General features: G+C 43.0%; 6 protein-coding genes and 1 long non-coding RNA gene across 14 annotated transcripts; 5 read left to right on the plus strand and 2 right to left on the minus strand.

The window, feature by feature from the left end:
- Positions 1-5,388: 5,388 nt before the first annotated feature.
- LOC116373791 (uncharacterized) lies at positions 5,389-6,324 on the plus strand. Its single transcript, XM_031822109.1, has one exon. The coding sequence runs from the start codon at positions 5,551-5,553 to the stop codon at positions 6,223-6,225; it is 675 nt and encodes a 224-aa protein (XP_031677969.1). The 5' UTR covers positions 5,389-5,550; the 3' UTR covers positions 6,226-6,324.
- Positions 6,325-40,783: 34,459 nt separating this feature from the next.
- On the minus strand, positions 40,784-49,611 carry LOC109889746 (uncharacterized). The gene is made up of 5 exons (XR_002255323.2): positions 49,489-49,611; positions 42,606-42,685; positions 42,305-42,510; positions 42,106-42,200; positions 40,784-42,014 (listed from the first exon to the last, which is right to left on the minus strand). It is a non-coding gene; the product is annotated as an uncharacterized LOC109889746 (long non-coding RNA).
- On the plus strand, positions 48,295-81,453 carry LOC109889744 (palmitoyltransferase ZDHHC16A). Of its 5 annotated transcripts, none has more exons than XM_031823309.1 (11): positions 48,333-48,481; positions 70,671-70,920; positions 71,008-71,202; positions 77,898-77,986; positions 78,167-78,195; positions 78,410-78,552; positions 78,720-78,797; positions 79,024-79,103; positions 79,315-79,438; positions 79,527-79,597; positions 79,756-81,453. In XM_031823309.1, the coding sequence occupies exons 1-11, from the start codon at positions 48,348-48,350 to the stop codon at positions 79,856-79,858; spliced, it is 1,296 nt and encodes a 431-aa protein (XP_031679169.1). In that variant the 5' UTR covers positions 48,333-48,347; the 3' UTR covers positions 79,859-81,453. The 5 variants fall into 5 exon arrangements, with proteins under 5 accessions (XP_031679172.1, XP_031679169.1, XP_031679170.1 ...); XM_031823311.1 differs by lacking the exon at positions 48,333-48,481 and adding an exon at positions 49,583-49,842; XM_031823312.1 differs by lacking the exon at positions 71,008-71,202 and having other exon boundaries at positions 48,295-48,481.
- A 3,392-nt stretch (positions 81,454-84,845) lies between these two features.
- On the plus strand, positions 84,846-107,519 carry LOC109888933 (ubiquitin domain-containing protein 1-like). Of its 2 annotated transcripts, XM_031822110.1 has the most exons (5): positions 85,101-85,211; positions 89,188-89,328; positions 90,028-90,255; positions 104,406-104,591; positions 105,542-107,518. In XM_031822110.1, the coding sequence occupies exons 2-5, from the start codon at positions 89,274-89,276 to the stop codon at positions 105,763-105,765; spliced, it is 693 nt and encodes a 230-aa protein (XP_031677970.1). In that variant the 5' UTR covers positions 85,101-85,211; positions 89,188-89,273; the 3' UTR covers positions 105,766-107,518. The 2 variants fall into 2 exon arrangements, with proteins under 2 accessions (XP_020335671.1, XP_031677970.1); XM_020480082.2 differs by lacking the exon at positions 89,188-89,328 and having other exon boundaries at positions 84,846-85,211; positions 105,542-107,519.
- A 13,364-nt stretch (positions 107,520-120,883) lies between these two features.
- Positions 120,884-145,968, plus strand: rrp12 (ribosomal RNA processing 12 homolog). 2 transcript variants are annotated; one of them, XM_020481409.2, is made up of 34 exons: positions 120,884-121,114; positions 123,237-123,466; positions 125,118-125,201; positions 125,450-125,526; positions 126,415-126,520; positions 126,599-126,715; positions 126,799-126,937; positions 127,200-127,327; positions 127,404-127,502; positions 127,632-127,723; positions 129,614-129,725; positions 129,801-129,901; positions 130,234-130,348; positions 130,460-130,602; positions 130,745-130,866; positions 130,940-131,004; positions 133,193-133,355; positions 133,548-133,702; positions 133,967-134,034; positions 134,196-134,289; positions 134,480-134,638; positions 134,741-134,821; positions 134,897-135,002; positions 135,108-135,215; positions 135,535-135,692; positions 135,811-135,902; positions 138,680-138,835; positions 138,936-139,108; positions 139,474-139,584; positions 139,930-139,979; positions 144,795-144,873; positions 144,977-145,044; positions 145,162-145,244; positions 145,340-145,968. In XM_020481409.2, exons 1-34 carry the CDS (start codon positions 120,976-120,978, stop codon positions 145,440-145,442), a joined length of 3,876 nt encoding a protein of 1,291 aa, XP_020336998.1. In that variant the 5' UTR covers positions 120,884-120,975; the 3' UTR covers positions 145,443-145,968. The 2 variants fall into 2 exon arrangements, with proteins under 2 accessions (XP_020336998.1, XP_031679174.1); XM_031823314.1 differs by having other exon boundaries at positions 120,885-121,114; positions 126,415-126,715.
- Positions 145,969-148,363: 2,395 nt separating this feature from the next.
- On the minus strand, positions 148,364-200,856 carry LOC109889748 (anthrax toxin receptor 1). 2 transcript variants are annotated; one of them, XM_020481410.2, is made up of 18 exons: positions 200,448-200,856; positions 197,084-197,155; positions 196,872-196,943; positions 196,609-196,690; positions 196,475-196,505; positions 196,260-196,333; positions 195,006-195,074; positions 194,785-194,865; positions 194,506-194,566; positions 182,709-182,807; positions 181,647-181,716; positions 170,367-170,445; positions 169,245-169,340; positions 169,053-169,091; positions 168,742-168,840; positions 168,374-168,541; positions 162,003-162,083; positions 148,364-149,215 (listed from the first exon to the last, which is right to left on the minus strand). In XM_020481410.2, exons 1-18 carry the CDS (start codon positions 200,603-200,605, stop codon positions 148,958-148,960), a joined length of 1,689 nt encoding a protein of 562 aa, XP_020336999.2. In that variant the 5' UTR covers positions 200,606-200,856; the 3' UTR covers positions 148,364-148,957. The 2 variants fall into 2 exon arrangements, with proteins under 2 accessions (XP_020336999.2, XP_020337001.1); XM_020481412.2 differs by lacking the exon at positions 148,364-149,215 and adding an exon at positions 155,679-159,061.
- Positions 200,857-202,746: 1,890 nt separating this feature from the next.
- LOC109888934 (PR domain zinc finger protein 8-like) lies at positions 202,747-207,517 on the plus strand. The gene is made up of 4 exons (XM_020480083.2): positions 202,747-203,085; positions 204,263-204,485; positions 204,891-205,122; positions 205,429-207,517. The coding sequence occupies exons 2-4, from the start codon at positions 204,270-204,272 to the stop codon at positions 206,544-206,546; spliced, it is 1,566 nt and encodes a 521-aa protein (XP_020335672.1). The 5' UTR covers positions 202,747-203,085; positions 204,263-204,269; the 3' UTR covers positions 206,547-207,517.
- The last annotated feature ends 12,815 nt before the right edge of the window (positions 207,518-220,332 follow it).

A 220,332-nucleotide genomic window follows, 5' to 3' on the forward strand; every position in this document is an offset into this window, starting at 1 on the left:
ACCAAGTGGTGATACAGCCTGATAGGATGCTCTCGATTGTGCATCTGTAAAAGTTTGTGAGTGTTTTAGGTTCCAAGCCAAATTTCTTCAGCCTCCTGAGGTTGAAGAGGCGCTGTTTGCGCCTTCTTCACCACACTGTCTGTGTGGGTGGACCATTTCAGTTTGTCAGTGATGTGTACGCTGAGGAACTTGAAGCTTTCCACCTTCTCCACTGCGGTCCCATCGATGTGGATAGGGGGTTGCTCCCTTTGCTATTTTCTGAAGTCCACAATCATCTCCTTTGTTTTGTTGACATTGAGTGAGAGTTTATTTCCCTGGCACCACACTCCCAGAGCCCTCATCTCCTCCCTGTATGCTGACTCATCATTATTGGTAATCAAGCCTACTACTGTTGTGTCGTCTGCAAACTTGATGATTGAGTTGGAGGCGTGCTTGGCCACGCAGTCATGGGTGAACAGGGAGTACAGGAGGGGGCTGAGCACACACCCTTGTGGGGCCCCAGTGTTGAGGATCGGTGAATTGGAGGTGTTGTTTCCTACCTTCACCACCCGGGGGCGGTCCATCAGGAAGTGCAGAACCCAGTTGCACAGGGCGGGGTTCAGCATTCTTACATAGGTATTCTTGTCCAAATGGGATAGGGCAGTGTGCAGTGTAATGGCGATTGCTTCATCTATGGATCTATTGGGGCGGTAGGCAAATTTAAGTGGGTCTAGGGTAGAGGTGATAGAAGTGAGTGCTACGATAGTCTATCGTGACTAATGATAGTCATTTCGTTCAGTTTCCTTTGCTTTCTTGGGTACAGGAACAATGGTGGCCATCTTGAAGCATATGGGGACAGCAGACTGGGATAGGAAGAGGTTGAATATGTCTGTAAACATAGCTAGCTTGTCTGAGGACGCAGCTAGGGATGCCACCTGGGATTTCCTTTTGGGACTACAGAGAGTCAGGACACCTGTTTTAACATCCCATCTAAAAGACACCACCCTACGCTGGCCAATATGCCCTTTACTGCCCTGTGGCATTATGATTTCCTTAGACCAGAGGGAAGCGTGGCCCGTACTTGCTCTCCAACACCCCTTCCAACAGCATTTGGTCTCCCAGCCAAGGACTGACCAGGACTGACCCTGCAGCTTCACAGGCATGCCAGCAGTGGGATGCAGTGTGGTATGATGCCGGCAACTTGCAAGCAACACATCTGACCTCTCACTGCAATCAATGCTTGTCACAAGCAAAATTAAATATCAAATTTGTCACAGTAGTATGTTTGGGCAGGGTTGCAAAAGTCTGCCTAGTGTGCAATTGAGTACCACAGTATGAGTCATAATGTTTCCAATCGTTTTCCAGCATAATTTGTTTTCCACATGGGGATTTTAGAACTACTTCATGTAAGATCATTGTTTCGTGTAGGCTTACCCTGGTGTGACGTTTCGATAATCGCGTAAATCTCTCTCGGACAAGGTCACTTTTATCAATATATTCGCCTGTAATCCCCCCCCAATATGAAATGCTAATTAGCCACAAAGTGGCTATCATACAGAACTACACATCCTGTCGCAAGCTTTGACGTCATCGCTCAAGGCGCAGGATACCTTCATGCCATCCTCTTTGTTATATGTGCCCCACTTTACAGACAACACCCCATCTAACGACTGTGATCCGAGGACCCTCTTTTAGCAGCGACCGAGTAACGCACTTGGCCCTGACCACTGCTCCATAATTGCTGCCCGTCAACCTCCCTCTCCTCATGGCGTGCTAGTTGGGGTTGGAGCACTGTCCAACTGTTGCCTGCCATATCGCTTCCTGCTGCTCCACCGACAGCTCCATGCCAGCCAGGATCCCTGCAAGCCCCAGGTGCCCTTGTTTTTTAAATAATGTCCAGTACAGACAGGGATGACAGGGAGGGTAGCGATTGTTCTGGCTCAAGTTCAAAGAGACATGCCATTCCACTGAATCTGCCCTGGAGACGGTTCCTTAGCCGCTGAAAATGTTCCTCTGTGAGCTCTTGGGACAGAGGGTTGTCTTCTCCCGGGTTCAGGTCCTCCACAGACTGCACGTGGTTGGCCACGGCTGGCTTCCTCCATTCGCATTCCACATTGGTATGGCTGATACCAATACCAGTTTTAGTTTTAGTTTTAGGTATGGCCGATACCAGTTTTAGCATTGGAATGTGATACAAAACGAGGCAACGGTGTGCTTTAGGACCATGCGGATGCCTCAGAGCGGATGGCTAGGCTGTTTGGAATGTTTATCCGACCGGATAAAAAAAATAATAATAATGAAAAAAAAGTTACAACCAAAGTTGCGCCCCTGGAAATAGACACCAAAGTCGACAAACTGTACAAACAATTATCTAGGCCAATTTGTTGATCTACTGCTCTGCTAACGCTATGAACTATGCCTATGTAACGTGTCTGTAACCAGCTTCTGACAGACATTCACTATGGTGCATCAAGTTTGTTGGAACCTCTCCAGCGCGCTGACAATAAACAATGATTAATTTAAGATTGACTTGTAGTGTCCCTGTGTAAGAATTTCCACAACAATTTGGCGTCAATGAACAGGATCATTGATTCTGCCTGCGGAGCTTTCAAGTGAGCGTCTGCAAGGAAAACCGGTGGTGCATTTTATTAAGCGTGAGGGAAATTCCCGTCTGACTAAAAGACGACGAGACTCGCCCAGACCAGACCCTTTCTGTTATCTGCCCAGGAGACACATCATCTGCGAACAATTGAGGGATGGCAACTGATTTCAGAAAGTCAATTTAAATGAATCGGTATTAAAAATAATAAAAAATAAGATAAAAACTAAAATCAAGGTGAGTAACGTACACAAAGGTAATCATAGTATTATAGAGAGAAGGTTATTCACTAGTTTTATGAAGACTTAAGCGAGGACGTAACGGTACCATGGGAAGCCTCGCTGACAGCTGTCTGTAGGCATTTATTTAAAAAAACATAATCGTGGCCTGCAGCCACAACAAATAACACAAGGTGTTTTTGAATACAGCAAGATACATATGGTGCCTAGCAAATAATGACAATAATCTTTGAAGATGCACATGGGGTAATGAGGGAGATTACTGAGTGTGTTTGGGAATAGCACTAAGTGCATGTGGATGTGAAAGCTGCGTGATTGTGAGATATGATTGAAATTTGGATCATAAATGGATTGAAATTATTACTATTGAGATTGGAATTTGGAAGATAAGATCAAAATTTGAATAGTAGGCTGATTGGATAATACGATTGAGTGAAATGTGGATATTAAGCTGATTGAAATGTGGAAAACAAGATTGAAATATGGATAATAAGAGGATTGAAATTGAGGTATAAAGTATTGAGTGAACGAGAGCTGTCAGGGGACTAGGTCACGTGTGATAGAGGTGAATGAATGCCCCAACCAGTTCTGTGAGCCGAGTTTTTTTGTCTGTAACGTTGTCTAGGGTTCTGTTCAACACCGCCGATGGATCTACAGGTAGAGGATAACATGTCTCCAGTCTTTGATAAATTCACTCCCATTAATAGAAGTATAACCTATGATGATAGTATTACCATACTAATTGGATTGTACAACCCAGAATGGGTTTGAAATGATGAAGTGTCTGGTTTTATGTGTTGATTTCCCTTACTTCAATTTGATATAGAAGTTAAACAATGCTTACCTTACAATTTCACCATTATTATCACTCAAGTGATAAAAGGATGGAATGTAAAGGACATTTTACTTTGTGCATCTCGTCTTGTGTGTCATAAACAAACCTTGGTTCCTGCCTGTGTCTGGTAAAAACAGGGGGGGGGGCATCATGACCTCCTCCTTTAGACTATTTAGCAGAATGTCCAGAATATGTTCTTTAAATTAAGATAGGAGACAGTGCCAGACACATGCCGGAAACAACGCTATGAACTATGCCTATGTAATGTGTCTGTAAACAGTATATAAGGGGACTAAATGGGACTTCCTGGTTAGCGCTCCTGACAGACGTTCACTATGGTGCATAAAGTTTGTTGGAACCTCTCCAGTGAGCTGAAAATTAACAATGATTCTTTTAAGATTTTCTTCGAGTGTCCTTGTGTAAGAATTTCCACAACAAGAGTAAATTGAGGTGAACAGACCGATTAAACTTGCCACACCCTGATCTGTTTCACATGTCTTTGTGATTGTATCCACCCACCTCCAGGTGTCTCCTGTTTTCCTCATTAGTCCCTGGTGTATTTATCCCTGTGTTTCCTGTCTCTCTGTCCCAGTTTGTCAAGTTGACCAATGTTTTGCCTAGCTCCTATTTTTCCCCAGTCGCTGGTTTTCCTAGCCCTACTGGTTTTGATCCTTGCCTGTCCTGACGCCGAATCCGCCTGCCTGACCACTCTGCCTGTTCTGACCTAGAGCCTGCCTGTCCCCTTGTACTGTTTGTAGTCGGACCTGTTCACTGAAACCCTGCCTGTCCTGACCTCGAACCTCCTACCCCTGGTACTGTTTGGACTCTGACCTGGTTTATGAACTCGCCTGTCCCCGACCTGCTTTCTGCCTATCACTTTTTGTACAATAAATATCGGTGCTCAACCATCTGCCTCCTGTGTCCGCATTTGGGTCTCGCCTTGTGCCCTTTTATAAAACTCACCTTGTCCGAGAGATAATCACACGGTTGACAAAATATCATGCCAAGGTAAGCCTACACAAGACATATACTTCATTTGAAGTGTTTGTAAAGTTCACTATGTGAAAAAATGAATGGTGGAAAGACGATTGGAACCGTTTCTGAGTTTGACCGCTAGATTTTATGGGTATTATGACACGTCCACGGTGGGGCTCTATGCAAACACACATTTTACAAGGCCTATGGGACTCACTACTGTTTGAGGTCCAAGTAGTATAGGAGGAACAGCAAGGGAACTCAAAGGTGCCACTGTCAATGGTAGGCTGTCCTAAAATGCAATTTGGTGTTTAGATTTTTATGACCTGACGACGACACCGTATTACTTACCCATTGAGCATAGCATAGTTCATTGATATTCACCATCTTATCAGGATCTATGTACATAACTGTTACCTGCAGCTTAGATACTGTAACAAAGAGTCAGGTGACCGGCTTTTGTGCCACAAATTATGTCTGAATGTAGGGGAGGTATGGCAGGCCCTTTCTATACTTAATTGAAGTGCATTTCATTTTCTGACAAGAGAACACCAAACAACACTGGCTTTGCGAGTTTCACTTCATATTCCTTCAGGTGAGCAACACGTTGTTGATTTCCTTATGATATTGTGCAAGTTGCAGAGTCTTTTCACAACTTTTTAGATTTAATGACAGTCAGCCTATCTGTTTCTTTTTTCAGAGTTTAGTTAAGTGTTTATTGGAAATGGGAGCTAGCTACAGTGTTGACTTGTGAAAGTTCTTTTCATATACCTTTTAATGTGAGTACTTTTCACCTCTTTGTTTTGTATTTGCTGTTAATTTCAGCAGAGTGATATCCCTGTATGAACAAAGACAACCCCAACCTGCCTCTGAGGTCAGGGGACCTTCTACCATTCTCTCCACACCCACCTGTCTCTTAGAACATGAACTCTCACTACTTTTACACATACACATCACCTCGACCTGCATCTACACACCACTTTTACAGATCGATGTGTCCCACCATCATCACCCCACCTATGCAGTGGCCCAACAACTACAGTCTCTACCCTCCATGTATCCCCACCAAGTATCAATTCCCCTTAAACTTGGTCTCCAGGAGCACTAGGGGATTCCAGGGATCTGATCCCAGCGCGTTCCACCACTATCATCAAACTTCTCCCCTGCCCTGGTGTAACTATAGACTTATGTCTAACCCTTACTGGCACTACCACCAGCGCCTGTATGCCAATCTTTCTGCTCCAGTGGCTCCTGTGGCCCCTACTCCAACCAGGCTCCAGAGGTTCCAGAACCAGGGAGGCACCTGGCCCGAGGGCTTCACCCTGAGAGGAGAGCTTCGCTGGGGCAGGCTGGAGAGGGTGTATGGCCCCCGCAGGGAGCTGCCTGAGTTTGTGAGGGAGGACCTGCGGAGAGTGTACGGTACCTATCCCCGGACGGATGTTAGTATCACCTACCAGGGAGGGGAGTACGTGGTGCGAGGGGACACCCATGTCGGGGAACAGGAGTACAGAGTGGAGAGGAGAATAGTGAGGCAGCAGGAGAGCCCTGAGGGGGAAAGCATGAGTGAGGTAGTAGAGAAGAGGAGAAAGATGAGATAATTGTAATGGAGGTATGGCTAATAAATGCCAACTTTGTTGACATATGAAAATGTATTTACATAAATGTGGTGATTTTTCCCATAAGCATTGAACAAAAGTATAACTGTTATATAGTAGTCGCTGTATATTAGTAAATGTTAATAGTAGAAATGCTATTGATAAATATTCTACATAAAATGTTATTTTGTCACATGCTGAATTACAACAGGTTTAGTAGACCTTACTATAAAATGCTTACTTACAAGCCCTTAACCAACAATGCAGTTTTAAGAAAATACAACAACAGCAAAAAATAAGAGATAAGAAACAAATAATTAAAGCGCAAACTCCAGATAAGTAGCATTTGACTGCTTTTGTATTAAACGTATTTGTTAATATTCTCCATCTCATTATATGGCGCTACCTCAGGCAACTACAATGCTGGAGTCATTCTGGTCTAGTGTTTTCATTAGGTGGTGTGCTACCGTGTACTACTATGATTTTCAGTATCAAGGATCCTGTAACATTAGCATTAACAAGTTTGCTTCAGGAAAGTGCTTTCCCAGTCTTGTTATAAACTCCTGTCATTTGCCTCTCATCTCTTACTGAAAAACCCATGTTAAGCAGTTACAACTTCTCTCATAACATGCTGATGTTCTATCCATTGTCTATCATATTAGTCATTTCTCACCTCTTATACTATAACCCCGTGTCGTATTGTATTAAACCCGGTCCAATCTCTTGTATCTCATCACTATTGTCACAGTAGACTTTGTCCATCAGCATAGAAATATAATTACTAGAATGGACATTCTCATTCAAGTCAACTGGTAACTCTGACGAGTATGACTAGTCATTCTGTTTCTGTCTGTCCAACCAGTCATTGACGTTTATGGACCCTGCTCTTCTCTCTGTCCTCTCCATGACTCCAGGTTCTATGGAACAGGCGTTTGGGTCTGAGTCACCACTCGCAGTATAGAGTGATAAGACATAGCTGTGGCCAGGGTGTGTGGGTTGGGTATGCTGCACTCGATTGCTTCACTTTAGAATGTTCCTTGTACTGCACAATTTCCAGTAATATATATGTGCTTGAGCACACATCCCGTTTCTCTATAAATAAGTGTCACATATGATTTTACAAAACATGGATGTCTGACTGTTATTTATAATCCTCACCACTTTGTAAATAAACATGAATGATGATGCGATTGTAAATATTAACGAGATATAAAGTGTATTTTCTGAATAGGAAAAGTTTATTCATTTACATGATATGTACACATACAAAACACATACCCCAATTACTGACTTTAACAGTTTATTACAACACACAATGCTGAATTGTAACATGCTGAATAAATGTAATCTGCAGAAGGACACAATGATTTTTATTTGAAACCTGCAAGTTTGCCGTAGAAATCCAGATAACCCGTATTCCTCATATGAAAGTATAGGTGATGTCTTATTATGCTGATAAGCAGTGCCTTGCCAGAAGAACTGAGCCCATAGATGACATCTCCAGTAGCCACCATCTATGGAATTCAGTTCTCAGGGCACAACACCTCTCACACCTCTCATTCTCCTCCCATACTCCCGTCTCTTCTCTCTCCATTTAGGCTTTAGCACCGTTCCAATCCATTAAAATTGCTTCTGTAACACCTGGCTCAAAAAAGTATTTGTTTTCTTTCAAAGAAATTAGGTGCTCTTGTTCAATTGGTTCCATCAGGCAATTTCAATCAAGCATACCGTAAGTATTTTAAAGACTGCTAACACTATCAAAAAATATTTTGACCCAGGTATTGAACAATAGTGTAGTGAAAATTGTATCAATACCATAGTTTCCTAGTCTCAGTAGCATAGACGCTTCTGTGTCTACCTCTCTACCATGTTGACACGTCTTTTAAAACCTAAGTAAACAGAACTGCCAAGGCTCCTATTCAGATTGACACAGAGTCTGATAAATGCCAGGGGAACGACAAGCAGTAGACCAGTAGAGACATTGCTCAACCTCTTATCACCCCCAGCTTTGCCCTGTGGTGACCTTCCCTATTTCTAGAAAAAGTCACTAAGATGGCGACGAGAAGATGGTGATAGTAGATACGAGCACCTCTTCCTCCTAAGAGTACAACGCTATATGGTTGAGCATGTTCCATCTTCATTCAAGACTGAACCATGGGCCTGTTGATTAGAGGGGTATGAAGTTCATGATTCGAGATCTGTGCCCAAGGGTTACGCCTACGCTTAACCTTGCTAAAGAATGTTTAAAGGATCCATCTGCAGCACACAAGATTCCTGGAAGTGTTTCACAACTTCTCTGATGGCAGTTGGCGGGGAGGAAAGGAAATATTTTGTGGTGGGGTGATGCAGGGCCTGATTCAGATCGCACTGAGAGATACTGTACAGCACTGGTCAGTCACACACACACACACACACACACACACACACACACACGGCACTGGTCAAGCCGAGAGATGACTCGTCACATACAACAGTTTCACACAAACCAGGGGAGTATTCAGGAATGTGAAACGTTCAGATAATGAAAGGCAATCATATCTGTTGCATAGTATTTCTTTAAATCCTCAATAATAGAAACACATGGTTTGCCACTGATTGTAATCTGAGCAATTAAAATTGCAGGAATTATAATTATATTCAAATAACTAGAGTCAATATTGACAGTGTGAGTACGGTTGGAGGTGCCTTCAGCGTTCTCTCCTGGTGGTTTACAGTGTATTCCTGAGTGGACACACAAACACACACACACACACAGAACATTGTGAGGAAGAACACAACTCAACCAGCTAGCACATTTGGTTCCTTGGAAGTTGTGGGAACATATGTTTTTGGTATCACATTGGCTGTGGGAAAAAAAGTTTAAGTTGAGGTTTTTGAATAACTTCCTTAAAACTTGTGTGTGTTTCAATAAGACGTTTAATAACACTGCCAGCTCGTTTTGGATCTCCACGCACAGATAGGACACATAGAAATTCATTTCCTTAGGCATTAATCGAGAAAACACATTTATTTTTTCATTATGACACAGCAGCAGTGAGATTAAAATCTATGATCATCTGTCCTCTCCATGGAATGAGTTCACTTGGCCACCAGGATGGCGCGATCATACCATGTTTTTTGTTACGCATACAAAGCTGTTCATTTTAGTCTATTTAAACAGACCCTATTTCAAAGGAAACAAGCACTCATTAAAAACAGGTGTGGCTACCACAACAGAACACACTTAACAAGATGGAGGGAGAGAGAGAGAGTTTTGTTAATGCTGAGAACGAAATGTATACGTTTTTAAATAACATTCTTAGAATGTTCTCTGAACGTTACTAAAGTTTTATAGTGGTTTTCTTAACTTTCTCGGGACAATTTGAGAACATTACTTTCGCGTAGCACCCCGTATTATCGGCATATTCAACAGTGTTTAAGAAATATATTACCTTCAACAGTGTTATCTTGTGATCAAGCCATCAATGTTTTGTGATTATTGGTGTTGGAGAAATGTTAGCAAACGGTTTAGCTATTAGCATGTTTGACATTTCAGTGGAAATGCTACTACTATCAGCTTTTTGATAAGCAGTTTAGCAAATAAAATACGTCCTGTATTATCGGCATATGGTCCCCAGTTGTTGACACCTTACTATTTTCTTCAATTACAACATAAATCTGTTTAATTTTGTTTAAAAAAGAGACACCAACCTCGTATCCGAACTGTTTACTGGTTGACTAGTTGGCTAGCCTTCCGGTAAAAAAAAAAACTTGCCTGTCAACTTTTCCTAGCGTAGCTCAGTGCACCCTCCTGTAGACTCTTAAAAATTCAGTGTTGTTACCAAATAATGTCTTATTATTTGTTTTACTGATTAAACTTATGTTTTGAGAAAGTAGATACGTTTAATACTAACATTTAAATGAGTATGAATAATTTAGGTCAAAAGTTGGATATTAAATTATGTGTGTGGGGTCTGTCGCGCAGTCACATTTTTAAATATGTGCATATGTATAACTTTTTTGAAACTCTTAAAACCTAACTTACATAAACTGCAATGAAAATTGGTGGTCAGCTAGCTAGAAGTGTGTCTTTAGTCGCAAAACATACCGTTATTTTCCAGGCCATTTAAATGTTGAGCTCGAGGTGATTTAATCATCCAATCGCTAGTGAGTGTCCTATGGTGGGGGAAAATGAGCTAAATACAACCATTACAAAAAACCTGTAGGAATTGTTATGCTAAAATACCATTACGCTAAAGTACCAACAGTAAAACTTTTTTTGATGTTCTCTAAACTATTTTATAACATTCCCAATGTCAAACGAGTTGGGAGAACATTCTTAGAACATTACCAAAATTGAAATTAAATGTAACCATCTTTAAACTTTTAGGAAACTTTCTGTTAAACTAATAAAATACCAAGAAAAAACAGTTTTGTGCCTAGAATGTTCCAAAACCGAGCAACTATCCTGCACCATTCTCAGAAAGGTAGTATACAAAATAACCTCTGGACAACCATGCTCTCCCCAAGCTCTAAGAATGATATGGTTCTCAGAATGTTATGTGCTAGCTGGGTAATATATGCTCAGGAAACTCCAATCTTCCTGCCAGTCAGTTGAACTGAGCAACAACCGGTTGAACTGCCTGGTATTTACTGGAATAAAGAAATAGTCGAAATACAGAGGAACTGGCTAGAGAGTCCCAGTGTAGTGGAGATGGTTCAGTGAACCATGCTCACGTTATGATTAACCTTGTCTAAGGCCTTGACACTTGTGTTAGCTCCCAAAGCTAATGCCTAGGCTTTAGCTCATTGGGCTAACACAGTTAAACACATTCGGTCACGTACTAGGGACTTTTGTTATTAAAAAAGTAAATGTAAAGATAGGAATCACACACATATGGGGTAGACTAAAGCAGAGACAGATTTGGCTACCAGGCAAAGTCCAACACAGTCTCTAATCTCTGATCAACCTCTAGCATCTGTAACCCAGACAGACTAGCTAGCGCATAATGTTCTGAGAACCTTATGTTTGTTAAAAGCTTGGTGAGAGCGTGGTTGTCCTAGGGTAATTTTGTGTACAACCTTCCCACAACTTTCTAGGAAGGGTGCAGAATATCCAGTTAGCACATAACGTTCTGAGAACCATATGTTTCTTGGGTGGGAATTTCAGTTTCCTCATGGTTCTATTTAAAGTAATGTTATCGAATTGTTCCAAGAACGTTATGAAACATCGTTCTTCCGTGGGAATGTCAGTACTTCAGCATAACATTTTCTGCAGGTTTCTTCCTGGTTCTATTTAAAGTCATGTTCTCAGAATGTTCAGAGAATGATAACAAAAAAACAGAAGTTCTATTTTCACATACACCGGATAGGTGCAGTTTTACAGGGTCAACCATAGTAGTACGGCACCCCTGGAGAAAATTAGGGTTAAGGGTCTTGCTCAAGGGCACATTGACCGATTTTTCACCTTTAAACCAGAAACCTTTTGTTTAGTGACCCAACACTCTAACTGCTAGGCTACCTCACAACCAACAACATTCTTCTGTGGAAATTTCAGTACTTCAGCAAAAACATTAAGGGCACCTTCCTAATATTGCGTTGAAACAGCGCCACATTATCTCTTATTCCAATACAGAAATTATACTCACACAGATGAAGACATTTGTAACTCAAATACTTACATCAGACTAAACACTGTCCCATTGATTAGGTACATCTCAGAAATTCTGCGTTGTGGCTTTCCTAGAAGTAATGTTCTTGCTAATAGTGAAATTAAACTCACAATAGTGATATGGCCCTCACCCAACAAATAGTGGTATAGCTCCCATTTTGGCATCTGATATGTCCAGTTAAAACACCATTGAGGATATTCTGTTTCGGTCTGAAATCATACTGGAGCTGAGCCCATCATCCGCATTTCTCTCTCCACCAGCCTCCACCGACATCTACCTTGTACTGTCCAGACAGATCCTCACTGTCTTCCCTATCCCAGGCACACCACTCACTGCCTGACATTCAGAGTTGAGACTCGCTTAAATACACTCCCCTCCACAGCCGCCCGCTCTCTCTCCCCTCCTTCTGCTTTTCTCTCTTTCTCTGAATGATAAGCCAGGCAGTCACTTCCAGTAAGGAGGAAATAGTGGGAGTGAGGCTCTCACCCACACACAGTGATTAAACAGAGCTGCTTCTGAGGAACTCCATTAGACCAGCCCCCCTCCCCCAACACACTTCTCTTCAGAAAGACTGGGGAGAGGCAAGGGGGTGGCTTAATAGTCTACAGTGGTTTCCTCTGTTTGTCTCCTCTTTTCTCTCACCTTTATCTCTCACTTCTTTCCCTTTACTGATCTTTGACCAGGTTAAGAAATGCATGCTGCATGCCTATGAGGGACTGTGTAGTCAACTCTTCTGTCATAATAAAGGAGGGGAGACAAGGATAGGAGAGGAGGAACCAGTGTTAGAGTATTGATGATCAGCCTTGGAATGGTGAAGAGAACAGGAATTCCCCCTCAGCCCCAGAACAGCTGCTGAGAGTAGGTGATGAGGCACAGGGAAACACTTCTTGCTCTGGTATCTGTGTGTGGGTGCATTTGAGTGAAAATTAGGTGATGTTTTGAAGTGCACTTTTTTAAAAACCTTTTTTTAATGAACAACAGTCATGCTTCAAAAGTAGGTGGCATACAACAAGGTTCCTTATTAGACCGAAAAGGTATTCGACGGGAGTGCACATTTTAATTATTGCTCTAGCACTATAAACCTGATTCAAATCATCAAAGCCTCATGATGAGTTGATCATTTGAATCAGCTGTGTAGTGCTAGGGCAAAAGCAAAAATGTGCAGCCCTTTGGGTCCCCAGGACCAGGTTTGAGAACCAGTGATCTAGAGCCTGAAGCCTATAAAAGAACATTGTCTCCACTATGTGCATGTCGAAACCCATGATGTCATGGATGAAACAGGGCACTCGAGGGCTAGTGTGTACAAGTGTCAACGAGTGGAACAGATCAGTCATATAGAGATGAATGTGACAGACAGTATATAGATGAATGTGTACACAAACTATCGGTAAGTGAAACATGACACGTATGATAACCGGAACACCCACATTAATCCTTCTTCCTCATCATGTTATATTGACAGATACTCAGGTGTAAGCAGCTAGGTGGTTCTGCCTTGTTTGTTATTCTTCCTAGGAAATCCCCCTTTCTCTCCCACTGGTTTTACTGTATCTCCCTCCCTTCTCTACATCTCTTTTACAGTATTTCCGTGATGAAGCTGAAAAGGGGATTCCACTCTAGCTATACCGGTATGTCAGCATGCTTGACTTCTCTTACTCTACATAATCTACCCTGGTTGGTCCCCACTCATAGGGTTACTGTAATAACCCAGTTAGCACATTTGGTTCCTTGGTTGTGGGAATGTACATTTTTTGGTTTCCCATTAGTTCTGGGAACGAAGCCTGAATGGTAAAACGGAACGTTTTTTAAACATTCTGAGAATGGAAGTGAAATTTCACCTGTTCTGGGAATGTAACTGTTTTGGTTGTTGGATGTTCTCTGGACATTTTACTATGGTTCACAGAAAGTTTTCCTGGAAGGATTTATTAACGGAAATTCTAAGTTATTTGGAGGTTTTTGAACAACTTCCTTAGGGACAACTGATTGCCTACCTCAACAACAGCCCCTTCACATTACACTCCATGCAGTTTTGCTTCAGAGCGAAACACTCCACAGAAACGGCCAACTGCGTTCTTCTGGAAAATGTGAAGTCCAAGATGGACAAAGGGGGCGTTGTTGGGGCTGTGTTTCTGGACCTAAGGAAGGCTTTTGATACTGTTAACCATGAGATTCTCATCACAAAATTGTCCAAGATCAACTTTTCCCCTGATGCCTTGAGATGGATGAAATCATACCTTGAAGGCAGTACTCAGTGTGTCAGAGTGAGCAATGAGCTGTCGCCCACTCTTAGCTATGATGTGGGCGTGCCCCAAGGGTCAATACTGGGGCCCCTCCTGTTCAGCCTGTACATTAATGATCTGCCTTCTGTCTGTGCTGGGTCTGAAGTTCAAATGTATGCAGATGATACAGTTATATATGTGCATGGAAAGAGCAAACATCAAGCTGCACAAGAACTCACTACTGTAATGGTCCAGGTTACAATGTGGCTCAGTGACTCGTGTTCTTCACAAAGAGGGCAACAGATGCTACTGAGCCAGATGTCTATGTGTCAGGGGAGAAGCTCCAGGTGGTATCTGATTTTAAGTACCATGGCATCATACTTGATTCCAACCTCTCCTTTAAAAAGCATGTGAAAGGGGTATTTCAAATAACCAAATTCAACCAAATTTATACAAAATTGTTTGACTACAGAGGTAGCAAAACTTTACTTCAAATCTATGATACTCCCCCACTTAACATACTGCTTGACTAGTTGGGCTCAAGCTTGCTGTACAACATTAAGACCTATTCAGTCTGTCTACAAACAGGCTCTCAAAGTGCTTGATAGGAAGCCCAATAGCCATCATCACTGTTACATCCTCAGAAAGCATGAGCTTCTGAGTTGGGAAAATCTTGTGCAATACACCGACGCATGTCTTGTATTCAAGGTCCTAAATGGCCTGGCTCCCCCTCCACTTTTTGTTAAACAGAAAACCCAAACATATGGCAGCAGATCCACAAGGTCTGCCATGAGAGGTGACTGCATAGTTCCCTTAAGGAAAAGCACCTTTAGTAAATCCGTTTTCTCTGTGAGAGCTTCCCATGTCTGGAATACACTGCCATCAGACACACATAACTGTACCACATATCACACTTTCACAAAATGCTTGAAGACATGGCTAAAGGTCAATCAGATTTGTGAACATGGTCCCTAGCTATGTATTGCCGCTTTCCATGTCTGTATCTTGTGAGGTGTGGAAACACTTTGTTGCTTTTATCAATTTTGTCTTGCTGCTTTTTGTTCTATGTTGCTCTGTCTGTATGCTACATCTTGCTTGTCCTACAGTGCCTTGCGAAAGTATTCGGCCCCCTTGAAATTTGCGACCTTTTGCCACATTTCAGGCTTCAAACATAAAGATATAAAACTGTATTTTTTTGTGAAGAATCAACAACAAGTGGGACACAATCATGAAGTGGAACGACATTTATTGGATATTTCAAACTTTTTTAACAAATCAAAAACTGAAAAATTGGGCGTGCAAAATTATTCAGCCCCCTTAAGTTAATACTTTGTAGCGTCACCTTTTGCTGTGATTACAGCTGTAAGTCGCTTGGGGTATGTCTCTATCAGTTTTGCACATCGAGAGACTGACATTTTTCCCCATTCCTCCTTACAAAACAGCTCGAGCTCAGTGAGGTTGGATGGAGAGCATTTGTGAACAGCAGTTTTCAGTTCTTTCCACAGATTCTCGATTGGATTCAGGTCTGGACTTTGACTTGGCCATTCTAACACCTGGATATGTTTATTTTTGAACCATTCCATTGTAGATTTTGCTTTATGTTTTGGATCATTGTCTTGTTGGAAGACAAATCTCTGTCCCAGTCTCAGGTCTTTTGCAGACTCCATCAGGTTTTCTTCCAGAATGGTCCTGTATTTGGCTCCATCCATCCTCCCATCAATTTTAACCATCTTCCCTGTCCCTGCTGAAGAAAAGCAGACCCAAACCATGATGCTGCCACCACCATGTTTGACAGTGGGGATGGTGTGGTCAGGGTGTTGAGCTGTGTTGCTTTTACGCCAAACATAACGTTTTGCATTGTTGCCAAAAAAGTTCAATTTTGGTTTCATCTAACCAGAGCACCTTCTTCCACATGTTTGGTGTGTCTCCCAGGTGGCTTGTGGCAAACTTTAAACAACACTTTTTATGGATATCTTTAAGAAATGGCTTTCTTCTTGCCACTCTTCCATAAAGGCCAGATTTGTGCAATATACGACTGATTGTTGTCCTATGGACAGAGTCTCCCACCTCAGCTGTAGATCTCTGCAGTTCATCCAGGGTGATCATGGGCCTCTTGGCTGCATCTCTGATCAGTATTCTCCTTGTATGAGCTGAAAGTTTAGAGGGACGGCCAGGTCTTGGTAGATTTGCAGTGGTCTGATACTCCTTCCATTTCAATATTATCGCTTGCACAGTGCTCCTTGGGATGTTTAAAACTTGGGAAATCTTTTTGTATCCAAATCCGGCTTTAAACTTCTTCACAACAGTATCTCGGACCTGCCTGGTGTGTTCCTTGTTCTTCATGATGCTCTCTGCGCTTTTAACGGACCTCTGAGACTATCACAGTGCAGGTGCATTTATACGGAGACTTGATTACACACAGGTGGATTGTATTTATCATCATTAGTCATTTAGGTCAACATTGGATCATTCAGAGATCCTCACTGAACTTCTGGAGAGAGTTTGCTGCACTAAAGGGGCTGAATAATTTTGCACGCCCAATTTTTCAGTTTTTGTTTTGTTAAAGTTTGAAATATCCAATAAATGTCGTTCCACTTCATGATTGTGTCCCACTTGTTGTTGATTCTTCACAAAAAAATACAGTTTTATATCTTATATATGTTTGAAGCCTGAAATGTGGCAAAAGGTCGCAAAGTTCAAGGGGGCCGAATACTTTCGCAAGGCACTGTATGTTGCTCTGTCTGTATGCTATGTCTTGCTTGTCCTATGTTGCTATTGTCTATATTGTAATTGTTTTTAATAACCTGCCCAGGGACTGCGGTTGAAAATCAGCCAGCTGGCTAAAACCGTCACTTTTACTGAAACGTTGATTAATGTGCACTGTCCCTGTAAAAATATAATAAACTCAAACTCAGACACATCTACATTTACTGGCGACCCTGGGTTTATAAAATTGGATATCAACTTCAGCATGCGTTTGTGGCACAGTCGATGCCTGTAGCAAGAAGATTGAGGGTTCACCAACCGCCACAGACGAGCTCACTCTCACTGCCTGTTTCATTACTTCATGATCAGCTAGGGGAAATCATATTTTCAACATTTTGATGACATATTTATAATTATATTAAAATACTGTATATGCAACTCTAGTCTAGTGGTTAGGATTTGGCACTCCCAATGCCGCGGCCCGGGTTTGATTCCTTGTCAGGGAACTGCTCTTAGGGCTCTGAGTGGCGCAGCGGTCTAAGGCACAGTATTTCAGTGCAAGAGGTGTCCCTACAGTCCTTGGTTTAAATCTAAGCTGAATCACATCCGGTCGTGATTGGGTGACGCACAATTGGCCCAGCGTCATCTGGGTTTGTCTGGGGTAGGCCGTCATTGTAAATACGATGTGGTGTTGAAGTCGTCATGTTTTGTTTATTGGTTGTGTGGTGTAAAATTCAAATAATAATAAAAAACATTTTTCACCAACAGGTTTTGGCACCACACAACCAATAAACAAAACATACCGACTTCAACACCACAATAAATAGAATACAGTGCCTTGCAAAAGTGGATTTCATCCCACTTGGTGGTTTTTTGATTTTGTTGCATTACAACCTGTAATTTAAATTGATTTTTATTTGGATTTCATGTAATGGACATACACAAAATAGTCCAACTTAGTGAAACTGAAATGGAAAAAATAACTTGTTTAAAGAATAAATACCCCCCCCCCCCCACCCCCCCGGAAAAGCAGCCAACAAGTGCTCAGCATATGTGGGAACTCCAACACTGTTGGAAAAGCATTCCAGGTAAAGCTGGTTGAGAGAATGCCAAGAGTGTGCAAAGCTGTCATCAAGGCAAAGGGTGGTTACTTTGAAGAATCTCAAATATAAAGTATATTTTGATTTGTTTAACACTTTTTTTTGTCACTACTTGATTCCGTGTGATATTTCATCGTTTTATGTCTTCACTATGATTCTACTTCCGGCGCCGACAGAGATGGCCACCTCGCTTCGCGTTCCTAGGAAACTATGCAGTATTTTTTTTTAAGTGTTATTTATTACATTGGTACCCCAGGTAATGTTAGGTTTTATTACATACAGTCGGGAGGAACTACTGGATATAAGAGCAACGTCAACTCACCATCATTACGACCAGGAATACGACTTTCCCGAAGCGGATCCTGTGTTTTGACCACCACCCGGGACAATGGATTGGATCCCAGCCGACGAATCAATACAACGACGCCGTAAAAGGGGCAGACGAAGCGGTCTTCTGGTCAGGCTCCAGAGACGGGCACATCGCGCATCACTCCCTAGCATACTACTTGCCAATGTCCAGTCTCTTGACAACAAGGTTGATGAAGTCCGAGCAAGGGTAGCAAACCAGAGAGACATAAGAGACTGTAACTTTCTTTGCTTCATGGAAACATGGCTCACTCACACTCACACACACTCACACAGCCAGCTGGTTTCTTCACGCATCGCGCCGACAGAAACAAGCATCTTTCTGGTAAGAAGAGGGGCGGGGGGGTATGCCTTAGGATTAACGAGACATGGTGTGATCATAACAACATACAGGAACTCAAGTCCTTCTGTTCACCTGACTTAGAATTCCTCACAATCAAATGTCGACCGCATTATCTACCAAGAGAATTCTCTTCGATTATAATCACATCCAGACACATCGATGGCCCTCAACAAACTTTATTTGACTCTATGTAAACTGGAAACCACATATCCTGAGGCTGCATTCATTGTAGCTGGGGATTTTAACAAGGCTAATCTGAAAACAAGACTCCCTAAATTCTATCAGCATATCAATTGTGCTACCAGGGCTGGTGAAACCCTGGATCATTGTTATTATAACTTCCGCGACGCATATAAGGCCCTCACCCGCCCTCCTTTCGGAAAAGCTGACCACGACTCCATTTTGTTGCTTCCAGCCTATAGACAGAAACTAAAACAGGAAGCTCCCGCTCTCAGGTCTGTTCAACGCTGGTCCGACCAATCTGATTCCATGCTTCAAGATTGCTTCGATCACGTGGATTGGGATATGTTCCGCATTGCGTCAAACAACAACATTGACGAATACGCTGATTCGGTGAGCGAGTTCATTAGCAAGTGCATTGGCGATGTCGTATCCACAGCAACTATTAAAACATTCCCCAACCAGAAACTGTGGATTGATGGAAACATTTGCGCAACACTGAAAACGCGAACCACTGCTTTTAACCAGGGCAAGGTGACCAGGAAATATGACCGAATACAAACAGTGTAGCTATTCCCTACGCAAGGCAATCAAACAAGCTAAGCATCAGTATAGACAAAGTAGAGTCGCAATTCAATGGCTCAGACAAAAGAGGTATGTGGCAGGGTCTACAGTCAATCACGGATTACAAAAAGAAAACCAGCCCCGTCGCGGACAAGGATGTCTTGCTCCCAAACAGACTAATCAACTTCTTTGCTCGCTTTGAGAAATACAGTGTTACTGACACGGCCCGCTACCAAAACCTGCGGACTCTCCTTCATTGAAGTGACGTGAGTAAAACATTTAAACGTGTTAACCCTCGCAAGGCTGCAGGCGGCATCCAGACGGCATCCAGACGGCATCCCCAGCCGCGTCCTCAGAGCATGCACAGACCAGCTGGCTGGTGTGTTTACGGACATATTCAATCAATCCTTATCCCAGTCTGCTATTTCCACATGCTTCAAGAGGGCCACCATTGTTCCTGTTCCCAAGAAAGCTAAGGTAACTGAGATAAACAAGTGCTTTGAGAGACTAGTCAAGGACCATATCACCTCCACCCTACCTGACACCCTAGACCCACTCCAATTCGCTTACCGCCCAATATTTCCACAGATGACGCAATCGCAACCACACTGCACACTGCCCTAACCCATCTGGACAAGAGGAATACCTATGTGAGAATGCTGTTCATCGACTACAGCTCAGCATTTAACACCATAGTACCCTCCAAACTCGTCATCAAGCTCGAGACCCTGGGTTTCGACCCCGGTGCAACTGAGTACTGGACTTACTGACGGGCCGCCCCCAGGTGGTGAGGGTAGGTAACAACATCTCCACCCCGCTGATCCTCAACCCTGGGGCCCCACAAGGGTGCGTTCTGAGCCCTCTCCTGTATTCCCTGTACCCCCATGACTGTGTGGCCATGCATGCCTCCAACTCAATCATCAAGTTTGCAGACGACACTAACAACAATGACGTGGCGGCCTACAGGGAGGAGGTGAGGGACCTCGGAGTGTGGTGTCAGGAAAATAACTTCACACTCAACGTCAACAAAACAAAGGAGATGATCATGGACTTCAGGAAACAGCAGAGGGAGCACCCCCCTATCCACATCGACAGGACAGTGGTGGAGAGGGTAGAAAGTTTTAAGTTCCTCGGCGTACACATCACGGACAAACTGAATTGGTTCACCCACACAGACAGCGTGTGAGTAGGTGGACACACCTACTCATTCCAGGGTTTTTCTTTATTTCAACTATTTTCTACATGAAATCAAAATCAAATCAAATGTTATTTGTCACATACACATGGTTAGCAAATGTTAATGCGAGTGTAGCAAAATGCTTGTGCTTCGAGTTCCGACAATGCAGTAATCTCCAACTAGTAATCTAACCTAACAATTTCACAACAGCTACCTTATACACACACACGTGTAAAGGGATGAAGAATATGTACATAAAGATATGCGAATGTGTGATGGTACAGAACGGCATAGGCAAGATGCAGTAGATGCTATCGAGTACAGTATATACATATGAGATGAGTAATGTAGGGTATGTAAACATTATATTAAGTGGCATTGTTTAAAGTGGCTAGTGATACATTTTTTACATGTATGGCAGCAGCCACTCAATGTTAGTGGTGGCTGTTTAACAGTCTGATGGCCTTGAGATAGAAGCTGTTTTTCAGTCTCCCGGTCCCCGCTTTGATGCACCTGTACTGACCTCGCCTTCTGGATGATAGCGGGGTGAACAGGCAGTGGCTCGGGTGGTTGTTGTCCTTGATGATCTTTATGGCCTTCCTGTGACATCGGGTGGTGTAGGTGTCGTGGAGGGCAGGTAGTTTGCCCCCGGTGATGCGTTGTGCATACCTCACTACCCTCTGGAGAGCCTTACGGTTGTGGGCGGAGCAGTTGCCATACCACGCGGTGATACAGCCCGACAGGATGCTCTCGATTGTGCATCTGTAAAAGTTTGTGAGTGCTTTTGGTGACAAGCCTAATTTCTTCAGCCTCCTGAGGTTGAAGGTGTATGTAAACTTCCGACTTCAACTGTATATGTGTAAATTAGTTGTGCATTTAGTCCTTATATTACTGTATGATGCAGCAAATGTAGGAACCACAATGGAAATAAGTCCCTGACTTTATTGCGCAATCCTGGTCACTTTTTAAAATAATTTGTGTCTATACAGTACCAGTCAAAAGTTTGGGCACACCTACTCATTCCAGGGTTTTTCTTTACTGTGCCACCAGAGATTCTGGGTTAGAGCCCAGGCTCTGTCGCAGCCGGCTGCGACCGGGAGGTCCATGGGGCGACGTACAATCGGCCCAGCGCCGTCCGGGTTAGGGAGGGTTTGGCCGGCAGGGATATCCTTGTCTCATCGTGCACTAGCAACTCCTGCGGCGGGCGCAGTGCACGCTGACCAGGTCACAGTGTTTCCTCCGACACATTGGTACGGATGGCTTCCGGACGCATGGCTCTCGACCTTTGCCTCTCCCGTGTCCATACGGGAGTTTCAGCGATGAGACAAGATTGTAACTACAACCACTTGGGGTAAGGGGTAAAAAGGGGTAAAAAAAGTGAAATGTCAGAATAATAGTAGAGAGAATGATTCATTTCAGCTTTGATTACTTTCATCACATTCCCAGCGGGTCAGAAGTTCACATACACTAAATTAGTATTTGGTAGCTTTGCATTTAAATTGTTTAACTAGGGTAAAACGTTTTGGGTAGCCTTCCACAAGCTTCCCACAATAAGTTGGGTGAATTTTGGCCCATTCCGCCTGACAGAGCTGGTGTAACTGAGTCAGGTTTGTAGGCCTCCTTGCTCGCACACGGTTTTTCAGTACTGCCCACAAATTGTCTATGGATTGAGGTCAGGGCTATGTGATGGCCAATCCAATACCGTGACCTTGTTGTCCTTAAGCCATTTTGCCACAACTTTAGAAGTATGCTTGGGGTCATTGTGGGACATTTCTCCAAAAAGTACGATCTTTGTCCCCATGTGCAGTTGCAAACCATAGTCTGGCTTTTTTATTGCGTTTTGGAGCAGTGGCTTCTTCCTTGCTGAGTGGCCTTTGAGGTTAAGTTGATATAGGACTAATTTTACTGTGGATATAGATATTTTTGTAACTGTTTCCTCCAGCATCTTCACAAGGTCCTTTTATGTTGTTCGGGGATTGATTTGCCCAATTCCCACCAAAGTACGTTCATCTCTAGGAGACAGAACGTGTCTCCTTCCTGAGCGGTATGACGGCTACGTGGTCCCATGGTGTTTATGCTTGCATACTATTGTTTGTACAGATGAACGTGGTACCATCAGGCATTTGGAAATTGCTCCCAAGGATGAACCAGACTTCTTGTGGAGCTCTACAATAATTTTTCTTGGCTGATTTATTTTGATTTTCCCATGATGTCAAGCAAATGAATGCACTGAATTTGAAGGTAGGCCTTGAAATACATCCACAGGTACACCTCCAATTGACTTAAATGATGTCAATTAGCCTATCAGAAGCTTCTAAAGCCATGACATAATTTTCTGGAATTTTCCAAGTTGTTTAAAGGCACAGTCAACTTACTGTATGTTAACTTCTGACCCACTGGAATTGTGATACAGTGAATTATAATTGAAGTAATCTGTCTAAACAATTATTGGAAAAATGACTTGTGTTATGCACAAAGTAGATGTCCTAACCGACTTGCCAAAACTATAGTTTGTTCACATGAAATTTGTGGAGTGGTTGAAAAACGAGTGTTAATGGCTCCAACCTAAGTGTATGTTAACTTCCGACTTCAAATGTATAGCTTACCTCTTTCAGGTAATCATTTCAGATGATTCAATGCAGCTATTAGTCTCATATTTAGCTAATGGATGATGTGCTACGCAAAAGCTTTTAACTTAAAGTATATTGCGCAATATGCACTTGCTCCGCTGGCCTCTCACCTTAAAAACACTCCTTAGCTCTTGAAGACCCACCAAAAACTAGACTGGAATAAGTTGCTGGATTTTTTTTAAAGGGGGGGGGGGGGGGGGGGGGTCTTGTATGCTGTTAACTTTGTAGGCTGCATGTCCGGCACCAGCATCACATGTTCTCTCCCAGGTTTGTGGTTTGAAAGAGGTGTGGAATTCTAGTCCATATAATACAGTATAACACAATACAATAATAGAGTCCACACTCAAAAAGATTAGCTTACTGGTGCTTGTGTCATTTACTTACCCAAGAGAGCATAGATACATCTATGGGCGTTTATGTTTTTCTGTCATGCGTAATGTACCTGTATAAAATATGTTTTTACTGTATTTGGCTATGGCTATGTATTGGATAATGGCACAATCCTTTGGGAATTTTAGGGCTTGGGCTCATAAAATGTATCTAATGTCAGGCTTATCAAGCTCAGGTAGCATCAGACTTTAGTTTTCATGCCGATCAAAGCTCTAATTAAATCCAGACACATTTATACGCTTCATATACTTCAGAATGATACTTCCGGTTTGGGCGGGAAATACCAGGTTACCCTGGGAGAAAAGTGATTATTCTCGGGATGGGACATTTGTAAAATATAGGGAAAATATTAAACCCTAGTCTGTAGGTTATTCTTCAGATGTTTAGGGCTGCTGGTGAACCATGATGTGCATTCAAATCCGACCTAGCAGATCTGAAGTTAATTGGTTTTACATCGCCTTTTCAACTCTAGGCCTACAGTATATAGTTTTGTCACTAAAAATAGTGCTTAGGCACTGCGAATATGTCCATGGTATTGGCACGTGGGGTCTAGCCAACAGCTTGCAGATACAGTGCAGGTATAGCCTACTAAATCAAGAGACTGATAAGAACAAATTCTTATTTACAATGACGGCCTAACGGGGAACAACGCTCTAACCAATGCTCTAACCACTAGGCTACCTGCCACCCCTAAGGTAACGTCATTGTCAGCAAGGCTAATAGAACTAACACATAATTATACAATGAATGGGTCTAATCCTGAATGCTAAAACCACATTCCAGCCGGTGTCTATTTCACAAGTTATCACCGTCTAAATCTATGACGTTAAAGTGTCTATTTATTCTGTTCCATCTGACCCTCGCAATCCACTGTCTCATCAGCCCAGCCAAGCATTTTATAACTTGATCTCCACTATAAAAAGCATCTAGACATTATCTCACATTTCTTTTAGACTAAGATTTTGTTTTTGACAGTGGAGATTTGTATTAATATGGTTTCAATATTGAAATTTGATCTCCAGCTGTCCCGTAGTAATGAACGTGTCGGGAGTCAGGACGAGACAGACAGGCAGACAGGCAGGCAGGCACCATTTCTCAGTCAGTCTAAATCATGAATAAGCATGAAATGTCAATTGAAAAAAGGTAAAAGCAAAACGAAGTGCAGCTAGTTTGAAGTCTTTCCAGCTTCAGTTTGAAGTGATTTTGTTAGCTGTGTTGTTGTCTAGCTCCTCTGAAAAACAGTGTCCTGACAAGTGAGCACATTTTCTATGCCAGGTGTAATCGCGCCTCATTAGCTCATTGTTATGGATGTATCCAAACAAATGTCACTTGAAAACAGCATAAACAAATGGGGCTAATTTGCTGTTATTCTGGCTGCAGAATATTTGACTTGACTGTACATTAGCCGTAATTTGCTAGCTAGCATGCAAGGGATAAGAACGTTGCCAGGCAGTATGGCAATAGAACATTTAGAACAAATGACTGGGTTGTGTCCATACATACAGAACAAAAAGACTGAACGACTGGGTCGCATCTCTAGCAACCGAACCGATAGATTGAATGCTTGGGTAGCAACCCTAGATTTGTGTCGGGACTATATCTTGTGGAAGGATGAAATGGTATGAATAAATTAATAAAAATAACGTTTTAAATGAAAATATGTCAATCATTATTTGAGGATGTTGTTAACCCGTTGTATAAATGTGATAATATCCTCAAAGCTGGTGTTTGGAGGATATATTGATACAGTTTGCCGGCCCTTGACTTCGTCTCGGGCCTAACAACACCTGTGCCAATATATCCTCCAAACACTGGCCTCTAGGGCATTATCAATTAAGTAAACCTGCTACAATCATGCAGTGACTTTACAGTATACATTCAGTAAGCAGTTACATCGGCGGGCCCTGGTGGCAAAAAAATTGTAAAACCAAAAGCTTACCTTGACTTGGAAGATTTCCAGTGTTGTGTTGGATAGTCAGAGCCAGCTAGCTAACATAGCATCCCTCTGTTTGAGCAGAGTGTTTCAGTAGGCTAAACCAGCTAACTGCATTTTCTAGCAAAGTAAGTGAAACTGAAAAACTATTTCTCTCTTGCCTCTTAATTCGTTCAACCATTGTTTTTATCTCTTTGAGTCAACTACTCACCAGCTAGCTAGCTGCAGCTTATGCTTTGAGTTCTAGATACATTCTCTGATCCTTTGATTTGGTGGACAACACGTCAGTTCATGCTGCAAGAGCTCTGATAGGTTGGAGGACATCCTCTGGAAGTTGTCATAATTATTGTGTAAGTCTATGTAAGGGGGTGAGAACCATGAGCCTCCTAGGTTTTGTATTGAAGTCAATGTACACCATGGTGCTACCCTACAGAGTGCTGTTGAGGCTGCTGTAGATCTTCTTTGCAAAACAGTGTTTTAATCAATTATTTTGTGACATGTGGTTATATTTGGAATATTGTTTTATCTTAAAAGGATAACTTTAATGTTTTACAATTAAAGAAAAATTGAAATTCACTGAGGAGAATGGTTCACCCCTTCCTGCTCTGAGGAGCATCCGCTGCAGTGCATTCAGTATCAGAATTTAAAATACAGCCAGACTGGCCTGCTACTGTGCCTTTTCATTTGAAAACAATAATGTAATTATTCATTGTACTGTGGCGTTGTAGGCTAGTATAGGTAGGGTAATTGTATTGTCCCTAAACAAAATCAATAGTGGAGCTGTTTGAGCTGTGTGTTTCATGTCTTCACTGATTGATGTGCAATGACGCACATGGCCTCTCTGCTGCCTATCAGCTATTCCTATTTGTTCTTGTCGATTCATATTGAAAATTGATTCAGGTTTGAATGTTTTTATGTGTGGTATATTGCTAGTTAGCCTATTGCAGATCTGACTATTGTCACTATAGAGAGCATGATCGACTGTAGACTGGTAGACTATATTGACCTGTGGTATACTCAAAGTTAGCGTGTGGAAAAGTGTTCAGTGGCTTGCGAAGGTATTCACACCCCTTGGCATTTTTCCTGTTTTGTTGCCTTACAACCTGGAACTAAAATAGATTTTTTTGGGGGGGGTTTGTATCATTTCATTTACACCCTCATGCCTACCACTTTGAAGATGAAAAATACTTTAATTATGAAACAAACAAGAAATAAGACTGAACTTGAGCATGCATAACTATTCACCCCCCCCCCCAAAGTCAATACTTTGTAGAGCCACCTTTTGCAGCAATTACAGCTACAGGTCTCTTGGGGTATGTCTCTATAAGCTTGGCACATCTAGCCACTGGGATTTTTGCCCATTCTTCAAGGCAAAACTGCTCCAGCTCATTCAAGTTGGATGGGTTCCGCTGGAGTACAGCAATCTTTAATAAGTCATAACACATATTCTTAATTGGATTGAGGTCTGGGCTTTGACTAGGCCATTCCAAGACATTTGAATGTTTCCCCTTAAACCACTCGAGTATTGCTTTAGCAGTATGCTTAGGGTCATTGTTCTGCTGGAAGGTGAACCTCCGTCCCAGTCTCAAATCTCTGGAAGACTGAAACAGGTTTCCCTCAAGACTTTCCCTGTATTTAGCTCCATCTATCATTCCTTAAATTCTGACCAGTTTCTCAGTCCCTGCCGATGAAAAACATCCCCACAGCATGATGCTGCCACCACCATGCTTCACTGTGGGGATGGTGATCTAGGAGTGATGAGAGGTGTTGGGTTTGCGTCAGACATAGCGTTTTCCTTGATGCCCAAAAAGCTCAGTTTTAGTCTCATCTGACCCGAGTACCTTCTTCCATATGTTTGTGGAGTCTCCCACATGCCTTTTGGCAAACACCAAACATGTTTGCTTATTTTTTTCTGGCCCCTCTTCCATACAGCCCAGCTCTTTGGAGTGTACGGCTTAAAGTGGTCCTATGGACAGATACTCCAATCTCTGCTGTGGAGCTTTGCAGCTCCTTCAGGGTTATCTTTGGTCTTTTTGATTAATGCCCTCCTTGCCTGGTCTGTGAGTTTTGGTGGGTGGCCCTCTCTTGGCAGGTTTGTTGTGGTGCCATATTCTTTCAATTTTTTAATAATAGATTTAATGGTGCTCCTTGGGATGTTCAAAGTTTAGAAAAAACATTTTACAACCCAGCTCTGATTTGTATTTCTCCACAACTTTGTCCCTGGCCTGTTTGGAGAGCTCCTTGGTCTTCATGATGCCGCTTGCTTGGTGGTGCCCCTTGCTTAGTGGTGTTGTAGACGCTGGGGTGTTTCAGAACAGGTGTATATATACTGAGATCATGTGACAGATCATGTGACACTTGGATTGCACACGGGTGGACTTTATTTAACTAATTATGTGACTTCTGAAGGTAATTGGTTGCACCAGATCTTATTTAGGGGCTTCATAGCAAAGGAGGTGAATACATATGCACACACCACTTTTACGTTTTGTAATTTTTAAATATTTTTGAAGCAAGTTCTTTTTTTCATTTCACTTTACCAATTTGGACTATTTTGTTTATGTCCATTTGATGAAATCCAAATAAAAATAAATTTAAATTACAGGTTGTAATGCAACAAAAATAGGAAAAACGTCAAGGGGGTGAATACTTTTGCAAGGCATTGAAGTGCATAAGGGAAGTACCAAAACACCTCGATATAGGGGAGGTGAATGCAAGCAGAGGAGGATATTTGGCTAGGATGGAAGAAATTATATATTAAAACCTACAAAAGAGAGACTGTAAACCAGGGAAAAAATGCACAATTTTGGAGGGGATAACCCTCCCCTATCATCCCCTGCCCCATAGGTAAATTGCAATTTATCCTTTAAAACTTTCACTAAATGTTGCAATAACACTGCCAGCTTATATTAACTGCGTTGAACTCTAAGCACAGATAGAAACACACTTGCCTAGGCACTAATCATGCAAAGACATTTTTTTGTGTGTAATGGTATCAGGGAGATTTGAACCTATGAACTTCTGTTTTTAGCAATGGAATTAGTCCACTGTGCCACCAGGAAGGAGCTAGCATGCCATGTGTTTTAAATCCTACAAAGCTGTTCCTTTTAGTCTATTCAAACAGATCAGGTGTGGCCAATTAGTGGGCGCGGGTTCACAACGTTGGTCTGCAGGGGGACTGGAGTCTGACGACAAAGAAGAATTCATAAGACTGGATGCTGCATTCTATTCAAAATAGCCTCTCCCAATGACGGCCAACCCTGGAGGTCTGTCTGGGGATGTTGTGACTTAAACAAGACAAAGAATACAAACAAACATATGCCAAAGAAAAATAAACTAGTCCGCCCACCAAGGCAACCATAAATCTTTTGCCTGTGTAGCAGCTCAGATGCTAGGGCGGACTCGACCAAGTAACCGTACCCTACCTGCCTAACGTAAGAGACACAAACTAAAGCTACAGTATGAGCAGCGAAAGGCTTATTGGCTTTACAGTTGGTGAGCCATACTCTTTCCAGACCTACACAACCATCAAAAGGCATCAATGCTGAGTCTCTGACAGCATTGAACACCTCTCCCAAACCACATCACAAAAGTTTCACAGAATTCGACCAACAGAGCCAACGGCTCACCATTCCCTGTCCTCCAGGGCGGAACCAAAACTCTCCCCTGAAAGGTTCTGCTCAGGTATTTATGACATTGCTCCCCTCTTATTTCATACCAGACACTGTTTTCTTGTTTTGTGATCATGTGATCAAACAAAGCTTCAGACGCCACTGATGACGTTCTTCTGATAAAGTGATACACGCATCGGCACACTGCTTCGAGATTTCGATACACTCATTGTAAAGAATGTGGATTTTGTATCATTTATAGCCACTTTTATTAATTGCACTGCACAAGTGTCCAAGAGGTCTAAGAAGCTGGACATCATTGTATCTTAAGCTGAAAAAGTTTTTGGGGCTTCAAGGACTGTCACCAGAAAACATATCTCCCTCACAAGATCCTTCTGAGCCTGTGTAGGGACCTGATTAGAAAATGCAGGTTGATTTAGTTTACTTGAACCTTCTTTTTGATCATCTGTATGAATATTCTTTACCCCACGTTATTTATTTTGGGGGATCTTTATTATCCCCTCGCACAGTAGGTGGCAGAATGCACATCCAATTGTTGCAAACGCCATTGTACCAGAGAAGAAGAAGAGAAATTAAGTAGCTGCGGCCAACACACCTGAACACACTTAACAAGATAGAGGATAGAGAGCGTTTTAGATGTAGCTGAGAACAGAATGTATGTTTTTCAATAACATTCTTAGAACGTTCATTGAACGTTACTAAGGTTCTCTTATGGTTGTTATGTAAAAGTTGTAAACGTTCTGGGAACATTACTTTAAAAAGAACCATGAGGAAACCTGCAGGAAATGTTGTATTGACATTCAAACACTGAAGAGCGTTGTTTCTTAACGTTCTTGGGAACAATTTTAGAACATTCCTTTAAGTACAACAATGAGGAAACCTGGTGGAAATGTTATGCTGTATCTAAATTCCCACAGGAGAACATTGTTTCTTAATGTTCTATGAACTATCTGAGAACATGTCTTCTAATGTCAAACCAGTTGGAGAACGTTCTTAGAACATTACCAAAAATATAATTAATTGTAACAATGTTTTAACTTTTAGGAAACGTTCCGTTAAAATAATGAAATACCAAGATTTGTATTTTTATTTTGTCAATTTTGTTAAAACTGCCGAGAATGTTCCAAAGCCAAAAAACTATCCTGCCCCATTCCCAGAACGTTGTGGGAAGGTTGTATGCAAAATAACCAGAGGACAGAACATTATGTGCTAGATGGGAAGTGAAATTAATTAATATATTAGGGTAAAGCGTGTCAATCTTGACACTTATACAGTGCCTAGCGAAAGTCTACACACCCTTTGCACAGCCTTCACATTTTGCTGCCTTAAAATTTGAAAAGGTGAATTTACTCAGCAGGACCCAGACATTAGAAGGAGACACAGAGACCACATAGAGCCTCACTGTAGAATAGATGGGCTACACTACAGTGACTCCAGACTCCACTTTCAGACCCCGTCCTTGGGCAGGTGGGATAAGTTGCAATTGACATTTTGCGGCGGACTTCAGAAACAAGCCTGGCTTTCATGGTGCCGTTTGAACACTGGGGGAATCTCCTGCAAAGGTCACTGAGCCCATTTCCCTTCCTTCCTCCCCCCCACCCATCAATCCCCCCTGTAAAGACCTTTATTGCTTTACCTCCTCTCCGCTTTTCTCCTGCACTTCAGTTACTGGCACCAGTCCTGTTCTAATGGTCTATATAGGAAGTGAAAGAGGGGAGACATGAAATGGCATCTTATTTTAAGTCGTATATTGCACCTACTTCAACTACCACTTTTATGTCCACATGATCCAACATGAATACAAACAGCTTTTCTTTTTAGTTTCACAAACATACACTTAACAAATGGAAACTGAGTTGAAAACACTTTCACATGTTCACATTGAGTGCTGCACAGACACTTGTACAGTATGTACTGTACGTGTAAAGATGTCCTGTTAAAAACAGGCAAAATTGATTTGAGACAAACCATTTGAAATACTTGTGGTATACACTTGCTTGTTATAGGCCTAGTTTGCAAGTTACAATGGTTCCATATTGATGGATTATCACATATCATTTTGCTAATCTCCGCAATCTTCTTTATCATCAGACTTCTGCTTCTTTTCCCCCCATCAGTGCAGCCTATCCTGGTCCTCTCTTTCCTCTGGTAGCAACTGGTGAAGCTTCTCAAACTCCTCCTTAATCTGTTTTATTTTCTTAATCAAGCGCACCTCATGTATTTGACATACAGTACAAGGTTTTACCACAAAGGTAGTAAGCCAGACTGTCATACCTGCTTGCTCGACTATGTAGCCTACAGTATGTCTTAAATCTTTTATATGTCCTGAATATCTCTTCATTATCTGTCAAACAACCATTCATACTGTCATTTTAATTATGTGCAAGTGTAATGGGGGTCAGTGTAGAGCTGGGCCATACGGACAAAAATCGGTGTTGCTCAGAAATTGCCTGAATTGATGCGATAAGGATACGTTTCTGACATGCACCACATTTCTTTATTTATTATCCTTTAAAAAGATGCACCATGCAGATATCGATCCACCATTGCCTGGTTCCAAAAATTCTAATAGTTTGCCTAATTTCAGTTTATGTGACAAATCAAGAAAGTATAGTATAGAGAATCAGTGAACTATCTAAACCACTTGCACATTTCTTTAGTGCCAGTAGGCCCAGCAGTCCAGCACCGTAGCCCAGATCTAGACCACTCTTCCCCCCCGAACGTCTCCCACTCTGTCTCTAGCAGCTCCATGAGGTCATAGGTACACTCAGAGCTCAGGGATGATAACGAGTTTCCCACTAGTAATTACAAGTTGGAGCGCTGTTCAAGTCAATGTTTCCCAGTTGTATGTCGTAAATTCCCACTTCCCACTTGGTTATGAACACAACATAATTTTAGCAACCTCCATGCAGCCACGTGTTAATGACATATTAGGGCACATCAAATCCATAATGCATTGTGGGTAAATGGTGAGTGACTGATTGATCGACAAATAATAATGAGTAGGTATTTATGATGCAAGGTGATTTTTAGATCAGTCAGTCAAGCAGTCATCTGCACTGTCAGCTGCAATGCCAAACAAGTCTGTTAACTACACGCGTCAGAGTCATGCGGACTGGAAGGAAAGGTTATATGAACATGCGTGCTGCCCAAATGGATGACGTATGTCGAGCAGCTGAGAGTAGAGTGTGGGAGGAAGTGAGCTTGTTCGTGGAGGCCCAAGGCAGAGGAAGGAAAGACCATGGAAGCACTGTTTGAGTCAGATGGTGAATAGAAGAAAAATAAACTGTAGCATTAAAAAATGGAGCAAAACGGGCTAAAGTTGTTAAGAAATATGTAGAGTGTGTATTATGGATGTGTGTTTGGGAGATCTATTTGCGGTCAAGGAGATGGTGGAGGATGCCCTGGGAAAAGTGGAGTTAATCAAAGTGGACACACACACACACACACACACACACACACACACACACACACACACACACACACACACACACACACACACACACACACACACACACACACACACACACACACACACACACACTGCTGAATGTATATATATATTTTCTCTTGCTTTGTTTGCTCTTTTCAGTAATATGTCTATCCCTGATAAGCTACCTGGGAAAGGGCTGAAAATAGCCCATGTTAATGTATGTAGACTTAGAAATAATGTTCATGAAATCAATAACTTACTAACATCAGATAACATTAATATATTAGCCATTTCTGAGACTCACTTAGATAATTAACTTGATGATACAGCAGTAGCAATACAAGGATATAACATCTATAGAAGAGACAGAAAAGCTTATGGGGGAGGTGTTGCTGTATATATTCAGAGCCAAATCCCTGTAATGCTTAGAGAAGATCTCATGTCAAGTGTTATTGAAATGTTGTGGTTGCAGGTTTACTTGGCACATCTAAGGCCTTTTAATTTGGGGTGCTGCTATGGGCAACACCAAGTGCTAACAGTCAGTATCTAAATAATATGTGTGAACTGCTTCATAGTGTACAGTACCTTAAAAAAGTATTAAAGAATTTGTGTTTTTCCTATTTTGTTGCTTTACAACCTGTAATTTAAATAGATTTTTATTTGGATTTCATGTAATGGGCATACACAAAATAGTCAAATTTAGTGAAGTGAAATTGAAAAAATGACATGTTTCCACAAATAAAAAAAACATGGAAAAGTGTTGCGTGCATATATATTTAAGCCTCATGATGAGTTGATCATTTGAATTAGCTGTGTAGTGCCAGGGCAAAAACAAAAATGTGCACCCCTTTGGGTCTCCAGGGGCAGGTTCGAGAACCAGTGATCTAGACCAATTTAGACAAGCCTGAAGCCTAAAAAAGAACATTGTCTCCACTATGTGCATGTCGAAACCCATGATGTCATGGATGAAACAGGGCACTCGAGGGGTAGTGTGTACAAGTGTCAACGAGTGGAACAGATCAGTCATATAGAGATGAATGTGACAGACAGTATATAGATGAATGTGTACACAAACTATCGGTAAGTGAAACATGACACGTATGATAACCGGAACACCCACATTAATCCTTCTTCCTCATCATGTTATATTGACAGATACTCAGGTGTAAGCAGCTAGGTGGTTCTGCCTTGTTTGTTATTCTTCCTAGGAAATCCCCCTTTCTCTCCCACTGGTTTTACTGTATCTCCCTCCCTTCTCTACGTCTCTTATACAGTATTTCCGTGATGAAGCTGAAAAGGGGATTCCACTCTAGCTATACCGGTATGTCAGCATGCTTGACTTCTCTTACTCTACATAATCTACCCTGGTTGGTCCCCACTCATAGGGTTACTGTAATAACCCAGTTAGCACATTTGGTTCCTTGGATGTTGTGGGAACGTACATTTTTTGGTTTTGTAAGGTACTGGGTGTCGTGATGGTGAAGTCAGGCGCAGGAAAACAGAGAGTTCAATATAGTGCTCTTTTAATGCACACACGGTGAACCACGGCCACCCCACTAAACACTGGGTGCTCAAACAAAATGCCCCAGACACGGGGGACGAAAACAGTCCAGCACTATACACGAACATACACCAACACGTTCGTCTGTATCAAACACCAGGGTTACAATAATCTATCCCGCACAAAGAAACGGGCGGGCCGGCTGACTAATAAAGGCCAACTAATTACAACAAACTCAAAACAGGTGTAATCAATAAACACATAAGGAGGGGGAGAAAAGAATCAGTGGCAGATAGTAGGCCGGCGACGATGACCGCCGAGCTCCACCCGAACGGGAAGGGGCGCCACCTTCGGTCGGAGTCGTGACAGGTTTCCCATTAGTTCTGGGAATGAAGCCAGAATTTTCCTGAATGGTAAAACGGAATGTTTTTTAAACATTCTCAGAATGGAAGTGAAAATTTTGCATGTTCTGGGAATGTAACTGTTTTGGTTGTCGGGGTGTTCTCTGAACGTTTTACTATGGTTCACAGAAAGTTTTCCTGGAAGGATTTATTAATGGAAATTCTAAGTTATTTGGAGGTTTTTGAAAAACTTCCTTCGGGACAGATCTAAATTTACTGGCGCCCCTTTTTTATACAATTCGATATTGACTTTGCTACTTCAGCATGCGTTTGTGGCACAGCAAGAAGATTGAGGGTTCACCAACCGCCACAGACGAGCTCACTCTCACTGCCTGTTTCATTACTTCATGATCAGCTAGAGGAAATCATATTTTCAACATTTTGATGCCATATTTATAATTAGATTAAATATATGCAACACTAGTCTAGTGGTTAGGATTCGGCACTCCCACCACCACGGCCCAGGTTCGAACTGCTCTTAGGGCTCCTGAGTGGCGCAACGGTCTAAGGCACTGTATTTCAGTGCAAGAGGTGCTACAGTCCTTGGTTTGAATCTAAGCTGAATCACATCCGGCCGTGATTGGGTGGCACACAATTGGCCCAGCGTCATCTGGGCTTGGCCGGGGTAGGCCGTCATTGTAAATACGATGTGGTGTTGAAGTCGTCATGTTTTGTTTATTGGTTGTGTGGTGTCAAATTTAAATAATAATACATATAAAAAACATTTTTCACCAACAGGTTTTTGCACCAAACAACCAATAAACAAAACATGACGACTTCAACAGCACAATAAATAGAATACAGTGCCTTGCAAAAGTATTCATCCCACTTGGCGTTTTTCCTATTTTGTTGTATTACAACCTGTAATTTAATCGATTTTTATTTGGATTTCATGTAATGGATATACACAAAATAGTCCAACTTAGTGAAGTGAAATTGAAAAAATTACTTGAATATGTATTCACCCCCTTTGCTATGAAGCCCGTAAATAAGATCTGAATAGTTATACATGTTCAAGTTCTGTTTTTTGGTCTTATTTCTTGTTTATTTCACAATAGAAAATATTTTGTATCTTCAAAGTGGTAGGCATGTTGTGTAAATCAGATGACACAAACCACCCCAAAATCTTAAAATTAATTCCAGGTTGCAAATTTGAATTTTGTAAAGTTAGTGTGGGAGAAATGGAAAAATTCTTGTTATCGATCAATAATGACAAACCTCCTGGGATTGACCACATAGATGGAAAGCTTCTGAGGACGGTAGCTGACTCTATAGCCACTCCTTTCTATCAAATGTTTAATCTGAACCCAGAGGAAAGTCTTTGTCCTCAGGCCTGGAGGGAAGCCAAAATAATTCCGCTACCCACGAGTGGTAAAGCGGGCATTACTGGTTCTAATAGCAGACCTATAAGCTTGCTGCCAGCTCTTAGCAAACTGTTGGAAAAATTGTGTTTGACCAAATACAATGCTATATCTCTGTAAACAAATTTACAACAGGCTTTCAGCATGCTTTAGAGAAGAGCACTCAACATGTACTGCACTGACACAAATGATTGGTGATTGATTGAAAGAAATTAATAATAAGCAGATTGTGGGAGCCGTACTGTTAGATGTCAATACAGCCTTTGATATTATTGACCATAACCTGTTGTTGAAATAAAGTACCCTACTGTTCAAAGGTTTTGGGTCACTTAGAAATGTCCTTGTTTATGAAAGAAAAAAAGAAAAAAAAGTCAATTAAAATAACATCAAATTGATCAGAAATACAGTGTAGACATTGTTCATGTTATAAATGACTTTTTATGCAATATTTACATAGGCTACAGAGGCCCATTATCAGCAACCATCACTCCTGTGTTCCATTGGCATGTTGTGCTAGCTATTCCAAGTTTATCATTTAAAAAGGCTAATTGATAATTAAAAACATGTTGCAATTATGTTAGCACAGCTGAAAACTGTTGTGCTGATTAAACTGGCCTTTAGACTAGTTGAGTATCTGGCGCATCAGCATTTGTGGGTTCGATTACAGGAAAAAGGGTTCTCTAATGATCAATTAGCCTTTTAAAGTGATAAACTTGGATTAGCTAACACAACATGCCATTGGAACACAGGAGGGATGGTTGCTGATTATGGGCCTCTGTACGCCTATGTAGATATTACATTACAAATCAGCCAGTTCTAGCTACAATAGTTATTTACAAAATTAACAATGTCTCCACTGTATTTCTGATCAATTCAATGTTATTTTAATGGACATTTTTTTAAATTTTCTTTCAAAAACAAGGACATTTCTAAGTGACCCCAAACTTTTGAAAGGAGTGTATGTGTTATGGATTTTCAACCTCAGCTCTGAATCCACGATATGGCAATCTATCTAATATAACTCAACGGGTTTTCTGTAATGGAAGTTTCTCTAATGTCAAACATAAAGTATGGTGTACCGCAGGGCAGCTCTCTAGGCCCACTACTCTTTTCTATTTTTTACCAATGACCTGCCACTGGCATTAAAACATAGCATGTGTGTCCATCCATTTATGCTGATGATTCACATTAGCAGCCACAGTTAATGAAGTCACTGAATGGGTGGCCAGTAATAAACTGGTCCTGAACATCTCTAAAACTAAGAGCATTGTATTTTCTCGACCTCAGCTGAATCCGGTAATGAATGGTGTGGCTGTTGAACAAGTTGTGGAGACTAAATGACTTGGCGTTACCTTAGATTGTAAACTGTCATGTTCAAAACATATAAACTCAGCAAAAAAAGAAACGTCCATTTTTCAGGACCCTGTCTTTCAAAGATAATTAGTAAAAATCCAAATAACTTCACAGATCTTCATTGCAAAGGGTTTAAACACTGTTTCCCATGCTTGTTCAATGAACCATAAACAATTAATGAACATGCACCTGTGGAACGGTTGTTAACACACTATATATATATATAATACGGTATGCTTTCTGCTGCTTTTGCAACAGCTACTGGGGATATGAATAAAATACCAAATACAAAAAGTTCATCAAATTTCTGCCCTGCTAGAGCTGGCCCGGTCAACTGTAAGTGGAGACGTCTAGGAGCAACAACGGCTCAGCCGTGAAGTGGCAGGCCACACAAGCTCGCAGAACAGAACTGGTGAGTGCATAAGCGCGTAGCGTGTAAAAATTGTCCGTCCTCGGTTGCAACACTCACTACCGAGTTCCAAACTGCCTCTGGAAGCAATGTCAGCACAATAACTGTTTGTCGGGAGCTTCAGGAAATGGGTTTCCATGGCCGAGCAGCAGCATTCAAGCCTAAGATCACCATGCGCAATGCCAAGCTTTGGCTGGAGTGGTGTAAAGCTCGCCGCCATTGGACTCTGTAGCAGTGGAAATGCGTTCTCTGGAGGGATGGTTCACGTTTCATAATCTAGCAGTCTGATGGAAGAATCTGGGTTTGGAGGATGCCAGGAGAACGCTACCTGCCCAAATGTATAGTGTCACTGTAAAGTTTGGTAGAGGAGGAATAATGGTCTGGGGCTGTTTCATGGTTCAGGCTAGGCCCCTTAGTTCCAGTGAAGGGAAATCTTAACTACAGCATATAATGACGTTCTAGCCGATTCTGTGCTTCCAAATTTTAGGCAAATTTGACAAAATCCCATCTAGACATGACCCCAATGCCTGTAGGTATCGGAATAGACATTTGAATCTGACTAAATGAGTACATCGATTATTTTAATATTCTATTTTTTTGGGGGGGGAGGATGCATTTGTTAATGTCTACATTTGTTTTTGCCACATTATTCTATTACAGTGCCTTAATGCATACTTTTAAATTATGTGAAATAAACATACAAATAAAATGAACAAATGTATAAAAATATTTTCTTTAAAGTATGATTTTTAGAGATGATTAATATTGCTGTCCCCACTACAACAACAAAGTTCTTGAATACACAATTTTGTCCTTAGAATTCCATTCATTCCTATGGAGAACTGCTCCTACTGGGTAGTGCCAATATGTCAGAACGGTGGCTTCAAAGTCTCTCAATGGCCAATACATAGCATTAGCAATCCAAGGTTAATATACACCATTGGTAGCTTACCACTGGGAAACTGTAGGCTACCGGTATCACGTCACTGGCAGTAGCTAACGTGGCCAACGTGTTACCTGGCGGTCGAGTTTAGTGGTTAGCAACCTTTTCTGAATAAGGATCACTTTCTGAGTCAAAATGCAAGCCGAGATCTACTGCTCAGAATTTAAGTGTAAGCCTATGCAACATCAACCAATTAAAAACAGTTCTGTAGCAATAAGGTTTGTGCTGTACGCTATAGGCCCATATGCATATTGGAAAAGCTTGACAGCTTGTCATCCTGTCAATGCTGTTCTATAATTTTTTTTTATGTAGGTACATGATTACACTGGTAAGAGATATGTTGTTGTATTACTTGTGAGACACATCTGAGTAAGCATAATATATATACAGAAAGGCAAAAAAGTATTTAGTCAGCCACCAATTGTGCAAGTTCTCCCACTTAAAAAGATGAGAGGCCTGTAATTTTCATCATAGGTACACTTCAACTATGACAGACAAAATGAGAAGAAAGAAATCTTGAAAATCACATTGTAGGATTTTTTATGAATTTATTTGCAAATTATGGTGGAAAATAAGTATTTGGTCACCTACAAACAAGCAAGATTTCAAGTTCTCACAGACCTGTAACTTCTTCTTTAAGCTCCTCTGTCCTCCACTCGTTACCTGTATTAATGGCACCTGTTTGAACTTGTTATCAGTATAAAAGACACCTGTCCACAACCTCACAGTCACACTCCAAACTCCACTATGGCCAAGACCAAAGAGCTGTCAAAGGACACCAGAAACAAAATTGTAGACCTGCACCAGGCTGGGAAGACTGAATCTGCAATCGGTAAGCAGCTTGATTTGAAGAAATCAACTGAGGGAGCAATTATTAGGAAATGGAAGACGTACAAGACCACTGATAATCTCCCTCGATCTGGGGCTCCACGCAAGATCTCACCCCGTGGGGTCAAAATTATCACAAGAACGGTGAGCAAAAATCCCAGAACCACACGGGGGGGACCTAGTGAATGACCTGCAGAGAGCTGGGACCAACGTACCAAAGCCTACCATCAGTAACACACTACGCTGCCAGGGACTCAAATCCTGCAGTGCCAGACGTGTCCCCCTGCTTAAGCCAGTACACGTCCAGGCCCGTCTGAAGTTTGCTAGAGAGCATTTGGATGATCCAGAAGAAGATTGGGAGAACAAACTTGTCGTGTTTGGAGGACAAAGAATGCTGAGTTGCATCCAAAGAACACCATACCTACTGTGAAGCATGGCGGTGGAAACACCATGCTTTGGTGCTGTTTTTCTGCAAAGGGACCAGGACGACTAATCCGTGTAAAGGAAAGAATGAATTGGGCCATGTATCGTGAGATTTTGAGTGAAAACCTCCTTCCATCAGCAAGGGCATTGAAGATGACACGTGGCTGGGTCTTTCAGCATGACAATGATCCCAAACACACCACCCGGGCAATGAAGGAGTGGCTTCATAAGAAGCATTTCAAGGTCCTGGAGTGGCCTAGCCAGTCTCCAGATCTCAACCCCATAGAAAATCTTTAGAGGGAGTTGAAAGTCTGTGTTGCCCAGCAACAGCCCCAAAACATCACTGCTCTGCAGGAGATCTGCGGCCAAAATACCAGCAACAGCGTGTGAAAAACTTGTGAAGACTTACAGAAAATGTTTGACCTCTGTCATTGCCAACAAAGGGTATACAACAAAGTATTGAGATAAACTTTTGTTATTGACCAAATACTTATTTTCCACCATAATTTGCAAATAAATTCATAAAAAATCCTACAATGTGATTTTCTGGATTTTTTCCCCCCTCATTTTGTCCGTCATAGTTGAAGTCTACCTATGATGAAAATTACAGGCCTCTCATCTTTTTAAGTGGGAGAACTTGCGCAATTGGTGGCTGACTAAATACTTTTTTGCCCCACTGTATATATATATATATATATATTTTACTGGACTGATGCCCTGCATCTGATGGTCAGTCTGAGGGGAGGGAGGGAGCAGTGGTGAGGCTGCCTCTCACCCGACTCACCGCCCCTCTGCTGAGAAAAGGGGATACAGTCTTCCAGCGGATGGCGGACTGCATTATTTCTACCTCATTCCCCAATTCATGTTGTCACTCCTATGACCAGGGAAAGTGAAACATTCCTCAATATTAAAAAAAGAGACAAGCTGCTAAAAATAACAAAGCAAGCTTATTGGAACACATTGCTTTAGTCATTCAGTGCAGCTACAGTGCTGGTTGTAGTGTGAGTGAAAGTATGGAGGATGTTCAACACTTTAATCCATAAAATGCACAAAGTGTTGACAGTGCTGAAGAAAAACAGACATGCACTTACTCATAAAAACAGCAGCCCTTTGTTGTACCCTAGTCGTTGAGTCTCTTATGGTTTTATACATTTTTAAATTTCAGTCTCAACTGGCAGCTTTATTAAATAGTACCCGCCAAACACCAGTCTCAATGTCAACAGTGAAGAGGTGACTCCGGGATGCTGGCTTTCAAGGCAGAGTTGCAAAGAAAGCGCCATATCTCAGACTGGCCCTTAAAAGAAAGGATTAAGATGGGCAAAAGAACAGACACTGGACAGAGGAACTCTTCTCATCTAGTGTTGAGGTTGAGAGCTTCAGAGTTTCTAACTAATCTGCTTGACACATTAATATTACTTCCCTTACAGATCACAAAAATCAGCTAATTTCCTCTCCATTCATAATAAAATCCATTTGATTCATACACTGGCTTGTCTGGCTGTCATGTTTATATCTTAACCTGCCCTTCCCTCATCTACACCGAAATAATATAATTTCTGTAGTCCTCTAGTATGATACATTTTTTTTTTACATCTCACATAGCTCACTAGCACACCCTTGTGGTTGAATATATATATGTATTTATTGTAGATCCTAGGACACAACAATAAGTCATGTGGAACTAATAAATACCATCAAGGGATACCTTACAATTAACACCTTGTGAAACAGCTGTGAAAACCAACCTGGCAATATTAAAGATTTTAATACATAAACATTGATATTATTTTGGTACAGTTGTGGCACTAATATTTTTCACAGATTTTTTGTACACTCATGGCAATCAAAAACTAAAATACAGAATTCTGGTGTGTGGAATATAAAGGAGGTGGTTGCTGTGTGGGTGGGAGGTTCTGCCTGTCACTTGTTCACGACAGGCAGCCAGTCTCAGAAGAGGGACTTGAAGAGGGAGACAGCAAAGTCCAGTCACTGCTGCGCTCTCTTTGTTTGGAGTGTTTTTAGTTAGTAATCTGTGTATTGCACATATGTGCCCAGCATGATAGAGCACGAATACTTTCTTAGCAGATAATGACAACAGTAGCTGTAGCAGATGTAATGAAAAGTTGGAGAGTGGTTGGTAATGGAGGAAATCAGGCTGGTACCCTTCTGACTCAGAGAACCAGACTGATCTGAACTCACTGGCTCTGGTGGATGGGATACCTCCTGGGGTGCTCGGACAGTCGATGGTCCTAAAGTCATTTGGAAAGGTAAATTGAAGAGGTACATTCAGCATAACTACAATTTCTTGCTTTCTCAAATGTCAACCAAAGCTTAACATACTTTGTCTAATGGGCTTCACTGAAGTGCAGGACATCAGGGCTTTCGGTGGTCGACCGTCCAACTGGAGAAGGTTGTTAGCTTCCACCAAGGTAACCCTAGGAAGACAAAGAGAAAAATATAATTGATAGGGAAACTAAAATTGGCTTCAGGTTGTTTTGTGTGCAAATGAAAATAATTATCTGAGATGTTTTATATTCACCTTAACGGATGGTGACTCCAGCTAGGAGCGAAAAAGCAGCGAGGTTCCCCCAAGTCTTGCCTTCCTTTCGTCCTTCTTCCAAACCCAAGTAATTTTCCCAGATGTCGAAGTACTTGCCCTTCTTACTTCCCCTTCTTGATTCTCCCCCGGTAGCTCTCCTTCTGTTTCTCCTGCGCCTTGTCGATGTTCATTGATTGACAACAGGACTAAATGCAAATTATATTTCATATTACAAATACATTTCTTACATATCTCTTGGAGAAGGCCAGAAAATAAATTAACAGCAGACAATTATTTTTACCTCGTCAAAAACCTCCACATCCTTCTCAGTCTGTGCAAGAAGGTGGTTCCCGAAGGCATTCTGACGAGGTACACAGTGATCTGAAAGTATGTTACACAAAAACAGCAATAGACAATACTAAGTCAATCACAAATTTGAAAGACTACAGTTTATGCAATAATTGTACAGTTGAAGTCAGAAGTTTACATACACCTTAGCCAAATACATTTAAACTCAGTTTGTCCTGACAGTTCCTGACACTTAATCCTTAAAGATTTCCCTGTTTTAGGTCAGTTGGGAGTCAGTTGGATCAGTTTTAAGAATGTGAAATGGTCAGAATAATCGTAGAGTGATTTATTTCAGCTTTTATATCTTTCATCACATTCCTAGTGGGTCAGAAGTTTACATATACTAATCGAGTGTTCAGTAGCATTGTCGATAAATTGCTTAACTTGGGTCAAACGTGTCGAGTAGCCTTCCACAATAAGTTTGTTGAATTTTGGCCAATTCCTCCTAACAGCTGGTGTAACGAAGTCAGGTTTGAAGTGCACCAGTCCCTTTTGCAGCAAAGAACCCCTACAACATGATGCTGCCACCCCCGTGCTTCACGTTTGGGATGGTGTCTTCGGCTTGCAAGCCTCTGCCCTTTTCCACCAAACATAACGATGGTCATTATGGCCAAACAGTTCCATTTCTGTTTCATCAGACCAGACGACATTTCTCCAAAAGTATGATCTTTGTCACCATGTGCAATTGCAAACCGTAGTCTGGCTTTTCTATGGGGGTTTTGGAGCAGTGGCTTCTTCCTTGCCGAGCGGCCTTTCAGGTTATGTCGATATAGGACTCGTTTTACTGTGGCTATAGATACTTTTGTACCCGGTTCCTCCAGCATCTACACAAGGTCCTTTCCTATTGTTCTGGGATTGATTTTCACACCAAAGTAAGTTAATCTCTAGGAGACAGAACGTGTCTCCTTCCTGAGCGGTATGACGGCTGCGTGGTCCCATGGTGTTTATACACATCGACGTGGTACCTTCAGGCGTTTGGAAATTGCTCCCAAGGATGAACCAGACTTGTGGAGGTCTACAATTGTTTTTCTGAGGTCTTGGCTGATTTCTTTTGATTTTCCCATGATGTCAAGCAAAGAGGCAGTGAGTTTGAAGGTAGGCCTTGAAATACATCCACAGCTACACCTCCAATTGACTCAAATGATGTCAACTAGCCTCTCAGAAGCTTCTAAAGCCATGACATCCTTTTCTGGAATTTTCCAAGCTGTTTAAAGGCACAGTCAACTTAGTGTATGTAAACTCACTGGAATTGTGATAGAGTGAATAAGTGAAATAATCTGTCTGTAAACAATTGTTGGAAAAATGACTTGTGTCATGCACAAAGTAGATGTCCTAACCGACTTGCCAAAACTATAGTTTTTTCACAAGAAATTTGTGGAGTGGTTAAAAAATGAGTTTTAGTGACTCCAATTTAAGTGCATGTAAACTTCTGACTTCAACTGTACATATCTTTAAAAAATATATATTTATTTTATTACTCTCCAACCCTAGCACCCCTCCCCAAATTTGAGCAAACACTTAGGCCGGCCTTTCCGGCTTATGCATAATATATATATTTTATGGACACAGTCTATTTTACCATAGTTTTATTTGGTTCGTTTTTAGCTCGTCCTTCCTCTACCTTCCACAACCTCTCCCATATACAGTTGAAGTCTGAAGTTTGCATTCCTTAAGTGTAAATTATTTAAATTTATATTCAGCTGTGCCTTGCAAGTGCTACACCAACTGATCCAGGGACTAAAATTAACACTTGCCACCCCAAAATCCGGGTAGATTTTGGAATTGGAGGGTAAAATCTCAATTTCACTCGCCACGTTGGCAGGTGATCAGGGTTCCACTGTGCAAGTATTTCACTCGTATTTGTGAATGGCCCCTGTGCTCTACCTCAAAAAGGTACTGGAAAAGGGTAGGGCTACTATACCAGTTGCCCACAAATACAGTGTAACCCTTTGAGGTAAGGCTGCAGCATGGAGATCACTGATCCAGATATGCCGAGACCCTCAAAATGCCTTATATCTGTGGTGGGGCCGGTGTAGATGATCAAGTCCTGTACATATCCTGTCAGACGGTCACATAGAACAAATAAATTGACTTCAAATCTGTGGTGCTTTGATGGGCTGTATTGGCGGAATGCAAGCTTTTCCTTCTAAGCTATGAGAGACGCCTCAATGAACAAGTACTTGTGAGGCACAAACACTTCCAAATTCCCCGGTCAAGCTGCCCAGGACATTCCTAATTTTGTGAAGGGGATAGCGTTGTTCACTAAGTGGAGCGCTCTCAGCAAGACAGGGAATTGGTCCTGGGAGAAAATGGTTGGGGAAAAAAGGGGTCCTCATTAGTGAGACGTTTCTTTTTAAGACCAGACTACCTCTATACTCAATGGCTATCGGTGTCTTTCAAGAGTACATTTTTTTCTGTCAGGACTGACTTCGATTGTAACTATGGTTACTCAGGGTTGGCAACTCAGAACCCCCTTTCCAGAGGTTTATGCATCTATGAACTTTTCCTGTATTTGCACCCCATTTATTAATAAAAAACCCATCATAGTAATATTTCCTATGATATCCCCCCACAATACCTTCCCCCATTTCTACCCCACATGGACTAGAAAACATTCCACAAATTAAAATACACCCCCCCCCCCCCCCCTCCCACAAACCACTAAAAAAGGTTTCATCCAAATCTGGCAACCCTGTTTAGCTTTCGCGCAAAGGTAGGCTTGTATTTGAGGTGATAATCTGTGAGGCGATAACATTTTATTTGCCTTGTCAAAAACGGCATGTGCTCAGGTTATTGTGTACTCTGTAACAAGCACATCAAAGATTTGTTACATGGTGAAAAGTGGCCAGACTAAATTGATCTTATTCGGGCAACAGGTGCAACAATCTTTGACTTTGTTTATTTGTGTGTTTTTAGTGAATGGCATTCTGGGATTAGAGAGTTCTCTTGTCAAACAAACATGGCTGCCATCACAAAGAATTTAGCTGTTAGTTTAGCTGACACATATCTCTTTTCTAAACAATTTTACATTTCTCCCTTTTGCTCACCAGAGATGTGGTACATTGCAAAAAAGTGTGGCCGTTAGATCACTAACTTATGTTTTTTGTCAGCGCAACCTGGTATTTAGATTGGCTGTGGATGTGTTCCGTGTGATACTTGGATGTTGAAGTTTGCGTTGATCTTTTAAAATTAAAGGTGAAATTGTGGAATAAAGTTTAGACATTTTATTTTTCATCAGTACAAAACATTATTTAGATGCTTTTCAGACAACGCTGCAGGGACCTCTCAACAATGATCACAAATAAGTGATCGTACGGGTCAAAAAGGTTAATGACCGGGATACGCCCACACCATTCTGTTGGGGTATGCACAAAGCTTTCCAATACAAAAAAGCTGCTTTTTATCATGCTTAATAAAAAGAAAATTGGGAAGGAAAACTATTTGACTCAATGTAATTCATTTTAAGTGATATTTCATAGAAATCTAGAAACACTGGACAGCTACTTTAAAGGTTGACTTTGGGCAAAAACTCATTGTCTTTAAACTGAAAAATTCATCAATGCACCATCATACTAGGTAATTTAATGCAAAAATATATATTAATAAGATATTTGGCTACAGAAGTGCCATTTCTTACCGCTTTCTACAGCTTCCGTCCAAAAACAAATCCTGAAAAATGATGTCAACACATACTGGAGGAGTTACTGTTTAGCTACATTGGCTAGCTTAGCTAACAAATGTCAGTCGCATGACCAAATGACAACAATAAACCACTAAATGCACAGCCCATTTCTGCTTGAAAATTGAGAAAGAGGAGGAGTTGGACCTTTTTTGTGCCCAAAGTCGACTATGTATGCAAATGTCCTACAATTCCACACATTTTGTCATTGCTTATGACATGTTCATATGCTATATGGGGTACCCCTGACCAAAACCCCCCCAAAAACTATTCTACATGTACATGTCCCACCCATCCCCCCTGGTAATTTTGCCTATGACAAAGAAATGTGTGCTCTAATAATCTATTCCAAGGCTGAACATGAGTTTCAAGTTTGGGGAAGTTTACAAGTTATCCTTCAACTTCTACCGATCTGCGTGCCAGTTATGATTTTCATATGTGTATTTTTCATGGAAGAGTTTCATTTTAATAATGTTTTAGTTTCTCAAAATCATTGTCACGTGGTTAATAATGCTAATTGGAATTAAAATGATCAAATCTAAAAGTTAAAATTCCACTAATGCCAGAGCACCAGCCTCTGTCATATGTACACATTGATTCACAGTTAGCCATTGGCGGCTAAAGAAATGAGCGCATGGAATGAAGAGAGCCTGTGCCAGGTGAATGAAATGTCCTGAGCTATTTTTTTTCTAGCTTTCAAATAGACACATTCTCCTCCTCTCCCCTGCAACTCTTCCCAAGGTCCTTAATGTACAAGAAAGTAGTACACTGCGTTCTGTCAATATACCTGGTAAAATAATGGGTAATAAAATCTGTTTTTTTCCCCCACAAAATCGGCTTTATTTTTCACTCTTAAAATTACAAATTGTTCACAGAGAAACAACATTTGATGTTCTGAGCCCATTTCTTTAGGTCTAGAAGAAAACTAACATTTAAAATTGAGTGAAAGTCCCCTTTTAATTGCGCATCTGGCCCTTTAATTGCGCCACCGAAGAATTTCTGCACAAACTGTCAGAAACGGTTTCAGGGAAGCGCATCTGCGTGCTCGTCGCCCACACCAGGGTCTTGACCTGACAACAGAGTGCCCCATGGTGGCGGTGGGGTTTTGGTATGGGCAGGCATAAACTACGGACAACAAACAATTGCATTTTATCGACGGCAATTTGAATGCACAGAAATACTGTAACGAGATCATGAGGCCTATTTTTTAAGAGATATATATATATATATATATATATACACACACATACACACACACACACACACATACCCGTCTTGTGAAATTCATAGATTATGGCCTAATTCGTTAATTTCAATTGACAGTTTCTTATGAACTATAAATCAGTCAAATCTTTGAAATGGTTGCGTTTATACTTTTGTTCAGTGTAGATACAAATGATATACTTACTCATGACACACTTCTGCCAGGTCAGTCTACTTTTCAATTAACATTAAGTTGAGAAGGTTTTGGGGAAAGTATTTTTTTAAACTCACAAGATGTGGTTACCACATCAACTGGCTACACATGGAGTGATTTACAAAAGTGCCCCCCACACAGACAGACAGGAGCAATATTGCTGGAAATTGGCAGATAGTGTGTTAGGTTTGGATTTTTAAGCCAATAGTGTCTAACCAGGGGTGGGATAATGTCAATGTTGATTAGATATTAGCTGGGCGCTTGCGGTGCCTAATAGGGCCAACTTGTGAGATTTGTTTATGACAGTTTGCGGTGGAACACGTGAAAATTGCATGTACTTTCAGAATTGTTTGGCGAACTACTCATAGGTGAGCTACGCGGTCGACCTGTTGGAAACCCCTGGCCAATGTAGAAGCAAGCATATAACTTCCAGTGTGAACTAAGTGAAAATACAGAAAGCTGACATATAAACGCATTCGTCGCTCTACTCCATCGGCCTGCCTCCTTTTCTATCTGTCTTGACTTGAGCTAGGAAGTGCATTGTAGCCTATCAAATCAATCAACTGGCTCCGGCCCAATGACTGTTTATATATATATATATGAAGGTCCATCCAGAAGCTGTTGCTAGCGAACTTGCAACATTGTATCAACTAGCCTATTCCGGGCCCTCGGTTTCCTGCACCAGTGAGCTCCGGACAAACACAGCTGATTTCGCAAAGGGAAATGTGTTCAGGTATTTTATGACATTACCACTGGATATTAGTATCCTCAGAGCATTACATTTTGCGCTTTCACACCAAGGCCTGGTTATTATCAAGGGGGAGAGTGTTGGAAAGATTTTGCAAATACTATGTGGCACTATCGTCATAAAAAAAAATGAAGGACTTCATTGACTTACTGTGTGAGGCGAAGAAACAATTACTTAGAAGCGCAGCTTATTAGTGGTACGGAGATAAGACAGTCAGAAATCAAACATCCCCAAATGGGCACTTTCCTAAATTTGCACGCAGCAGACCAGTTAATCTACTTCTATAGGTGCTCAGGCGCAAGCGTTCCGTTAACATTAAAATGACAGAAAAGACACTCATTGCTCAGATGAGCGCTCCAACCAAAATGCAATGAAACATTTGTAAATGAAGGTATGAAATAAACCAAAACTTGTTTGTTTTTCACAAGTGTAACAGGTTGTGAACTCTGCAAAAGTTTCCACTGAGAACGGTAAATGACTGTAGGACTAATTAATCTATGCATTAACATAACTGAATGTAACGAAATGACGCGATTAACGGTACATTTACTACTGGTCACAGGTAAATGGGGAATTGATCAAAATAAACAAAATGGCAAACCATTAACACAATAAAACAATGACTGCACAGCATTGTCTAGCTACATGTTAATTTTTTTATAAAAATTCACAAGTCCAGACAGACAAATGTCAAATTCTAGCCACTTCAGCGAGAATTTGAAATGTGTCTAGCTGTGAAGGGCTCATCAGGATGAATCATTAGTACACTGCAAATGGACCGCAATAATCCCAAACATATATACTAAACCTTGATTACGTTGGGATAAAAATCACATGCCTCTATTTATGCGTGTGATTACTTGGTTACAGCTTTCTAAATTAAAATAATTTTGAGGTGATTTCCTGGTGATTTTTGTCTTCTCAAACAACTAAAATGATGTTTAAAAAGTGGGTTAACTGCCTTGTTCAGGGGCAGAACGACAGATTTTTACCTTGTCAGCTCCGGGTTTCGACGAAGCAACTTTTCAGGACGGCTAATCAGGAGGACTGACAATCGAATTTATTCGTCTCGACTGCCGCTGTGCGACATAAGTCATCAATTAGGGCACCATGTCAATATCAATTATTTATATACACACCTTTGGTCCGTATAGCCTCTCCCGGAAGTAAAATTACTCATTTTCAGCACTGAGTCTAACGTAGAGGAGAAGCGTCTGGGCTAAACTCGCGACAGAGAACATTGTCTCCGTTCAATTGTTAGCTTCCGGATGAATTAAACCTTCTTCACCTTGGTATCATGGCCAGAGATAACACATTTCTCACGGGTGACATGCGATCCTAAGAAAGTGAGTATATAAATGGAATGTTTTACTTTGTGCATGGTAGCTAGCAGCATACAGCGCTACTTTCTCTTCAAGCTTGCTGCTGGTAGCTCACGACACTGGTCAAGTGCCTGTGGTCCTTTCAACTGATGTTCTCTGACGGCAGGGCTGAGGAAAAGCTTAAATGTATATGATTCATATTCAATCATATTGTTTGGCTATCTTAAAATAGCATTTTGTCCGTCGTGTCATAACACATTGAAGCTTGATAATTGCTACTGCGCTGGCAGATGGTTTATAACAAATGGGGGGAATGGACAGTGAGTGGCAGAGGTATGTTCATGGAAAGTTGCGGTGAAAATGCGCAACAATGTGCTAGACAGAACGTCTGGATAGGATTCCAACAATGTAGCTAACTCCATTCTTTCAAAGCTGTCATTATGGGCTGTGCCGCTCTCACTATTGTGTTCCACCCAGCTCATATCCCTTGATTGGAATGCAGAAGAGCAAGAGTAGAGTTGCCATAAAATGACGTGTCATAATTATATATATATATATTTATATATAATATATATATATATATATATATATATATATATATATAAAATAAAGCAGTAGTCCTAGCAGTTTGTGGCCCAATCCCAAATCTACAGGGGTCCCCAATTACATTCAGCTGTGGGCCGATTATTATAATTTCTTTCTTGAGCAGATGGTTGGTGTGCCAGAACATAGTTATTTATATTTTGTACACAGCAAATTCACAGTAGGAATTCCAAACAGATAGTATTTGACATAATCAGATGAAAATTGTATAGGTTTGTTTTTATATTTTTTTTTACTAAACTTCGGTGCCAAATAAAACCGCCAGTGTGCTTCCTATTGGGCAATCCTGGTCTAGACCCTACGCGAGGGCTCTCCAACCCTGTTCCTGGAGAGCTACCTTCCTGTAGGTTTTTGCTCCATCCCCAGTTGTAACTAACCTTATTCAGCTCATCAACCAGTTAATTATTAGGGTTGGAGTGAACCTACAGGACGGTAAACTCTCCAGGAACCGGGTTGGCGAGCCCTGCCCAACGTCCTATACACTTGTGGAGATCTGCAATGATTTCACAGGTGTAATCAATTTGGTAATAGTTCCAATTTGCCCTCTAATAGGCTAGGTGGAAGTTTTACCATATTGCTTAGATCAAATTATCTCAGATCTCCGCAAGTGTGTAGGGTCTAGGGGGGTTGATTTGGGATTGGGCCAGTGACTTGAGTAATGTTCCCTCATTGTTTTGGGAACTGAGCAAATTTCAGGTCCGCTGAGTGCAAACTTGAACATTGTGAAAATTCTGTGCAACTTCCGGCCCGGGTTTATTGTATATACTGAGGCTGTACCCGCAGTGGCCGTTTGATCATAATGTAGGCCTATCTGAGTGGCCTACCATTAAAAACAATGGAGAAAATGCATCACAGAACGGCCATTTCCATGTTAAAATTTTATATCATTCAGCCTATAGTAGCAGCCAATGTGTGGTGTAAAATGTAGGCCTACATTCCGTGAGAATTTTTTAAAAAAATGCAGGGCTTCAACATGAACCATTTTATTCCCTTGTCCTTCAGACAAGGTGGTGATTGGAAATGTGTTTGACGCAGGAAACCACTTACGAAAATAAAGTTAATTATTATTTCCATACCATCATTAGAGAATCAGACATTATCCTACCCTCTGCCTATTGGCTACTTAGCTCGTTCAAGCATGTCTCAAAATACAACAATGCCCCTTTTTAAGACCGAAAAAAATATTTACCTGACTCTCTTTTCAAAGGCTAGAAATGCACAGGTTTGTGCTCTTGTAGGAAGCAACCACTCCCCCATTGCTGACTAGAAATGAGCAATAACTGGACTAATAACTCACTTACTAGCAAAGAATATAACAAATGTTCTCTCGCTTTGATCCCAAAAGAAGCGCATCTACTCATGCTGCAAACACAGTCCAGGTCAAAGGAATAATCTAATCCTAAACTGGAATTAGGGGTAGGATGAACGGCCGTCAGACTCAAAACTTCTCTGTCGCAAATCCACCCTATCCCGTTAATCCCAGGGACCCAGGGGGAAATTGGAATAGATCCCAATGCCATAATCGTCCGGAGCCCAGAAAAGTAGGTCTTAAAAAGAAGAACCATTGCTTACACCATGTGGTCTTTGTAGCTCTGTGTATTGTTCAGGCCTGTGTGTGTGTGCGCATGTTTTTTTTTCTGGATCAAAAAGGGGCTTCGGTGGTGGGTGTGGCAGGGGGTTCGGTCGGACGTCAGCCGGGTTTCCACTAGATAACACAGCCACAAAGTAGAAATTGTCTATCTTAACACATTAAAACAAAAATGTGCTTTTTGGTCTTGATTTATGGCTTGGGTAAGGCATAATGTCACCAGTGTGGTTTAAGCTTAGGTTTTGAAATCTGATTTTAAGAAGAGAAATTCTAGAAATAGGTGGAGTTTATGACTTTGTTGGTGTGTTAACTAGTTACGACCATGTGACAGAATTTTAGAGGGCCCTCATCTTGGCAGGGAAGAGATAAATAAAACAAATCTTGCAATTCTATGCATTTTGTCATGGCTAATGCTGTATTCTTTAAACATAACAAAATCAATACTGCTAAATTCATTGTTTTTGGAATTTTCAATTAGAGGTCGAACGATTATGATTTTTCAACGCGGATACCAAAAAAAGCAAATACCGATTAATCGGCCGATTTAAAAAATAAAAAACAATTAAAAAAATTATTATAATAATAATAAAATACATATTTTGTTTTTATTTTGGTAATTTTTTTAAATTGTACATTTTTTATATATATTTTTATTTATTATTTATACAGTGGGGCAAAAAAGTATTTAGTCAGCCACCAATTGTGCAAGTTCTCCCACTTAAAAAGATGAGAGAGGCTTGTAATTGTCATCATAGGTACACTTCAACTATGACAGACAAAATGAGAAAAAAAATCCAGAAAATCACATTGTTGGATTTTTATTGAATTTATTAGCAAATTATGGTGGAAAATAAGTATTTGGTCAATAAAAAAAGTTTATCTCAATACTTTGTTATATACCCTTTGTTGGCAATGACCGAGGTAAACATTTTCTGTAAGTCTTCACAAGGTTTTCACACGCTGTTGCTGGTATTTTGGCCCATTCCTCCATGCAGATCTCCTCTAGAGCAGTGATGTTTTGGGGCTGTTACTGGGCAACACGGACTTTCAACTCCCTCCAAAGATTTTCTATGGGGTTGAGATCTGGAGACTGGCTAGGCCACTCCAGGACCTTGAAATGCTTCTTACGAAGCCACTCCTTCGTTGCCCGGGCGGTGTGTTTGGGATCATTGTCATGCTGAAAGACCCAGCCACGTTTCATCTTCAATGCCCTTGCTGATGGAAAGAGGTATCGTGAGATCTTGAGTGAAAACATGGCCCCATTCATTCTTTCCTTTACACGGATCAGTCGTCCTGGTCCCTTTGCAGAAAAACAGCCCCAAAGCATGATGTTTCCACCCCCATGCTTCACAGTAGGTATGGTGTTCTTTGGATGCAACTCAGCATTCTTTGTCCTCCAAACACGACGAGTTGAGTTTTTACCAAAAAGTTATATTTTGGTTTCATCTGCCATTCTCCCAATCTTCTTCTGGATCATCCAAATGCTCTCTAGCAAACTTCAGACGGGCGTGGACATGTACTGGCTTAAGCAGGCGGACACGTCTGGCACTGCAGGATCTGAGTCCCTGGCGGCGTAGTGTGTTACTGATGGTAGGCTTTGTTACTTTGGTCTTTGGTGAGATCTTGCGTGGAGCCCCAGATCGAGGGAGATTATCAGTGGTCTTGCATGTCTTCCATTTCCTAATAATTGCTCCCACAGTTGATTTCTTCAAACCAAGCTGCTTACCTATTGCAGATTCAGTCTTCCCAGCCTGGTGCAGGTCTACAATTTTGTTTCTGGTGTCCTTTGACAGGTCTTGGCCATAGTGGAGTTTGGAGCGTGACTGTTTGAGGTTGTGGACAGGTGTCTTTTATACTGATAACAAGTTCAAACAGGTGCCATTAATACAGGTAACAAGTGGAGGACAGATGAGCCTCTTAAAAAGAAGTTACAGGTCTGTGAGAGCCAGAAATCTTGCTTGTTTGCAAGAACACATCGACAACAGCCACCCTCGAAGCATCGTTACTCATCGCTCCACAAAATCCTCGGCCCTTGCAGAGCAAGGGGAACAACTACTCCAAGTCTCAGAGCAAGTGACATTTGAAACCTTATTAGCGCGCTCCCCGCAAACTAGCTAACCATTTCACATCGGTTACACCAGCCTAATCTCGTGAGTTGATAGACTAGAAGTCATAAACAGCGAAGAGCTGCTGGCAAAACGCACTAAAGTGCTGTTTGAATGAATGCTTATGAGCCTGCTGCTGCCTACCACCGCTCAGTCAGACTGCTCTGTCAAATATCAAATCATAGACTTAATTATAACATCATAACACACAGAAATACGAGCCTTAGGACATTAATATGGTGAAATCCGGAAACTATCATTACGAAAATAAAACGTTTATTCTTTCAGTGAATTACGGAAGCGTTCCGTATTTTATCTAACGGGTGGCATCCATAAGTCTAAATATTCCTGTTACATTGCACAACCTTCAATGTTATGTCATAATTACGTAAAATTCTGGCAAATTAGTTCGCAAATGAGCCAGGCGACCCAAACTGTTGCATATACCCTGACTCTGCGTGCAGTGAACGCAAGAGAAGTCACACAATTTCCCTAGTTTAATATTGTCTGCTAACATTAATTTCTTTTAGCTAAATATGCAGGTTTAAATATAAATACTTTTGTGTATTGATTTTAAGAAAGGCATTGATGTTTATGGGTATGTACATTTGTGCAACGTTTGTGCTTTTTTCACAAATGCGCTTTTGTTAAATCATCCTCTGTTTGGCGAAGTTGGCTGTCTTTGTTACACGGAATCCAAACCGGCTGCGCGCGTGCATTATCGTGCATAAATGTATTGGGTCCCCCCACACCAAACGCAATCACGACACGCAGGTTAAAATATCAAAACAAACTCTGAACCAATGACATTAATTTGGGGACAGGTCGAAAATCATTAAACATGTATGGCAATTTAACTAGTTAGCTGGCACTTGCTAGCTAATTTGTCCTATTTAGCTAGCTTGCTGTTGCCAGCTAATTTGTTCTCGGATATAAACATTGAGTTGTTATTTTACCTGAAATGCACAAGGTCTTCTACTCCGACAATTAATCCACACATAAAACGGCCAACCACGACTGATTACCACGACGACCGGCAAAACAGTTTGTCTTTCAATCATCCACGTGGGTATAACCAATGAGGAGATGAGAGAGGCAGGACTTGCAGCGCAATCTGCGTCAGAAATAGAAAGGAGTTCTATTTTAGCCCTTGGCATCGCAGATGCTCGTTGGTGCACGCGAGCAGTGTGCATGCAATAACTGAATAACATGGATTTCTAAATATACAACGAGCCAGGTGGCCCAAACTGCTGCATATACCCTGACTCTTTTGCACAGAACGTAAGAGAAGTGACACAATTTCCCTAGTTAAAATAAATTAATGTTAGCAGCCAATATTAACTAAATATGCAGGTTTAAGAAAGGCTTTGATGTTTATGGTTAGGTACACATTGGTGCAACGACAGTGCTTTTTTTCGCGAATGCGCTTGTTAAATCACCCGTTTGGCGAAGTAGGCTATGATTCAATGATAAATTAACAGGCACCGTCTTGATTATATGCAACAAGCTAGATAAACCAGTAATATCATCAATCATGTTTGAGTTTGAGTTTGAGTTTTTATTTTTATTTTTACAGGGACAGTGCACATTAATCAACATTTCAGTAAAAGTGCCGGTTTTAGCCAACCGGCTAATTTTCAACCGCAGTCCCTGGGCAGGTTATTAAAAACAATTACAATATAGACAATAGCAACATAGAACAAGCAAGACATAGCAACATATGACAAGCAAGACATAGCATACAGACAGAGCAACATAGGACAAGCAAGACGTAGCATACAGACAGAGCAGCATAAAACAAAAAGCAGCAAGACAAAATTCATAAAAGCAACAAAGTTTTTCCACACCTCACAAGCTACAGACAACATGGAGAGTGGCTACATGTGTAGTTAACTAGTGATTATGTTAAGATTGATTGTTTTTTTATAAGATGCGTTTAATGCTAGCTAGCACCTTACCTTGGCTCCTTGCTGCACTCTCATAACAGGTAGTCAGCCTGCCACGCAGTCTCCTCGTGGAGTGCAATGTAATCGGCCATGATCGGTGTCCAAAAATGCAGATTACCGATTTGTTATGAAAACTTGAAATCGGCCCTAATTAATCAGCCATTCCGATTAATCGGTCAACCTCTATTTTCAATTCTCCGACTATCCAGCTTTTATTTTGGTGATTGTTACTTTTCAAAGGTTATAAAAAAATATGGGTCCATTATCTTTTCTACATACGGTGCCTTCGGAAAGTATTCCTACACCTTGTCTTATTCCACATTATTTTGTTGTTGCAGCCTGAATTCAAAATGTATACATTTCTCCCTCATTTACACACAATACCTTTATAATGACAAAGTAAAAACATGTTTTTAGAAATCAAATTTTATTTGTCACGTGCCGAATACAACAGGTGAAATGCTTACCTAACAAGCCCTTAACCAACCATTCAGTTTAAAGATAATGGAGAATTAAGAGATAACAAATAATTAAAGAGCAGCAGTAAATAATAATATATTTTTTATTTTTTATTTCACCTTTATTTAACCAGGTAGGCTGGTTGAGAACAAGTTCTCATTTGCAACTGCGACCTGGCCAAGATAAAGCATAGCAGTGTGAACAGACAACAACACAGAGTTACACATGGAGTAAACAATAAACAAGTCAATGACATAGTAGAAAAAAAATAACCTATATACTTTGTGTGCAAAAGGCATGAGGAGGTAGGCAATAAATAGGCCATAGGAGTGAATAATTACAATTTAGCAGATTAACCTCTAGCGTCGAGCAATCCCGTATCCGGGAGTGTAATTATAGCCTCATGCTCATTACCATAACGCAACGTTAACTATTCATGAAAATCGCAAGTTAAATTAAATAAATATATTGGCTCACAAGCTTAGCCTTCTGTTAACAACACTGTCATCTCAGATTTTCAAAATATGCTTTTCAACCATAGCTACACAAGCATTTGTGTAAGAGTATTGATAGCTAGCATACCATTAAGCCTAGCATTCAGCAGGCAACATTTTCACAAATACAAGAAAAGCATTAAAATAAAATCATTTACCTTTGAAGAACGGATGTTTTCAATAAGGAGACTCTCAGTTAGATAGCAAATGTTCAGTTTTTCCAAAAAGATTATTTGTGTAGGAGAAATCGCTCCGTTTTGTTCATCACGTTTGGCTCAGAAAAAAAACAGAAAATTCAGTCATTACAACGCCAAACTTTTTTCCAAATTAACTCCATAATATCGACAGAAACATGGCAAACGTTGTTTAGAATCAATCCTCAAGGTTTTTTTCACATATCTATTAGATGATAAATCATTCGTGGCAGTTTGGTTTCTCCTCTGAACCAAATGGAAAATTGCACGCAGCTGGAGATTACGCAATAATTTCGACGGAGGACACCAAGCGGGCACCTGGTAAATGTAGTCTCTTATGGTCAATCTTCCAATGATATGCCTACAAATACGTCACAATGCTGCAGACACCTTGGGGAAACGACAGAAAGTGTAGGCTCATTCCTGGCGCATTCACAGCCATATAAGGAGACATTGGAACACAGCGCCTTCAGAATCTGGGGCATTTCCTGTTTGAAATTTCATCTTGGTTTCGCCTGTAGCATCAGTTCTGTGGCACTCACAGATAATATCTTTGCAGTTTTGGAAACGTCAGAGTGTTATCTTTCCAAAGCTGTCAATTATATGCATAGTCGAGCATCTTTTCGTGACAAAATATCTTGTTTAAAACGGGAACGTTTTTTTAACAAAAATTTAAAGATAGAGATGGTAGAGCAGAAAAGTAAATAAAATAAAAACAGTATGGGGATGAGGTAGGTAAATTGGGTGGGCTATTTACCGATAGACTATGTACAGCTGCAGCAATCGGTTAGCTGCTCAGATAACAGATGTTTAAAGTTGGTGAGGGAGATAAAAGTCTCCAACTTCAGAGATTTTTGCAATTCGTTCCAGTCACAGGCAGCAGAGAACTGGAAGGTGAAGGCGGCCAAATGAGGTTTTGGCTTTAGGGATGATCAGTGAGATACACCTGCTGGAGCGCGTGCTACGGGTGGGTGTTGCCATCTTGACCAGTGAACTGAGATAAGGTGGAGCTTTACCTAGCATGGACTTGTAGATGACCTGGAGCCAGTGGGTCTGGCGACGAACATGTAGCGAGGGCCAGCCGACTAGAGCATACAGGTTGCAGTGATGGGTGGTATAAGGTGCTTTAGTAACAAAACGGATGGCACTGTGATAAACTGCATCCAGTTTGCTGAGTAGTGTATTGGAAGCTATTTTGTAGATGACATCGCCGAAGTCGAGAATCGGTAGGATAGTCAGTTTTACTAGGGTAAGTTTTGCGGCGTGAGTGAAGGAGGCTTTGTTGTGAAATAGAAAGCCGACTCTAGATTTGATTTTGGATTGGAGATGTTTGATATGAGTCTGGAAGGAGAGTTTGCAGTCTAGCCAGACACCTAGGTACTTATAGATGTCCACATATTCTAGGTCGGAACCATCCACCATCCAGAAAAGCATGCATTTGGTTTTACTAGCGTTTAATAGCAGTTGGAGGCCACGGAAGGAGTGTTGTATGGCATTGAAGCTCGTTTGGAGGTTAGATAGCACAGTGTCCAAGGAAGGGCCAGAAGTATACAGAATGGTGTCGTCTGCGTAGAGGTGGATCAGGGAATCACCCGCAGCAAGAGCAACATCATTGATATATACAGAGAAAAGAGTCGGCCCGAGAATTGAACCCTGTGGTACCCCCATAGAGACTGCCAGAGGACCGGACAACATGCCCTCCGATTTGACACACTGAACTCTGTCTGCAAAGTAGTTGGTGAACCAGGCAAGGCAGAGGTAATATGTACATGTAGGTAGAGTTATTAAAGTGACTATGCATAGATAAGAGTAGCAGCAGCGTAGAAGAGGGGGGCAATGCAAATAGTCTTGATAGCCATTTGATTAATGTTCGGGAATATTATGGCTTGGGGTAGAAGCTGTTCAGAAGCCTCTTGGACCTAGACTTGCCTAGAATGTATTGGAATTAATGGAAATATATGCAAATTAATACCATTTAAATGTAATATTTTTTTTCATTGGATATATTTATCATGTGGAGACAAACATAAACCTTTTACCTTATCATAAGTAGACATAATTGAAAATGATTAAATCCTTCCAATAGAAATAATACTTTAAAAAAATTATTTAGTTACGAATTGAACTTTAATTAAATGAGTTTACTCTTCACGTGGTGATTTCACTGAACAACAAAAGAAAGGTAATATTTGAATGATCCCCAATGATCCATCGCATCTCCCAAAAATGTTTTCAACATAGATCTGTAAAACAATAGTCTATAAACTAAAGCTTTGGTTGTCTTCCTCTCAGGCTTCCAAGTCTTCTCCCTGGACCTCCTCAATGTCCACCTCCTGAACATCAGACTCTGAGGTCTCATCTTCACTGTCACTTTCCAACCTTGTTGAGCATGGCTTGTTGTCAGGCTCAAAAAGCCTCAAACGTGCCAGAATGGCCACCAATTTTTCAGCCTGTGTGTGTGTTCCTAAACAAGGACCAGTTGCACTCTGAGGCTGCTGATGTTGATGGGATTTGTAGGATGATGGAAGCAATACGGGTAAGAGCCTCAGATCTACAAAGACCCTTCCACCAGGTAGCTGATGAGATATGGCAGTCGTGCCAACATATTGCATCTCCATCCCAAAGTCCTTGCTTGGAAGTGTACTTCGCCAGACTGCCAAGAACCTTGCCCTCATCCAGGCCAAGGTGGCGAGACACGGTAGTGATGACACCATAGGCCTTGTTGATCTCTGCACCATGCTCTAACAGCATACTTGGGATCCAACATGTACACTGCGTATGGGCTTCAGGCAGAAATATAGACGTTTTTTGATGTATTGCAGAACTGCAGTTTCCTCAACCGTGAAGTGGGCAGGGCAGTAAGGATTTCTTCTCTTATATCTGCAAGCAGAGTCTGAATATCAGATAGGATGGCATTGTCTCTCTCAATCCGTGCAATGGCTACTGCTATAGGTTTCAGGCTGCTTACCGCTCTCTCCCAAAATACATCATCCAGGAGGATGCTCTTGATGGGGCTGTCCATATCGGCAGACTGTGATATGGCCATTTCATGGAGAGACTCCTTTCCCTCCAGGAGACTGTCAAACATGATGACAACACCACCCCAACGGGTGATGCTGGGCAGCTTCAATGTGGTGCTCTTATTCTTCTCACTTTGCTTGGTGAGGTAGATTGCTGCTATAACTTGATGACCCTTCACATACCTAACCATTTCTTTGGCTCTCTTGTAGTGTATCCATTGTTTTCAGTGACATGATGTCATTGAGGAGCAGATTCAATACATGTGCAGCACAGCCAATGGGTGTGATGTGAGGGTAGGACTCCTCCACTTTAGACCAAGCAGCCTTCACGTGCAGAGTATTGTCTGTCACCAGTGCAAATACTTTCTGTGGTCCAAGGTCATTTATTTATTTATTTATTTTACCTTTATTTAACCAGGTAGGCAAGTTGAGAACAAGTTCTCATTTACAATTGCGACCTGGCCAAGATAAAGCAAAGCAGTTCGACAGATAAAACGACACAGAGTTACACATGGAGTAAAAACAAACATACAGTCAATAATGCAGTATAAACAAGTCTATATACAATGTGAGCAAATGAGGTGAGAAGGGAGGTAAAGGCAAAAAAGGCCATGATGGCAAAGTAAATACAATATAGCAAGTAAAATACTGGAATGGTAGTTTTGCAATGGAAGAATGTGCAAAGTAGAAATAAAAAATAATGGGGTGCAAAGGAGCAAAATTAATTAATTAATTAAAATTAAATACAGTTGGGAAAGAGGTAGTTGTTTGGGCTAAATTATAGGTGGGCTATGTACAGGTGCAGTAATCTGTGAGCTGCTCTGACAGTTGGTGCTTAAAGCTAGTGAGGGAGATAAGTGTTTCCAGTTTCAGAGATTTTTGTAGTTCGTTCCAGTCATTGGCAGCAGAGAACTGGAAGGAGAGGCGGCCAAAGAAAGAATTGGTTTTGGGGGTGACTAGAGAGATATACCTGCTGGAGCGTGTGCTACAGGTGGGAGATGCTATGGTGACCAGCGAGCTGAGATAAGGGGGGACTTTACCTAGTAGGGTCTTGTAGATGACATGGAGCCAGTGGGTTTGGCGACGAGTATGAAGCGAGGGCCAGCCAACGAGAGCGTACAGGTCGCAATGGTGGGTAGTATATGGGGCTTTGGTGATAAAACGGATTGCACTGTGATAGACTGCATCCAATTTGTTGAGTAGGGTATTGGAGGCTATTTTGTAAATGACATCGCCAAAGTCGAGGATTGGTAGGATGGTCAGTTTTACAAGGGTATGTTTGGCAGCATGAGTGAAGGATGCTTTGTTGCGAAATAGGAAGCCAATTCTAGATTTAACTTTGGATTGGAGATGTTTGATATGGGTCTGGAAGGAGAGTTTACAGTCTAACCAGACACCTAAGTATTTGTAGTTGTCCACGTATTCTAAGTCAGAGCCGTCCAGAGTAGTGATGTTGGACAGGCGGGTAGGTGCAGGTAGCGATCGGTTGAAGAGCATGCATTTAGTTTTACTTGTATTTAAGAGCAATTGGAGGCCACGGAAGGAGAGTTGTATGGCATTGAAGCTTGCCTGGAGGGTTGTTAACACAGTGTCCAAAGAAGGGCCGGAAGTATACAGAATGGTGTCGTCTGCGTAGAGGTGGATCAGGGACTCACCAGCAGCAAGAGCGACCTCATTGATGTATACAGAGAAGAGAGTCGGTCCAAGAATTGAACCCTGTGGCACCCCCATAGAGACTTCCAGAGGTCCGGACAGCAGACCCTCCGATTTGACACACTGAACTCTATCAGAGAAGTAGTTGGTGAACCAGGCGAGGCAATCATTTGAGAAACCAAGGCTGTCGAGTCTGCCGATGAGGATATGGTGATTGACAGAGTCGAAAGCCTTGGCCAGATCAATGAATACGGCTGCACAGTAATGTTTCTTATCGATGGCGGTTAAGATATCGTTTAGGACCTTGAGCGTGGCTGAGGTGCACCCATGACCAGCTCTGAAACCGGATTGCATAGCAGAGAAGGTATGGTGAGATTCGAAATGGTCGGTAATCTGTTTGTTGACTTGGCTTTCGAAGACCTTAGAAAGGCACGGTAGGATAGATATAGGTCTGTAGCAGTTTGGGTCAAGAGTGTCCCCCCCTTTGAAGAGGGGGATGACCGCAGCTGCTTTCCAATCTTTGGGAATCTCAGACGACACGAAAGAGAGGTTGAACAGGCTAGTAATAGGGGTGGCAACAATTTCGGCAGATAATTTTAGAAAGAAAGGGTCCAGATTGTCCAGCCCGGCTGATTTGTAGGGGTCCAGATTTTGCAGCTCTTTCAGAACATCAGCTGAATGGATTTGGGAGAAGGAGAAATGGGAAGGCTTGGGCGAGTTGCTGTTGGGGGTGCAGTGCTGTTGTCCGGGGTAGGAGTAGCCAGGTGGAAAGCATGGCCAGCCGTAGAAAAATGCTTATTGAAATTCTCAATTATGGTGGATTTATCAGTGGTGACAGTGTTTCCTATCTTCAGTGCAGTGGGCAGCTGGGAGGAGGTGTTCTTATTCTCCATGGACTTTACAGTGTCCCAGAACTTTTTTGAGTTAGTGTTGCAGGAAGCAAATTTCTGCTTGAAAAAGCTAGCCTTGGCTTTTCTAACTGCCTGTGTATAATGATTTCTAGCTTCCCTGAACAGCTGCATATCACGGGGGCTGTTCGATGCTAATGCAGAACGCCATAGGATGTTTTTGTGTTGGTTAAGGGCAGTCAGGTCTTGGGAGAACCAAGGGCTATATCTGTTCCTGGTTCTAAATTTCTTAAATGGGGCATGTTTATTTAAGATGGTTAGGAAGGCATTTTTAAAAAATGCGGGATGAGATCAATATCCTTCCAGGATACCCCGGCCAGGTCGATTAGAAAGGCCTGCTCGCAGAAGTGTTTCAGGGAGCGTTTTACAGTGATGAGTGGAGGTCGTTTGACCGCTGACCCATTACGGATGCAGGCAATGAGGCAGTGATCGCTGAGATCTTGGTTGAAGACAGCAGAGGTGTATTTAGAGGGGAAGTTGGTTAGGATGATATCTATGAGGGTGCCCGTGTTTAAGGTTTTGGGGAGGTACCTGGTAGGTTCATTGATTATTTGTGTGAGATTGAGGGCATCAAGTTTAGATTGTAGGATGGCTGGGGTGTTAAGCATGTTCCAGTTTAGGTCGCCTAGCAGCACGAACTCTGAAGATAGATGGGGGGCAATCAGTTCACATATGGTGTCCAGAGCACAGCTGGGGGCAGAGGGTGGTCTATAGCAGGCGGCAACGGTGAGAGACTTGTTTTTAGAGAGGTGGATTTTTAAAAGTAGAAGTTCAAATTGTTTGGGTACAGACCTGGATAGTAGGACAGAACTCTGCAGGCTATCTTTGCAGTAGATTGCAACACCGCCCCCTTTGGCAGTTCTATCTTGTCTGAAAATGTTGTAGTTTGGAATTAAAACTTCAGAATTTTTGGTGGTCTTCCTAAGCCAGGATTCAGACACAGCTAGAACATCCGGGTTGGCAGAGTGTGCTAAAGCAGTGAATAGAACAAACTTAGGGAGGAGGCTTCTAATGTTAACATGCATGAAACCAAGGCTATTACGGTTACAGAAGTCGTCAAAAGAGAGCGCCTGGGGAATAGGAGTGGAGCTAGGCACTGCAGGGCCTGGATTCACCTCTACATCGCCAGAGGAACATAGGAGGAGTAGAATAAGGGTACGGCTAAAAGCTATGAGAATTGGTCGTCTAGAACGTCTGGAACATAGAGTAAAAGGAGGTTTCTGGGGGCGATAAAATAGCATCAAGGTATAATGTACAGACAAATGTATGGTAGGATGTGAATACAGTGGAGGTAAACCTAGGTATTGAGTGATGAAGAGAGAGATATTGTCTCTAGAAACATCGTTGAAACCAGGAGATGTCATTGCATGTGTGGGTGGTGGAACTAATAGGTTGGATAAGGTATAGTGAGCAGGACTAGAGGCTCTACAGTGAAATAAGCCAATAAACACTAACCAGAACAGAAATGGACAAGACATATTGACATTAAGGAGAGGCATGCTTAGTCGAGTGATCAAAAGGGTCCGGTGAGTGGAGAGGTTGGTTGGTGATTTAGACAGCTAGCCAGGGCATCGGTAGCAAGCTAGCATAGGATGGAGGTCTGTTGTTAGCCACCTCCTGCGCTCCGTCAGTAGATTAGTGGGGTTCCGTGTGGTAGAGGGGATCAATCCAAATCACACAACAACAACAAAAATAAAAACAATAGATATAGTTATAGAGGCCCAAGAAGAAAACATAATAATAATAATAAAAATAATAAAAAAAATATATAAAAGAAATTGTCCGATTGTCTATTCAGATAGCAGCCGGTAAGACAGCTAACGGTTAGCAGGCCGCAGATGGGCGTTCAGGTAACGTCGAATCTACTGCAAAGATAGCCTGCCGAATAACTCCTTCGGGTAGATAACGTCGGCAGTCCAGTTGTGAAGGCCCGGTGGGGCTCCGCGAAGGCAGCAAAACGGGTCCGGATAGGCGACTGCAGCCCAGGTGCGATTGATGGAACTCAGGAGTGATTGACGGAGCTTGCTAGCTCCGGAACAATTGATGTTTGCTCCGGAATCGACGAAGGCCGATAGTCACACGGATAGCAGCTAGCTAGCTGTGAGATCCGGGCATGAATGTCCAGAGAGCAGTCGAAATCCAGGGACATGGAGAGAAAAATTGGTCCGGTATGCTCCGCTCCGAGCCGCGCTGCGCCGTACAGAACTGGCGATAGACTTTCGAGCCAAAGGATAGCCGATGACCACAAACCGTGGTTAGCTGAACACCAACGACTTGCCAGTAAAGGAGCCAACTAGCTTCTGAACTAGCTTCTGGATTAGCTACTGGCTAGTTTCAGGCCAGCCTCCTGGAGTTTCTGGCTAGCTTCTTGGAGGATTACAGATCTGAGGTAAATAATACTTTTTTATAAATATACATTGGTGAGGCGGGTTGCAGGAGAGTGTTTTGAAGATGAGTTGATGGAAAATAAAAATAAAATGTATGTGAAAAAGTTGTAAATATATATATATATATACAGGACACGACAAGACGAGGACAAAAGACGTCTGAACTGCTATGCCACCTTGGAGAACACATTGACTGCCTTCAGCTCATTTGCAATGTAGAGACTGTCTGTTGACTGGGTGTCTGTTGTCCCTTGTGTCTGTGCTCTTGTAGAATACTGGTTGAGGGGTCAGTAGAAGTACCTCTTTAGTGTCATAAGTTTTCATAACTGTGACTTTAATTGCCTACCGTCTGTAAGCTGTTAGTGTCTTAACGACCGTTCCACAGGTGCATGTTCATTAATTGTTTATGGTTCATTGAACAAGCATGGGAAACAGTGTTTAAACCCTTTACAATGAAGATCTGTGAAGTTATTTGGATTTTTACAAATGATCTTTGAAGGACAGGGTCCTGAAAAAGGGGCCTTACTTTCAGAGGAGTTTAGGTGTTCCTTTTGTCCAGGTGTGAAAGGGCAGTGTGGGGTGCAATAGAGATTGCCTCATTGGGGCGGTATGCAAATTTGAGTGAGTCTAGGGTTTCTGGGATAATGGTGTTTATGTAAGCCATGACCAGCCTTTCAAAGCATTTCATGGCTACAGACATGAGTGCTACGGGACGGTAGACATTTAGGCAGGTTACCTTAGTATTCTTGGGCACAGGGACTATGGTGGTCTACTTGAAACATGTTGGTATTACAGACTCAGACAGGGAGAGGTTTAAAAATGTCAGTGAAGACACTTGCCAGTTGGTCAGCGTGTGCTCTGAGTACACGTCCAGGTAATCTGTCTGGCCCTGCGGCTTTGTGAATGTTGACCTGTTTAAAGGTCTTACTCACATCGGCTGTGGAGAGCATGATGACACAGTCGTCCGGAACAGCTGATGCTCTCATGCATGTTTCAGTGTTACTTGCCTCGAAGCAAGCATAGAAGTTATTTAGCTCGTCTGGTAGGCTCGTGTCACTGCGACGCTCTTGGCTGTGCTTCCCTTTTGTATTCTGTAATAGTTTGCAAGCCCTGCCGCATCCAATGAGCGTCAGAGCCGGTGTTGTACGATTCGATCTTAGTCCTGTATTGACGATTTGCCTGTTTGCTGGTTTGTCAGAGGGCATAGCGGGATTTCTTATAAGCTTCCGGGTTAGAGTGCCGCTCCTTGAAAGCGGCAGCTCTACCCTTTAGCTCAGTGCAAATGCTGCCTGTAATCCATGGCTTCTGGTTGGGGTCTGGTACGTACAGTCACTGTGGGGATGACGTCATCAGTGCACTTATTTAGGAAGCCAGGGACTGTACTACTCAATGTCATCGGAAGAATCCCGGAGCATATTCCAGTCTGTGCTAGTAGAACAGTCCTGTAGTTTAGCTTCTGCTTCATCTGACCACTTTTTAAAAACATTTTCATAGACCGAGTCACTGGTGCTTCCTACTTTAATTTGAGCTTTTAAGCAGGAATCAGGAGGATAGAATTATGGTCTGATTTGCCAAATGGAGGGAGAGCTTTGTAAGGTGTGTCTGTGTGGAGTAAAGGTGGTATCGAGTTTTGTTTTTCCCCCTCTGGTTGCACATTTAACATGCTGATAGAAATTAGGGAAACTTTAATCAGTTTTAACTGCATTAAAGTCCACGGCCACTAGGAGCGCCGCATCTGGATGAGGGTTTTCCTGTTTGCTTATGGCGGTATACTGCTCATTGAGTGTGGTTTTAGTGCCCTCACCGGTCTGTGGTATGTAGACAGCTATGAAAAATACAGATGACAACTTTCTAGGTAGATCGTGTGGTCTACAGCGTATCATGAGATGCAAAACCTCGAGACTTCCGTATATATCGTGCACCAGCTGTTTACAAATATACATAGGCCGCCACTCTGTCTTACCAGAGGCTGCTGTTCTATCCTGCCGAAAGAGTGTATAACCCGCCAGCTGTATGTTAATGTCTACGTTTAGCCACGACTCGGTGAAACATAAGATATTACAGTTTTTAATGTCCCGTTGGTAGGATATACGTGCTAATTTATTGCTTTTATACACGTGTCAGCTTAACTCTTCCATTTCTTTTGATAAAAAAACTACTTGCATATGACCAGCATACCCATAACATGATGCAGCCACCACCATGCTTGAAAATATGTAGTGGTAGGTACTCGGTTGTGTTGGATTTGCCTCAAACATAACACTTTGTATTCAGGACACAAAGTGAATTTATTAGCCAATTTTCTTTAGTGCCTTGCAAACAAGATGCATGTTTTTGATGCATGCTTCCTCTTCACTCTGTAATTTAGGTTAGTATTGTGGAGTAACTACAATGTTGATCCCATCCTCAGTTTTCCTTGTCACAGCCATTAAACTCTAACTGTTTTAAAGTCACCATTGGCCTCATGGTGAATCCCTGAGTGGTTTCCATCCTGTATCTTTGTAGTGACTGGGTGTACTGATACACCTTCCGATGTGTAATTAATAACTTCACCTTGCTCAAAGGGATTTTCAGTGTCCGCCTTTTATTTTATTTTGACCCAATTACCAATAGGTGCGCTTTTCCAGGTATTGGGTAAAATCTCATTTGACCTGAATTCCTCACTCCTCCCTAACTCGTCCACGTATGGAGTCATTCAATTTCCAATAATCCCTCATGTGGAACAATGATCTCTCACGCCGCCTAGAAAATATATTGACTTGAACAGGGAAGAGAGAAAATGCATGTTAAATAATTTCACACCAACCATGATGAGAATGAGATTTGGGCAAGAACCGTCCATCTGTTCTAAGCCAATGTGATGCTAGTCTCCATGCCAGTCTCCTTCTTCCTCGGGTTTCAAAACGAGATGCAGACTGAGCCTTGTACGTAATTAATTGTACTGTATCACCCAGAAAGCCATATGTATTCATGCACTTTAAAATTAGGATTCTGATGACATGGTAAAACAAAATCCCTACTATCAATGTCCTCAGCATGGTTAGCCCAAGCTACCATCTAGTGAGTTCTCCACCTTCCTCTCAGAGGACACTAAAAGATTAGGTTTCCTGGGAGGAAATCCTCCCTCGACTCTATAGATTTGAGCAGTGCACCCTCCCCTCACTTGGCGCTCTCTCCTCTCCTTTCCGAATCCTACTTAAAACAATTGATAAATTATCCAATAGATTTTATAAAACTGCAGAATTTCGCTAACTGCTCCGTGAAGAAACAGCCTCGGGGAAACATTTCAAAGAGAGATAAGGACAGCCAATCTTCTCCTGGAAGAGAAAGTGTGCATTTTGTTAGTATTATGCTCAATCTTAATTATCAACTAGTTTTAATCGCAAACATAACACGTCCTCCCTCCAATCATTAATCGTTTGTTTTAATCCATCCCAATGTTTATGTAGCCTGTACTACCCTTAGACACGGCGACATTTCTTGCCACTGAGTCTAACGATTTACTCCCGTATATGACTGGTCTCTCTTTCCACCATGATTTTCCGTAACCACCACACTACAATGCCCTTCATGTGTTCATGAACAAATAGTTTAATAGGTCATTTTAGGTTTGGCAACCCTAAAGCTGGCGCATGACACAATTGCTTTTTCAAAACAAACAATTACTCACAATATTAACTCCACTCTAATTTCTCGTGACCCCACCCCCTCCTCCCTTTCGTCAATTCTATAAACCATATGTCAGAATAAGTCGGAATAAAGTGTCTCAGGAGATTGCATGGAGTGTTTGGCTGTGTCAATTCTAACTTGTTAACTTTTTTAGAATCCATTCCCCTGGCATTTCGCATCTTTCAACCCCAAAATTGCTTCCCCACCCATCACTATCTGACTATTGTTACTGGTCCTGGTCGATTCTGCCCCTGTTACCCTGCTGAATGTAATACTTTTCCCTGTCGTAAATTTTACCTGTTTCATGCCCCGTTACACTCACTCTTCCAATGACCAACGGCCCCACACCTAAAACAGTGCTCTGACGCTCTGTACCTTGCAATAAAGTCATTGCTCTTGCCTCCCTGTTTCTTTGTCCGTGGCCGTGCAGTTGCCGTATCAAGCGGTGATATAGCCCGATAGGATGCTCTCAATTGTGCATCTGTAAAAGTTTGATGGTTTTCGGTGACCAGCCAAATTTCTTTAGCCTCCTGGGGTTGAAGAGGCACTGTTGCGCCTTCACCACACTGTCTGTGTAGGTGGACCATTTCAGTTTGTCAGTGATGTGTACACCGAGGAAATGAAAACTTTCCACCTTCTCCACTGCTGTCTTGTCGATGTGGATAGGGGAGTGCTTCCTCTGCTGTTTCCTGAAGTCCACGATCATCTCCTTTTTGTTTTGTTGACATTGAGTGAGGTTGTTTTCCTGACACCACACTCTCAGAGCCCTCAACTCCTCCCTGTAGTCTGTCTGGTCGTTGTTGCTAATCAAGCCAACTACTATTGTGTCATCTGCAAACTTGATGATTGAGTTGGAGGTGTGCGTGGCCACACAGTCATGGGTGAACAGGGAGGAGCAGAGTACTCACCCTTATGGGGCCCAAGTGTTGAGGATGAGCGACGTGGTGTCGATTCTTACCTTCATCACCTGGGGGCGGTCCGGACCCAGGGCCTCAAGCTTAATGATGAGCTTGGAGGGTACTATGGTGTTGAATGCTGAGCTGTAGTCAATGAACAGCGTTCTTATATAGGTATTCCTGTTGTCCAGATGGGATAGGGCAGTGTGCGTGTGATGAAGATTCGCATCATCTGTGGACCTATTGGCGCGGTAAGCAAATTGAAGTGGATGTAGGGTGACTCTGCAGTTCGCTTATAAATCGTGGTGAATCCTGCCGACAGCTGTTAGTTTTTCACTCTGTCAGAACCTAACGGACAACTAGTCAAAGCTCAAACCAAGTTTTTTTTTAAACTACTGGATCAAACAGCTGCATAAGACAGACATGTTTACACAAGCACATATATTTATACTCTCCTTCTAGGTTGAGTCTCCTCGCACATTTGGACAGCCAATACATCTCTGTTGCTAGGCAGGACTTTAGTGGCGACTCTTCGTTCTCACTTCATCTGACCTGACCTTGACCCTAATTCCTCACTCCTCCCTAACTCACGGCTGTCTGTGACTGAAACCAGACCATTGCCCTTCTCTTCATAGTATAAATGAGATTTAACAATAACATGTTTTAACAGAATGTAAACTTTCTGCACTCCCCTTTCTCACTCAGTAGATTTCCATCCACTGTTCTAATAGTGTAAGATATTTCAAGTTAGAAGTTTGAATCCAACAAGTGTGTATTATTTACTGTATTTATACATGGGATATAACTTTGCAACAGTAAATGTTCCAAAATCACTGGATGTCTTCAGTTTACAGAGGTGTTTTATTTATTTAAGCATTGTGAAAAATGGTAGAATAATCCCTGGTAAACATTCATCTGTGTGTGTTTCAGGAGAAGAATGCGGCTGTGCCCCACCTTCCTGCTGCAGCGCTGGCTGTGGTTGTGTGTGTGTGCCAGACAGTGGCACTGCAGAAATGGCAACTGCAGACTACCGCTGTGTGTGAGGCAGATATGGGCCTACCTCAGACTGATGGTCGACTCCCTCTATTACAACACCCTCACCAACTCTGACGTCGTCATGGACTCACTGATGGAACCCATCTTATGGATGGTGGACCTACTCACCCGCAGGTTCGGGGCGGTAAGTGTGTGTGTGTGTGTCAGTTGCACAGATGTTCATGCTCATGAAACAATTTCTCACTCATTTACCGCCTCTCTATTTTTCCAGGTGTTTGTATGTCTGTTAGTGATACTGACCACTTCTATCCTGCTGGTAGTCTATGTGGTTATGCTGCCCGTGATCTTCGACACGTACTCTCCATCCTGGATAGCCTGGCACATGAGTTACGGACACTGGAACCTTGTCATGATCGTCTTCCACTATTATAAAGCTACCAATACTGCCCCAGGATACCCCCCTACGGTACACACACACACACACACACACACACATACACACACATACACACACACACTTGCCTTGCGGTAATCCATCGTATCCGATGATGACTTCCACTTCTGATTTAACATTGAATTCTTTGGTGGCTGTAAAGTCCAATCCGAGATCCACAAACTTAATTGCAGGTGGGGCATGTGCAGTCTGTGTTGGGAGGGAGGGGGGCAGTCATGGTTGTCATGTCTCCTGAGCTGATTTTTCCTGTCTCTTTGTGCTCCTCTCCTCCTGCCTCTGTACACCGCTCTGTCAGAGCTACCGCCAGGTGGAACGGTCGGCGGCAGCGTCCACCAGGTCTGTGGGTTTGATGTTGCACTTCTTCCGTGACGCTTTCAGCTGGTCCTCGTAGCGCTTCAGACCGGCAGCCAAGAAGTAGCTGGCCATTCAAGATCTTCCATGGCAAGCGCTCACGAGACATTCTAATGACGTGTCCGAGCCAGCGCAGTTGGTGTTGGGTGGCCGTGGCGTCCCTACTCTTGCATTTGGTCTTAGAAAGTATTTCTGTATGGGGCACACGGTAGCCCCAGTTGATTCCCAGTATGCACTGTAGGCATCCTATGTGGAATTGCTCGTGCTGCTTGTTGTGGCGACTGTAGGTGACCCAGGCTTCACAGCTGTAAAGAACTGTGGTAATGCAGACGGCTTGATAGACGGTGACTTTGGTGTGCAGGTGGAGATCCCAGTTTTGGAAGACACTGCGTCTGAGTTTTCCGACGGCAGTGAAGGCTTGCTTGATCCTTTTTTGAATTTCTGGGTCAATGCTGTAGTCCTCCGAGAGGATGCTGCCCAGGTATTTGAATGACAGGGATATTGCCAGTGATTTGTGTTCAATGGTGAAGAAGCGCATGGTGGATGGATCTCCATTGACAGACCACCTCTGTCTTGTTGACAATACCATCCTGCTGTTGACCTTCACAGCTGTTTTACAAGGATGGACTGAAGGTCTTCTGGAGTGTGAGCCACAAGCACAGTCATCAACATACTGCAGCTCAATAACCTGCCCGGTCAACCTTGGTGGTTGCTTGGAGCCTCCTGATGTTGAATAGGTTTTCACCAGCCTGAAGTCCACCGCAACCCCGCTGCTGTCCTCAAGCTCCTTGTGGAGAAGCTGGGTGACACATATGAGGAAGATGTACAGGTGCCAGCACGCACCCTTGCCTCACACCAATGTGTACTACCAAGGGCACTGACTCCTGCCCTCCTATGGAACTGGCAAAGGATGTTGACTAATTTTAGTATGCCCCGTAGTTGTTCCCGGCTCCGTGTCGAAGGCCTTAGAGGGTGACAAAGGCAATGAAAAGGTCCTGATGGTCATGGCACTTTGCTGGAGTTGCCGTGCCGTGAATATCATGTCAACCGCGCTCCTTTTATTTTGGAAGATGCATTGTGATTCTAGCAGCGTATCCTTGGCCAGGACCTTGCCAGGCAACGGCCAGAAGGGATAACCCCCGGCTGTTGCTGCAGATATTGCCACTGTATTCTCACCTGGAGTTTAGCCAGTATCATACAGTGATCTGTCCAGTATTCTGCACCCCTCATGACACGTATCAGCAGGACGTCATTGGAATCAAGACGTCTTACTATGATGTAGTTGATCAGGTGCCAGTGTTTTGAAGCGTTCAATAGATTTCTATAGTTTTTTTAAATCAAATCAAATCAAATATCAAATCAAATTTTATTTGTCACATACACATGGTTAGAAGATGTTAATGCGAGTGTAGCGAAATGCTTGTGCTTCTAGTTCCGACAATGCAGTAATAACGAACAAGTAATCTAACTAACAATTCCAAAAAACGGGGATAAAGAATATGTACATAAGGATATATGAATGAGTGATGGTACAGAGCAGCATAGGCAAGATACAGTAGATATCGAGTACAGTATATACATATGAGATGAGTATGTAAACAAAGTGGCATAGTTAAAGTGGCTAGTGATACATGTATTACATAAGGATGCAGTCGATGATATAGAGTACAGTATATACGTATGCATATGAGATGAATAATGTAGGGTAAGTAACATTATATAAGGTAGCATTGTTTAAAGTGGCTAGTGATATATTTACATCATTTCCCATTATTAAAGTGGCTGGAGTTGAGTCAGTGTCATTGACAGTGTGTTGGCAGCAGCCACTCAATGTTAGTGGTGGCTGTTTAACAGTCTGATGGCCTTGAGATCGAAGCTGTTTTTCAGTCTCTCGGTCCCAGCTTTGATGCACCTGTACTGACCTCGCCTTCTGGATGACAGCGGAGTGAACAGGCAGTGGCTCGGGTGGTTGACGTCCTTGATGATCTTTATGGCCTTCCTGTAGCATCGGGTGGTGTAGGTGTCCTGGAGGGCAGGTAGTTTGCCCCCGGTGATGCGTTGTGCAGACCTCACTACCCTCTGGAGAGCCTTACAGTTGAGGGCGGTGCAGTTGCCATACCAGGCGGTGATACAGCCCGCCAGGATGCTCTCGATTGTGCATCTGTAGAAGTTTGTGAGTGCTTTTGGTGACAAGCCAAATTTCTTCAGCCTCCTGAGGTTGAAGAGGCGCTGCTGCGCCTTCTTCACGATGCTGTCTGTGTGAGTGGACCAATTCAGTTTGTCTGTGATGTGTATGCCGAGGAACTTAAAACTTGCTACCCTCTCCACTACTGTTCCATCGATGTGGATAGGGGGGTGTTCCCTCTGCTGTTTCCTGAAGTCCACAATCATCTCCTTAGTTTTGTTGACGTTGAGTGTGAGGTTATTTTCCTGACACCACACTCCGAGGGCCCTCACCTCCTCCCTGTAGGCCGTCTCGTCGTTGTTGGTAATCAAGCCTACCACTGTTGTGTCGTCCGCAAACTTGATGATTGAGTTGGAGGCGTGCGTGGCCACGCAGTCGTGGGTGAACAGGGAGTACAGGAGAGGGCTCAGAACGCACCCTTGTGGGGCCCCAGTGTTGAGGATCAGCGGGGAGGAGATGTTGTTGCCTACCCTCACCACCTGGGGGCGGCCCGTCAGGAAGTCCAGTACCCAGTTGCACAGGGCGGGGTCGAGACCCAGGGTCTCGAGCTTGATGACGAGCTTGGAGGGTACTATGGTGTTGATGGAACAGGGTGTTAGTGATGATTAGATCATGCTCTGCACATGGTCAGTAGTCTCATGCCGTTCTCATTGACCTGGCCAACACCATGCGTACTAGAGGTCGACCGATTATGAATTTTCAACGCCGATACCGATTATTGGAGGACCAAAAAAAGCCAATACCGATTAATCGGCCGATTTTAAAATATATATATATATATTTGTAATTTATTTATAATAATGACAATTACAACACTACTGAATGAACACTTATTTTAACTTAATATAATACATAAATAAAATCAATTTAGCCTCAAATAAATAATGAAAAATTTGGTTTAAATAATGTTGGAGAAGAAAGTAAAAGTGCAGTATGTGCCATGTAAAAAAAGCTAAGGTTTAGGGTTTAGGTTCCTCAGAACATGACAACATATGAAATCTGGTGGTTCCTTTTAACATAAGTCTTCAATATTCCCAGGTAAGAAGTTTTCGGTTGTAGTTATTATAGGAATTTTAGGACTATTTCTCTCTACCATTTGTATTTCATATACCGTTGACTATTGGATGTTCTTATAGGCACTTTAGTATTGCCAGTGTAGCTTCCGTCCTTCTCCTCGCCCCTACCTGGGCTCAAACCAGGAACACATCGACAACAGCCACCCTCAAAGCAGCGTTATCCATGCAGAGCAAGGGGAACAACTACTCCAAGTCTCAGAGCGAGTGACGTTTGAAACGCTATTAGTGCACACCCTGCTAAATAGCTAGCCATTTCACATCGGTTACACCAGCCTAATCTCGGGAGTTGATAGGCTAGAAGTTATAAACAGCTCAATGCTTGAAGCATTGCGAAGAGCTGCTGGCAAAACGCACTAAAGTGTGCGTTTGAATGAATGCTTACGAGCCTGCTACCATCACTCAGTCAGACTGCTCTATCAAATCATAGACTTAATTATAACATCATAACACACAGAAATACGAGCCTTTGGTCATTAATATGGTTGAATCCGGAAACTATCATTTCGAAAACAAAACGGTTATTCTTTCGGTGAAATACGGAACCGTTCCGTATTTTATCTAACGGGTGGCATCCATAAGTCTAAATATTCCTGTTACATTGCACAACCTTCCTGTTATATCATAATTACATAAAATTCTGGCAAATTAGTTCGCAACGAGCCAGGCGGCCCAAACTGTTGCATATACCCTGACTCTGCGAGCAATGAACACAAGAGAAGTGACACAATTTCACCTGGTTAATATTGCCTGCTAACCTGGATTTCTTTTAGCTACATATGCAGGTTTAAAAATATATACTTCTGTGTATTGATTTTAAGAAAGGCATTGATGTTTATGGTTAGGTACAGTCGTGCAACGATTGTGCTTTTTTTGCAAATGCGCTTTTGTTAAATCATCCCCTGTTTGGCGAAGTTGGCTGTCTTTGTTAGGAAGAAATAGTCTTCACACAGTTCGCAACGAGCCAGGCTGCCCAAACTGCTGCATATACCCTGACTCTGTTGCAAGAAAAGTGAAACAATTTACCTCGTTAAAAGACATTCTTGTTAGCAGGCAATATTAACTAAATATGCAGGTTTCAAAATATATACTTGTCTATTGATTGTAAGAAAGGCATTGATGTTTATGTTTAGGTACACATTGGAGCAACAACACTCCTTTTTTCGCGAAAGTGCACCGCATCGATTATATGCAACGCAGGACACGCTAGATAAACTAGTAATATCATCAACCATATGTAGTTAACTTGTGATTATGATTGATTGTTTTTTTGTAAGCTAAGTTTAATGCTTGCTAGCAACTTACCTTGGCTTCTTACTGCATTCGCGTAACAGGCAGGATCCTCGTGGAGTGCACTGTAAGGCAGGTGGTTAGAGCGTTAGACTAGTTAACCGTAAGGTTGCAAGATTGAATCCCCGAGCTGACAAGGTAAAAATATGTCATTCTGCCCCTGAACAAGGCAGTTAACCCACCGTTCATTGAAAATAAGAATGTGTTCTTAGATGACTTGCCTAGTTAAATACATCTTTTTATTTTATTAATCGGCCAAATCGGTGTCCAAAAATACCGATTTCCGATTGTTATGGAAACTTGAAACCGGCCCTAGTTTATCAGCCTTTCCGATTAATCGGTTGACCTCTAACACGTACCCAGCACTCCGCTCCATATTCCTGTTCTGTCCTACCCTAGCATTGAAGTCACCCAGCAAAAAAAGCTTGTAATTCCTGGGGATGCGGTAAAGGGCCTCATCTAGTGACTGGTAGAAGCAGTCATTTGCCTCATTTAGATGGTAACGTTGTTGCGTATGCACTGAGAAGAGTGGCATAGCGCATCTTGGCTAGGAGGATATGGAGAGACATGAGTCTTTCACTTATGCCGACAAGTGTTTTTGGTGAGACGGAGTAAGAGGCTGGTCCTAATTGCCAGTCCCACATGTGCTGATGTTGTCCATCCAGAGGGTAACCTTTCCAGAAGAAGGTTTAACTTTCCTCCCTCTTTCAGGGACCCTTCATCCAGGAGCCTGTTATCACTCAGGGCAATAATGTCAATGTTGTAGTGCCTTAGTTCTGCAGAAATCAGTGGTCTATTGTTGTCATAGTCCAAAAGAGTTCTGATGTTCCATGATGCCAGTTTCAGGGGAATTATATTTTTGACCGCTGAGTGGTACTGCCGATAGGTGCGATAGCCTATCCAGGAAGAAGCGAGTGGGCACTTTTTAGGCCACATTTTCTAGGCCTCTCCCCTGTTGGGGTGAGCAGTGTGGCTCCTAAATAGGGCAGCTCAGTCACATGTCCTGTCGAGAGCAGCTGCCACTGAAGTCCCAACTGCTGGCGTCCATAATAGCCCTGTGCCACTTGCGTGCAGGGGTCTGATTAAGGTCTCCCAGTGCATTCACCCCTGTCCCCCGTCATCAAACACCCCAATGCAGCCAGGCTTTAGTCCAGTTTCCGGTTGATGCCTTCACTAAGGTCAGAAGTGGATACCTGTGCAAAGGAGGTTATGTTAGTGTCGCTGAGGGTACGCAATCTCCAACTGCACTACTTCCCTGTGGGAAGGTGTATTCCAGTGACAAGGGAGGAAACTCAGGACAACCAGCATCTTCCACTGCAGGAGGCTGCCTGGTCCCCAGTCTGTCGGTGTCTGCCTACCGCGCGCCACCAGCAGGCTGCTTTTCTCTCCGGGTGTGCTCCCCTGGACTTTGTCGTACCAGACTAACCCACAAGGCAGTGGGGCAGTGGTTGATGGCTGCCAGGGCGTGTCCGCACAGCGGAGGGCCTGTACAGACTCCTTTCTGGGACCCACTGCTGCTCAGAGATCCCTTGCCGGGTTAGCCTTGAGTTTCAAGACAACCAGTTAACGTGTGCTGCCACTAGGAGGTCTGACAGCAGTCTTGGTCATGGAGAGGCTTTGTACCGATAAGGGGGGACTTGTGGTGAATTGGGGAGCTTCATGCACAAGGGCTAGCTGGCGGCAGCAAGCTGTAAGCGAGAGTATGGAGGCACTACTGCACTAGATGCGTCACATGCACCCTGCAGTTTACTGCTGACACACACACACACACAGGCGTAATAGAGATCTCTGTGTTGTGTTTATTCCAGATGAAAAATTCCATTCCATTTGTGTCCATGTGTAAGAAGTGTATCATCCCCAAACCAGCCAGAACTCACCACTGTGCCATCTGCAACACGTAAGGCAAACTTTGGTTACCCTTAACCATAGATCTAGGATCGGATGTCCCTATCATAACCATTAGGGGAATTAAATAGCTGACGTTAATACTAAATCTATCTAGTCGATGAGAACTCATAACCCTGGTATAGTAGCGTTGTAGATGTCTAACTTTAACATGACAGCTTCTACTTCACAGGTGCATTTTGAAAATGGACCATCATTGTCGTATCCTTTTAAATGGAGTTGGAGAGTAGAGATTGGTTGGTAGTGTACTGGTAGTGTCACGTTATCAGGGATGGTTGACACCATTTAGATTGTCTACCATAGCTGCATCTTTTATAAGCAAGTCTGTTAGGCACAAAAATGAAGATTTATTGCACAGTATTTTTGATGATGGGTTTTAGTTTTTTGTTTCCTCCTTAACTCTGGTTTCCCCCAGCGTGGCTGAATAACTGTGTCGGCCATTTTAACCAGCGCTACTTCTTCTGCTTCTGTGTCTCCATGACTCTGGGCTGTGTCTACTGCAGCATCAGTGGCCGGAACCTTTTCCTGGATGCTTATAGTGCTTATAGTGCTATAGAGGTACACACAGACTCTTTGAGGGAGACCTGGGTCTGCTGGGCTTCTATTATTGAGAGGGTCATGGTCTACTTTAACCGTCTCTGTGTTCAATTTTAACTCTTGAAGTGTTTCTTCTGTTTGTCTAACTCTTGGTGGTCTGGGGGTGTGTTTTTGCGTTATCCTGAGAGCGCTTCAAACACATGGACAAATCAGGTGTCCCGGTGACAGGGAAGGGGCAATTCATAGGCATCTTACCGCCTGTGCAGGTAGTACACACACACACACACAAACTGCCCCTCTCACTTCATTGGCCTCTCCTGGTTACTTTCTTGTTCTTTAGTGGTGGTGGTTGAATGACTTTTTAAAGGTGATGTTTTTGATCTTGTATTATGCATACACCTAAAACAGGTGACTTAAGCACAACCCTGGGTCCCGACTAGGATATGTTTTCCTATTTAGGTGTTTGTATGACCTCTGTCTGTTGTCAATCAGAGCACCTACCAGACTCCTCCCTTAACGTTCAGAGACGAGATGTTCCACAAGAGTGTCATTTACATGTGGGTGTTAACCAGGTGAGATGTACTTCACAAGATTACTGTTATTATTACTGTATTTTAGTTTGTTTTTACACAGTGATATTTTTAAAAAAAAGACATGTTTTAATAGTTCCAAGTTAAAAGCACATTATTTCCCAATGGTGTTAGAAGCTCTGCCCCACAGTACTGTGTGTGTGTTGTCATTGGCTGTTTAGCAATAAAAAACAACTGCGACTGGTCATTTTAGCGTGGTGGCTGTATCTCTTGGGGGGCTGACTATCTGGCACGCAGTGCTGATATCCCGAGGAGAGACCAGCATAGAGAGGCACCTCAACAACAAGGAGACCAAACGGATGCGGAAATGTGGCAAGGTGCATGCGCGCGCGCATACACACACACACACCTTGCCTTACAGTTGGCGGACACAAGCTATTCAAACTGTTCTCCTATTCCTCCCAGGTGTACAAGAACTCATTTAACTATGGCAGACTGAACAACTGGAAAGTCTTCTTAGGTGTGGAGAAGAAAAGGTTAGATAGATGCTTCTCCTCTCCAGGCTGTGTGACAATCTATTGATCTGCACATATATTTAACACGCACATTATGTGACTGTTGTGGTCAGAAATAAAACACTATTACTGAGTATTGTATTTAGTTGTGGTAATGTCTGCCTCTCTTCTCTCTCCAGTCATTGGCTGACGCGAGTCATCCTGCCCTCTGGACATGTCCCCATTGGGAACGGCCTGACCTGGGACATCTATCCATTCAGAAAAGACATGATGCCCGTCTGAGCCAAATACAAAATAACTGAATTCTACAAAATGAGGAAACTCCTGATGTCTGTCTGACCACTGACCCCACAGACTCTGTCCACACAGAACTACATCTCCCAGCGGCCCCTGCTCCCTACATATACTGATGTCACATGACCAGGTTTTGGAGACGAGCAGGAAAGTGAATACTGGGAGGACAACAGGGAAGAGATGGGGAACGTTTGCTGCTCCTAAGTGAAACAACCCTACAAAATGTTTCAACCCTGGTCCTGGCACAGGGCTTGTGTAATAAAGGCCAACCACACTCCAGAACTTGTAATGATGTGGGGATGAACTGTTTCATAATGTTTTTAGACTGTACTACAGTGTACCACAGTATGAGTCGTCATATTACCAATAAGACATAGAGGTCAAACGGAAATGATTCCATTTATTTTTTTCCACCATTCACTTTTCCCATAGGTTTTTAAAAAGAAAACACTTAAATTAAAGGGTTGGGTTTAGTTTTGATAACTGTGTAAATCTTTCTAGGAGAAGGTGACTTATCAATATATTTGCCTGTATTTCCCCCCCCCCCCCGCTACTGTGACTATCATAAAGAACTACAAATGCCATGATGATCAGGATGAGGCTTCCGAATCAAGGAAAAGGTAAGAATCTAATGTCAGCTAAATGTAATAAATACATTGGCACCATTTCTTTAGATGGACAATTCTGTCAACTGTGCAAGTTTTCAATTGACAGAATACCTGTTAGCAAAGGTGTTAGCTAGAGATGACATGCAGGGATTTGTAGTCTTTCATGATGTCTACTTTGATGCTAATTACTATTTTGATTTTAAGTCACCTTGTCAGAGATTAACATAGTTATCAAAAGGTCACACCAGGCTAACTACACAAAACACAGCTGTTATTTGAGGTTGTTCTAATAGTGAATGGTGGAAAAATGATTGGAACCATTTCCCGGTTTGACCGCTAGGTTTTATGGGTATTATGACACGTCCACAATAAGACTCTGGTGTACATTAGGCATGTCAAACTCATTCCATGGAGGGACAAGCGTCTGCAGGCTTTTGGGTTTTTCCTTTCAATTAAGCCCTAGACAACCACGTGTGGGGAGTTCCTTACTAATCAATGAACTTAACTCATCAAGTACAAGGGAGGTGCTTGATGAGCGATATGTTTGCGATATTACATTTCCTTAAAACAATAACAAATGTGGATCTCTGCTTTAATCTATTTTTAACATTGTCATAAGGAGCACATTCAAAATCATAAAACCTGTTTTCCCATCTTGACATTAACATTGAGAAAAATCACTGAAAAGGGGTTGACGGTAATGCTTAACGATGTCATAAATCAGCCATAACTCCCCTTGCTACCGGGAGAATGGAATCAAGGGAGAGGCAATTGAAAGCAAGCTTAACAAAACATTCGAACTTGTTTACCAATGAGTAACGGGGTTAACGTGCTATGCTCGGTCTTCTACCCCAAAACACAGTATGTCTGTACAGTAGGACAGTTACATGCAATGTTACATTTGTTGACCCTGGAGTTATGTTATGTTCTGTAATGTTCAGTTGTATGATATTAAAAAAAAGCGGTTGACTCTGACACTTGTGTTTGCGTCTGTTCTTCACACTTAACATGTGGCGACAAGGATGGCTGAATTTCCCCTATCACCACCCCCTCCTATTTTTGCTCTGTCAGGTGAGCCCCCGGCTCCATGGTCTCTTTGGATTCAAACTTCTGAAACATACATTTTTTTAACAGCTGGGCTTACAGGACATGAGTGATGCTAGGCTAAAAGCACTGCTGCTACACTGCCTAGGCGCAGAGGGACTGTGTGTGTTCGGGACACTCTCTTGGAGACACTTCTCCCCCCTCCCCCCCCCAAAGTGCCCTCCTCTGTCGGTTTCTGTTCCGACGTTGCTGCCTGGTGAGTGTGCACACCAGTATGAGGCACATCCACTGGGCAAAGCTAGCTCGTGTAAATTTGGTGCACTGCAGGACGAAATGGTACGTGAGCAACTCCTTGAGCATTAAGACAACGAAGTACGTGAAAGACTGCCAGTGGCAAATCATCAGGTTCGACTAACAAAAGCACTCCAGCTGGCTTTTCAAGTGGATTCTGTGGCAGAATGTGCTGCAAAGCTAGCCTCCTCTCTCTCCAACCACTCACTCACTCTCACTGACACAAACCGCTTTGCTCAGACACAATACACAGAGATGCTCCACCCCAGAGCTCCGGTGCCAGCTAGAGGAAGACCTCATCGTGCCTATCGATGCATCTCCCTGGATCTCAAACCTGATCGGGGGGGGGGGGGGGGGTCTGCGTGCCTGTGTGGACCTTAGAGCAGCAAACAAGGCTATCATCCAAGACAAATAACCTCTGCCCACTGCAGAATAGCTCTGCCCTGTTCTATGGCGCCACTGTATTCAACAAGCTGGACCTCCACGAGGGATACATATTAGCCGCAACCTCACAGCGTTCTTTACCCACTTAGGGGTCTTCCGCTACAAGGACATGGCGGTTAGGATTAAGCCCCGGCCCACAGCTGCTTCCAAAAGATCATGTCGGTCTTTGCGGGGATCCCAGAGGAGGCCATGTACCTCTGACATCATTGTTCACGGGCCCACCACCAGGGTCCATGATGAGTGCCTCAACAGCATGTTCGCTGCACTGGCAAAACACCATGTTTTTTTTCTTTCCGCCACTGCCATTGACTTTGGGATTTCGCCTTTTTTTCGGCAATTCCCCGCTCCAACACTGACGCAATCCACCGGATCCCAGAGCCAAACTCTGCTGCCCAGGTTGTATCCTTACTGGGTATGATGGCATACTATCTCTGTTTTCATACCACAGTACTCATCCACAACCGCTCCACTGCACCACCTGCTAAAGAAAGAGGAGCCCTAGGTCTGGACGCCCGCCTGCTCTGATGCTGTGCGTCTCCTTAAAGGGATACTTCATGATTTTACCAATGAGGCCCCTTATCTACTTCCCCAGTGTCAGATGTCTCTGTGTGCAGTTTGAAGGAAGTTGCTAACTAGCGTTAGTGCAATGACTGGAAGTCTATGGGTATCGGCTAGCATGCTAGTTAGCAGTAGTTAGAGGTCGTTTCGTGAGCCAATGTTAATTTCCTTCCTTCATACTGGACACAACATAATATCCACAAAATGAATGCACCCCACAAACATATTAATGGGACTTGTGAAGCAGGCGTCCCAGTTTAAACTGTGGCATACCTCTTGTTTTTCTTCAGCACGTTACTCTTACGATGTTTAAGCTACACTGAGCAAAAATCAAAATGCCACATTCAACAATTTCAAAGATTTCACATTTCATATAAGGAAATCAGTCAATTGAAATAAATGAATTTAGGCCAGTCATTAATTCATGACTGGGAATACAGATATGCATCTGTTGGTTACAGATACCTTAAAAACAAAGGTATATGCTTGTATAACATGTGAGGATTTATGTCTATGCTCTGTAACCCACTACTATATCACGTAAGATTGAATTGTTTGAACAGCAGTTTGTGTGTGTGTGTGTGTCAAGAACTGAGCAACATGCTGAGACTGCTGCATGTTGCAAAACTGTAGATAACAACCCAGCAGATGCTTTGTCCTCGTGTATGTATGTGACAATATTGAGCACATGGTGTGACTTGCTGTATCTTACAAAGTTGTGGTTAATCAGGTAAAGGGAGGGGTGGTCATCACGAGGTTTAACTGAGATGGAAAAATACTGAACAACACAATAGCAGGAACTGAGCAACTTTTATAACTAGGAGGTAATACCAGAACAGTAAGAATCTATACATCGACGGAGGGAGGACTCCAAGAAGCGCCAAGAGGCGGGGACCAGCCTGAGCGCCTGCGATAGGCTGAGCAAGTCTAAACCACGCTCAGCCTTTACTGTGATAGGCCAACTATGTCTATCACAGTATAAGAACAGCTGTTTACGTACATCCTGTCAGTTCCCTGTTCTGCCCTGTGTGGTATTACAGTGAGCCCGTATATACGAAAGTTGCATTTGCCATTTATTGCTTAGCTAATAAAAGTACATAGAGTACAATCATTGACTCAGTGTTATAACTTGTTCAGATACCAGATTCGAATTGATGCAACCCTAACAGGTTTAGCAAAATATTTTAAAGGATATGTGACGAAAAACATGTAAAATTATATATACAAGGGACACGACAGGACAGAGACGTCTGACTGCTACGCCATCTTGGATTCATATAATGGTTCTTGGGGTGGGATAGACATGGGCTGTGGGGGGTCCGTGGATGGTTTTTGACAATTATTTTGGATTCCTCATGTTTGGTCCAAGTTGGATGTTGGGTACTATTTTTATTGAATATTATCTGAAACCTAGCAATTAAATTGGCCAATTTGGGTGCAATCAATTAGCTTAACTTCTCTGAGATAAAATAACATTTCAACAGAATGCTAATCTTACCTGTTTCTAATGACAGAAACAATTTTATAACAATCTGAGATGGTGACTGTCATGACTTGTTGAAATGACAAGGAACGACTCTGGTGACTTATACAATAGATACTACCAAGAATTGTCCACCCCCAAACAATATAATAATATATGCCATTGAGCAGACACTGTTTCTCCAAGGGCCTGAGTCACGTGTGCATGGGTGGAACCAGCAGGCCAAACAGACAACAGTACAATGGTTTATACCTTGCTTGAACTTCTCCTTAACAGGTGCAATCACATTCCCAACAGGTAAGTATGGTCTGACCAGGGTTTTAAGTCTATAATGGGGTTGCTGTGTTGACTCAAGTTATTCTTGATCTCTTCCACCTCTTCCTCTAAATAGCTGATTGGATTAGCGCTGTTGTGTAAAGGATTAGCTGCCTTACTAGCCAATGTGGATAGGACATGCCCTCATATACCGCTCCTGTTGCTGTTTATAACATATGCTGCCAGATGTTCCATCTGACTATTTATTGATCCTGTGTGGTTCCTTAGTAAAGAACTGGGGAAGTGTCGTGACAGCTAGCGAACCTTGCTCTGACTCCACACAGATACCTGTAGTCATCATCGATAGTCAAAGCATTGAAATCTAGTCCAGGTGGTGGGATTGTACCCTTGACCACTACGACCTTCTTAGACAAATCTAAGTACTTTGTTTTCATTGGCTCCATTCGCTGGTAGAAGTCTCTGAATGGCTGTTTTCTCTGATGTTGAGTCGGCGTCGTGTTTGATTTAAACAACAAGTCTCTAGAACTAAGAGATCAAGTCTCTGGGAGAGAGAAAGAGAAGAACATGGGAGTCGCTAACTCCAGGGATCACCATCTCTACCACCCCTCACAGTCTCCCATCAAGGTGGTGCTGAAAAGTGAGTATGGATGGAGATGGACTGTGGATTGTTGGAGTGTTGGATAACTATATTAGTGAGCCTCAATGTTCTAGCGCTGCAATTGCCAGAAACAGAACAGTGTTAAGTCTGTGTATTTTGTCTTTCCACCATGTCAAGTTGAAGAGGTTAAGTGTAAGATGTGGTCTTTAGATATTAGTAACAACTTGTTGCATCAGGTTGTAAAATCTCTCATAAGCTGTAGTATGACCTGTGTTAATATAACCTACTTCTTTTCAATAATTTATTTAACAGCGAATTGGTAAGGGGACAGGGTAAATTTATGAAAGGATATGAGAAGGAAGTGTGTAATTTAAATAAGGGCACTTAGACAAATTATTATGGGAATATCCTGTAGTATCATGCATCAAATATTTATATAATAGTGAACTCTAACCTGCAGCATACAAAGAATTATGCTTTCCAGTGATGTTTGACTGTTAATGTGTTGTGCACCATTTAAAGCTGGAGACCAGCATTAATCGTCCATTATGGTCGCTGCCAGTATGAGGCAAGCATCAATTGTTTGGATTTACAGTACCAGTCAAAAGTTTGGACACACATCAAGGTTTTTAAAACTTTTTTCTACATTATAGAATAATAGTGAAGACAACAAAACTATGAAATAACACATGGAATCATGTACTAAGCAAAAATGTGTTAAGCAAATCAAAATATTTGTAATATTTTCGATTCTTCAAATTAGCCACCCTTTGCCTTGATGACAGCTTTGCACATTCTTGGCATTCTCTCAACCAGCTTCATGAGGTAGTCAGCTGGAATGCATTTCAATTAACAGGGGGGCCTTGTTAAAAGTTAATTTGTGGAATTTCTTTCCTTTGAGAGAATGTCAAGTGTGTAAAGCTGTAATCAAGGCGATGTTGATTATTTAACACTGTTTTGGTTATTACATGATTCCGCGTGTGTTATTTCATAGTTTTGATGTCTTCACTATTAAAAATATTAACAATAAAGAAAAACCCTTGAATGAGTTGGTTTGTCCAAACTTATGACTGGTACTGTATATAGAGTGCATTCGAAAAGTATTCAGACCCCTTGATTTTTTCCACATTTTGTTACTTTACAGCCTTATTCTAAAATGGTTTCAATTGGCTCTAACCACAACAGAAAGAGGAGTGGGAGGCCCTGGTACACAACTGAGTAAATAGACCAGTACATTAGTGTCTAGTATGAGAAACGGACGCCTCACAAGTCCTCAACTGGCAGCTTCATTAAATAGTACCAGCAAAATATAAGTCTCAACGTCAACAGTGAAGAGGCGACTCTGGGATGCTGGCCTTATAGGCAGAGTTCCTCTGTCCAGTGTCTGTGCTCTTTGCCCATCTTAATCTTTTATTTGTATTGGCCAGTCTGAGATATGGCTTTTTCTTTGCAACTCTGCCCAGAAGGCCAGCGTCCCGGAATCGCCTCTTCACTGTTGACGTTGAAACTGGTGTTTTTTATTCAGACCATTTACTCTGTATTTTGTTGAAGCACCTTTGGTAGTGATTACAGCCTTGACTTTTCTTGTGTATGACGCTACAAGCTTGGCACACCTGTAATTGAGGAGTTTCTCCCATTCTTCTCTGCAGATTCTCTCATGCTCTGTCAGGTTGGATGGGGAGCGTTGCTGCACAGCTATTTTCAGATCTCTCCAGAGATGTTCGATCGGGTTCAAGTTTGGGCTCTGGCTGGGCCACTCAAGGACATTCAGCGACTTGTCCCGAAGCCACGCCTGCCTTGTCTTGGCTGTGTGCTTAGGGTCCTTGTTCTGTTGGAAGGGGAACCTTCTCCCCAGTCTGAGGTCCTGAGCGCTCTGGAGCAGGTTTTCATCAAGGATCTCCCTGTACTTTGCTCCGTTCATCTTTCTCTCGATCCTGACTAGTCTCCCAGTCCCTGCCAATGAAAAACATGCCCACAGCATGATGCTGCCAGCACCATGCTTCACTGTAGGGATGGTGCCAGGTTTCCTCCAGACGTGACGCTTAGCAGGACACAATCTTGGTTTCATCAGACCAGAGCATCTTGTTTCTCATGGTCTGAGAGTCTTTAGGTGTCTTTTTGGTAAACTCCAAGCGGGCTGTCATGTGCCTTTTACTGAGGAGGGGCTTCCGTCTGGCCACTTTACCGTAAAGGCCTGATTGGTGGAGTGCTGCAGAGATGGTTGTCCTTCTGCAAGGTTCTCCCATCTCCACAGAGGAACTCTGGAGCTCTGTCAGAGTGAACATCGGGTTCTTGGTCACCTCCTTGACCAAGGCCCTTCTACCCCAATTGCTCAATGTGGCCGGCTATAGGAAGAGTCTTTGTGTTTCCAAACTTTTTCCATTTAAGAATGATGGAGGCCAGTGTGTTGTTGGGGACCTTCAATGCTGCAGAAAGTTTGGGGTACCCTTCCCCAGATCTGTGCCTCGGCACAATCCTGTCTTGGAGCATTAAGGACAATTCCTTCGACCTTATGGCTTGGTTTTTGCTCTGACATGCACTGTCAACTGTGGGAAGTTATATAGACAGGTGTGTGCCTTTCCAAATCATGTCCAATCAATTGAATTTAAGAGAGGTTGACTCCAATCAAGTTCGGTCAGCCAGCCGAAAATATGGAGCCTAGGGGATGGTAATGTTCTCTAGTTGCTCCGTGATTGGCTCAGTGTTCTGTCACTCATGGAGACACTCTGTCACAGCAAAATCTACGGGGAGAACTCAAAAATTAAAGTGGGTGCTGCCATAGAGTTACATCAGAAGTGCCCAAAGCTAAAGATCATTGGCCACAGATAAAATGTTGTCAAATCACATCATATCTACCTACGGTAGCTTTGATTGAACTTTCATTTCAAAATCTTAGGTAGCAAGCTAGACAAGCAGTCATCATCATGAAACATGGTCACAATCTCCTGACAAATACCTTTCAATCCTTGTCATATGAAGAGAAATTATAGATAAAACATGTTGGTGCTCATCAGCCATTGGACATAAACATTACACAACAAGTTGGAAATCGCAAATTAAACAATGAGTAGTTTGGAAGGAATCAGGGATTAACTGCAAGCGTTGCAAAGCTAATCACTGGATTTGGTGTGTGGTCGAAGTCTGGGTTTAAGGCTCTCCAGTTTGACATTCTGGGGTATTTTGTGTAGATAGATCATTGACAAAGAATCTACATTTCTCATACCTTTTAAGACTTTTTCTGGTATATGTTTTCAAAAACCCATTTTCCGTTTGTTTGACAAGAAATCAAAGCCTTTGCTTATTCCAAATTTTTAGTATGGAAAATGGTTGAGAAATGTATATATGTCTCCAAAATATAGAATTTTAGATTTCATTTGACACCCAATTTGATAATGGGTCCTTTTACATGGAAAGGACTTTAATAGGTTTCAACTATAGTGTTATTCTTATGCCAAGACCAAGGATGAGAGAATGAGTTGGTCAGAATCAACTAGGGCTAAGAATTTATTTTCAAAGGATGATAAATATCAGTCAGTCAATCAATCAACGAACCAAACAATAAATTCATTGGCCAAGACATGTCAATAGATAGATAGACAATCATTGCACCTCTCTCTCTCTCTCTCTCTCTTTTCAGTAGCCTAAACCCACCACAGGAGCAGTGAGGATTAGTACCCATAACAGGCTAACACTTGGCAGCTAACACGCTAGCATTCAACCCTGACAATGACATTGTGCAACACCCTGCAGCTGCTATCATGGGTGCTCACAAATGTCTCACACATGTCTCACACATGTCTCACACATGCTCGTGTGTGTGTGCTTTGTTTGTGTAAGCTTAGATAAATGCACAGTGATTTATTTAATAGGAAGCCACTTGAGTCAGTAAGTTGTCGTCGACTACTGTGTACAGTGGGGGTAAACGAGTATCTATCCAATGGGGTGGTTCTATCTTTGTTGGTTCATGATCTAAGAAATAAGGATTTGTTTAATCAATGAAGGTGTTTTTTTTCAGAATGCAGTTGTTATCTGAAATGTGAGGTCCATTGAGGTCATTGCAGTCACCTGGCAGTCTCCACTCAACACCCATCTCTCAGAGCAATGCATTGTGGGATAGCAGACACTACATCCTGTTATGTGGCACCCGATTACTGCGGTAATCCACTGTTGTCCATTTGTGTGTGTGTATATGTGTGTGACCGTGGGTAATACACTGCACTATAAATAATAACTTTGATTTCTATTGCTCTCTCTCTCGTTCTCTCTCTTTCTCTCTCCCGCTCTCTCTCTCAAAGTGACCTTAATTTCTAGTACAGGAATACAGCACTATGACCAACATCAGGCAGTAGAGTATTACACTGAGTCTCTTTGCAGAAAGATTCTTACAGAGGGGTACACACAAACACACCGCTCCTTGAGATGTGTTTCAGCAGTATCAAGTCATGTGGAGGTCTATGACTATTCACTTATTTACCTTGTCAGATTATACGGTTCTGCTTCGGTTGCTTCTGTTCTCCCTACAGGTTCTCACTCTGTTCATCAATTGATAGCATGAGTCTAAGACCGAAAGACCTGAGAAGAGACTGTGAATGTCCCCACTTCTGCATGTAGAAATGCCCCCTAATAAACCATTATACAATGGCTAGTTCTGACATTTGGAAATGCACCTGTTTTGATATAATGCTATAGACAATGCCATAGACGGAATGATAGCTAGCAAGCTACACTTTGTTATGAGTGCTGTGACATGACATTCAGAGGAATGGCAGTGTACATGCACATCAAAACTCTGAGTAAAATATCCTCACCTTTGGGAAGCAAATGTATGTATTTCTTTCTCTTTATTTCCCTTCAGGACGCAACGAGCCACTGAAGAAGGAGTGTCTTAAATGGAAGAATGAGTACCCTATGACAGAGGGCCAGCTGAGGTGTAAGAGGGATGAGTTTTGGGACACGGCCCCAGCCTTTGACGGCAGGAAGGAGATTTGGGATGCGCTCCGAGCAGCAGCGGTGGCCGTAGAGCTTAACGACCTGGAAATGGCTCAGGCTATAGTGGACGGAGCCTGCATCACACTACCACATGGTGAGATACATGCATGTGCCCACACACACACACACACGCTCACATGTTCCATCCAATTATTAATACACTAGATGACTGACAAGGTGTGCTGTTTTCAAGCCACTGCTCCTCCATCTTGGCACTCCCCCTCCATTGTGAAGAATTGGTTTGAAGCTATAAAAAAGCATGTATTGGGGCCTTCCAGGTGGCGCAGTGGTCTAAGGCCACCAGAGACTCTGGGTTCGAGCCCAGGCTCTGTCGCAGCCGGCCGCCCTAGCATCGTCTGGGTTAGGGAGGGTTTGGCCGGTAGGGATATCTTTGTCTCATCGCGCACTAGCGACTCCTGTGGCGGGCCGGGTGCAGTGCATGCTGACCAGGTCGCTAGGTGTACAGTGTTTCCTCCGACACATTGGTGCGGCTGGCTTCCGGGTTGGATGCACGTTGTGTTAAGAAGCAGTGTGGCTTGGTTGGGTTGTGTTTCGGAGGACGCAGGCCATCAGACTGTTAAACAGCCACCACTAACATTGAGTGGCTGCTGCCAACACACTGACTCAACTCCAGCCACTTTAATAATGGGAATTGATGGGAATTGAAGTAAAATATATCACTAGCCACTTTAAACAATGCTACTTAATATAATGTTTACATACCCTACATTATTTATCTCATATGTATATGTATATACTGTACTCTATATCATCTACTGCATCTTTATGTAATACATGTAATCACTAGCCACTTTAAACTATGCCACTTTGTTTACATACTCATCTCATATGTATATAGTGTACTCGATACCATCTACTGCATCTTGCCGCTCTGTACCATCACTCATTCATATATCTTTATGTACATATTTTTATCCCTTTACACTTGTGTGTATAAGGTAGTAGTTTTGGAATTGTTAGCTAGATTACTCAGTGGTTATTACTGCATTGTCGGAACTAGAAGCACAAGCATTTTGCCACACTCGCATTAACATCTGCTAACCATGTGTATGTGACAAATACATTTGATTTGATTTGATTTGATTTGCATGGCTCTTGACCCTCGTCTTTCCTGAGCCCGTACGAGAGTTGTAGCGATGGGACAAGATAATGACTACTAACAATTGGATACCATGAAATTGGGGAGAAAAAGGGGGTAATTAAAAATAATAATATATGTATTTTTTAAAGCATGTATGGTCATGACCATGCTTAATGACTATCAACAATAATGACCTAAATGACAGAGTGACAAGAACAATATTCATAATAAATATTCCAAAACATGCATCTTGTATGCGACAAGGCACTAAAGTAATACTGCAAAAAAACAAAGGAATACACTTTTTGGCATGAATGCAATACATTACAGTACCTTCAGAAAGTATTGACATCCCTTTACTTTTTCCACATTTTGTCGTCTTACAGCCTGAATTTAAAATGGACTAAATTGAGATTTTGTGTCACTGATCTACCCCACAATACCCCAATGTCAAAGTAGAAATTAGTTTGTGGAACATTTTAGAAATGTATAAAAAATGTAAAGCTGAAATGTCTTCAGTCAGTAAGTATTCAACCCCTTTGTTATGGCAAGCCTAAATAAGTTCAGGTGTAAAAATGTGCTAAACAAATCGCATAATAAATTGCATGGACTCATTCCGTGTTCAGTAATAGTGGTTAACGTGTTTTTTGAACGACTGCCCCACATCTGTATCCTACGCATATCTGTGAGGTCCCTCAATTGAGTAGTGAATTTTAAGACCAGAGCGTTTTATCAATGCCTTGCAAAGAAGGGCACCGATGGGTAGATGTGTAAAAAAATAAAAAATAAGCAGCAGCTGAATATCCCTTTGAGCAAGACAAAGTTATTCATTACACTTTTGGATGTTGTACCACTGCACCCAGTCACTACAAAGATACAGGCGTCCTTTCTAACGTATTTGCCGGAGAGGACGTAAACCGCTCAGGGATTTCACCATGAGATCAATGGGGATTTTAAAACAGTCAAGGTTTAATTGTTGCGATATGACAAAATTGAGGATGGTTCAACAACATTGTAGTTACTCCACAATACTAACCTAAATGACAGAGTGAAAAGAAAGAAGTCTGTACAGAATGGAAATATTCCAAAACATTTATCATGTTTGCAACAAGGCACTTAAGTAATACTGCAAAATAATTGTCAAAGAAACTGACTTTTTGTCCCGAATATAAATCATTATGTTTGGGGCAAATTCAACACAACACACCACTTATTACCACTAATTTTAAGCATGGTGGTGGCTGCATCATGTTATGGGTATGCTTGCCATTGGCAAGGACACTGGAGTTTTTTTGAGCTAAGCACAGGCAAACTCCTAGAGCAAAACCTGGTTCAGTCTGCTTTCCAAAATACACTTTCAGCAGGACAATAACCTACAACACATGGCAAAATCTACACTGGAGTTGCTAACAAAGACGACAGTGAGTGTTCCTGAGTGGCCAAGTTAATGTTTTGAATTAAATCTGTTTGAAAATCTATGGCAAGACTTGAAAATGGCTGTCTAGCCATGATCCCTGACATCTTGACATAGCTTGAAGAATTTCAAAAAGGTTATGGGCAAATATTGTACAGTCCAGGTGTGCAAAGCTCTTATAGGCTTACCCAAGATGACTCACAGCTGTAATCGATGCCAAAGGTGTTTCTTTTATGTATCCTGTTGTGATTCAAAATATTTGAATGTGCAACCAAATCCAGTGATTGTCATGCATTTTGGATAGACAATTGTGTTATTGTTATACTTTACCATTAATATGTCTCCAGAATTGTCCCTTTTTTTGTCAATAGAGATGAATTTGTCTGCATCTTTATGTGCTCTAATAGCATATGCTAATTTCTTTGGGGCTAATTCACCACCTGAGTAAGTGGAAACTCAAAACACATTAGATAGATCACTAACTCTAAAGTTAATAACCACTAATACTAGCCATGTATTAATCTAACAGTAAATGTCATGTCCAGAAAAACTAGCCTACGTCCAATGAGGCAAATGCTCATTTCGCTCACTCCGTATCTCAAAGCTATATCGAATATCTTTGTAAAATAGTTGTTATTCATCTCATAATTGAGAGTTGCAAACTAAAAAGTAGACCTACAGAAAGCTGAGAACATCCTCTCTCCATCTTGGACAACCGGATAGCTGTGTTTCCCCAGAAATTGGATTTTAATATGTTATACAATTAGAACACTTTTCTTTCTCCCGAAGCGTTTTTTTCCCCTGAGAAAGGAGAGATAGAGTGGTTCAATCTACACAGCAGCAGGCCCCAGCTACACACATAAAATGCCTAGTAGTCCACGCTACTGATTGAGACACTTTCGGTCATGTAGTATATGTGGACACCTGCTTGTCGAACATCTCATTCCAAAATCATGGGCATTAATGTGGAGTTCGTCCCCAATTTGCTGCTATAGCAGCCTCCACTCTTCTGGGAAGACTTTCCACTGTTGAAATAACATCTGTGACCAATAAAATTTGATTTGATTTACAGTAGATGTTGAAACATTGCTGCGGGGACTTGTTTCCATTCAGCCACAAGAGCATTAGTGAGGTCGGGTATGAATGAGAGGCGATTAGGCCTGGCTCGCAGTTGGCATTCCAATTCATCCCAAAGGTGTTCAATGGGGTTGAGGACAGGGCTCTGTGCAGACCAGTCAAGTTCTTCCACACCGATCTCAACACACCATTTCTGTATGAACCTCGCTTTGTCATGGTGAAAAAGGAAAGGGCCTTCCCCAAACTGTTGCCACAAAGTTAGAAGCACAGAATCTTCTAGCATGTCATTGTATGCTGTAGCGTTAAGATTTCCCTTCACTGGAACTAAGGGACCTAGCCCGAACCATGAAAAACAGCTCCAGACCATTATTCCCCCTCCACCAAACTTTACAGTGGCACTATGCATTGGGGCAGGTAGCGTGATCTTGGCATCTGCCAAACCAAGATTCGTCCGTCGGACTGCCAGATGGTGAAGCATGATTCATCCCTCCAGAGAACACATTTCCACTGCTCTAGAGTCCAATGGTGGTAAGCTTTACACCACTCCAGCCAAGTTCTGTGAACTTGTGTGGCCTACCACTTCGCGGCTGAGCCGTTGTTGCTCCTAGGCATGTCTACTTCACAATAACAGCACTTACATGTTGACCAGGGCAGCTCTAGCAGGGCAGAAATTTTAGGAACTGACTTGTTGGAAAAGTGGCATACTATAACGCTGCCACATTGAAAGGCACTGAGCTCTTCAGTAAGGCCATTCTACTGCCAATGTTTGTCTATGGAGATTGCGTGGCTGTGTGCTCGATTGCATGGCTGTCTGCTCGACTTGCACTTACTCCATCCATCTATCCTTCTGGGTAAAGACATCAGTGAGGGAACTGTAAAACTCCTCCCTGTTGGCCCTCAGTTTTAATAGTCTCTTGGTCTCGATGCGAAAGACATGATGGCAAGGAATGAGAGTCGTCCTTGACTTGTCCGGTTTCGACTGTGTGTCTTTATCCGTTTCAGTGCAGAAAAGGACCTCTCAACGAATGCTGTTGTGGCTGATATAGTGAGGAACGTTGTCGCCACTGGAGCTACAGTAACTTTGTCGCCTCAGGGAAAGCCGTGTCGGGTCATGCTGAACAAAAAACTGAGAAGCTGTCCAGGTGATTTGTCTTGTACCATTTGTGAGCTGTACAATCCGACTAACAAAATCAAAGTACTTTGAGTACTTTGAGTATTTTCAATGTAAATTGTCTGGTGGCAATTTTATTAATTGTTCAGCAGTCTTATTGTCACGACTCCCGCCGAAGTTGGCTCCCCCTCCTGTTCGGGTGGTGCTCGGCGGTCATCGTCACCGGCCTACTAGCCCCCACCGATCCCTTTTTCTTTTCGGTTAGTTTTGTCCCATTAGTTTCACCTGTTCCTATTTTGTGTGTGCTTGATTTGATGTTTGACGTGTGGAACCTGCCCCTTTGTTGTGTGGGATGATTTTGATGTTCATGTTTGTGTTGTTGGTGTTGTTTGTGCTCTGGACCGTGTTACCCGTTGTTTTGGGTTGGTCAGTGTTTTGCACCCTGCGTGTTTGGGTATTTATTTTTGGTGCCGCATTAAAGTGCATCTTTCCACTGGACCTCTCTGCTTTCTGTGCCTGATTCCTCTCCACACACCTAGTCAGCCGTGACAGAATCCCGCACCCTTCACAATGGAATCAGCAGGAGCAGCCACACCTCCTCTCCCATCGATGGAGGAGAGGGTCTTCCATCACACCACCGTTCTTCACCGGATTGGGTCCGCCATGGATCAGATGATGGAGAGGATGGACCAATGGGAGAGTAGTGGCCTTCCCACCCCACCCCCTCCACCAGCACCACCTACCCCTGATTCAGCATCCGGCTCCGGGGCCCTGCATCTGGCGCTCCCCAGGGAGTATGATGGGACGGCGGCTGGGTGTCAGGGGTTTCTCCTCCAACTGGAATTATACCTAGCTACCGTCCGTCCGACTCCCTCAGGGGAGGAAAGCATGTGCGTCCTCGTCTCCTGTCTGACGGGGCGAGTCCTGGAGTGGGCCAATGCAGTGTGGAATGGCCCAGGCTCGGCGAGGGATCACTACTCCGAGTTCACCCGCCGATTCCAGGCTGTGTTCGATCACCCACCGGAGGGTCGAGCGGCGGGTGAACGGCTGTTCCACCTGCGATAGGAGACGAGGAGCGCACAGGACTTTGCCCTGGAGTTCCGGACCTTGGCCACAGGAGCGGGGTGGAATGACAGGGCTTTGATGGACCACTTCCGTTGTAGCCTCAGGGAGGACGTCCACAGGGAGCTAGCGTGTCGGGACACTACTATCTCATTGGATGAACTGATAGACATGTCCATTTGTCTGGGCAATCTGCTGGCTGCCCGCGGGCGTCCGGAACGGGCCCTGTTGATTCCACCCCCAAGTCCTCCTGCTGCCATCCCCATGTAGTTAGGGGGGGCTGCATCGAGGGGGACCGGAGGAGGAGTTTCCTCCTGCACCAGTTGTGGTCGGCGAGGACACATGGCCGACCGGTGCTGGAGGAGCTCGTCTGGGAGTCAGGAGGGCAGGCGGAGCACTACTCGTTCACCCCAGGTGAGTCCGCACCAGACTCACCCAGAGCATCCTGTTGGCCATATGTTTGTGCTAACCTCTTTCCCTGGGTTTTCTCCCTCTCTACAGAATAAGGCTCTAGTCGATTCAGGCGCAGCTGGGAACTTTATGGATCATGGGCTCGCACTAAGGCTAGAGATTCTCCTGGTGTCGTTAGACCAACCTTTCCCCATGCACTCCTTAGATAGCCGACCATCAAGTTCAGGGCTGGTCAGGGAGGCCACGGTGCCACTGGACATGGTAACGCAGGGGGGTCATAAGGAACAGATTAGTCTATTCCTTGTTGATTCACCTGCATTTCCAGTGGTGCTGGGAATTCCGTGGCTTGCTCATCACAACCCGGCGATTTCATGGAGACAGGGGGCTCTTCGAGGGTGGTCAGAGGAGTGTTCAGGCAGGTGCATAGGAGTTTCCGTAGGTGCGACTACGGTGGAGAGTCCAGACCAGGTTTCCACCGTGCGCACTCCCTCTGAATATGCCGATTTGGCTATCGCCTTCTGTAAGATAAACCTCCTGGAGAACGCTGCACTTCCTAGGAGTCACATGTACCCATTGTCCCAGGAGGAGACAGTGGCTATGGAGACATATGTCACGGAATCTCTGAGGCAGGGGTACATTCGGCCCTCCACGTCACCCGTCTCCTTGAGCTTCTTTTTTGTGAAGAAGAAGGAGGGAGGTCTGCGTCCGTGCATTGATTATAGAGGTCTAAATTCAATCACAGTGGGGTTTAGTTACCTACTACCTCTCATCGCTACGGGCGGTGGAATCATTTCACGGGGCGTGTTTCTTCACAAAACTGGACCTGAGGAGTGCGTATAACCGGATGCGTATCCGGGGAGGAGATGAGTGGAAAAACGCATTTAGTACTACATCTGGCCATTATGAGTACCTCGTCATGCCATATGGGTTGAAGAATGCTCCAGCCGTCTTCCAATCTTTCGTAGACGAAATTCTCCGAGACCTGCACAAGCAGGGAGTGGTAGTGTACATTGATGACATCCTGATCTATTCTGCCACATGCGCCTCGCACGTGTCTCTGGTGCGTAAGGTACTTGGGCGACTGCTGGGCATGACCTGTATATCAAGGCTGAGAAATGTGTGTTCTCCAAACAAGCCGTTTCCTTCCTGGGTTATCGCATTTCCACCTCCGGGGTGGTGATGGAGTGTGACCGGGTTACAGCCGTGCGTAATTGGCCGACTCCGACCACGGTAAAAGAGGTGCAGCGGTTTTTAGGGTTTGCCAATTACTACCAGAGGTTTATCCGGGGTTTTGGTCAGGTGGCTGCTCCCATTACCTCACTGCTGAAGGGAGGACCGGCGCGCTTGCGCTGGTCAGCAGAGGCGGGTAGAGCTTTCAGTCGACTGAAAGACCTGTTCACCAATTCGCCAATGTTGGCGCATCCGGACCCCTCTTTAGCGTTCATAGTGGAGGTGGACGCGTCCGAGGCTGGGGTAGGGGCCGTGCTGTCCCAGCGCTCGGGCGTGCCACCAAAGCTCCGCCCTTGGTCCGGCGTAGCAAAACTATGACGTGGGGAACAGGGAGTTGTTAGCTATAGTCAAGGCTCTGAAGGTGTGGAGACATTGGCTTGAGGGGGCTAAGCACCCTTTTCTCATCTGGACTGACCATCGTAATCTCGAGTATATCCGGGCAGCGAAGAGAATGAAACCGCGTCAGGCTAGATGGGCCATGTACTTCGCCCCGTTCCGCTTCACCATCTCGTACCGGCCAGGCTCCCAGAACACTAAAGCCAACGCGTTGTCCCGCCTATATGATACCGAGGAGCGGTCCATCGAGCCGACCCCCATCATTCCACCTTCATGTCTCATGGCACCGGTGGTATGGGAGATAGAGAGGGCATCACGGTTGGAGCCTGACCCCCCCCCAGTGTCCAGCAGGGGCTCAGTACGTGCTGCGGGGTGTCCGTGACAGGCTGATTCGTTGGGCTCATACTCTACCCTCCTCGGGTCATCCTGGAGGACAGTGCGGAGTCTTAGGGGGAGATACTGGTGGCCCACGTTGGTGAAGGACGCAAAGTTTTATGTCTCCTCCTGCTCCTGCTCGGTGTGCGCTCAGAGCAAGGCTCTTCGACACCTGCCTAGAGGGAAGTTACTACAGCCCCTCCCCGTTCCACAACGGCCGTGGTCACACTTGTCAGTGGACTTCCTCACCGAACTTCTCCTGTCCCAGGGAAGTACCACGATCCTGGTCGAAGTGGATCGGTTTTCTAAGTCCTGCCATCTCACCCGTTGCCCGGTCTCACTACGGCCCTGCAGAATGCGGAGCACTACGACACTACGGGGTGCCTGAGGACATCGTCTCTGATCGGGGTCCCCAGTTCACGTCCAGAGTTTGGAGGGCGTTTATGGAGAGGCTGGGGGTCTCGGTCAGCTTGACCTCGTGTTTCCACCCCGAGAGTAATGGGCAGGTGGAGCGAGTAAACCAGGATGTGGGCAGGTCTCTGCGGTCGTATTGGTGGGACCGGCCAGGGGAGTGGGCGAGGTATGTTCCTTGGGCAGAGCTCGCTCAGAACTCCCTTCGCCACTCTTCGACTAACATTTCTCCCTTCCAGTGGGTGTTGAGCTACCAGCCGGTCCTGGCCCCATGGCATCAGAGCCAGACCGAAGCTCCTGCGGTGGAGGAATGGGTGCAGCGCTCAAAGGACACCAGGAAAGCCGTCCAGGAATCGTTGAGACTGGCTGGGGAACGGCAGAAGTAGAGAGCTGACCAGCACCGCAGTGAGGCCCCCGTGTTCGCACCGGGGGACCCGGGTCTGGCTCTCGACCCGAAACCTGTCCCTCAACTGCCCTGCCGGAAGCGTGTGTGGGGCCAATTAAAGTCACGAGGAGGATAAACGAGGTGTGTTATAGGTTACAACTTCCTACTTATTATCGTATTAACCCCTCGTTTCATGTGTCTCTCCTCAGGCCAGTGGTGGCTGGTCCCCTACAACAAGGTGAGGTGCCTGAGGTCCCTCCCTCCCCTCTGGACATCGAGGGGTCCCCGGGGTACACAGTACGTACCATTCTGGACTCGAGACGCCGGATGAGGGGCCTACAGTACCTTGTGGACTGGGAGGGGTACGGTCCGGAGTAGAGGTGCTGGGTACCGGTGGGGGACATTTTGGACCCTTCATTCCTGAGCGACTTCCATCGCATCCACCCGGATCGCCCGGCGCCTCGCCCTCTGGGTCGCCCTCGAGGCCGGTGGCGGCGCGCTGCAGGTGCCGCACGTCAGGGGGGGTACTGTCATGACTCCCGCTGAAGTTGGCTCCCCCGCCTGTTCAGGTGGTGCTCGACGGTCGTCATCACCGGCCTACTAGCCGCCACCGATCCCTTTATCTTTTCGGTTAGTTTTGTCTCATTAGTTTCACCTGTTCCTATTTTGTGTGTGCTTGATTTGCTTCCCTATTTAATGTGTGGAACCTGCCCCTTTGTTGTGTGGGATTATTTTGATGTTCACGTTTGTGTCGTTGGTGTTGTTTGTGCTCTGGACCGTGTTACCCGTTGTTTTGGGTTGGTCAGTGTTTTGCGCCCTGCGTGTTTGGGCATTTACTTTTGGTGCCGCATTAAAGTGCATCTTTCCCCTGGAACTCTCTGCTCTCTGCGCCTGATTCCTCTCCACACACCTAGTCAGCCGTGACACTTATGGCTTGGGGGTAGAAGCTGTTGAGGAGCCTTTTGGTCATAACCTGGCGCTCCGGTACCACTTGCCTTGCGGTAGCAGAGAAAACAGTCTATGACTTGGGTGACTGGAGTCTCTAACAATTTTATGGACTTTCCTCTGACACTGCCTATTATATAGGTCATGGATGACAGGAAGCTTGGCCCCAGTGATGTACTGGGCCATTCGCACTACCCTCTGTAGTGCCTTACGGTCAGATGCCGAGCAGTTGCTATACCAGGCGGGGATGCAACCGGTCAGGATGCTCTCGATGGTGCAGCTGTAGAACCTTTTGAGGATCTGGGGACCCATGCCAAATCTTTTCAGTCTCCAGAGGGGGGAAAAGGTTTTGTTGTGCCCTCTTCACCACTGTCTTGGTATGTTTGGACCATGATAGTTCGTTGGTGATGTGGTCACCAAGGAACTTGAAACTCTCGACCCGCTCCACTACAGCCACGTAAATGTACCAGCTGCTTTGTCTTGCTCACATTGAGGGAGAGGTTGTTGTCCTGGCACCACAATGCTAGTTTTCTGACCTCCTTATAGGCCGTCCCATCGTTGTCGGTGATCAGGCCTACCGCTGTTTCGTCAGCAAACTTAATGATATTCAAATCAAAACAAATGTATTTATATAGCCCTTCTTACATCAGCTGATGTCACAAAGTGCTGTACAGAAACCCAGCCTAAAACCACAAACAGCAAGCAATGCAGGTGTAGAAGCACGGTGGCTAGGAAAAACTCCCTAGAAAGGCCAAAACCTAGAAAGAAACCTAGAGAGGAACCAGGCTATGAGGGGTGGCCAGTCCTCCTCTGGCTGTGCCGGGTGGAGATTATAACAGAACATGGCCAAGATGTTCAAATGTTCATAAATGACCAGCATGGTCAAATAATAATAATCACAGTAGTTGTCGAGGGTGCAACAAGTCAGCACCTCAGGAGTATATGTCAGTAAAATTATAACATTTTTGCCATGTGTTTTTCTGGATTTTTTTTTTGTTATTCTGTCTCACTATTCAAATAAACCTACCATAAAAATGATAGACTGATCATTTCTTTGTCAGTGGGCAAATGTACAAAATCAGCAGGGGATCAAATACTTTTTTCCCTCCCTGTGTATTATTTAGTAAACTCAGCAAAAAGAGAAACTTGAAATATGAAATATAAACAATTAATGAACATGCACCTGTGGAACGGTCATTAATTGCCTACCATCTGTAAGCTGTTAGTGTCTTTACAACCGTTCCACAGGTGCATGTTCATTAATTGTTTATGGCTCATTGAACAAGCATGGAAAACAGTGTTTTAACCCTTGACAATGAAGATCTGTGAAGTTATTTTGATTTTTACGAATTATCTTTGAAAGACAGGGCCCTGAATGTTTCTTTTTTTGCTGAGTTTATCATGCTTCTTTAAGACCTCTCTAAAATAAATAATTGATTTATTGTGAAGGTGTAGGTTATATTACATGGATTGTTATTAGACTTTTTAAAATGGCTTGTAGCCTATGTGTGGAAGCCAGGAGATGCTAAATGTGTTTATGTTAATTAACGGTAAATTACCATGAGACCGACAGTTATTTGCTTGACAATCACTGGCTGATGAAATTTCGTGACCGCCACAGCCCTAGTCACGCCCAGGTCTTCCACGGGAGGTAAAGCAGTTCCGTCTTGTCGAGGTTGAGCTTGAGGTGGTTTGCCGACATCCAAGCAGAGATGTCTGCCAGGCACGCAGAGATGCGTGTCGCCACCTGCGTGTCAGAAGGGGGAGGGAGAAAAGTAGTTGAGTGCCATCCGCATAGCAATTATAGGAGAGACCACGTGAGGATATGATGTAGCTGAATGACTTGGTGTATAGTGAGAAGAGGGCCTAGAACTGAGCCCTGGGGGACACCAGTAGTGAGAGTATGTGGTGCAGACACCGATCCTCTCCACGTCACCTGGTAGGAGCGGCCTGCCAGGTAGGATGCAATCAAACAGTGTGCAGAGCCTGAGACACCCAGCCCTGAGAGGGTGGACAGAATGATTTGATTGTTCACGGTGTCAATGGTAGTGGATAGATGGAGGAGGATGAGAACAGAGGAGAAAGAGTCGACTTTGGCATTGCGGACAGCCTCCGTAACACAGAGAAGAGCAGCCTTAGTTGAGTGATCCGTCTTTTCAGCCTGACTGGTTAGGGTCAAGAAGATCGTTCCGAGAGAGATGAGAAAGTTGATCAGAGACAGCACGCTCAAGTGTTTTGGAAAGAAAAGAAAGAAGGGATACAGGTCCATAGTTTTTGACGTCAGTATAGTGTTGGTTTCTTGATGAGGGGATGTAGCCAGTGGTCAGGGATGAGTTGATGAGGGAAGTGAGGAATAGGAGAAGGTCTCCAGAGATGGTCTGGAGAAGGGAGGAGGGGATGGGGTCGAGCGGTTAGGTTGTCGGGCGGCCAGACCACTAGTCGCAGGATGTCATCTAGAGAGAGAGGGTAGAAAGAGGTCAAGGCGTAGGGTTTTTCTGTGTGAGTGAGACCAGTGGACTCAATAGGCGGAGCGAATGAGTAGTGGACGTCGTCAACCTTTTTTTACAAAGTAGTTAACAAAGTCGTCCACAGAGATGGAGGGGGAGGATTAAGGAGGGAGAAGGTGGAAAATAGTTTCCTAGGGTTAGAGACAGAAGCTTGAAATTTAGAGTGGTAGAAAGTGGCTTTAGCAGCAGATACAGAGGAAGAGAAGGTAGACAGGAGGGAGTGAAAGGATGACAGGTACTCCAGAAGTTTAGTTCACCGCCATTTTTGCTCAGCTGCGACAGCCCTGTTCTGTAAGCTCTCAATGAGTCACACAGCCATGGAGCAGGAGGGGAGGGCCGAGCTGGCCGGGAGGAAAGGGGACAGTGCAATTCATTGGATGAAAGGGAGGAGAGTAGGGTCGAAGAGGCAGAATCAGGAGACAGAAGGGAGAAGGATTAGGGAGAAGGATTTAGCAGAAGGGAGAGATTATAGGATAGAAGAGGGGAGTAGTGGGAGAGCGAGAGCGAAGATTGTGACGGCGCATGACCCTCAGAGAACATCGCCACATAGGAGAAATTAGTAGACCTGTGCCACCACCGTGATGACCAGATGCTCTCGGACTATGAGAGAAAACATAGTCAGATGAAGAAAGAGCAGCTGGAGTAGCAGTGTTCTTTGGGGAGATCCATTTCTCAGTCAGGGCCAAAAAGTCAAGGGACTGAAGGGTAGCATAGGCTGAGATGAACTCAGCGTTCTTGACCATAGATCGACAGTTCCAACAGGGATGCAAACTAGTCACCTTTCAGTGAAATTCCCCGTTTTGAATCCAAAATAGGTGACCTACATGATTCGTGTAGGGGTATGTCAGGTGTACTCTCTGCCTGAAAGAGATAAATTATGCCAACAAAGGTTATCATGCTCTGCTTGCACATTGTAGAACACAGGCCACAGGCAGAAAGTGTATCATGTGCAGTGTAGCCCAAAGATATAGTGTGTGTGTGAGGGGGGGGATTATATATATTTTTTACTCGGTGAACGTTGTTTTTTCACACATGTAGCCTTGTGCACTCGATGGCCACTATAATATAGCAAAAAAATGATGCCTGTTTGTTTCTTTCTATTTCTACTTTAAGATGTTTTATTCCCAAGTGCAATATTTATATATATAAGTGTTCTATTATAAAGGCTGTCATGGCTAATGGCTAACTGTAATATTAGTGTATTTTCTTCTCTCAAGACTCGAGTGTCATTTGCAGTCTAGGCAACTAATAACATTGGATTGCTTTCTTTACATTTTTTAGATTCACATTAACCACTTTTTATTTTACACACAGAGACTGATCATGTAGATCATATTCTTTGTTGTTTAATTAGTTTAAACCTGCATTTCCCCCTAGCATGGATTTTTTTTGCAAAAAAAGAAAAAGTGTCACATTTTTGGGCCCTCGCCAGTTTGCATCTCTGTTCCAAACGCTGCCAGACTCGTAATTCCACATGGGTTATGTGCGCAGGGTACACTAAATTAAAAGGGTTGCAGCCAGGGGGTGGGGAGTGTCTGTAACGCCTACAGGGAGAGGTGCGAACATGTATAGAAAACACATAGTTGACAAAGCTACAGGAGAGCAAAATGAGATAATCTGTAAATAACAAGGTAATATACTCAAGTGCGAGAGCGGTGTGGATCCTCCCAGATGTGATGTGTGGTTATATAATAGTCATGGCCAGCATGAGAGGATCTCAAGTATTTAGCTACATAGACAGTAAGGAGACAGTGGGGGACGGTATCTCCGGGGGTAGGGTTGGCCACTCCTAGTCTAGAGGTCCCTAGGGGCTGTTGGTTGACTTCAGTCGAGCCTGCTACTGAGTTTTTTTGTTGTGTCTTTATCTGTCATCTTCAGGTACTCTGACAGAGAGTTATGATGAACTGGGGAACCGCTACCAGCTTCCTGCTTACACTCTAACCCCTCCCGCCAATCTCATCACTGAACGCACCAATGACAGCGAAGCTCCCGATCAAAAGGAGCCGAAAAAGCCTCCCGCCTTTTCCAAAGAGGAGTTCCAGCTACGAGTTCGACTCTCGTGCGGTAAGAGACACAATACTAGAGCAGGCGATATGACAAAAATTCACATTGCGATAAATTGCATGACTTGAGGCGAAAACCATAAATAAAACGTTAAGTTTATAACATTAATATCCTCCACAGTTTTTTTCATTTTTATTATCCTTTAAAATACTACTACTATCTTGGTGGTTGTAGCCATTAATACATTTATTTCATTTCAAATGAACAATATCAGCAAAATGCCTGTGATAAGTGGTTGATGTCGATCATTTTCCGTTTATCGTCCCAGCTCTACACCCTACCCTTTTTCCATTGAGTTGCTCCATCTGGGGATTTCTCACTGAGATCTGGAGGGTCATTTCAATACTAATAATTGTGAATGTCATCCCTCAGGCCTAGTTATCATCCTGTTGTTTGACAGCGTGTTAAAGGGAATCTGTTTAAGCAAGGCGAGGCACAGAATCACTCATCTTGATTACATTATAGTGATTTGTGCATGAGTGATTCTGCACAGTATGACTCTCAAACTCTCTAGTCCAGGGTTTACAAAAACTCTGTCCTGGGAACCCTGTGTGCACGTTTTTTCCCCTTCTTCCTAGCACTACTCAGCTGATTCAAATAACCAACTTATCATCAAGCTTTGATCATTTGAATCAGCTGTGTAGTTCTAGGGCAAAAACTAGAACGTGCATCCAAGGGGAGCCCCAAGACCGAGTTTGGGAAACCCTGCTCTAGTCTAGAGTCGATTTTACTTGCTCTGATGTCCCACTATTCCCAACTCCCCTCCTCTCCATTCACTACCCTACAAACAGTGAACTGATTGAGTGCAGTGAGCAACTGGTTTATACAGTGAGGGCAATGTTTCAAACGTTGCAGGTAGAAATATAATGAATAGAGTTGACACCATTCCCCATTCTTGAACAGACCCTTGATTGTAGAAGTCACTTGACCAATGTCTCTGTCCTCCACAGGTAAGGACCTCCGTATAAGCGCCTCCATGTCAGACACCATCTCCCAGCTGAAGACAGTCCTGGAGGGGCAGGAGGACATCGAAGTGGCCCACCAACGCTGGTTCTTTGCCGGTAAACTGCTCACAGACAAGATCCGACTCCAGGACACCAAGATACAGAAAGACTTTGTGGTCCAGGTCATCGTCAACAACTACTTACCAGTTACCAAGCTCATGCCAAACTGAGAAGAAATGGAGAAAGATGGATGGGAGAGCAGGAGGAAAGGATTGAGATGAAAGGGGGATAGAGAGAGGGGTGGCGAAAGACTGGGATGGAGTGCAGTCAGAAAAGGATGGGAGAATGTTGGTCAAGGCCTTATTTCTCTCCTTTGGAAGTTCAAGCACACCAGGGTCATGTTCATTAGTGCACACCGTAGGAAAACGTAACAAAACATTTTGCAACATTTCTCATTGGTCATGTTCAGATGGTCCGAAATGTGGAAAGACTTTCCTTCCATTTCGTGCCTAGTGAATAGGACACTGGACTGTTGGTTACTGCAATGGAATGTTGGTTGCTGCAACAGAATGTTGTAATTAGTTTGTTTGCTTTTGTATTTCTTATCCTCTTTTTGAATTTTCCTAATGAGCCCACATTGTTACTGAGTAAAAATACACAAATTCTGCATAGCTTGGCAAAGCACTGACAAACTGTATAATGAACGGGAAGAGAATCATGGCATATGGAGAAGAGATATTTCTCCCATGAGTCCGTCTGTCTACAAATCATTCCTTGTGAGTTTGTCCTTGTGGAACTTTGAACTGTGGAAAGTGTCCTGCCTGATGGTACAAATATTCTATTGGATCTCTATCTATACTGAAAGCCAATCGATTTGTACCCTATCGATTGTCTAATGTTTACCTAATGGGAGAGAAGAATATTGACAGATTTATGAACGAAAGTGTATGTACTGTTTAAATACTTGTTGGATCATCATATACAAATATTTGAAATTTTACGTGACAAGGTTCATGAAAAGTCAACGATTTGAGGAAAAAGTGAATATACAGGTTTATAAAGGTGAAAATAGCAGATTTGATTTCCATCTACCGTATTTTTCAAACCAATTATGGAGAAAATGCTGGAAAGAGTATGAATATTTGTTAATGAATTTATTAATAAATATTCTAAATGTAAACTGAAGTAGTTTGTCCTAGTTTGTATTGAAAATTCATCCTTAAGTACAGATGCTAAATATTATTAAAAAGTTACATTTTATCTTCACCCGAAGAATATAACTAGAAACAGTCATTTTTCATGACAAATTGTGTGTCTTCCTTTATCTGTTCAAAAGTATTTATGGTAGTTAAAGAGGCCTCTATTGATGTTTTAACAATATGTTGTCGAGGTCACCCCCTGTCCTGGGGAGGGTGACATGTTCGATGCCAATATATAACATAGAGACGAAATCGAGTGGTTTTCTTCCAAAAAGTGGGCCGCAACTGGGTAAGTCGAGTTTTTGCACCTACTGGTGCTCCGAGATACGTACTTGTAATTTGCGCTTTGTTTTACCCAGAGCAGCCACCGTGGACAGATGCCCACCCAGACCCTCCCCTATGGGTTTAGGTTTTGCAGCCGGAGTCCACACCTTTTGGGGGGGGGGGGGGGGGGTACTGTCACGTCCTGACCTTAGTTCCTTTTTTATGTCTCTATTTTAGTTTGGTCAGGGCGTGAGTTGTGGTGGGCATTCTATGTTTGTTCTGTGTGTTATAGTTCTATGTGTTTGGCCTGGTATGGTTCCCAATCAGAGGCAGCTGTCAATCGTTGTCTCTGATTGAGAACCATACTTAGGTAGCCTGTTCCCACCTGGTGTTGGTGGGTAGCTGTTTTCTGTGTCTGTGTCTTCACCATACAGAACTGTTTCGATTTTCATTTCTTTCCAGGACTTTGTTATTTAGTATTTTCTCAAGTTCTGATTTAATAAAGTTAACATGGACATGTACCATGCTGCATTTTGGTGCGATCCTTCCTACTCATCATCAGACCAAAAATAAGTTTGTTACACTACTTGGAACTTGTCTTTAATATAAAGACCCTTGCTCCCTTCGGTCTTAACGTAGACTTTGATCTGAAGCCATTCTTGTGATTTTGCTATTGTAAATGTTTGTAGGCTTTGTTGCAATATTGATGTTATACAGGAAACGGAAACCAGTTGTTACTTACTTTATTAATGTGCTGGTTGACAACATGCCTAGTAAAGTTTGCTTAACTATATATATATATATATATATATATATACACACAGTGGTGGAGAACAAGTATTTGATACACTGCCGATTTTGCAGGTTTTCCTACATACAAAGCATGTCTGTAATTTTTTATCATAGGTACACTTCAACTGTGAGAGACGGAATCTAAAGCAAAAATCCAGAAAATCACATTGTATGATTTTTAAGTAATTTGTTTGCATTTTATTGCATGACATAAGTATTTGATCACCTACCAACCAGTAAGAATTCCGGCTCTCACAGACCTGTTAGTTTTTATTTAAGAAGACCTCCTGTTCTCCACCGTTCTCCACCTGTTTGAACTCGTTACCTGTATAAAAGACACCTGTCCACACACTCAATCTAACAGACTCCAACCTCTCCACAATGGCCAAGACCAGAGAGCTGTGTAAGGACATCAGGGATAACATTGTAGACCTGCACAAGGCTGGGATGGGCTACAGGACAATAGGCAAACAGCTTGGTGAGAAGGCAACAACTGTTGGCACAATTATTAGAAAATGGAAGAAGTTCAAGATGACGGTCAATCAACCTTGGTCTGGGGCTCCATGCAAGATCTCACCTCATGGGGCATCAATGATCATGAGGAAGGTGAGGGATCAGCCCAGAACTACACGGCAGGACCTGGTCAATGACCTGAAGAGAGCTGGGACCATAGTCTCAAAGAAAACAATTAGTAACACACTACGCCGTCATGGATTAAAATCCTGCAGCGGACGCAAGGTCCCCCTGCTCAAGCCAGCGCATGTCCAGGCCCGTCTGAAGTTTGCCAATGACCATCTGGATGATCCAGAGGAGGAATGGTAGAAGGTCATGTGGTCTGATGAGACAAAAATAGAGCTTTTTGGTCTAAACTCCACTCGCTGTGTTTGGAGGAAGAAGAAGGATGAGTACAACCCCAAGAACACTCAGTAAGAGCATTGAAGATGGGTCGTGGCTGGGTCTTCCAGCATGACAATGACTCGAAACACACAGCCAGGGCAACTAAGGAGTGGTTCCGTAAGAAGCATCTCAAGGTCCTGGAGTGGCCTAGCCAGTCTCCAGACCTGAACCCAATAGAAAATCTTTGGAGGGAGCTGAAAGTCCGTATTGCCCAGTGACAGCCCCGAAACCTGAAGGATCTGGAGAAGGTCTGTATGGAGGAGTGGGCCAAAATCCCTGCTGCAGTGTGTGCAAACATGGTGAAGAACTACAGGAAATGTATGATCTCTGTAATTGCAAACAAAGGTTTCTGTACCAAATATTAAGTTCTGCTTTTCTGATGTATCAAATACTTATGTCATGCAATAAAATGCAAATAAATTACTTGTACTTAAATTACAATGTGATTTTCTGGATTTTTGTTTTGGATTCCGTCTCTCACAGTTGAAGTGTACCTATGATAAAAATAACAGACCTCTACATGCTTTGTAAGTAGGAAAACCTGCAAAATCGTCAGTGTATCAAATACTTGTTCTCCCCACTGTATATCTTTGTCTGTCATGACTACAACACAAAGCATATTGAAACATGGTGACAGCGTTACTCAAAAGAACCTGGATCTCATGTAAATGAAGAATACATCCCAGGCGGCAGTTTGAAAAAGTTCTGCGTTTACAGGCTAGACATCGCGCCGAACGTCAACGTTAGCTGGGTATCGTGAGTGACTCTTGTTAGTAATTTGATATGTAGACGGACGAGTCGGTCAAGGATCGATTCAGACAAGGTGGTAAATTGTATGACAAGCTACAGTTTATTCAGAGTGAAGATATCTAGAACAGCGTAATTACGGCTCTCCCGCTGGTTCGTACGGAAGCGCAGACGAAGAAGAGGCCGATACAATCAGTACACCACTTATATATAGAACAGAAAGTAGGTTGATTCTGGAAGATCGGATCTTTGGATTGGTTCAGCTGGGGTGTAGTCTGTAGTCTTCCGCCATTGGCTCAGTAGTCTGTCCGTCATCGTAGAATCCTCTTCGGGCATTCAACGTTCAGAGACAACGGAGATCATGTGTGTGTGCGCTGGTTTTGGCCATTAGTGTAATGCGGGAGCTATCCTGTAGGGGACCCCACAGGCTCAACTCTGAGTGGTAGCCCCCCCTTAACAATAGTTTGGTCACCTACATAAGAATTAGCATTTCTCTACACTCTATGCTAAAAGCTAGCTGGTTATTGAATTCAAGCAGATTTGTGAGTAGCTAACGTTCCATTTTACAAATAAATCGCCATGGAAAATGCACTGAAACCTCCGGGAAAAATAGACTTTGATGATTGTAATTTAGCACTGACCTGGAAAAGATGGAAAGAGGAATTCAATTTGTACATTGCTCTTACAATGAGAGAAAAACCTGAGGACTACAAAGTGAAGCTACTGTATTATCTCATTGGGGGAAAAGGCAGAGGTATTTGTGAGACCCTATGTGTGGGCAGTACAAAAGAGGAAGTAATTGCTGAGAAAGTAATTGCAGCACCTGGATGCATTTTCTGATCTCAAGACAAAAGAGAGATATAATTTTTTCATGCAAAGTCAGGGCCAAGATGAGTGTTTATTTATTTATCTGTTATTTTACAAGGTAAATTGACTGAGAACACATTCTCATTTGCAGCAAAGACCTGGGGAATAGTTACAGGGGAGAGGAGGGGGATTAATGAGCCAATTGTAAACTGGGGATTATTAGGTGACCGTGATGGTTTGAGGGCCAGATTGGGAATTTAGCCAGGACACCAGGGTTAACACCCCTACTCTTACAATAAGTGCCATGGGACCTTTAATGACCTCAGAGAGTCAGGGAACCCGTTTAACTTCCCATCTGAAAGACGGCACCCTACACAGGGCAGTGTGGGGCACTGCCCTGGGGCATTGGGATATTTTTTAGACCAGAGGAAAGAGTGCCTTCTACTGGCCCTCCAACACCACTTCCAGCAGCATCTGGTCTCCCATCCAGGAACTGACCAGGACCAACCCTGCTTAGCTTCAGAAGCAAGCCAGCAGTGGTATACAGGGTGGTATGCTGCTGGCATACCACCCTGCATACCACTTTCGGATGGGACGTTAAATGGGTGTCCTGACTCTCTGAGGTCATTAAAGATCCCATGGCACTTATCGTAAGAGTAGGGGTGTTTATACAAATATCTCACTGAATTGATGACTCTAGTGGCCACCTGCAACTTTGGAGTAATCACAGACTCTCTTATCAGCGACAGGATTGTGTGTGGCACGTGTGACCCACACTTAAGAGAGCTCTTACTCAGAGAGACTGATCTCAGTTTAGAAATGCTTACAGATTGGAAGAGCTGCAGAACTGTCCAGACAGAGAGCTAAAGACATAAATGTGCAGGGCCCTGTAGCAGTGCATGCAGTAACACAGAAAGAAAGACCAGGAGGGAGAGGAGACCCTACAGAGGGACAGAGCATTATACAATGCAGATACTATGGACAGACACATGGGAGAAAAAAGGAAAAATGCCCTGCATATGGACAAAAATGTAAATCCTGTGGAAAAAACAATCACTTCTCTACGGTTTGCAAAAGTGCAGGGACCAGCAAGGGAAACAGAGTCCTGGCAATGGAAAATGCGTCAGCTGACTCAGAGAGCGGTGAGGATGTTCTCTGCATCACACTAGGGCCAAAGTCCGAGAGCATCAACGTTGTGTAGGAGAAAACCACAGACCCCAATGCAGCTCTCTTTGCAACCATGCTGGTCAACAAAACGTCAGTCAGATTTCAGCTAGATTGTGGTGCTAGTTTTAAAGTTATCCCTGCAAACCACATAAAAGCCAGTCACCTAGAGCCCTGCAGTCAGGTATTGGTGATGTATAACAAGAGTACTCTGATGCCACTGGGGAAGTGCACACTTAAAGTGATCAATCCACGCAATAAGAAAACACTTTTTTGGTTACTACATGATTCCATATGTGTTATTTCATATATTTGATGTCTTCAGTATTATTCTACAATGTCGAAAATAGTAAAAATAAAGAAAAACCCTTGAATGAGTAGGTGTGTCCAAACGTTTGACTGATACTGTATATATGTGCGCTTATCTCAGTGAACTAATCCATTGCGGACACCTAGACTAAAAGCCAATTTATGCTTGATCCGAAAATGTGGTCGGAGGCTCCATATGGAGGGTGTGACGCTACAGTGCCTTGCGAAAGTATTCGGCCCCCTTGAACTTTGCGACCTTTTGCCACATTTCAGGCTTCAAACATAAAGATATAAAACTGTATTTTTTTGTGAAGAATCATCAACAAGTGGGACACAATCATGAAGTGGAACGACATTTATTGGATATTTCAAACTTTTTTAACAAATCAAAAACTGAAGAATTGGGCGTGCAAAATTATTCAGCCCCCTTAAGTTAATACTTTGTAGTGCCACCTTTTGCTGCGATTACAGCTGTAAGTCGCTTGGGGTATGTCTCTATCAGTTTTGCACATCGAGAGACTGACATTTTTTCCCATTCCTCCTTGCAAAACAGCTCGAGCTCAGTGAGGTTGGATGGAGAGCATTTGTGAACAGCAGTTTTCAGTACTTTCCACAGATTCTCGATTGGATTCAGGTCTGGACTTTGACTTGGCCATTCTAATATGGATATGTTTATTTTTGAACCATTCCATTGTAGATTTTGCTTTATGTTTTGGATCATTGTCTTGTTGGAAGACAAATCTCCGTCCCAGTCCCAGGTCTTTTGCAGACTCCATCAGGTTTTCTTCCAGAATGGTCCTGTATTTGGCTCCATCCATCTTCCCATCAATTTTAACCATCTTCCCAGTCCCTGCTGAAGAAAAGCAGGCCCAAACCATGATGCTGCCACCACCATGTTTAACAGTGGGGATGGTGTGTTCAGGGTGATGAGCTGTGTTGCTTTTACGCCAAGCATAACGTTTTGCATTGTTGCCAAAAAGTTCAATTTTGGATTCATCTGACCAGAGCACCTTCTTCCACATGTTTGGTGTGTCTCCCAGGTGGCTTGTGGCAAACTTTAAACGACACTTTTAATAGATATCTTTAAGAAATGGCTTTCTTCTTGCCACTCTTCCATAAAGGCCAGATTTGTGCAATATACGACTGATTGTTGTCTTATGGACAGAGTCTCCCACCTCAGCTGTAGATCTCTGCAGTTCATCCAGAGTGATCATGGGCCTCTTGGCTGCATCTCTTATCAGTCTTCTCCTTGTATGAGCTGAAAGTTTAGAGGGACGGCCAGGTCTTGGTAGATTTGCAGTGGTCTGATACTCCTTCCATTTCAATATTATCGCTTGCACAGTGCTCCTTGGGATGTTTAAAGCTTGGGAAATCTTTTTGTATCCAAATCCGGCTTTAAACTTCTTCACAACAATATCTCGGACCTGCCTGGTGTGTTCCTTGTTCTTCATGATGCTCTCTGCGCTTTTAACGGACCTCTAAGACTATCACAGTGCAGGTGCATTTATATGGAGCCTTGATTACACACAGGTGGATTGTATTTATCATCATTAGTCATTTAGGTCAACATTGGATCATTCAGAGATCCTCACTGAACTTCTGGAGAGAGTTTGCTGCACTGAAAGTAAAGGGGCTGAATAATTTTGCACGCCCAATTTTTCAGTTTTTGTTTTGTTAAAAAAGTTTGAAATATCCAATAAATGTCATTCCACTTCATGATTGTGTCCCACTTGTTGTTGATTCTTCACAAAAAAATACAGTTTTATATCTTTATGTTTGAAGCCTGAAATGTGGCAAAAGGTCGCAAAGTTCAAGGGGGCCGAATACTTTCGCAAGGCACTGTATATAAGAGCCTCCAGGGTCATGCAGAGGCCGACTTGAGCTCCATACTGCATCGCAATGCGCATCCCAAATGTTGTAACAATGCAGAGGGCCCTGTATAGCTCAGCATTGACATGACTGGTTGACTGTAGGTGGGGGCGGTAAATCCTATAGAAACACAAACTCACTTCCTTGACAACAGCTCTGCACTGCTCCGCAAAGCGCAAGAAGTATGAATGCCCTGACTTCTGCTGTGGCCGCATCACCATAAATGCTGCATGGCCAATCTTTCCAGCAAAAATCTTTCCAGCTCTTTCCCTTTCGATAACCACTCAGCATGAAAGGGAAAATTCTAATGCTCTGATCAAGTGGAAACGTCATAAAATAGGCCTACCTGATTAATTCTTATCAGTGCTTGACTTGGACTGAAATATGTTCCGATACTCATTTTGGGAGCTGGTACTTTTTATATTTAGGTGCAGGAGCTCCACAATACTTTTTAGCTAATATTCTATAAGAGAAACAGGAGCTCAAGCAGTGAAACATTTGAGGTGCCGGTTCTCAGCTCCAGTGAGCTCCTGCCTAAATCAAGCACGGTTTCTGATCCCTTGTGCAAATAGCCTACAGCTGTTTCTGTCCTGAGCTCACTAGCACAGGAAACTCTGAGGGCCCAGAATATTTTATACAATGTTGCAAGGTTGCTAGCATATTCAGGCCGGACCTAGTTAATAGTTGATACATAGTACTTTTCCTTTAGATTTGGATCGAATTTTGATTAACTACATGTCAATGATTTTAAGATGTGAAGACGTTATAAAAAAAAGTAAAAAACTGTTTCACGTAAATTTGCATATGAAAACCATAACTGTCACTCAAATCGGTAGAAATGGTAAGATAAATGAGCATTCCATATGAGAAAGGTTGTATCCTATTGCCGGGAACTTAAGGAGAGTAATGGCAGAATCTGCGAAAGCAAGCAGGAGAATAATATTTTTGTTTTTTAGGAGGTTACCCATACTGTTACCCATTTTTCTGCCCAATTTCATGATATCCAGTTGGTAGTTACAGTCTGGTCCCATCACTGCAACTCCCGTACGGACTCGAGAGAGGCTAAGGTCGAGAGCCTTGTGTCCTCCGAAACACAACCCTGCCAAGCCGCACTGCTTCTTGACACACTGCTCCTGTAACCCGGAAGCCAGCCACACCAATGTGTTGGAGGAAACACTGTACAACTGGCGACCGAGGTCAGCTTGCAGGTTCTGAGCCCGCCACAAGGATTCACTAGAGCACGATGGGTCAAGGACATCCTGGACGGCTAAACCCTCCCCTAACCCAGACGACGCTGGGCCAATTGTGCGCCACCTCATGGGTCTCCCAGTCATGGCCAGCTGTAATACAGCCTGGGTTCAAACCCGGGTCTGTAGTGACTCCTCAAGCACTGCGATGCAGTGCCGAATACCGCTGAGGCATAGTTGGGTCAGGTTAAGATTTTTTTGTTCTGGTTATCTAGATCTCTGGCACCTTATTGAGGCATTTGTCTTATTAAAACACATTTGGTGTGTCTTTATATGGAAAATTGACATTTAAAAATTTGGACCAATCGATTGAACGAAAGAACATACGACATTTAGTCGACCAAGATTTTTTGGGGTCGGGGCAGGCCTAGTATACAGCAATAGTTGAATTGGATGGCATAGACTAGAATACAGTATATACATATTAAATTAGTATAAAAGTATGTAAACATTATTAAAGAGACAAGCGTTACATTATTAAAGTGACCAGTGTGTCCATGTCTATGTACATAGGGCAGCAGCCTCTAAGGTGCAGGGTTGAGTAACTGGGTGGTAGCCGGTAATGACAGTGACTAAGTTCAAGGCAGGGTACTGGGTTGGAGGCCGGCCAGTGATGGCTATTTAACAATCTGATGGTCTTGAGATAGAAGCTGCTTTTTCAATCGCTCTGTCCCAGCTTTGATGCACCTATACTGACCTCGCCTTCTGGATGATAACGGGGTGAACAGGCAGTGGCTCGGGTGGTTGGTGTCCTTGATGATCTTTTTGGTCTTCCTGTGACATCAGGTGCGTAGGTGTCCTGGAGGGCAGGCAGTGTGCCCCCGGTGATGCGTTGGGCAGACCGCACCACCCTCTGGAGAGCCCTGCGGTTGCGGGCAGTGCAGTTGCCGTACCAGGCGGTGACAAGGCCCAACAGGATGTTCTCAATGGTGCATCTGTAAAAGTTTGAGGGTTTCCCTTTCGATAACCACTCAGCAATTTCTTCAGCCTCCTGAGGCAGAACTAAGAACAGATACAGCCCTTGGTTCACTCCAGACCTGACTGCCCTCAACCAGCACAAAAACATCCTGTGGCGGACTGCAATAGCATCGAAAAGTCCCCGCGATATGCAACTGTTCAGGGAAGTCAGGAACCAATACACGCAGTCAGTCAGGAAAGCTAAGGCCAGCTTCTTCAGGCAGAAGTTTGCATCCTGTAGCTCCAACTCCAAAAAGTTCTGGGACACTGTGAAGTCCATGGAGAACAAGAGCACCTCCTCCCAGCTGCCCACTGCACTGAGGCTAGGTAACACGGTCACCACCAATAAATCCATGATTATCGAAAACTTCAACAAGCATTTCTCAACGGCTGGCCATGCCTTCCGCCTGGCTACTCCAACCTCGGCCAACAGCTCCGCCCCCCCCGCAGCTACTCGCCCAAGCCTCTCCAGGTTCTCCTTTACCCAAATCCAGATAGCAGATGTTCTGAAAGAGCTGCAAAACCTGGACCCGTACAAATCAGCTGGGCTTGACAATCTGGACCCTCTATTCCTGAAACTATCCGCCGCCATTGTCGCAACCCCTATTACCAGCCTGTTCAACCTCTCTTTCATATCGTCTGAGATCCCCAAGGATTGGAAAGCTGCCGCAGTCATCCCCCTCTTCAAAGGGGGAGACACCCTGGACCCAAACTGTTACAGACCTATATCCATCCTGCCCTGCCTATCTAAGGTCTTCGAAAGCCAAGTCAACAAACAGGTCACTGACCATCTCGAATCCCACCGTACCTTCTCCGCTGTGCAATCCGGTTTCCGTGCCGGTCATGGGTACACCTCAGCCACACTCAAGGTACTAAACGATATCATAACCGCCATCGATAAAAGACAGTACTGTGCAGCCGTCTTCATCGACCTATATCCATCCTGCCCTGCCTATCTAAGGTCTTCGAAAGCCAAGTCAACAAACAGGTCACTGACCATCTCGAATCCCACCGTACCTTCTCCGCTGTGCAATCTGGTTTCCGAGCCGGTCATGGGTGCACCTCAGCCACACTCAAGGTACTAAACGACATCATAACCGCCATCGATAAAAGACAGTACTGTGCAGCCGTCTTCATCGACCTCGCCAAGGCTTTCGACTCTGTCAATCACCATATTCTTATCGGCAGACTCAGTAGCCTCGGTTTTTCGGATGACTGCCTTGCCTGGTTCACCAATTACTTTGCAGACAGAGTTCAGTGTGTCAAATCGGAGGGCATGCTGTCCGGTCCTCTGGCAGTCTCTATGGGGGTGCCACAGGGTTCAATTCTCGGGCCGACTCTTTTCTCTGTGTATATCAATGATGTTGCTCTTGCTGCGGGCGATTCCCTGATCCACCTCTACGCAGACGACACCATTCTATATACTTTCGGCCCGTCTTTGGACACTGTGCTATCTAACCTCCAAACAAGCTTCAATGCCATACAACACTCCTTCCGTGGCCTCCAACTGCTCTTAAACGCTAGTAAAACCAAATGCATGCTTTTCAACCGGTCGCTGCCTGCACCTGCATGCCCGACTAGCATCACCACCCTGGATGGTTCCGACCTAGAATATGTGGACGTCTATAAGTACCTAGGTGTCTGGCTAGACTGCAAACTCTCCTTCCAGACTCATATCAAACATCTCCAATCGAAAATCAAATCAAGAGTCGGCTTTCTATTCCGCAACAAAGCCTCCTTCACTCAAGCCGCCAAGCTTACCCTAGTAAAACTGACTATCCTACCGATCCTCGACTTCGGCGATGTCATCTACAAAATGGCTTCCAACACTCTACTCAGCAAACTGGATGCAGTCTATCACAGTGCCATCCGTTTTGTCACTAAAGCACCTTATACTACCCACCACTGCGACTTGTATGCTCTAGTCGGCTGGCCCTCGCTACATATTCGTCGCCAGACCCACTGGCTCCAGGTCATCTACAAGTCTATGCTAGGTAAAGCTCCGCCTTATCTCAGCTCACTGGTCACGATGGCAACACCCATCCGTAGCACGCGCTCCAGCAGGTGTATCTCACTGATCATCCCTAAAGCCAACACCTCATTTGGCCGCCTTTCGTTCCAGTACTCTGCTGCCTGTGACTGGAACGAATTGCAAAAATCGCTGAAGTTGGAGACTTTCATCTCCCTCACCAACTTCAAACATCAGCTATCTGAGCAGCTAACCGATCGCTGCAGCTGTACATAGTCTATTGGTAAATAGCCCACCCTTTTCACCTACCTCATCCCCGTACTGTTTTTATTTATTTACTTTTCTGCTCTTCTGCACACCAATATCTCTACCTGTACATGACCATCTGATCTTTTATCACTCCAGTGTTAATCTGCAAAATTGTAATTATTTGCCTAACTCCTCATGCCTTTTGCACACATTGTATATAGACCCCCCCTTCGTTTTCTACTGTGTTATTGACTTGTTAATTGTTTACTCCATGTGTAACTCTTTGTTGTATGCTCACACTGCTATGCTTTATCTTGGCCAGGTCGCAGTTGCAAATGAGAACTTGTTCTCAACTAGCCTACCTGGTTAAATAAAGGTGAAATAAAAATAAAATAAAAAAATCGACCTTGCCAAGGCTTTCGACTCTGTCAATCACCATATTCTTATCGGCAGACTCAGTAGCCTCGGTTTTTCGGATGACTGCCTTGCCTGGTTCACCAATTACTTTGCAGACAGAGTTCAGTGTGTCAAATCGGAGGGCATGCTGTCCGGTCCTCTGGCAGTCTCTATGGGGGTGCCACAGGGTTAAATTCTCGGGCCGACTCTTTTCTCTGTATATATCAATGATGTTGCTCTTGCTGCGGGCGATTCCCTGATCCACCTCTACGCAGACGACACCATTCTATATACTTCCGGCCCGTCCTTGGACACTGTGCTATCTAACCTCCAAACGAGCTTCAATGCCATACAACACTCCTTCCGTGGCCTCCAACTTCTCTTAAACGCTAGTAAAACCAAATGCATGCTTTTCAACCGATCGCTGCCTGCACCCGCATGCCCGACTAGCATCACCACCCTGGATGGTTCCGACCTTGAATATGTGGACATCTATAAGTACCTAGGTGTCTGGCTAGACTTTAAACTCTCCTTCCAGACTCATATCAAACATCTCCAATCGAAAATCAAATCAAGAGTCGGCTTTCTATTCCGCAACAAAGCCTCCTTCACTCACGCCGCCAAACTTACCCTAGTAAAACTGACTATCCTACCGATCCTCGACTTTGGCGACGTCATCTACAAAATTGCTTCCAACACTCTACTCAGCAAACTGGATGCAGTTTATCACAGTGCCATCCGCTTTGTCACTAAAGCACCTTATACCACCCACCACTGCGACTTGTATGCTCTAGTCGGCTGGCCCTCGCTACATATTCGTCGCCAGACCCACTGGCTCCAGGTCATCTACAAGTCCATGCTAGGTAAAGCTCCGCCTTATCTCAGTTCACTGGTCACGATGGCAACACCCATCCGCTGCACGCGCTCCAGCAGGTGTATCTCACTGATCATCCCTAAAGCCAACACCTCATTTGGCCGCCTTTCGTTCCAGTACTCTGCTGCCTGTGACTGGAACGAATTGCAAAAATCGCTGAAGTTGGAGACTTTTATCTCCCTCACCAACTTCAAACATCTGCTATCTGAGCAGCTAACCGATCGCTGCAGCTGTACATAGTCTATTGGTAAATAGCCCACCCATTTTCACCTACCTCATCCCCATACTGTTTTTATTTATTTACTTTTCTGCTCTTTTGCACACCAATATCTCTACCTGTACATGACCATCTGATCATTTGTCACCCCAGTGTTAATCTGCAAAATTGTAATTATTCGCCTACCTCCTCTCCTTTTTGCACACAATGTATATAGACTCCCCTTTTTTTTCTACTGTGTTATTGACTTGTTAATTGTTTACTCCATGTGTAACTCTGTGTTGTCTGTTCACACTGCTATGCTTTATCTTGGCCAGGTCGCAGTTGCAAATGAGAACTTATTCTCAACTAGCCTACCTGGTTAAATAAAGGTGAAATAAAAAAAATAAAAATAAAAAAAGGCACCTTCTTCACCACACTGTCTGTGTTGGTGGCCCATTTGAGATTTTCAGTGATGTGTACGCTGAGGAACTTTAAGCTTTTCATCTTCTCCACTGCGGCCTGTTGATGTGGATGGGGGCATGCTGTCTCCTGAAGTCCACAATCAGCTCCTTAGTTTTGTTGATGTTGAGGGAGAGGTTATTTTCCTGGCACCACTCCGCCAGGGCCCTCACCTCTTCCCTGTAGGCTGTCTTGTCTGCAAACTTGATGATTGAGTTGGAGGCGTGCGTGGCCACACAGTCATGTGCTGAGCATGCACCCTTATTGGGCTCCTGTGTTGAGGATGAGCTTAGTGGGGGTGTTGTTTCCTATCTTCACCACCTTGGGGCGGCCCCGTCAGGAAGTCCAGGACCCAGTTGCACAGGGCGGGGTTCAGACCCAGGTCCCTGAGCTTAATGATGAGCTTGGAGGGTACTATGGATTTGAAGGCTGAGCTGTAGTCAATGAACAGCATTCTTACATAGGTATTCCTCTTGTTCAGGTGGGATAGGGCAGAGTGTAGTGCGATGGTCATTGCATCGTCGGTGGATCTATTAGGGCGGTATGTAAATTGAAGTGGGTCTAGGGTGTCAGGTAAGTTGGAGGTGATATGATCCTTATCTAGCCTGTGGTGATTAATTGCACTGTCAAGGTGGAAAGGAAGTCCAGGAAAATAGATATTATTGTGGATGAGGCGGAACTGTTCCATGGACTGAAAGACTTCTCGGCTGAGGAGTTGCATGGAGTAACGTCAAAAGCCTTTACCATCCTCTCAGGTCATAGAGCCTGAGAAGGGAGATTTGAAGATGTTTTTTATTGTTTTATTTTGGGTGGATTAAGGTAGTTTTTCCTGTCACGTATGGGTTTTTATTTATACGTAGTCTTTTCAACCCCGTCCAGTTGGTGGCAGTAATAAACCTTTTGGGGTTGTAGTCTGACATAAAAACCCCAGAAGAAGAAGAAGACTTGGGCGATCGCATCCCCACTACGTCATCAGGAGAGCGACAGAGCCACTTGCGACAAATGCTTTGCTGAGCCAGAGTGGTTTCTATTATTAGAAAATATGGTGAAATCTGGAAAATTAAAATCTGGGGCCGCATCGAAACTGAAGCGATGGAAAAAGGGACACAGCAGCGACTCGAACCCCCAGACGAGCCGATTCAGACAGGCTGCCAAAAGCCGTTTCTTCAGCCGCCCCTCGGGTAAGCATTTGCAGCGTGCTCGGCCTGAGACGAGACAACACGTGGAAAGTCAGCCACTCAGCGAAGTTAGCAAGCAGTCTGTATTGCACAATTTCTAAACAAAGAAAGGCTAGCTGTTTTCAACTTTTGTAACGTGCCAAACTTTCTGGAAAGTTGTCAGTGTCGTTTGAGTCCATTCTCATTGCTGTGTTAATAATACAGCTATGCTGACATATGAGCCAAATCATATGCTAGCTCCAACTAGCCTAGTGCCGACCATAGTAGTTCTAACTAACACAATCCTATGCTACGGGCTTTGGACGGTTTTATGGTTGGGCTCATCTTGACCTAGAAAGTTTTTTGTTAGTGCAATACACTATTTAATGGAATATTTCTAAACATTCGACCCCAAAACAACAACCTATTGTACATCCTTCAGTCTATATTTAAGCAATAAACCACGTGATCCGTCATGCCTCAGAACTGCGTTTATACAGCGGGTGGGTCTGATCCTGAATGCTGATAGGTTAAAAGCGCATTCCAACCGGTGTCTATTCCACAAGTTACCACCGGCTAAATCTATGACATTAAAAAGCCTATTTACTCTTAGAAAGACGAAGGGAAGCGCTACTAAGGTAAACAATAGTACATTTTGGTAGACAAAGGTGCTCTTTTGTAAAAGGGGTAAATTGGTCATCAAAAAGAAAGGAGGACCAAGGCACTCTTCATATAATTAAACAAAGTTTTAAAAATCCGACGCATTTTGGCTGCATGGCCTTCATCAGGGAGTACAAAAGAAAATACAATGCCATTGTATTATTTTTTTGTAGTCCCTGAGGAAGGCCGTGCAGCGGAAACACGTCAGATTTTTAAAACTTTGTTTAATTATATGAAGAGTGCCTTGGTCCTCCTTTTTGATCAGCCTATTTACTCTGTTCCATCTGTCTGCACAACCCACTGTCTCATCAGCACAGGCACATCAGCACAGGCATGGAACGTGATCTCCACTTTAAAAAGCATCTAGACATTATCGCACACTTATTTTAAACAAACTTTTAGTTTTCAACAGCGGGGATTTGTAAACCTTACTGTCTGTCTCTGACATTTGCAACATGGTTAAAATATTCAAATTCAATCTCCAACTGTCCATTGTAATGAACGTTAGGGGTCGAGAGGGAGGCAGGCAGTGTTTCTCAGCCAGTCGAAATCATGAATCAGCTGGCATAGTTTATGGATGTAAACAGACATGTAAATTGAAAAAAGGTGAAATGAAAAGAAGTGCAGCTAGTTTGCAGTCTTTCCAGCTTCAGTTTGAAGTTGTTAGCTGTGTTGTTGGCTATCTCCTCTGAACAACAGTGTCCTGACGAGAGAGCACAGTTTCTATGCCCGGTGAAATCGCGCCTCATTAGCTCATTGTTATGGAAGTATTCAAATTTCACTAGAAAACAGCTTTAACAAATGCAGCTACTGTTATTCTGTCTGCAATGTTTGACGTGACTGTAAGTTGGCCGTAGTTGGCTATCAAGCAAGGGATAAGAATGTTGCAATCCAGTATGGCAATGGAACATTTGGAAAGAACGACAGGATCGCGTCCATAGATACAGAACAGAAAGACTGAACGACTGGGTCGCGTCCATAGATACAGAACAGAAAGACTGAACGACTGGGTCGCGTCCATAGATACAGAACAGAAAGACTGAACGACTGGGTCGCATCTCTGGCAACCGAACCAATAGAACGACCAGCCGGCTTGGGTAGCAACCCTAGATTTGTTTCGGGACAATATCTTGTGCAAGAATGAATTAGTATGAATAAATTAATCTAAATAATTTTAATTAAAATACATCAATCATTATTATATGTTGGTAACTCGTTTGTCTCGTTAGGCACGGGCTTTGGACGGTTTTATGGTTGGGCTCATCTTAACCTAGAAAGTTGTTAGTGCAATACACTATTTAATGGAATACAACACCGGTTCCATAATATCCTCCAAACACAACTTCTTGGGCATTGTCACTTTATTAGAAAATTATTGAATTTGTAATTGCATTACCTGATTTTAAAACCATCATCCACTAAGAGGACCTAATGTCAGTCAATAGTACACGACCCTTAGATACTGATATCTTCTCTCGCTCTCCAGAGAAGAGTGACCTGACAGTTGATGCACTCAAGCTGCACAATGAGCTGCAGGCAGGAACCCTGGAGAGGGGTGTGGGTGACCGGGGAGATGCCTGTATGGAGGAGACGGCAGAGCAGGCCCTTTCAGAGAGGAGCGCAGGGACCTTCCTCAGCGGGTTGTCGGACTGCTCTAACCTCACCTTCAGAAAGGTGCAGCGCTTCTGGGAGTCCAACTCAGCTGCCCATAAAGAGGTGTGTAACTCTGGGGGACTGTACTATTCTAAATGACCTGGTACGTGTACGTACAGTGCATTCGGAAAGTATTCAGACCCTTTGACCTTTCCACATTTTGTTACATTACAGCATTCTAAAAAAATATTACATTGTTTTTGTTCCATCAATCTACACACAGTACCCCATAATGACAATGCAAAAATAGTTTTTTTTAGAAATGTTTGCAATTTATTAAATAACATTTACATAAGTATTCAGACCCTTTACTCTGTACTTTTTTGAAGCACCTTGGGCATAGATTACAGCCTCAAGTATTATTGGGTAGGATGCTACAAGCTTAACACACCTGTATTTGGAGAGTTTCTCCTAATATTCTCTGCAGATCCTCTCAAGCTCTGTCAGGTTGGAAGGGGAGTGTCACTGCACAGCAGTGAGAGACTTGTCTCGTAGCCACTCCTGCGCTGTCTTTGCTGTGTGTTTAGGTTTGTTTTCCTGTTGGAAGATGAACCTTCACCCCAGTCTGGGGGCTCTGGAGCAGGTTTGCATCAAGGATCACTCTGTACTTTGCTCCATACATCTTTGCCTCAATCCTGACTAATCTCCCAGTCCCTGCCTCTGAAAAACATCCCCACAGCATGATGATGCTGCCACCACCATGCTTCACTGTAGGGATGGTGCCAGGTTTCCTCCATACGTGACGCTTGGCATTCAGGGTTTTCTTGTTTCTCATGGTCTGAGAGTCTTTGGTTGCCTTTTCCAAGCCGGCTGTCATGTGCCTTTTACTGAGGAGTGGTTTCCGTCTAGTCACTTTACCATAAAGTCCTGATTGGTGGAGTTCTGCAGAGATGGTTGTCCTTCTGGAAAGCTCTCCCATCTCTACACAGGAACTCTAGAGCTCTGTCAGAGAGACCATCGTGTTCTTGGTCACCTCCCTGACCAAGGCCCTTCTCCCCCGATTGCTCAGTTTGGTCGGACGGCCAGCTCTAGGAAGAGTCCTGGTGTTTTGGGGACCTTCAATGCTTCAGAAATATTTTGTAACCATCGCCAGATCTGTGCCTAGACACAATCCTGTCTCTGAGCTCTACGGACAATTCCTTCAATCTCATGACTTGGTTTTTGCTCTGACATGCACTGTCAACTGTGGGACCTTTTATATAGACAGTTAAGCCTTTCCAAATCATGTCCAATCAATTGAATTTACCACAGTTCGCCTCTAATCAAGTTGTAGAAACATCTCAAGGAGGACACAATTTTGTGTCTCATAGCAAAGTCTGTGAATGCTTATGTAAATATGGTATTTCTGTTAATACATTTTCAAACATTTCTAAACATGTTTTCGCTTAGTCATTATGGGGTATTGTGTGTAGATTGATGAGGAAAAAATGTATTTAATCAATTTTAGAACAAGGCTGTAACGTAAAAATGTGGGAAAATACTTTCCGAATGCATTGTATGTCAGGGTTTGGCCGGGGTAGGCCGTCATTGTAAATAAGAATTTGTTCTTAACTGACTTGCCTAGTTAAATAAAGGTGAAATGAAAATGTTGTAACAGAAGCTGACATCAACGGTGTATCACTGTAGTATTGATATGTTAACCTCTCCGCTGCATAGGGTCTAAACCAATTACTTGCCAAAGATATTCACTATTCGTATCGGTCTCGTCCCATAGATATGTGCAGTGCTGGCTGCGGTGACTGAGGTGATTCGATCTCAGGGAGGGAAGGAGACAGAAACAGAGTACTTTGCAGCTCTGGTGAGTAGGGCCTAATTACCGCTTGTGCCTGTCTATCATAGTTTCAATATCACTAGATGAATGACCCTCCTACAAAGGTGTAATTGCGTTGGATGCTTGCACGTGCGTACGAACTGGAGGCATATTAAGATGATTGTTATTCTCTGTTGCATTATGCTCCTGCATTGAAGTCGATCAGAATTCATACGTACAGTGGACAATACTCTGGTCTAACCTCTCTCTCGCTCTCGCTCTCTCGTGTGTTTCAGATGACCACCCTGGAGGCAGTGGATTCAGGGGAGTCTCTGGCTGCTGTAGCCTACCTCCTCAACCTGGTTATGAAACGGTTAGTCCCACAGTTCGTCACAGCTCTCACCCATGCTAACTGTGGTCACTAGCTCTGTTTCCATAAACCTGTCAAGTGATTTAACCTGTAGTGACGCCCAGCCCATGAACGGGACCATTATCATCATCTGACACTAATTAGCATAACACAACGGACATAAATCTTCCTATTCATGAAAATCACAAGTGAAATATATTGGGACACAGCTTAGCCTTTTGTTAATCACCCTGTCATCTCAGATTTTCAAAATATGCTTTACAGCCAACGCTAGACAAGTATTTGTAAGTTTATCATAGCATAGCATTATGCCTTGCTAGCAGCAGGCAAACTTGTCACGGAAATCAGAAAAGCAATCAAATTAAATCGTTTACCTTTGAACTTCGGATGTGTTCACTCACGAGAATATTTTTGTAGGCGAAATGGCTCCATTTGTTCTTTATGTTTGGCTGAGAAATTGCCTGGAAATTGCGGTCACCACAACGTCGAAAAATATTCAAAATTAGCTCCATAATATCGACAGAAACATGGCAAACGTTGTTTAGAATCCATCCTCAAGGTGTTTTTCTAATATCTATTCGATAATATATCAGTCGGGACAATTCGTTTTTCACTCTGACCGATTGGAGTAATGGCTACCTCTGTATTTTACGCGGGAATCTCGGAGCCACCAAATCTTGGAGAATTTGGCTGTACGTCTACCGGCCTCTTTAAAAAATGTCTCCTATATCTGCCATTTCCATTACACATCAAAATTCTATTTTTTGCGACAATGCTTTTGTCAAATAAACCTGGGTCAATGGAAACCTTCCTACTGTCTTAGGTCTGACTGTGCTTTATGTGTTTAAAGTATTTGTTAAGTGATTTGAATATGTATGTTGTGTCCCTCAGGGTTCCAGCACCAGTGTTGATTTGTAAGTTCTCTGACACGGCCAAAGCGCTGATGGACGTCATGTCCACCCTGGCCAGCTCAGAGTCCGCCTCCGCACTCAGATGGGTGAGTGTCTGTCCGTCCGGCAGGTACCTTTTTAACATAACTTTATTTAAATGTTCAATGTGTGTTTTCTTTCTCCAGATCCTGTCGTGCCTCTCCACTCTTTTGCGGAAGCAGGATGTTACAGTGTGGAGTTACCCGTCTACTCTGCAGACATATCACGGTCTACTCAGCTTCACTGTCCACAGCAAGCCCAAGGTACGCGCGCCCGCGCACACACACACACAGTACCTTATATTCACAATCATTTGGCAATCAATTGTTTCCACTCTCCACCTCAGATCCGTAAAGCAGCGCAGCATGGTGTGTGTTCCATCCTGAGAGGTAGTGACTTACTATTTACAGACAACGCCCCGACCCACCACCCTGCTGCCGCGATGGCCGCCAAGTTCTGCATCAAAGAGATTGAACAGGCAGGAGGTACGACCCCCAACCTTTAGGGATTTTTTTTTTGTCCATGGTTTTATTTGAATGCAGAGGCAACGATTTACGTCAAATTTTATTTATGAGGTCTGTTGTTTTAACTCTGTACTCTCAAAGCTTTGATTGACAGGGCTTGCGGCTTGTGATTATGCTACTGCAACACTGTCTTTAAGAAGGTCTGAAGCAAAGCTAGAGAACTCAAATCGCCCCTACATGACCCTTTAATTCAGCTTCTCTGGATTTGTTTTTTAAAATTCAGGCAGTAAGGAGGACACCACCACCCTGCACGTCCTGGGTCTCCTGAAGGACCTCATGGTCACCTTCCCTCTCAGTGCCGTCAAGTCCTGCTGTGAGACTCTGCTCAGGGTGATGACCCTCAGCCACGTGGTGAGAACACGCATACATACATACACACACACACACCTCACCTTCCCAAACTGACCTCCCTGCTTTCTCTCTCTAGTTGGTGACAGCATGTGCCATGCAGGCCTTCCATAAGCTGTTCAGTGGGAAACCCAACCCTGTTACCCTGTCTGCTGAACTCAATGCTCAGATTATCACGGTAAAGTCACAAAGCTAAAGTCACAGCCTGGGATCCAAAAACACCACCACATATTCATACCCCCTTTACACTGTAAACCTGGGCTGAAAATGGGTTAACGGTGCTGTGTTATGTTCTTTCTCTCTTCAGGCCCTGTATGACTACCTGCCCAGTGAGAATGACTTGCAGCCTCTACTAGCCTGGCTGGCTGTCATGGAGAAAGCCCACGTTCACCTGGCCGGGTAGGGTACTGCACCCGGGAGGGTACACTACACCAGGGTACACTACACCAGGGTACACTACACCAGGGTACACTACACCAGGGTACACTACACCAGGGTACACTACACCAGGGTACACTACACCTGCAGCAGTAAAAAATATCTTATTTTTAGTTACCGTAATTTCCGGACTATAAGCCGCTACTTTTTTCCCACGCTTTGAACCTCGCGATTTATACAATGACGCGGCTAATTTATGGATTTTTCCTGCTTTCACAAGATTCATGCCACCAAAAAATTGTGACGTAAATCGAGTGCGCTCAAACTTCCCATCATTCTGATTACGGTAGTAATTTTGTCACCCTCATCGTGGCAAAGACATGGAGAAATGCATATGATGCAGCTTTCAAGTTGAAGGCGATCGATCTGGCTGTTGGAAAAGGAAATAGAGCTGTTGCGCGGGAGCTTGGCCTTAATGAGTCGATGATAAGACGTTGGAAACAGCAGCGTGAGGAACTGACTCAGTGCAAAAAGACAAAAAAAGCTTTCAGATGGAAGAAAAGCAGATTGCCCGAACTAGAAAATGAGCTTGAAGACTGGGTCAACACACAGAGAGCAGACGGCCGAGGTGTTTCAACTGTGCAGATCCGACTGAAAGCCAAAACAATCATCACCGCAATGAAGTTTGAGGATTTTAGAGGTGGACCATCGTGGTGTCTAAGATTTATGAGACGTAAAGGCCTGTCCATCAGGGTACGGACGAGTCTGTGTCAGCAGCTCCCTCCTGACTACGAGGAAAAAGTTTCAAACTTCCGCAAATTCACCGATGCAAAGATAGCGGAGCATTCCATCGGCCCGCATGACATCATAAATATTGATGAGGTTCCTCTGACGTTTGACCTGCCTCTCACTCTGAATGTCAACAGGAAAGGTGAATCATCCGTCATGCTGAAAACAACTGAGCATGAAAAAACGCACTTCACCTGTGTTCTGAGCTGCACTGCATCGGGAGAAAAGCTTCCACCGATGTTGATTTTTAAATGCATGACTATGCCAAAAGAGAAATTTCCGAGAGGAATTATGAAAGTCAACAAGAAAGGATGGATGACGGAAGGCAAGCGACCGGGAGGATTCTTTCACAAGAACAAGGCATTGCTCGTGTTGGGAAGCATGAGGGCCCACATAACAGATTCTGTGAAAGTAGCCATCAAGAGGACAAACTCAATTCCAGCTGTGATTCCTGGAGGCACAACAAAGTATTTGCAGCCACTCGACATCAGTGTAAATTGTGCATTTAAGGTGGCGCTCCGTGTTCAGTGGGAGGCTTGGATGACAAGTGGGGAGAAATCCTTCACTAAAACGGGCCACAACTTATGGTCAAGTCTGCCAGTGGGTCCTGACAGCGTGGAGCATTGTAAAAAAATCCACTCATCAATGGGTTTCGAAAGGCTGGACTGCTGCGTGTTGTTGAGGGCAGTTCAGCAGGGAATTTGCCTCCGGATGAAAGTGACGAGAGCGACAATGAAAACGATCCAACATCGGATGAAGCAATTCTGAGGCTATTCAACTCTGACACCGAAGGAGATGACTTCATGGGTTTCAGTGCAAAGGAGGAGGAAGATGGTGACCAATGACTTTCTTGGTAGGCTACTGTTTAATTTTTGTTACAAGCCGTGTTTCGTTAAAGCCTATTTATTTTCGTTACAAGCCATGTTTCGTTTAAAGGCTGTGTAAAGTTCATTTGTTTCAATGTACCGGTAGGCACCTGTGGCTTAGACATGTGTTGCTTATTTATGTACAAAATAACAATTTTAAATAATTCAGTGGGTGCGGTTTATATTCAGGTGTGCTTAATAGTCCAGAAATTACGGTAACTGAATGTTCACTCTCTCTCTCTCTCTCTCTCCTCAGTGTTCAGTCATCTCTAAGTCTGGGTCATCTCCCTCGTCTCTTCTCCACAGCCATGTCCTGCCTCCTGTCACCTCACCCACAGGTCGTCTCTGCTGCCACCAATACACTCAAGGTAACATACTTCAAGCTCACCACTTTGTTTACACCTACCCTGTTAAGTGGCCCTAACTGTGCTCGTGTGCTGTAGACTCTGCTGTCGGAGTGTGTGGCTCCTCGCATGGAGGAGATCGGCCCCGTCAGCCCCACTGCTTCCTCTGGAAACCCTTCCTACGTCTGCAAGATGTTCCGGTGAGACTCACACACACTCACCTAGGGATGGTGCGCTCGCTCACTAGGGCTGGGTGATACGGCCTAAAACTTATAGCCGATTCATGTTCTTTTTTCCGCTAAATACCTTTAATTATGCAACAAAGCTTATTTAAAACAGTCAGGAATAATCTTAATGAATTCAGGGCTTGTAAAGTTATACCTAGGCTAAACATATGACTTCAACCATAAGACCCACTAATAGTTTAATTGTTATATCAAAATATAGGCATAGTTAGAGGCATAATTAAGGAGTTTATATATAGATATTTATGTTTTGATATCCAGTTTTATGCTGCCTCTGTGTATTGTAGTATCGTGGAGGAGGGTCTGTCGTATCGTTTCCACGCCTCCTGGCCGTTTGTTCTGCAGTTGCTGGGCTGCTTCTACAGAGCAGCAGGGAAACACACACACCCGGTCATGACCAAGGTAACGCTCCCCGACAGGACCAAGTTAATACACACACAGTGGCTTTGTTATGCCCAACTACTTACCACTTGTTCTAGAACTGGACAATCATTTGAACTTTGTTTCTCTCAGTCTCTCCAGTCTCTAGCGGACCTGCGCTCCACCCCCCGGTTCCCGTTCTGTGGTGAGCTGGACCTGGCTGTAGGTGGCGCTGTAGAGAGCATGGGACCTGAAGTACTGCTGACCGCTGTACCGCTCAACATCACTGGACTGGAGTATGTCTGCTACTGTGATTACTGTTTGTTACTAAGTTATAGCTGTTTATTACGTTATTGGATTGGTTTTTTTTAAGGTTAGTTTGTATTGTGTCTTTTCAGAGTTGACCAGATTAATAATTGTGTGTGTGTGTGTTGGCAGAGACAATCTGGAGTTCCCTCGTAGTTGGTTGATCCCTGTCATACGGGATCACGTTAAGAACACGCAACTGGCTTACTACACATCATATCTCCTGCCGCTCGCTGCCACGCTCCGACAGAGAGGTAAATAATGGTTTGTGAATGGGTGTAAGCGTAAACAATGCATCGCTCATTTCTGTGCCTGTCTGTGTTGTAGCTGAGGAGCTGGAGAAGGCTGGACAGAAACTGGAGGCTAAAGTCTACAAGACACTCCAGCTGCAGGTAAGAATCTTGTTAGATTAGGTCTCCATACGGTGCGGGTGTTCCGTTTTATATCTGTCATTTATACCACGGCATTGCTGAATACTCCATTCTGATTGGCTAGAAAGGGATTCTAGAGTGGGTGTTAATATATATCTCTGAAGTAGTTCCAACAATGGGCACCTTTTTACTGTTCGAAATCACTGTACCATGCAGTAGGGATGCACCGATATGACATTTTTGGCCGATATGCGATATTGTTCCTAGCCCCAAAAAAACCAATACTGATATTTAAAAATGTAGCGGCCTTTTTAAGCATTCTAGTGCAGTTAAATAGCTGAAGCACACACTGACCAAAAATATATTTTGGTTGCATGTACGTATGTCCCCATTACCAGTAAAACATAATCAAAACCTTTTTCTTTCACTTACTTGCTGTGCTGTTTTGTTTTTCGTTTGTTCAGTCGTTTCATTCTCAACGGGGATTTCATCATACATGTCAAGCAGTGACGTTTCAGCTCTGTCTGTCCGTGGCCTCTTGTCGTGGGTCCTCTTCGTCGGAGCGCACTGTCACTGTGTCCATTTCCATCTTGTCCAGCTGTGTCTAACATTTCATGTAAACCCTGTTTCTTGTCTGCATCGAAATAGCGGTCCTTGTACCTAGCATCGAGCATGGTGGCAACACAATAGAGGCTCAGAGAGAATGCCACCGAATCGCTTGTTCACAGCCTCTGGTAGAGTACTTTTGCGAGTTTTAACCCCACGGTCTGTCGGCAGTTTTGTTGAGCAGGCGTTTCAATGCCATGACAGAGGGTATCACGTCTGCTGCAGACACCGTTGATCAGCTTATTTTCTGAGTCAGTTGTTCGAATGGAGCTTGGAGTGTGTTCATGTTTCAAACATCTCAAATGCCATTGAACTGGCAGCAGCGGTAAGAGAACCAGCGCGTTCGGCTTTCCTCAGTACGAAATCATTGTCGACCCACTGTGCTGTCAGACTCCGCATGCTCATGGGGCTAACATCGCTGGTCCAAATGTCAGTCGTGAAGCTAATAGCATAGCTCATGGATGGGCGTTTCATTGGAAACGGAGGTACAACAACGAAAAAGCATTGATTTGGGCTCCCAAGTGGCACAGTGGTCTAAGACACTGCATCTCAGTGCTAGAGGCTTCACTACATACCCTGGTTCGATTCCATGCTGTATCACAACCGACCGTGATTGGTAGTCCCATAGGCCAGCGTCGTTGGGGTTTGGCCGGGCTAGGCCGTCATTGTAAATAACAATTTGTTATCAAGTGGTGCTCGTGCTCTCATACTCCAACATGCTTTTACGTTTGACCAGCTGTTTTCAGTTGAATTTGGTTGTCATATTGGCAGATTTTCTAGCAACAAACAATTTAGCTAGCTTCGAGCCTAGTGTTTGATTTGCAATGCCAATGAACGGAAAGGAACAGTGTCCTGACTCCTGGCGAGACGGGAACTTTTTCTGTACCAGCCGAAATCGCTCATCTGCATAGTCTACTTGTTATGGATGTATCCACATAAATGTCACTAGAAAACAGTTTAAGCCAATGCTGTTAATCTAGCGGCACTGTTTGACGTGACTTTGTGAGCTGTGATTGGCTAGCTAGAAGGCAATGAAAAAGAGTGCTTCCAGCCTGCGTAGCAATCGAATATTATAATTAACTACTGGTGCACGTCTCCAGAAACCTTTTACCAAAATAACAAATGGCCAGTCCGCTTCTCTAGCAATCTAACCAATAGAACGAATGACCAGGGTTTAGTGGAAGGATGAAATGGTATGAATTTACTTACCGATTCGACCAGTGAATTTGTGCTTTAGGTTTGTTTGGCAACCTTGGTATGGGTGGAATAAACCGCACCTCATCGTCCATTATCCCCCCCCCCCCCCCCCCCCCCAAAAGGACAGTGTCAGTGTTAATCCCTTACATATCTACCCGACTTGAGTGTTGTCTCTCCTTGCATAGGTTGTGACTATAATTATTATTATTTTTGATCGCCTCACTTTAAAAACATTTAATACAATTTGTATGGCCTCTTGGTGTTCCGACACTGAGGTGTTGTGTGTGTCCCTGTCACATCTGCACCATGATAAGGTGTTTCGTTTTCTCCCGGTGATTATGGTGTGTTCTGTGATAGTGTGTCCATTCCTGGATCGTACTCACTGGTGTGTTTCTGCTCCCGTCAGATCTGGACCATGCTGCCCGGGTTCTGTGTGGGACCCTTGGACCTGCTGGTGTCGTTTAAAGGTGTAGCAAGGGCACTGGGCATGGCCATCAACGAACGGCCTGACCTACGACTGACCATCTGCCAGGCCATACGCACACTCATCACCAAGAGCTGTAACACCGGTACACGCACGCACACAAACATAAAGCCTAGGCATTAGCTCAAGTTTCTCATGTGAGGATAGTTCCCAGAACCTCCTCTATTACACACACACATAGCGTGTGTGTGTGTGTGTGTGTGTGTGTAATAGAGGAGGTTCTGGGAACTATCATAGGTCAGTTTCTAAACGCTCCTCTGCTATGTTCCCCCTGTAGAAGAGGAGAAGGCGGAGGTGGGCCGTTTTGCTAAGAACTTCCTGCCCATCCTGTTCAACGTGTTCAGCCAGCAGCCTGCTCCTGGAGACATTGGCCCCTACAGGATGGCTGTCCTAGACACCATTAAAGTCTACCTGACTGTCACAGACCCACAGGTACACACTCTGGCTCCTTAACGATCACAATTGTTCTTTTGATTTCCTCGCCTCCTTCTCAAAACGCAATGGAGGACAAGTTCCAAAATTCCTCTCCTCTGACTTCTCCTCCCCTGAGTTTTGAGAAGATTCATGGAATCTAGGAAAAACTGAGAGCCTCTTTCATGCTCATTCATTTAGACACACACCTCCATGCCTCAACAAAATGCCTAACAAAAATGTACGTTTTGTCTCCTCCTGGTGGTGTAATGTTTTACCTCTCAGATGGTGTGTACCTTCCTATCGAAAGCTACAGAAAGACTCAGCAGCCCAGACAGCACTGAGTTCATACGGTAGGAATGTGCTTAGTTAGTTGTGTTTGGGGTGAATTATAAGATTACATTTCTGTATTACAATTGAATTGCCAATTGCATTACTGTACAATGCCAAGACCACATTCCTATTAACATTTAACAAAATGAAATCAGAATCTTACATCTGTGTCTCCCCCCAGGTTGTCTGTCATGGACCTGATGGTTGCCATGGCACCCTGTGTAGATGAGGTCACAATGAGTCAGACCTTTGAGCTGATTAGGCCATACCTGGAGGTTAGGACACGTGACATTTTGACTGCGCAAAGATGAGATGTTTTCCAAACCAGCCATATTATTTTAAATACTAAACACGTCACTTTTAAAAGTGCGTAATATATTGTTTAGATTACCAGGAGTTGAATAACAGATTTATTTCCCCCCCACAGCTCATACATGTTTCCCTTTCTGATTTTTGGGTGTGTAGAATAAGGAGCCACACATGCAGAAGAAGGCATACCGCGTATTGGAGGAGATGTGCGGTGGAGAGAGGGAGGAGTGTAGATCTTTCGTTCTCTCTCACCTAGAGACGCTCAAACACGTTCTGCTGGGGACACTGAAGAATGCTTCATCTCCCGCCAAGAGGGTAAGACTGTGTGTGTGGTCCTCGCCCTTAACTGAGTGCAAGGACTGCTCAACCAGCTTAATTTTGTCTAACTCTCCCTCTTGTTCCCTTTTCCCCTCTCAGCCCAGACTAAAGTGTCTTATCCACATTGTGAAACAGCTGAGTGATGAACACAGAGACTTCATCACTGCCCTGCTACCAGAGGTATACACACACACACACGCGCACACATACTCACGCTAGCACTCACACACTTACACTGTTCTTTAACTCTCCTAGGTGATCATATGTACTAAGGAGGTGTCAGTGGGAGCTCGTAAGAACGCCTACACTCTACTGGTGGAGATAGGAAACGCTTTTATCAGGTTCTGTGGAGATGCCAAAGGTAAGGATTACTCGACCAGAGGCGTTTGGTTAGGCTTACATGTCCTCTAGATTCTTACTATCACGTAGAGTTACTCCCCGTCTTTCTGTCCCTGTCCCTCTGTAGAAGCCTTGGAGCAGTACCTACTGTTGGTCTATGTGGGGCTGACCGGCTCTGTCACGATGATCACATGTACAGTCCTGGCTCTCACCAGACTGGTCTTTGAGTACAAAGGTAAATCCCCTCACACTGACACTGTTTACGGTGTGTGTTTATGTCCCTCTAGTTCAGGGCTTTCAAACTTGTTTCATGGAGGGTCGAGTGTCTGCTGGTTTTCATTCATTCTTTCCTTTCAATTTGTATCCAATTAAGACGTAGACAACCAGGTGAGGGGACTTCCTAACTCATCAGTGACCTTAGTTGATCAATCTAGTACATGGGAGGAGTGAAAATCGCAGACACTCGGCCCTCCGTGGCATGAGTTTGACAGCCCTGCTCTAGCTGATTTCATCACTGGCGCAGCTGTTACAAAGTGTGTGTGTGTGCGTGTCAGACTCTATAGACATGGGATCGATGGAGCACCTCCTACACAACGTGTGCCTGCTGCTGACGTCTCGGACCAGGGAGATTGTGAAAGCAGCGCTCAGCTTCGTCAAGGTCATCCTCTTCGTCATGGACCCCAAGACACTGGCTGGACACGTCACTGTGATGGTAGGGTTGTGTGCGGTTTGTGTTGGGTTTCTGGGTCTGTGTAGCAGAAAACCACTTATGTTGGTGCTGAAGTTGGTTTGCAAAACTTTGCTTGAACATGGTTGTGTGTCTCTCTCAGATGGAGGGTGTTGGGAACATCAAGGATGACGTTAGAAGACACTTCAGGACGAAACTGAAAAACATTTTCACCAAGTTCATCAGGAAGTTTGGGTAAGTTTAGGAAACATATTTGATTTGACACTTTTCACTCTAGTTTGCTTGCTAGATGATTAGCCTTATGTGGATCTGAGTTGAAGAGTGGCATGCTGTAGCTGTTTTTATCAATACCCACATGGCAGTAATGGACAGGGACATACGTGGGTATTGTACATACATTGGCATAGATGTTCCATATCCTGTATGATACGTGTTTTATCCGAGGTACTTGGTACACCCCTAATAATGTCATTCACAAGGGGGGGGTACGTCTGAGACCGCTCTCTCTCTCACACACACACACACACACAGTCAGTTCGCTGAGCCAGTAGATCATCTTTGGGAGGGATGTGCGAGAGGGACTGATTTTAAGTGAATTAATAAAGTTTGTGGCAATACACTTTGCATATTTTGCGGGCGTTTCACAAAGAACGAGGGGAGTTTATTGACGTTAGCTTCAACTGTAAGCTAGCAAGGAAGGTTAGACGGCCAAGCTGAAATCCTATCGGTATCACCTTGCATTGTAAAGGCATTGTTTTTGTAACTGTTTCTACTTGCCGTGTTGCATTATTCAAGAGTGTTAGCTCCCCACTCATGCTGCACAGAAGGGGGACATCGGCTGCGCTGATAGACAGACTTGATCCGTGAGACACAGTTGACATTACCGGAAGCAGCAAACTCTAGTACCGAAAACGTATTTCATGTTCAGTATTGGAAAAGGTCCAGAAGTTTCAGTACGCCGTTCAACACTCCATGGGCATATGGTTTACATCGTTTTCATGCTCATCAAACCATTGTGACCACGCTTGCCCTATGGATGGGGGCATTGCCATGGTAGCCAAAATACCGGCCTGCCCCACATTTTTATAGATGACTTTAAGCATTAGTCGGGGATGTTATACCTACCTACAGGGGTTCTAAAATCCCAACTCAAATGGCTAAATGATCCATGGTATAACTATCTTACAACAATTCCATATGTTACCTAGATATCGCAAACCAAGGATGTAGACTTAACTCCGGAAGGGCGTAACTCCGGAACCACACCTGTGTGGAAGTATCTGCTTTCAACATATACTACCGGTCAAAAGTTTTAGACCACCTACTCATTCAAGGTTTATTTTTTACATTTTTATACATTGTAGAATAATAGTGAAGACATCAAAACGATGAAATAACACATCAGCACTCCATCAGTCTCCTTCTTGGTCAAATAGCCCATACTAAGCATGGAGGTGTGTTGGGTCATTGTTCTGTTGAAAATCCAATGATAGTCCCACTAAGCCCAAACCAGATGGGATGGCGTATCGATGCAGAATGCTGTGGTAGCCATGCTGGTTAAGTGTGCCTTAAATTCTAAATAAATCAGTGTCACCATTAAAGCACCCCCACACCATAACACCACCTCCTCCATGCTTCACGGTGGGAAATACACATGCGGAGATCTGTTCACCCACACCCAAAATCTCCAATTTGGACTCCAGACCAAAGGACAAATTTCTACCGGTCTAATGTCCATTGCTTGTGTTTCTTGGCCCAAGCAAGTCTCTTCTTCTTATTGGTGTCCTTTAGTAGTGGTTTCTTTGCAGCAATTCAACCATGAAGGCCTGATAGTGCTTGATGGTTTTTGCGACAGCACTTGAAGATACTTTCAACGTTTTTGAAATGTTCCGTATTGACTGACCTTCATGTCTTAAAGTAATGATCGACTGTCGTTTTCTCTTTGCTTATTTGAGCTGTTCTTGCCATAATATGGACTTGGCCTTTTACCAAATAGAGGTATGTTCTGTATACCTCCCCACCTTGTCACAACACAACTGATTGGGTCAAACGCATTAAGAAGGAAAGAATTTCCACAAATTAACTTAACAAGGCACACCTGTTAATTGAAATGCATACCACATGAGGCTGGTTGGGAGAATGCCAAGAGTGTGCTAAGCTGTCAAGGCAACGGGTGGCTACTTTGACGAATCTCAAAAATAAAATATATTTGTATTTGTTTAACACTTTTTTTTTTGGTTACTACATATGTGTTATTTCATAGTTTTGATGTCTTCACTATTATATAATGTAGAAAATAGTAAAAATAAAAAAACTTAAATGAGTAGGTGTTCTAAAACTTTTGACCGATAGTGTACACTGAAAAAAATATATAAACGCAACATGTAGAGTGTTGGTCCCATGTTTCATGAGTTGAAATAAAAGATCCCAGAAATGTTCCATACGCACAAAAAACTTTACTCTAAAATGTTGTAAATAAATTTGTTTATATCCCTGTTTAGTGAGCATTTCTCCTTTGCCAGTATAATCCATCCACTTGACAGGTGTGGCATAGCAAGAAGCTGGTTAAATCATGTGAAATACATTGATTAGGGCCCAATTCATTTATATTGACTGATTTCCTTATATGAACTGTAACTCAGTATAATTGTTGCATTTATATTTTTGTTCAGTGTACTTTATGTTCCCTCATTTACTCAAGTGTTTCCATTATTTTCGCAGTTACCTGCACGTTATAAAACATTCAAGTAAAAAAAAAAAGTGAAATCCATGACGATATGTACATTTAGGGCAATGTACATTGTGAAGGGGACTGGCCACCCCTCAGCCTGGTTCCTCTCTAGGTTTCTTCCTAGGTTTTGGCCTTTCTAGGGAGTTTTCCTAGCCACTGTGCTACTACACCTGCATTGCTTGCTGTTTGGGGTTTTAGGCTGGGTTTCTGTACAGCACTTTGTGATATCAGCTGTTGTATGTAAGAAGGGCTATATAAATAAATTTGACTTGATTTGTAGGTTTGAGTTGGTGAAAAGCAAGCTGCCTGCGGAGCATCATAAGGTGTTGGTGAACATCCGTAAGGCTGAGGCCAGAACCAAGAGATCGAGACTGGCGGACGAAGACCACGACGACTCAGACAGCGGGGACGACAAGCCAAAAGCCAGGGGCGCGAGGTATACACACGCTACACTACTCTTGACTCCGTAATACACATCTTAACATTCGATTTGTGACTTTCTCTCTTAATCACTTCTGTCCTCTTCCCTCCCTCAGTATCGAGGAGATCTTGGCCGAGTCGGACTCTGATATGTCAGATGACGAAAGGCCTAAGGGCGCTAAGACCCAGAAGAAGCCCACAAAGCAGAAGGGGCGGGCCTGGCTGAAGGAGGGACAGGGAGACGAACCACTCAACTTCCTGGATCCCACTGTCTCCCAGAGGGTCTTGGGTAATGGAGCCTTTACTCAACTTTGGTGTTGAAACTATGAAACTGTGTTTCATTCCAGGGAGCGTATTTCCTTCCCTTTGGTCATTCAGATCAGGATGAAACGTCTAGAACTACTGCTAACATCCACCCAGTTGTCTCCGATCAACAAAGAGAAGTGATCGAGGGAAGGAACATTTTGCGATATGAAAATGAGTATTTCTTATTCGACAAGTCAATGTAGTTTCTTGCTGTTAATGTCAGTTTTCTTTTTGGTGCTTAAGCATCACGACCCATGGTTTTTGGTAGACAGGGAGATTATTTGTTTTGTATGGAGAGTGTATGTATTGACCTGGGAGTGTGTGTGTGTGTGTGTGTGTGTGTTTCAGCCACCAACCCAGACATGAAGAAGAGGGTAAAAATTCAGCACAACTTCAAGGTCACGTCAGACGGAAGACTCATCATCAAAGAGGACAATGACGAGGGAGACAAGACTAAAGGTAGTAGGACACACACAGACACCCAAACTCACTCTTTGTTATGGGAGGAGAGAGAGCGAAGTGATCTGAACTTCTCTTCAACCACATTTTCATCTACAACTAATTAAAATAAAATATATACTTTATCTTCCAGTTTGTGGAAATGGAAATTAGTATTTTGCCTTCACCCACATTACTCCATCTCTACATCTAGTAATAGTCTATCATAACCTGCATCTGCTTTCTCTTTGCGGTCCAGGTTGGGTTACTGTGTAGCTAAATTATCATGTGAAAAGGGCTTTATAAATCCACGAATCCATCTTTTTTGTTCACATTTCAGTATGATGTTTCTCTCTTCCCTTACAGATGATGAGGGAGAGATGAAAGACATTCTGGAGGAGGCTGGAGTCAAGAGTGTGAGTATCCATCAGCGTTGCCTACTGTTCTCCATGTTACCATGGGATCTGTGCTCACTGTGGCGACTTCCTTTCCTAGACGCGGTACACGACCTCCCCATGTCCCGAATAAAGCTCCTTTCATGTTGTAGCATCGGGACAATATGCACAAACACTCGTGAAACTGGCTTCATCGGAGGGATTACAACCCAACCTGTTAAATGCGTCAACCCTAAAGTCCACTCAAGCCACATTTTCACTTAGGCTGCATTTACACAGGGAGCCTAATTCCGATATTTTGCCACTTAATTGGTCTTTTGACAAATCATTTGATAATTGTGCAACATGTCAGAATTGGGCTGCCCATGCAAATGCAGCCCAAGTCCCCCATTGCCATTAATTAGGTTGGATAAAGTTAGGATTTGCCACAAAATGAATATCATTGCGTAAGAAGTTGCCTGCTTAGATTACTGACACAAGGGTGGGAAGAGTACTGAATATTCTACTTAAGGTAGAAGTACAGTTTAACCTCATTCAATGTAATGGCAAAACGTAGATTTCCGCCTAAATAGACATACCCAAAAGTACATGCTATTCATGTGTAATTACATGATTCTGACATGCAAAAACTTTGGTATATATTTGGAAAGAAACATCTGGGACATTATGAGGAAATGATAGGAGTTACAGTTGAAGTCGAAGTTTACATACACTTAGGTTGGAGTCATTAAAACTCATTTTTCGACCACTCCACAAATTTCTTGTTAACAAACTATTGTTTTGGCAAGTCGGTTAGGATATCTACTTTGTGCATGACACAAGTAATTTTTCCAACAATTGCTTACAGACAGATTATTTCACTTATAACTCACTATCACAATTCCAGTGGGTCAGAAGTTTACATACACTAAGTTGACTGTGCCTTTAAACATCTTGGAAAATTCCAGAAAATGATGTCATGGCTTTAGAAGTTTCTGATAGGCTAATTGACATCATTTGAGTCAATTGGAGGTGTACCTGTGGATGTATTTCAAGGCCTACCTTCAAACTCACTGCCTCTGCTTGACATCATGGGAAAATCAAAAGAAATTAGCAAAGACTTCACACAAAATATTGTAGACCGCCACAAGTCTGGTTCATCCTTGGGAGCAATTTCCAAACACTTGAAGGTACCACGTTCATCTGTACAAACAATAGTATGCCAGTATAAACACCATATGAGACCACACAGCCGTCATACCACTCAGGAAAGAGAGGCGTTCTGTCTCCTAGAGATGAATGTGCTTTAGTACGAAAAGCACAAATCAATCCCAGAACAACAGCAAAGGACCTTGTGAAGATGCTGGAGGAAACAGGTACAAAGGTATCTATATCCACAGTAAAAACGAGTCCTATATTGACATAAACTGAAAGGTCGCTCGGCAAGGAAGAAGCCACTGCTCCAAAACAGCCATCAAAAAAGCCAGACTATGGTTTGCAGCTGCACATGGGGACAAAGTTCATACTTTTTGGAGAAATGTCCTCTGGTCTGATGAAACAAAAATATAACTGTTTGGCCATAATGACCATCATTATGTTTGGAGGAAAATGGGGGAGGCTTGCAAGCTGAAGAACACCATCCCACCCATGAAGCACGGGATGGCAGCAGCATGTTGTGGGGGTGCTTTGCTGCAGGAGGGACTGGTGCACTTCACAAAATAGATGGCATCATGAGGAAAGAAAATTATGTGTATATATTGATGCAACTTCAAGGCATTTAGTCCGGAAGTTAAAGCTTGTTTGCAAATGGGGTCTTCCAAATGGATAATGACCCAAAGCACACTTCCAAAGTTGTGGCAAAATGGCTTAAGGACAAGAAAGTCGAGGTATTGGAGTGGCCCTGACCTCAATCCTAGAAAATTTGTGGACAGAACTGAAAAAGCATGTGCGAGCAAGGAGGCATACAAACCTGACTGAGTTACACCAGCTTTGTCAACAGGAACGGGCCAAAATTCCCCCAACTTATTGTGGGAAGCTTGTGAAAGACTACCTGAAACGTTTGACCCAAGTTAAACAGTTTAAAGGCAATGCTACTAAATACTAATTGAGTGTATGTAAACTTCTGACCCACTGGGAATGTGATGAAAGAAATAAAAGCTGAAATAAATCATTCTCTCTACTATTATTCTGACATTTCACATTGTTAAAATAGTGGTCATCCTAACTGACCCTAAGACCAAGATTTTTTTTTCTATTATTAAATGTCAGGAATTGTGAAACACCTTAGCCAAATACATTTAAACTTAAGTTTATGTAAACTTCCATATGTCCACAGTTTCTGGTTAGGGTAGATTCTAATAGTCACAGTGGGTACAACATCTCCTATACACTTCCTGATAAACTCACTCACCGTATCAGTGTATTCGTCTATGTTATTCTCAGATGCTACCTGGAACATATCCCAGTCCACGTGATCAAAACAATCTTGAAGCGTGGGTTACGATTGGTCAGACTAGCGATGAATATTCCTTTTTCGAACTCCCGAAAGTGCCTAAACATTTAGCCTAGACATATCCAATGTATTGTCCCCACATACAAACGACCTGTTTCTAAAAATAAAACATATAAAAGCAACAGATATACACACAACAATATATAAAAATGTCTTATCAACTTGGTTACACACGTGTCCTTCACTAAAGGTGCAAGAATAGAAATAAGCAAAACTATTTACAAATGGCTTTTGTTTTGCATCAAAAGTGTAGATAGATTAGATTCCACTTTCACCATAGCTTGTGCATGTTGTGACTTGTCTCTTGGCATGCGAGTTAGATAGTGGCACTCACCTTGAGTGGGGGGTCTTGTTGATAGTTGTGAGGTTGATTTGGGCCCCCAATTCAGCCATTCCCAACACCAACTGCTCTCGGAAGGCCAACTGGGAAAGAGGGGTTTGACCTTTTTGCTTTGGTCATCTGCTTGTGGAGAATGAAAGCTTATTTTATTGTAGCAATGTCCACAAAGTGAAATAGTCTTATACTATTTCCTGGTCTTGTGGAGGACCTGGTAGTAGTGCAAATAGAAGCACAAATAAACAATGGTCATGAGAGTTTAGTGGCCTCTCCAAAGTTACAAGGATGAAACGGCATACAGTGAACTAATGTGAAACATGGACAATAACTACTTTGGAATTCTATAACATTGAAATGACTTGTTACATAGGCCTATGTAAACTAAATCAAAAGCGCAAAATGCAGACAACTTAACTCTAAAAGGGGATCCAATCCTCCTGGAAAGCTATCGACCAAGTCGAAATCCTCGTTTTCCAAATATTTTTTACGTTTTTTTCCCCCCCTCCCCTTGAGAAGCCATCTTTTATGCTAAAGCGATGTCACTTTAATTTCAGTCTGTTTACATTGTTAATGTAGCGTGCTCTGTGCGTCTTGTCTCTGAGCCAGGTAGCAATATTTTGCATTACGCATAAAAGGTTCTAGGCCTTGCTTTGTCCCACCCAGGTGAACTGCATATCCCTGGAAAGCTTATCTCATTGGCTACAAAACTGTCAATGTGCCATAACCAATCCCCTGTGTAATGGATGCCTACAGTGTGTAAGCAAGCAACATATTTTTGATGCGCAAAGATATAGTCACTCTTTGGACATTCAATGTTGCTATTAAGTCATACATCTTTAGATAACATTGTCAATATGTTAGATTTGTTCCTACCAACCTAAGGATTCATTTGATAACCCCATGTTGCTATAGGTCAAACACAGACCAAATCGAAGCTTACCTTGTAAGATGTTTGGTGAAAACGTTGAGCAAAATAAACATTTCGACTCTTGGGCTGGTGATCAATAACTGTAGGTCACAGGCAGACAAATAATATATTCCCATGATCTGTGGAGTCCTGGCTGTCGGTGTGTATCAACGTATTCAGTGTTTATTTTGTTTATGCTTCACAACGCTAACCGGAATGTAGGTAGTAGCCATCTTGAAATTAGGTCATCGGCTCGGCCTCCCCTTATATATTTGTATGCCAAAATATATGGTAGTAAATCACACCCAAGATTTAAGGCACCGATCAATAGCCAAGAATTTCAGCTTTCCGTAGACACCCAGCTTTTGCAGATAGCCCCTATCGTTCTCATACCAGACTTTACAATTAAGAGGGTAATGACATTTTACTCAAGTAGAAGTCAAATTACTGGTGTAAAAAAACAACGTAATAAGTAGCTTATTTAAAAGGTACTCAGAGTAAAAGTAATTGAGTTATTAAAGATTGACCTTGAGAATGAGCTAATTTCGTTAAGATTACCTGAAAATTGTTATACCATCTTTTCCATGCATTAAAGGAAGATATTAAATTAATGTACAGTAGGAACTAGGTTATCAGTTGTAACAAGGCACATCTGTATGTTAAAAAAATAAATAAAAGCTATTCAAATGTAAAGCTAAATAATAATAATCTATACAAAATAAAGTACATAAACAAAGTTGCCAGACTTCATTATTATTCAGACTCAAGAAATAAACAATTGTAATTCTTTCAACCATCAATCACTCATTCACCCCTCTGTTACTTTTTACTGTCATGGAACTGGCTGATATTCACTCAATCGCCCATTTACACTCTTTCCCTCACTCACAAGCTCCCCCATTCACCAGGGTGGAAAGGGTACTGAAAAATCCCACTCAAGTAGAATAACTGTTACTGACAAAAAAAAATACTTGAGTACCAGTACTCGTAAAAGATACTCTGACAGTAACAAGAGTATTTGAAATGTGTTACTTCCTACCTCTGCTGACACAACTTCTGAAACCTCTGAACCCCCCCCCCCCCCATCTCTTTCTCTCTTAGATAAAGACTAAGAGGAGGACATTCCGGGATGGTCACTACGATGATGACATGGAGATTGAACCCCAGCTGAAATACAAAGGTACAGCTGACTAGAAGTCTGTCTCTATTTGTCTGTGTGTTCTGGTTGCTGGTCTCAGCCATCTCTTGTGTGTATGCATTCATGCAACTTTTCTTTCTTTCAGCTGGAGGCTCGGGGATCCACAGACCTCTGGGTGGGAGCAGAGACCTAGGGGGAGACTACAAGGCCAAGGTGACACATGCACACAGGCAGTGTGTTTAGGTTGATTTCAAGCGGGGACTATTGGTCAGCTCTTTGTTGAATCTCCGCAAGGCTGAAGTGTGTTTTTTGTGTTTGTTTTTTCTCCAGAAGGGTAAAGGAGATGTGAAGAGGAAAGGAAAGGTTGATCCATATGCCTACATCCCTCTGAGGAAAGCACAGCTCAACCGCAGGTAAACACATAGCAATGAACTAGTAATAAACATTGTAGTAGAGTTGTAATGGCGAAAGCTTAATAACCCTTTGTTGTGTGTGTGTGTGTGTGTAGGAAGAAAGCAAAGATGCAGGGCCAGTTTAAAGGCATGGTGAGAGGGGCCCAGAAGGGAGCGCAGTCTGGGAAGAGGATGCAAAGGAACAAGAGGAGGGCCTGAAAAGTTTACATCCCAACGGTTGAATGTGTGTCCTTCTGCCTGTTGTCCAAGAGGGTCTGTGCATAGAAATCTAATTAAAGCTAATTCTATGAGTCTATGCATTTTATTGCTCAGGCATGTATGTCTGCGAGAAACAGAATGGGAGAAGGAACGAGAAGAGGATTTGATAAGGTCTTCAAATGGATCTGTAGATTTCTCTTTTGGGGGGTCTTGCCTAATTCCCATTGTTATCAATAGATACAATCAGGCATACACATGAAACTTTAGCTTTATAGGTGTGTTCAATTAAAATGTGTAAAGATGGATAAACATCTGTTTTTAAATGTATTTATGTTCCCTACTTTAAAGGATGGAGAAAAAAAATGTTGGTGTGAAAATTAACAATGACTTGTTATTGCTCTGTTTAACCGCTAGATGGTGGTCTAGATTGCGGTTGAATATAATCAAGAGTTGGTTTTAAAATTCATATTCCAGCGCATGAAATTAGGATTACTGTTTGAATGTATTAAACTATTGATTCATCAGACTTAAAACAGTTTTCTTTGTTTAAGATTGGCATGAAGGAAGTAGTTAACAGAAGTGGGTTTTTGCCAAATTCAAAATCAACAACTAGCCCCAGACACTTCTCCATTTAGATTTGATTAACATCAGCAATATGGCTTCTTCTACAAGGCGGCATACGAAATTGGCTGTAGGGTTGGGGAGGCTGGGAGTTTATCCTTGGGAGGCTTTGGCTGCAGTGTTTGAATGAAGCAGTCTGTCATTGCTGTGGGGGAGCCCTGTTCACGCCGTACTAAAGCAACAGTGAACAGGAGAGCAACAGAATGGCTCCATTCATGAGATGACTAGAGTACTACAACACTCCTACTGTTCATTGTTCTGACCAACCCCTCTGACACAGCAGAGCAAAGGAAGTCTGGCCTGCTCGCTCTCTCCTTCCTTCCCTCACACTCTTTCTAATCTCGTCACCCAGACCCAAGTAGCTGTGCTATTTAAGTCTCATGAGAGAATGCCCTCTAACCTGAGCAGATTTCAAGATAATGAAGTGTGCGCACAAGGGTTGGTGAGTGTGAGATCTGTCATCACTTGAAGCCTGAGTTCTTGGACGGTTGGACTTTGGTGGTCAGCAAATTATTCATGTAAATTCAAATATTTTAGGGGTAGGGTCTAGGGAGGAAAAGAGCAGGGGGTAAGAGAAGGGGGGGGGTTTGTACAGACCAAGAAAGAGTCACCAGACACGCGAGTCATGTGAAGCCGTCACTTGTTACATAATTTGTCGTAGGGCTGCACACGGAATTGATGACCATTTGAGTAATTATCTATCTAAACCAGAGGTTCTCAGAGAAGACTTTCCCATGCCTCTTGGTTCTCAGGCCTCTCTGAGGGGGTAGGCATATGTTCTGGCCCATTCTGGGAATAAATAGACAAACTGTTTATTGCCTTTTTGAAATTTGGGAGCACTGAGTAATTATGAACTCATTCTGATAATCAGGCAAGAGTTTCCTTACAGTATGATAAATGAACTACATTTACCAATGAGGGCATTAACCGAAAGTGTAATCTGTTTAATTAAAAGCACATTTACAGAAGATAAAAACATGACATTTTATTAACATAAAATAATAAATATGTCTAGGCTTCAGCACCATAACTTATTTATTATACTCGTCATATCAGCTCAACTGGTTAACATGACTGGGAAAGTCACTTGCATATAGGGCTGATGTATAAAGATACACCCCTTCAAATTAGCGAATTCAGGTATTTCAGCCACACCTGTTGCTGACAGGTGTATAAAAGCGATCACACATGCAATCTCCATAGACAAACATTGGCCATAGAATACTGAAGACCTAAGTAACTTTCAATGTGGCATCCTTTCATAGGATGCCACCTTCCCAACAAATCAGTTTGTCAAATGTCTGCCCTGCTAGAGCTGCCCCGGTCAACTAAGTGCTGTTATTGTGAGGTGGAAACGTCTAGGAGCAACAACGGCTCAGCTGCGAAGTGGTAGGCCACACAAGCTCACAGAACGGGACTGCTGAAGTGCGAAGCGTGTAAAAATGGTCTCTCCTTGGTTAGAACACTTACTACTGACTTCCAAACTGCCTCTGTAAGCAACGTCAGCACAAGAACTGTTAGTCGGGAGCTTCATGAAATGTGTTTCCATGGCCAAGCAGCCTGGCACAAGCCAAAGATCACCATGCGCAATGCCAAATGTTGGCTGTAGTGGTGTAAAGCTCACCGCCGTTCTCTGGAGTGATGAATCACGTTTCTCCATCTGGCAGTGGGTTTGGCGGATGCCAGGAGAACGCTACCTGACCCAATGCACTGTGCTAACTGTAAAGTTTGATGGAGGAGGAATAATGGTCTGGGGCTGTTTTTCGTAGTTCGGGCTAGTGAAATGCTACAGCATAAAATTACATTTTAGACGATTCTGTGCTTCCAACTTTGTGGCAACAGTTTGGGGAATGCCATTTCCTGTTTCGGCATGACAATGCCCCAGTGCACAAAGCGAGGTTCATACAGAAATGGTTTGATGAGATCGGTGTGGAAGAACTTGAATGGTCTGCACAGAGCCCTGACCTCAACCGCATCAAACACCTTTGGATTGGAACGCCGACTGCGAGCCAGGCCTTATCACCCAACATCAGTGCCTAATGCTCGTGGCTGAGTGGAAGCAAGTCCCCGCAGCAATGTTCCAACATCTAGTGGGAAACCTTCCCAGAATAGTGGAGGCTGTTGTAGCAGCAAAGGGGGAACCAACTCTATATTAATGCCCATGATATTGAAATGAGATGTTAGATGAGCAGGTGTCCACATACCTTTGGTAATGTAGTGTATTTTACTTCTTTTTTTTAAAGGCAAATATGGACAATTCTTTTACTTGGTACACAGAATAATAATGCTGGACACAAATATTGGAAAGAAAATGCTTTAATGATGGACAAAAATGTTTTTCACTGTTAACAGATGAACACAAAGCAGATTATAATTTTAGTCTCTAGCGAGGGACCTTTAGCCTGGCCTCCAGACAAATATTATAAAGTTTAAGTTTGAGGTTACATTAAATTCCTCATCAGCCTATCAAAGATATTCAACTTTTTCTCCACCAACCAATGGCATTTCTTTAAATATGTCAACTCGGCCAGCAGAGGGATATTGTAAACCTCCAATGTCAAGGTTCACAATATCCCTCTGTGGCCGAGTTGACCTATTTACGATTCAATCCATGTACGATTCAATACCATTACAATTGGATTTCTGTTCATAAGACAACACAATTTGAGGAAACAGAATTTGTCTGCACCTCCTAAAGACCAGAGGCATTTACTGTGAACTCAGTAGTTGATTTGGTATTCACCAAAATATGATATTTGCTGTCCAGCAACAAACCTTTGAGATCAAAGCCTGAACCCGTGTATTAAATAAATACCTTTGCTCTTGGTGGTGTGAGGAGAGTGTTTTTGGGGGGTGTTCCTACTGTGAGGGCGTAATAGGGGTTTGTCTTGTCCTCAGGGCCTGGGTGGCGGGCGAGAGGGAGGGGGGCCTGGGGGTGCACGGGCTGGAGGGGGGCCTGGGGGAAGTCGGCTGGACGGGGGGGCACGGGAGGGAGGGATGGAGACGGAGGGAGGAGTGGAGTGTGGGGGAGGAGAGGATGGTTGGACTAGAGGCCTCTGAACTGGAGGAGGGGGAAGGGTTTGAGAGCGACGGGCAGAAGGGGGTCGAATGGACTCCTTGTTTTTTACGCGTGTGAAGTTGATACAACGACCCTGCAACACAGACAGATGGAACCAAGTTAGACCAGGGGTTCAGAACACAGACGCCTTTTCCACAGTTAGTTACATCACTGTTTGGCTGCAGAGTCCTCTGATTAAAAGGTGACAAAGTAAACCAGCACGCACATACACACGTGTGTGTGTGTGTGTATATGTCCTGTTTGCATCAAGATAGGTGAAGATTGGGGGGAACAATGCAAACTAAGAATAATGGTATTAGGGTGCTAATAAAAACAAGTGTTAAAGAATCCACTCCTCTAAGTGGTCCGAGTGTTGCAGAGAATTTAGAACTGGGCCATTTAACTGGAAACAACTTTCCAGAGTCTGCAACACATCGTCTCTGAGCTATATACACACACACACACACACACACACACACACACACACACACACACACACACACACACACACACACACACACACACACACACACACACACACACACACACACACACACACACACACACACACACACACACACACACACACACACACACACACACACACACACACCCTCTCAACAAAGCCCCTTTACAAGTCCTTCACACGTCATTAACTGGGCAGAATACATCTTCAAATCTCGAGGTGAAATGAGGGGAGAAATCAAAAGACAATGACTTTTTTATTTCTGTATTGTTATTTAGGGGACCAATTTCAGATGCAAACACACATTTCTGTGAAAAGGCAAAGCATTTTCTCATCTCTGTATGTTTTTGAGTCATCTTCCAGGGTTTTATTCATACATAGGTATTGGATGTATTTTAAAAATTGTCATACAACTTAATGACAAATCAAAACAACAAAAGGCACAACGACAAAAAGTGCAACAAAAACGACAAAAGCACACAGTTAAAAAGCACATCAACTACGAAAAGCACAACAAGAAAAGGCACAGGGATAACGAGCTCAACAATATAACACAAAGCACTAAGACATCCAGATCAATTATGAAAATCTCCCATCTCTGACAAACACACACATCTCACTCTCCCATCTCTCCACATTACTCTCACTCTAATGGGCTCATGAATGGCCATCAGCAGGTTACCAGTTTCTGCCACAATGTGTGTGTGTGTGTGTGTGTGTATGTCATCCTCTGTGAAAGCGCGTCACCCAACCAGATGGGAAGTTGAAAGGCCACAAGCCAAATTGTGACAGAAGAGATTCCCTTTCATTGTCCCCTGATGGCCCTGCCACACAGCGGAGAGGAGAGGAAATAGGGAAAAGTAGGAAAGAGGGAGGAGAGGGCCTTGTTTATTAAATAGGCAACGCAAATCAGGACCTCCCATCTTCTCTCTCCACCAAACTCACAGGAACCTCTGGCCAAATAGAGATATCACATCTGCAGAATAAGGGTCTTGTTCCGCTATATGCATAGCGTGTGTAAGTGGATCCTTGGTTGTGTGATGGAGCGATCTTATACAGTTGCCTGTGAAGTGTGTGTGTGAGTGGATCCTTTTAAGGTCATGTGAGGTGACATGCAGAGCTGTCAGTTCAGAGCTCACTCTCATGAAACGCCGCGATGCGTGGGGTTTTGTTCTATCCTCGCAGGGACCTAAAAGTCCCCACAAGGATAGTAAAATAAGGCAAATTCTCCCTTGTGGGGACATTTCCCACGAGGACAAAGGCTATTTTGGCTTTAGGGGGCTAGGATTACGATTAGAATTAGGAGTTAACCCTAAAGCTAGGGTTAGGTTTCAGGAAAATTCTCCTTCGTGGGGACATTTCCCACATCCACACGAGGGCAAAGGTTAGTTTAGGGGCTAGGTTTAGGGTTACAATTGGGGTTAGGGAAAATAGGATTTAGAATGGAAATACATTTTAGGTCCCCATGAGGATAGAAAAACAAGTGTGTGGGTGTGTGTGAGAGAGGGACTGTGTTTGTTTCCCACTAGAGGCAGGTTATGACTTGCCTGAGTAGTGAGTACCAGTATCTTTAGTTAACATTCCACTCCTTTACCACTGCTTTCGGCAATCTTAACTATGATCTCAATTTTCAATATGCAGTTGTTGATTGGTAGTTGGAAACAACATGAATATTTTCTATGACGTTATGGAACACAGGGTGCGAGCAAATTTGGCGCAATGTAGAATTTTTTAAGAACAAACAATACCTTGATGACCTGCTGCGGTCATTCCCTTGTAAGAAGGCAGTGTCACTGCAAGATCACGTTGTTCAAAGTCAAGTGGCGAGAGAGGATTCCGTATTGAGAGAAAAAAAATATTTGGAAAATATCAGCCTACAAGATTTAATCGAGCAGTGTTTGCTTCAGTTGCATCCCATTAATGAGAGGTGGGTGTGCAGGCTTGGCTTTTGATCCAGCCCTGAAACACCCAAGTCTGCTTATCAAGGTCCTGTTGGGCAATTGATGTTTAGGCTACAACGAGGTTAGTCCAAGGCTCGATGAAATGCCTGCACACGCAGTAGCTATCCTGGAGGATGGTTGCTACCCTTGATATAAAATATTGTTTAATTACAACCAAATACTTTGTTGTCTTTATATAAAATCATTCCCCAATTAAATTAATCAGGGATCAAATGGATAAGGCTACTTTGAAGTAGCCTAACTAGACATGTTTATATAAAATACCAGTCAGAAGTTTGAAAAGACCTACTCGTTCAAGGGTTTTTCTTTATTTTTTATTATTTTCTACATTGTAGAATAATAGTGAAGACATCAAAACTTTGAAATAACACATATGGAATCACGTAGTAACCAAAAAATGTTATACAAATCAAAATATATTTGAAATTTTTGATTCTTCAAAGTAGACACCCTTTGCACAATCTTGGTATTCTCTCAACCAGCTTCACCTGGAATGCTTTTCCAACAGTCTTGGAGTAGTTCCCACACATGCTGAGCACTTGTTGGCTGCTTTTCCTTCACTTTGTTGTCCAACTCATCCCAAACCATCTCAATTGGGTTGAGGTCGGTGATTGTGGAGGCCAGGTAATCTGATGCATCACTCCATCACTCTCCTTCTTGGTCAAATAGCCCATACACAGCCTGGAGGTGTGTTGGGTAATTGTCCTGTTGAAAAACAAATGATAGTCCCACTAAGCTCAAACCAGATGGGATGGCATATCGCTGCAGAATGATGTGGTAGGCATGCTGGTTAAGTATGCCTTGAATTTTAAATAAATCACACTGTCACTAGCAAAGCACCATCACACCACCTCCTCCATGCTTCACAGTGGGAACCACATGCGGAGATCATCCATTCACCTATTCTGCATCTCACAAAGACACGGCGGTTGGAACCAAAAATCTCAAATTTGGATTCATCAGACCAAAGGACAGATTTCCACCTGGCTAATGTCCATTGCTCGTGTTTCTTGGCCCAAGCAAGTCTCTTTCTTATTGATATCCTTTGGGCTCCTGAGTGGTGCAGCGGTCTAAGGCACTGCATCTCAGTGCTAGAGGTGTCATTACAGACCCTGGTTCAATTCCCGGGCTGTATCACAACCGGCTGTGATTGGGAGTCCCTTTGGGCAGTGCGCAATTTGCCCAGCGTCGTCCGGGTAAGGTTCGGCCGGTGTAGACCGTCATTGTAAATAACAGTAGCAAGAAAAAGTATGTGAATTACATGGACTTCTGCATAAATTGGTCATAAAATCTGATCTTCTGTTGTTGATTTACTTCTGTGTTTTGGGTCGTTGTCCTGTTGCATCACCCATCTTCGATTGAGCTTCAATTGGTGGACAGATAGCCTTACATTCTCCTGCAAAATGTCTTAAATTCATTGTTCCGGCGATGAAAGCTTGTTCCAATTCGAGGTGAGTAATCGCTGATCTGATGTCCAGAAGTTATTTTCGGTAGCAGCAACATTATGTACAAAATAAGTAAAAAAATAAGTTACAAACAACACAAAAAAAATGATGTCTTTATATGCTTTTCCAAGAGAGAAATCACTTTGTTTAATGAAGCCTGATCACTGTTAGTTAGTGGGTGTGGCTGAATTATGATGACCGACAGCTTGTTGTTGAGTCATACACCAAGCGTTGGGGGTCATCGCATCTTCTACCTTGGCAGTACTCTGTGCCTTGTGTCTGGCTGACTGTTCGTCTCTGTGATGGCTGTCAATCATTTCCTGTAAATCTCCAACAGTCCAATTTTCAAAAGGCTTGCACCATTTATCTTTATCTTTCACCTTTATTTAACCAGGTAGGCCCGTTGAGAACAAGTTCTTGTTTACAACTGCAACCTGGCCAAGCTAAAGCAAAGCAGTGCGACAAAAACAACAACACAGAGTTACACATGGGATAGACAAACATACAGTCAATAACATAATAGAAAAATCTGTATACAGTGTGTGCAAATTAAGTAAGGAGGTAAGGCAATAAATAGGCCAATAGTGGCGAAGTAATTACAATTGATCAATTTACACTGGAGTGATAGATGTGCAGATGAGGATGTGCAAGTAGAAATACAGGTGTGTAAAAGAGCAGAAAAACAAAAACAAATATGGAGATTAGGTAGGTAGTTGGTTGGATGGGCTATTTATAGATGGGCTATGTACAGCTGCAGCGATCGGTAAGCTGCTCTGACAGCTGACGCTTAAAGTTAGTGAGGGAGATATAAGTCTCCAACTTCAGCGATTTTTGCAATTCGTTCCAGTCATTGGCAGCAGAGAACTGGAAAGAAAGGCAGCCAAAGGAGATGTTGGCTTTGGGGATGACCAGTGAAATATACCTGCTGGAGCGCGTGCTACGGGGGGTGTTGCTATGGTGACCAGTGAGCTGAGATAAGGCGGAGCTTTACCTAGCAAAGACTTATAGATGACCTGGAGCCAGTGGGTTTGGCGTCGAATATGTAGCGAGGACCAGCCAACGAGAGCATATAGATCGCAGTGGTAGGTAGTATATGGGGCTTTGGTGACAAAACGGATGACACTGTGATAGCCAATTGGATGCAGTCTATTTGCTATTTTGCAAATTACATCGCCAAAGTCAAGGATCGGTAGGATAGTCAGATTTACGAGGATAGTCAGTTTTGTTTTACGCAGCATGAGTGAAGGAGGCTTTTTTGCGAAATAGGAAGCCGTTTCTTGATTTAACTTTGGATTGGAGATGCTTAATGTGAGTCTGGAAGGAGAGTTTACAGTCTACAGTCTACAGTCTTGAAGAGCATACATTTAGTTTTACTAGTGTTTAAGAGCAGTTGGAGGCCACGGAAGGAGTGTTGTATGGCGTTGAAGCTCGTTTGGAGGTTTGTTAACACAGTGTCCAAAGAAGGGCCAGATGTACTGTATACAGAATGGTGTCATCTGCGTAGAGGTGGATCAAAGAATCACCCGCAGAAGAATGACATAATTGATATATACAGAGAAAAGAGTCAGCCTGAGAATTGAACCCTGTGCCAGAGGTCCGGACAACAGGCCCTCCGATTTGGCACACGGAACTCTATCTGAGAAGTAGTTAGTGAACCAGGCGAGGCAGTCATTAGAGAAACCAAGGTTGCTGAGTCTGCCGATAAGAATACGGTGATTGACAGAGTCGAAAGACTTGGCCAGGTCGATGAAGATGGCTGCACAGTACTGTCTTTTATCAATGGCGATTATGATATCGTTTAGGACCTTGAGCGTGGCTGAGGTGCACCCGTGACCAGCTCGGAAACTAGATTGCATAGCGGAGAAGGTATGGTGGGATTCGAAATGGTTGGTGATCTGTTTGTTCACTTGGCTTTCGAAGACTTTATAAAGGCAGGGTAGAATAGATATAGGTCTGTAACAGTTTGGGTCTAGAGTGTCTCCCCCTTTGAAGAGGGGGATGACCGCTGCCGCTTTCCAATCTTTAGGAATCTCAGACGATATGAAAGAGAGGTTGAACAGACTAGTAATAGGGGTTGCAACAATGACGGCGGATAATTTTAGGAAGAGAGGGTCCAGATTGTCTAACCCAGTTGATTTGTAGGGATCTAGATTTTGCAGCTCTTTCAGAACATCAGCTGTCTGGATTTGGGTAAAGGAGAAGCGGGGGGAGGCTTGGGCCAGTTGCTGCGGGGTGTGCAGATCAGTTGGCTGGTGTTGGGATAGCCAGGTGGAAAGCATGGCCATCCGTAGAGAAATGCTTATTGAAATTTCTGTTTGAAAAAGCTAGCCTTTGCTTTCCTAACTGACTGTGTGTATTGGTTCCTGACTTCCCTGAAAAGTTGCATATCGCGGGGACTATTCGATGCAAGTGCAGTACGCCACAGGGTGTTTTTGTGCTGGTCAAGGGCAGTCAAGTCTGGAGTGAACCAATGGCTATTTCTGTTCTTAGTTATACATTTTTTGAAAGGGGCATACTGTAGCTTATTTAAGATGGTGAGGAAAGCACTTTTAAAGAACAACCAAGCATCCTCTACTGACTGGATGAGGTCAATATCCTTCCAGGATACCCGGGCCAGGTTAGGTAGAAAGGCCTGCTCGCAGAAGTGTTTAAGGGAGCGTTTGACAGAGATGAGGGGTGGTCGTTTGACCGCGGACCCATAACGTACGCAGGCAATGAGGCAGTGATCGCTGAGATCCTGGTTGAAAATAGCGGAGTTGTATTTAGAGGGCATCATCCACTCTTTCCCCCTGTCTTTGCAAGCACTCACTGGAAAGGTCAACTGCTTTGCTCAGTCTGGCCAAATAATCCAAGCAGCTCTCTGACTGTCTTGGTAAGGTTTCATAGAAGTATCCTAATGTAATTGAGGATTAGATAGTCTCTCCAAAGTGCTGCCTCAGGATATTGTATTTAGTTTCAGGGTCTCTGCTTAAGTGAACGAGAGGGTTTCCACGGAGCCCAATCCTGAATATGTCTTTAGCCCACCCCATTAGTCAGTCCTGTATCTCTTGCCCCTGTTCTTATATACTGCATCACTTTTTTTCAAGTAAGCCTGCATAAGTTCTTGCCATTCAGTCACTGTGCACCGGTATGTGCTATAACCCCTGAAGTGGGGTGGTTCTCTGATGCCTGACTTCAGAATTAGATTGACCAATCAGGTATTAGTACTATGGGCTGGGGAGTGCTTGGAGCAGCCCCTGCCCCTCGTGGCAACTTGATTTCCTATTTCACGGCCCAGTTGTTTGACTAACTCTGCTAGGGCTATGTTGATCCGGGTCGCGGCCCAAATCTGTAGCGGTCGTTATATGTACCACGGAAGAACCAAGAAATGAAAAGCGACACCACGGCTGTCTTTTTTGGGCTTTAATGTAGATCTGCAATGGTATTAGGAAAAGTCAGGACAGGAATGAATCATTCTTCAATGCACTATCTGACAAGTTGTTCTTTCTCTCCGTGTCACTGTTTCGTGAGCAAATTAGAGCAGATGATGTTAATACTATATAGCCTTCTGGGATTTTGTTTCAATCCAAGCACATTCTACCTAGTGGCACAGTTTTGGTCGCCTGAGAAGAAAAATGTGACTATTCAGCTAACCATCCTAAAATCTCATAAGAAAGGTGATGTTTTTGGATTAACAGTAAAGTCATACTATGCAAATATATTTGGTTCTGTTATGTAAAATACAAATGAATCATTATGTGATCTTCCAAGACATTGATTCAGCTTTGATCTAACTTGATTAAACAAGCACCATTGTGAGAAGTGGTAGCTTGACACGACACCAATGCTTCCACTACAGCGAACGAAGCGCAACAAGTAGGCTATAGCCTACCTCCCGCAACATTTGGTGATGGCGAAACAAGAGACCACGTGTGGCTTTTATGAAGATCTGGGAATATTTGGCCAATGAAACATTTCTGGTTCGTCTCAGAGAATGTAAAACAGTTAGGAAGGGAGACTTTTAAACAGTTTTGCATGAAGATGCAGCAAATATGTTGAATGAGCAACTAATGATCATGGAGAGCATCACACGTTTGAGGAAATTACAAAGGCCTAAAATGCGGGACTGTCCCGCACAATCTGGGACGTGGTCATCCTACTACCTGGGTGCCCAGGCCAGATGCATCGAATCCCCTTATTGAATATAACGGTTGTTCCCATTCAAGACAATGGTGGCATAATGGGTGGACAGGGGAGTGTACCCATAAGAGCAAAGCAGGAAGTTAAAGTATAAAGTAAAAGCAGGAAGTGTACCCATCAATCTGTGCTGTGATTTGTTGAGACCACTCAACAGACATTCCATTCCATTGTATGAGCCAAAGCTGATGTAATTAGCATAATTTGAATGTTACCATGGAAATTATTGCATCACAATACCAGGCAGCCATTGCGAGTTTATACAACGGGTGGGTCTAATCCTGATTGGTTAAAACGGCATTCCCGATGTGTCTATTCCACAAGTTAACACTGGCTAAATCTATGACTTTAAAATGCCTATTTACTCTGTTCCATCTGACTGTGCAATCCACTGTCTCATCAGCCCAGTCAAGCAATTTATGAACTTGATCTCCACTATAAAAATTATCTAGACATTATCTCACATTTCTTTTAGACTAATATTTCGTTTTCAACAACGGAGATTTGTATCTTCTTTCTCTCCGACATTTGCAACATTGTTTCAATAATCAAATTCGATCTCCAGCTGTCCTATAGTAATGAATGTGTAGGGACGAGACAGACAGACAGGCAGGCAACGTTTTTCAGCTAGTCGAAATCATGAATCAGTTGGTATCATTTTTATGGATATATACAAAGAAATGTCCATTGAAAACAGGTAAAACTAAACAAGTGCAGCTAGTTTGCAGTCTTTCCAGCTTCAGTTTGAAGTGATTGTGTTAGCTGTGTCGTTGTCTAGCTCCTCTGAACAAGAGTGTCCCCATGAATGAGCATATTTTTTATGCCAGGTGTAATCGCGCCTCTTTAGCTCATTGTTATGGATGTATCCAAATAAATGTCACTAGAAAACAGCTTAAACAAATGCAAATGCAGCTACTTTGCTGTTATTCTGGCTGCAGTTTTTGACGTAAGTGTAAGTTAACCGTAATTGGCTAGCTAGCAAGCAAGCAAGGTATAAGAACGTTGCCAGCTAGTATGGCAATTGAACATTGAGAACGAACGACAGGGTCGCATCGATAGATACAGAACAAAAAGACTGAACAACTGGGTCGCGTCTCTGGCAACCGATTTGATAGAACAAAGGACCAGCCGGCTTGGGTAGCGTCCCTAGATTTGTGTCGGGACTATATCTTATGGAAGGATGAAATGGTATGAGTAAATTAATCAAAATAAAGTTTTTGATTCAAATATGTCAATAATTATTTGAATATGTTGGTGACCCGTTGTATAAAAGTGATAACACCCTTGAAGCCGGTGTTTTGAGGATATACTGGTTTGGTCTCGGGCCTAACAACACCCATCCCAAAATATCCTCCAAAACACTGGCTTTTCGGGCATTATCCCCTAATTACCAGTCAAATTGCCATGGTTAGAGGTTCCAAGTCTATTCATTCTGATTTCCATGCCCATTGGTTTACCGGAAGGAATAAACCTGAGGTAGAGAATGGTGATGTTCTAGGTGGTCTACATAGCAGTAACATTACACGCAGCCACCAATGATTACATGACATGTTGTTGATGGCGTTCCACATTATACTGCCACTGCCATCATTAGGCTGAAAAGTTCAGTTGTGTCTCAAAATTACACTTGCACAGTGATACTTATTGTGTAAACCTGTTCAGCCATTTTGCCACCAGCTCCTCCTCGGTTGGTTTTTCAACCGGGGAGATGTTTGGAGGTCAGTCTGGTGTGTTAACTTTGAAGTCTTTGTTTATGACTCGCCTATCTTCCCGCCACTTGACAGCCTGCGGGACCAATCTGGTTCTAAAGATGAATTTCTTCTCTCCAGACACTCGCTTCTCTACCCAGTCCTTGGCCTGTTTGGAATACTCGACACGGCTTCTCGGATCTCCTGAAGGATGTGTGACAATAACAAAACATTTAAATGAGTCTTAATTACTCTTTCCTTGCATTCTCCTGAAAAAGTATTGGAGAAGGCATGTGTGGAGAAACCTTGGGTGTGAAAAGGGTACGAAGGATACAAAGATGTGAGATATTGAGCAAAGATACAATCAGAGACAGTATAGTTCATTGCCCTATCCTCATGTCTGTTCCAACAACTCCTCTCTTTCCATTCCCCCCGAGGCAGGTATAAAATGGAGTACACAAGCATGATGTCGTCAATCTGCTATTATTTTGAACCAAATCAAACTTCTACATAAAGTGGGAATATGGTCTGGTTTGAGAGTAAGAGAAAAAAAAGGACAGTATAACGTTAGAGTAAGTTAGTAGCTAAGCTAAAAATATCACAGACTATTTCAGGGAATGGCAAACAAATAACGTTATAAATGACTTTATGGTGACTCAAAACACAAAACTTCTGTTGTCCGGATTCTTTTGAGGCCCGCTGCAATCTTCCTCTGCTCTTCAGAAATACAATTAATCCAAATAAAACCAATCCGGGTCACGCTGACAGACTCCACTTTTCCAAGCGCATACTTCCCAATTTTCGATAACTCAAACGAGTTTCCCACATATGCATCATTATTCAACCAACGCATCCCAATAAGAAGCGATTCATTATCATTTACACACGTATCCTCCACTTCAATTTTAGACTATTTCCTTTTTGTTCCAGTTTTCAAATGCTACTGTTGTCCAGCCAGAACATTCATCTTCACCAAATTTACTTGGCGCGCTTCTTCATTCTAACTCAGCATCCACTTCTGTCATCTTTCCGCTGGACCGTAACTCCAAGACCACAGAGTGGAGTCTGACATTTGCAACGGCAAATATACTTTTGACACGTTACCATCTCATTGTTTACTTTCGTTCTGACTTCCTTGCTTGAAGACCAATAGTAAGATGCTCCTTTGTCCCACCTGCGTCCTGCCTCCTGTAATTATCAATCTAGGAACCACGAAGAAGAGTATCTACCAGATTACAGATGAAATGGAAGGCCTTTGCACTAGCATGAAGTAGGACTATGTTTTTTTTACACTTTTTACATAAAAATAACAACATTCATTTGGCAATTCAGTGCCGAGACATCAATCGCTGTTCATGTAACAATAAATACACATAGTTTTGAATGCATTTGAAGTACTTTTGGAAATTCTGCATTTTTATATTAAACAATGGACCTGAAAACTGTCTGGGGTACTGCCAGGCAAATGTTATAAAGTGGCCAGAAGTGGTTTTGGGTGAACTTCCCCTTTAACTTAGAAATTTGACATTTGGAGCAACTTCGATATTTGAAGTTTGGAGAAACTGAACAATGCTGAGCAGGAGTCAACCCCGGATGTCAAAAACAATTTGAAATTTGATGTTTGGAGAAAAGTGCAAAAACCTATATAATTCTACAGTGAGAGAATGTTGGCAATAAGCACCTGAGACACAACTCTCCCCTACCCCAAACCACATTGGTTACAATACACCCGGCTCGCCACGCTGGTTTACAGCAGCATATGGAGGGGATTCCCTCCTCCCTCTCTCTCTCTGATATTCATGAGCTTGTGTTCTCATTGTGTCCATATGCTGTCTCTGGTGTAGGTCTGCTCTTCTGCTGCTTCCCTTTTCACGACCAGACCACCGCAGTCAGAACCAACCAGGCTGCCCACATCAATCTACTGTTGCTACACTCTCTTTTCCCCTCTCAACTCAACAATGGGACTCCTTCTCAATGGGCTGTGTAATGTCCCCTGTGTGACTTTAGGGCCTCTCGCTCTGTGTTTTGTGTGTGTGTGTGTGACTTTAGGACCTATCGATGTGTGTTTGTGCATGTGTGCACATGTATGCATGTGTGAGTGTGCGAATTTAGGGCCTCACTGTTTAATAAGGTGTTAAATCAGACCACCAAGGTTCTGTTAAAGGCACCTCTAACCTCTCTCCCCTCTAACCCTAACCCATTCACCCAGTCAAGAAGGTGTGAAAGACAGGATAAGGGTACAGAGATATAAAAACAAAGAGCACTGAGAGGGAGAATGAGAGAAAGATGGAAATAGAGATAGTGAGAGAGAAGGACAGAGAAGGAGAGAGACAGAGGGAGAAGAAGAGAAAGAGGATGAAAGAGAGGAGTAATGTGAAGAAGATTCTCATTGAAAAGGAAGAGAGATAGAGAGGGCGGGTGGTCTCTCTCTGTCTCTCCCCTCCCCTTCTTTGCACAACAATAACACCAACATAACACAAACAATAGCAGTCATGAAGTAAACCTGACCCTGTCACATCCCAAAACATATTTTCTTCCCAGTGAATGAAACAGAGACTACTGGAAAGGTGGCTCCTATCTGTACTCACTGTCATGTTAAATGACATCATCTCTGCCTGATCCTTTTTTAAACCTCTTTTTAGGCAAACTACTGTATCTGAGCTCGCAGTTTCTCTCAGGAGAGTAGCAGAGGACTCCTACACAAAGCTGGAAACTCCATCAACTCCCGGTCAGTATCAGTACATAACTCTCCCTGTGTTTGAACAATAGTAGCTTTGTGTGTGTAGGACAGAAAGAGTGTTATTGGCGGTTCATTCAGAAAGTATGTGTGCACATGTGTGTGTCAGTAAGAGACAGATTTCAGCAGCTTATTCACATCGTTTATATAGAAACATCCATCTGTGTGTGTGTGTGTGTGTGTGTGAGGCCGATAGCTGTACTATGGGAGCTACCAGTGACTAATAGTATAGTACTGTGATTGTTTCACTAGCACCTGCCATTTCTATGGTACAGAGAGTGCAGATGCTTCATTGAAAAGGATCACTGGAACACACACAAATGACCCAGAAGAGCGCTTTAGAGGAACCAGACTCTATAGGGGGCTCCCTGTGTGTGTGTGCCTGTGTGTGAATAGTAACAGTCTCACCTTGTCTCCAGGCTGAGGTCTCATCAGGGACACCTGATCATATCCTCGACGACACAGAGCCCGCAGAGCATCCAACTTCCCCTGCGGATAGAGAAAGGGGAGTGGAAGAAGAAGGTTCCATCAGGGGATCATATTAAAAGCTGGGGGTAAAAAAAGAAGCTTTTCTATGGTGCTCTATTAATTCTTTATTTATCTTGGTGAATACTACCCGGGCTGGCAAAACACTGGATCCCTGCTACTCTAACTTCTGCGATGCATACAAGGCCCTCCCCCGCCCTCCTTTCAGCAAATCTGACCATGACACCATTTTGCTTCTCCCCTCCTATAGGCAGAAACTCAAACAGGATGTACCCATGACAAGGACTATTCAACGCTAGTCTGACCAATCGGAATCCACGCTTCAAGATTGTTTTGATCACGCGGACTGGGATATGTTCCGGGTAGCATCTGAGAATAACATAGAGGAAAACACTGATACGGTGACTGAGTTTATCAAGAAGTGTATAGGAGATGTTGTACCCACTGCGACTATTAAAATCTACCCTAACCAGAAACTGTGGATAGATGGCAGATTTCACACAAAACTGAAAGCATGAACCACTGCATTTAACCATGCAAAGGAGACTGGGAATATGGCCGAATACAAACAGTGTAGTTATTCCCTCCGCAAGGCAAGTAAACAATCGAAATGTCAGTATAGGTACAAAGTGGAGTCGCAATTCAACAGCTCAGACACGAGGCGTATGTGGCAGGGTCTACAGACAATCCCAGACTACAAAAAGAAAACCAGCCACGGACACCGATGTCTTCCAGACAAACATAACACCTTCTTTGCCCGCTTTGAGGATAATACAATAAGACATTTAAACGTGTTAACCCTTGCAAGGCTGCCGGGCCATACGGCATCCCTAGCCGCGTCCTCAGAGCATGCGCAGACCAGCTGGCTGGTGTGTTTACGGACATATTCAATCTCTCCCTATCCCAGTCTGCTGTCCCCACATGCTTCAAGATGGCAACTATTGTTCCTGTCCCCAAGAAGAAAGTAACTGATCTAAATGACTATCGCCACATAGCACTCATTTCTGCACTTCACTCATCATGAAGTGCTTTGAGAGACTAGTCAAGGATCATATCACCTCCACCTTAACTGTCACCCTAGACCCACTGCAATTTGCATACCGTACCAATAGGTCCACAGACAATGCAATCGCCATCACACTACACACTGCCCTATCCCATCTGGACAAGAGGAATACCTATGTAAGAATGCTGTTCATTGACTACAGCTCAGCATTCAACACCATAGTACCATCCAAGCTCATCATTAACCTTGAGGCCCTGGGTCTCAACCTCGCGCTGTGCAATTGGGCCCTGGACTTCCTGACGTCCGCCCCAGGTGGTGAAGGTAGATCTTCAACAGTGGGGCCCCACAAGGGTGCGTGTTCAGCCCCCTTCTGTACTCCCTGTTCACCCATGACTGCGTGGCCATGTACGCTTCCAACTTGATCATCAATTTGACAGACGACACAACAGTAGTAGGCTTGATCACCAACAATGACGAGTGTGGTGCCAGGAAAATAATCTCTTACTCAATGTCGACAAATGTCAACAAAACAAAGGAGCTGATCATGGACAGCAGAGGGAGCACGCACATATCCACATCGACGGGACCGCAGAGGAGAAGGTGGAAGGTTTGGTGAAGAAGGTTTGGTGAAGAAGGTGTGGTGAAGAAGGCGCAACAGCGCCGCTTCGAACTCAGGAGGCTGAGGAAATTTGGCTTGTCATCTAAAACCCTCAAAAGCTTTTACAGTTGCACAATTGAGAGCATCCTGTCGGGCTGTATCACCGCCTGGTATGACAACTGCACCGCCCACAACCACAGGGCTCTCCAGAGGGTGGTGTGGTCTGCACAATGCGTCACCGGGGGCAAAGTACCTGCACTCCAGGACACCTACAGCACCCTATGTCACAGGAAAATAGCTTCTATCTCAAGGCCATCATACTGTTAAACAGCCATCACTGCTGCCTCTGTGTTGAAATCATTGGCCACTCTAACAAATGGATCACTAGTCACTTTATTAATGCCTCTTTAATAATGATGTTTACATGTCTTGCATTACTCATCCCATATGTATATACTGTATTTTATACCATCTATTTCGTCTTGCCTATGACGCTCAGTCATTGTTCATCCATATACAGTAACTGTTCTGTACTTTGTCATGCATTTGTACATTTTATGTGGACCCCAGGAAGAGTAGCTGCTGCATGTGCAGTAGCTAATGGGGATCCTTCTAAACTAAACTCTCCACACAGCCAAAGAGAGTAGCTGCAGTATTGCCCTCGCAAAAAAACATGCAACATCGACTAGTGAAACAAACACTCTGCCCTCTGATTGGAACAGCAAACTGTCAATCAACACAGGTCTTTAAACATATTTTTCACCGGATCAGCTTGACCAATCAACACCAAATTTGATTTTGAGGTAATTTAAGTTTTGTCACAAAATGAAAAAGCCATAGTTTCTTGTAACTTTAATGCTTGAACCTCTAACTACAAAATGTATAAAGTTCCTTGTGTGTTTGACTCATGCAGCTATCTAAAAGTTGCATTTTTTATGCTGGAAGAAGTTGCATTTTTTATGTGGAAGAAGTTTAAATTGTCAGAGGCTAGAATTGCAACAGAAAGGAAGCTGCAGTAGGAAGGAAAGATGGATGGATAAGTACGTCAGGCTTGATAAAAAAAAAGCCTGGAGAAAAAGAGATGAGTAGATATGGATCAAGAGGCCACCAGCATTGCAACATAAAGGAGTAAGATAAGTGAGGGGGGATAAGATATAAAGCCAGTGGCTTGAAAGTGTCACAAGGTCAGAAGCAGAAACAGAGTGTGTGGAACCAGCAGACAGATACCATCGAACAAAATGTTCAATACTGAACATTCTACTGGCTATTCTCATCAGCGCCAACCATGCAGACCAAGATACCACATGACATAAGGTACTGTATATGAAGAAGGTAAAGCATATGACTCTTCCAGTAGGTATGACAACTTCTGTTTGATATTCAGATCTGAAGCTGAAGAAAGCCGGCTGCTGTCTAACACGTCTAACCCTTCACATCCACGTTGCATAAAGACTTAAAACCTCTTAGATGTAAAGTCCCCTGTTTAGGGGACATGCATGGTTCTGATACCAAATAGCTTGCATTAAGCGATAGACCTTTTCCCCCTAATTTCATGGTATCCAATTGGTAGTTACAGTCTTGTCCCATCGCCAGGACTACCTGACATGATGACTCCTTGCTGTCCCCAGTCCACCTGGCCATGCTGCTGTTCCAGTTTCAACTGACCTGAGCCCTAGGACCATGCCCCAGGACTACCTGACATGATGACTCCTTGCTGGCCCCAGTCTACCTGGCCATGCTGCTGCTCCAGTTTCAACTTCCACCTGACTGTGCTGCTGCTCTAGTTTCAACTGTTCTGCCTTATTATTATTCGACCATGCTGGTCATTTATGAACATTGAACATCTTGACCATGTTCTGTTATAATCTCCACCCGGCACAGCCAGAAGAGGACTGGCCACCCCACATAGCCTGGTTCCTCTCTAGGTTTCTTCCTAGGTATTGGCCTTTCTAGGGAGTTTTTCCTAGCCACCGTGCTTCTACACCTGCATTGCTTGCTGTTTGGGGTTTTAGGCTGGGTTTCTGTACAGCACTTTGAGATATCAGCTGATGTACGAAGGGCTATATAAATAAATTTGATTTGATTTGATTTGATCGCTGCAACTCCCGTACGGACTCGTGAGAGGCAAAGTTCGAGAACCGCTCTGCTTCTTGACACACCGCTCGCTTAACCCAGAAGCCAGCTGCACCATTGTGTCGGAGGAAACAAGGTCGAGAGCCCTGAGTCCTCCGACACATGACCCCCACCATGCCACACTGTTTCTTGACACAATGCCCGCTTAACCTGGAAGCCAGCCACACCAATGTGTCGGAAGAAACACCGTACACCATATTTAGAAAGCATATAAATCCTATTAAGCCTCATTCATACAATTTAATTGAATAGGAAATACATAATTAAATATTTCATATTTTCAGGTAATATTTGTACTGTGTACTTGAGCTTGTGTCCTCAAAAGTGACTACACCTCAGCAATTTATAACTATTTTTACCAGACAGGTTAGATTTTAACCGGGAGACAAATTCACCTTTCAGCCGGACAATAACCTAAAACATAAGGCCAACTACACACTGGAGTTGAAGATGTTGATTGTTCCTGAGTGGACCTAGTTACAGTTTTGACTTAAATCGTCTTAAATCGTCTATGGCCAGACTTGAAAATGGATGTCTAGCAATTTTCAACAACCAATTTGACAGAGCTTTAATAATTTTGAAAAGAATAATGTGCAAATATTGTACAATCCAGGTGTGCAAAGCTCTTAGAGACTTACCCAGAAAGACTTACAGCTGTAATCGCTGCCAAAGGTGATTCTAACATGTATTGACTCAGGGTGTTGAAAACTTATGTAATCAAGATATACTGTATTTGTAGGAATGTTTTGCAAATTTTTAAATTTATCTTCCACTTTCACATTACAGAGGATTTTGTGTAGATTGTGGACAAAAATGGAATTAAATCAATTGGAATCCCATCTTGTATCAAAGCAAAATGTGTAAAAAGTCAAGGGGTGTGAATACTTTCTTAAGGCACTAAATATTCTGAGAACATTGTAACTATGTATATATATATATATATATATAAGTTATGCTTGACCTTAAGGGAATGTTCCCCTAACTTTAACACCAAATAATGCAAAATAAATTCTCTGAAGGTTTTTGTTAACAAAGATGGAATGTTCCCCTAACTAATGGAAAACTGGAAACTCAAACATTTGGGTAACATAACATTACAAAAACATTGTTAGCTGGGGAGGAAGAGGAGGAATAAGAGAGTGAATAAAAAAAGAGGAGTTAAGAGAGAAGATTGAAGAAATGAAGATATCACATTTGCATATGTATTCATGTATTCATGTATCCCTGTATCCCTTTACTCAGTACTTTTTTAAAACACCTTTGGTTGTGATTACAGCCTCGAGTCTTATTGGGAATGACGCTACAAGCTTGGCACACCTGTATTTGGGGAGATTCTCCCATTCTCTGCAGATTCTCTCAATTTCTGTAAAGTTGGATGGGAAGTGTCGCTGGACAGATATTTTCACGGCTCTCCAGAGATGTTCGATCGGGTTCAAGTCCGGGCACTGGCTGGGCCACTCAAGGACATTCAGAAACTGTCCCAAAGCCACTCTTGCATTGTCTTGGCTGTGTGCTTAGGGTCGTTGTCCTGTTGGAAGGTGAACGTTCACCTCAGTCTGAGGTCCTGAGCGCTCTGGAGCAGGTTTTCATTAAGGTTCGCCTCTGTACTTTGCTCCGTTCATGTTTCCCTCGATCCTGACTAGTCTCCCAGTCTCTGCCAAAGAAAAACATCCCCACAGCATGATGCTGCCACCACCATGCTTCACCGTAGGGTTGGTGCCATGCTTCCTCCAGACGTGACGCTTGGTATTCAGGCCTAAAAGTTCACTCTTGGTTTCATCAGACCAGATCAGATCTTGTTTCTCATGGTCTGAGAATCCTTTAGGTGCCTTTTAGCAAATTGCAAGCAGGCTGTCATGTGCCTTTTACTGAAGAGTGGCTTCCATCTGGCTACTCTACCATAAAGTCCTAATTGTTGGAGTGCTGCAGAGATGGTTGTCCTTCTGGAAGATTCTACCATCTCCACAGAGGAAATCTGGAGCTCTTACAGAGTGACCATCAGGTTCTTGGTCACCTCCCTGACCAATGCCCTTCTGCCCCGATTGTTCAGTTTGGCCGGGCGGCCAGCTCTAGAAAGATCTTGGTGGTTCCAAACTTCTTCCATTTAAGAATGATGGAGGTCACTGTGTTCTTGGGGACCTTAAATACTGCAGAAATGTTTGGAACCCTTCCCAGATCTGTGCTTCGACCGGAGCTCTACGGGAAATTCCTTCAACTTCATGGCTTGGTTTTACTCTGACATGCACTGTCAACTGTGGGACCTTATTTAGACAGGTGTGTGCCAAGTCATGTCCAATCAATTGAATTTACCACAGGTGGACTCCAATCAAGTTGTAGAAACATCTCAAGGATGATCAATGGAAACAGGATGCACCTGAGCTCAATTTCAACTCTCATATCAAAGGGTCTGAATACTTATGTAAATAAGGTATTTCTGTATTTTATTTGTAATAAATTTGCAACACATAAAAAAAAAATGGTGTTTCGCTTTGCCATTATGGGGTATTGTGTTTTGAAACCCGAATGAGCTAGCAATGTTCTATGTTTGTGTGTTACCTGTATAGGTGTGTACCACCTTCTGTCCTGAGGAGGTTTCCAGGGCTTGGGTGTGCGTGGTTTGGGTTGGTACGCTTCATACTCCTGTTCAGGCATCTTCACCACTGCATTCTTAGGCTTGTCTAGCTTAGCCCCTTCCTCTGTAGAGCCTTTATCCCCCCACCGCACCTACACACACACACACACACACACACACACACACCCACACACCCCCCCCCACACACACACACACACACACACACAAAAGACAGGAATTCCTTTCATACAATTCTATATGATCTGATATCCATTTCCGCACAGGGTCGGCACTGCTATAATTCGTGTGTGCGTGTGTGCGCGTGCGTGTGTGTGCGTGCTTGAAGGTATACCTCCATGCGTTTGATGCCCCCCACCCCTCTCCCTCCGTAGTAGGATGCGTCCACTGTGGGCCATCGCATTTTGGGCATACCATCTTCATCATCAGACTCCTGACATGGGAAGAGTTAGTTAGGAGTTGAGGTTTAAATTAAAGGTTTTATTTGTATAAATATGAGTATGGGAGTGGAGCTGTGTAACCATTCAGACATGTAGAGGAGTTTCCTTGGGTGACCACACAATTAAATATAACACTAGAATGGACATTTGCATCCTAGCAACATCAGGAAAACAGAATTTTAGAATATCTATGTGTGTGACTTACTGGCTCTGGGGGAGGAGGTGGTGGGGGCTCTTTAATGACCTGGAGAGAGAACCATTCACATTGAACAAGTAAATCAGGACGAAGATACATTAAACACAACAAAACATCCTCCCTCTCTATACGCAAAATAACTACAATTCCCATAGTAATACCCCTGACTCTACTGAATGAAGACACAAGAGCTAGTCTTACCAAGGTGCAGCAGAGGGGCCAGAACCACCACATGAACAGCAAGCCCAACAAAAGTGTCAGCACTAGCAATGAGATCAGCAGGAGGGTCCCATCAAACTGCACAGAGAGACACAGCAAAGGTGTAATTGCAAACCAATATGGTATCTTGTTTGGAGTTAGACTGAGATGAGATTGAAGGGGGGTTATTTACTGGATTACGGTACAATTCTGGTGTGACTACAGACAGCTCAAAAGATGAAGGAGAGAACATACCCACAGCCTCCTCTGATGACAGAGAGAGCAGAGGAGACCGCAGAGAATAGGCAGAGGGAAAAAAGAGGAGGAAACTACAGGAAGAACAGAAATAGAAAAAGATTATACCAAAGAACATTATTTTTAATTGCGTTAATTGTGTTGCTGAATGTTGCTTACCATTTCAGAACGTTGCTTAGTGCTTATTTTTTATTTTTTGAACTATGCAAGTAAGTTAATAAGAACAAATTCTTATTTACAATGACGGCCTAGGAACACTAGGTTAACTGCCTTGTTCAGGGGGCAGAACAACAGATTTTTACCTTGTCAGCTCGGGGATTCAATCTAGTAATCTTTTGGTTACTGGCCCAACGCTCTAACCACTAGGCTACCTGCCGCCCCAAATACGTATTTTTTTTTTTTTACAACAAAATCAACATTTTTGATGTAAATGGTGTGTTATAGAAGGGTCCAGTCACCTTTTTTGTGATTTCAAATGTTTTTGAGAAACGCCAAACAGAAAAAATCCCTTCTTCATCCTCGTTGTGTGGTATGGGAGCCCGTAAAACACGTGAACAAAGGCCACGGAAATACTCAAATACATCCCGTTAGAACTGGAAAAGCTCTTATTATAGTGACGCAGGTCTTTCAATGTTGTGCACATGAAACTGTGTCATTCGCAAAGTTATATTTAATTTTGTTGCGACTCGAGCGATACCTCTCCCTTCATTCTACAGGTAACTGCCGAAATAAAAGAAAAACTTGAGTAAATAAGGGATACAAAGTATATTGAAAGCATGGGGTGCTTCCACAAAGGAAGTCCCAGACAATTATTATTATTCTGTCATTTTTGGAGCCTTTGTTCATGATATTGAACATCGCTGTACTCACACATTCGATGGTGGTGATGTGAACAGAACTGGTGATGTAGGAGAGTCCTTCATTCATACTGACCTGGAGATAGATCACCCTGCAACACACACACAGCACTACATTACCCATCAACCCTCACAACACACATTTCAGAACCCATATTCCCCCCCCCCAAATCCCCTGAAAAAAACACATCCATGCTCTTTTCAGACTTAAGCTTAATATATACCTTATGTACTGTAAGTAAACAATGCAAGTACACAATTAGTTACTTACAATGGCTGTTCTGCGTACTTGCGTACCACAATTTGAGTCTCTATGCAATCACGCAGGATCGCCATTTTGCATAGTTAATTGAGTTATTGCGTTGCATACTTGCATAACGTCGCTGTCGTATGAAAAACTTGTAACAACATCTTTGCCAATTTTAGCAGTAACTCCCCTCAATGTACTCGGAACATTTCATGACTCTAGGACCAAGAATACTTACTCAAAATACTTGCTGAAGTTTCACAATTGCATGTTCGCTAATGGGAAAATAGTTTCTGTTTTGAAGATAACGGTAGAAATGAGGCTGTAGCATGAACGCACGACATTACATGCATCATGTCAAGGGATACGTGGATGCCGGGGGGCTGTTTACTGGATTACGGTGCAAATCTACGTTTGATAATCATGGCTTTCTTTAGAAATCTGAAGCGTGAATAAGATCTAGGCCATTAACACATTCCTGTCTCTGTCTCTGTCTGTTCTTGCTCTCTTTCACTAATACCTGCTTTCGGACAGCCATCCCATTTGGCCCTGTGGACTTTGGTTCGGTATGGGACCTGTAAGGCTTACCGTGTTGGGGAATGCGTCTTTACGGGGTCAGGGTAGCAAAGTAACATTTGTTAGGATTGCATTGTCGACTGCCAGCAAGTCTTTAAAAAGGATGGGACCTGTGGACATTGGGTTGATTCCAGAGTCCCAATGTGGAAAGTTGTCATTAGGCCACTGAATGACTTCCCCGCCCTAATGTTAGTGCTTCTATCTACAACACAGATCGTGGAGACACATACAGAGGGGAGGAATGTACATGTGTGTTTGTGTGTGTGTGTGTGTGTGTAGGGTTGTTGCAAAAAAAACCTCTACTAAATAGTGATTTGAGGTTGGTGGGTTGATATTTGAGAGGAGAGTGTGTAAGTGAGTTGTAATGATTTAGGAGGCAAGAGAAGAGAGGGGTCATTGAGAGTGTGGTTTAGGACTGAGGGAGGGGAGGGAAGGGAAGGGGGAGGCTAGGGGAAGGGGGGTTGAGGTCATTTGAGGGTGGATGAGAAAGGAGGGAGCAGACAAAGACAGGAAATGGAAAAGGGAGAAGGGGGAGGTGAGGAGGGGAGGAGAGAGGGAGTACATCCCCCCAGACTCCCTTCTAGGACCTCCCCCTCCCTCTCCCTCTCTCTCTAACATAATGGAGAGAGAAAACCAGAGAAAACCAGAGATCACTACTGAGACTCACAGAAAAATATGTATTCCCTCTCCCTTTTCCCCCTTTTATTTTGCCTCTGTACCTCTATCTCTTGCTCTCTCTCTCTCTCTCTCTCTCCCTCTTTCTCTCTCTGGGCAGGCAGGGGGCACAGCGCGATCAGCACCCTGGTGACAGAGCCATCGTACCACCCATCAATCAGCCCTCCGCCATGAGTGTGTGTGTATATGTGTTTGTGTAGCTTCTTCCAGAAGGTTTCCAGTCACCATATGCTTGCGTGACAGCAGCAATGATGACTTCATCATATGAGACAGGGCTGAGGGGTGTGTGTGTGTGTGTGTGTGTGTGTGTGTGTGTGTGTGTGTGTGTGTGTGTGTGTGTGTGTGTGTGTGTGTGTGTGTGTGTGTGTGTGTGTGTGTGTGTGTGTGTGTGTGTGTGTGTAGGTGGGTGGGTGGGGGGGCTTACATCTCATGGGCCCTCAAATGCTCTTAAACATTTCAAATATACACTGAGTATTCAAAACATTAAAACACCTGCTCTTTCCATGACATAGACTGACCAGGTGAATCCAGGTGAAAGCTATGATCCCTTAGTGATGTCACTTGTTAAATCCACTTCAAACAGTGTATATGAAGGGGAGGAGACAGGTTAAAGTGCCTTTAAACGGGGTATGGTAGTAGGTGCCAGGTGCACCGGTTTGTGTCAACAACTGCAAAGCTGCTGGGTTTTTCACGCTCATCAGTTTCCCGTGTGTATCAAGAATGGTCCCACTATCCAAAGGACATCCAGCCAACTTGACACAACATTGAAGTCAACATGGGCCAGCATCACTGTGGAACACTTTCGACACCTTGTAGAGTCCATGCCCTGACAAATTGAGTCTGTTCTGAGGGGCAAAAGGGGGAGGGGTTTGGTATAATAAGTGCAGTTTGACATACCGTATGGTTAATGACACATAACCAAACCATCAACCATCATGTTTTTAAAAATAACCTTATGATTATGCATTTTCAGACAAGTGTGAAAGATAGAAATATGATGACCTTTAGGGTAAACACATAAAAACAGGCCTCATCGTCTCGCCCTTGGGTTGTTCACAGTTGATTTCCTCTTACTCACATGCCCCAAGTGTTGTTGGTCAAGCATGTGCTAATGGGGTGACTCAGTAACAGTAATAGAACAACACAGAGACTCATGGGCACCATTATGGGCACAGAAATGGAGAAGCAGCACAATTATGCCCATAGGGAGTGGGGGGTGTGGGTGTGGTTGTGGGCACGAGCCAACCTGACAGCCAGGTATTGACTGCTCCTTTCTACCCTTCTAGTTTTTGCTGAACAGTATACAAGCAGTTGGTTTAAGGGAGTGAACATGATTTATAATAAGGGTTACATTGAGAAAATCAGACCCCTGAAATGCAAATAGATGGCCCTCCCTTCAGCAAAACATATTTTACCTAAACCCTCCCTGAGAGCTTGAAAAAAACCCAAGTGACCCTCCCCTATAACCAAAATAATAATGAAAACAAAGTGGATAGAAGAGAACATGTCTACTGTTTACCCTCGCTTCTTGGACAGTTTTAGATATGCAGTTTTAGAACAAGTTCTTTGTTCAGTAAGCATTACGTGTCAACGTGGGCTACGGGCCAGAAGGTTGTGGGTTTGCAGACCGTGCAGACAAGAGTAGGGGTGGAAAGATCTCTTTTATATTAAAAGCATTGTGCCTTTTAAAATATGTTCATGCAATTCCACCTATTTTTTTATTATTTTTTTTTACATATCACCAGAAACTTAATACCACACAAATTACTGAAATTACAGGCTAAGAATGGACAGAGAGATAGGCCTATGTGTTAATCTTGTCACGTTTCTCCAATGCCAAATCAGTGTGTCTTGTTTGCAACGAAACTGTCCCTGTTTGCAAATAATTAATAAATCTGAGCCATCATTAGGCAACTGAGCATGGTACTTTAAAAAGTTAGGCCTATCTTTCCACACCAGACAGATGCAGAAAAATGTAAGCTATTAAATAACTTAAGGATCCGCCCCTTTTTATAAATTTTAGCCTAAAATGACATACCCATATCTAACTGCCTGTAACTTCCCTATTGCTTCAGGGAAGCAAGGATATGCATATTGTTGGTATCATTTGAAAGGAAACACTTTGAAGTGTGTGAAAGGAATGTAGTAGAATATAACACAATAGATCTGGTAAAAGATAATACAAAGAGAAAACCAACCATTCTTTTGTATTTTTATGCAAGAGAAAGGCCATAATGTATTATTCCATCCCAGGTGCAATTTAGATTTTGGCCTGTAGATGGCAGCAGTGTATGTGCAAAGTTTTAGACTGATCCAATGAACCATTTCCATATTTCTGTTGTGCCTAATTTGTTTATGAATAACTTTTCATGTTCAAAATGGATCACTTTCCTTAAACAATAGCATGGTATTATTTCACTGTATTAGCTACTGTAAATTGGACAGTGCAGTTAGATTAACAAGAATTTAAGCTTTCTGCCATTATCAGATATGTCAATGTCCTTGGAAATGTTCTTACTTACAACATGTTAATCGCATTAGCCTACATTAGCTCAACCGTCCCGTGGACTGGACACCGATCCCGAAGAAGTTTTTAAAGATTGCTGTACACCAGCAGAACCAATCCAGCTTGAATGAGCTGGAGCAGTTTGCCTTGAAAAATGGGCAAAAAATCCCAGTGGCTAGATGTGCTAAGCTTATAGAGACACACCCCAAGAGACTTGCAGCTGTAATTGCTGCAAAAGGTGGCTCTACAAAGTATTGACTTAGGGAGTTATGCACGCTCAAGTTCTGTTTTTTTGTCCTATTTCTTGTTTGTTTCATAATAAAAAATATTTAGCATTCTCAAAGTGGTAGGCATGTTGTGTCAATCAAATGATACAACCCCTCCCCCAAAATGTATCTTAATTCCAGGTTGTAAAGCAACAAAATAGGAAAAATGCCAAGGGGGGTGAATACTTTCGTAAGCCAGTGTACATGTACAAATGACCTCAACCCCTTGATATTGTTATGTCATTTTCTTTCTTATGTAATTTTCTACTTTAAGTTTATTTAGTTAATATTTTCTTAACTCTATTTCTTGAGCCGCATTGTTGGTTAAGGGCTTGTAAGTAAGCATTTCACGGAAAGGTCTTACACCTGTTGTATTCGGTGTATATTACAAATCAAATTTGAAAGGTGCAAAAGGTGCTTCAACAAAGTACTGAGGAAAATATATGAATACTTTAGTTTTTTATTTTACAATTTTGCAAAAAATTCAAAAACTCTGATTTTGCTTTGTCATTATGGGGTATTGTGTGTAGTTTGATGAGGGGGAAAAACATTTTAATCAATTTTAGAATATGTCTTTTAACGTAACAAAATGTGGAAAAAGTAATGGAGTCTGAATACTTTCCTAATGCACTGTATATCATTGTTTCATTTCTTTGAGGCTGATTTTGCTTGGGAAGTAATCTAAGTCTGTCACTATCAATTGGTTAAGCTAATCACATTCTGTACAATAGAAGATGTTTAAACAAAGACACCTTTTAGGGAAACACTTCTCTCGTTGGGTTAAGTCACGGAAGAAGAGTAGCTAGCAGTTAACCAAAAAAAATACAAAAGAATGGTTGTTTTTTTCTTTGTATTATCTTTTACCAGTTCTATTGTGTTATATTCTCCTACATTCCTTTCACATTTCCACAAACGTCAAAGTGTTTACTTTCAAATGTTACCAATAATATGCTAATCCTTGCTTCAGGGCCTGAGTTACAGGCAGTTAGATTTGGGTATGTCATTTTAGGCAAAAATAGAAAAAAAGGGGAGGATCCTTAAGAGGTTTTAAGTCTTACCACAGATTCTCAATTGAATTGAGGTCCGGGCTTTGACTAGGACATTCCAAGACATTTAAATGTTTCCCCTTAAACCACTCGAGTTTTGCTTCAGCAGTATGCTTAGGGTCATTGTCCTGCTGGAACATGAACCTCCGTCCCAGTCTCAAATCTCTGGAAGACTGAAACAGGTTTCCCTCACTTCTTCAATTCTGACCAGTTTCCCAGTCCCTATCAATGAAACATCCCAGTGTGATGCTGCCACCACCATGCTTCACTGTGTGGATGGTGTTCTCGGGGTAATGAAAGGGTTTGTGCAAGACATAGCGTTATCCTTGATGGCCAAAAGCTCAATTTTAGTCGAACCTGACCAGAGTAACTTCTTCCATATGTTGGGGACTCTTTCAGAATTCCTTTTGGCGAACACCAAATGTGTTTGCTTATATTTTTCTTTAAGCAATGGCTTTTTTTCTGGCCACTCTTCCGTAAAGCCCAGCTCTGTGGAGTGTACGGCTTAAAACGGTCTTGTGGACAGATACTCATATTTTTTACAATCCAACCCTGATCTGTACTTCTCCACAACTTTCTCCCTGACCTGTTGGAGAGCTCCTTGGTCTTCATGGTGCCACTTGCTTGGTGGTGTTACAGACTTCGTTTCAGAACAGGTGTATATATACTGAGATCATGTGACAGATCATGTGACACTTAGATTGCACACAGATGGACTTTATTTAACTAATTATGTGACTTCTGAAGGTAATTGGTTGCACCAGATCTTAATTAGAGGCTTCATAGCAAAGGGGGTGAATACATATTCATGCACCACTTTTCCATTTTTTTCCCCTCAAATTTTTTGAAACAAGATCTTTTTTTAATTTCACTTCACCAATTTGGACTATTTTGTGTATGTCCATTACATGAAATGTAAATAAAAATCTATTTCAATTACAGGTTGTAATGCAACAAAATAGGAAAAACACCAAGGGGGATGAATACTTTTGCAAGGCACTGTAGGTAGGGGTAAAGAGACCATGAATAGATAATAAACAGTGAGTAGTAGCAGTGTAAAAACAAAGGGGGGTCAATGTAAATAGTCCGGGTGGTCATTTGAGAAATTGTTCAATAGCCTTAAGGCTTGGGGATAGAAGCTTTTAAGGAGCCTTTTGGACATAGACTTTGCACTCCGGTACCGATTGCTGTGCGATAGCAGAGAGAATAGTCTATTTCTTGAACTGCATTGTTGGTTAAGGGCTTGTAAGTAGGCTTTCCTCTGACACCCCCTAATAAATAGGTCCTGTATGAAAGGAAGCTTGGCACCAGTGATGTACTGGGCCAGACACACTACCCTCTGTAGCGCCTTACGATCAGATGCCGAGCAGTTGCCATACCAGGCAGGGGTGCATTTTCAGGCCTGTTCAGACCACTTTTCCCTGTAGTCCACAATCAACTCCTTTGTCTTTTTCATATTGAGGGAGAGGTTGTTTTCCTGGTACCACATTGCCAGGTCTCTGACCTCCTCCCTATAGGCTGTCTCATCGTTGTCTGTGATCAGGCCTACTTGTGTTGTCAGCAAACCTAATGACGGTGTTGGAGTCATGGTTGGCCATGCAGTCGTCGGTGAACAGGGAGTACAGGAGGGGACTAAGCACACACCCCTGAGGGGCCCCCGCGTTAAGTATCAGCATGGCAGATGTGTTGCTTCCTACCCTTACCACCTGAGGGTGGCCAGTCAGGAAGTCCAGGATCCAGTTGCAGAGAGAGATGTTCAGTCCCAGGCTCCTTAGCTTAGTGATGAGCTTTGTGGGCACTATGGTGGTGAACACTGAGCTGTAGTCAAAGAACAGCATTCTCACATACGTGCTCCTTTAGTCCAGGTGAGAAAGGGCAGTGTGGATTGCGATTGAGATTGCGTCATCTGTGGATCTGTTGCGAAATGGAGTGGGTCTAGGGTTTCTGGTATGATGGTGTTGATGTGAGCCATGAGCAGCCTTTAAAAGAACTTCAGTGCTTTGGGGCGGTAATCATTTAGGCACGTTACCTTCGCTTCTTAGGCACAGGGACTATGGTGGTCTGTATGAAACATTAGTATTATAGACTCAGTCAGGGAGAGGTTCAAAATGTCAGTGAAGACTGGTCTGCGCATGCTTTGTTGGTCTGCTTTGTTGGTCTGCGCATGCTTTGAGTACACTTCCTGGTAATCCGTCTGGCCCCGCGGCTTTGTGAATGTTGACCTGTTTAAAGGTCTTGCTCACCTTGGCTAAAGAGAGCGTGATCAAACAGCTGGTGCTCTCATGCATGTTTCAGTGTTGCTTGCCTCGAAGCGAGCATAAAAGGCATTTAGCTCGTCTGGTAGACTCGCGTCACTGGGCAGCTTGCGGCTGGGTTTCCCTTTGTAGTCTGTAATAGTTTGCAAGCCCTGCCACATCCGACGAGCGTCAGAGCCGGTGTAGTAGAATTCAATCTCAGTCCTGTATTGACGCTTTGCCTGTTTGATGGTTCGTCTAAGGGCATAGCAGGATTTCTTATAAGCGTCCGGATTAGTGTCCCGCTCCTTGAAAGCGGCAGCTTTAGCCTTTAGCTTGGTGCGGATGTTGCCTGTAATCCATGGCTTCTGGTTGGGATACGTACGTACGGTCGCTGTGGGGACGACGCCATCGGTGCAGTTATTGACGAAGCCGGTGACTGAGGTGGTAAACTCCTCAATGCCATTGGATAAATCCTGAAGCATATTCCAGTCTGTGCTAGCAAAACAGTCCTGTAGCGTAACATCTGACCACTTCCGTATTGAGTCTTCTTGGATATGACGCTACAAGCTTAGCACACCTGTATTTGGGGAGCTTCTTTCATTTTTCAGGTCTCTCCAGAGATGTTTGATCGTGTTCAAGTCCGGGCTCTGGCTGGGCCAGTCAAGGACACTCAGAGACTTGACATGAAGCCACTTCTACATTGTCTTGGCTGTGTGCTTAGGGTCATTGTCCTGTTGGAAGGTGAAGCTTCCTCCCCAGTCTGATGTCCTGAGCACACTAGAGCAGGTTTTCATCAGGTTTCTCTCTGTACTTTGCGCCGTTCATCTTTCCATCGATCCTAACTAGTCTCCCTGCCACTGAAAAATATCCCCACAGCATGATGCTGCCACCACCATGCTTCACCTTAGGGATGGTATTGGCCAGGTGATGAACGGTGCCAGGTTTACTCCAGATGTGACGCTTGGCATACAGGCCAAAGAGTTCAATCTTGGTTTCATCAGATCTGAGGTCTGAGAGTCCTTTATGTGCCTTTTAGCTAACTCCAAGTGGGCTGTGATGTGCCTTTTACTGAGGAGTGGCATCTGTCTGGCCACTCTACCATAAAGTCCTGATTGGTGGAGTGCTGTAGAGATGGTTGTCCTTCTGGAAGGTTCTCCCATCTCCACATAGGAACTTTGGAGCTCTGTCATAGTGACCATTGGGTTCTTAGTCACCTCCCTGAACAAGGCCCTTCTCCCCCAATTGCTCAGTTTGGCCGGGCGGCCAGCTCTATGAAAAGTCTTGGTGGTTCCAAACTTCTTCCATTTAAGAATTATGGAGGCCACTGTGCTCTTTGGGACTTTCAATGCTGCAGACATTTTTGGGTACTTTTTCCCAGATCTGTGCCTCCACACAATTGTTTTAATTGTTTTATTTCACCTTTTATTTAACCAGGTAGGCTAGTTGAGAACAAGTTCTCATTTACAACTGCGACCTGGCCAAGATAAAGCATAGCAGTGGGAACAGACAACAACACAGAGTTACACATGGAGTAAACAATAAACAAGTCAATAACACAGTAGAAAAAAGAAAAAAAAGAGTCTATATACATTGTGTGCAAAAGGCATGAGGAGGTAGGCAAATAATTAAAATTTTGCAGATTAACACTGGAGTGATAAATGATCAGATGGTCATGTACAGGTAGAGATATTGGTGTGCAAAAGAGCAGAAAAGTAAATAAATAAAAACAGTATGGGGATGAGGTAGGTAAATTGGGTGGGCTATTTACCGATGGACTATGTACAGCTGCAGCGATCGGTTAGCTGCTCAGATAGCAGATGTTTAAAGTTGGTGAGGGAGATAAAAGTCTCCAACAATCATGCATTGGAGCTCTACGGACAATTCCTTTGACCTCATGGCTTGGTTTATACTCTGGCAGGCACTCTCAAATGTGGGGACTTATACGGTTGGTAATCTTTTCCAAATCATGTACAATCAATTGAATTTACATCAGGTGGACTCAAGATGATCAATGGAAACGGGATGCACCTGAGCTCAATTTCAAGTCTCATAGCAAAGGGTCTGAATACTTATGTAAATAAGGTATTTCTTTTTTTTTTTTTTTTTATAAATGTGTAAACATATATGGGTTATGGGGTCTGTTGAATCTGCTACTGTTTCATGTTTCAGCACCACATTCTAAATGACTTGAATCTGGCTTATTGAGAGTTTAATAACTCAGGTAAATACATAATGGGCAAGAAACCTATTGTTTTTAATCAAATCAAATATAGTAATAGCAAGCTATCAAAATTGACCTCCGGTCCTCCTCCTAATCTTCACGCTCTCAATCTCAAACTGAACAGAATTTAGGCTATAGGCTAGTCCACGTGCAAGATTTTTGGACTAGGCTTAATCAACAACAAACAATGTCAGAAGAAACCTTTGACTCTCCTCCTCCTACGCAGCACAGCCATTGGTTAAGCAGCACACAAAAACGTTTTTGATCAGCAAGAGCAGAGCAGGCCGGGACTCAGGGTTGGAATATCCCCTGCAGTGTGTAATGCAGTTTAGTTTAATTTACACCATCCCAGTAGCTATCTTAAAAATATAACCTTTGTGCTTCTCCGAGCATGCACTTTGTAGCCTATAGCCTATAGGTTATGGATAATGATTGAGACTACATTAAATAGCCTATAAGCGCACTTGATATTGTGCGCCAAGTGGAGAATCAGAAATGGGGGACAGCATCAGGCACACATCGATATCTAGCCTAATAAGGTATTAATTCTTAAGCACTGAGAAATATGGAAATATTGACCCCTCCACTGGATTATATTTAACAAATACTAAACCCTCCCTTTGACTGAAATTTAAAAAGCATGACCCTCCCTCTTCCAGGTAACCATTCTGTAAATTTCGATCCATCCCTAAGCAGACTGACTAATAACAGATGGAGAAATTGAGAAATAAAATTCACTCACCAAACCAACTTCTAAATCCAATGTCACAGTAAACAAAGAAACATAATAAACTCTCTCTCCTTGCTACAGCTTGCAAACAAATGGTATCTTTAAGAGTGGTGTTGCAGTGGTGAATCGATCTAACCGCGAGTCAAGAAAATCTCATGCCCTCCTCAGACTTCTGAGTGACAGCAACAAGACAGTTGATCACCTGGAGGTGTCTGTGGGTCGGGGACAGCGGTATAATTATGTGCTGGGCTGGAGGGCAGTTTGTCCCAGCTTCCAGCCCAGAGTAGATCTTTCTCTGCCCCCTGAGGTGCTCTCAAATTTGGGGTGGCTACAGAGGATGCTGGGGTGAAGGCTTTAGACAGGACATACTTCTCTCTTCCGTAGTGACTGTGTTCATACACACACTCACGTGCACAAAAGCAAACTCGACGCACACACACCCTGTCTTTCTCCTGCGTTTTTTCCCCCAAGTCTCATTAAACCATGTTCCTAGGCTCTACAACTCTCCTCCTCTATTCTTTCCTCTCTCTAACTCATTCTCTCTCTGATTACTGTCTAAGGTTGTTAGCGGTGACTGATTGATCACAGCAACAAACGACTTTGGCCCTAATTCGTTCAAGGACACTGATCTGCTAAACCAATCTACCAATCCAGCAGCAGTGGCAGAGCGCTACAGAGTGGGCAGGTTAGTAGGCTGGAACTAATGCCCTAACTTCCTGTAAGCACTCCAGGACCACGCAGGATTGAAGAATACACTGGAATACTGCAGTAGGTAAAGGAGTAACTTACCTTCCTACTTCCTTTATAACAGGAGCAGGACAGAGCAGGAACGTTTCCTCTACACCAGCAGGCCTCTCATCTAAAGAAACATTATATTATGTTAATTGAAGAGGTTTAACATCATATTAAAGCTAGAATCCGTAGTTGCTACATTCATTTTTGGACTTGTAAATTAATGATACGTACCCATTGATTCACTATTTTTTATTGTTTTTACCCGAATTTCGTGATATCCAATTGGTAGTTACAGTCTTGTCCCATCGCTGCAACTCCCGTACGGACTCGGGAGAGGCAACGGTCAAGAGCCATGCGTCCTCCGAAACACAACCCTGCCAAGCCGCAGTGCTTCTTAACACACTGCTCGCTTAACCCCAGAAGCCAGCTGCACCAATGTGTCGGAGGAAACACCGTACAACTGGCGACCAAAGTCAGCGTGTACACGGCCAGCCCGTCACAAGGAGTAGCTAGAGCACAATGGGACAAGAACATCCTGGCTGGCCAAACCCTCCCCTAACCCGGACGACGCTGGGCCAATTGTGTGCCATCTCATGGGTCTCCGGGTCAAGGCCGGCTGCGACACAGCCCGGGATCAGATCCGGGTCTGTAGTGACACTTTAGACTGCTGCGCCAGTCGGTAGGCCCATACCCATTGATTCTTAAATAATATAAATGATAAATGCCTCATGAGCTTAGTTCAACTTTCATAACCAATCAGAACCCAAACTATAAGCTTGTTTTACTCCAATGTTTGCATTAACAAACACTGTATAGCCTGAAAACATGGTTTAAACTATAATTGGATGGTCAGTCCATGGCTTTGTCTATGAATTTGAGAGTGGTTACATTTCTCCAGGGCCATCCCTCAGCTTTTTACCAAAACAGAGGAGCAGTGACCACTTGTTTCAACTGTGTACTGTAGCTTTCATGTTGCAAATAAACACAGAAAACATGTGTGTGTGTGAGCATTTGTGTGTGTGAGAGAGAGATTCATCAGACATGTTCTTAGTATATAATTATAGACAAAATGATGTCCCCATTTCTTACATAAACATCTATGTTTGTGTGTCTTACCCAGAGTGTGTGTGTCGTTGAGTTTGAAGCTACAGAGGACCTGGTCGATGTTTCTGGCGTGGAGAAAACCGTTCCCTCGAACTACCACCTGAAACGACTCTGAGAGAAAGAAACAGAAACGGTAAGAACCATTTATCTCCAACCATTCAACGTTATTTGAATGCATTATACTTTTCTAGCAAAGTAGTCTCGTGAAAATTTGTTTTGAAAAATATGACCGTGAGGATGGCAGCAGCACTTCTCTGCCACTTCTATGCCTTTGTCTCATGCGGCCCGGTTTTACATTAGAAAGTGTTCACTGCCTGAGGCCTGTGTGTGTGTGTGTGTGTGTGTGTGTGTGTGTGTGTGTGTGTGTGTGTGTGTGTGTGTGTGTGTGTGTGTGTGCGTGTGGGGCTCTTTGCCTGCTCTCTTATGTGCTCCATGCTTAACCTTTCAGGAAGACTCAACTCAAGCTGGAGAAAAACAACCAGCATATGCTTCACTGGTGCTAACGTTGTGTGTGTGCTGATGTGCGTGGTTCGTGTGTGTACAGGCATATGCTCCACTGGTGCTAATGCTAAAAGTGCTGCTGTTCACAAATCTCTGCCTGCACAGCCGGGAGGGTTTTGAGTGACTGTATGTGTGTGTGGACAGGAATATGTGTGTGTGTGACTCTGACCTTTCAGTACCCCCAGGCACCACTAAAGCGCATTGATGGAAGCTAACCAGCATATGCTGGAATGTGAGTGTGTGTCAGTGTGTGTATGTGTGTACAGCGTTTGTTGTAGGGGGGGGGGGGGGGACACGCTCGCTTAGAAAGTGGTCTGCAGGGTTACCAGTGGAAACAGAGTAGATCTGACCTTACCTATGACATCAACGGTGTGTCTGTGTGTGTATTCCTCCATGCACGTGTGTGTGTTCTTCGCTGTGCACTGAGGCATATTCTAGCCTCATCCCTTCTTAATAGAAATTAACCTTCGCCACACCTTTAACATTTAAAGCTACAGAAAGTGTACAATTCACTGGATAAAAACATCACAGTGTGTGTGTTCCCCACAAGGGAAAAAACGTGTTTCAAAAAGGTCAAGGCAACTAAGGTAAAACATTGTCACTCTCGCTGAAATGCCACCAATACATCATAATTAGTTATGTTGCTGTATTGAAGTGAATGTCATGTTCAGCACTAATGTAAAAACGAAGTCCTTTATGTTCTTCATGTTGTGATATTTAGTGCCACATTTGAAGATGTTCTGCTCTTTCTCTCACTGTTGGTCACATTTGCGTTTGCCTGTGACGCTGAGAGCTGTATTCATTGGCTGTATCTATTGCATGTGTGTGTGTGTGTGTGTGTGTGTGTGCATGCTGTTTCAGTTTCAAGTTTTAATGTCACATGGACAAGTAAAGTGAAATGCCTTTCTTGCAAGCTCAAAACCCAACAATGCAGTTGTAAGTATCAATGTAGTACTAAAAAGAATCGATAACTCAATATATCCCCAAGCAAACGTGAGAGCGTGAGCGGTCAGTTATATACGACAGCGGACCAATCTGTGGGTAAAGCGACGCTGCGACTTGAACCCAACAAGCCATAGCTTCCCTTATAGGAAAAGACGAAGAACAACTTGGAGATACAAATTAGAGCAATGAACAGATAAAGTATATCCAGGAAATGTCCAGGCTCAGGAGAAGAACCAGATGCAGACAGCTTTGAAGTAACAAGTTTATTTAAAAAAACAGGGGGTCAGGCAAAAGACAGGTCAAGGGCAGGCAGAGGTCAGTAGTCCAGAGCAGAGTCCGAAAGATACAGAACAGCAGTCTCAGGGTCAGGGCAGGTAGAGGTTAGTAATCCAGCGTGATGTGACCAGGTACAGAACAGCAGTCAGGCTGCGCATGGATGAACAGGACAACAAAATTGGCCTTCTGGAAGCAAATGTGCAAACTTTAGAAGATGAACTGCACCAGCAAGTAAACAGAATGAGACCAAACAACATGAGAATATTGTCCCTACTGGAAGACAAGGAAAAAGGAGACCTTTCCAGCTACGTGATCAAGCCGATTTCAGAGGAGCTTGGCGTAGATGTATCACCAGAGGATCTGCAGCGGTAAATACCCTTGCATGTCAATCTTTAAGCTGTGGAACTATTAAACCAAACTCAACATTCTGAAGGCACAAGGGAAAAGGGGACCTGTCTGCTAAGCTGAGGAAAAAACGCACGCAATTTATTCTGATCAGGCAGTCATTGGAGGAAAAAGTCTCAACTCTGATTCCTGGCAGTGCAGTGGGTATGGAAGGGAACACAGAGGATGGAGGGCACAAGTGCCAATGAAGCCCTGAACAGGCTACAGGAAACCTTTCCAGGTGAAAGAGAGCCCAATGACCTAAAAAGAAGTGGAGAAAGGTGATAAGCACACTACGCTACATACAGTGATGCACAAGACCAGCTTATCTTATGTTGAGACTGTATTATTTCCCCCTCCCCCCAACACAACCTTGAATCTATTGTCCCCGAGTACCTGTTCTTCTCTAGGAAGTAACAATAGAATTAGCCATTGGCAATGAGATACATAGACACGGAAAATACAATAGAAAATAGGAAATATAGCATGTATGTCAATAATTGTCAATAACTGTTCAATGAATGTGTGTGTAATGTGTGGGCGAGAGGGTGTGAGTAATATGTGTGTATGTAGCTGTGCTTTTGAATGGTAGAGTGAAGGAGGGGGAATATGAAAAAGTGTAGGGGGGGTTGGAGAGAATGGGTGTGCGGAAGCATAGGATAAATGTTGTATGTGAATGAAGGAGAATGGATAAGTAAGTAGTTGTATGGAGGGGTATAAATGGGTCTGAGAAGACGGGAAGGGGAAAAGATGGGAGATTGGGATAAACTTGGCCTGGATGGGTAAGGGTGGTAAAGAATGGGATGGTGGGACAAGGTTGGCTTGGGTGGGTAAGGGTGAGTAAAGATTGGAGGTTGGGATAAGCTGGATGTGGGTGGTGTACTGGGAGGGGTGGTGGAGAGGGATGGATTTGGTTTGGGAGAGAGAAAAGGAAGGACTTCATTATATTACAATGTCATTTTATTTAAAAAATGTGTGACTTGCAAACCCGCTGTAAAATTAAGTTTCTCCCATTCTTCTGGGCAGATCCTCTCAAGCTCTGGAAGGTTGGATGGGGAGCATCGCTGCCTTCGCCCCAGTCTGAGGTCCTGAGTGCTATGGAGCAGGTTTTCATCAAGGATCTCTCTATGCTTTTCTCTGTTCACCTTTCCCTCAATCCTGACTAGTTTCAAGCGGGCTGTCATGTGACTTTTACTGAAGAGAGGCTTCCGTCTGGCCACTCTACCATAAAGGCATGCTTGGTGGAGTGCTACAGAGATGTCGATTGGTGGAGTGCTCCTTCTGTAAGGTTCTCCCATCTCCACAGAGGAACTCTGGAGCTCTGTCAGAGTGACCATCTTGGTTCTTGGTCACCTCCCCCGATTGCTCAGTTTGGCCGGGCGGCCAGCTCTAGGAAGCTCTAGTTGTTCCAAACGTATTCCATTTATGAATGATGGAGGCCACTGTGTTCTTGGGGACCTTCAATGCTGCAGAAATGTTCTGGTACCCTTCCCCAGATCTGTGCCTCGACACAATATTGTCTCGGAGCTCTACGAACAATTCCTTCGACCTCATGGCTGTGTTTTATCTCAGACATGCACTGTCAACTGTGTGACCTTACATAGACAGTTGTGTGCCTTTCCAAATCATGTCCAATCAATTGAATTTCCACAGGTGGACTCCAATCAAGTTGTAAAAACATCTCAAGGATGATCAATGGAAACAGGATGCACCTGAGCTCTATTTCTAGTCTCATAGCAAAGGGTGAATACTTATGCAAATAAAGTCATTTTATATTTTATTTTAATACATTTGCAAAAAATTTTAAACACCTGTTTTTGCTTTGTCCTTATGGGGTTTTGGGTTTAGATTTATGAGGAAAAAAATTTATTTAATCAATTTTAGAATAAGGTTGTAATGTTACAAAGAGTGGAAAAAGACAAGGGGACTGAATACTTTCCGAATGCACTGTAAATGTCCTAAAGCAAAGAAATATTTGCACAAATAATACATTATCAGATGAAATTGCTTTAGAAAAGAGCACAAGAGAGGGATGTTTTCTCTCCCCCTTCTGCCTACACTAGCAATTGAACTGCTTGCAGAAATAATTAGACATGACCCAAACGTAACGGGTATCAGGATTAATAAACATGAATATAAACTAAACTTATTTAGTATATATAGTATATATCTCCTAATATACCTGACCAATATTGAAAACGCAATGCTCTCCTTGCTAAAAAGTATTTTCAGAATACTTCAACATTTCAGGATATAAAATGTATGCAGAAAAGAAACAAAATAATGGCAATAGGAAAAATATGATTTACAGCAATCCTTTAAATGGACCACAAAAAAAATCAAAGATTTAGGATACTTAATGAGTGACAACAAACAACAAATATGTAAAGATAACTTTATCCCCATTATTCAATCATATGAAAGCAGATCTAATTAAATGGATCAATCGTCCCACAAATTTAACAGATAGAATACACTTCTACAGAAGGACATGGTTCCCAAATGTTTTATACTTATTCTCGGTAATACCACCTATCCCAACAAAGACACTCTTTAAAATCTATACTCGCTCATAACAGACATTATATAGGCAATTCAAACTCAGAATAAAAAGGAAAGATTTACATCTTCTTAAGTCTTATGGTGGTTTTAACCATTCAGACTTGGATTGTATCAATTTCGCCTCCCAGGGCTATTTACTTGCGATATATTAAATGCTTTAAAGAGGAACAATGGGTAAATATTGAAGATTCGCCTGCTCATCCCCAGAATCTTGTTTGTGTCTATTTTTGGAGGATAACCCTAAGAATATTAACAAGAAAGGAAGAAAATGTAAAGTATTCTACAAGAACCAATGAAACTTCCTAGAAACACAACACTATGGAATATTCCTTGGATTTTCTGAATGGTGTTGAACACTGAGCTGTAGTCGATGAACAGCATTCTCACGTACAGTTGAAGTCAGAAGTTTACATACACTTAGGTTGGAGTCATTAAAACTTGTTTTTCAACCACTCCACAAATTTCTTGTTAACAAACTATAGTTTTGGCAAGTCGTTTAGGACATCTACTTTGTGCATGACACAAGTAATTTTTCCAACAATAGTTTACAGACAGATTATTTCACTTATAATTCACTGTATCACAATTTCAGTGGGTCAGAAGTTTACGTACACTAAGTTTACTGTGCCTTTAAACAGCTTGGAAAATTCAGGAAAAGTATGTCATGGCCTTAGAAGCTTCTGATAGGCTAATTGACATCATTTGAGTCAATTGGAGGTGTACCTGTGCATGTATTTCAAGGCCTACCTTCAAACTCAGTGCCTCTTTGCTTGACATCATGGGAAATTCAAAAGAAATCAGCCAAGACCTCATAAAAAAATGATAGACCTCCACAAGTCTGGTTCATCCTTGGGAGCAATTTCCAAACGCCTGAAGGTACCACGTTCATCTGTACAAACAATAGTACGCAAGTATAAACACCATGGGACCACGCAGCCATCATACCGCTCAGGAAGGAGACGCGTTCTGTCTCCTAGAGATGAACGTACTTTGGGGCGAAAAGTGCAAATCAATCCCAGAACAACAGCAAAGGACCTTGTGAAGATGGTGGAGGAAACAGGTAAAAAAGTATCTATATCCGCAGTAAAATGAGTCCTATATCGAAATAACCTGAAAGGCCGCTGAGCAAGGAATAAGCCACTGCTCAAAAACCGCAACAAAAAAGCCAGACTACGGTTTGCAACTGCACATGGGGACAAAGATCACACTTTTTGGAGAAATGTCCTCTGGTCTGATTAAATAAAAATATAACTGTTTGGCCATAATGACCATCGTTATGTTTGGAGGAAAAAGGAGGAGGCTTGCAAGCCGAAGAACACCATCCCAACCATGAGGCACGGGGATGGCAGCATCATGTTGTGGGGGTGCTTTGCTGCAGGAGGGACTGGTGCACTTCACAAAATAGATGATGAAATAGGAAAATTAGGAAAATTATATGGATATGTTGAAGCAACATCTCAAGACATCAGTCAGTTAAAGCTTGGTCGTAAATGGTTCTTCCAAATGGACAATGACCACAAGCATACTTCGAAAGTTGTGGCAAAATGGCTCAAGGACAACAAATTGAAGGTATTGGAGTGGCCATCACAAAGTCCTGACCTCAATCCTATAGAAAATGTGTGGGCAGAACTGAAAAAGTATGTGCAAGCAAGGAGGCCTACAAACCTGTCTCAGTTACACCAGCTCTGTCAGGAGGAATGGGCCAAAATTCACCTAACTTATTGTGGGAAGCTTGTGAAAGGCTACCTGAAACATTTGACCCAAGTTAAACAATTTAAAGGCAATGCTACCAAATACTAATTGAGTGTATGTAAACTTCTGACCCACTGGGAATGTGATGAAAAAAACAAAAGCTGAAATAAATACTATTATTCTGACATTTCACATTCTTAAAATAAAGTGGTGATCCTAACTTTTACTAGGATTAAATGTCAGGCATTGTGAAAAACTGAGTTAAAATGTATTTGGCTAAGGTGTATGTCAACTTCCGACTTCAACTGTAGGTGTTCCTCTTATCTGGGTGAGGGCAGTGTGGAGTGCAATTGAGATTGCGTTGTCTGTGGATCTGTTTGGGCGGTATGCAAACTGGAATGGGACTAGGGGGTCTGGGATGATGGAGTTGATGTGTGCCATAACCAGCTTTTCATAGCTTTTCAAAGAGGTTGAAAATGACTGTGAATATGCCTGTTAGCTTTAAAAAATATATATATTATGACTCTGCGGAGGTCATAGCGGGACTTCTTGTACTTGTTGTCCTCAGCTGTAGACTTAGGGTTGTCTGTGATAGCCCTGTGTGTGCGGTAGCCCTGTCCTTTGGTTTAGCGCCAACCTTGGTGTTAATCCAGGGCTTTTGATTGGGGAAGCAGAAAACCTTCACTGTGGGGACAACGTCTCCGATTCATTTCTAATGAAGCCGGTGGCAGAGGTGGCTAGCTCGTCGATGTTATCGGTGGAGTCTCTGAACTTATTCCAATCAGCGCTAGCAAAGCAGTCCAGCAGCATAATCTCTGATTCTGATTACCATTTCTCAACGGAGCGAGTCACATGTACTTCCCATTTGACATTCTGCGAGTAAACAGGAAGCAGGAGTACGGAGTCATGATCTGATTTGCTGACTGGGGGACGAGGGAGAGCCTTGTATTCTTGCTTGTGGGTAGAGTTATAGAGGTCTAGGACTTTTTCGGCCCTAGTGGCAAAGGAGACATATTGATGGAAGTTGGGCATGACGTGACTTAATGATGCGGAATTAAAATAGCCAGCAACAAGGAAAGCAGCCTCCGGGTGCAAGTTTTCCTGATTGTTTATAGCCTCATAGTTTGTTAAGTGCTATCTTGTTATTTTTATTTTCCTAAGGTGGAATGTTCGCAGTAACAGCTGAGAAGACATTTGACAATCGGGTATCTTGTCCAAAAGTCATGTTTCAGAAAAACAGAGACTATTGCAGTTACAAGAGTCCCGTCGATCGGAGGTCATCCATGTTATTATCAGGTGACTGTACATTGGCCAATAGAATGGAGGGAAGCAGAGGCTAGTTTTCCCTTCGTCTACATCTAGCAAGTACTCCCCCTCTCTTGCCTCTATAACGCCTGCGTTTCCTCTTGGATAACCCAAAAATTGGGTCGGAATTACAAAAAAAGCCCAGTACAGATGAGTCAAAGCCGGAATTTAGGTAAATAACTGCCGATCTGATGTTCAAAAGTTCTTGTCAGTTATAAGAAACGATAGCGGATACATTTCGTGAAAATAATGTAACAATAAACGCCAAAAGAATCACAAAATAGCAAAGTTGGGTCAGAGCTCGCAAAACGGTGGCCATTCAGTATGACGCCATCTTATAAGAGTGTCAGGGGCTTGCGACTTGTCACTAGTGCTCTTGTCGCCTTGCGTGGCCAAAACTGTGTGTGTTGATAGGCCAGGGCTGTGTGTGTGTTTGCATGTGCGTGTCTGTGTTTGTAGGGGGATTTGGCATGTCCGATTGTGGCCACTTCAATCACGTTAGTGCGACGGGACAGTAATGGGGACGAGGGGTTGGGGGTACAGGGAAATGCGGACAGAAGGGGGAGGGAAGGGGGAGGCGGGGTGAGAGGTCAGATGTTAATGAAAGCAGCAATCTCTGCTGTCAGGTTAGATAGCAGGACCACCTCTCACTGGTGTGTGTGTGTGTGTGTGTGTGTGTGTGTGTGTGTGTGTGTGTGTGTGTGTGTGTGTGTGTGTGTGTGTCTGATCAGTGCTGTCAGGTTAGATAGCGTGGCTGGCGTTCACTGTCCAATCTGATGGCCTGTTTGCAGGCAGTGCGGTCTGGTCACTTTATATCAGTGTGAGGGACGTGTGTGTGTATGCTGGTTAAAAGAGCGTCTGGTTGTGCTTGTGTGTGGACTGGAAGAACGTCTACGTTTGTGTGTTAGTATGTATGTGTGTTTGCTGCCATCATTGTGCGCTGGGCTCATGGCAGGAGGAGAGATCCATATAGACAGTTAAACCTTATCTAAATCCTGAAGCGACTGTAGCACTAACTTACATTTCCTGTGCAATTTTGTTATCTCATCTCATAACCTTTTTTGGTTAGGCTTCATGGTGAAAAACAGCCCCAGTCCTTCTCTACCCTCATCTTATCATTCATAACAGCATCCGGACTAGGGCATTTTCTGTCCTGGAAAAATACTTTCATATTGCCTCAGTATGTTCCCATGTTTATCACCACCTTCGTTAAGAATGACTCTGTCACACCGTAATATGAAAACGTATTTTCAATTAATACCAGAGTATATCTTAATTGAAAATGCATTAAAAATTTTACACATTTATATTGTATTTTTTTAAAATGTTTTATTTATTTAACATTTATTTAACTAGGCAAGTCAGTTAAGAACTCGAACCAGGGTCTGTAGTGACGCCTCTATCATTGAGTTGCAGTGCCTTAGACAGCTGTGTCATCTCAGATTAATGGACAGTTCTTGAAACAGTCCTGGATTATTGCAAAGTTTTAAAAAGATTTAGTCCAGAGTTTCATCTAACGTCATCTTTGTATTAAAGACATCACATTTACATTTGCTGCTCTTGATTGACAACTTAACCTCTAAATCTACTTATTCTGTCTCTTAGTTCACTGACCATTACTGTTCTCATTATTCAAATAGTAAATGAGCCTGTTTGGGACATTTGGGGACAGGCTGACCAGGCAAGGACGTGCTGTTCCTGATCCTGATTAGCATATTATTATACAGACAAGTCTTTATGAAGGGTTTGTCTCTCTTTCTCTCACTCTCTCCCACTCCCAGTCTCTATAACTTCCATCTCTATCTTCCTCTCACTCTCTCCCCCTCTCTCCCTCCCTGCCTCGCACTTCCCTCTTTTCCTCTTTTCCTCTTGCACTTGGCCATCTCTGTCTTCTCTTTTTGTATCTCTACCCCCCGCCCCCATTCTCTCATATTCCATAATGAACATTGATCATGTCTGGTGAACACTAATCCCTTCCGCTGGTTGCTGTAGAGACAGAACAGTAGGAGCACTCTGGTAAGTGAGTCCTAATAAGGTCATGTCAGCCCTCATCCATCCTGCTGGCTACACACACCAGACCACTCTCTCTCTCACTCACACACACACACACACACACACACACACACACACGCACATTTTCTTTCAGAGTGGCTACTTAAGGTATCAGACGTGGAAAACTAGGCCAGAGAGGCAGCCAGGCTTAAAGAAGCACAGCTAATTTCCTGACGCGCACACACACACACACACACACACACACACACGCTAATTTCTCAGGACAATACGCTCTCTGTCACTTCCTTGGTCATCATGGTTGGTCGGCCATGCGCTCACCTCACACACCGCATTATGATAATGTATTCTGATGACCACCACTCAGCTGGACCAGTGGGCCAGAACACATTCACTGTCAGGTGTCTGTCTTTGACAAATACCATAATCGGAAATGGCGAAATTCCATTTGTTTGATCCAAATAACTACAGCTCCATCAGAGAGTATGACTTTTTCCACATGTTGTTGTGTTACAGCTTGAATTTCAAATGGATTCAATTGAGATTTTGTGTCACAATACCCCATACAGTCAGGGTGGAATAATGATTTTTAGAACTTTGTACAAATGAATAGGAAATTAAAAGCTGAAATGTCTTGTGTCAAAAAGTGTTCAACCCCTTTTTTATGGTGCGACTAAAAATGTGCTTATCAAGCCACATAATAAGTTGCATGGACTCACTCTGTGTGCAATAATAGTGTTTAACCTGATTTTTGAATGACTACCACATCTCTGTACCCCGACACATACAATTATCTGCAAGGTCCCTCAGTTGAGCAGTGAATTTAAAAACACAGATTCAACCACAAAAGGTAGGATTTCCAAAGCCTCGCAAAGAAGGCCACCTATTGGTAGATGGGTTTCAAAAAAGAAGACAATGAATATCCCTTTGAGCATGGTGAAGTTATTCATTAAACTTTGGGTAGTGTGTCACCCGGTCACTACAAAAATACAGGCGTCCTTCCTAACTCAGTTCCCGGAGAGGAAGTTAACCGCTCAGGGATCTCACCACGAGGCCAATGGTGACTTTAAAACAGTTACAGAGTTTAATGGCTGTTATAGGAGAAAACTGAGGATGGATCAACAACATTGTAGTTACTCCACCATACTAACCTAAATGGCAGAGTGAAATGAAGTTAGCCTGTACAGAATCTTGTTTGCAATAAGGCACTCAATTAAAACTGCAAAAAATGTGCCAAAGACATGAACTTTATGTCCTGAATACAAAGCGTTATGTTTGGGGCAAATCCAACACAACACATCACTGAGTACCACTCTTCATATTTTCAAGCATGGTGGTGGCTGCATCATGTTATGGGTATGCTTGTCATCGGCAAGAACTGGGAGTTTTTTTTAGGATAAAAAGAAACATAATAGAGCTCAGCACAGGCAAAATCCTAGAGGAAAACCTGGTTCAGTCTGCTTTACAACAGACACTGGGAGACAAATTCACCTTTCAGCAGGACAATAACTTAAAACACAAGGCCAAATATATCCTGGAGTTCCTTACCAAGCTGACAGTGAATGTTCCTTAGTGGCCTAGTTTTGAATTAAATTGGCTTGAAAATCAATGGCAAGACTTGAAAATGGCTGTCTAGCGATGATCAACAACCAACCTGACAGAGCTTGAAGAATTTTTTTAAGAATAATGTGCAAATATTGTACAATGTGGTTATGAAAAGCTCTTAGAAACTTACCCACGAAGACTCACACCTGTAATCGCTGCCAAAGATGATTCTAACATCTATTGACTCACAGGTGTGAAATCTAAATGAGATATTTCTGAATATATTTTTTTAATGATAAATTGAATCAATTCTGAATTAAGGCTGCAACACGACAAAATTTGGAATAAGTCAAGGGGTATGAATACTTTCTGAAGTCACTGTATTTATTTGAATCCACGAGTTGGTTTAATCTGGTTCTTTAAAGTTTTTCCTAAGAGACTCGGTAGCAGAACTAATATTTTCAGCCCAGTTTGACAGCAAAAGATCCATTGTGCATAGCTCATGGGGCATTTCAAACGCATCTATAATGCATTATGAAGAGGGTATTCATAAGAAGTGTAACCCAACTTTGGTACGACCAGCTCTTACCTCCTGCACACACACTGGACGGTTCAGCAGCTAGAATCTCAATGCAGGACTTCTTGATGATCTGAGAGATGAAAATACAGAAGACATTTTGTCGTTGTGGGCAAGACATACTCTATATGTGGAAATATATACTGGAAAATACATGGTAAAATAGTTATTCGACAACTATAACCTGATAGATACACTTATTTCTATGGACCACTGAACCATTAATATGGTGTTGAATTCCTTGAAGTACCAAAAACTATCCTTTGATTCTGGCATAAATACCATACGTACCGAGTTGATGATGCCCCTGAGGGCTTGGAAACCCCCCCAGACAGGGAATACATGCTCCAGGGTGTCTGCTATGGTGGCCAGCTATAGGACACACACACACACACGGACACACACACACACATACACACACACACACACACACACACAGAGGAGATAAACTTGTTGCATTGCAGATGATCACAGAATGGACTATTGAGTGTGTATTTATGAGTGTCAGTTACCTGCGTCTCATTAAACTCTTTGACTCCCACACAGTAAACTATGGCTCCAAGCGACCGTGCCCTCTGCGCCTGCATGGAGAAAACACACACCGTTTTGACAATCTGTTAACGCCAACTTTGATTTTTTAGTAGGACGCTACTGATCTCTCGTTATGAAGTGTCAAACTGTGTGTGCATGTTGCTCCAAAAGTCAAAATATTTTGACGTGTTTGGAATGAAATATCACAATTTTAAGTTTAAAAAAAAACACAACCCTCAGAGCTGGAGCTCATGGATTATGCACAGCCAGCACCCCCGTCCACAACACCTTAGCAAAACCCAAGCCTATTTGATGGTAATTGTACTTACCGTTTCCCTTGTATTTAGTGGATATAGGTCCTGCATGAGGCTCCAGATGTTTTAGGCATATTAGGCACAAAGAGACAAGTTAAGACATTAATTCTGACTAGGTTAAATTAGGGGTTACGGTTTGGGATACAGAATCAACTCCAGGGTTAACCTCAGGCCTTCATTTCGATTGGTTAACAATTCAGGCATTCATTCTGATTGATTAAGTTAAGGATTAAGGTTTGGGATCGGGTTAATTAACTTCAGGCATTAATTCAGATTGGTTAAGGATTAAGGTTTGAGATCGGGTTAATTAACTTCAGGCATTAATTCAGATTGGTTAAGGATTAAGGTTTGAGATCAGGTTAATTAACTTTAGGCATTAATTCAGATTGGTTAAGGATTAAGGTTTGAGATCGGGTTAATTAACTTCAGGCATTAATTCAGATTGGTTAAGGATTAAGGTCTGAGATCAGGTTAATTAACTTTAGGCATTAATTCAGATTGGTTAAGGATTAAGGTTTGAGATTGGGTTAATTAACTTCAGGTATTAATTCAGATTGGTTAAGGATTAAGGTTTGGGATCGGGTTAATTACTTCAGGCATGAATTCAGATTGGTTAAGGATTAAGGTTTGAGATAAGGTTAAAACAGAAGAACAACCATACGGTTAATTTGAGCTATTAACTAAGACTCGCCTTGCTAACTCATTGTGGACAGATGGTGCAGTGGTCTAAGCAGTGAGCCCCCACTCCATATACTGTGTGTTCAAACCCAGTTCTGGGTACTTAGTTAGATTTTTTGTTGTTGTTGTTGCTCCTAGTGGACAATTTTTAAGATGTCTCCCGACATCCTGGGTACCTGCAAAAAAAAAAAACATACAATTTTGACTTGAATTGCAAGTGCTGCCTCTGGTGTGTGTACTCACCTCTCGTTGTGCAGTAGCAAACTGCCACTCATTCAGTTCTCCATCAGTCAGTGCAATGATCACACTGGCTGTCCCTTTAAAAGCAAATAACATCATATTTCCTCAATACCAGCCTGTGCATACAAATACATACTAACAGAGCCATGTCTGCAGAAATCTGTATAACGCATACCCATACAAAACACACGTGCTCAGCACAGCACACAGACACTTACCATGGTTCTCATAGTGTATCTGTTCATTGGCCTACAAAAATGGAACGATAGAGTATCGATGTCAAGCATTAAAACAGTAGGGATACTATGAGTTAGTTAGTGAGAGGTGATATATCGAAGGGCGATAGTATCACCTTCTCCAGGCCAAGGTTCATGAAGGTGTCTCCTCCTGGTGCCTCCCTCCTCAGAGTGGTTAGACCTCTGTTAATGGACTCCCTGTGAAGGGGAGGAGAGGAGAGGAATGACAGCTGATCAAATACAGTGGGGGAACACTAAGAACACTAAGGGACACACAGCGGTAAGATACACTGAGAGAGAGAGATCCCCCTGGAGGGATTTGACAGGTAAAGTATTGACAGACGAAATTGTGACTGTACGACGGTGTGTAACTCAATACCTGCTCTCTGTCAGTTTCATGATTGTGGTTCCTCTAGTGGAGAAGACGATGAAGGACATCCGTAACATGGGGCTGTAGACAGACGGGGTTAAACAGTCCTGTCAGAGGCTTCTTTACGCAAGTGCAGGAGAGGACACAAGGAAAGGGAGCCATTTGAGACCACAGAGACGCAGCTAAAGAGGCAAGCTGTACTACAGCATGAAAGATCCTACCTGAGGAACTTCTCAGCCAGCTGCTCCACGAAGGAGTAGATCTCTATCCAGTGGTGTTTCACACTGCCAGATCTGAAGGAACAAAACAAAACTAACACTATAGCAATGTCCATTTGCCACATTTCTCTGTGCGCGACGCTTAAACAACTGCACCACCACGTACGGGTGTAAAGCCTATGGTATAAGTGAAGAAAGAAAGTTTGCTTGTAAGTGTAGCGTACGTAAGCTACACAACTTTGGAATTGCAGAGCGCTAACAACCAGGATTCAACAGCAGCCAGTTGGATGAGCTCATTTCCCAGGGGGCTAACGCTAATAATGCTAATGAGGGCTAATTGCTGGTAATAATGCTGATGCTAAATGCTAATAATGCCAGGAGGCTGGGGGCTAGATGTTCCAGCAGGGAAAGTGGGGTGTCCTCCCTCTCTCCTCCCCCACAATGGCTGTCTGTGTGAGGGGGAACAGATGGTCCTGGTGAGCAGGGCAAACCTAATAACAGGTTGGGGGTCCGGGGAGTGAAAAGGCTGCTGTATGAACAACGGAGGGACACAGGGCTCACCTCTGCAGTGTGTGTGTGTGGGGGGGGAGGATAAATGGGGGGGGAAGTTATAAATAGAGAGACTTTGAGTGTGTGTGTGTGTGTGTGTGTGTGTGTGTGTGTGTGTGTGTGTGTGTGTGTGTGTGTGTGTGTGTGTGTGTGTGTGTGTGTGTGTGTGTGTGTGTGTGTGTGTGTGTGTGTGTGTGTGTGTGCGTGTGCGTTAACACATTGCTGCCTCTTGGCATGTTGGCATAAACTTCATGTTGAAACTCCATCTCGTTATGTCTCTAGCTGTGTTCAGTGTGTCTGTATGTATTTCACCAACAACACTAATTATAACCTCTAAGAGCAGTACAAGCGCTTTCATAAGTATGTCTACATCAGACATTACATAAAGATATATAATCTCAGTCAATGATGGGAGTCATTTCATGTAAACGATTCGTGTGTGTGTGTGTGTGTGTAAACTCAAATATGCCGACTGTCTGGGACTCCTTTTAAGTCTGTTCCTCTGCTATGCTGTGTATATAACTGGAAAGTGACATTGTAATACACACATCACAGTATACTTAGGTGCTGGGCCCAGAAACATAAAGGATCCTAAACAGGACCAAATCAAGGCCTTTCTACACATCACAGACAGTTAAAACACTTTAATACTTGAGGATTATTCTGAGGTCACTGCTTGGCATTTAAAAACCCCAGACAGCCAGACAACAACGTGGAGACACTGTACCAGAGGCTTGGTGATGTGTGTGTGTGTGTGTGTGTGTGTGTGTGTGTGTGTGTGTGTGTGTGTGTGTGTGTGTGTGTGTGTGTGTGTGTGTGTGTGTGTGTGTGTGTGTGTGTGTGTGTGTATGTGAGTGAGGCATGGCCATGCGTGGCAGCCCAGCCACCTCAGGCGTGTTTTAAACTTTCAGGATTAAAGGGTAACGTGTGAAGGCTGACTAACAGATGTTCGGAGTGGCACAACAATAGAAAAGGTTCAAAAAAAAGGCACAACAGGGGAAAGATATAAAAATGTTGATCAACACTGAAACCAGTGTGAGGAACTGCAGCTAGCCTGATGTGATGCTGAGGACGTGACTAACTGGGGTTTGAACTTGGGTCAATTGTATGTCACAAGACTGTCAGGGAGCTAACACAAGTTTTACACAGACAAATGTCTGTTCTCACACTTATTCTTTGTGATGAATACCAGTGTTGTACACCCTGTGGGGTGGTAGGTAACCTAGCAGTTGAGAGCATTGGGCCAGTAAACGAAAGATCACTGGTTTGAATCCCCGAGCCGACAAAGGTGAAAAATCTGCCGATGTGCCATTGAGCAAGGTACATAACCTTAGTTGATTGTGTAAGTCTGATGTAAATGTCAAATGTACACCTGTTAAATTCCCTGGAAGTCTATACACTACCTATATACAAGACCTCTCTCTGTTTCAGTGGGAGAAAATTGCTCATGTACAACACATTGCCAGTTTAGCCTAGCACTTTATGATGACTGCTGTTTTCAGAGTTCTCGGCGTGTTCAGACACGCCGGCATATTCTGCATCCTCCTCTATAACCTCTCCTCGCCTCTCTGATCTGTATCACATGTACCAGAAATGTTGCGAGGTTAGACGGCCCGAGCCTCTGCTCTGGGACTGGAGTGATCACACAGACAGAGTAGCCTACTGTTGTTATGATGACTATCGTCCATGGCATTCCAGTAGTGGGGATTGGCCTATTCTGAACGAGTAGCAGCCGTTGTAGTTAGGGCCAGGAGGTTTTCCTGAAAATGACCTGGCCAGGCGAAACTCTGGGCCCTATAGTCACAGGACATAACATTAGTCTGTAACACGTCATAATCATTTTTAAGCCATTAATAGATCATTCATAAACGCATGTTTTATTGACATGTTACACAATTTGTCAACCGTTACTGCTAGTTTGTTAGACATCAGTAAGCTGTGTTAAACACCACCTAATTCTACCTTGTTACTGCACAGTGCTCGCATCCAAAAGCCCAACAGCAGCCAAGAAACAATAGCAGGATGAGAGAGAGGATACCGTACCGAAGACTTTAACACAGCCTCTAACAGTAGGTCTTTGTGCAGTCGGGAATACAGCTGCTGTACACCTCAGGGGTGATATATTCTTTAAAAATACCATTACTCTTCAAGGTTTTCACTGTCTGTCTGCCAGTGAACCATTCACTCTGCTGTTCTGTGCCTATGAGAAGGTTCTGCCCTCCCCATATCCTATCCTTAACCATTGGGGGAAAGCACAACGCTGACCTCAGATCAGTGTCTAGGGGGATAGCTTCCTATGGTCTGCCTGGCAGCTGCAGCAGTGTCTACTGGCGTCATCAGTCTGTAACTCAATCCCTGCATCCTGCCTGCCCTGCCTATCCCCTGGGGGAGAACAACTGTTTGCCCCAGAAGCTTTCAGTGGGCTGGAGGGGAGGACTATGCATTTATCACAATGAACGAGGTCTTTACATCAAAACAGGCTCCACAATCGAATGGCCACATGAAGTTAATGACAGACACTCCTATTCAATCAAATGAATCTGAGACCACACACAAGTAAAGACCTAAAAATGTAGCATACACTACTGTTTTTTGTTTATTGTTGAGGAAATATCAAAATAATCTAAATAATTTGAGTAAAAATATAATAGCAGAAAAAGTTACTGGTGGCATAGCGGTTTTGAAGATATGGGAGAAAGAATTGGGAGACCTGCGCGCTGCTTCTCGCAGCAGTCAGTTTGACAAATAACTGGGCGGGTTGCAAGTAGACGTGCAGTGAGGAGAAAGTAACAAGTCATAAATGAAAACGGACACTTACTTGTCGAGGACAAAGTATAAATCGAAGGCACCTTGACAGGACCTCTCCTCCTGCTGTTCTTCTTTCATCTCTCCTTTTACGGAGGGAAGTTTGACAGTAAAAATCGCTAATCCCAAAAACACCACGGCTATAGACACCATAACCGCAGCTCTCGCCATCTTTCCCGGACAGTTGTGTAGACTAACACCTCAAAACATCACCGAGTCCGAAATGTCTCTCACATTATAGTCTTGATGATAATGATTCACTCCAGGACAATGTAACGGTGCGCAAGTTTCGATATGGTGGTCATTAGATCGGTTGTCCACGGTGATGCGATAAACAGCCGTTAGTCCCAAATCCCTCTTCACTCCGGATTTCTCGCCTCAAGCAGCTCCTGGTGGTGTTGTGGAGGACAGGACTCAGCTCAAGATTTCTTAGACAGGCACCGATCAGCCAGAATACTTCCCATTTCCGGGATAAAAAATCATCATAATGAATATCCCGATAGGCCTATAATAGGTTGGGAAGTTAAATAGGCAACAAAGATATAAGAAACGACTCACATTTCACTATATGCACAAGAAAGTGCCTCTTTTTCCCCACCCTACAAAAACATGACGGATTATGAGAGATGTGGACTTTAAATTACATTGCCGTGCATAAAAAGTTCAATTTGAGATCCAGACGTTTTAGTTGCTGTATAGGCTGTGCTTTGAGATTATGGCGCATTGGAAATGGATGGCAAAACATTCTGTTTCAGATTGAAACAGCAAAATATGTATTGTTATGCTTGTTAAAAGTTGCATTTACATAAAGTTATTTAAAAATGCAATTACATGTAAAAATAGATATATATATTTTTGTAATTCTTTCTCCACCCCACGTCTGGATTTCGAGCGCATCAGATGAGGGCATACCAGTTCGCGGCGGTGGCGAGGCACACACCCCCGGGCACAGATTTAATTTATGCCAACTACCAATTAGTGTAAGGGTGAATCGAGTATCGGAGGAGAGGTGTCCTGACATCTTATTGTTTAGTTTAGAGAGAACATCTTTCCGGTGAAACGCTGTTCTTCACAAGTCTACTCAATATGATTCAGCCAAAATGTCTGATAAAACAATTATGCTGAATTGACTGGATTGTAGAGCAGTGGATGCAAAAAGTAAAGAAATACATATTTCATACAATATTTCATACAATTTATAAATGTCCCTACGCATCATATTTCAACGAATGTATGACATCAACTAAAAAGTGATTGGTAGTAAATGTATTTGAGTTTCAGGAAATACATTAGCTCTGTTGAAGTTACAGTGCATAAGAGAGAATGACAAATTGGCCTCTCGCTGAGGTGATAATAACGATAGGATACTGGTTAATTTGCAGGGGCTAAATGTAAAATTGAGCATTAGCTTACTAAATGCCATCTGATCCAGGGGGTCCGGCCTAGCCATTGGGCAAATGCATTATTCATCAAATTAAACTGGAAACGATTTTATTATTATTATTATTATTTTTAATCTAATGAGAATTTTGTAGATTATTCTGCATCACGGGTTTAGTTGGGGTAAATATAATCTCTTCCAGGCTGAGAAATGTGTAAAATACAGTAGAACTACCATGGGACTATTGGAAATGTTTCAGCTTCGGTTGGTGGCGTACTATTTAGGGATAATGTCAACATGTATTTAGTATTTGAAGATTGAAATGAAATGCTTATACTTTGTCACTAAATATCACTGACCCATAGGAAATACTTCTGCATACAGCTGGGTGTAAATACATTTAGAATAGGACCACTTCGAAATATTGTGTCATTGTTCTGTGGATTTGAATAGCATTCTTATGCAATTGAACATACATTTCGATGGAGGCTACATTTATGCTGAGTTAACATAGCTACATAGCCTTCTTATTTCCATGCTCCTAACCAAGAACATTAGATAGTTCCATGTTCGATTTGTCAACACAGGCATGACTTGTATGGTTTTCCCAGAGAAGATGGATAACAAAACTTAATAACAATTCGTTTGGGTAAAAATGAAGCATAACGTTATTTCTTTGCAACTAACAATTCGACTCTACTAAACAATACTGACGAGGAATTGTGCGACCTTGAGCAAAAATGGGCATCTCTCTCTCTCTTTACCAGTTCAGAGTTCCTCTTATGCTAATTATCCGGACTGTAAAACCAGAAAAGAACCAATCAGAGTTCCCCTGGAGGGACTGATGTAAGGTAGAGCGCGTGTGTGTGTGGTGTGTGTGTGTGTGCGCGCGCGCAAGCACGCCTCACTACTCCTGTCACTGATGGAGATAATGGGCTTGTTCCGACATTGCAGCCGAGAGTGCAGGCGAACGCCGATCAACAAAGACCTTGCATCATAAATAACCACTCATTAATATTTGTAGATCAGTCAGTCAGTCACAATTTACCCATGATACAATACGGTTTTGATCCTCTCGAACACGGCCATTAAGTGTGTGTGTGAGCGGAGCAGAGAGGCAGTAACGAGGCAGACACTGTCGTGATCACTCTCGTTTTCAGACTGTAACAGCAACCGAAGGAAGGAGAATCGTTCTAGCGGCCAGTGTACCTGCTGATAACCAGCCTCCTCGCGGACATACCGAACCACACGCTACCTCCACGACCAGACGGTGAGTGGGCTATGGGCATGCAACAGACACTTTTGGGTTCTCTTGGATTAGTTGTTTTTTTTTGGAAAAGGGAAAGTGTTATCTCTAGCAAAGCTTTACGCTACAACTGGTGTTTGTTTGTGAATGAAAACCTTCTCATCAGACATTGTTAGGCTTTTACATTTATTGGAAAAATACCTACATCTTTATATAAATGTTTTATTTAATATGCATTGTATTTGATATATCCAGAATAAATATTCCTTATTAATCAAAAGCCTACAGCCTACACTAAAATAGACACAACGTCCAGCTGAAGTAAATATACCAAAACCTGTGAATGGACATTGTTTACAACAAATCTCAGTGTGGCTATAATGAATATATTAATATGACCAAACTGACTCGAAGCAGAGACGCATGTAGACCAACGAGGCAGTTGCAGCGCAGATGGGAAGACAATTGGACAAACCGGCTGAAAAACTGAGACAAAGGACGCTAGAAGTCAAACCCATTACATGCCTGCTGCTACACATTGTCGGAGGAAATTTAGCTGAATGATATCTTAAATCAGAATTTGCCACTCAAAAATATGGTCGAAAAATATAAACTACAAAAAGTCAAATCATGTTTAAAAAACAACAACGTATAAATGACAACGTTGCCACGGGGATATGAACTCTCAAATCTGTGGTTTTAAACATTTAAAAGTATGTATATGTAATAACATTGAACGTGATTCATATTGTGGCATAATAAAGATACAGTATGATAAACCAAAAAACACATTTTCCTATAGGTCTAATTGTATCTGGAGTCTGAACTATTTGCTATTAAAAAATGGATTTCTGATGGAAAACAACGAATATTTCGATTAAATGAATAGGCCTATTTATTCAGAAATAGAAAAGTAATCAAAACCTCTAGTCATAGATCTAGTCTACTATTTTCGAAACGAATAAATGATAGTTATATAGGGCTACTTATTTGGGATTTTGCATGTTTAAGCCAAATTGATCTGGCCCACGTTTTAATATAAGAATGCAATACATTTTCACAATTATTTGACAAAAGCATCACATTCAAACGCTCTATTCCTCACCTTTAAAATGTCCCACACTTTGGATCAGACGGCGATAAAATAACATTCATTTTTTAAACAATGGGTTGTTATTAACTCATTTTGTTTTTCCTACAGGCTAACCATGGACCAGAGTTTTTTATCTCGTTCCCTCTGGACCAGTGAGGGTAAATTCCTCCATCACCACGCGACAGACCTCTATACCAGCGTGCACGTCACTCGCAACATCCCAGCTGGGGCACAGTTCGGCCCGTGCATCCTTCAGAATACTTTCTATGACACCGTCGCCTTCATAGCGCTCAAATCCCGCGACAAGAGAAGCAAATCATACGTGTTCAGAGTAAGTTCGTTTTTTTGAAATATTTATTAATAACACAATTTAACTTGCAAGCTAGGATACCACAGAGACAATGAACACATTAGACGTCGTTCTATATATAGAAGGGAGTGCATACCTTCATAAAAACATAGGCTAAATCTAAATCTTATTAAAAAAGAACCATCAACAACAAAATGACATGTTCTACAATGAGATATGTGTGTTGGTGTAGCCTAATACATTTTCATTGCCCTCCATATAGGCTACCCGTGGGAAATGATTGACCATGCCATTCGGTCACATTTGCACCTTTACAAATTCGAATCAATTCAGTGTTTTCACTGTGACTGAGGAGAGGTGAACCTCATTGAAACTTTGACAATGTTGTCTCTATGAATGAATATTAACAATGATTTCTCTCAACAGGTGGACCCCGAGGCTATGCGGAGCTCTGCTCTAGTGCTGTCCTGGCTGCGACTGGTGCAGGCGGCGTGTGGCAGGGAGGAACAGAACACCGAAGCGTTCCTGAAGGGAGGCCAGCTGTATTTCCGGACCACCAGGGACATACGTCAGGAAGAGGAACTGTTGGTGTGGTATGACCAGGAATTGTCACATCTACTGGGCTTCACTGACATCTCAGCCAGAGGACAAAATGAAGGTGAGAGAGAAATAGACACTTGGGAAAGCGCTATAGAAATACCACTCTTCGTCACCATTCTAATCTTCAGCTTACTAATGTTACCGATGTTGTTTGCTTGTTTTAGCATTTTGCCAGGAGTTTTGTTGTAGCCTGCGTAAATGCGTAATGCATATTGGAAAATACAGAAGGAAGAGGAAACGACTGAAACTTTTCAGAGAATATATATGGACTATTGTTATTTGATTAGTTTATATCTGAGTTAATTTTCCTCCAATGTGTTTTTTAATGTACATATTAACGAACAAATTGTGTATCTCTTCACAGAGCTTAAATGCGCAACATGTAACCAGGTCTTCAAGAATGAGCATCCCTATTTGGCCCACTGCCGCTTCCTGTGCGCGCAGGTGAAGTATGACGCGCTGAGCAGAGAGGCCTACGAACACAAACACATGGAGATCAAGCGGCAACGACGCGTCACAGACTTCCACAACATCGCTAGGGATCTGGAACATAAAAGATACGGCGCCAGTGAAGACGCTGAGATTTCCCCGCGGAAATGGAAACACGAGGAGACGGGTTATCCCCGATGGAGGAAACCTGTGCTACTTGAGAAAACCAACATATCGAACAACAACAACATCACACAGATAACCAGAGACTACCACCCCACTGCGCCAGAGTCAACTGGCTCTGCATTGAAACTGAAGGCGGAGAAGTACCAGCTCAAAAAGGACCACGTGGAATGTAAAAATAGTGCGTTTACAGAGGTTGGAGCAGCGAAAATGAGTTTTACACATGAGAAAGAAAAGCCAACGGAGGCTGATTCTGAGACAGCGCGGGAGATGAGCGCTGATTTAAACTCAAACAGCAACAGCAGTGCCTTTTCATTCGTTCTGCGCAGTGGAGCGGAGGAGCAGAAAAGCGCTTTCTGTAAACCCTATAAAAGGACTTCTAACGGCTCTACAGCGCACCCATCCAACACATTACCTGCTCAATTGAACCGCCTAGAGGATGTGAGAGACGTTTTTACCTCAAAGACGGTTCTGGGATACAACAATCTATTGCCTACTAATATGTTGAATGGTGATTTACCTCGCGCACAGACACTACCCACACCGGTTAATGGAAACGCTTTCCCGTACGCGCCAGAGCACTGGCCCAGGAGCATTGGAGACCAACTACAAACCACGTCGTCTTTAACAATTCTTCCACCAACGTTTACCTCCATTGGGGTGTCAGTGCAAAACTGGTGCGCCAAGTGTAACCTCTCCTTCCGCATGACGTCTGACCTAGTGTTACACATGCGCTCGCACCACAAGAAGGAGTTCGCGGCGGAGTCCCAGGTGAGGAGGAGGCGAGAGGAGAAACTTACCTGCCCTATCTGCCACGAGTTCTTCCGGGAACGGCACCACCTTTCACGTCACATGACATCGCACAATTAAAACCCATTTTGCATAAGAAAAGCCATTAGAAAACGTATATTTAAAGAAAACGACATCGGACATACTGTATGTAATTACAAGAGTAGAACAGAGTAATTTAGAGTAATTAAGCATTTAATGACAATTTGAAGTCACTAACATCTTAATGTAGGACCATCCACTTGTGATTATCGATCATTACGCATTAGGGCGTATTTGGGCACGTAGGTTCTCATTCAGGATTGTACACAGTGTCCACTAGATGTCCACAGAATACGAAATTGAATACACAACATATTCATTTTGATTATCTGCACAGTGGGTGATAGGAATATTGTGTGTAATTGGGATTATAAGGTTCTAATCTGCATTTTTGTCAATTTAGTTATTGGCATTCTTGTTTTACTCAGTGTTCTATATAGTACTCTAAATACCCCAATTAATGTTGTTAAGTTAAAAACAGTACACAATCAAAATTACTGACACCATTCAAACCAATGAGGGTTCAGAACTTTAAAGACAATTATCTCAGAATCATATTTTTTTGCAGATATAACCTTAAAGTCCCAAGCTCTCGGTATGTCTGATCCGTGCCTTATGAAACTCAGGGTGGGACTGAAGAGAGAGACTGAAGGTCGCTTGCAGCTCTTGCGTTTGACCTCTGATTGTTATAAACATGTTTATGTCCATTACTCATTGTTTGACTAGACATACAGTATTACCAGAGCTTGTACGGAGAGAGATGTGTAGATTAATTTAGCTGTTTTTGATGGGAAAACAACAACAACAACATCAGATCCAAACTCTACTTGCCCTGTGTTTTCTTTAAACTTCCATAAAGACATTTTGTGTGAAACATATGGACATTGTATTACTTGACCCACTATATTCCCTGGCTTCACCCATACGTGACACAAGACATACAACCTGAAATATTTGTCCCATTTCATTTTGGCCCATTTAATGTATTGCTGAATAAAAAGATATACAGATGAAAATGACTGCAAATAACACAGTGGATGATAATATGGAAACACATCATTTATCTGTTTGAAGAACCATTTTAGCAAGTTGTCTCTCATATGTTTGAGACGTCATTGCCGTAAATCGATTCTATTCCAACAGGTGGCATCAGCCACCAATTTTCCTCCAATCCAACGGCCAGTGAGTCTAGTAGCCTCAATCTCATTCCAAGATACTTGCTGTTCTTTTTACCTTGTTTAAAGGTGGGTAACGACTCATCTATGAGGCCAGGTGGGGCTAGTACCCAAACCAACAATACTGGTCAAGGTGTTATTAGGAAATGCATTATAGTGCTGAAAAACATCAACTAATTGCGTCATAACATTTTTTTTTGTTAATCTCATTCACAATAGTCTGACTCGTGTCTTCGTGTATCAACCATCAAGCTAATAAGACATAATCTACAAGGTGACAGCGAGAACAGTCTTAATCACTTGGTCCCCATTTAATCAGATCCACTTTATCCGAAATCCGCATAGCTGATGTTTTGACGAAGTGGAACTGCGCTGTCAAATCCACAAGCGCGGCTTCCCGAAAACACTGTTGCGGTGAGTTAACTCGAGCTGATGCACTATGATGATACGAGCAGTACTTATCTCAAAGAGCGCTCATAAACCAGCTCTATGAGCAGACCCCCCCCCCCCCCCTAAAAACTTTTTTTTTTGCAAAAAGTTCAAATTTTTGAGTGGCAGGTTGGCGCAAAATCTGTGTCTCTGCTGCGCTGTCAGCACAGTGGACAGTGTGTGTGTGTGTGGGGGGGGGGGGGATGCTTCTCATCTGTGGGCAGTTGGCAAGAAATCGTATATATTTTGTCGGCGATTGTGGACAGTATTCAATTCCTTGTTGCAAACCGGCAACCACAGAGGCGGACATTAGACGCGATAGAGTAAAGAGGGGAGGGGGCAGTATACTTTTTCTGTCTATGATGGAATATACTCTCCGAAAAGACAATTAACTTGCCAAGGTGTTTAGCACCATACCTCACTATGCCACATACATGTCACACGATATTCAAAATTAAATCATAGGGCTCATGAGTGGGGAGTCCACAGCTACATGCGAAAACTCATGATTCACTTTGATAAATGTGTTTACTGCGCACAGAAGAAACATGCTACACCTGAGGAAAGCTCAACTAATCCAACTGGCAATTGAAGGGGATCCTACAATAATATTTCGAGGAGAATGGAATGATCGATTACTCAGAAAAACAATCCAGCTTGTTGGTTTAGATCAACATCTTAGTGGTATAGCCAGTGGCGTCATTTCAGCAAAAATCGAGAGTATGGAATGGCAAAGTCACTTCCATAGCAAGCAAGCTATTCAACGGCCTTGCTTTAGTGTGTAGGGCGCTGTCCATGGTGCTGATAGAGCGCAGTGGAGATTTCGCCGCAACCAGTCACTTCCTTTTCAAAAGCACTCAATGGTGTCGGCATTTGAACTTTTAGGTTCGATGATATCGATGATATAAGCAGAATTCAATATAATTCCAATGTAAGAACCCAAATTACGCCCCTGGGTCTAGCTACATATCAGGTATGTTTTATCCTAGAAATAGATACCTTCTATTATGGTTTTCTTTGTAGCCTATTGTTATTTCGTGGTTGTAAATGGAACTGTACGTATTGGAAACGTGTTCATCGTAAGCTGCCATATAATAACGTGTTTCTGTACTCATGAGCGGCATGGTTTCCCATGCTTGAAGCGGTTTTATAGGCCTATTTGTTTGGCAACTGTGCATGGCTGCAACTCACTGATGTAGGTATCTCACTGCAACTCACTGATGTTTTGGTTATTTGGATCTCTATTGGCCATTTGTTTATTGCGTTTGTTTATTGTTAATGTAACTAGCCTAAATATAGATTGATATTCTGATCTTTTTTTTTTACTATGCCTACTTGGTCACGCTGTTTTGTTCTGTTTGCATTCATTCGTTCACATTCGCAGTTGTGTCGGTATACTAAGCCAAACTGTTATTCAGTATTTTTGTTTGGATGCATGATTAACTAGGCAACTACTTTCAGCATTTAGTTTGCTGAGCTGTCTGTTATAGTGAGCTTGAAAATGGTTGGGACAATAACCACGTTTCCATCTACTGTTTTTATGAGAGTAGTCATACCGTGTTTAAAAAAAAAGAATCCCGACAGCTGTGATGGAAGGCGGAAGTTTGTAAATGCCAGCAGATAATTACTTCCTTCGACATGGTGGGATCTTTTGTGTCGGTAAAATTAATTATGCGAGGAATGGGGACGGGAACGCATATATGCGGGAATATTGATAGAATGACCATCATATTGAAGGTAACTTGGAATCACACGATGATATGTTGTGTGGTCCTCCCACTACGACTAGGGAAACCATGCAGTTTATTAGGCTACAGATAAAATACTTTATGATCAACTTCACAGGGCGGTGAAAGTGCACGGTGATCTTAATGCTCCTTTCCAATAAATATCTGATTCTGGTGTCATGATAACGGTCGATGCTTAACTGCCGTTTGACAAATACAAATATTCTTGATGTTATCCATAATAATTTCATCATGTAGACTACCTGTTGGCTATATGCCAGCTGTTGGCACACATGCCAAGACCAGAGGTTTTGTTACAAAACTATCTGTAGAGTCGAAAATGTTATTCACACTATACAAATCACAATAAAGACTACCATAGTGACAGTAACTTCATCCTTATGTTGTTGTATTTTTTCATATATCTTTTGGAGGCGAGACCCTTCCTTCTAGCAGGAAGGTCCTTTCAACGAGGACCTTCCTGCTATGGTACATGGGTGAGAATGGCTGTCCAGCTGTAGACAAGAAGGCTCGACCCTCAAGACATTTATCTAATCAACATACATTTAGTTTACTGAGTGACTGGCAATTTAAACAACCCAAAAAAAACACAGGGTGCCAATAAGAAGAGCATTTTGTCATGTCAAACAAAAGATGCATTAAGAAGACTGTGCTCTCAAAAGTGTGATGACGGGGCAAATAAGAGGGAAAAACACAAAGTAAACATCAGTAAATTACCCACCACCTCAACATGCGAATGGGAAAATAACACAGCACTGATCGATGGTCCTGTGAAAGTACATCGTCATGTCCCTGACAAATGGGAGACATCGATCAGGAGGAATAGACACACCATCCATGGTACCATGAGGTTGTAGATGGCCTTTGCTGGACACTGCTGCCGTTTCTCTAGCTCCTGCTGCCATTTCTTTAATAAAAGAGAAGTCATTTTTTTTTGCAACCAAATCTCTATTTTTGATTTAAATGGCATTCTGTAGAAGGGTCCAGACACAATGGAATATGAAGTTACGGATGAAGTTCAGAATGACACAATTTCATGTGTACAACATGTAAAGACCTGCATTACCACGCTCAGAGCTTTGCCGTTTCTAAAAGGACATACAATATTTGGGTGTTTTTGGAGCCCGACTAGCATCACTACTCTGGACGGTTCTGACTTAGAATATGTAGGCAACTACAAATACCTAGGTGTCTGGCTAGACTGTAAACTCTCCTTCCAGAATCATATTAAACATCTCCAATCCAAAATTAAATCTAGAATCGGCTTCCTATTTCACAACAGAGCCTTCTTCACTCAAAGCCCCAAATACCACCCACCACTGCGACCTGTATGCTCTCATCGGCTGGCCCTCGCTTCGTCGCTACCTATTCGCCACGCTATTCGTGGCTCCAGGTCATCTATAAGTCTTTGCTAGGTAAAACTCCGCCTTATCTCAGCTCCCTGGTCACGATAACAACACCCACCCGTAGCACGCTCCAGCAGGTATATCTCACTGGTCATCCCCAAAGCCAACACTTCCTTTGGCCACCTTTCCTTCCAGTTCTCTGCTGCCAATGACTGGAACGAATTGCAAAAATCGCTGAAGTTGGAGACTTATATCTCCCTCACTAACATCAGCTATCTGAGCAGCTAACCGATCGCTGCAGCTGTACATTGTCCATCTGTAAATAGCCCATCCAATCTATCTACCTCTTTTGCACACCCGTATTTCTACTTGCACATCATCATCTGCACATCTATCACTCCAGTGTTAATTTGCTAAATTGTAATTACTTCGCTACTATGGACTACTTATTGCCTTACCTCCTCATGCCATTTGCACACAATGTACATATACTTTTTTCTATTGTGTTATTGACTGTATGTTCGTTTATTCCACGTGTAACTCTGTGTTGTTGTTTGTGTCGTACTGCTTTGCTTTATCTTGGCCAGATCGCAGTTGTAAATGAGAACTTATTCTCAACTGGCCAACCGGGTTAAATAAAGGTAAAATAAATAAATAAATACATCTTTAAATAATCTCCATGGGCTCCTTTGAGATAAAATAACTACTCAAAACAAATTATTTCATAAACATATCGATTTAATTATCACACATGCACCACAGTGTCTGTTTTCAGATGTTTGAACTAGCACGGCTAATCATTATGATAGCACAGGCAACAAATATTTCACACTCACAATGTTTCCCATCCAGAAAAGAGCCGATTTAAACAAAAGATCACAAACACACACACTGTACCAAAGGACAAGAGTACATACTATATCTGGCATATTGGTGTCTGTCTGAAGATGTTTTACATAAACACGAAGCCGATAAAGTTTTTGGACAATTGGCAGGACACACAGGGGCCCCATTCCTGTCTCCTTCACCGGTCCCAAATCTTTCTCCATGTTTCTTTGAAACATTGACATATTGTGCATTGCAAAACTCGAAATTAAATCACAAAACGGACCCTTGCAAGTAGAATAGCAAGTAGTAGCAGTGAAGTAGAAGTATGTCCATCTCTTCGGTGTTTATACCAAAGGGACACCGGAAAATATGTGATGTAGACACAGGGGCGGGACTTAAGTTGCAAAACTCACTCAATATTGCCCCTCAAGTCTTTGCAAGGAATTATACAGCGATAATTACAATTCAGGTAAAGAGCATCACAGTCAGGCTGTAACACTCGTCGTTGGAAGGAGTAGACCAAGGTGCAGCGTGGTAGGCATACATCTTTCTTTTATTGATGACACCGAAAAAACAACAAATACAAAACGAAATGCACTGTTCTGTAGGGCTGGAAAGCAACAGTACAAAAACAAGATCCCACAAACTAAGGTGGGAAAAAAGGCTGCCTAAGTATGATCCCCAATCAGAGACAACGATAGACAGCTGCCTCTGATTGGGAACCACACCCGGCCAACAAAGAAATAGACAACATAGAATGCCCACCCTAGTCACACCCTGACCTAACCAAATAGAGCAACTAAAAGGATCTCTAAGGTCGCGACACAGGCAGAAAAATCCAAATGGTCTATCATAAAGTGATAACAAATAGTTTCCCTGGCTGCTATTTGGCTGCTACTTACAAATACTATAACAGTAAATGAATAGATGACATTCACTGCTATAAACCTGTCTCCAATATAATCGCATAGCTTACTGCAAACCTTTGACAAATACATCTCCTTGTGAAAAGGCATCCCATAGTCTGTTTTGTCAATGAGCTCAATGTATTCCAAACACTGGTGGTAACCACATTATCCCAATCATTTAGGTAGTAATCGATGCCCCCCCCCTCTGGTATGTTCTATTGCAAACTGTCTGAGACTCATTGTGAACGAACTACTAATAGCTAGTTAGGTAGTAGCTACCACAGCCAGTTCAGCTAGCTAGCCTCTAACTAGCTATATGTCAGGTAGCAGTATCAGTATCTGTATCAGTATCTGTTGTGTGAATGGAAAAGTTTTGTAGCCTTTGTTTTGTCCCGTTTCAACAGAAGTAAATATGATAATGTACATAATGTACATTGTACATTGGCTAGAACCAGCCAAAAGTTGGCTAACATTAGCTAGCTAGCTAGCTCACTAACTTTAGCTATTCTTTTTTTCTCAATCATACTAGACCTGAATCAAATGATGAAACCAGCGGCCAAACGATTGAATACCGATATTCTGAATAGATTTTTTATTAGTCAGTATAGATATTTAATGTTATTGTCATCTGTCAGTTTCCCCAGCTAATTCACTACTCTTCACACTGACACGGTATAAACAGCTCTGCAAAACACTATGCTCATCAAGTCTTAGCTGGATCAGATGGTGACAGGTGTTCCTGCAGGGTCAGACAGCCAGGGAAAACCAGTCTACGGAGCTCAGGTGAATTTTGCAGTAAATTATAACAATCAGTGAATGGATACAAAGTTCCATCTTGAGTTGATCGGTAGACTACAGTCTGGGATCTGGGAATAATGCTAATTTCAATTATTGAACCATTGATTCGATTCATGGATAATATAATGTATTAATTGTTTGTCATACCTCATCTGAGCAGCATCAGATTATGACAGGGGGAAGACCAGTCTGTGACGGTGCAGAGGTGAACGTCTGCAGATGTAACATTTTATTCTCTCTGTGCAGCAAACACTGTGCAGCAAACACTGGACAAGTAAGACGCTTCAAAGATTGAACCTATTTCAAGGCAGTCTGACAAACCTCTAAAGTTGATTTCCAAACTGTATCAAGGGTAGATAGAGGCTTTGACACAAAGCATGTAAAACAAACATGTGAGGAAGACCTGGGAGACGCTGTTACTGATGATGAATGGATGCAGATATGTTAGAATGTCCAGTCATGTTCATATAATCCGACATAATATTACTGCAGTCTAAGACCATCCACAGAACATACTACATGCCACTGAAACTGAATTACATGCACTCAGAAATGTAATTACTCTGCTGGAGGTGTAAAACACTATAGGGGACATACTGTATTTGCATATGTTATGGTCTTGTGAAGGCTGCCTGAATTCTGGTTAAGAGTATGTTCCTTTATCTCAGCATGTCTACAGATTCTCCCTTCTCCCTGTTTTTGTTTGCTTGGAAATGTTGATACTGTAGACTGTTATCACAAGAAACTGAGTAACCCAGCATTTATAGCAGCTAAGAAATTCATTGCCATTAATTGGAAGGTTGGTTGTCCTCCCACAATGGCTGGGCAGTCTGGCTCAGATTTGATATAGAGGATGTCTTAATAAAGCCAATAAAAAGTTGGCTTTATTAATAAGTAAAAGTCTTTATACTTTCTTTGTAAGAGTTGTTAATTTTTTAGGCTATTGGTTAAAGGTGCAATACAATAACACAATATTGATTTTCATCTGTGCCAATTTTGTATTGGTGGACTATGTGTGTATATATATATATATGTATACATATATCTATATTAAACACGCTTCTCAGAAATCCCTGCTCTCCTGCGCCTGACTCCTACACCTCTCACCGAGACGCACCTTATCACACCTGCTAAAATCGGTTTCCTATTGAGCATACTTCTTTCCGCAAGAAATATTATAGTTTGATTACATTTTAGGGTATCAGAGGAGCAAATAGAAATGTATTTTGACTTGTTGAAACAAAGTTTAGGGGTAGATTTTCAGATTACTTTCTCTGCATGTTGAACGAGTGGATTACTCAAATCGATGGTGCCAACTAAACTGACTTTTTGGGATATAAAGAAGGATTTTGTCTAACAAAACGACACTATAGCTGGGACCCTTTGGATGACAAATCAGAGAAAGATTTTCCAAAAGTAAGTGAATATTTAATCGCTATTTGTGAATTCATGAAACCTGTGCCGGTGGAAAAATATTTTTTTCGTGGGGCGCCGTCCTCAAACAATCGCATGGCATGTTTTCTCTGTAATAGCTACTGTAGATCATCGGACAGTGCAGTTAGATTAACAAGAATTTAAGCTCTCAACCGATATAAGACATGTACAGTGGGGCAAAAAAGTATTTATTCAGCAACCAATTGTGCAAGTTCTCCCACTTAAAAAGATGAGAGGCCTGTAATTGTCATCATAGGTACACTTCAACTATGACAGACAAAATGAGAAAGAAAATCCAGAAAATCACATTGTAGGATTTTTTATGAATTTATTTGCAAATTATGGTGGAAAATAAGTATTTGGTCACCTACAAACAAGCAAGATTTCTGGCTCTCACAGACCTGTAACTTCTTCTTTAAGAGGCTCCTCTGTCCTCCACTCGTTACCTGTATTAATGGCACCTGTTTGAACTTGTTATCAGTATAAAAGACACCTGTCCACAACCTCAAACACTCCAAACTCCACTATGGCCAAGACCAAAGAGCTGTCAAAGGACACCAGAAACAAAATTGTAGACCTGCACCAGGCTGGGAAGACTGAATCTGCAATAGGTAAGCAGCTTGGTTTGAAGAAATCAACTGTGGGAGCAATTATTAGGAAATGGAAGACATATAAGACCACTGATAATCTCCCTCGATCTGGGGCTCCACGCAAGATCTCACCCCGTGGGGTCAAAATGATCACAAGAACGGTAAGCAAAAATCCCAGAACCACACGGGGGGACCTAGTGAATGATCTGCAGAGAGCTGGGACCAAAGTAACAAAGCCTACCATCAGTAACACACTACCCCGCCAGGGACTCAAATCCTGCAGTGCCAGACGTGTCCCCCTGCTTAAGCCAGTACATGTCCAGGCCCGTCTGAAATTTGCTAGAGAGCATTTGGATGATCCAGAAGAAGATTGGGAGAATGTCATATGGTCAGATGAAACCAAAATATAACTTTTTGGTAAAAACTCAACTCGTCGTGTTTGGAGGACAAAGAATGCTGAGTTGCATCCAAAGAACACCATACCTACTGTGAAGCATGGGGGTGGAAACATCATGCTTTGGGGCTGTTTTTCTGCAAAGGGACCAGGACGACTAATCTGTGTAAAGGAAAGATTGAATGGGGCCATGTATCGTGAGATTTTGAGTGAAAACCTCCTTCCATCAGCAAGGGCATTGAAGATGAAACGTGGCTGGGTCTTTCAGCATGACAATGATCCCAAACACACTGCCCGGGCAACGAAGGAGTGGCTTTGTACGAAGCATTTCAAGGTCCTGGAGTGGCCTAGCCAGTCTCCAGATCTCAACCCCATAGAAATCTTTGGAGGGAGTTGAAAGTCCGCGTTGCCCAGCAACAGCCCCAAAACATCACTGCTCTAGAGGAGATCTGCATGGAGGAATGGGCCAAAATACCAGCAACAGTGTGTGAACAACAAAGGGCATATAACAAAGTATTGAGGTAAACTTTTGTTATTGACCAAATACTTATTTTCCACCGTAATTTGCAAATAAATTCATTAAAAATCCCACAATGTGATTTTCTGGATTTTTCCCCCTAATTTCGTCTGTCATAGTTGAAGTGTACCTATGATGAAAATTACAGGCCTCTCTCATATTTTTAAGTGGGAGAACTTGCACAATTGGTGGCTGACTAAATACTTTTTTGCCACACTGTATGTATGTATATGTAACTAAATATTTAATATCCATAATTTGTATGATTATTTATTTGAATTGCGCGCCCTCCAGCGGGACGCCTAGGCCTAAAAGGTTTTTAAGAAGGAAAGAAATTCCACAAATTAACTTTTAACAAGGCCCACCAGTTAATTAAAATGCATTCCAGGTGACTACCTCATGAAACTGGTTGAGAGAATGCCAAGAGTATGCAAAGCTGTCATCAAGGCAAAAGGTGGCTACTTTGAAGAATCTAAAATATATTTTCATATAATAACACTTTTTTGGTTACTACGTGATTCCATATGTGTTATTTCATAGTTTTGATGTCTTCACTATTATTCTACAATGTAGAAAATAGTAAAAAATAAATAGAAAATCCTTGAATGAGTAGGTGTGTCCAAACCTTTGACCGGTACTGTACAAACAGCCAAATGTTAAAAACAGAGACAGACCCCCCACACACTCTCCAAGCCAGCGGTGGACAACCCTGCTCCTGGAGAGCTATAGGGTGTGCAAGTTTCCATATCAGCATTAACACACATGATACAGCTTATCAAAGACTTGATGAGAGGTTGAAATGCCGTATCAGGTTTGTTAGTGCTGGGCTGTCCAATGCAATTCACCTCCCATTGAAAGACCAATCCCTCAGTATCAGGAGAATACGTACCAATTCTGACATAATATAAAACGACATATTATACGCTACACAGTACATATTGTGAATAAATACTAGTGACATCACAGGGTCAGAGGTGATGAACTGGTTTGGAATGCTGCTACAGACTCAACTCTAACCACAATCTCATCTCCTAGTGTGAGAGAAGGGAATGAGAGAAGGAGGATAAGAAGAGAGGAGGAGTAGACTTTCACCCAGGGGTTGATGTGGCAGAGGGTTGAAGAGGATGTGTACCTGATGGACTGTAGTTTGGTCCAGATTTTGTGTGTGTGTGTCTAGTTGACCGACTTTAGTTTGACCCAGGGGTGTGGTCCGGCGTACCTCCATGGGCGGTTTGTTGGAGAAGATGTGGTTGCAGAGCTCGTCTAATGACGGCTCTGGCTCAAACTGGGCCCCATTCTCGTTCACCTTCCTGATCTTTTACATCTATTTCTTAAGGATTGAAGGAGGGAATAAAAAAAATCATATTTGAGCACTTGGACCACCTGTGTGTGTGTGTGTTTGTGTGTGTGTGTGTGTCTGTGTGTCTGTGTGTGTGCGTGCATGTTGGTGAAAATGTGTGTACCTTGAGCTCCTTCAGCATAGTGATGGGGTCACTCTTACTGCACACTTCCTGGATCTCCTCACGGGTATGATTGCTACAGGAAGTTAAATCTCACACAGGCAGATGGGTTAGACCTGATTAGCAGGGTTCAGCTCCAGCCCTTGGTTGATGAGAGAGAGAGAGACAGAGCCCTGGAAAGGAAGTGGTGCTAGAGTAATAGGATGCATCCCAAACCAATACTGAACTAAAAGGGTGTCTAGACAGGTTCAAATAGGAAGTGAGGGAGAGTGGCAACACAAGAAGGTGGGTCAGGCTAAAACAGAACAGAGTACGGGATGAGAGAGAGAGTAGAGGAGGAGTGAGGAGGCGGAGAGAGACAAGGGGTTAGATAACGGTCACAGGGTCAGAGGTCAGAGATTACATCTCATCTAACCCCAGGGTCGCTCATGCTGTGTCCATGGTAACAGTAAGTCTCCAGCTCCATGACAATAGGACCCTGCCAGAGAGGTTTCCAATCCAAGAGAGTCAACAAGGTAGCCAACATCATGGCAGTGCTGATCAGGGATTTCTATTGGAGCAGCAGTTTCTCAGCATCTTCCTATATCTATGCTTTTTGGCCCTGCAGTACACAAGGAGTGTCAGTAGTTGTTAAACGGGGACCAGTTGCAGCTCTGTACTGGAGTCTCTTCCACAGAGTCTCTCAGAGTTGGTCACATAGCCTCCCTCTGTCAGGGAAGAGACACTGGTACGATACTAGAAGCTGATCATCACTCTGAGATTAGACTGTCTGAGACAAGGTGATTCTTAGCACTCTTCAAACTCTTAAACCACTTATAACATTCTCATCTCTGCACCAATCAGAACTCATCTTCTCAAGCTCTACAAGCAATCATAGCTCACCTTCCTGGCTTTGCAGTGGTCTGCAGCGAACCTGTTGGCCTCCCTCACACACAAAACGTCCATGCCGTCCACCTATACCCAGAGTTAGGAAGGTCAATATAGCAGAGATACTGTACACTCACTGATTGTGTGTGTGTCCTACCATGAGGCCAATAATATTGTTTCTTCAAGTACCTAGTGCTAGCAGAGGACCTCTCCACATGCATTCCCATGCCAAACTTGTTTTTCTCACAGATGAAGATACACTGCTTCCACAGAGACATCTCTTTGAAAGACTCAAAGATCTGGCCCTGATTGGACAAGAGGAGGAGAGTCAATGATGATGATGAAGATGACTACTGCAACCGTTAGATAGATAGAACAAGTCTCACCTGGTTGGCTGCTCCGTCTACAGTTTATTAGGCTACAGACACAACGGTTATGATGAACTTCACAGGATAGTGAAAGTGCCTGTTGATGAGCTTGATGCTCCTTTTAATAAATATCGAGGGTCTAATTCTGGTGACATGATGTCTGCCATTTGACAAGTTTGTCCAAAATGATCTCATCATGTAGTAGGCTATACCTGGTCTGTATCTGCAAGCTGTTGGGTTAGCGCGAACATGCCAATACCAGAGTGGACACATTCGCTATATCTACAGTGGCTTGCGAAAGTATACGCCCCCCTTGGCATTTTTCCTATTTTGTTGCCTTACAATCAGGAATTAAAATATTTGTTTTATTGTTAAACAAACAAGAAGAAAAAACGGAAAACTTGAGCATGCATAACTTTTCAACACACCCCACCCCCCCAAGAGCCACCTTTTGCAGCAATTACAGCTGCAAGTTTCTTGGGGTATGTCTCTGCAAGCTTGGCACATCTAGCCACTGAGATTTTTGCCCATTCTTCAAGGCAAAACTGCTCCAGCTCCTTCAAGTTGGATGGGTTCCACTGGTGTACAGCACACTTTTAATCATACCACAGACTCTTAATTGGATTGAGGTCTGGGCTTTGACAAGGCCATTCCAAGACATTTAAATGTTTCCCCTTAAACCACTAGAGTGTTGCTTTAGCAGTCTGCTTAGGGTCATTGTCCTGCTGGAAGGTGAACCTCTGTCCCAGTCTCAAATCTCTGGAAGACAAACAGGTATTCTTCAAGAATTTCCCTGTATTTAGCACCATCCATCATTCCTTCAATTCTGACCAGTTTCTCAGTCCCTGCCAATGAAAAACATCCTCACAGCATGATGCTGCCACCACTATGCTTCACTGTGGAGATGGTTTTCTCGGGGTGATGAGAGGGGTTTGCACCAGACAGGGTTTTCCTTGAGGGCCA

Source organism: Oncorhynchus kisutch, linkage group LG4, assembly GCF_002021735.2.
Source record: "Oncorhynchus kisutch isolate 150728-3 linkage group LG4, Okis_V2, whole genome shotgun sequence".
NCBI classification, from domain to species: Eukaryota; Metazoa; Chordata; class Actinopteri; order Salmoniformes; family Salmonidae; genus Oncorhynchus; species Oncorhynchus kisutch.

Bases quoted from the DNA above. Each gene is read 5' to 3' on its own strand.
- rrp12 (XM_031823314.1), top strand. From the start codon at position 120,976: ATGGTGAAATCTGGAAAATTAAAATCTGGGGCCGCATCGAAACTGAAG. The intron at 126,938-127,199 runs GTACGACCCCCA...TTTAAAATTCAG, and splicing joins AGAGATTGAACAGGCAGGAG to GCAGTAAGGAGGACACCACC. The intron at 131,005-133,192 runs GTAAGAATCTTG...TGCTCCCGTCAG, and splicing joins ACAAGACACTCCAGCTGCAG to ATCTGGACCATGCTGCCCGG.
- LOC109888934 (XM_020480083.2), top strand. From the start codon at position 204,270: ATGGACCAGAGTTTTTTATCTCGTTCCCTCTGGACCAGTGAGGGTAAA. The intron at 204,486-204,890 runs GTAAGTTCGTTT...TTCTCTCAACAG, and splicing joins GCAAATCATACGTGTTCAGA to GTGGACCCCGAGGCTATGCG. The intron at 205,123-205,428 runs GTGAGAGAGAAA...ATCTCTTCACAG, and splicing joins AGCCAGAGGACAAAATGAAG to AGCTTAAATGCGCAACATGT.
- LOC109888933 (XM_020480082.2), top strand. From the start codon at position 85,139: ATGGGAGTCGCTAACTCCAGGGATCACCATCTCTACCACCCCTCACAG. The intron at 85,212-90,027 runs GTGAGTATGGAT...ATTTCCCTTCAG, and splicing joins CATCAAGGTGGTGCTGAAAA to GACGCAACGAGCCACTGAAG. The intron at 90,256-104,405 runs GTGAGATACATG...TGTCATCTTCAG, and splicing joins CTGCATCACACTACCACATG to GTACTCTGACAGAGAGTTAT.
- LOC109889748 (XM_020481410.2), bottom strand. From the start codon at position 200,605: ATGGCGAGAGCTGCGGTTATGGTGTCTATAGCCGTGGTGTTTTTGGGA. The intron at 181,717-182,708 runs GTAAGACACACA...ATGTTTCTTTAG, and splicing joins CAACGACACACACACTCTGG to ATGAGAGGCCTGCTGGTGTA. The intron at 169,341-170,366 runs GTGAGTACAGCG...CTCTCTGTGCAG, and splicing joins ACATCACCACCATCGAATGT to TTTGATGGGACCCTCCTGCT.
- LOC116373791 (XM_031822109.1), top strand. From the start codon at position 5,551: ATGAACTCTCACTACTTTTACACATACACATCACCTCGACCTGCATCT.
- LOC109889744 (XM_031823309.1), top strand. From the start codon at position 48,348: ATGAAGGTCCATCCAGAAGCTGTTGCTAGCGAACTTGCAACATTGTAT. The intron at 48,482-70,670 runs GTATTTTATGAC...TGTGTGTTTCAG, and splicing joins GCAAAGGGAAATGTGTTCAG to GAGAAGAATGCGGCTGTGCC. The intron at 79,439-79,526 runs GTGCATGCGCGC...TATTCCTCCCAG, and splicing joins GGATGCGGAAATGTGGCAAG to GTGTACAAGAACTCATTTAA.